Raw genomic sequence first — 236073 nt, forward strand, 5'->3', positions numbered from 1 at the left:
CGGCTCTGGCAGCAACATGTGTAGAAACAGGCTGCAGCTAATCACAGTGTAACAATTATTTCCTGCTGTTCACCTGTTTTTTCTAACAATATTTGGAATACACAGACAAATAATGCTGTGTATCAGATCAGAAAACTATTGTATGCTTCAGTTTAGACGGGAAAAGGCAAATTATATATTTCATCATTTCATTTGGTAATCCATGTTTTCTTGCAGTCTGCAGCCGGGATCATCTCCAGCACCCAATTACACAGAAAAAGAAAAGAAGTTAACATTAAAATAAAATAGAAATTGTGGTGAAAAATGTAATGACTATGGGGGATATGGGGGGGACGCCTGACCTTAGTACTTCTTAAATCTTAGATAGATAGATAGATAGATAGATAGATAGATAGATAGATAGATAGATAGATAGATAGTGCAGGCTGGTCAGTGGGTGCATGTTGTTTTTGCTCTGATGGGATAAATTAAACTGTGAGCGCGTCATTTGGGCCAAACTATTAATAAGAATGTCATTTTGGTATCCCCCCTCCTCCTCCCCTCTGAACCCCATTAGTCCTTTGGACACTTGCCCAATAGTCTCCGCATGGCAGCTGAGCGCATGCGCAGCGGCACGGTTTTCAATAATGAAGTTGAGCCTAATGCCTGTGAACTGCCTGCTGCTCAAACTTGGACGCGGAGTGAAAATAATGGTGTTTCCCGCAGAGGTGAGCGGTCCGGTCACCGACACCGAGACCCGGGACTCCGGTTCGAGTTTGTAAATTTGTTTTAACGACTCTGAGTTACTCCTGCGGGCTTGTTTCTGGACTCTCTCTGCTGGTAATGGCCAGCAGTGGCTGAAGTGTTGTGATCCAGTCAGTGACAGCCTGCAGACAGCAGGGAGAGCTGTGCGGCGACCACACTGCATTTGATTATGAGCTTTTAGGAGAAGTGACGGAAATCTGGGAGCTGATTTCTTGCTGGGACGAAAGTTATTTATACACAGGTATGTTTGCTTTGCCTTTTTTTATTTACAGATCTGTGGTTTTACTCTGACAAACACCACATAAGTGGCAGTTTAGGTGGCTGCAGTCCGAGGACGATAACTCCATAACTGTCATAGTTAATCACTGATTTAATTAATGAAATCTTAAATAAACAAACGATGCATTAAAGTATGATTCCTGTTCAAAATCATGATTTATTTAAAATGATTCATCCTCCAACAATAAATTATAAACTGAGTCATTTACATAACTGACAACAAAATTCATTCATTTGTAGCCTATAATTGTTTTTATTCTAAGGCAATTTCATACCCATTTTTAGGCCATGATTGAATGGAGATGATTATAATATTTAATCAAGTGTCCAGTTTGTGTCCGGGATATCGGCAGGTTAAAGACGATTCAATTTATTTTTTTCCACAGACTACTTAATTTATAGGTTAATTAAAAAATATATATTTACACAATACATGATCTTGAAGTTATTCCTAAAAGCCTGTTACAATCTTTTTGAGTGTTTTGTATTAAGTAAGTATTATTATTATTATTATTATTATTATTTGATGAAAGTAAATTGATTGCTTTATTCTGATGATGTTTGTCTGCAGGCCAATGTGGTTTCTACATGTTTTTTTTAAATCCAGATTTCATCACACATGAAGGACTTTAGTGTCTCCTCCTCTGCCAGCATCCCTCCTCGTGTCCACGACTTTTCTCCCCATCTCTCCTCTCATCCCACGTGGAGTTTGTGTTTATATTTGATATGTAGGAAATGGGAATCTTATACCACGGGCCGGGCTCTCAGGGCTTGAATGGCCCCTGGCTATTGGCCTGCTCCTAACAACATGACAAGTTACGCGCCGACTCAAAATCTGATAGGCCTACTGCGCCGTAATCCATACAGATTAGATTTCACATTAAGGACTCATACTTAACCAGTGCGCATTAATGCGCAAAAGATGGATGGACGGGATTTGCTCTTTGGAGATTTGGGGGGATGATAAAGCCCGGAACACACAGAGGCTGAAAATAAATCATTGTTCTGGCCTTTTTTTACATTTTATTTTGAAAGAATTAATGAAAAAAAGACCATACCGGAAAATGCACTTAATTTAAAGCAGAAGGTTTAGCACATAAGGAAAATATAAGTAGGCCTACTGGGAATTGACATTTTCTGTCCTAAAACATATTGAAATATTTGTAAAAAAAAAAATTACAAAAACAGTTTATGATGTGCATTTTTGTCCCAGTACATTTCTTCTCTTTTTTATTTATAATCTATATTCATTTTTTAATTTAATTTAATTTTCCTGTTGCAGTGTTAGTATGCAAAAATATTTTAGACTCTTTTGAAAAACAATTCCGTATTTTGTTCCGGAAGCGGAAAGAGGTGCAAAATTTATCTTATATTAAATGAATTATTACGTACCACAATAAAACAGCTTCTTGCGAGGTAATTCCTCTTATTTTTTATTCGACTTTACCTTGATTAAATATCAAGCTATATATAGATTGGTATAAAAAAATACAAGGCCCACACAAGACGTTTATTTATTTTTATTTTGAATGATTAACAATGTGTTTTTAAATGTGTTTTCTCCGTATTGCTACGGAAAATAGAGCGTGAAGAAGAAGAGGGGAGACGCGTGTCAGCGTCTTTCGTCTGAAAATTAAAGACGAGTGGAAATAAAATGACTTAAATAATAATAAAAAAAAGTGGCATCTAAAAAAACACTGCATAAAAAACGATTGTTCAGTCCAGTACGTTTGAGTCGCAGTGAATATGTGACTTTTGACTGCAGCCAGCAGCAGTCTGCGGTTTGTTCAACATTCTCCTCTCTTCGCTTTTATAGCGTGAAATTACCGCAGTGTAGCTGCGCAGTCCACTTTCTAATCCTCCGCCGTCCCATGTGTGTTTCCTGTGTCGCTGTCAATAGTCATGGTGAGAAATCTAATTCTCTCTTCTGGGACGATGAAGGAAATGGCCGGCATTGTTGATTCCCTGTGCAGTGTCAGGTAACTTCTGGTTTCAGGGCCGTGTGAGGCTGACATATAGTGGAATAACATGTGAGATATGGGTCTCAACATTTAAACGCATCGGGCCAATTCTAAACTGCCATAATCACTAAGTTAAATAGTAGTAATTGTTGTTAGATATGTAATAAATGCATAACTTTATTCCCCATAAAGCTCATAAAGTGATTAATAATCTTGACTATATATGGATTTGCAGTCCACCATCACCAAAGGAGAATAAATCATGAAGGAGAGAGTAAAAAGCAAACAGATAGAAGTCTGATTCTGTCCTCCACAAAGGTGAGAGGGGGAGAGAGGAGCAGAGGGAGACGAGGAGGGAGGGAGGGAGGCTTGGGCACAAATCAATTCACCTGAGAGACGCATTATTGTCTTCGGTTTCAGGCCAGGAGGAGCTGAACGCTATGAAAAATTAAAAGGATGCCAGTTAGTTTAAAGGATCGAGCCAGAAAAGTCCACAGCGCCTGAGTGCACACACACTGAACATGCTGAAAACAGTCTGATATTGGCCTAATTTAATGCTCTTTCTTGGTATTTTGGGACACATATTAGATTAAATTTCCATTTAAAATCAAGGATGTAACAAATATTGATACACTTGAGTATCAGGCTATTATGTTTTTTTATACTGTATTCATTCTCAAAAACAATGTAGCGATTCTTTAATAATAGTTTACATGCAAAGATTGCAGAAAGATGAGGTATGATGATAAATACAGATCTCCCTGTTCTGATTGCATAAAAACATATAGGCTACTGTGACAGTTTTCTGTAAAATTAGATTTAAAATCGCAATATACCGCCATGCTTACAATATCACATGGATTGAATATTATCACGCCGCTGCATCAGCGCTGTCATAGCTATCAGCCTCAAAGGTATGGGTTAGCAGGGGACTGTTGTACTAACGTTAATTGTTTGGTGGTGCCCTCTAGTGGCCGTAGTAGATATTACAGCAGTGAAGAAGTCCTATAAGGAGTAGATGGCTCCTTAAATACAATACTTCAAACCGGGTGACCAGAGTTCACATCCTGGGAGAAACTAAAAGTGTGAAAGGAAAGGTCACTATAGGTCATTTTTTATATAAGTGTCCCGGTGTGCATAACATAAAGTATTCTGTCCAAACCATGACATTTTTTTTACCTCAACCTTACTGTGTAATTTGCCAATTTATTTCATTAAGTAATTTGTCAGGTATTTAATCCAAAGAGTTATCTTTGTTGAGAAATTTAACCACGTACTTTTTATTTTCTAAACCTAAACAGTAAGCCGAAGCCTAAAGAACCTTGATGTGAAATGTGAACTGCAACCGGTGACCTGCACATAATAATAAGTGGAGCATGCACCTTGTTAACACTTTCTATTGGGCTGATAACAACTGATAAAGGCCATTTAATGGGCTGATGATATTTAAAACACGTAACTACAATATATCACAATATAGTGAATTGTAACCCCTGTATCACGATATCATATCGCCAGATTCTTGCCAATACACAGCTCTAATGAAACACTAATCGGCCTTTGTAAAAGGGTAAACGGTTCTTTTACATGTCTTTTGTGCACACACCTACACACCGTACACACATGAACTCTTAAATAAGTCCTGCACTGTATGACACAAAGCTTTGATTATGCCGTACAAACATGACATTTGCATCCTGCTTTTGATACTGTTTCAAAGTACAGGTGTAGAACAATATGAATTTTACTGAAAGGGGAGTGAAATAGAGCAAATGCATAAAAACAATATATTTTCTTGGGGGGAAAAAATGAGGTGGAAACAGTTAAGTGACACTCCTTACCACACTTGCTGGGAACCACATATCTAATGACAGGGAAGGACTTTTGTGTTTGCATGTGAGTGCGTGGCTTCTCTGCCTACTCTTTTGTTCAACTGTCAAACTTTTTCACAATATATCAGAGAGGAGCCATTTTGTGCCGTTCTGTTGGGATGATGCCATTGTTTTCCATTCTCTCAGCCGGCCTTTTGTTGCAGCGTCACCCTCTGCGTGACAGTGGCAAAAAAAAAAGACAAGGGTGGAATCTGTCTTTTTCTGATTGCAACATCCAATCTCACTTAAGTTGTCAACAATCACCTCGGCCTCGCCGTCGCTCCGGACTCCTGCGCCAACCTGTCTCCTGTCTAGTATTAATAGGGTCACTCACTGTCTTCGCATGCTAGCCAGCCACTGTGACTGTGGTCCAGAGCCAGCCAAGCAGCCCTATCATTTACACTTCTCCATTTTCATTGTTGATATTTACTTCTGCAATTATCTCTCCACTTCACCCTCGGCTGAAGATGATATGCTGAAGTTACCGCTGCCGCTTCCCTCCTTCAGTCTCCTGTTGCTCGCACATAAACACTGACAGAAGGTCTAACGGACAGATGCACATTGAAGTGAAAAAAAAGAAGAAATGAATACAAAATGGTGCGTGGTTTCATCGATAACAGTGCTTACATTTAGCAATCAGACGCTCTTAAGCAAGCGTCCCTGGAAAACACAGTTAGTTCAGGTGATGATAAAACACACAGGTAAATAGAAAACCTTTTTTATTTTATAACCATTAATCCATATTTTATTTTCTTATGTTTCGCCCCTTAAGTGCGTGGAAGATCACAACCTAAGAAGCCATGGAGGCCTCACAGGACCTCAACGAACAGATGGTGAGTTAAACGCTACTGTATGCATTTAAGTGTGTGTGTGTGTGTGTGTGTGTGTGAGAGAGTGTGTGTGTGTGTGTGTGTGTGTGTGTGTGTGTGAGTATACCTTGCATCGGCCACACAAGTCTGAGGTATGGGTGTATTGGAGAGATGTGTGTGTGCGGTAACACACAGCAGATGTGGTTCAGTGAGTGTACAGTAACCATATGGCAGCAGTCAGAGTGAATGAGACTTAGAAACAATGCTGTGTGTGTGCGTCTGTGTGTGTGTGTGTGTGTGTGTGAGTGTGTGTGAGCATGTGAGTGTGTGTGTGGGAAGTGAATCCACAGTCATTTAAATGACTGATTCACTTAATTGAAAAAGTAGGAAGGTTTTTATCTCTCTCTCTCACACACACACACACACACACACACACACACACACACACACACACACACACACACACACACACAGCCTGAGGGTTTGTTAGTGTCTCAGCACAGCAGGCCGTCTCTGCGTCACGTCAGCGCAGCGTCCCAGTTCTGCTTGTTTAAAGATCAGGCTGTATTGTTGGGAAAATGATTTTGGCGGCGAGCGAGGTCCGCTCGCATTTCAAAGTCGTTAGTCAGCCACCAGAACAGGTGTAATTTCATCTCCTCCTCCTCCTCCTCCTCCTCCTCCATCAAGCTTGCTTCTCTCTCCCTCACTCTCCCTCTGACCTGCCAGCCTCGACAGTAATAATAGCGCGAAGTGGGACAGAGCACATGAAGTATGTTGTTTTTCCCCCCACTTTTTGTGTTGTTCTGTCAGACTCGCCCCGGCTTAGATTACGGGGCTGACCCCAGCGGGGTAGTGTCACTCACACGTACAGTATGGAACATGCACACAACAAAAACACACAGAAAAAAGACGGAGAAAGAAAGAGGAATAGTGGAGCATCCATCTTACCCCGCTGCCATCCAAATATCAAATATTGATGTCCATATTCCACAATTACTTCACCTTCTTTAAATAGGGCAGTGAAATCATTTATAATGTGAATTTGAGCTGCGGCTCAAAGGCATTGATTAATTGTTCAGGTTGGAAATGAGACCTCAGAGCAAGGACAGAGATTTTAATCATACCACACAGAGATATAGGCTTACAGGGCTGAGATTTGGGACTTCTGTGACTTGTTTTTGCAGGAAATATTCAAGTTCACCTCATGAAGCCGAATCATTTTAGGCATAGCTAAAATGAATGCAGTTTAAATCAACAACCCTGCAGAAAGTCTCACATTTAAAAATATATAATGCTCAGTCATCCGACGATTCAATCTATAAAATGTTAGAAAATAGAGAAATGTTTTTGTTGCACACAAGTTGACATACAAAGATGTCTTGTTTGGTCCCACAAACAGTTAAATACCCAAAGATATGTAGTTTACCATGAGACCATGTACACCTGAGAAAGTTATCAGAAGGAAGGAATCAAAATTCTGATAGTGAAAGGAGTTATTTTAGGGGGGTTGTGACATAGAAAAAAACCTCTCTTTCCCAATGTAAGTCTATGGGAAAACATATTTTTGGGTCCCAAGTCATCACGAGACAGACCTGGAAATTGTTGTTTTGCCATTATGTCAAAACTATGTCACAGCCTGGCGCTCTTATTTTACACCTATTTTAACATTAAAATACATTAAGTGTTAATACATCTATGACTACCTTCATGTAAATTATAAAGTCGTGTTTTTTTTGTGATTTGAGGCATTCTTTTCAGTTTTAATGATGCATAATGCAGCTGAATGCACACTGTGTGCAGTTTGAGCCTTAAATATATTGTGCTTTTACAGTTTTTGACTGAATATATGTCAAAGGACTAGCGAATGATCGCATTCTGTTTTGTTTCCCATTTAAACAATGCCACAATTTTTTTGTAATCGGGATGTACATCAGATTTTGTGAGGTGCATCTTACTATGAATTAAGATGATGTAATTGTGTATCACATTATCATGATATGATTCCACTCACAAACGACACATTGTCATATTGAATTATTGCCCAGCCCTTAATTAAACTGAAGCTTTTCATTCCTAAATTGATTCTATAATTATGGTTAATTAATTTTTTCTCTTGTTTAATATCCAAACTGAAAGTGGCTAATTCTAGGCGTGTCTCAGATGACTGGGAAAATGGCGCAGACCTCACACACAAAGTTTCGGGGAGTTGATACCTGATAGCCCTCCCCCTCCCCTCTACCCTTTTAAAGTCCCCCTCCGTCCCCTTACTTCCTCCACCCCGCCCTTTTCCCACCACATCCATCACACGTCATCTGGGTTATGGTCAGGCATCCTCTCTGGCCGCCTGCCTGCCGAGGGCCAGCCTGCCGTCTGGGGTCCTCGGGGAGCGCTGTAAGGAGCCCTGAGGCAGGGCCAACAGTGGTTAGCCCCGTAATGCTACTTTTAGCTTGTTTAAGTGTCTCGCTCCACCTGTTGTCACTTACTTGTTTAGCTTCAGAGAAAAGGTGATAACTGTTTTTTTGTTTGTTTTTCTGAGTGATGAGATGATGCAGTTTGGGTTAAATTCTATATTTATTTAAAGTATGAATTTGTGTAAGTATTAAGGAGATATTTAGTAAAGATAGATCACACACAAACTCCACACTCAGTCCCTCAGTGGCTCTTGATCCGACAGAGCCCTGATTGAAGTCTCCAGTCTGTTGGCTAGTGGAGGAAGCAGTGGGAGACGGGGGGGGAGCGGCGGTGTTTGTTGACCCCGGGGAGCCTTGCAGGATTTAAATGTATGGCCAGCAGAAGAAAAAAGTAAGAGAGATGAAGGAGGAGGAAAAAAGAGGGGGAAAAAAGGTTCTTTTAGCCGTAGCCTTTTCCTCTGGTGCGCTGGGAGAGGCCCCGAGTATGGCAGCTGTCCCAGTCTGTGTGTGTGTGTGAGACAGAAAGACGGAGCGCGAGAGAGAGAGACCAAGTTAGAGGAGGAAAGGGGTCAGGTTGCACCCCTCTTTCACCCCTACAACCCCATACAGACACATTCACACAAACTTACATGCAGCAGCAGTAGCTAAATGCGAGCACAGCCCAACCCTGATCGCCAAGATTGCATTGGCGTCATAGACAGTCATTTCAAAATCTGCCCGGCGACAAGGCATGTGGACGGATCACAGGAGTGCGGAGTGTAACAGCTACCCCCCTGGCATCCCTCTAGTAGGCTGGCATCCTAGTTGTGGCACCGAGGTGCACTTCAATTTCAGCTGGGTGTACAGTGATTCTTGTAAGATTTATGTTTAGTTGACAGCTGAGTGCTGCTGCCGTTCTAGTCACCCCCTGAACTGTACGGACGGAAAATTAGTGTTTTCATGAAATAAAAGCGATTACTCTTTCTCGCGTTATGATTGGTAGCTCTGACAAAGAAGGTGATGGCGCCAGACCGAAGTGGAAAAAAGAAGCAAAATGTGTAGCGTGCAAAAATACTGTAACTCCTCATCAGGAAGATATTTGTATGTTAAACTAACAGTTTTATAGTTTAGGAAATATGCCTATTTGCTTTCCTGTTAAGAGTGATGGAAAATCTATAGACAGTGTTTTTGACATCTGATTCCCCATGGTTTATATGGACTGCATCTTTTTTTTTTTTAAAGAAATAGTCGGGCATAAAAAAATGCAACTTGTCACTTTTTATCCGGTTTAAACAAATGAGATACATATGATAATAAGTGAGCTCTACAGGTGTTTTTAGACATATTGCTAACTCTGGACAGAGCCAGGCTAGCAGTTTTCCCACTGCTACTCTTTATGCCAGAGAGGGGACCAAGTCATTGTTTTGCAAGTCTCAAGTAAGTCTCAAGTCTTTGCATGAGTCCCAAATTCTAAACTTAGATTTTTGAGTCCAAAACAAGTCATAATGCCATTTGTAATGCCATTTTAACAACAGATTAATAATATTAAATTGACAAAAATCACAAATGTTTTTTACAATTTGTATTGTTGTTGATCTCTCCTGCAATTTAATTGGTTGCTGTCAGATCGGTTCAAAGAAAGTGGATATGGGGTCAATGTGTCAACTTGCTTGGAATGAATAACATTAGCCGATTCAGAAAATGAATGGAAATTAATTGATATATGGCACTTTTTATAAATAACATACTGTTTTTTTTATTATCTTGGGGCCTGAGGGAAGCTGTCAAGTGTTTCCACATTAAAAGGCTCAAGTCTTAGAGAAGTCACAAGTCTAAAGTCACCAAGTCCAAGTCATGTCATCGGGGTCCACACCTTTACTTTATGCTAAGCTAACCGTCCCCTCTCTGTATATAACTGACAGATATAGGAGCAGTGTTGATTTTCTCTTCTAATCTTTTGTAAGAGAGTTGATAACTGTAATTCCAATATGTTGAACAATTTCTTTAATATTTTTATATTTTCAGTGTAATGTGTTCTGGTTTTCTGACAACCTTTGTCCATTTGGTGATTTCCCTAATTTTTGATACTTGAATATGTGCTTATGATCTCACACCTGGTTGTAACGTATTTACTTTGGGTGCCCAGTGCCTAAAGGCTGATATCCAGAAACATCCTACACACAGAAAACCTAAGCGTAAAGAAAAAAAAAACAGGCCGAGTGCAGGGCCTCTGCAGATATAGACACTGCCACACGAGATTATTTCTTCTATGAGTCTATACATTGTGTTTTTAGAGGAAAATCCTACTCATTGTGCCTTTAAGATGCTTGAAACAACCCAAACATCTGTCCCTCTCAGCAAAACCTATTCAGTTCTCGCCCTGGTTGAGATAATCTATAACTCATATATGGGAGCTGAGTGAGAGTCTGGCCGGCAGGGAAAGCCAGCTAGGTGTGAGGTGAGCAGGTCACAGACAGCCTGCGAGCCAATCACAGTCTGACAGAGTCAAACCCCCAAACAGACTGCAGAATCCATCTAGAAACCCAGAGCAACCGGCGTGGGCTTTCTCGAGGAACGCACCAGACAGGAAACCACATGATATGTGTGCTTTAGTGTCTGCTGTGTGTGTGTGTGTGTCTCTCTCTGTGTGTGTGTGTGTGTGTGTGTGTGTGTGTGTGTGTGTGTAGGTGTTTCTTTCTCTGTTATACACATATACTTTCTGTGGTGTGGGACGGCTGAGGTCATCTGAGTGGAGACGGTCTTATATTGTGACCATGCTTGTTTAATGGAAGTCAATCAGAGCACAATATTTCATGCCAAGATTCCTCACTTTATTGATTACTCAAAGAGTTTTCAAGGAAATTCACATTATTGCCAGATGTTGTATTTCTCTCAACTGAACATTTTCACGTGAGAAGTCCCGAAGTAGTAAAACATTTTATATTTTGTTCCCAGCGACTTCCATAAATAGAGCCCTCGATAGCTCAGCCCACCTTTTGTTTGGACTGGTCTCCCGGCCAAACGCTCATCTGCCATTGGTTACAAAAAAAGGAGTGCATTTTCTCATTTTGCTGTGAAGGAAATGAAATTGCAACAGTTGTGCTTTGGTTACGGAGGAACCTGCCTGCCCTGCCTGCCGCGAGAACTTCCTCTGCTGCTCTGCTGGGAGATTGTATTTCTCTCTCTGCAGCGGAGAATCAGAGAGGTAGCAGAGGGGTCGCACAGGCCAGATGGGCTATGACCTGGGTCTCTGTCCTTACACTCACTTCTCTAGACGAGGGCTGCAGCTCACCGTTATTTTTTATCACTGATGCAGCCATTATGATTGTTTTGACATCTTTTTAAGACATTTTTCTGTCATTGACTATGGATAATTGCTGTTTATTTTCATCAGTGTGTCCTTTTTTTTTTTTTTTAAAGATTATTTTTTTGCCATTTTTGCTTTATTGAAAGTGATAGATAGAAAGGGGGAGACAGAGGGGAGGACATGCAGCAAAGGGACCTCAGGCCGGATTCGAACCCGGGTCCGCCGCAGGAAGGACTCAGCCTTAATGGTACACGCTCTACCAGTGTGAGCCACCGGGACGCCCCCATCAGTGTGTCCTTATATATATTTGTTTAAGGCCTAGATGAAAGCCAATTCTTTTCAGGTTATAATAAAGTTAGTTCTGTTATTAAATGTAAAAACAAAATGAGGTAAAAATTCCTGAACATCCCTTTAACCCTCTGAGCTTTTTCAGGAGTTGTTGGTTGTTGTTTTTTTTTGCTACAGCATATAAGTCCTGCACCTCTATGGAAATAGAGAAATCATTAGTAGAAGTTGTGAGAACTTAAAATTCATCTTTGTGCAGTATAATACAGTTTTATTGCCATAAATCACAAAAGATCGGGTAAAAATGCAAGTTGAATTTCTTTGATGATTCATTTTACAAAATCATATCTATCAATCCATACATACATTTTTTGAAGTGTCATCAATGTGTGTGTGTGTGTACAATCTCTACTTACAACCTCTCTTGTCCTCTCCCCTCTGCTCTGTGTAAACAGTTGTTGGTTTCAGTTGAGTCATTCATGGCTTCACAGTTGCATTGTGGAGCACATCATTTAATGTTTTTTATGGTATATGGTTAGTGCAAAGGGTTTATTTTTTAACTACGACATGTAGAATAACATGATTTTGATAAAATATCACTATTTTAAGTTTTTTAAGGTTATTTTTCTTTATGGAAGCATTTGTCACATGTGGTTTGTTCAAGGACAGTTGGAAATGTGAATATCTGATAATAACTTCTGTTAATGGCTATGATAAATGGTGTAATTTTGAATAACTCTATATAAATAATCTTCTCACTGATGTTCTCATTTGCTTATGTAGGTCATATAGACACAGTTTGATAACAATTAAAAAAACCTCTCATAATTGCTTTGAGTTCTACATAGTGTTATCACTGGTAGAATGGTGGTCCTTAATGGTTAAAAGCTACTGTATATTTTCTATAATAGAACTAACATTATTATTATTCAGTGTCCTTGAGATCAGTTAAATTTGCATTTTTATTTTCAATTTGTGCAAGATTTATTTGTCGATGTGTTTAAGACTCCCCAGAGAAGCACATTTGTCCATCTGACTATGTTTGAAATGGATCTATCAGAGAGACATTCTCTGTCCTTGATTCTTCCTGTCTGTGTGTCTGTCTGTCTGTCCCACCTTCTCTTTCTCCGCCGGCCCTGCCCGCCTCTTCGTCTCTCTGGCTAGAGTGATGATTCAGGGCCTATTGTGAAGTCAGCAATCCGATACAGAGCCAGCCCGAGAGCAGTGGGGGGGTGGGGGGGGTGGATGATAGAGGGAGGAGGGGTGAGGGATAGAGAGAGTAGAGGGGGTTGAGAAACAGAAGGGATTATGGGTGTTCTCATAGCCAGGTCCATGCTGTCTGGAGCCCCGGGCGCTTTGGCACTCTTACCTGTCCTCTGCTTTACCTGGTGCTCCCATTCTCTGATTTAGTCTCTGTGTCTCTTTGTCTTCCTTTATCTTTATCTTTCTCACACCCCCGGAGCTGTCCCTTCACTGTCCCTTTTCCATCTCCCTGCCCTTCCCTCTTTTCTTTTTCACACTTACGTACATCCTCCTCTGCCCCAAGCTGCCTTCCTTCTCCTCAGACATATGGTATAGTGAGTGATTTTATTAGGAAGATGATATGAAGTGTTTCAAGGCCTGGTATGATGGAACAGCTTGTGACTTTTTTCTCCTCGTCCGCAGTAACTTCTAATAATGTTGAATCTGAGAGCAGATGGCATGTGAGGGCATACCTATCTGTCTGTTGAATGTCTCACCATTTGTCTTTTTTGAAGGATATCTACCTTATGTTGTACCTCTCACATGCACACACACACACACACACACTGTGATGTCATGAGCAGCATTATTTAACAGGCAGCTGGGAGGCCATTCATCATTTAATTAAAAGCGTCTGAAAGGGATCTGAGGCCTAATGAGATTAGCTTTAATTATTGATGCCGCTGCTGCTGCTGCTGCCACAGACACGCACTTACACACACAAGCTCACAAACACACACACACACACACTTCAGTTATGACCACCACAGACTCTCTTAGACAGTCAACACACAAACTTGAATGTTCACTTTTTCTCAATTCTTTGCTGTCTTTACCTGCTCTCTTTTCCCCGACACACACACACACACACACACACACACACACACACACAAACACACACACCTCATTGATTTCAGTGGGATGTGGAGGGGTGGGGGGGGGGGGGGGGGTAGGCTTGGTGGACTTGGAGGGGGAAGGCTGTGGTATGGGGATCGAGCGGGGGGTGCGGTAGCTGCGGTCGGGTTAGGGATGAGGACGGGCGGGCGGGCGGGTGGGGAGGTGGGGAGGCTGCAGGAGGATGGTGTTGTGTTTCTTCAGGTCTCACACAGCAGCAGAGAGGAGCTCTTACTGATCTAATGCACTCAGTCTATTCTCCATTTCATCAAGCTGAATTCTGCCACAGAACATGTAAAAACCAGTGAGTGCATTAGGAAAATCTACCCCCAAATTAAAAAAAGTACACATTTTTACCTGTAGTTCTCTTCCTCAATCTAGATCGATTTGGTGTGAGTTGCAGAGTGTTGGTGATATTGGCCTGAGAGATATCTGCCTTTTCTTAAATATAATGGAACAAAAATATACCTTTAAAAATATCAACAGCCATATCTCTTTACACAATCATGACCTGGTTACTCAAGATAATCCACAGACCTTGTTGTCTTTCAACCTAGGCTGTCCTCATGAACAATTTGTATAATTTTCAATGAAAAGTAATGCACTGGAATTTGCAGGAATGCCAAGCAATTGTGTTCAGTGTGGAAGCAATGTAATGTTAAAAGTCATGTAGCCCACCTGTCAGGTGGGCGGGAGCGGATTTGCCAACCCCCCGGTCTTTCAAACAGGAGACCGATGTTTGTGTCCCGTTAGTGGAAGTTCTTTCCGGAAGCAGTGTTTTTTAAGTGGAACCCTGTTCTTTCCCCCTAACCTAACAAAGTGGTTTTGTTTCCTAAAGATTACCACTGACAGCATTAATGTGTTCAAAAGAATTGTGACGTTGGGTACAATGTTTTTCGGTAATGTGTTGAACCTAACCCTAATGAAACAGCCCTCATCACAAGAAACATTTTGTCGCATATCAGAGGAAATTATACGAACCCCTTCATGAGAATATGTTGTGTTACCAAACTACACCCGCAAACAGACGAGATGGCACACGATGTAAACATCAATGGTTTCCTCCTCGGCTGAGTCGTAATTTTTGCAGTATTGGTTAGCTATAAACTAATCTACAAAGGCTAGCCTCTTGTCTATGACTAGATGTATGTCCTTCTGAGTGGTTATATGGTTGGGGGGGTGTCGTTCGGAATTAAAATGCTCACAACAAGGTCTGTGGATTATCTTGAGTAACTGGGTCATCATTTCTGGAAAGACACAATGTTGTTGAGTTTTCCAATGGTACATTTTTGGCACATTTTGTGCCATCTAGTTCCATTGTATTCGAGAAAAGGCTGACATCTCCATGGTTAATATCTCCAACATTCGGCAACTCACACGAAAACAGTCTAGACTGATAAGTACAACTGGGGGTACGAGTAAAAATATGTATTTTTGATTTGGGAGTGAACTGTCACTTTAAGTAGCTAGTTAACCCTTTAACATCCATTTCCCAACCTCTAATTTCTCTTTAAGTAGTTTGTTGAATTTCATTGTTCTATCAAATCGTAATATTCTTGATGCATTGTGCATAATTTAATATTTATTTGCTAGCTTTTAGCTGTACTAAAAGTAAAATAAACTTATGTGTGTTGCCTAATGTTTGTCTGCACAGTATGAATTTGTAACTACTGACCTCCTCTTGATGCCCTTGAAATGTTTCAGGTCAAAGATGGAAGAAGAATCAATATATTAAGAACAATTTTGAGTTTCTAAATAAAGCCTAAACTTAAATTGTGATTCTTCACAAATAGTTATACTTTTAGAGTGAGGAGGACACATGTAACATAATAGCATATATTCTGTTACAACTACAAGCTTGGGAACGAATTTGTGACTCATCACTCAGCATGGAGCTGAGTCATTCAGATAATGATTATCTAGAGCTGTGGATTTTCAGTTAATTAATTAATCATATTGCCCATAAAATGCTGATTAATCAACTAATTACTACTGCACTACACTACATCTTGCGGTTCACTCTGCAGTTATCTCGCCCAGTGTCTGCCTTGCTTTGAGCTGATGTGCATATTGTACCTTTACACACTTCAAATCGAGTTGTGTGTTCTTGAGTATGTGTGTGTGTGCGTGTGACTGGTCAGCCATGGACTGGTTTAGGTTTCTCCCAGTTGTTTTTTTAATCACTCTCATCAGATTAGCTGAGCAGGGGCAGTCGAGGCCAAACGCTTCACAATTAACAGCGCAGAACCGGCCCGCACACACACACACACACACACACACACATACACACACACACACACACACACACACACACAGAGACACACACATCCATCAGTGACTTTTCATTTGTCTCCATTGAGTAAAGCTGCATTAAATCATGTCTGTGATCCCCTCACTCTGAGACAATGAGGAGCCAATTTAAATGGCACATACGAAGACCACCAGGACAGCGAGGAGGCCTGAGTCGCTATTCTCCTCCACAAACACGTGTATCCAATACAAGTTGATTAAATAAAAATAATCTTTGGGATTCTAAAATTAGTGAATTGCACTGACCACTCTGCCCAAAGTTACAAAGGGATGAAAACCGACGTGAGGCTGATGCAGTTAATGTAAGCTGAGTTACAGCCTGCCTTGGTTCATCATTTTCATTTATATTAATACCATATTTTCACTGAAAAGAACCTGAGGCACCATGTCAAAAAGGCCGAACCCGATTCAAACCCAAACACCATTTGGTAATATTTGCCCGAGCATGGCCCAACCCACTGGGACCCAACTGATCCTGTCGGGCTTGGGTCGGGTATCCACACTCTATTAGACATGTCCAGTCCGTTCTTAGTAAACTGCCAAGTATTCAATCTCAAACAGCAGGATCTAATGATGGTTTAGGAAAGGCTGAATTGATTTCATATATCAAAAATGTTCAGCTTTTTCTTTTCTGTTTGTTTTTGATGCAGCTTATAACATCACAAGTTTTCATACAAGAGGAGTTGTGACGTCAGAGATGGCTCAAATTCATGTAAAGCTGATTTCCTTATTAGGTCTCTGATACTGAGGGGTCACTGATTGATTGTTTAATTAATTTTACCATCATGGAATAAAATCATGCCGCATATATTCACATTTGTGAAAGTTATTCATTATTACCAAAATACTGCCTAATAATTTACTGTTAATTGACTAAGGGGCTCCAGTTACTACTGTGTATCATAATATTAACTCTTTGTTTGGTGAAATGTGGTGAAAACATGTTTCCTGTCATGGTCCCGCTGCCCACATTCTGCTGTAGAGAGATGCTGTTCAATTTCATCACGGTAATGAAAAATATTCAAATGACATAACCTGGTTGGTTGAACTTATTTTAAATTGAGCTTTGATATAGTTTAAAGTTGCAATTTGTCAAATCTTATACATTAAAAGAGGAGAGGTGGTTCCAAAGTTGTATTTTATGCAACAAAATAACTGTTATTTATTTGTTATGAATTTTCAAGCCGATGATCTCACGCAGCACATAAACCTTTTCAAATGTTCTGTATTTATTTGTTAATAGCGTAACATCTCTGTGTTATATAGCTGCATGTTGGGCTCTTGTTTCTCAGATTGTTCGTATCTTCAATCTGAGTTCAATCTAGAGGTCAGCGTCTAGTTTTGGCTCTATTTCTGTCTTTTTTTCTCTCCCTGGGCCATTCAAAGACATGTGATACTTTACTATGTGTGAATATACTTCATTTCTGTGTCGAATGTGAGTAACATTAGGCAGCTCTTGGCAAATTCATGTGAGCAGAGGCAGGTAAAACGAGAGAGAGAGAGAAAGAGAGAGAGAGATCGAGAGAAAGAGAGAGAGAGAGAGAGAGAGAGAGAGATGTTTTTGGAGAGTACCTTTTCACCCAAACACCTCCTCCCCCTCCTCCTCCTCCCCCTCTTCCCTGCTCCACAGACTCACCCTGTTCTTCCCTTTCACTCCCTCACTTCTTTTTTTCTCTTTTATAGCTTCCTACTACACCTGAAAAAGGGGCATTTTTGGAGGCATAAAGAGAGGGATAGTTTTACACCTCCCCAGGCCGGGGGAACTGGGGGGTGTAGGAGGAGAGGTGGAGGGGGGGAGGGAGGAGGCTCGGCACAATGTATTTTACATGAAAGGAAGGGGATAGAGTTACCACACCGATAACCACTCATACAAATGGGGAGAGCTTTGAGCAGGGGACAGGTAAACGTGTGAGACTGTGTGTGTGTGTGCGTGTGTGTGTGCCGGGTGAGAGAGAGAGAGAGAGAGAGAAAGAGAGAGAGAGAGAGAGAGGGAATGTGGAGGACAGACTGAGATGGAGGCTGTGTTTGTGTGGTGAGTAACATCCTTCATGAGTGCGTTTTGTGGTCGACACACAGCAGTCGATGTCAGACAGAGGCTGGATGATCACATTGCACAGGTGTGTGTGTGTGTGTGTGTGTGTGTGTGTGTGTGTGAGAACGTTTGTCCTTTTTTAAAAAAAAATCCCTATGATTTTGACTTTCTATGATTCTACTTCTTTCTTTTTTTATATACTAATAAAGGAATATTTCAGCATTCTTAGAAATGTCTGTCAGAAAGTCCATACCAGCAGCCGGTTAGCTTAGCTTAGCATAAAGACTTGAAACAGAGGGAAACCACTAGCCTGTCTCTGGTAAAACCACAACTTGTTGTTTTTACACTTATGTATCTGTACGAAATAAACAGAAGAGATGTAATGTGTTAATAAGTGAGGGTTAGACATGCTGCTAGGCACTGTTTTCTTTAAGCTTAGTAAGTTTAGCTTAACTACGCTTTAGCTTCAAATTTATTGTACGAGCACAAAAACAGTGCTATAGAGAGTTGCAGGGATGATTTATTTTTGTAGGCCAATGCGGAAGTTAGCATTGCTAACATTGAATTTTTGGATTATTGCAAATCACTTACACATTTGTTTTCAGCAGGATAATCTTCACAAATGAACAACACCTTTATGTTTTTTGAAGCATAAATACAAACAGCCAGAAGTAAGAAAGCTAACATTAAGACATAAATAAACTACATCGCAGTAGCATGAGTGTTACTACCACAATAGCGCTGTAGTCTTATTTAGCTGCTTGTCAGCATTTGTTTTTTTTAAGACACATAAAAACTTCAGAATTCATGACTGGGGTATTTACTGATGTATGATTAAATATCGTAGAACAAAATGTGAAAATCTCTTTTACCACATAACTTATTTCAGGCATCTAACCAAAATTATTAACTTTGAGATGAAAGAACTGGAAGTGCAAAAATGCTAACATATTTCTGGGTTTTGGACTCACTCCTGCAGCATAAAACTCTTGGTAAGAAAGCAAATAAGCAAAATTTCCCCAAATGCTGACAATCCCTGAAACTCAGTTAAATGACTTTTATAAATGAGTTACCAAATATAAATATAAAGTGTCTGAAAATTCACTTAATGAATACAATAACTTAAACTGAGATAATAAATGCATTTCTGTAGTTTAAAGAAATGTCTAGGAAGCTTGTAAAGAAATCCCACCTCAGAATAAATTAAAACAACAAGACAAAGAGATAAAGAGCAGCAGAGTGTGTCTTACTTTCTGCTGAGTGGAAGATAAACTGCTGTTGTTCCACTTGAAGAACAACGTTTTTCTCGAGGGCCTCTTGAAGGGGACCAAGACACTTTTAAAACCCTCCTAATGTCAACAACAACCAAAGCGGCGTCCTGTCATTTAGCGGTCTAATATACGACCCGCTTCCTTTGCTCACTTCACTGCTCTGATGAGCCGACGCCACGCTACCGTTTTGTTTTTTCTGCCTTTTTTTTGTGTGTGTGTATTTCATCAGGCGTGTTTTGGGACACCTCCCCTGCTCCCCTCTCCACTTGCTGTGAAAATATTTCATCGGGGATGTTTTTGGACGACCCCCTCCTGATGGGGGTCCTGCCTGGCTAATAATAAAGTGCTTGAGTTGTCAAGCGCTTCGGCAACACCCTAATCTGTTCTGACAGCTCGTCCTCCACATGCGCTCTCCAGCGTCCCACACACGAGTGCATGTCGGCGTGCACGTACAACACACTTTCAACAGACGTTTGCACTGATGTATGCACACGGGTCCACAGACAGTCTATCAATCAGGATGTTTATTGGGGTTGGGGGGGGATGAATGCTGTGGGACAGGGCCGCATGCTGTCACCATGGTGACGGAGCTAAAGGTGGCCGGTGCACAGTTGGAGTTGGTGGCCCTGTTCCAAATTGGTCCCTTGGCCTGTGTACATTTTCAGCTGTTTTATGCTGCCTTGTAGATGTACAGTAACCCTCAAACTGGCCTGTATTGTTGTTTAAGGGTCAGTTTACCCAAATTCAAAAAATCTCACTTAATTATAGTGTTGTCTCGCCATACAAGAGAGTTTAGATCTTGTCTGTAAATAATTCAAATGCATGATGTTGTAACTGTTGTAAAACCAAAGTAGGCACGTGGGTAAAGCAAGAGCACAGTGACAGGGTCTTCAAGATAACTCCGACCATGTTAATGTTCATCTGAAGCGTTGGACAACTACCAGTGACATTAGTCGTGTTTCCATCAATGTGCACATTAAAAACATTTCCATGAGAAAAGCTTGATGGAAACACCAAAATTTGCTAAAACAGGAGATGGAAACCATTTTTCCAAATGTTCTGACGTAGTGAACATTTAACTCAGATGACTGATCAGCTGTTTCTGAGCTGACATGAAAGAACAATTATAAGCTGCCCAATTGAATCCAATTCCTGAAGACGTCTTTCCATTTTGTCTTGTGGGTGGCCGATTAGCAACCTTTTTTTTGCTGTTTTTTTCTCTCTTGCGCAATCTCTACTTCTTCTACTGTTTACTGATAGATTAGTTTCTAGCAACACATTACACTGCCATCTTCTGACCAAAGTTTTTTATGCAGCTTTTTAAATTTGCTCTAAACCAGTTGATGAAAACGATATTACGATATTACGACATACCACTAAGGTGGATTCCGGCCAGAGGTCTGTTTGTTTGCTGCATGTCTTCCCCTTTCCATTCTCTCAGCCACTATCAAATGAAGCATGAAAAAAACAAACGAACAAAAAAAAAACCTTGACATTTAAAAAAAAATTAGCCTTGACTAAACTCACAGGTATACAGACAAAATATATAAATGCAATTACCATCAATTCAATTATGTAAATCATTTCAACAAAAACAATCTACAAAATAAATCTTAACAAAAATAAATCTAATTTTACAATATTTAGTGTGTTTTTTAAGTTGTTGTTTTTTTGTCTTTTGTGGGCTTTATTTGATAGTGGTAGAGATTCAGAGTGAAAGGGGGAGACATGCAGGAAATGGCTCCGTGCTGAATTCAAACACACTTAATGGTGCTTGCTCCACCGATGATCCACCGGGACGCCCAATATTTAGTGTATTCTAAAATGCAATATTTTAATTAAACAGAAAAACATACATGCAAATACATCCAGATTCCTGCCCTGCTAGTCCCTTCTAAAGTTATGGTATATAGCATCTTATGTTTAACTACTTTTAAGTTCATCTGCTGTATTTATAGCCTTCACCTTAATGAAGGGAGCTTCATGCAGCTCTGAGTGTGACTCCAAATGGAGTTCACTTCATGACGGAATGGAACGGTCTGGTTTAAAAAGGGCTGTAGTCGAGCCTTGACTAACACACAATCAATTGTTTCTTATAGCAAGAACGTAGTCCTACCATTTAACAGTTTAAATGTTACTGTTCAAAGCCATAAGCACAAAAAATGAGATCACATTCACCACCAAGGACCAAGAATCTAATATGACATTTTCATTATAGTGGCACTATTGTGGTGTTTTGGATGAAATGGGTCATACGTTGATGCTGGTTTAAGTGTGTGTGTGTGTGTGTGTGTGTGTGTGTGTGTGTGTGTGTGTGTGTGTGTGTGTGTGTTTGGGCGTGTGCCTCCCCTGACAACACCTTGATGACCACAGTGAAAGAGTGCCATCTTCAGACCGAGGCAGCCGGGAATCCACCTACTCCCCCACCCGTCCCTGCAGCTCAGCTCCACTTCACATATGACGCACACGTGCAGCCCGTGTGGTTCCAATTAACACAGATTGAAAGTGTGTGTGCTCAGGTGTGCATGTGTGGGTGAGCTGGGAGTGTGTGTGTGTGTATGTGTGGAAGGAGTGTGTGTGTGTGGGGGGGGGGGGGGCGGGGGGTGAATTGCATGGTGCGAAGTTTATGGTCTGGCCTGTATTTTCTACTGCACAGTAAGACACCACGTCTCCATTTACCGTCTTAGCTTCATGGAAGTAATCACGCTAGAGAGCTCCCATCGGCGGGATTTGAGTCATACACACGGATGTTTTTAATTTTCAGGGCTCAGACTTATTTGAGTTATGTTATATTTCATGCACGGGCTGGTTACAATGTGGAATTTGGTTTATTTGTTTCTAAAAAAGCTACATCTGTTCCATTTAAAAGTTCTCTGGCTTTGAATTTAAGCTTGAGTGAGTCTGTAGTGAGTGACAGCAGAGAGAGGGAGAGAGAGAGAGAAAGAGAGAGAGGAGGGGGAGGAGGAGAAGAGAAAAAGAGGGGGAGGAGGCAGAGGAGGAGAGAAACAGGACGAGTGAAATGTTCCCCATTACCGGAGTGGAGGAAGACAGGAGCTGTGTGTGGATTGACCTCAGAGAGATGGAGAGAGAAAGAAAAGCGTAGTTTATTTCTCCGGAGTGAAAAAGAAGAAGACTGCGTTTTCTCACGTAGAGCAGGAACAAGAAAAACGTGACACCTGGAGTACAAAGTGAGAGGCAGGTAGATAGAGACGGGTTGTGTTTGGAGGAGTGTGTGTGTGTGTGTGTGTGTGTGTGTGTGTGTGTGTGTTTGTGGCTGAGTGTGAGGGGAAGCCAGTGGATCGTACAGCTCTGTAATGCTGTGTGGAAGTACAGGACTGCTAACTGACCTGATTACACTCTGAGGTAAGAATGCATCTGCAACTCTGTGTGACGGGGTTATATTCTCAAACTAAGGTCGTAGTTTAATTTGTCAAGCAATTATAGAGCTGTCTAAAATGTTGCAATATAACACTAAAGATACAATTTTTTTTCCTTTTTCCTTCTTTAATTTCTGAAGTGAATAAATGTATGAGAAAGAAATTATTAAAAATGCAATTTAATATTGTAAAAATATTGAATTAGGCTCAATGGGTGAAATATTCAAAGCATCAGAAAATAAATAGGGTTAGTAGGTTGTGGTGACAGAACTGTAATTGTTTCAGGGTGAATTTAGTTTACTTTAAAATACACAAATTATATTTCAGAACACTTTCTGTCAAATTAATTGAATTTAACTACATGGTCAACTGCTGCCTCAATCTGTTAGTTTTTTCTGAAGATACTATTTTTAATTATCATTAAATATTCTTAATTATTTGTGCAACATTTAGGTTTTAATGTAGGATTACAGCTCTTTTCTTGAATTTATCTAAAAAAATATCCCTCATGAAATTAGTAATTTAATGAGCAATGCACAACTAATTGAAATTATAGCTTTTTAAAAAAAAAAAAATGTAATTACTGTTTTTAAGAGACGACTTGAAAAATGTTACTTACAAAAAATCTGTAAAGGGAATTAATCTAAATGTTTGTTAAAGACAAGAGATTTTTAGAGCCTTCATATACGATTTGTGTGTGTGTGTGTGTCTTTGTGTGTGTGTGTGCAACTCTATGCATGGTATCGGATGACCCATTGCAGATGGGTTGGGTTATTACCAGAAACACATAGCGCTATTCTTTGCTCTCACTCCCTCTCTGCCCCCTTTTCTTTTCCTGCGCAGTGTTTTCACCGTTTGGAAAAAAACAAGACAACAGAAACTTTGCTGATGCACCTTTTAGATCAGAGTTTAGAGTCTTGAGTGAGCTTGTTAAAAGGAAAATACAGCGCAAAAAAATGAAATAAATCACCCAGAACTGCTTCTGCTTATATCTGACTTGCACCTATTGTTTCTTTTTCCTGCCTTTGAGGGTCAAATTTGGCCTCACATTTTTATCACAGCTATTAGATGATTAATATCATAATTAAATAACAACACAAACAAAGGCGTGTGTTAATTCCCTTTAAATAAATCATTGTTATTAGTGCTAATTACCTGGAGTACCTGTATTTATCCCTCAGGGACTCCCCGGGCCGGGCAGGTTGTGTTCCAGACCGGTCACCCGGCCAACCGGGTCAAAGGTCACCTATTTAAGTGGCTCAGATGACACAAATGGGTCCTTCAGGCATCGTGGCCACCTAATAGAGGCCCTTCGTTTTGTTATTACAGATTAAATTGGGCGTGTTTTACTGCAAGATACAGAAAGAGAGAATGACACAACATATGTGAATGCGACAGCTAGTGTAGATTTTTGTAATTTTATTATTTTGATAGTAGCTTCAAGAGCTGTCATCGACTCAAGAAATTCTAAGGCAAGAGATGTGCTCATTAGTTTCTTGTAAATAAATCATTAAGCATGAAAAAAGCATAAAAAATGACAAATCCAAGAACCAAGAAATAAGTCCATAAATAAAGATTAGTTGACTGATTGACTAAAAGCTGGATATCCTAGCAGTTTTGTGTTTGGATTGGATTGGATTAAAACATTAATAACATTTAAAGCAAGTGAATCTTTTTTTAGCAGAGAGCAGAAAAATGCGTGCAATAAAGGAACAAACTAAATAAAAGTGTTGAATTATATTAAATACGTTGTACTTCAAGTTAAAAGCAGTGAGATACTGAGAGAGGTGAAACTCAGAGAGGTCAACACTGAGAGAAAGTGTGCAATGGATAAAGCACAGCGATAAAAGCTTTTCAGGATCAAAGCCCTCGTGTGCTTGTGTTTTTACAGATCGTGTTGAGACAGAAACAGCCGGGGTTGTGTGTTTCCCTTTGTGTGTGGGTGTACGTGCGTGTGCACATACGGGCCGTGTGCTCTCCCTCGTTTCTACGTATCCCTGCGTGTGCGTTACATGTGGATTGCAGTTTCTCACGGCCACGCTGTTGATGTCGTGACTGACAGCCTTGTTAAATTTCAGTAAAGCATGAAACGTGACATGAAAGTGGCTTGAGAGAGAGAGAGTGTGTGTGTGTGTGTGTGTGTGTGTGTGTGTGTGTGTGTGTGTGTGTGTGTGTGTAAAGTGATCCATACGAGGGCACCAGCTCACCTTTGAACCCTGTCTTAAACAGCTAAGTGCTGCTTCTTATTCGCTCTCAGCAGGATCCTCTAATCAGAACCATAACACCACAACTCAAACAAAAATGCACACACACACACACACACACACACACACACACAGTGAAATGTCCTAGTTTCCAAATACCTGGAGTTTAGTGTCTGCTTGGCCAAGCACTTTCTCTGTATACTTACCTGTGATTGCGATAATGTGCAAATGACTTGAATATATGCTGCCTGGGTGAATTTGACCACGTGTGTGTGCGTATGTATGTGCATTTCCGTGTGTGTGTGTGTGTGTGTGTGTGTGTGTGTGTTTGGCACCTCGCGCGTGTCCTACACCTCGACAGTGTGTTGACACAGTGATTATAGGGCAGCTGGTACACATTGGCCCTCGCTCCGCCCTGCATTTACTGTTCTAATTAGTTCCTGTTCCAAATAAGAGAGAGGAATTTTAATAGAGAACCGCTGGTCTGCCGTCGAGCGCCGCATACCCTCACACACAGCGCATGAAACCAGCCTGTGTGTGAGCGCACGCTGCGGTGGAAAGGCACCGAGGCTGAAGTGTGTTTTCTTAATTCTTTTTTTTTCTTTAATGATGAAGGAAAAGTTCCAGATCGCAGTGATTGACACGACCAAATGCCTCGGTTACCTCCCCCAAAGTCGAGGCTCGATTTAGTGTCTACGGTGACGCGTTTAAGGGTGCAGAGTGAACCCTGTGACCTAACATGACCCAGCCGCGACCTTTCAACTCTTTAAGGGTTGAGGAAGGGGCTTGAGCTCCGGATGGAGCAGGGTCACGGGTGAACAAGGGAAAGTTAATATCTGCCACTTAGACGCCAGTTAGCACTTCTGTCACGGTCGTGGCTACAACTACGGACAACAGGTTTTGATTTATTATGACTTCTGTTTTTAAGTCACATTTAAAGATTTGGAAAATTTTAGGTCAAATGCATTTTGTTTCATTTTATGTTTCCTTTTAGGCAATTAAAAGATGATTTAAAGTTTGGTTGTATGAGGTTCTTATGCACAGTCAGTGTACCTACAGTAGATGGCAGTTGGCGCACCCCATCAAAACTTATTCTAACCACCTGAAAAAAGAGGCCCACTGATTTTTTTTTAGTGTATGCGATATTGTTAACATTTTCACTGCTTTAACCATTTTTCACCCCTGCCTGACAGCCCTGTTTAAATTTACGCAGGGGGAACGAATCGGTTATCTGTCTCATCAAAGCCACCAGACTCTTGCAGAACACTGGAGTTGCTGGTCAACTGCTGCCTCAATCTGTTAGTTTGTTTCTGTTGTGTGACTTTAGGGTTTTGAAAGGTTAATTCAGATTTGCCATAGTCATTCAGATTTGCCAGTCACACAATAACGTAACAAACAAACAAATTAATTATTAATTACAATTACTTATTGTAAGTCGCTTTGGACAAAGGCGTCTGCTAAATGACATGTAATGTAATGTAATGTAATTAAGGCATCGGTGTACCAGCAACTTATGTGCTCTGTGAGGAAAAAATTAGTGTTTTTGTCATTGGAGTCTGGTGGCTTTGGAGTGAACATATTCCCCAAGTATAAACTTAAATCGGACTGTCTAGCAGGAGGTAGAGTGGGAAAAATACTCAATATGGTGTACACTTACACTAATACTGATAATATATGTGGCTAAAATGTGTTTTGTGGCTGCCTCCGTCAACAACAGGACATTGCTAAGTTTCTGTGCCGGTGCTCCTGCCTGTTTTTTCACACTGGGGGCACTGATTGCCATCTACTTTAGCCAACTCACAGACTATGGATAACTACCTCATACAACCCCAGTCCAATAAGGCTGAACTGTCTTTTCAACGTTTTATGTTTTATCCCTCATCTTTGTTCTTAGAGTTGCTGAGGGCTGTAAGTCAATGTGTTGTTATTCACAACAGTTCATGATACTAATATAATTTGTTTGATGCATAAACACTGGTTTATGAGGCTGGTTTATGACACTAAACATTAATTAAATGTGTGTCTTTACTTAATATTTCCTCTGCTGTGGTTTCTCTGCAGGCGAAGAAATCACACAGTGAATCTCATGTGCCAGACCCTTCGGACGCCAGGTACGCTCACATGTGTCTGTTTGTATAATATGACTAATAACATTAAGTGTTTCAGAACTCTGAGACTGTGTGTGTTGTTGTACAGTTGTAGATGTGTGTGTCCTAGTTCTCTGGTCATGGTGCAGAGAGGTGAGGTTTCACTGCAGTTGCGAGGTGTGGTGAGGTCATTGACACTTTCCCAAGACCTCGGTGTCTGACGCGCACACACACATGCGCACGCACGCACGCACGCACGCACACACACACACACACACACACACACACACACACACAGTGCTAATCCAATCAAAGGACAGGCAAAGGGATCTTGCTGTACACACAGTCATTTATTTAAAGCTGTATGATTTATCGATCAACAGAAAGCTACTTTAATAATGGTTTAGTCATTTTTTAAGCAAAAATAGTGTCAAAGGCAAAATATTCTCTGGTTCCGGCCTCTCCAATGAATCAAGGATCAAGGATTTACTGCTTTTCTTTGTCATATACAGTGGGGGTTTTCAAGTAAATATGTAATTTTACATTATTGGACCTTTACCAAAAGCTTGGGTAGATAATAAATAAACAACACCCCAAAAAAGCTTTAATAAAGCTTTAATAAAAAAACTTACAAAAGTCCACTGGGGACCAACTACAATCACTGGGAAAAGTCATTAAGTTAGTTTTGGCATTTTACATTGACTTGGCAAATGTGGTGCCCAAAACAGCTTGGGTGCTACACATAAGTCTTATAATGATATGGGAAACCCTGATATATCATTCTAAACTCAATATCTTTGAGTTTTGGTCAAAGAAAACAAGAAAAAATGTCACCTTTGACTCTGGAAAGTTGCGATTGAAGCTTTTTGACCATTCAGTTTATTTATATATATTTTTTTATAAATTACAGCAGTTAACAGTGAACAGTAAAAAAAAGATAAAAGTTGTTTTTTGTGTTAACAGTGTAATTTGTAAAATAAGTAATTTGAAGCAGTAATTTATTTAAAGTTGTTAGTCGATTGGTCCATCTTCAAAAATAAGTTAAGTAAATACTTTGATAATTGGTAAAACATAACCAGTCATTTTTTGAGGAAAGAGTGCAAACATACCAAATATAAATAAAATAACTCAGTAGTGAAAATAATTGTTGGTTTCTTGCCTAAAACTATTTCACACAGTACTCCGTACACTGTGCATATTTTTTCAATGACCAGACATAATGTGAAAACCAGAAAAGAGTTTATGAAACACCAACTCCTGCCATCGCCTCCCGAGAGGAGTGAAACAGAGAAGGAAGAAAAGAGGACATGGAGGGGAGACAGAATCATTTCCTGCTGTTGAAAGACAAAAGAAAAGGATGGATGAAGAGTGTTGAAGCACATGAGAGAAAGAAAGAAAGAAAGAGAGAAAGAGAGAGAGAAAGTGAAAAAGCAGCTTAATCTGTGAAAGTTCTTAACCGTTACAGGATATTTTTAGGCTTTTGTTTGAAGTTAGGGCTTGGCTCAATATCTCATCCACAATAAAGCGATGTTGATGTTAAAACAGTGATCAGTGTTTTCAGTTCACAAAGTACAGGAGTGCAGAATTAATGTTTAGCTGTAAATAGACAAACAGAGTCGATTGATTTAGGGTGTTTATCTTTCGTACGGTTTCTTTTTTGCGCCCTTTAGCTGCGTCTTTCTCGTCTGCTGAAAGCTATGTGTTTATACCTGTCAGTCTGACTGTGGGTTGCAGTCATGTGTGGCGATGCTATCTGCCCATAGCATTGACATGGCCAGCTTCCAAACCGCGGCACAGATGTATTGTACACACTCTCTTTCAGTACACACACACACACACACACACAGAGTGGAACAGCAGCCCGCATTTGTTTGATTCTCCCTCCATCTCTGTCATTTCTCGCTTTGATCTCTCGCACAAGAGTGTGACTGACCTGCTGGCGGCGTGAGTCAGTACTCACACACACACACACATTTATATGAGGTACTGTCCATGCACACACTGACTAAATATTAAAGTATGTCCGCAACCAAAGGACATGTCAGAATGTGGGTTTGTGGCGACAGTGATGAAGAGTCATGAGCGAGTGTTTAATGTTGCTTTTCTTAGTGTCCATGCCTGAAAGTTTATTAAAAACACTTATTACTGGAGGTTATGAACCCCAGGGTGAATCCAAAATGAACCCTGATATATGAAAGGCCGACTTGTACTTCATCATAAATGTGCATCTTCATGACTCTATTTACTTCCACTTGCACCGCACACACACTCTCACTTCACCATTACCACCTTGTGTGCTGGTTCGTCCCAGTCATGCATGTGGAACACATTGTAAAACTAAAGCATGCTGGCAGGCTGTGGGTTTGTATTGGAGCCCAGAAGTACACACATACACACACACACACACACACACCGACACACACACACACACACCATAAAAGAGCCAGCAGGCCCGCAGACAATGTCTAGCGCCTCTGAACACATGCTCATGTAAGCTAACTGGTACGGAGAAGCAGGAAGTTTATGACTCTGTGTGTGTGTGTGTGTGTGTGTGTGTGTGTGTGTGTGTGGTTCCTGTGTGGATATGCAGCATGTCAATGAATGTGTTCAGTGAGATCTCCATGTAATATATAGACGTGGGAGATTCCCAGCTGTGGGAGCATATTGCTGTTGATCTGTTATTCATTCAAAAATCGCAGTTCATCTTTATTTGCTCCCTCCTCCTCTCTCTCTCTCTCTCTCTCTCTCTCTCTCTCTCTCTCTGTAGGTCTATGGAAATGCAGGACCTAGCCAGTCCTCATAACCGTGTGGGAGGTGGAGATTCATCGGGCTCCAAGCTGGACAAGAACAACCTTGGCAGCCCCTCCATCACCACCAATGGAACAGGAGGTGAGTTTGGTGCTGCAGTAATGAATGGGAGGCGTTGTCAATGATAGATTAGTTTTAGTGTTTTTATCATGTTCTTAATTTTGTCTTTTTTAAGCTCACTTATCGATTTTCAGTGAGTTATTCATGACAATCCTAAAATATAAGAAAGACAATATGTGCTGTTTAACTGCTAACTAACAGTTGTGCTACATTTTTAGAACATACATTTTATTTCACTTTCTTGCCAAATGTCAGATGAGAAGATCGAAACCACTTTCATGTCTGTAGTTAATATGAAGTTCCAGCCACTTAGTGACTTTTTTCGTTAGATTTAGTGACTTTACAGACCCTCATAGCAACTTTATTTCTATAATGAGACTATCGTTCCTTCACAGCTTTTAAAGACAAGCGCGTTGATGTCACCGATATGCAAATGTATGATGTCATCTTTTGACTTTTGGTGACTTTAATTGTAAAAGAGTCGGGAAGACTGGTTCCATTTACCTCAGTCGTCAGAAGTTGGAGCTGGGAATTATGTCTCACTCAAGCTGATCACATTACAGTACATTAGGTTGGAAAACCAAAATGGACTACTCCAGGAAAACCTTTGTTTTTAGCAATATCAGTTCTAGCCATTTTAGCCATAGTTAGCGATACCAGTTGGTAACAAAGCATTTTTCTGCTGATACAAACATGTTAGAAACATGTCGACAGATAGTAGTTAGACTGTGTGTATGACTGATACAATGAGACACAAATAACAGCATATAACTACAGCTTTCACTATTGTTGATGCGCGGAGCAGATTTTGAGGTCGGAGTGTGTGAGGTTCGTCCGACTTTTTACTTTTTTCCAAATTTGAAATCTGACTTCAGGGCATGTCCAGTTGTTATTTGTGACTTGGAGCTTGGAAATTCCAACTTCACAGTTTAAATGGAAAGCACCATGAGCAACACAGTGCAGCATGGAGACTGGAAGCAGCGAAAACAGCTATCATGGCCCAAGTAACAAATGTAACAAAAAAACATAAAAAAATAGGTCTTTGCACATAGTTGATGGATTTAACAAACAAGCTGTAACTTGTTAATAAGTGGTGTTGGATTTTGTCACATTTGGACAGAGATAGGCTAGCTGTTTCCCCCCGTTTCCAGTGTTTATGCTAAGCTAAGCTAACTGGATGCTTGCTTTTGCTTCATTTTTACCCTACAGACATGAGAGTGGTATCAATCTTCTTAACTATTTCAGAGCAAATAAGTAAAATGGCACATTAGGGTCATTGTAGGGTAAAAAATGGAGCTGGAGGAGGGAGTTAATATTCTGAGAAATATTAAGGATTTCTGAGATTAAAGCCATACATTTAACAGAAAGAATTGAATGCTCTGAGATTAAAGTGGTAAATTAAAAAATAAAGTAAAATAAAAAATAAATTACAATTTGCCTCTGTCCATTGCTTTGCATGTCATGATGCACAAAAGCTATCACTACATCCAAATCAGTATGTTATTTTCCTCTGAATAGGCCCAACTCACAACAATGTCTCTTTAAAGTCATTAATTTGCTGAAATCCCTTGTAAATTTATGCCATCTTTTTTTTTCTTTTGCAAATTTGTTGTTGTTTTTTTTTTGAGAATATTCAAGCTTTCTTGTTGTGAGTTTTTTCTTGTACATCTGACAATATCCCCATTTTTTTTCTTAGAAATTTACCTTTGGCTTCATAATACTTTTTTATGGGTCTAATATGCTGTAGTTAATAAGCAAATGTCCTTTAATGTGCATTATTAATTTACGTGCAAAATGAAACAATCTATGAAAGAAGTGAGTGATGTCTTTGAACATCAGAGTCAATGTGAGAAAACCTGCTGTTTCAGACTACTGCAGACATGTCATGTTAGCAATAAATGCTGTCCCATTTATTAAACTAAAAAAGCAAATATATAAAGTCTAAGCACCTCCACTTTACATGCTGTGTTTTTATGACATCCAGCTCCTGCTCCGACAGAGGCTCAATGTGCATTCTGCAAATCAATTCGGGCCAAAAACAAACTGATGAGTGTAATGTAGTATAATGAAATCTATTGCAAAATCATCAGTCGGAGAGATTTTCAACATGCAGAGATAAGTACTTTTTGAGGAATTTATAGAGACGGAAAGAGACACACACACACACACACACACACACACACCTCTGTCCTACGCTGGCACTAGGACTTAAGTAAACCACTGGAGAATGTGTGTAAACACACGGTGAAGCACTTCTGCTCTCCTCCGCTAACCGCTTAGCTAAGTGTGTGTATGTGTGTGTGATTGAGTGTATACGTTTGATTTCAAGCCCAAAATCCCCCTGGAAACTATTCACTCTACAAGGGCATTAAAGCATCACAGCGCTCTTAGATGTCAACACCAGTGATCGCTCTCCTCTCTGTCTTTTTCTTCCTTTTCCTTTTCCTCTGTCCGTCTGTGTTTCTCCTTCCTTGTCGTTTTTTTTTTTTGTTCTTCTGTCACCCTTGATCTCTTCTCGCTGTCTGTCCACTTCAATGTTTTTTGACGGGGCAGTTTGATGTAATAGTACTGGATGTAAGTGCTTTTGTTGAGGGCGAACCTTTGATCTATTGCTTGCTGATTTAACAGGCAATGGAAACTAATGTAATGGAAAAAGTGAGATACTGCGTTTTAGTCAACTCGATGTGTCAACACACACACAGTCACAGAAATAGAAATAAAGTGAACTTAACAGTGCATTCAGACTATATTAGAGCACTTTAAATCATTTTTGATGAGCTCACGGTTAATGGTTTAAGCAGACAGGGCCGAGACTACACGCTCACAGCCAAAACAAACTACATACCCAACATTCCCCTCACCTGACATCAGCCAGCGCTCAGGCCCGCGGGCCATCTCCATAGCAACTCATTCGTCTTCATTAGGGCTTGTCCGATGGGTTGTATTGCTCCCCGCGGGGATTAATGTAGTTGTGCTGAATTAAATGGAGTTCTCAGATGGTCAGTGATGATGACTTTCAATCATGTTCAGAGAGAAACAAGAAAAGTGACTTCATAAAACAGCATGGAGGACGTTAAGGTGGTTAGCAGGTGGGCTTCTCTTTAAAGAATAGTTTGAGAAATACGCAGATAAGAAGACTTATACTCATATCTCTGCTGCTATTATCAAAATTTTTATATTTACGTTGGATCACATTACTTTTTTTTTATCTGAAAGGTGTCGCTCGTCATAACTAATCAGAGATAATTACCATCTAGCTCTGCAGTTTCCCTCAACGATACGGAGCATTTCAGCTCGTTGTTTCGGTTTTACGGCCAACAACGTTTCCTTGGTTGCTTCACTTTCATCAGCATAGTTTCCAGCCACAGCAGCCAGCTATTTTCAGTGTAAAAGCCCGAAAAAAATCCATTGTAGAAAAACCTGCCCAGCATCAAATGGCAGACAGACAAAGTTAAACACTAGCTGGTGATCATAGTGGAGCATTTTAGCATCTTAATGTGATCTTCATGCAGCATGATTACATACAAAGCCAATGACACGAAAAACACAAGTGTGCTGCTGTTCTACGAAAGTGGCACAGCTTTGAGAGTCTCTTGCATAGCATAGACCTGATTAATCCAAACTCCCTTCACAAAACACACGTTTTAAAAGATGTTTGCTTGTGGTCTTACAGACAGACCTGACATGACGTAGTTAGCCAGAAACACGACTCCAAAGAAATGTTAATGTTGTTCGTATTTGCAGGATGTGTAAATAGACAAAAATAGTAACAATATGTCAATGTAGTGTTTTTAGCTTGTTTATGGGGCCCCAAGTGGACTAAAAAAATCAGTTATTCCAGGTTTAAATGTGAAGCTACAGCCAGGACATGGTTAGCTTAGCTTCACGTAGGATGGTAACAGGGGAAACAGCTAGCATGGCTCTGTCCAAAGGTAACAACAGCCAACCAGCACATCTAAGCTCACTAACACACACTGTATCTTATGTCTCTAATCAACGTAAACAACAAGTTATGGTTTTTACTTCTTCATCAGGCGTAGTGACTTAAAAATTAACATTTTTTGTTAAAGATTTTACACCAACCCAAACTTACTTCTTGTAGTTGATGCTGGTTTGCCTGCCTGCTGCTGGTTGTTTCCCTCTGCCTCCATTTCTTATGCTAAGCTAACATTTTTCCTGCTTCATATTTAGTGTACAGACATGAAAGAAGTAATGACATTCTCATATAACTTTTAGCAAAAAAGCAAAATAAGATATTTCCCATGTCAAACTATTCCTTAAAAATACATTATAAAATACAAATGTTTACTTTATAAGATAATCAACACCATGACCCATATACCTGAGACTTCCCACCTTGCACCCCTTTAGGTGAAAACATGACAGTTCTAAACACGGCTGATTGGCTGTTGGGCTGCAGCAGCCCGCCCCCCGCCTCGGGCTCCAAGGACTATGGTACAGAGGTGCATGTGTGTGAATCCAAGACCAGAAGTCATACAGTATTACCTGAAATGCAAAAGGAATGGGTTTCTATAGTTAAGGCCTGATCTGATGTTTGTTTTTTTGTTGTGTATGCCAGAATTGCAGTGATTTTCTTTTGCTGTGCACTGACCCGTGCTCTTTGGATATATCACAGTGTGTGTGGAGCTGTTATACAGTTGCAGGGTTCCCACCAGTCAACACATTTATGAATAGCTGGGGAATTTGACGAATTTGCTGAGGGAAGTAAGTTAATATCAAGGGGATTTAGCTAAAGGATCACCTTACATAATTATATATTTAAAACTGAATTGTTACAAAAGGGGAAGAGAAGGAATTCAACTTTTAGGTCAGTGATACACAGTGATTCACAATAAATATAAACTGATTCTCACTGGGAATTTTTGGGGTACTTTCAATGTAAATGCTGAAAAGATGCCTAAAAAGCAGAAAAAATAAAATAAAAACAGAGGCCCAGGCTAAATATGCTATTCATTCTGTCCCTGGTAGAACAGTTTATGTTTATGGCTTATTGTTTACAAATCATAACATTTGAGCAACTGCATGATGGAAGAGGTTCCAGCTGTGTTGAATGTTGTATAAACTCTTTCAAATGAAACCAAAGCATTTACAAACAAGACACAGTTGTAGCTATTAAATGAGGTAAAATATTTGATTTATCCGTAATAAAGGCCCGGCATCTGTCAAGCTTTGTGCCACATTAATTAAGCTAATAATAAAATAAATAAAATACAATTAGTTTTTGTGGCCCCTGACCCCTAAAAGTGGTCCTTGAGCAGAGCAAGATGAGTATCCCTGCTTAAGGTAGTGTTTCGACTTGGTTATAGAAATTAATTTAAAAGCTATGGGATTTCATATCAATTACAGTGGGAACCCTGCACACACAGTTTGTTCCCATACTGGAACTGCATGGTAGTTTTCTTTGAGTGTGTGTGTGTGTGTGTGTGTGTGTGTGTGTGTGTGCGTGTGTGATGGTGCTTCCTTAATGGACCCTAATACGGATATTTATCATCTTCTTCAGTGAAAACAGAGCCTATGAACAACAACGATACAGTCACTACGACCGGCGACACAGCACTGGACACATACGCAGGCTCAGGTAACACACACACACACACACACACACACACACACACGTCCTATTTCCTCATGGAGAGGAAAAAACAAATTCACATGTCTCGTCAGCTCTGTATCACTCTGTTTTCTCAGACACACACAAACACCATCATCCATTTCAGCTCGGCGGCTGGCCCGTTGAAAGCTTTAATCCCGTGAAGTATTGCCTGTCCTTGGATTGCGTCATCAAACGCTGGCAGAGGGATGACATAGGGCGAGAGACATTTTTACACTTGTCTTTTTTTTAGACTCGCACACGACCCCGTGCTCCTTCGTGCTGCAAAACAAACACAAACGGAGACACAGAACCATTAAGCAACACGCAGTGAGGGCTTAGACGCAGCGGGTGTTTGTCAGTATTGAGCTCTGACAACTCAATGACCACAAACAGACTTTGTGTTTTACCATGAGGCCTGATGGAAGGGGGAGAACTTGGCTCCTCTCCATTGGAAATGCTTCAAATTATGTTTACTGGAACAGCATTTAATCTGAAACCAGCCCGAGGCCTTTTATTGTGCTCTTCAGGAGTGGTTTGGTTGAATGTGAAAGGAAACAGAAGATTTGAGTTGACACCATCCATAACCTTGTGTTGCCTTGTTGTTTTTCATTACCGTGCTGTTTTTAGTAATCACCAGCAGCGGGTACAGCCCTCGTTCAGCCCACCAGTACTCTCCTCCCCTCTACCCATCAAAGTAAGTCTGGCTTTTTACACAACAGAAGCTGCTTTCTAAGAATCCTTATCAGCATATCATCTCCTATACTTTATCTTTAATGTCATATTCTTCCATCAACTGTTGTTTCTCTCCTCCACCAGGCCCTATCCTCACATTCTGTCCACACCGGCAGCCCCCCCCATGCCCACGTACGCCGGGCAACCCCAGTTCAGCAGCATGCAGCAGTCGACCGTCTACACTGCGTACTCCCAGACAGGACAGGCGTACGGACTGTCCACCTATGGTACCAATAAACACATTTACAAAGACATACAGTGACACAGTAGCTGCACTTTTTTTGCACATCTAGTCATTCTGTTTAAACCCATTGTTTCTGCACAGTTGAAAATCAAGGCTACACTAATGTTATCAGTGTTGTACTTTTCCAGGGATTAAATTCCAATGGTGGCTGCATGTTTTTTTTGGTGGTGCGATTACATACAAAGTCAATGCAAAGGCGCAATGTCTGGTGAATCCTGTGATGCGAATGATACAAATATGCAAAAATTGTTTAAAGAGTTTAAATTTTCACAACTCGAGCAAGGGATTCACGTGACGGGAAAACCTTCACCAATCTAAACTCCATTCAGAAAAACAAGCATTTTAAAAGTTGTTTAAATATCATCTTCCAGACAGACCTGTCAAGGCATGAAGTTAGACTTTTAAGAAATTTGCACCATGATGTTGTTATTTTGGCATTCTTTTGATCCATTTATTGCAATTAAATAACAGTGCAGTCTGACACACAGTTTCCGGATAATGTGATGAGATTTAAACATTGTTGGTGCATTTTGCACGAGTAACACTAATAAAAACAAATGGTTAAGGTCAAGCTCGTGCAAGCAACTTGATGCAAAAACTTGCTTCACGTTTGGTGTGAACATAACATGATATCTGTATCATACATTACATACTGTTTGGGGGATTTTTTTGCCAGACTTTGCCAAACCAACATGACATTGACATTATTGACATTATTACAAAAAAAAAACAAGTGAAATATTAGATTTGAATGTAAAAAATAAATTCTGCTAATCTTCTAGTTTTAACAGTACTGGGGTTTTTTTTCTGATGCTGGAATACAACCTTGATCCCAAAATAGTTGGGACGTAAATTAAAAAAGAAACATAAGTTATAGACCATAGAATACAGTATATAAACTATGCAAAATCTGCATTTTTATGCATTGAATACATGTAAATAAAACAGAAAGTGATCATATGCAAATCTTTTTTTTGACATCATCCCAACCTTTGTGGGTTTTCTTGTCACAGACCTCGGTGTGATGCTGCCGGGCATTAAGACAGAGAGCGGCCTGGCTCAGAGTCAGTCTCCTCTGCAGACCGGCCTCAGCTACAGCCCCGGCTTCACCACTCCACAGCCCGGACAGACTGCATACTCACCCTATCAGATGCCAGGTCAGTTAGAACAAACACTTCGGCGTTTCATGCTCCATTAGTTGTCACTCATTCTTAAGTGTAAGAAATCAGGATTTAGAAGGGAATTGAAAAAAGCTGTTTTGAGTAAAGAAATTAGGTTAAATTCAGTTGACTGATATCTGTAAAGCTGCAGAATGCCTTATTTTGTATTTTTTGTTTGTGTTTAAACTTGTACAGAGACAGCTCTTAATGAACTGATCTCTGAATGTGTCTGTGTATATGTGTGAGTATGTATGTGTAGGTGCTTGTACTATATATGTATATACTTGTACTGTGTATGCATGATGCATGTGAATGTTACTGTTATGTGTCTTGCTTTTTAGGGACCCCAGGAAGAATAGTTGTCACCATGGTGACAACTAATGGGGATCCAATAAACAATAAACAAACAATAAACAAACTCACTCACACACACACACATCATCATTCTCCTGTTATATTCTTGCTGTCTAATTCCATCTTTTTCTTTTGTCCTAAGGTTCCAGTTTCACTCCTTCCTCAGGCCTCTACGCCACCAACAACTCAGTGTCCAACCCCGCCAACTACACTGCCACACAGCAGGTACCTCACGGTCTATATACTATGTATGTGTAGGCTTTTCCTTTACTTTAAACCTGGTCCAGCTGAAAGTTAGCTTAGGTAACATACATTTTCCCAGACCCAATAAGAAAGCCCCTTCCCCGAGGGAAACATGCTGCATGTTTGCTCTGAGTGGTCAAGCGAATGTCGTTTCCCTCATTATGCGGGCTCAGACTAAAGATGAGGATTGTGCATGGTGCAGTTGCAATTGTATTTAAGACCAGAAGTGGTTTTACAGTCACGCTCCCACACAACTTTTTCCTCATTCAATAAATAAAATTTAATTACACCGTGACCACGCAACAGGGACAAACTGAGGAGAGAAACAGACAATTAGTCTTTGTGAAAGAGTGTTTTGTTCTGGATATTTCTCTATGTCCATATGATGAATTGTCCTGTGGTAGTAAAATGCTTAAAGGGGGATTTTAATGTTCCACTATGATAGATGTGGCTGTTTACAGGCAGAAAAGTCAAGGTTTGGCTCGTGTGGGTGGATTAAGGGGAATACAGTGTGTGTGTGTGTGTGTGTGTGTGTGTGTGTGAGAAAGCAAGCAAGAAACAGAAAGGGAGAGAATGATAGACAGCAAGTCTGTGTGTGTACAGTATGCTACACACTTTGCTGACGACACACCAACTGTGCATATGTGTGTGAGTGTGCATTCATGTGGTGTGCTCCACTTTATAAGGACTTGTAGAGATGGACGTAGTGACAGGTTTAGAGAGCTGACTCATAAAAGCGCCCATCTCCACTGGGTCAGTAAAAAGCAGCAACACAAGTCTTTAATTGTTTTGGAGAAATAAAGTACAGAATGGAGGGAATAAAAGATTAGAGAAACGAGAAGGAACACTTGTAAAATCGCTCTTCAAAAGTCAGTTTGAACCTCTCCAGACAAGTGAAACATCTCAATTTTCCTGTTTTTTTTTCTTCTTCCTCTTCTTTTTGTACTCGTGTGCTCATAATTTGCGTTTAAAGCTGAAAGACGTTGATGGAAAAGCTAGAAATGTTACAAATTTTGCTAGCAGCAATAAAAATGCATGGGCTAAGAAGGGTTGAGATGTTTGCCAGATGGAACCAAAAGAACTGTTCTCCAAGAGTCCTGCCATGGCCATATTGATACAGTAAAGTGGTCTAAATCCTTCCAAACATTTAGATAAACATGAATCTTTCAGCAGTAGTCATTTTATTTCTTTTATAGTTACTTTATTTCTTTTTTAGTCAATTTGTGTCCTTTTTTTTTAGTCGTTTTGTGTTTCTTTGTAGTTATATTGTTTCTTTTTAGGTCAGTTTTGTCTCTTTGTAGTTATTCTGTTTCTTTTTTGTCATTTTGTGTCTCTTTGTAGTCATTTTGTGTCTTTCTTGGTTGTTTTGTCGCTTTTTGGTCATTTTGAATGTCTTTTTGTGGTCTGTACATCAGAAATTTTGCCGTGACACTTTGGGCACTCACAACTCCCAATTCCCCTTTCCTTTTAAAAAAAAAAGTGTATATTTAAATTGTATTTATTTGTATTTAAAAAAATGTTAATCTAATTGGTACAATTACAATGCTTTAACCATTATGATTAATACTCAAGAAGAAGTTTTTTTTTTAACTCTTTTTCTGTATTTAAATTTTATTTTGTTAAATAATCTTTAAACCATATTGATACAGTTGGGGATAAAACAAAAAGACAGGAGGTAATATTGTGAATGTTTGTACAAGTTGCTGAAACTAAACAAAAAAAAAAATAATACTTTGCATTGTTCTCTGCAGGAATATCCATCATACACAACATTTGGCCAAAACCAGTATGCCCAGTATTACTCTGCATCCACTTATGGGACTTACATGACCTCCAACAGCGTGGATGGCACAGGCTCCACAGCAGCCTACCAGCTGCAAGACCCCGCCCCTGCCATGACCGGACAGGCTGCTGAACTTCATCCAGGTTTGTGTTTAAAAAAAAAAAAAAAAAACGCTTCAGTGCGAATCAAATCCCTAACACTGCACCACAGGTCTTCGAACAAACAAACGTCAGATTTCTCACCGTTCCCTGATACTGGCTCGGTAATGTTGTTTCCAGTAGAAAAATACCACAGTTTGGGTAACTGAGTTCAAAACTCTCTTTCACCCATGATGAAGCACAGGAAGTAACTTCAGACTGTAGCCATAGTTACCTGGCATCGCACTCGCTAATTGGACGATCGGCATATGTTTACATTAGCCTCGGAGGCTTTGATTAGAGTGAAGTTATGTTAAATATTGCACTTTTTTTAGACGAGTCAGAGAAAGAGAAGAGAAGACAGAATAAGAAAGAGCTCAAGTAAACCCATATGTACAGAAATATGGCTTGGTGTTCGATTTTATGGATCTTTTTTTCACATTTTTCCTTTGGTTTATCTTGGCTGTAACTCAGGAAGCCTGATTAAAGGAGCTTATCATTCTTCCTGTCACTGGCACTTTCCCTCTCGCTGTTTTTCTCACTATTTTTTCTTTTCTTTTCTTGGAGTTGCAGTTGGTATCTCTTTTTTTTGTTTTTTGTTTTTTTTTACGCTCACATGCCTTTTGTGTCTCTTTATGTCTTAGTCTCCCCTCAACTCTCTCTTGGTTTCTCCCTCGCTCCCTGATTGAGACATAACAATATGAGAGCCGAAGCTTAGAGTCTGGTTCTAGTTACCACACAGCAGTGGGAGCATATGGCATTAGGAGTGTGTGTGTGTGTGTGTGTGTGTGTGTGTGCTCCTGCAGAATTCTGTATCTTTGCATCAGATTACCGAACTTTTTCTAATTTATTGCACAGCTCCTTCTTTCCCCCTCCTCTGTTAAATCTTTACATTGTATGTTATCATGAATCAGTCAGACTACCAAATGGTGCTTTTGTTTAGGTTCCTTGGTAGTCTTTAAGTTGATCTGTTGTGCCAATTACCTTGAGTTATTAAACCTGACAAGATGGCTTATTACTGTACAAAAGTCTGAGTTATCGCTTTTCCTGAACACCTGTGGGATCAGCTCAAACCACATCATTACTGCTGCTTTAATGCAGCGAATAGAGTTTGTGATCGCTGGTGCAGTTTTGAGACGGACATTTGATCATTTGTAAATTTTAAATGTTTAGCCCTGCCTGTGTTTGCATACATTCTCAGGGGACTTTGATACAGTGCAGAGCCCCTCCACGCCCATCAAAGAGCTGGATGACCGAGCCTGCCGGAGTGGGGGGTCCAAGTCCCGGGGCAGGGGCCGCAAGAACAACCCCTCCCCTCCCCCTGATAGTGACCTGGAGGTAAGGGACCACAAAAACACCCACTTGACGGAGCACTTCCAGTACGGACTGAATATTCTATTCGAATCTCAATGGATATGTGGTATTCCCTTTGATCGTCATCCTCTCTGCTCACTGAAGTCTCCAAACAACAGAGCAGAGGCTGATAGAGAGCAGGACCACCCATGTCACTGTGCATTCAAGCATGAATTATTCTCATGCACTGTTCATGGTTAGAACTAAGAAAAGAAATGAACTATAATTTTTTATACATGGTCGCCCTAAATTGGAAAAATTTTATTTTCAGACACAGTCCTCTGTTAATTGTGGTTTCCTTTTTCATTGTGGTATGTTCGGAAGAGATTGATTAATAACGTTTTGAGAAGATATACACTTTATCTATCAATAATAAATCACATTGTCACAATTATTTCATGGAAAGAGGTAAAAAAATATTTTATTCCAACTTTATGAGCGACCATGTATAACCCTGATTCCAAAAAGATTGGGGCGTAATCAACTGAAAACTCTACAAACACAATATATTTTTTAAATATACACTTTTATTCACATTTTGCACAGCATCCCAACTTTTTGGGGATCAGAGTTTTAGTCCATGTCATTTTGAGTTAGGGGGCACAGCTTATTACAACCCATATAGACGTTTGTTTGGCAGTGAAGGCAGTGACCTCTAGCGGCCGTAGTTGTTATGACGGCAGCAAAGGAGGAAGTCAGGTGATGTAGTATAAAGACTGAAAAAGCCCGCAAAGAGAAAGGGTTGTGGTGGATGGACGGGTCGAAAAAAACTGGAATTATATTATTAGATATTATTAATCATTATTTTAGATTAACTTGTAAATTATCTTCCGTGTGTAACTAAATCAAGTTTTACTTCATGTTGTACATCACATTTTACATCACCTACTACATCAAGTAGTTAAGTGCAGAAGTTATTATTTTAAATTTAAAATTTATTTTTTTAAGTAAACCAAATCATTTTGTTGCTAACCAGGTAGTTCCATTTCATAACATTGACCGCATGTTTAAAACACGTGGATTGGATTGTTGTTATGCACACATTTTCATAAGTTATCATAGGAACTGTTGTATGAGCATATGTTGGAAATGTACATATGGGCTCAACCTTCTTTCATTGTCTCACTCTTTTGTTCTCCAGAGGGTGTTTGTGTGGGATCTGGACGAGACAATCATTGTCTTCCACTCTCTTCTCACGGGCTCCTACGCACAGAAATATGGAAAGGTAAGATGTTGCCTTCACTGGCTCTCTGTTTTTATTGTGTTTTCATTTCTACAGCCATCCCACACTGGATCAATCTATCCATGCACATTCTTTCCCTTCGCCAAAGTGGAATCGCAGGTTACAGCTGGAATAACACCAGTTTGACTTTGATTAAATGACAAGTAATGAATTGTCACTTTGCTCCAGCGTTTTAAAAATGACCATAATTGGCCTAGCGGCAACTTCTGCATTATTGAAGCTTGGAGCCACAAATGTACAGAGGGAAAAATAGCAAACAAACATCCAGTCCACAGCAAAAACACCTCCAGTCCAAAAGTCTAAATCAACGTGATATTCATTTATCAGCATTCTGGAGATAAATATCTCATACACACAGTAAGATGCAGGGTGTGCAAAGCCGTGTATGAACCCACAAGCTTGAGAAAACTGCTAGTAAGTTTTGTTAGTAGTGCAGTTAACCAACTCGCTACAAGCACACACATTGTGATGTTATTGGTAACCAATGAATATGATAGTTAATGACAAATTGCATCGCAGCAGCCAGTGGTTGATGTGACCAGGAGCCTATTGTTTGACTATTATTATACTATTATTATATCACATGCCCCTGGTCCCCTGCACTTCCACAGGCTAGGATTCGGTCTTTATTGATTGAGGTAATGTTATCCCAAAAGTGAATAATTTCCTAAAAAGATTAAAATCATTTAAAAGGTAAGGCAGTACCAGAAAATGTTTCAATTTGTAAAGATTAAAAGAAAAACAAGATTATTATAATAGTGAAACTACATGTGATTTAAAGTCGGGGTAGTGCATTGATGAAACCAAACCTAGGCCTTTTACTTTTAAGAGGACTTGTTTTATCTCTACATTTGACTTTAATGCAGTCTTATATAACACACCCTGAATAGGATAAGCGGTTTCAGATAATGGATGGATATTATATTAACATTACATCAACTACTTTGGGAATGTTATGGTCAATTTATGGTGGACATAAAAAAAATCTTTAAATGCACGTCATAATAAGAATACATTAAAAGACATTAATAATTGATATAGCTTACATTAGCTAAATCATAATGTAACATGCTAATTTTTTACATGGACTGATGATTTTTCAGTCTTTATTTTGAACTTAACTGGTGGTCTCGTCCTCTCACATAACAGCTACACTGTTTATAGTTCCCTTTATTTTAATAGTTCTTGGCTCTGATCTGGGATCATCCAATGTGGCCACGGCTACAGATTTTTATTGGGTGATGTCGTTTCCTGTGGGCACCAGCGTAAGCCACCATCCTGCCTGTACGGGCTTTTACGTCCCCGCTCCGCAGCCTGCAGGGTCCATTCTGATATTCTTGTTTGGCAGTCAAACAAAAGCTGGCACACGCACACACACACACACACACACACACACAGCATGTGGAGCCAGACGTGCATAGAGCCATAGGAGCCCAGGCGTTTTACAGATAGGGATTGTGGGCACTGATGTACTTCCGAGTCGTGGAATTTAATGTTTGGCAATTGGGATTTAATGGGTATAAGAAAGGCCCGGGTCAGTTGTAAATTGCAGTGTGTGCGTGTGTGTGTGAGAGAGAGAGAGAAAGCGAACACATGTGGCCTTGTGGTTAATTTAGCTTGGTTTGCATTGTTTTTATAGTAGTGAAACACTGAATACCAAAGGATATCACAATTTTAGCCTTGGGTTAAGTAGAAAAGCATTTCCCCCTGACTTTCTCCTGACTTGCAAACAAATTCTGAATGAAATGTTGACAATGGCTCAACTTAGGTTTCATGTAACCACAAATAATGTGTTAAGATTTATATTAAACATAATTCAAAGTACAGCCTGACTGAAATGCAATGTTTTTTAGAGCAAAAAGAAAAAACGATCCAGCGGCTGATATAGCGAGTTTTTGAGCTGGTATGAAAATAGACATTTTCTAAGTTTTGTTCAAAAAGTGACTATGCAAAGGTAGTCAGAAGGCTGATTTTTAACATTATTATGCAATTAATATACACAATGCATAACACTGTCAACCTGTCAAGTATTTATTATCACATTTCAATTGTTATATAAATGCTATTGCAAGTAAAATACAGTACATAATTCATATACACCAACAAAATTCAAAGTATATAGACACTTTATTCCATCACATGTTTGTAATAACTTAAAGCAAATTTCCTGAGTAAGGGCTCAATAGGACTTATCTAGGACAGCACAAAGATATTTGTTTCACATGAGTGATTGTTAGATGAAAAACCAAATTATGTTGAAAATGAAGTGTCATACAAAGAAGGAGGGGGAAAAGGAAAAGAAAGAAAAAGTAACAGTTTCAAACAATGAAAAGCTGAATAGAAAAGAAAACATCAGCGCAGTCTGTTCAATATCAGTTGACTGCTGACCATTTATATAAAGAATAATAATAATAATAATAATAACAATAATACAAATGTATAGGTATATCATACCATTTCTAAATCACCCCAAGCATCATGTTCTGCATGTAAAAAATGTTGTCATGTATATCTCGCATATCAGACACCATATAAACTGATCTATCTATAAACTGATCCATATATGATCTAGGACAATATCTGCTGAAAGAAATCAGCCAAACGATAAATCTTTAGTGCTCTGATTCTAAGAGAATTTATTCACCTCATTTGCTGCGGCTGCCCTCAAGAAATTTAGTGGCAGCTGTGTCTGTTCACACCTCGCCCAAAATAGTGTTTACACTGTTGACATAGCAACCACAAGACCTCAGTACCCTTCTGATGCAGGCATTGAGGGCATCAAAGCTCTAAATAATGGTACACTTTTTAATAAATATACCTATACAAGAGTTATTGTAACCAGGGATAACGTTCACATCATCATGAAATGCTGAGTTTGCAGCACTCAATTGATAACAGCAAAGTAATATTTGCAATTTTCTGTGATTGATTGAACTTGTCTTGCAAAATATTGCCAAAAAAAGCTACCTCAGCCTTTTTGGAGCCCAAAGCTGAAAATTCAAGCACTCAAAGGGAATAAACACATTTAAGCTGTGAGTGTTTCGACACACACTGATGTTGGCAACTGTCCTTTGGCTGACAGCCAACATAATCATTACCTGAGGGACAATCTAAGTGCCTCTTGTCTGTGTGATTGACAGGGAAGCAGGGGAAGAAATGCGGTCAAAATTGCTGCTATCACTATTAGCAGCTGTCAACTTTTGGCGAGCTCTGCACACTTTCTGTGCCTCGCTCGCTCACTTTCACTCTCCTTCCTGTTAGTTTCTTTCTATTCTGGTCGTCTGACGGCGTCAGCGAATCGCGCGGCAAGCTGTCGTCCCTTGCTGACCTATCACAGATGATGGTTTTTGCAGCTGAGCCCTGGGCTCTCTCTCTCACACACACGCACACACACACACACACACACTCCGAGCGTCTCCCGTTGAGGGGGCCTACTCTCTGCAATACACACATGAAGACACACACTCCCCCCCACAAACGACCCCCTCCCACCGCCACCAAGCATGAGGAATGTTGATGGGACAGAACAAGTGCAACCTGTCTGTCAGCATCTGCTGTGATGAGTGGAGTGTACCAACTCTAAAAGTGGGGGTGGTCTGACAGGGGGGTACATTGAAATATGTAGGACATGTGTAAAAACTGAGAGGAAGCTATAATAATAATAATAATAATCAGAAAAGGAAATCATTTATGACGGTGATGTTATAATGGTCTTCCTCTTTCATTAGGACCCTCCTATGGCGGTAACGCTGGGTCTAAGGATGGAAGAGATGATCTTCAACTTGGCTGACACACACTTATTCTTTAATGACCTGGAGGTGAGACACACATCTGACTCATCTGTACAAAAATCCTTTCAAATTTCCACAAAGGCAACAACATTAAGCACTTAAAAGTTTCTTGAAGCCAGGCTGTCATTGAATTAAATACTACTACTGCCCTCTAGTGGTGTAAAGTGATATGACACAGCACTTAATTGATTAATATAGCTATTATTATAGCTTATTACTTAGCTATTATTATAGCTAATTATTAATATGTGCTTTTTTATTTAGTTTTTCCATGCTTAATTTCTATATAGCATACTAGTTTTTTACTTATTGATGGATCTGTTATATATCTGCTCTTGTGACACTTGAATTATTTTATCTTATTTATTCTAATATGTGTTTGTTTGCGCATGTGCACAGGAGTGTGATCAGGTACACATTGATGATGTGTCTTCAGACGACAATGGCCAGGACTTAAGGTGAAGATTTAACAATTCACTTTTTTTTGAAAATGACATAAATGTTTTTCGTTTTATGATGATTCACAAATTCAGGATTTCAGATGCATGGTAATTTATTCATTTATCAGAAACAGTCAAATGTATTTCATGCATTTTTAAAAGTTTTTTTTTTTACAAATTCATGTCAGCTGTGATGTTTACAATACTGAACTATCAAAAATAACCATTTGATCTTTTTGTTACACCAGAGCAGATTTTCAAATAAAACATATCATTATTATCGACAGTACTTACAGTTTTGCAACTGATGGCTTCCATGCAGCTGCAACCAGCGCCAACCTGTGCCTGGCTACGGGTGTCCGCGGCGGGGTCGACTGGATGAGGAAACTGGCCTTCCGCTACCGACGAGTCAAAGAGTTGTATAGCTCGTACAAAAACAATGTGGGGGGTAAGCCAATCCGATGGGAGTCTGCTCGACAACAGGGATAGTTAGGATGATAAAGAAAGGGAGATTTTTTTCTTTCTCAGTTAAACGTTTCAATTCTCTTCCAGAACTGCAGATTAACGTTGTGTCTGAAGAGATTCAGGCACACAAACAGTTAGCTTGTTTATGTTTGCCATATATTTTGGAAAGAGGTATATAAAGGCTATTATAAAATAAAGTTAAATGTATCTGCTGACTGAAAACTGAGATTTAGGAAACCTTTCATAAAGGCATTAAAGAAAAGATTATTAAAACCTGGAATTTAAATTAAGGCACATTTTAAAGAGATGTATTTAATGAAAACATAGTGTACATAATAAACATACTGTGCATACAAACAATAATCCAGTCAATCTTTTTAAAATAGCAAACTACTGAATGTAGCAGCTAACATCTTATCTCCAAATCCTAAACAGCATATAATTAAACTTGTAGGTGTATGTGTATGTGTAGGTTTTGTTTTTTGTTTTTTTTAGATTGGCGTCTCTTCAGGTGGCTAAAATACTGTATGTGTTGCTTCTGCACCTGTCCACAGCAGGACACTGCTTGTACCTCATACAACCCTGCTTTAAAAAAATCACAACCATTCCTTAAAGGCTTAGTTTAGCAGCTTTGTAAAAATATAAAAACAGCAGGTCTTAAATTATTAAGCACAAAATGTGCACTAATATGTAAGCAATTTAAACCAACACCAAAACCAATGTGCAATATTACAACAAAATCCCACGTAACAATGACTATATATGGGTTGTAACCTTAATGTGTCTTGCTGAGTTTTACCCGTGTGCATGTGCGTGATGCCTGATGCTGTGAGGGTCTACTAAGGTCATGCTGTGTTTCAGGTCTGCTGGGTCCCGCTAAAAGAGACGCCTGGCTGCAGCTCAGAGCAGAGGTGGAGGCTCTGACTGACTCCTGGCTCACCCACGCACTCAAGTCCCTGTCCATCATCAGCTCCAGGTGCCACTTTTTGTTATTCTTTCCCTCACAGAGACTCTCTGAGTCCTCCCTGCTGTCAATTAATAAGGTCAAGATTTAGAGCGTGGGAACTCATCCATATTCAGCATCAAAGGACATTAACTCACGATTAATTCATCCCTCTATCGATCTGTTAATCTGTCCTTTTATTCACCTTCACATAATCCGGTCTGTGTCCCGCAGGAGTAACTGTGTAAACGTGTTGGTGACCACAACGCAGCTCATCCCAGCGCTGGCTAAAGTTCTCTTATACAGTCTGGGATCGGTGTTCCCCATCGAGAACATTTACAGTGCAACAAAAATAGGTAAGACACAAACACTCGTGCACACACACATTCCAAGAATGTGTGATTATAATTTAATAATGGTGGTAACAATTTAATGTGGAATGGAAGCAATCATATATTAACTGTGTGTATATTAGACTGAAGGTTGGTTTTTTTCTCGTTATTTTGATGTATCTTCATCTACTCCATATGTTCCTGATATCCTGTGTCTTAATATTTAACTTATTGCTTCAGTTGGGCTCGGGTTCACTGAACGGCTTGTTGGGAATTTTTGAGTTACAGTGTGTTTTTTTTATTTTTTATGTCCTCTCTGTGTGTGTGTGTGTGTGTGTGTGTGTGTGTGTGTGTGTGTGTGTGTGTGTGTGTGTGTGTGTGTGTGTGTGTGTGTGTGTGTGTGTGTGTGTGTGTGTGTGTGTGTGTGTGTGTGTGTGTGAGAGAGAGAGAGAGAGAGAGTAAAACTGAACCAGACTAAGGCTAAAATAACAGATCATGCTGTTATGCTTAAGCCAAAAACACCTTGACCTGAAGCAACAGGCTATTAATTTGTAGCAATAATACAGTATTTGGCAGTTTATGAATGAAATTAATTAATAGAAATACTATAATAATGTTGTAAAAATGGCACTGGTAGTATCCTTCTCACTTAATTAGTTTTTCCTCTCGCATATTACAATACCTGCTAGCAACTGTTAAGTGTTTTGATGCAGTGTTATTTGTTATTTCCAGTGATGGAGAGTAACTGTAAAAAGTACTGTACCTAAGTTTACTTGAATATTTCCATGTATGTAACTTTATACTTCCACTCCATTACATTTTAGAGGCAAATATGTATTTATTTATACTTTTAATCAACTACATTTAGTTGCTAGCTTTAGTTACATTTTTCAGATGATTAATTTAAGAGGAGTTTACATAAATGCATCAAAATAATAATTCAATAATATATATGGAATATATATAATAAATTAATATATATATTATAAAGAATTTGACTTTTGATACTTTAAGTACATTTTCATACTTTTGTACATTAAATTATATAATAAATAGAATGGAGGACTTTTACTTGTAGTGGAGTTCTTCCGCAGTGTGCTATTAGAACTATTACTTAAATAAGTGATCTGAATACTGTTTCCACCATTTCTCATTGTCATTTAATAAGATTTACAGTATTTATATTAATGCACAGTGAAACAGAGACCCTGACCCACTGGGCATGTGTTACTGAGGCTTTTGTTTGTTTTTACATGCATTTCCAATGTACAGTGAATGTAGCAGCGGCACCAGATACTTGTTGATGTTGTTGTTGAAGTGCATGTTGCTTAATGTTTATTGTTGCAAACATTACGTACAAAACCAAACCAAATGCATACAAAAAAAGTTTACTTCAACGAGCACGAACAAACAATCACAATCCAAATCAAACTTATCACATGAATTGTAAGATTTACAAAATAGTAAAAAAAAAAAAAAAAAAAAAAAAAAAAACGACTAGTCAATGTGAGAGCATCTTTCTTGACTTTGGAAACTCTGCTTAAGTTACACTTTAGGAAAAAAAATGTATGTCACTGCAGTTAAAACCACACAGGCCTCGTTGCACACAACAGAATGACATAAAATAATATACTGCATATAGTTAGAAAAGTAGCTAAGTACGCCCTTTACTCACAGCGGACAGGCACATTTGCAAATGCGCACAAAATGAACCGGTACCTGAGGCACGATTTGCACAATAACATTTTTGCTACAAAAGTATCAACGGGAAATCAGTGTTTAATGACAATGTTTTTCTGCTCGGCGGCAGCTCATAATAAACCAAACACTTTACCTTAGGTGCGTGCTGCTCCTTTACATCACTCCAAACGGCGCGTTCAGGGAGATAAAGTCCTTCATTTATGTCCAAAGCGTTTAAAGTGTCTGTGTGGCCAATTTAATACATGTTTGTTTTATTAAACCAATCGGGTGTGAATGGACGCTTTAAGGTTTCTGGTCCAAAACCTCTAAGAGAGTAAAAAGCCTGGAAAGGGTCCGTGAATGCAGCTGGTGACAGCTTCAATGAGCTTTAAGTCATAATGTGGAAACAACATGGACACTAAAAAGTTGTACTTTGTTTAGAGCATTTAAACAACACACTGAAACAGTTTGAAGTTTTATATAAGTGATTTTATTTTAGACTTTTTGCTGCACCAGTTAATTCCCTGAAAACCACTAAAATATTGCTTTACTGTAGCTTTACTGTTACTCTATGTGGACCGCAACTGACGGTTACAACCTAAAATCCTATTACGAATAACATGAGCCAAAAATGTGCATGAATTAATATAAAGTTTTCTTACAAAATGTATCCTCTTTCTGAGCTGTTGTTCCAACTCACGTCACTTTTCCCAGTGGGGAACTAATTTTTCCAATTTTTTCCAACACCACATGAATGCAGGGTTATCCTCCAGCTCACAAACATTATATCCGTGAAGTCCTGATCTGGCCTTAAACAACTCTGACACTCATGAGATCTTCCAGGCCCGACTCCCACATTATGAATGAACTCCATTAGCCAGAAAACCTCAACTAGTTCCGCCAATGTACTGCAACTGTGGCCAACCATAAATCATACTCAACCATACATCAATCTGAGGAAAGAAAACAAAACAACTTGGATTAGGGGGGAGGTAGAGAGCCAAAACATTCAGGAAGGAAATTTCAAAACCAAATGTGTGTGTTTGTGAGCTAGCCATTTCACCCCCACGGTGCCTTGATTCAAATGGACGTAGCAATGTGGTCATCGTGAAGCTACAAGCTGCCTGCTAATCACGCTAGATGCAATAGGATAGCATATGGATGCAACATGTGGATGTGAGGATTAAGAAGTGTGAGCTATCTGTCCTGGGATAATGGTGTGTGTGTTGTGTGCGTGTGACTTCACCCTTGATGCACACAGCTCTGCCTCTTCATGTGTTTTATTTCCATCTAATCAACAAAGGAAAAACCTGTGAAAGCCATTTGTTTGTCTCCAGGCAAAGAGAGCTGTTTTGAGCGTATAGTCTCCCGCTTTGGCACTAACATTACATATGTTGTGATTGGCGATGGGAAGGATGAAGAGCATGCGGCCGGCCAGGTAAACAAACATCTTCTGAACTTTGACCCCTCTGACCATGTGACTCCTCCTTCCTCCCCCTTGTTTATTTGTTTTTTTGCAGGAAAAGAGAGTTGCTTTGAACGCATAATGCAAAGGTTTGGCAGGAAAGTAGTGTATGTTGTAATTGGGGACGGTGTGGAAGAGGAGCAGGCGGCCAAAAAGGTAATGGACCCGCAACCTCACCATGACCCCGCCTACTCCACCCAGTGTGAGCTCTGATTGGACGAAGCCTGCCTTTCTTTGCTGTAGAGGATTTGTGTTGGTCGTTTACTTTTTTTCCGTTCTACTTGCTGTTGCTTTTTTCCCCACTTTTTTTTTTTTATGGAGTGACAGGAGACTTTTGATTGCAACTGTCAGGGTGAAATTTTGAGATTGAGGCTTGGCTAGTGTTGTACATTTTGCACCTACTTTTGAAAGTCAGAATTTGTGAGCCACCTGCAGCTAAATGAATCAAATCTGATGAATTGCTTTGGATCATATACTTCCGAACTCAACTTGGTTTGTGTCACATTTGACATTGAAAAAGAATGGCTGCCAAATGTACACAGTGATTAAGCTTTAAACAATCTCATTTGTTTAGAGCAATAATGCTGGGTTTTATCCAGTGGTGTGTGGTGTTTTATTTTTCATTGATACTGTAGTATACTATGTGAAAAAGGCAGAGTTATACCACAACATAAAAGATGACAAGTAGTGGTATACTAGGACATACTGTATTTCCTTTAGTGTGAATATAAATCCCATCTCTTCTCCAGCTTTGGGTTTCATTCATAATGCTGGGTGCTGGGATTGTTAAAGGAATAGTTTGATATTGTGGGAAATATGCATGTTGACTTTATTGCTGAAAGTTAGATGAGAACATTGATACCACTCACTTATCTGCTTCTTGAATATAAGGCTACAGCCAGTTAGCTCAGCATGTCCAATGTATCAATAACTGCTTTTTAGCATCTTTAAGGTTTCACTTGTTGACTTGAAACCTTGTGTTGAAAATGAGCTTGTTAGCTTAGCTCCACATAAAGTCTTGTCATCCCTTGTGAGTCCACAAAATGTCATTTTGACATTTATTTTACAGATTAAACAAATAAGATGTTAGGTCGCTTTCACATATAAACTCTGGTGGACTGGCAATTCAGTGGTGAAGTTGCAGCATTGTTGCGTTATTCACTTTAGATCCCTAGCTAGCTTTTAGCCCAATTTCCAGTAATAACGCTAAGGGCTGCTGTCTTGTAGACCAACCAACAACTTCTAGAGCTGAAAAATTAAGCAAATGCTGTGCCAAAGTTCCAAAAACTGCAGTTCCTCTAATGGCCACTTGAGGCTGTCTCAGAAAGTGAGTCAATCCACAGAGACCGCCCTATGTTAAAATGCCCAACTTTACAGTAGAAATAAACATGTTCACAGCCTGGTACAAAAAAACAATTTTGGTCTCTATTGCTATTTTCTGTTACAACTGTAAAAGGGGTGAATTTTTATACAAATCACCCGTTTAAATTATATTGGGGCTTAAAGTTAAGATGGCAACACCCACATTGAGCTTATACAGTCTGTGCTGTAGCATTAGTGAACTGGCAGATATGTGATGTTGATCTTCTCATCTAAATTAACTCTCAGGACAAATTTGTATATTCCCCAAAATGCTGAATTCCTCCTTTAAAGCCTTAGGATTGCATGGATTTTTTTTGCAGTGCTTTTGCAAAGCGAGCATCTACAAGCTACTGTAGTGTAGCTTGCATGACTTAAGGTGGCGGTGTGCAGCTACAAAAACAGTCGTGCTGGTTTTAATGATGTGTGTTTACTCCACAGCACAACATGCCTTTCTGGAGGATATCCAGTCACTCTGACCTGCTGGCACTACACCAAGCACTGGAGTTTGAGTACCTGTAACTATTATAGCAATATGGACTCATGCAATGCTACCGTGGAAATGGTCAGCCAGCGAGCCCCCGTCTTTTGTAAAACTATTTAAGAACAAACAATACACTGCAACTGTTTTTGTGTTTTTTTTTTGTCTTGTCTTTTTGAACGTCTGGATTTACAAACTCTGAACGGTCTTAAGAAGCGAAGGAGAGGTGAAAGGAGGTAAAGGAAAGAACAGTGGGGTTAAGAGATGACTCAACTACCCAGCTCAGCCCCTGTGGTCCAGATGCTGGAAACGGACAGCTGTGAAAACCCCCGTCTACGGTCCTTGCATCTGTAGCAGACTTAAATAAGCCTGTAAAGGCTCAAGACTTCCCTTGGCCTGGGAGGATGTTTCTTTGGGCAACTCCTTGATGTTTGGTTTGTTCTTGGGCACTCGAGACTATTATCAGGCCTGTCATGGGTCACCCGGGACGAATGACCTTCAAACAACGAGGGCTTCACTGTACAGGCAATGTGTGTGTGGGAATAACAGCTGCTTTTTCAAATTGTTTTCTTCCTGGTGGTATAATAATCACAACAATGCAGGCTGCATCAAACTTGTGTAAATTATTTACAATAAACTTAAAAAGGGCAGTGGTGGATGTTTTTGTCAAGGAAATACATTTTTTGGGGTCTTTTTTTTCCTCTGGATTTTTGTAATGTTTGGGCAGGGGGAATTGAGGATGTGCGTCATGATGTGTTGTGCCTTAATGTGTTTGAATGTCTTTTCTTTATTCACAAATGTCTATGTATGTAGATATAAAGGAGAAAACCTATCCAAATGACCAATGCATCTTGTCTTCCTTATGAAATGTTATATCAGAACACGTCACTCAGCATCACGCACATGCTGGTAGCAGAAGCTTAAGAAAAATTTTATCTCAGAAGAGTTGTAATCCATTTTTAAACAGATTGTGCTGTGCAGTGAACTACCAAAACCTTAAGGCAATAAGCCTTTAGTTATTTTATACATTAATACTTGCCTATCCGAGAACCAGATTGTTATATCAGGACAGCATTTAAACAGTGAATCCAGGTAATTTTCTTTGATTAGTGTCCTTATTGGTGGTCCATTTTTTTTTTCAACCAGCATACAGGCATTGCCAATGCTTGAACAGTAACAGACCAATTTGTATAACCAAATGTATAATTTATATTAAGCTAGTGCAGTATATTATGTCAATGCATGTAGTGTAATAGTGTGAAATCCTTCAATTGACATTTACCACCATGACCTTTATAGACCCACCATGGGTCAAAATGACCCATGAAAGGGCTGGGGTTTTTTGTTCCAGCCAATCAAGTTCACACCTGATACAAAACTGTAAGACAGCTCCAGTTGCTAGAGTTGACTCTGGTGTGTGCCAGCTTGGATGGAATGACACCTGCAGCCGCACCATGGGTCAGTTTGACACACCTGGTCTACATATTAAATTTTGCACACAAAGTGACATAGTTGCATATCTGAACAGACTGATTTAGAGCAACTGCCTGTCTGATTGTAATTTACATGCTAGTGGTCACTTAAATATCCAAAGGAAAACACTTGAGACAACTGCTTAATTTCCACTTTTTATTGACATTTTATTTCTTGCCTTTGAAGTATTCCTCAATCACATCCTTGGCTTGAGACTCCTTGCCGTAGTCCTGTAGACAGAAAAATACAGTTTGAGATAAACAGTTAAGAAACTCCACTCAGGTCTGGATGACCAAAAAGTAAAACATGTCAGCACAGACAGAAGTTTAGTTTACTCAGATTATGTTTATCATTGAGGTCTTACAAAACATGTTAAATGCATTTCCTTCCTCAAAACATAGGTAATTAAATGAGTTAAAGAAATTTAAATCCCAAATTGTTTAGAGGCATTATTACTAACTTACTATCTTGTTCAAGCCTTTGCAGCATCTTTTGGCACATTATCACAACCTGCAGTTGAGTTGTGTCAGACCATTGGCAGGAATGTGTACTATTTCACATGTGCATCCTTGTGCACGAGTTTGCTAAAGCTCTATGGCACTAAATCAAAAAACTCCACTGGAAACCTTTGCGCAGTAATTCAGAAACTGCATCAGTCTAAGCACCACAGAACAACAACAAGTGTACTTTTACCATACAGTGGTTCACCCAATACACAACACAAAGTTTAAAGTATGTGGTGTCATCAGGTCTAAATGTTCAAATACCAGCCTTAAAAAAACCTGCTTTAAATGCCACCAAGCTGACACGACCAGTTCACTGTAAACAATTAAACCCTGGAAATTCCTCTTAAGTTTCTCTACAACTACAAAAAAATGTAGACGCTAATGTTAACATATGCTGCTTTCTTTGAGAAAACAAATACTTAATATTGGCCACATTAAAACAGTGTTAAGATTCTAGCTGTCTTGTGCATCATCTCACACCTTACACCCAAATTCACACTATAGTGAAAACTAAAAAGAATTTTTGCATGTTAACCTGAACAGATGTAGCCTACACAGCAGAGTTTTTCCACTGATGACCTGTTAGTCATGGTGCTTGCTATCATGCTTCACTATTTGTAGCCATTCTTAGGGACCCCAGACACCACAGGTAGATGAAGGGGCTCGTACCCTGGCTGTGATCTAGCCAGAAGTTATAATCAGATGCATGGCACGAAGCACAGCACCTGCACTTGTCTGGCAGATAGTATTCAATCAATGTCTATTAAATGCACATTGTAAACCTTGCAGCAAAAGCATTATTTACCTTGACAACGACACAGCTGCAGCCCACAACCTTGCGGGGTTTGCCCTCCCGATCGATCTTGCACAGACCGACCCACTCGCCGAGCTTCTTGTTGTCATCAACCTGAAATAAAGACAAACGGTGCCCTTTAACTCGTCGTACCTGAAAACAGGGTCACCAACACACCCTATAGTGTCACAATTGCAAACACTACTTTGGCAGCAATGTTGGTACTCCAGGCTGTATCTCAGACAGAAATTGGGTAACAGTGGCAATCTCCTCACAGTATTCAGAAGAGGGAGCCAGATTATCATCAGCGATACAGAATTACATTACACATGATGCTACCTATATCACCATTTGCACAAAATAGCATTAAGCATTCATTTATAACACGACTACTCAATATTGAGGATTTTAACTTTTGTCATTTTGTCAATAAGGCATTGAGGCTCGCCATATTGCCCAAACCTGATCAGTCTGCCCCTGAGCAAAATTGTTACCTTAATCAGGTTGATCTGATGCTCAGCACAGAGGGCCTCCACCAGCTTGACGTATGTGGGCTCATCGCAGTTGCTTGCAAGGGCACAGAGATGGGCTTGACGCCTGCAAAAGAACACTGAATTATCTTGCTGTAAGGGCTCATATACACCATTTGGGCATTTCAAATGTTGACAGCACATCTCAGACAGAAATTGGGTAACAATGGCGGTCTTCCTCATAAAAGTTCAGAAGAGGGAGCCAAGGTATCATCAGCGATACACCAACTAAGCATAAAGGAAAAAAGTAAGATAATTCAACACACTTGTCCAGGGCCTTGGCAGCCTCACGGATACCACGGGCAAGGCCATCGTGGATGAGTGCGGTCTTGAGCACTTCAGGGAGAGCAGTGTTGACATCCATCACACCTCCAGCAGCGACGCTATAAAAACAGGTGGAAAATAAATTTCGTTTAAAGTTCGACCAAGATAAACTTGACAAATGAGTGGATTCCAGCAGAGCTTCCAGCATGTCAGAATAAGGATCTCACTCAATGTGGAGTGAAGGGGTATCCGACAAAAGAAAGAAAAGTCATCATCCAAGCACCAGGGAGCTCAAGCAAAGGAATGACACACTCAAAATGAAGTTGTATGCTTAAAGACGGCTGACCCTTCAATATCAGTGGCATGACAAACCTAACATTGCTTCACACAAGGACAGATGCAACAAATCACTGTTCACTGCTTCAAATCATTAAGTCATAGAAAGATTAGGGTTGGGGACTGAACTATGGTTGCACTAACATCTGTCCTGTACTCTGTAGTGGAGACAGTGAAAGAGAGCAAGCGAGAAAAAAAAGCATGTTTAAGTCAGTGAATCAGGACAACAAGTCCAAAAGTGTGGTTAACTCCAGGTACCAGTATTCAAATAAAAACTGTGCCCAACCCTAGAGATGAGACACATCACCTTGTATTGCTTCCAATCATTAAGTCATGTAAAGAAAGATGTGAAGTGCATTGCTTTAAGCTGCATTTTTAATCAAAATGATGAATGTTCCTACATTTGCCAATACTTTGGAGCATGTCATTACTGATTCTGATGAATGAATTGTCAGACTGGTACAACGTTTTACATTCAACTTACTAAAAACTGCAAGTTTTACACATTATTGCAGCCACTGACTTTACAAACTCTGAGGTTTGGACTGTATATAGCAAGAGCAGAGCAAGTAGTTTTAACATGGTCCCTACACTTCATTGCTGTATTTCAGAGGTTGGCTCCATGTCCCGTTAGCATGCAACTCGGCTAACCTAGTTTGTTAGCGTTAACTTGTGCCAAAGGATGAAGAAAAGACACCTAGCCGTTAACCACCACTTTAGATATTGTGTGCAACAATAGTTTTACAGCACAACCACCACCACTTATAGAAAAGTCAGCGCCGTATTGTTAGATATCCCAGTTTACAGTGTGTGCGCCAGCGGTAAAATAAAGCGTCATGCTCACCCTTCCTCGGCCATTGTTGATTATTGATGGATGTTGGACTCGTAAGTTCTGCAATAAATAAGAGATATGAAAGGAAAGTCATTATACATCGCAAACAACACATTGTGATGAATTTATATATTAAGATGCTTGATAAATCCTTTAGATTGTGCCGCTGGTCCGAGAAACCCACCCTAATCTCCTCTCGGGTAGCGGGTAAAGAGGACGTCATAAGCTCGCGACTTTGCTTTAATAGCACAAGGACCCATCCATGCCAGACAGTGGCGGCCACTCTGCTGCCTGTTCTTGTAGCTTCTTTTTTTCTTTCCATTTTATTTTTGTCGTTCAGCTTTTTACAATATTATTTCAACAAAAAACAGAACATGGGGTGTTTTATATTAAAAAAGGGTTAACATTTTTAAATTACAATAGACATGTAGACATGCAGTCATACCCATACATACATACATACATACTAATAAAATTGCATAAGGAAAAATATTTAAACAGAAGAAGGGTGTTTTGGGGAAATATACACTTTTAAATTCTGCCATATTTATTCATATTTATTTACTTGAAGCTTCGGGAAGAACATGGTTGTTTCCATTACCAAAATGTCATAAATTATATCATACAATTTTCTTATTGATGGAGTGTCCGGATTAAGCCAATTTCTTTTAATGGCCTTTCTGACCTGTTGTAGTTTCAATGTTCAGTAGGCTATTAAACGAATAAATAAAACATGATGAAATAATTATGTACACAATTAGCCTAAAGAAAAAGAAAAAAGATGCTAAAATCAGTGTCAGAATTGGACCATAAAAGGTGCCAGGACCATAATTCAGCAGTTGCATGACATGATCACCGTGCTTTGTAGATATATGGGGATTCTGAATGTCTGAATTGCATGACATCTCCCAATAAATTATGATACACACTCTATTATAGAAAAGGCTATTAATGATACAGTTGACAAAAACAAGAACTCATGGACAAAAATCATAAATGCTGGTATTCAATACTGGTGAGTACCAGCCCATTTCAGGCTCTGGCTAAAATCTTTATTCTGAAATATATATATATATATATATATATATATATATATATATATATATATATATATATATATATATATATATATATATATATATATATATATATATATATTCCAAAAATAAATCTACACAGTATTAATGGTTTCAATCCCTCAATGTAACTTTTCATGCCATAATTGACACGAGGTTATATCAGATTTTGTGTGGTTTATAAAGGCATATTTACAAATAAATCACATCAATGAGTGCAAAGTTTAAAACATTTTTTTATTTGAATGATACAAATTGTTCAGATTATTCATCAAATATAAAAAATAAAGCATCAATGCCAATTGAATCAAAGGAAAGGAAACAGAAATGTTAATGTTATCTTTTTTATAGATTTATTGTTGTCTCATAACTGCTCTCCATTTCTTTTAAATCTTGAGAAACTTTTCTAAGTTTCCAGCCTCGATTGCTTCATCAAATGCAGTGTAGTCCTGAGAAAGAAAAGATGGAATGGGCGGAGGGAGAAAGGGAGAAAGCAACAGTTATTATACAGAATTTTAAAGCATACCTTAATATGTTTATTAATTATTATGGTGTGTCTTATATGTTATATTATCTACTAAACATGAGCATTTATATTTACATACAATTTTAAGTCAATACATCCAATAGTTATCAAGATACTTCAGAAACAAAGAAGTGGACAAACTGACCAACCCATTGCTCTCCCCAGAGCCAAAAGGGTGATTATGATCATGTTTGAGGATATAAAATGCAACTCTATGAGAATTTGTACTTCTGTAAGGATCAAAGGTGTACTCTTAAAGACAGAACAACTTCTCTCAAATCTAAATCTGAATGGAATCAAATAGCTCCAAACCCTGCTGGAACAACCTAGAAAGGTGTGTGTGTGTGTGTGTGTGTGTGTGTGTGTGTGTGTGTGAGTGTGTGTACACATGCAATCCTGTGCATGGTATCACCCACTGAAAATATTGAATTGCTGTGTCTACGCCCTAGACAACCAAAAGAATGAAGCCAGTGGGTAAATGATTTACATCCCATTACAATTCCATTAGTTTTAAGACATTGTTACATTGCAAACACACCTTAGAATTACTTTTGCAGGCTATCGTGTGAGACTTACCCCACAGTAGGTGTCCCCATTGCATATTTGAGGGGGCAGTGCTTTCGGATCCCCTGCCAACTGTCTCATTAAATCCTTGTGTTGAGTATTCTGAGAAATGTCTACAACTTCATATTTGATCTTCTTGGCGTCTAGAATATTGAAGATTTTTTGCGGCCTGTCCCTCATCTGAAAAGGACATAATTTCATCAGCTACATTTGCAATCATATGAAATTCACATGTAGCACTTGACTCATACGGTTATACCAAGTTCTCTTTTACAATAAACTTTGCTTCACGTCCAAATGAGTTGCTATAGTTTGTCTACAGAAACAAAATCTACTATAAAGTATCAAGTAAGAAAGACTGCATACAGTACCTCTGCGGAACAGCTCACACTGGAATAAAACACTTTGAGAGGCATTTCTGCTCACGCCTTGATCTAGAGACAAACTGAGAAGTGCAGAGACAAACTGTTCCACCGTCCTGAATGCAGGTATTTGAAACTGGTTTGAGGCATCAACAGACAAGGTGAGCAGGTTTGGACATGGCTTACCTGCCTGCATGGACACACCCACTTGGGTGACTGTCATTCCAGTTGTAGCTTGCCTGTGTTGATTTTGAAAGTGTGCACACACACACACACACACACACACACACACACACACACACACACACACACAAACACACACACCCTTGTACTTCTATCTTTGTGAGGACCCTACCATCACAACTTAATGCCTTACCTTAACCCAAACCTAAACCTTACTGTAACCGTTATCTAAGTCTTAACCCTCTAAAAAGCCTTTGAAGAAGTGAGGACCAGTCCAAATGTCCTCACTTCTCAAAAATGTCCTTACTCTGTTTGTTAAAAACATGCTTTGGTCCCCACTTTGCAACAAGTACCAACATACACACACATACACTACCAACAGTGGTGGAAACAACTGAATACATCATATCACCAGTTTAATTATTACCATCATCTTGCCAACCTACCAACTGATCTTCTTTTATTTAACTTCTTAAGTGTCCTTGTTCTATTCTGTGCTTTGTTTTCTATTGTTGTTTTTATTTATGCTACCTCAGTATTTTATTCTATTGTATTTTATTGTACTTGAATACCGGACTGCTGTGACAACCGAATTTCCCTTCGGGGATGAATAAAGTAATCAATCAATCAATCTATCTATCTATCTATCTATCTATCTATCTATCTATCTATCTATCTATCTATCTATCTATCTATCTATCTATCTATCTATCTATCTATCTATCATTTACTTGAGTACTGTACATAAACACATTTAGAGGTACTAGTACTTGACTTGAGTCACAGGGACATGTTGGACCTTCTACTTTCAGTTACTTCATTTAATGCAGATTGTAATGATGATTATATTTATATTTTGATCCATATATAACTTTATAACACAAATTAAGAATTCACTGCATTATATGATGATTTATATTGTATCTTGGCTGTTGTTTTGGTTGAGTTTAAGCACCGTTGCTCTCTAATTCTGAGGATGTAATCAATCATAAATCATAACCATAATCTGAATTTAAAAAGTGCACACGTTGTAGGAAATACAAATTTATTGATCATTCATATACACCAGGTGAAGCAAATTACAATGTAATGCAAAGGCAATGTAATATGAATCTTGTTGCATGTCAGTGGACCTTAGCTTTTCCACTGGCAGAATCTTCGAGAAAAAATGTATGCAAGTATGAAAATAAATGTTACAGGCAAACTTTTCCAGTTTACACAGGCAGTATGACATTTAAAACCAGATTTTCAATTTCCACAAAGTTTATTTTCTACACTTTTTAAAGCAAATCATAGAGCATCTATTTGAGAGAGCGTGAAGAGCATTGATTTAAAGAAAAAGTGTTTACTTAAAAAGGTGGAAAAATACACTTAGGACATAGTACCTATGAGCTACCTTAAAGAGCAACTGAACATCATTTGAGAATCTTGTTTTTGTTGTTTTTTGCAGAATTCCAGTTATTTATCTTCTCTCTTTATTGCCATAATGTACAAGTGTACTCCAGGGGGCGCTAGTACGCCACAACAACACTGTGGGTGTGGTTACAGGTGCAATAGACAACCAGAGAGGGCCATAAAAAACCTGGTGTTGTGTCACTCTTTAAATTTATGGAAAACACCTGGCATAGGTTACTCCACGAGGCATTTTGTTATCACGAGAAAACAAGAGGTTCCAGCTCATAACATACTCTCCCAGCCAGGTCTTCAGGGACCCTCTCAACAGAGTTATCAGCATCACCATTGTTGTCTTCCGGTTCGGGACTGTGTGCACGCTCATTCACTTGGGTATTGCAGTCTCTGAGGGAGATAAGAAGGGTGATAATTGCAATCACAAGGATATATTTGAGGTTGTTTTATATTAAAATAAAACCAGCTACATTCTCCCTCTTTAATACCTTCCCTCCAGCGCTCCATTGCTTCTGTCCTCCGTATCTTGCTTCAACGCTCCTCCAAATCTGTTACTAAACTGAACCATGGTACCTGTTAAAAACAATTGCATAACATCACCATGACAGAAGCAGTCTTTTACAAAGTCCTTTTAAAGCTTTTTAAATCAATTATTGGGAAATCCAGGGGAAACCAGGTCTATGTCATTATTAACTGATTCTGCCTGCTGCAGCTGAAAGACTGATCCAAGCAAGTAAAGTTGTAGGATGTAAAATGAGAGTTACAGATGTTACTGCAGTTCTATGAATCCTGGATGACCACCAGGGGCTATACTTAACAATGAGGGGCGAATTCATAAAAGGACTGCAAGGCTTTTGCAGCTAAACATGCTCAATTTGGCAAAAACAAACTGTGTGATTCTCAAAGCAGCCACAAAGTCTGAATTGCACCTCTAACTGTGCTGCCAAACAAAATGTGTCTCGATGCTCAAGTTCTATTTGCATGTATTTAAATGAGGTAATATGAATAAAATTGGTGCAAAATCGTCCCCTTTTCTATGCAAATTAGCCTCATTACAAAAAAATTCACAAACACCAGTGCTAAAAGCCACACGCAGTGAAAGTGAAATAATTAGTGTCTCCAGAGAGCTAGTGGTATCTCAGCGCATTTATGAGGGATGTCAACTCAAATTCCTTTATTTGGGAAATCAGTGGCAGGACACTCCTCTCAGATCCCCTCCATGTCATTTTTAAAAAATACATGAGAAATTCATTTTAAAAAATAAGGTAAATAAGCAAATAGACCTCACCACATGCTCACTGTATGATGGTGGACTGTGTATGTGTTGTCTTTTGGAAGTGTAGACAAACACAGAACAGAATTCACCCCAAATATCTTCCATCATGCGCAGGTTGAGTATTTATATCAATAAAGTTATGTGTGACCTTTTGGTGGTGTAACTACCAGTGTTGTCCAAATCTGTTAATCTAAACTGTTACAGGTCACTAATATGTGCTTACATTGTCAAAATGCTACAAAATGACAAAACTACAAACAGCTAAAAAAAATGTGTTTGTTGGATAGTCTGTAGTGTGTCAGTGTAGGCAATAGCTTATATTTTTCCTGCATGAATGCTCAAGCATGTATTGAAGTTTTTTTGATAATTTAATAAATTACGTTTATACTTTTCAGGGACAAATAATTACATCTAGAATATGAACAAAACAGTTTTATCAAAATAAAATGTACAGTCTATGTGTGCGACAGGATCCAAGTTACAAAAATCAGAGCGTTTTATCAGATTAATGTCAACAATGGAGGAAACAAAGACAGCGCTCAGACAAGCATATTGAAGTACATTGCTCTGTGTGACATTTTGCAAACTTTCAAGTCAAGGCAATATATTGCACCAAATCACAATCCATGTTATTCAGGCATTCAGGGCTGTGAGATTTGTCCCGTTTGTCCTAGTGGAGCTGCCGTACCTTGCTGTCTAATCAGTGAAGTCACTCAACCAATCATATTCGGTACAATGGTGATTGGCACCGCCCCCTTACTGACGAAAACTGCCCACTAAAAAAAAAACACTCGCACGCGAGCAGAGGAGAGCAGACCCGCGCGCACAAAGCGTGTTTTTCTCCTCGCAGGCTACAATATTGCTCTAGGGAGCAGAGATGCAGGATACAAAATAGCTCGCGAGTGATTTGAAAGCGCTCGAAAAAACAATATGCGCGCACGGATGTTTGATTTGCGCGCGCGCGGGTCTCATTACGAGTGCGCGATTTATGTCAGTGTTCTAATCCCATATCTAAGGACCTGATAATGGGTTTTTTAAAGAGCATCAGAAGCTCAGTCTTTGGCCACAGAGTTCCACTTTAAACATGAATTACTCACAAATGGCATGAAGCTTGCCTACAGTTGCCGTTTTGGCTCACAACCACCTCCGCTCTGCCTGTGCCAAGGGTCAAAGGCAGGCAAGCACAGGGCATCCAACACCAGGGGCAGGTCCCATACAGAAACCCTTGGCACCAGCCAGGGCGGGAGTGCTCCCACCCTGGAGAGGGAAAACTGGTTGCAGTCTTTGGAGGGTGAGTAATCCGCAACTGTCCGACACAATTTAGGTTAACCTGATGCTACCACAATAGATCACCTGCGTAAGTGAGAAATTGAATAAAGAATGGTCTCATTGAAGACTCCAGTTGTTATACCTGACTGAGGTCAACCGATGTCACTCATTACTTGTTGATATAAACACTCAACCTGTGCATGTACAATATAGAAGATTTTGGCATCAAGCTCTGTCTCTGGCGGTCAAAAAAGATGACATAGAAAAAAAACCAACAAGCTTGTGAGAGTTGAGGGGAACTGAATGTTGGATAATAGTTATCTTTAGGTTACATCTTGGTTTAGTTTTATTATTGAACCTCTGTGGTCAGTTGATATAAGCCGTAAACACGTTGTTTTTTTTTGCTGCTTATTGCTACACAATTTTGTAAAATAAAAAGTGTGTGTCACTTACCAGCACCCTGCCTTCTCCTTCTCCAGACCAGGTAAGCTATAACCAGCAAGATAAGCAACACCACAAGCCCACCAACAAGTCCTGGGACAACTGAAGAGGGTGAGGATGCTGTAGGGGTTCAAAAGAACATGTGGTAGAGTTAGCAAAGCAAAAAACTAGCCATAACAAGACAAACTCTCAAGGGCTCTTTGGGTCTTACCATTTACAGTCACTTGTAGTGACTTGGAAGGAACAGAACAGAAGGACTTTGAGGAAATGTTAACACCGTAGACACATTTATACTCTCCTTGGCTTTTATAATCTATTGCAGAGAATTCAAAGTATGCCAAGTAGAAGATAGAGTGGCCAAATGCTTCCACTGGTTCAGTAGCGCTCGTGTTAGACTTTGTCAGATAGAAGTACCCTCCAGGATATCTGGAATGAATAGAGCAAGTGACGGAGAAGCTGCTGCCTTGGGCAACTGATATTTTGTCAGGGCTGTAGATCACCATTGCATGAGGAGATGACAGAGATATGCTAGGCTTCTCCAATTTCACTGCAGAATAGAAAACAAATTTTTACAAACTTTAAACAAATATGTTCAACTGGACAGACAACTCACAAGATTACTGACCTGTGACAGAGAGCTCGGCAGTATTTCCTTGAGGGTAATAGATTACTTGATTGGGCAATTTCTTTTGATATTCACAGAAGTATGACCCTCTTTGACCAAAGTCCACAGCAGGGAACTTAAAAGTTGCAGCTTCATTCTCAGAGTATTTTTCCATTTTAAATGAGTCTTGACTCCTTTTTAGAACAAATGTCCCACCCAAGTGTTCTGTTACTACAGTGCAGGTGATCTCAACTTTTTCTCCCCAGTTTACATCTGGACCAGGACTCAAAGTGATTTGGGGCTTCTGTAGAGCACCTGTAACAGATACGTTTTATCATAACATTCAATGCAGCTTCATCTAATACCAATTGGCAGTTAATGATTTCATTCACAGGTTCAAAATGAACCAGCCCTCTTACCTAAACAGATGACGCCAGCATCTTCACCATGCCCACAGTTATTTTCTCCAAAACCAGGATGCGTACAATGTGTGAGAGCAGTCTCTTCACCTTTACACTCAACATTATCCAGCCAGATTGGACCTGTGCCTCTTCCAAAGTGGGCACTTGAAGGAGCAGAAACTGCATGACCACAGCCAAGCTGTCTACATACCACGTCCGCATTGGTTATTTCCCATTCATCATCACACACAGTTCCCCACTCGCCTTTATAATGGACCTCCACTCTTCCTGAGCATTCACCTGAGCCACTGACCAACCGGATTTGTGCTGCATACGAAAACAGAAACTCAGTCCAAATGCAAAGGGCAGTCCCAGAAACATGCATTTACATAAAAGTGTGGCTGAATCACCTATGTATTAATACACATACATTTTAATTTTAAAGCACAATGTAAATACATTTCATATTGTATCATGAAAGCACTGCTTGTCCAACCATCATATCAGAAGCTTATTTCAACAGCAAAGTGGAATTATGTGGAATATGACTTATACTTGAAGTATGAAGTAACATAACCCACCTCCCAGCACCACTAAAGCTGGTATATGTGATTTCAAATTAATTTAGGGTCGCTGTTTCACATATTTTCCGGTCTTAATGCTAAGCTAAGCAGACCAGATGCTGGCTTCAGCTACTTATTACCTTAGTGGTATCAGTCTTCTCATTTAACTCAGCAACAACAAAGCTAATTTTTTTTAGGATATAGTATTTTGTAATATGTCAAACTATTTGTTAATAGGAAGGAACAACTACAATTGATTGAAGTAAATTTAATATTTTTCCACCAAACTGTTTTCACTAGGTGTGTGTAAACAAAATACAATTTTGAAACAAATGTTGATAATATTCCATAAGTTACTGAACTACATATGAGAATTTTGACGACATAATTTAAAAGGTTTTACCTGCACAGACAGCACCAGCTTCCTGTTCGTGCCCACACGTTGCTCCTTTGAAACCATTCATTGAGCATTGCTGAAGGGATGTCACATTATCAAAACATGAATTGCTGGCCTCCACTATTGATCCAGTGCCTTGGCCAAAATTTGAGTTTATTGGAGCACTTAATGCTTGTCCACATTCTAGATGCTGACACACCACCATGGCTTTACTCAGGGTCCAGTCTGTATCACACACTGTTTGCCACATGTCACCATGACGGACCTCTACTCTGCCAGAGCACTCATCTTTACCATTGGCCAACCGGACTTCCATAGCTCCTGTTAAGTTAAGTAAACTAGAATTATATGGTATCAGACATTTCAAATTAATTTTAATCAAAGATGTAAAAGATTAATAATCATTATAAAAGAAAAATAAGTTTTTGGTTGTTCAGCTATTCAAGCTGAACAGCACTACACTGCACCTAAAATGTAGGGGGGCAGTGAAAACCTTGAGACAATCCAATTTATTCTTTCATATGGGGATAGGGTTTTTTATATAATGAAGGGATTCTGAATAAATGGGGAAAGTACATGTCACACATAATCTTAATCCTAAAACAGTGGCAGAGGTTATATACTTTTTCTTACCTGTGCAAAAAACACCAGCAATCGAGGTGGTGTTGCAAGTTCTGTCTCTAAATGGTCTTTGTGTGCACTGACTCAGTGTTGACTCCATGCCATTGCATTCAATTTGATCAGTCCAGGTGTGTCCTGTGCCAGTGCCGTAGTCAGCCGTGGTGGTAATCTTATGACTCCTCCCACAGTCCAGCTGTCTACACACCACATTTGCATCGTTCACATCCCAGGATTCACCACACACTGTCCCCCACTGGTTCTTGTCGAAGAACTCCACTCTTCCAGAACAATGAGTGTTCCCACCGGACAACTTCACATTGCCTGGAAATGACAGTTATATGAATGTATTGACATGCAGACAAACGTTGGTGTCAGTTTTTATTTGTGTACTTTTTGGGTCAAAATTTAATTACCTTACAGAAGGAATTGAAGTTTTATTTACTTTAATTGGTTCCATAACTAAAATATAGCTTGTGTTGCTTCAATTTCAACTAAAACATGGGCCAGCTGGGGGGCCAATATTGGTAAATGTTTCTTGGTCCCATTTGTGATTTCAACACTTCCTATCTCATTCTGTGACTATGTTACATATTTGTCATGATTTAAATCATTAGGTAACATACAGACTGAGGAGGTCGCTGGATTATTACTTGACTGATTGACAGTTTGGTCAATTATCATAATGTATATATATCATATCTTAACCTGTAAAGAGCCAGTTAATGTTAGTTAGACCCTCCTTTTTTCTGAGCCTGCCTCTGTAGGTGTTGAAATGACATGAAGTAATAGCAACACCTCGCAGGAATCAGTGCTAACCATAGGCGTTAGCAAGCTAGGTTAGCTAGCCTAACTTGCTAGCTTCCACTTCTACTTCCAAAGTGAAGTTCAAACTGAAAACTCAGTAGTTAGAAAGGCTGGGCACTGAATAATTTACCTTAAACATTTAGGGAAATTCCAGGTATCCCCTCAATGACTGACAAATTTTCACTCCTGCACAATTGAGAGCATCTAAATGAGAAATGTCACTGCCTGGCTCATAAACAGCACTAAACAGGACAGCAAGGCCCTGAATAGAGTGGTTTGTTCAGCTGAATATACAATAGGTGTACACTACCAGGCCTAAAGGATAGTTACTACCCTGCTTGAAGGATGATAAAGGATCCCAGCTACCGGGATAACACTAGGCCAGCACTGGAATTTCACTGGAATTGTACCTTATATGATTTCACGTGACAAATAAAATTGATTGATTGGTTGATTAATCTCCTTAAACAATAAGTGAGGGTAACTGAAATTACAATTCAACTTAAAGTCTTACCTGAACATTCGACAGATGCCTCTTCAGTGTGATCGGTCCTCATGTATTCTCTCAGTGTGCACTGAGTGAGAGAGCTCTCTCTACCACTACAACTGACCTTGTACCCCCCTGGATATGAAGATTGACCATATGATCCTGAGAACTTAACAGGATCTCCACAATTCATTTCTCTACACACCACTGTAGCTTCATTAATTCCCCAGTTAAGATTATATGCCGGTGCCCAATGGCCACCATGGTAGAACTCCACCCTGCCTGAGCACTGGTTAGTCCCATTCATCAGTCTAATGTCAGCTGGAAAGCAAAGGAGAAAGAGTCAGCCGTTAGTTATGTGTTTGTGGTGGTGTATGGACCAATTGAAAAGAAATATCTGGTTATCTATATATAGATTATTATATCAATATATTTTGCTAAAAAAATACTATAAAAAACTCTTGACAACAGCAAGCAAAATATTAGATTAAACCGTTAAGGCAGATAGTTCAATGTACGGATGATACCTGAGCACACCACACCGGCATCTTCACCATGGCCACAGTTATTCTCTCCGAGTGTGGGATGTTGGCAGTGCATGAGGGATGTCTCATTACCGATACAGCCCACATCATCCAACCAGATGTCTCCGTTGCCTTGACCAAAGAAGGCACCGGATTTGGCCGTCTTAGCTGTTCCACAGTCCATGTCTCTGCAGACCACCTGAGCATCTTTGATGTCCCACTGATCATCACACACGGTTCCCCACTGGTCATTATGCAGAACCTCAACTCTACCAGAGCATCGGTCAGTGCCATTGACAAGCCTTAGTGGTGGATTACCTGAGGACACATCCACTTATGTGAAAAGTATTCACAATTCCACTATCAAATGTACTCAGTTTGGTAGTTATTGAGGGAATTTGGTAAATATCAGCATCAGCCAGAATATTCAGAAGTAAGATTTAATGCACATAGGCTTACTTATCTTACCTGCACATGAAAGAGAAACACCTTCACATCTCCCTGTGTATACTTGAAGCATGCATTGGGAGATAGAGCTCACATTGCCTGAGCATCTACTTGTATACCCTCTCAGATTGCTGTCACCAAAATTGAAGCTTTCTTGATATTTTTTTGGAAGTCCACAACTGAGTTCCTTACACACCACTTCAGCCTCTGCTTTGCCCAAGTTATTGCATATTTTCCCCCATTGGCCATCATGCAAGACCTCTACTCTGCCAGAGCAGCGGTCAGTCCCATTGATCAATCTCACTGACTCTGAAGAAAAACAGGAAAAGGTTGTTCACTTCCATGTTTGTTGTTATATCACTGTAGCACTCAACATTTTGACCAACCTGATTTCTTTCAAGTAGTGTACTTTGAGTAATGGGCAGTATAGCATATGTTACCTGAGCATATGACACCAGCATCTTCATTGTGGTCACAGTCGTGTTCTCCAAAACCTCTGTGTGGGCAGTCAGCAAGGGACTTCTCATGACCAGTACACTCAACGTCATCCAACCAAATCTGATCCTGACCTCTTCCAAAGAAGGATTTATACTTGACTGAAAGAGCAGTCCCACAGTTCATCTCTCGACATACAACAGCTGCTTCTTGCATGCCCCATCTGTCATCACAAATCGCTCCCCACTGTCCATCATGGTAGACTTCGACCCGGCCTGAGCACTGATTAGTCCCGTTCTTCAGCCGAACTGGCTTGCTGCCTGTGCAAAAATAAGTAAAATATATAAATTAAAAGCAAGGGCATGTTTCATCAGTAAATAATCTAAAACAGCAGATCCATCCACATAAAGTTCATCGCAGAGTAACTGCTGTAGTTGGCACACACAGATGACTTACTTCCACACACAACACTAGCATCAACACAGCTTCCCTTGAATTCCTGAAGTTTGCAATGGGAGACAGTGGTCTCATTTCCAGCACAGTTGATTTTGAAGCCATCCTGGCCACGTGAATCTCCAAAATACAGCACGTCAGCCTGAATGACAGGTGCACCACAGTTAATCTCTCGACACAACACATCAGCATTTTCCTTGGTCCAGTCACTGCTGCACACTCGTTTCCAGTTGCCCTCATGGTAGGCTTCCACTCTGCCACTACACCGATTGCTTCCATTCATCACCCTCACATGATCTGCAAATTATGCCGAAAAAGAACAAAGGTGTAAAAAAAAATATTGTGTTTAAGAACTTTGAAAAATATAGAATGTCTATAAGCCCTATAGAAACATTTAGGGAAATACAATCACAAATCTTAGCATTAAGACTGGAAACAACAAGTCTAGCTCTGTCTGATGATCACACAAGTCTTGAGGTTATATCTTGAGCTCAAACAAAAACACAAATACAGAACTCTTTAATTAAAAACTAAATGATATCTATCTATAAAAGCAAGAAGTGTGTGTGTGTGTGTGTGTGTGTGTGTGTGTGTGTGTGTGTTTGTGTGTGTGTCTAGGGCACATCTCGCTGACCGTTAGTCAGACTGACCTCATATTTCGTATGTGGCTTGTACATGGCACGAAGGTGTGCATCCTCGATTTTAAAGTTTTTGGAATTCATTTTTCAAAATATCATTATTTACGTAGGACGTGTTGCAGCATTGCACTGTTTCTGATCGGACGCCTTTTAGGGGAGCTCCGCCCCATTGTATGATAGGCCTACACCTGGTCAGTAACCCAATACACTCTGGATTTCCACGCCTGACTCATCTCATCTGTAAGTCTATTTAGCCTACCTATCTTTCGGAGGTTTAATGTGCGCTACAAGGTTCGATTTTCCAATAATATTCAAATAGTTTCCAGCGAATATCAATGTTAAATGTGTTTGTGCTGGATGGTGTGCGTACCTTATGAAAAGTGTTTTATGGAGTTGTGGACGTTGTAGTGTGGCATGTAATGTACTCATGCATACTTCCTATGGGCACTGCATTAGTTGCTTAAATTAAACTTTTGGGTTCATGCAACTTCACTGAAAGAAAAAACTCATCGAGAAATAGATTTCTTTAGAGGTGTTTAATCGTTTGTTTTGCACAGTTAAGTACTAAAAAATAAATATCAAGTTTGACAGTTTTATTACAAAACTGCTGAATAGCAAAATTGAGTGTCTATACTGCTAGGCCCATGCAACTAATCTTGGGTAAACATCTACCCAAAGTTTAAAAATCTATTTTTTAAAGTGACACACCAAAAACATCTATCAAATATTAAAGAACAACATGTCCCTGGGGACTGACAGGAGAATTTTATCAGCGCTATAAGAAAGAGCTCTCCCTGATACTGGACAAGGTCTACAATTATACCCGATTGGGAGAAAACCCACCTGAAACATGGGCAGAGCAATGTGTACACTTGTTATGTGATGCCATATGTTCATTGCTATGTTACTGAATATGGACACAAAGGTGAAGTTCCAAAAAGGGACTCCAAATTTCCACACCTAACTCAACTTCCTTATAAGGAGTACTGTTGCATAATGGGGAATATTGGATCCAGCATCTTTTGGGCTTGAACCACAGAGATAGAAAAGTCAGAAAATCTACACCCCCAGGCTCCGATTTTGAATCTGTATTTACTTTTTTTTTTTTTTTTAAAGTGCAATACTACATTGCTGGATAACCCTTGTAAATATTCTAATTTCTTAAAGTACCACTCAACAATTCTATCATAGCAAAGCATAAGCACTCAATTAGCTTAGTTTTGAATCAAGATGAATGAACAAAGGTAACATGAAGCAGAAGCAGGTGACTTCATGACGACTTTTTACCAAACATACAGACATGATTTTTTTGGTAACTCTTTATACTAAGGTCCTTGTAATAACCATTAATTAACAAGTAATAAGGCATTGTTCTCGCTTTAGATCGATTTAGCTGCAAAAAGCATAGTTAACTGTTTACAAGTGCATAGTTAACTTATAAAAGATGAGCAATAAAGTATATTTTAATATCAATAAGCAAACAAAAGATTAATAAAGGCATGGCAAAGACATAATGGTCGGGTTATGGGTGTTTGTAATGTTATTATGAAGAATTATAAGATACTCATGAGGCTTTTATTAATGTTCTTATTATAAATCTCTTATAGCCTGCTATTAGCTTTATTATAATGCCATTATTAACACTTATATAGGCTTATAAACACACAGTAATGTTAATAAGCATCGTGTAAGGACTTACAAGGGCCTTATTACTTGTTAATTAATGGTTATTACAAGGACCTTAATATAAAGCGTTACCATTTTTGTTTTTTTAAATAGGTCAACTGGAGAGTGTTTAGTTTTCGTTTATCTTTCATCTCTACCTCCTGCCTTTTGAACTTTACACTTGCAGAAGCTGGTCATGTGCTGACCATGTTGTGCTACAGCAAAACCACCGCAGGTAGCAATCTTCTTAAAGTAGAAAAAATGGATCTCTGGCTTTTGAGGCAAAAATAGGATCAGATAAATGCTGCATCAGCTGCTTTTCTCTACTGCTGTATTTCACAATCTCTCTTGACAGTTCCACATTTCTTGTTTTGATGTAAATTGAGGAAGGCTCAGAATCTCTAAAGTGTAATAAATAGCAGCTATGTTAAGCTTAGCCAATGTTGCTTTGGATGTAATGGAGGGGTATCAATCTTCTTAATTCATCTTGATAAGCTAATTTCCCAAAAATGTCCATTAGTTGCAAAGTGTATTTACATTTTACATTTGATTCAATGTTTAAATGAGTGGTATCCTATTAAACATTTCACTGAATGAAACACAAGTGGATCAAGTAAATCCAACAGAACTCAGGTAAGATAATTAATCCAGTCTTACCAGAACAGACAACCCCAGCATCTTCAGAGTGGCCACAGTTATTTTCCCCCAGTGGTCTGTGTGGGCACTTGAGGATTGAAGACTCTTTACCAGTACACTGCACATCATCCAACCAGATCTCATTCCGTCCCTCTCCAAAAAAGGCGCTTCTTTTGGCCTCAAGAACTGTCCCGCAGTTTAACTCTCGACACACCACGTCAGCATTGGCCATGCTCCAGTGATCATCACACACCGTTCCCCAGTTGTCTCTGTGGTAGACCTCCAGTCTACCGGAGCAACGAGAAGGCCCAACCAGCCTAATCTTGTCACATTCTAGAGATGGAACATTATAGTTGTGTCATCATGAACTTAAAAACAATGTCCTTGTGGTAAGATTGGGATGTAAAAATCTAAATATCTTGTTATTATACGTGTGTTTTCATGCATGAAACATAAATTAAACCCACTGACCTGTAAGCAGTGGTAGACTGAGTAGACCTACAGAAGAAACATGCACATGTCATGAATATTTTAAACAATACTGTCCTGTGTATCAGGGTAAGCCCTTTGAGATTTACCATAAATGTCCAACTTTGTAAAATTGATCGAAGAAAGATCATTTGAGAAAACACACTTTAAGAAATAAAGAATATTCTTAGTCTTACATACTCTATCTTAAGGTTTTCAAGAGAATGCAACCAAACTGAAACTTTACTGTACTTAAATGATTTGAAAAGAAGTCAAGAAAGAAGGTCAAAAGGAAGAAGATAAATTGAAAAATCAGAAACTCACCTACTGACAAAAGAAAAGCTAAATGTATTTTTTCAGCTGGAATGAAGATCATATTGTGTCTTCAAAGTGGATGAAATGCTGTCAATGGAGAGTGAAATAAAGTATTGTTAAAAAAGGATGTTACTTTAGCGTCTCATCTGTTTTCAGCCGAACAAGAGAAGCGAGTTGTTTTTTTTTGGAAGCCATCCAATTTTGATTTTGGTTTTTTTAAACCAAATCTGCGAAGGTGATTAGGAAACCCTCCTACCTTTTGAATCCAGCTCGTCAGAAGAGCTATTTAAATAAACTCACAATTCAAAATAAAAAGCTGATCCCATCTAAAACATCCAAAGGGGTAGAAGCCCCATGTACCAATCCAGTAATTGTTATGAATAAACGGACTGCCTGGACTTGAACTACAACCTAAGTGCATGTTGACATTTTGATCAATCATTAAAGACAGGGGATGAGAGGAGATTTCATTTTGTTTTACACAATATCTACATTACTATTTGAAAAAGATGTTATATTCAAAAGGAAAAAAACACACGTTAAAAAACAAGGCTGGGAAGTATGTGTTATGATAGTGACGCTGATTTATGGACACAACAAATGATCGGCTGCAGAAAAATAAAAAGGAAATGTAGATCAAAAGGAGAGTCGTTGAGGTGACCACAAACTCCCATTGCTAAACCCTAAAGTCCCCCTCCCACCTCTGGTTATCATTCACAGCTGTCCTTATATGTTGAATTTGTACAAAACTCAGCCATCCCCTCCCTTTCTTTAACTTTGAGTAAAGCAGTTTAAATTAGGCTAAATAAACAGGAACTTGCTGTTTATTTGTAACATCGACACAACATGTTGATGTCTTTAAGAAAGCGCAAAACAAATGACTTGGCATGAGTATGAATCCATAAAAATGACATTGCATTGTTAATTGTGATTTTATCAACATTCAAAATGTTATACTTTTTACAGTTTTATATTTTTACATAATTGTGTGTAATTTTGTATTTCATTTTGTTCCCCCAATTTGGAAACATTAATGTAATCTCAATTCCACATTCAATTCTATTAGAAATATAAGCTTTTCTTTGCAGTGGTGTCCTTATTTCAATGTTATGCATTTTCAAACAAGAAAATATTATTTTAAATATTAAAATTGGGCTGTATATTAGCTTAATATGACCAATCCTTTTCACTTATCCTTATCCTGGTTATCCGGGTTATCCTGCAAAATAATGTCTTTATTGTCAATTTTGTAAATCAATCCCCATTGTGTATAAACAATGTTTGTTAAAATGCATCAAATTCTGAGCTTTAAGTATTTGTTTGTTTGCTAAGTACTAAAATATCATAATTTGCAAAGATATTTCCTACCTCAAAAATAGGTTGATGCTGTTATTTGCTCAGCAGAATAGGAGATCTGTTCCTTTACAGAAGCTTGACCTGACACAACCAGTTCTTGCTCCACATCTTAATGTCAACATGACTCATCGGAAATGGTAATGGCAAACACTTCCCCTTGTGAAAGTCTAAACCTCTGTCATTTTGTATTTATTCACTTTGCCATAATTTTACCAATTAACTTCTACAGTTTATTTCTTAATAGCTTACCAACATGTGTTACACTGTGGTATCATTGTTTTGTTGATTTGCATTGTACTATTTATGCATATTTATTATGTTATTTATATGCATATTCCATCTGTTTTTCACTTTTTATAAATAAATGTAGTTGTTTTTAAGTGGTTTTGCTTTAGTTCATTTTCCTGACACTTTGTTCTTTTGTTTTTTTCCATTAGAAGATACTTATCAAAACATGATGTTGCATTACTGACTTGTCTATTCAGCATTTTAGTTTGCCAGATTAGGCATCTGTTTGCACCCAATTTCCTTATTTTGCCTCCAGTTATATATATATCGCAATTTCACAGAAATTACCACATCTCAAACTTCCTCTTCGTGCTGTAGTTTTGTCACATCATTTCATGTACATTATGTACATGCTCATGTACACGCTTATCTAGCATACAATTGATAAGTCAATATTGCACTCCTGTACTTTTCACAATAAAGCCCTGTTTTAAATAACCATCAAGTTCCAAAGAAGACAAGGTTCTATGTTGTTGTTGCAATGTGTGGGGACGGCACTTTGTACTGAGCTGTGGTGGTCATTAATGGCAATTTATTTTCATTACGTTATTGTGAGCCATTTCTTACAGCAGACATTTGACATTCACAGTCATAGACTATAAACATTTATGTTGGCACTGTAATGTTATACAGTTTTTTTGTGGACAGCTGTTTTGAAGCATTGAGTGTGGTATTTTGGCTGTCACCCTCTTTTTTTTGTGTGTTTTTTTTTTTTAGGGGGGGGGGGGGGGGGGGGGGCAGAAGTGACCAGTAGGAGGTTACCAGCCCGGCAGGGCCTGAATGTTATAATTTACTTTCAATACCTCAAAACACTGTGAAATTAAAAAAAGCAACAAAGCAACAGAAAAACTAATTTACGTCTGTAAATGTACAGCTATTTTACATATAGTTCACTCTTAATAGGCCATAATTTAAAAAACAACATCAAATTAAGTGAGAATGAGGGTCATATTCTCATAGATTTCATACAACCTGACTTTGTTTTACAACCAGTGTAGTCACCCCCTGCTGGCCAATACAAAGAATGCAGGTAAACAGCACATCCATATTGGCTTCAATTTTCAGACCCAGAGGTTTCTGCTTTGTCATACTAGGAAAAGCACAGGTGTTTTTGGAAATATTCATCATTGCTCTCCAGGTGTCCCTGCATATCATGGCAGTGACAGTGAACTGAAGCAGCGAAGTGGAGTTTAGCCATCATTAATTTTATTATTCTTATCTGTTGTTTTCTGTGACATGTCTATGGAAGCCCATTTCTGCCAGTTCTAAAAATAAAAATGAAAACTTGGCTTTGTTGAGATTTTTTTTTTGGCCCATATTAAAAGTCATAATTATGAGATTAAAAAGTCATTATTATGAAATAAAAAACAGTCGAAATAATGAGTTAAAAAGTCATAATTACGAGATAAAAGTCATAATTATGAGATAAAAAGTCAAAATTATGAGATTAAAAAGTCATAATTTTGAGATATAAAAAGTCATAATTGTAAGATAAGTCGAAATTATGAAATATAAAGTCATAATTATAAGATAGAAAGTCATAATTATTAGATAAAACTTTGTAAACTGACTTTGTATCTCATAATCGCGACTTAATATTGGCAATAAAAAATTCTTAACAAAGCCAAGTTTTGTTTTTTGTTTTGTTTTTATTGGCGGAAATGGGCTTCCATACATGTCAGTATCTTCCATGAAAAAGGCCTACATGTCGATGACATCACTGTTTTTCCTCTCTGTGTTCATACTTTAAGAGACATAATGAGTCTTGGCTATTGCTAACCCGACCTGATAACACCCCAAGCAGGGAACATCTTTTGCTGGACTGTGACTAAAGGGTCACAAAGGTTGGAACCAGTGTTTTAGAGTATAGAACAGCACGACCAGAGCCTCTTATCTTAGTGAAGCAGTGACCTCAGTCTTCTATCAGTATTTTCCAATGACAGAACTGAGGATACCGCAGTTTATACAGAAGGTTAAGCACATATTGATGTCTGGGTAAATAATTACAGAGATTCTCTCCATTCTTCTGGGAAATTACACTACAACTCATCCAGGGCAAGGGGGTAATATGTCACACCAAGCATCCACTTAACCACTAAATGATATACTCACTGTTCTTTAACATGTCATTACTATAAATCTTGATATACTGTAAATATTGCTGTATATAATGTCATATCCTTCAACTTATACAATTTTACAATAATAATTACATATTTATTCCAGCATGCTGCACCAATACACAACTGGAATACTGTTTACAAATTTCAGTGTTGTTGATTTTTTTATACATAGTGAATAACGATAGGCTAACATTTATATTTTTTATCTGCACATAGAAGTCAAATGTTTAAAGTAGACAAATGCTGGTTTATCTTTGTGCGGCTTTGACTCAAAGAAATTTGAGTTTTTGTCATTGTTGTCATTGTTGTGTTGTGTATGTTTTTATTCCAGCTTTACTCTCACATAAATCCATACATTATTACAGACACATGCAATAACTATTGAAAAATCACTACTGATAATATTCGTCTGTGTCCAAAAGTGTGTCCTTTTTTCTGCCCAACAGTGCTATTTACGTAAAATGTTTGTATAAACGGGAGGCAAATTTTATGCATAAGAATGGTTGTCACATGATAATGTTGGTAAAAATTAGCATTGGGGGGTTGACAAATGTTTTGCCTTATTTTATCATACAGTGCTTCACATCGACCTTAGTGTAACATCACGATACGTATGTTTTTAACATAAACAAATATTGGATGTTGCTGAAATGATCAATGTAGCAGGGTAGTAGAAAAAACATAAATATGAAAACTGAACAAAAAATCAACAAGATCATTCATTCTGCTCCAAATCAAATTTAATGCCTTCCCTCTTACAATTACAGACATTCTAAGACATTTTTAGACTGAATATCAACAACTAAACTTCAGACATTTTAAGAGGCTCTATAGAGCTATCAATATTTTCCATCTTGTCAACAAAAGAAGAAAAGACCAAAACCAAATATAAATTGATCCTACTGACAAATATTTTCTATCCAGCCAAAGTCTGATACATCTTATTCCTCTGTACAACAAAATCTCAAGTCTCGAGATAACCAAAGCATGGTGGCTAGACAAAATTATTAATGCTTGAAAATGATGTGGATAATAGTACAGAAAAAACGTGGAGGGTGGTGGCAGCATTAAGCAGTAAAGTTGTCAACTGGTCATTAATGTACAGTGAATGAGGTAATCAGGAAATGTGATATTTATCAAGTATACAGAGATATATGTATATCAATGTAAACACGTGATTCAAACAAGTAAATTAGCACTGTAGCAATACAATCTTCATCACAAATTAAAGCTCATACTCAGTCACAGAACAGATAATGAAAATAAAATGCATACAAAAAAATAAAAATTGATTTATAATGCAGAAAATGCAAAATATTGAGAAAAAAAGCAAACTGAAGTGTTTTATGTGCCTGAAATCAGCAGTAATTATTATATTTGACATTTATGATGGAGTATACTGAAATGATCATTATCGTATCAGGATCATAACATGATCACGTCATAAAATATTATGCTGAAGCTTAAGTGACGCTTTAATCAACAAAACTGCATTAAAATGAAAACTAAATGGGTGGTAAATGCAGTTATAAGTAAAGTAGTCAAGGGGTAGTTGAAGTAAAGTGTGGGTTTCAAATTGTACATGAATAAATGCTGCAGCTCCTGTCTGCCGCTCTCATCTCATATTGCCGGTTTATTTTTGGAAACATCACATGGTGGTGAACAGTTACTGGGTTAGAGGTATTTCTTCTGTACACAGAAATATGAATTGGTATTCTCTTTGATGTTCCATGTAAACATCAACAGCAGAAGGTCTTAATGCGAGATTTATATGCTGTGTTTGAAATGACATACAGCCTACAGCATTCTCAATCAATAAATGAACGAGAAATCAACAGTTAAACGGCTAAACGGCTGTGGTCTACAGATCTTTTTATTGTAGACCTTCAGCGGATTGACTTCTCTACTCCTTCTCTATTCCTTCAGCTATTTTGTTATCCCAAGACAACAAGTGGCTCGAAATCGTACGTCATTCTTCCAGCCAGGTTTTCAGGGGCCCTCGCATCCGCCACGCGGCGACTCTCTGCTTGTTCAATCACCTGGTTACTGCAGTCTCTGTTGGAGATGAGAAGGGTGACAACTGAAATCACACTGATATCTTTTAAGTTACATTAAAATAAAATATGTGTATCTCGGCAAATAGCATCAGCAACATTTTCCCTCTTTTATACCTTCCATAGAGACCTCCGTTGCTTCTTTCTACGACATCTTGCTTCATTGTTCCTCCAAACCTGTTGATAAACTGAACCATGGTAGCTGAAAAGTGAAAATTCAACAAACATGTTTAAAAATGATTAACACATACTGTTAATAAGCAACTTCTAACGACTTAAATCACCTTCATCACCTATTAACTAATATATATTAGAAGAACCTTAGTATAAAGCATTACCTTAATATTACTTGGTGTAGCTTTAAACAAACTGAACACATTATATGAGGTAAAACAAAGGATGTCAGAGTCACCGTTTTGTCATATAAAAAGTGTGTATCAGGGTCTCTGCACGTTTTAAAAAGTCAAATTTAAGACTTTTTTAAAGACCGTAATGAGTACAATTTAAGACCCATTTCACATCCATACTGGTGTAACACACCGTGGCGCGCACACAGCAAACTAGCTGGTTGTGCTTGATAAATTCTGACCGGGCTGCACAGGTAATTAGTTCCGTTTTGTAGTTATGCTATAGCGTCCTCAAAAAGCGAAACATTTAAAAGTGAGACTGAAGTTTATGCATTTGTTTTAAATAAAAGAAACATTAATACATTTTTAAGACCTTTCAATATCGGATAATTTTATGAGCTTTTGAGAGAATTTTAGAATTTTAAGGTCTTACATTCAAATAATTAGATTTCAGAGGTTTTAAGACTTTTTAAGACCCCCAGATACCCTGGTGTACGTCACTTACCAGCACCCCACCTTCTCCGTCTCCAGACCAGGAAACCTACAACCAGCAGGAGAAGCAACACCACAAGCCCCCCAATAACTCCTGGGGCTACTGAACGGGATGAGGCTGCTGTAACTGGAGCTGCTGTAAAGAACATGTGGCAGAGTTTGCAAAGAGGAACACCAGCTATAATGATAATGAGACGACACTCAAGGGCTCTTTGGGTCTTACCATCGACAGTGACGTGGAGTGACTTGGAGGGGGCAGAACCGAAGGTCTTTGAGGAGACGTTAAAACCATATACACAGTTATACTCTCCTTGGCTTTTGTAATCTATTGCAGAGAAGTTAAAGTGTGCCACGAGGAAGACAGATTTGGCAACTGCTGGCATTGTTTGAGTGGTGCTCTTAATAGAGTTTGTCAGATAGAAGTAGCCCCCAGGATATCTGGAATAAACAGAACAAGTGACAGACATGCTGCTGCCTTGGGCGACTGATACTTTGACGGGGCTGTAGACCACCATTGCAGCAGAAGATTCCAGGGAGATTGTAGGCTTCTCCAATTTCACTGCAGGATACAAAAAGGTTTTATTCATATGGGATATTGGACCTGTTTGAAATCTTGCTAGTTCAAACTTTAAATATGTTCAACTGGAAAAACACAATTACTGACTTGTGACGTAGAGCTCAGCAGTATCTCCTCGAGGGAACACGATGACTTGACCACTAAATGTTTTTTTATATTCACAGAAGTATGACCCGTTGTGACTGAAGTTCACAGTAGGTAAGGTAAACGTTTCAGCTCCAAGCTCAGAGGATTTTGTCATTTCAAATGATCCTTGGCTCCTTTTAAGGAAAAAAGTCCCAACCAAGTACTCTTTTCCCACAGAGCAGGTGATCTTAACTGTGTCGCCGAAGTTTACCTCCGGACCAGGACTCAAAGTGATATTGGGCTTCTGTACAGCACCTGTAACAGATACGTTTTATCATAACAGCCAATGCAGCTTCATCTAATACCAGTTGGAAGTTCATAAATTCATCCACAGGTTAAAAATGAAACAGCCCTCTTACCTAAACAGATGACGCCAGCATCTTCGCCGTGTCCACAGTTATGTTTTCCGTAACCAGGATGCGTACAATGTGTGATAGCACTCTCATTGCCTCTACACGCAACATTATCCAGCCAGATTGGACCTGTGCCTCTTCCATAGGTGGCACCTGTAGGAGCAGAAACTGCAAGACCGCAGCCAAGCTGTCTACATACCACCATGGCATCACTCATTCCCCATGAATCATCACACACAGTTCCCCACTGGCCTTTATGGAGGACCTCCACTCTACCGGAGCATTCACCTGAGCCTCCGACCAACTGGACTCGTGCTGCATATCAAGAGAGAAGTCAAGTGAAAGTGGAAGCTAAAAAATAGATCAAATACAACAAAGTACATTCCTGGAGACATGCATTTACATATCATTTTCAGAGTAATTGAATTGCACCAACTTAAATACAATATGAAACATCTAATGTGTCATATTGTATGTTGAATTTGCTATTTGTTCCATCTGGGGTTGGTATTTGATATTAACACTGTACCAGACTGGTATACTGAATTTAACCACTAGCTGCTGCACTTGACTCAGCAGCTGCTCCTGGGTGGAACATAATGAAGATGAGAGAGTAGCACCTCCAGTCCTTGTGGTGGCGCTAATGCACCTCAAAGCTGGCTTCCAACCAAAAGACACTAAATAAGAAGGAGCAGCAGATATTTAATTTCTAGATATTTTCCTTTGTTAGCTTCAAAACCAAAATGTTGTCAATAATGTGGAATGTCATATTGTTGTGATTTGACACGTTTGTCAAGGGAACTAAACATTAACGTTAGACATTTTGAGAAATATTGTAATTGAGCGTTAGTTTTGATTAACTTTAGCCAGCAGCCAGTTAGCTTAGCACAGCTTTAAAACTCACAGTAGGAAACTTGCTCGCCTAGCTCTATTTGAAAGTAAACTGCCTACCAGCACCACTAAAACTCAATAATCAGCATGTTACATCTGATTAATAATCCATTTAGGGGTAGCTGGGTTTTTTTCAATCTTAATGCTAAGCTAAGTCAATCAGCTGATGGATGCACCTACATATTTGGACTTAGGAGTGGTATCAATGTTCCAATCAAACAAAACCAAAAAATCACATTTGTGTATTTCCAAAAATGTTGATCTTGTACTTGATATGTAAAAAAAAGAATACAATTGTGAAACAAATGCTGATAGTATTATATTATTTGTCAACTGCATGTGCAAATTCTGAACACTTAATTTAAAAGGTTTTACCTGCGCAGAGAGCACCAGCATCATGCTCATGCCCACACGTTGCTTTTCTGAAACCATTGATGTTGCATTGCTGAAGAGATGTCACACTTTCAAAACACGAATTGCTGGCCTCCACTACTAATCCACTGCCTTGGCCAAACTGGGCACCTCTGGATGCGTTCATGGCATGTCCACATTCCATTTTTTCACACACCACCATGGCTTTATTTAGGGTCCAGTCTGTATCACACACCGTTTGCCACGTGTTGCCATGACGGACCTCTACTCTGCCAGAGCACGCATCTTTACCATTGGCCAACCGGACTTCCATAGCTTCTGTAATGTCAAATAAAAATAAAAAAAATTACACAGTAGGCTTATCAGACATTTGAACTTAATTTTTATATGTAGTCAGATAGCAGATAAATAGCTATCAATACTAGTTAAATACTTTTTTCTTCCTTAGATTGCACACAATGCAGATTTGTAATACAGTTACTATAATAATATAGACTTAAGAACCTGTGATGTGCTGATCAAACATAAATCAGTTGCAAGGCACGTTACCTGCTATAGTGCCATTAGTGGCTTCAAGCATAGCTTTAATACAGTCTTAATGTGCAGAGTGAGATGATCTTATTATTTGTCCTTTTTCTCTGATGGATTGAGGAATCATGAATTTAGTCATGAATTCAATAGGGACTGTAAATGCCCGACTGTGAGCAAATAAAAAACTGTGGTCAATCGCCTGCTATCGTGACCAGAACTCCATACCCTGATCAAAATAACATAACACAAAGAAATTGGAGCTATACAACAGAGCAACCTCAAACAAGACTATATCTTGTAATTTTGTATATGCCTTGTCTTACCTGTGCAGACAACACCAGCAACCGAGGTGGTGTTGCAAGTTCTGGTTGTAAATGGTCTTTGTGTGCACTGACTCAGTGTTGACTCCGTGCCATCGCATTCAATTTGATCAGTCCAGGTGTGTCCTGTGCCAGTACCGTACTGAGTCGTGGTGGTAATCTTATGACTCCGCCCACAGTCCAGCTGTCTACACACCACATCTGCATCATTCTCGTCCCAGGCTTCACCACACACTGTCCCCCACTGGTTCTTGTCGAAGAACTCCACTCTTCCAGAACAACTCGAGCTCCCACCGGTCAACCTCACATTGCCTGGAAATCACAGTTGTCATATGAATGTACTGACATGCAGACACACTTTGGTGGCTGTTTTTATTTGTGTTCTTCTTCTTCATTAAAATTGCTAGTATCTAAAAGAAAATATTAAAGTTTTATTTATTTGCTGACGTGAAAGTGCCCTCCTAGTGCGGCCAAAAATGTCTTGGGGGCGAACATAGCATAGTTAGTCATAGCTAAACTTGGTCCCATTTATTATCGAACCACTCCCGACATTATTCTATGAATACTACTACTATTATTATGTAAATCACAGGGAAACATATGGAATAATCAGGTTGCTGGACTATTTAATCATTTTAACAGACCTGTCATTTGGCTTATTGTGAACTTTTGAACTTAAAGTCTTACCTGAACATTCGACAGTTGCCTGTTCGATGCGAACGTTGCCGGCCCTGATATATTCTCTCCTTACGCAACGTGTGAGAGAGCTCTCTCTACCGTTACAAGTGAACCTATACCCACTCCGATATCTGCCTTCATCATATGATCCTGAGAACTTAACAGGATCTCCACAATTCATTTCTCTGCACACCACTTTAGCTTCATTAATTCCCCAGTTAACTTTATATGCTGGTGCCCAACGGCCATCATGGTAGATCTCCACCCTGCCTGAGCACTGGTTGGTCCCACTGACCAGTCTAATGTCAGCTGAAAGGCAAAGGAGAAAGAGGCAGTGATTAGTTATCTGCTGTATGGACATTTTTCAGCTTTTTGCCTTTATTAAATAGGATAGGTGATGGATATTATGAAACAAGTGAGAGGGCCACAAGTGAGAGGGCCACAAGCAAGCGGCAACCTCCGGGTCTGAGCAGTGATGCAAACCAGGAAGTGCCTTAAGCTGCATTCTACTGAAAATTGCAACAGGGGGTGCTGACTGCGGCTGCTGAAGCATTTGCGTCCATTCATTTTAATACAAAATGAGAAAACTTATCACTTGATTCATTACTTCCGAAATTTTTTTAGGACAACATTATGGTCTCAATCGCTAGTAAAAATCCTTCAAAAAATTCTTCAAGACAATATGATGTTAATAGTGTAAATAATGGCCCCATTTAAAGATAAAGATAAAGAAGAAGAAGTATGATTTGGGGCGTGGCTACCTCTGATTGACAGGTCACTTACAAAGCCAGCCATCATCAGAAGAGAAGAAAATCCATGGTACTGTGTCAATTATGTTTGAAAAGAGAGAGAGAGAGAGAGAGAGAGAGAGAGAGAGAGAGAGAGAGAGAGAGAGAGAGTGAGTGAGAGAGAGAGAGAGAGTGAGATAGAGAGAGAGAGAGAGAGAGAGAGAGAGAGAGAGAGAGAGAGAGAGAGAGAGAAGTCCACGGCACTGTGTCAATACATTTTATTTTTATTTATTTATTTTTTTAAAGAGAAGTTTACCAGTTTGGTCTCATAACTTTGACCCTTTCACACTGTATTTTCACTTAATGACAAATTATTTGAACATGTCTTAATGTCTTAATCAACGTTTGGTTGGACTAACAGACACTCCAAGGAGTCGCTGTTCAGTTTTCTGAGGTAAGTAACGTACATTTTGTTTTTTGTTTTTTGCTAATAACCAAGATGATACCTGAGCACACCACACCGGCATCTTCACCATGGTTACAGTCATTTGGTCCGGGAACGGCTCTCGGGCAGTCCAAAAGGAGCGACTCATTACCAACACAGCCCACATTATCAAGCCAGATGTGTTCATGGCCTTGACCAAAGAAGGCGTGGGTTTTTGCCGTCTTAGCTGTTCCGCAGTCCATGGCTCTGCAGACCACCTGAGCATCTTTGATGTCCCACTGATCGTCACACACGGTTCCCCACTGGTCATTATGCAGGACCTCAACTCTACCAGAGCATCGGTCAGTGCCATTGACAAGCCTTAGTGGTGAAATACCTGAGAACACATCCACTCATGTTAAAAAAAACTGACAAGCTAAAGTCATTTTATGATATGTTGGGTTTAAGCAAATCAAATGTACTGAAATAAGTGGTTATTGTGGTACTTATTAAATTGCAGTCACATGCACATTCAAGCAAAAAAGGGCACCCCTCTCATATTAAAAAATATAGTTACTATAGTTACTTCAGTTACCTACAGAGAGAGACAGAGATATTTTATATTATCACTTCACACAGTGACAATGGTGCCACTCTATGCATGTTTCAATGGTCTATTGTTACAGCCCTGGTGGGCGTTGCTTCCCTTTATCGGTTTTCCCTCCAATTCTGAGCCACACCTGTCTCTCATCTGGCAATCACCTACCTGCACTATAAGAAGCTTGGTCGTTCCATAACTCAGTTGCTATTTACCCATGTGGTACAGTACGGTAAATTTTCCTCGTAGTATTCCTCTTGTGTTTTTTTCTCTCCGATCTCATCCCATGTTTTGGTTCTCCTGCTTTCATTTTTTTTCCCCCCTGTGGACTCAGAAACTGGATTGCTCACCACCACTCCTCCTGCCTGCTTTTGGACCTTCTTTCTCAGATCACTGCTCCCCCTCGGCCACTGCCTGCCTGTTCTTCCACTTCAACTAAACTTCCTAATTTTGTGTAGTTTACGACTATAAATACATTTCCATTAAACTACATATTGTCTCTACCTCCACTTCTTGGTTCTGTTCATAGTCGAGACGTAACAGTCTATAACATAAATAACCATTCCAAATCAACAAATCTTGACACAAAATTGAAAATGTTTTCTGAATATTTGAAATAAAATACCAACCTATCCAAACTACCAGTTGCAACAAATAGGCTCTTCTCTCCTCTCTTCAAAATTGGGGCCAGATGTATAAATGATGCATACCGACAAAAACATGCTTCGATAGATCTACTTTTTAGCTTGTTTTTTAATATGGTACATTTAAAAACGTTATCACTGATGGGTGATAAATGTACGATTTTTTTTTAGATTTACACTGGATTCATAACGGGGGGTGCATCAAGGCTAAATATATGTAATGCATACATGATCAGTCTACAACAAATGACTACCAAAATAAAGAAGGAAAATATGGCAAGGCCTTCCTGACCCATTGACATCATTGGAGACTGACCCCAGTATGTTGTTGGGTGCCACCCAGGAGATGGAATGGTGGCCTGAAAATATTTTTATTTTTAAAAAAGGGTGCCCTGCAGAACAAGTTTGCGATTGTGTGCATTACTTATTTTCAATGACCACATGTCCTTTGCTACTCTAGTTGATCAGTGCTACGGTAAAATATATGCATATCTTTATCTCCTTACCTGCACATGCAAGAGAAACACCTTTACATGTCCCTGTGACTTCTTGAAGCGTGCATTGGGAGATAGTGCTCACATTTCCAACGCAACTAGTTGTATACCCTTTCAGATCACTGTCACCAAAGTTGAATGTCTCTTGGGATTCTCTTGGAAGTCCACAACCGAGTTCCTGGCAAACTGCTGCAGCTTCTTCTTTGTGCCAATTAGAATCACAAATTTTTCCCCATTGGCCATTGTTGAAGACCTCCACTCTGCCAGAGCAGCGGTTAGTCCCACTGGGCAATCTGATTGATTCTGTAATGCAAGTGATTAAAAAGAAGTATTTAAAATGATATTTCAGCAACAATATCCAATGTGTTCATATGTTATTTGTGATTCGAACAGATGCTATGCTGCTTCAAAAACTGCAAAACAGAAACAAGAAAGGATGATTACAACAGGCTGCAGAAGGATTTTCTAAAATAGTTTAGGCTTAGAAAATACACTCCTGCTATAACAGAACTTCTGAAGTAACTAGCAGGAAGGGAGTTTAAGTGCTGAAACAGATGATACATCAACAACAGACGTGCAAAAGGAAAACCAAACTTTTTTCTTCCAAAAATGGCTATATAGGCATCACCATGGAACACAAATGTACTGTATGTGCAACTGTGTCTCTTAATGTAATGTATAATCTCTTCAACATTCATTCATTCAAAAGTGGCTCTTTATGTTATAATCAGGATTTTGATTCAAATACTGTACTTTGAGTAACAGGGACTGCAGCATGTGTTACCTGAGCAAATAACACCAGCATCTTCATTGTGGTCACAGTCGTGTGATCCAAAGCCTCTGTTCGGGCAGTCAGCAAGGAACTTCTCCTCGCCAGTGCACTGAAGATCGTCCAACCAAATGTCCTCCTGACCTCTTCCAAAGAAGGATTTGTACTTGACTGAAAGAGCAGTCCCACAGTTCATCTCTCGACATACAACATCTGCTTCTTGCATCTCCCATCCGTCATCACAAATCGATCCCCACTGTCCATTGTGGTAGATTTCGACTCGGCCTGAGCACCGATTGGTCCCGTTCATCAGCCGTAAGGGTTTACCGCCTGTCAGGTGAACAATAAAAAATATAACTCCACAGCATTATTATTCAGAACCCCTTCAGGGATGGACTGGGACTTAAAAAAGACCTGGACTTTTTCCTAAATTTAGGCCCACAACCCATATGGGATTACACGTTTGAATAACCACTTGCCAGCATGTCAAGACACTAAACCCCAAGCCTACTAGATGAGATATTCACAGAGAGAGAGGAGGAAAGAGGGAGAGAGAGACTGACAGCATGTTCGCTCCCCATAACCCAAAAGTAATTGTTCATAGCAACAGAACCCTAATAAATGTAGGTTCAACCTCCTCCTCCTTGCAGGTCTTCACAGTCTTACTAGTTGGTTTAACACTAAATAGCTCTGTAAGCTTTCTTCATTTTAATGCCTCCGCCTCTAACAATTTGGCCCTCTTCTCTTTTGATTTTTCCCAGCCACCTTTGTCCTTACGCTTCCTACTTGACATTTCTCGCACTCTTCTTTGTTATTTTGTTCCAAGTTTTGTGTTTTTTCCCCCCACATAATAAATGATCAGGGTCTGTGAGACGGTCATTCTGGACTTTGACCTATTGGTCAGTCTGCCCCTGAACTCATCCAAAACAGCAGCACTAACGGCATACAGTTCAACACAAAATATCTGATGTAGTTTGGACACAAGGTTGACTTACTTGTACAGACAACGGTAGCATCAACGCAGGTTTCATTGAATTCCTGAAATTTGCATTGTGAGACAGAGGTCTCGTTTCCACCACAGTTGGCCTTCACACCACGCAGATTATGTGCCTCTCCAAAATACAGCATTTCAGCCTGAGTGGCAGGTGCGCCACAATTAATCTCTCGACACACCACATCAGTATTTCCCTTGGTCCAGTCACTGTGGCACACTCGTTTCCAGTTGTTTTCATGGTAGACTTCCACTCTGCCACTACACCGACTGCTTCCGTTCACCACCCTCAAATGATCTGCAAATGATGTCGACAAAGAACAAAGGTACAAAAAAAATATTGTATTTAGGGAAGATCCACCTTTTTTTTTTTTGCTTGATCCATACCAGGGACTAATATAAAGAATATCTCTGCCTCTGCCTTCTTTTAAAAAAAAATATTATTATTTTTCTTTTTATCTGTCTTTACACTTTACAGTCGCTGGATCATAGCTTTAGATATTTAAACCCTTTCAGATACCACTCAGTACTCCTGTTGTAGCATTAATTTTGCTTTGTTTTTGAACCAAGATGAATGACATGAAGCAGAAGCATGTGACTGCATGATGACTTTCTTTTACCAAACGTACAGGCATGATAACCTTTAAACTTTATATTTGCAGCAGCTGGTGCATGTACTAACCTGGCTTTTTTGCAAGCAACAGCATTACCAATCAAATCAATCAAATCAAAATTACTTTATTCATCCCCAAGGGGAAATTCAGTTAGATACTATCGCAGGTAGCGATTGTGAAAAAAACTGTCAAAACAGTTTCAAGATTTTTGATGCAATAATAGGATCAGTGGTTAAGAAAAATGCTGCTTCAGCTGCTTTTGTCCAGAGCTGTATTTCCCAACATGTCTTTGTGGTTCCACATTTTTGGATTTGGAAAAAAAAATTGAAAGGGCCTCGTGCCTAATTCATATTTAAAGCAAAACTTTGAATATTTCTGGAAAAATGCTTGGTTGCTCATTAGCAGATAATTAGATCAGAAGATTGATACCACTCTCATATTTATTCAGAAGTCAATAATCACACTATATATCTTGCTTGTGTGACAACAACAATTTGCCTTTTTGTTTCCTGTTTCCAATCCTTATCCTACTCCAAACAGATGTAACCTTATAAGAATGAAGCCAGTCTTACCTGAACAGGTAACCCCAGCATCTTCAGAGTGGTCACAGTTATTGTCACCCAGTTGATTTTGTGGGCAGTCGAAGATGGAAGACTCATTACCAATACACTGTACATCATCCATCCAGATGTTGTCCCGTCCCCCTGGAAAAGAGCCACCTTTTTTGGCATCATAAACCATCCCACAGTCTAACTCTCGACACACCACTTCAGCATTGGCAATGCTCCAGTGATCATCACACACCGTTCCCCAGTTGTCTCTGTGGAAGACCTCCAGTCTACCGGAGCAACGAGAAGGCCCAACCAGCCTAATCTTGTCACATTCTAGAGATGAAACAAAATTATAGTTGTGTCATCATGAACTTAAAAACAATTTCCTTGTGGTAAGACTTGGATGTAGAAATCAGAACATGTTATTATACGTGTGTTTTCATGCATGAAAAAATTAAAATTTAATTAAATTAAACCCACTGACCTGTAAGCAGTGGTAGACTCAGTAGACCTACAGCAGAAACATGTAGTAAAATGTTCAGCACAGAGATTTATCATATATATTTAAAACAATATTGTGCAATAAATACATGGCAGATTATTTTATCAATTTTAATAAGAATAAAATATTTTTTGATGAGAATTTTGAGATTTCAGCTTGTTTTTTTGTTTTTTTTACTGTATCTTCATCATCATATCTTCAAAAGCAGACAACTAAACTGTTTGGCTATAGTGTAGTATAAGAAAAAAAAACTTAAAACTCACCTATTGACAAGTGAAAAAGAAAGTTTCCAGCAGAAATGAAGCTCATAGTTTTTCCTCAAAGTGAATCAAATGCTGTCAAGGTAAAATGAAAACAAAGTATTGTTATTGCCATATCTCTGTAGCAAATTAATAGAAGTTTCTTGACTTTTATTTTGTTGTTTTGTTGCTCCAGTTTATTTTACCGAAATCTGTTGATCACATCTGCAAATCTTACTCAATACACATCTGAAGATATGACACAGTATCTACTTTTTATCATAACACCACATCACTTTCAGTGAAGCAATAGGAATTAGCCTTAAGAAACACAAACACTTTTTATTTGCAGCATCAACATGACATGGTGACATATTTAAGAAGGCTCCCACAGAACATAGTACAAATCTAGGTCACTTATCAAAATATCTGAAAATAAAATGACACTATAATGTCAATAGTTTGAAATATATATTTCTAATGCTTTTTACATTATGTTTGTATACTTATGTATTCAACTTTGCACCTCCAATTTAAAATTCTGAATGCAAATTCTTTTTTTTTTTTTAAATAAAAATGACCTTTGCTTTGCAGTGGTATTTTATTCCTGGCATTCCTGCCAGTTATGCATTTTAACATACCTACCTAAAAAAAATCAATAAAAATGTTGTTGTAATGTTATCTTGCATTTAACTTAATATATTGTTTTTACTTCAAATTTCTGAAATAGTTTACAAGTAACTTTCTTACCTTGCAGAAAAAGAGGATGCTGTTATTCATGCATTAGACATAGTCTGAGCCAACAGACCTTTATCCGCTGAGATTTTTTCACAAATGCATGACTTGACAGAACCAGTTCTTGTTCCACATCTTGTTAACATGACATGGGGAAGGGTATGGCGAAACACTCCCCCTTGTGAAAGTCTGAGTCTCAGTGGTTTTTTGATTCATTCAGTTCCTGTTACAGCCCTCGGAACACTGTGTCTTCCTTTGAAATGTATTGTGGGAGTAACCTGATAGATTTGTATCATTACTGCACGTGGAGCCACAATTAATATTGCAAGTAGATCCTTAACTGCTCTCAAAAGAAAATAAAAGTCAAAATTAGCAGTATCAAGGAATGTGTTCATATTCAGAGAGTAAAAAAAATAATGCTTTTTTGCATTGCCAACTACCATATGTTATGCCATGGTATTTTTCTATTTGTTAATGTTTACTGTACTACTTTGTGCTTAATTATTATGTTATGTATATGACTTTTGCAATATGTAGTTTTATTCTATTTTTTAGTTTTTTATGTTTTGTTTTCCTTCTGAAATGTGTTTTTGTTGTTTTGCGTATCCGTTCACATGGAGGTTGAATGTGATATTGCATAATTGACTTGTCAATTCAGCATTTTCGGCCATCCGCTCGCCCTCTATTTCCTTAATTTTCCTCCGGTGGCCGTTTCACAAAATAACCACATCTCAAACTTCCTCTTGATATTTTGTCACAGTATTTCAAGTACATCATGTATATTCTCACGTGCTACCGCTCAAAAGTTTACAATCACACAGAAATGTCCTTATTTTTGAAAGAAAAGCACAATTTCATAAAATTAAAATATCAGACATACAGTCTAGAAATTGTTAATGTGGTAATTGACTATTAAAGCTGGAAACGACTGATTTTCTTATGAAATATCTATTATATATGGCCCTGTGTTCCAGTGGCACACTGTGTTAATCCATGTTTATAGTGTTGAAAGGCTCATTGATCATTAAAACACCTGTGCATTATGTTAGCACAGCTAAAAACTGTTCTGTGCTGATTTGAGAGGCAATAAAATGATCCTTCCTCAGGCTGGTTGAGTGTCTAGAGGTAAAGTTGTGCAGATTCAAATTTATATTTATACCCTTGTTAATGTCTTTACTATACTTACGATTACTTTTGTCACTCATTTCATGCCTGTTATTTTCCATGAAAACAACAGACATTTTCTGGGTGACCCCAAACTTTTGAGCACTAGTGAACAAACCTAACTAGTACATGATAAATCATCTTCAGTTTCCCTGAACTATAATGTAACTATATTTTACCCTGAAGTGACCTAGCAATCATGTTCCGTTTTTCCCCCCACAATAAATGTGTTATGAAAACGTTTTGCTTGGTTGAGCCTTGTAACTACCACACACTCAACACTTTATTCATGATTTTAAGCTGTGCATACTGCTACTGTCAGTATATAATGCAAGATAGGAAAGGAAAATAAATATTTGATTTATCATGATGAGTGTGTTTCCCACAAAGAACATACTTTTATGTACTGCTGTCTCTGTAGGAGATGAGAAGGGTGACAAAAGCAATCACAAGGATATATTTTAAGTTGTCTGAACTTACATACAATCATGGAAAATATTATTAGACCACTCTAGTTTTCTTCAATGTCTTGTTAATTTTAATGGCTGGTACTACTAAAGGTACATTTGTTTGGACTAATATGATGATAACATCAAAAATAGCTTATAAGAGTTTAATTTAAGAGCTGATATCTAGCCATTTTCCATTTTCCATTCCGTTTTCTTGATAATGATTTTGGTTATTATCAAGAAACTTTTTCTGTATATTTCCTGTTAACTGGAACCACACAGTAACTGCAGTGCATGAAAATGAATTGACGTGAAACTGACAGGAATAACAGACAGGTTATCAAATATTTATATACGGATATTGTATATTTCCTGTGTCCAACACTCTGTTTTTCATTGGCTGTTGGCAAGATGTGTTTGCAGTTGGGTTGGTAATCATTTCACACCAACCGATTACCCAGATTAGGCTAAAAAAATGCAAACATGTTTGATTGACTGCAACTGAGGTTGGATCTGTTGCCCTCACACACGAACAGATGTTTGTGCCAAATAGTTATGCTGACTGTCCCCAACTAGTGGAGACTGGAGCAGACTTTGTGGGTAAAATCTGCCAAAAAAAATCTTGTAGTGCGTCCTAAGCTTTAGCGGCTCCTAACTTGTAGGTTGGAACCCGCAAGATAAGTTCTTGGTTGCAGGACGACTGACAAGAAGAAGAAAAAAAGTGAATATTTTAATGAGATATATACATCATTCCCTCATAGGAAATGACACATCAGGGGACCGTACAGCAGCCTGAGAAATAGAATGATCGTGTAACAAGTTGACGAATGGATCAAAAGAGACTTATCTTTTCTTTATTTTCACCTACACAGTCTATTCAGATAGAGACAGGTGTCAATGTTTACATTGTTTGTGCACTGCACTGTGAAGCTTATGTTCTTTATTGTTGTATTACATTTGTAAATACCACATTAAGCACAACAGTCATATAAGGTGTAACATAAAGTACATTTAGTCAGTTTTTCGGTCCAACAGGCTTGTTTGTTTCCATTCACAAGATCATCACGACTTTACAATACATAAGGAATAAAACTACAGCAAAATAGGAATGACTTTAGTGCTGACAGTAAAAGAAATGCATTGATGATTGATGAATGACTTGACATCCTTTCACATGATGGCACAACATTTAGGGAAGAACGGCTGGTGAGGGTGCATGTGTTTGTGTGTCCTTCCTGTGTAAACATAAAGGAATTAGTCAACCACCCACCCGTGATAATTTAATAAGGACGAGAGAATATGAAGAGAAAATGCTTAGTGTTGGTGTTTGGGACGGAGAACACAGAATACACACTGGAGGACAGGACGACGAGATGGCCATGATGTGTTCATTTCATAATACCGAAAACACACAGAGGGCAGTCACACATTTCAGCATTTTTACTTTACTTACATTTAGAAATACATATATAACATACAGAGAATTTGGGGGGGCACAGCAGGGGAAGCAGAATATTTCAACTTGATTATCTCTGAGCAATAAACTATAATTTCTTATGTCCTGTCCACTGTGTGATAATAATCTGTGAAGTGCACTCCTGATAGAGCTGCAATATTTTTCATGCTGTCAACAAATCCATTAAAAGCCCAAAACCAACAACAAATTGATCCTTCTGTGCAGCCAAAACCTTATATCTTATCCCTCTTACTCATTGAGCTCCATACCTGCACACAAACTATTAAAAATACATGAATATGCCACCTGACATTCAATTAATTTGATTTATTTTCCTTCATTATAATGAACCTGGGCAGTGTAGTTTATTTTCAGTCAATCCTAAAAACACCATACTGCTGCTGTATGTATTTATCAGAGCACCAAATGTGTATTAATCCACAGCTTAAAATAGTCCCTACATATTTACTTCAGTTTGTGTTGCTAAAAGCTTTTAATGGCGCTTTCACAACCAGAGTGTTTGGTTAATCCTAATCAGAGTGAAACTGATACTTCACTTCTGGTTTGCTTTCACAGTGCTCAAACGTGAGAAATAAAAAAATGATTTGCAGAGCACTGGAAATAAACACGCTGCATTATTTCTTATTGGTTGGAAAGTTGGGGAAGAAAAATGTAAAACGGAAATTAACGAAGCAATATGGAGCCTAACGCACCATGTTTTACACCCTGACTCTGCACTGATCTATCAGATCTATCCATCTCTGTCCTTGAATCCTCTTTTTTACAATTGTCATTTTTTTTGGACTTTATTCAGCATCTCCTAGATGTGTTCTAAGAAGTCCTCTCCTAGTCATGTTGCATCTGTCTCTCTATGTACACCTCACTTAATGCCTGCGCAGGTAGCCCACAATCTGCTGCGTTTTGGTTAATTTCCTGTAATTACGTCGGATTACATTGTAATCGAACTGCACTCAAGTTTGTTTGGAAATGGACTGACACCCCCTCTCACAAGTGGTCTCAGACTGGTTGTTTTGGTTCGCACCAGGGTACAATTGGAGCGTTCACAAGCGACCAAACAAACCGTCAAAAGGATTTAACCACACCAGATCAATTTGTTCAATTGAAACTGACTAAACTCTGGGTTGTGAAAGCTCCCCAAGAAACTACAATCATGAAAAAAATACAAGACCACCCTTGTTTTCTTCACTTCATTCATTTTAATGGTACAACTAAAGGCAATTTGTTTGTACAGATATAATAACAACAACAAAAATAGCTAATAAGAGTTTAATTTAAGAGCTGATATCTAGCCATTTTCCAAGGTTATCTTTATAATGATTTTGGTTATCAAAAAAAAGACATGGAAAAGGTTAGATATCAGCTCTTAAATTAAACTGCTATGAGTTATTTTTGTTGTAATTAAATTTGCCAAACAAATGTAACTTTAGTTGTAACAGGCATTAAAATGAACAAGAAATTGAGGGAAAGGGTGGTCTAATATTTTTTTCCATGACAATGTATCTATGTGCACGAATCCTTTCTCCTCCAGTTGATCTTAAATGATTTTACAAATGTCAGTTTTTGTGGACTTTATCCAGCATCTCCTGGATGTGTTCGAAGAAGTCCAAGTCAGTCCTCTCCCAGTCATATTGCATCTGTCTCTTTATGTACATCTCACTAAATGTCTGCACAGGTAGCCCACCATCTGCCTTCCTGTAATTAGGACAGATTACGTTGCAATCGAGCCGCATTAGGGTTCAGACCTAGACCCCCTCTCACAAGTGGTCTCAGACTGGTTGTTTTGGTTCGCACCAGGGTACAATTGGAGCGTTCACAAGCGACCAAAAAAACGTAAAAAAAGGATTTAACTGTGCCAGATTTCCATTGCAACTGACTAAACTCTGGGTTGTGTAAGCGCCCTAAGAAACTACTTGAGAAACTATGGATTGTTGGTTTTGGCCATTTTTGTTTGGGATTAGTAGACAGCAAGAAAATCTATCGCTAGACTGTACTTTAACCAAACTAGTTTGGCAGTGGAATTATACAAGAATAAGGTCAGATTTATTTGATAAAACTCACTTTACATGAATGCTGGCTATACTATTTGGTCTTAAGTCTATCCCTCATAGGATTCATAGCATTTGGTCTCATCTGATTTGTGGTAAACTGCCGTCGCTGGGAAAAACATCCTCACTAACACACTCACACACAGCCAGACATAATGGCTTGGCTTCGAGTTGTTTCAGGTTGCATTAAGTGCCGCCTCTCAGACACACACACACACATTCTAAGGCATACACACACACAATATAAGTGTGTATTCAGGTGACGTGTGCTGCACTGTTGCACCTGATCAGTTCTTTCCCCATCCACTGCGTTGTGCATTGACCTAAAGCAACTGGTGCAAAAGCTGCTACATCTAAGTTTGCTCAGAATGCTACTGACAGTGTTGTCTGTCACAGTGTGTAAAACATGAAAAGGAAACACAAATGCATCCATCATAAAGTTAATCCCGTTCTTCTGTGATTGAGTCTCTCTTAAGGATAAGAGGAGAAAAGGAATGAGTGTTTAAAGAGTCAGGAGACGTTGTTACTGGGTGAAATCCATGGGGGCTGATGTTTGGCAACATGCTGGCATCGTAGCAAGAGGAACACCAGAGAAGAGATGCTGCAAAACAGGAAACGATGCCATTTTCTTCCTCATATTTCAAGGTTCCCTGGCTGTCTCATACCAGCGGTTTGATATTGGCTATGACTCAGAATCCTACAGATCGGGAAGAAAAGAGGTTGAGAAACAACAATTATCCTTTACATTCCCCTTTGATTTACTAGACAACATGTGCTCTAACACAGACATCTCTGCTTATCATGAAACATGAACGCATCTGCAATAACCTGCTGGTTCATACGTAATTAGATCCCTTTTAACTTAGTTATCCAATCAGCTGCTACAAGAGAGACAGAAAAATGATGCAACAGGGGGGAGCCATTGACTCTGTGCAAGGGTGATTGTGGGATCTATAATTATTAATGGGAGAGACAGCAGGTAAAACTTGATATTCTTGAGCAAAACAGATTGAGGGGAGGAGACGAGGTAACTGAATCCTGGGGTTTGTTGCTTTTTAAAAGGACCATTTCGCCCTTAAAAATGTCAAAAAAATTTAGTAAATCCTAAATGAATTAAGGTTAAGAAGGCCAGGTTTAACAACAGAAAAACTAAATCAAAACATCAAGTTCAAGATCTTACACATCTCATAGTCATGCAATCGCACGTCAACATTGTGAAGCAGAACTACTTTATTAGGTGGTTAAGTTTAGGAAAACCATAACCATACTCAACTACAGGACTTGGTTGCATTAGTCACATATGTGATGTAGCAGGTGACACAGACGGCAACATATTGACGTACGGAAGGTCATTGACAAGTTCACTTAAACTTTTATCTTTAAACAGGATATGATTACTAGTCTCCTGGGCCAAAGTCCTGTGTTTTTTTGACCTATCCATCACCAACTCTACCCGCCTGAAACTGACTTTTTCTGTATTTATATCTACTGTCACCTCACTTCCTGCTTTGCTCTTGTTACTACTATCTTAATTACTACAGCCACTAGAGGGCACCACCTGAAAACATATAGGCTGCACCTCCTGGCTCACAAATACATTCCTACGAATTTCAGGGCGTTATAATTTGTAGATCATTTTTAACAGTTTGTTAAGGTTTTACCAATTATCACTTTTTCAGCTGTTTTTTGGATTGTCCATTCTAAGGAGGCATTTAAGAAAAATATTTTTCTCAGCAATTCAAGGAACAACGGGCTGAGTAATTGACAGTGATTTTAAGGACGAAGTTTTCCCTTAAACTGCCTTCTCTTTTCCTTTAAAAAAACAACAAACCCAAACAATAAGTTATAAATCAAACATTTCAGGGGCGGTTTGCAGAAACAAGATCTGCTGATCCAGCACTGTTGAGAGACCGTGCAGTGTTTGAGGAAGTCAGTACTGACAGCAAACTTTGTTTGTGCTATGATTTATACCACAGAGAGAGCAGTTTGTTTCTGTGTCTTCAACTGTCTATATACTCTCTCTTACTTTCACTGAGGGTTGGGAACTGAGCCCAAGGAATGCAAACACAGTGTTGTCCTCTTTTGACTGGAAGAAGTCTTCATAGTCCTGAAGGGAAAGACAAAAAAAAAGTTACATAATCTACGCTTGAAAGACGGTTGTAAACATCCCTGCCAAATAGTTCCTCCACTTCTGCTTTTAATATAATTCAATGTTCATGACATTACAGAGTAATGTTGGATTACCGTGGCCAGTGAGAGTGACGGCAGGCAGAGCAGATAATCTGCTCCATCCACCAAACTGGATTACGACAGGATTACAGAGTGGCGTGCAAGCTCAGTGGAGGACATAAACTGGCAAGCACTAACCGATCAAACTCATTCACCAGGAAAGGTAGCTCAATGATGTAAATTACTAGCATAACACCAACATAATGAGTTTAGACAACAAAACTACTTGGGGCAAAATCAATCAATCAAAATTATGTCTTAATCAAAAACAAATTTATACAAATATCCATCATACCCCACAGTAGCGATCCTCGTTGAAGATCTGTGGAGGCAGTGGGTTGCCTTTCTCCGGCTGCTTGTCTCTGGGGATGTTACGGTACATCCAGAGCCTCTGCTCCTCCAGCATGGTGATGTCTACTTCCTGGAAGGTGATTCGATTGGCCTCCAGGAAACCCACCACTGCCTGCTGATGCTTTTTTACCTGGAACAAGTGAATGAATGCAAGAAAAAAAAGTTGGCCAAGTAGATGCAGATTTACATTTACATAATAAAATCCCTCTGTATACTGCTCTTGGCCAAGCAGTTGGATGTTTAATACACTTCTGCAGTGACAAATGGTAAACTGACACCCATTGAACCAGAGCACACACATGCATAGTGCACAGCATGTATTCACAACATAGAAACTCCATTGGTAACATTGACATTGAGAAGGATTATTGATTAGTGGAGGAGATTATGTTTAAAATCAGAAAGCTGACATCCTTTTCCTAAACAGTATGCAATGTCTGTATAGTACACCAGTGCACTTTACACAGGGGGAAGTGAAAGCACTCTATGCTCTTGTCAATGTCAACAGACTCCATTGACACAAATAGTTACTTTACCTTGCTGGTCACAGGAGTTGCTGGTCTACTGCTGCCTCATTTGCTTGGTTTGTTTGTGTTATTGTGTGTCTTTGGTGTTTAAAGTGTTAGTTCAGATTCACCAAAATCACACCACAAACAAACTAAATAACTGAGGCAGGGGTAGACCAGCAACTCTGTGTATTAAAATAATTGTTTTTGTCAATGGAGTCTGGTGGCTTTGACAAGAGCATCAATAGGCTTCACTTTCTCTCAGGACCTTCTCAGGGCGGGGTAAAATATTCTAGATAAAGCATACACTTCAACTGATATTGATTTTTTTTTTAAGTAGGCCTTTTTGTATGTGCATTGCTTAGCTGCCGTGTCAGTACTCCTGCCTGCTTATGGGATTGTGCCGACTGTCATCTACTGTAGATAATACTCTGACTATGGATAAGTACCTCATACAACCTCTCTACAAAAAATCTAAACCATCCCTTTAAGAGAGGAACACCCATAGGGAAGACTGCACAGTGAACTTTCCCATTAGTGGTTTATGGGATAGATGCAACAGCTCCCAGTGGTATCATCTATATATGTGCTCTGGGAGGTTCTGTGTGTGATCAAAACTGAATGCTGAGAGAAATAAATATACAAGGATAAATTTAGATTTCCCATGGAAGGGAAAGTCGTAAACAAACTTTGGACACAGGGGCACAGTTTTATGGAGTTTTACATTTAGAAATGATGATAAGAGTTGGCTCAGATTCAAAGGGAAACTCACATTATCAACACCAAGGATTCTGTTATCATTCATAAATCTGCTTTGTTCATTCATTCTGTATTGTCTCCATTTTTATCACCCCATGCAATCCATCACGATGACTCAAATTCAGTCAACGCAGTATGTAGACTTGTCATTAACATGACAAAGGGCTGATTATTCAATTCATTATACAATTTGGGGGCAAGACAGTGTGAACAAATATAAACAGAGGCTTTTATGGGACCTTTTTATTTCTAGGAATTCGGTCTTTGATGGACAAGATGAAAAATAATAATGTTGGGATATTATGATGACTGCCCTATGTGCTGGTGAGTGTGTATACACACCAAGTGTGTCCATTATGTTAGTGATGCCACAGGCCACAATGGAGCCATTGTTTTACCTTAAAGACAGTAAGGGATTGTTCTAGACAGCCTGTTATTGACGCACACCCAAACAAGATAATCTGTTGTGGCTTTATTCTTTCAATTCTCTCAGTGTGGCCATAAAAGAGTTATATCTGGACTGATAAGATATGTCTGTTTGCTCTGGTCAAAGGTTAAAACTCCTTATAGAATCCCTGGTCTGTATGTCACACTGCTGGTCCCCAACATAGTACAAATGACACGACCTTCCTCTGAGCTGAAAAACAGGCAGCGTGAGTCTAAATAATGAAAGAGGTTTCCCCCCAGTGAGGGTGAGTGAGAGTGTGTGTCAGGGGATGCATGAGTTCAGATTTTGGTGTGCATGTAGGATTAAAGACACATGCACTCCTAAACAAACGCTCACATTGCAGCATATGAGCATGCACGCATTGTTTGAGAGCAATTTCTGAAATGTAGGGATTAACTGGAGGTTAATCCTTTCACCGCGGACAGAGAGGGACAGAGGAAAGACAGGACTTTTTTTTTTTTTAAATACAAAAATTAAAACAACAAAGATGAAAAATTGTTGTTATTCTTGTTTCATGCATAAGTGTGTCCAGCCCAAACAGGCTTACCAGACAACATTAATTACATCTCCGATTCCAAAAAAGTTGGGATCCCGTGTAAAGCATAGATAGAAAAAGAACTAATCATTCATAATAAGTGTATTTTCCAGTTTGAGAATTACATATATTGTCTTAGTGTGGTGTTCAATTGAATGTAGGTTGCAATAGATTTGGAAATCATTGCATTCTGTTTTAATTAGGGCTTACACAATGTCCCAACTTTTTTGGAATCAGGGTTGTAGAAAAGGGACAAAGGCAGCCATAAGCATTCAAATAAAGTAACCATTCCATTAAATATAGGTAACTTATCGGACAATACGGAAGAAAATGTGACTCATTCTCAACTCCTGATTTACATAAATCTGCTGTTCTCCGGGATGTCTTTAAATCTGCCGAATACAAATGTGTTATTTACTGGAGCTATAATATGCTGTAGAGGACTGTTCATTAACATTACTGCTATAAAGTATTTTCAACTTGCATTGCTTTTTAATCAAGAGGAAGGATTACTACACTCTCTGAACATAAAATACTGTCCCAGATCAGATAATGTGAGGACATACAGTGGTGACTATTTTTAATTATTAGTAACACATATCCACATTTAGAAGAATCTAAAGTACCAGAGCTTAAAATAAATAACACATCTACAATCAGAACATAAGTAAATCAACTGTGGGTTGGTATGTGTTCAGTGACTTTCTGTGTACCAGCAACTGTGTGCAGGTTGTTAGTATATATTTTTTTTAGTATGTTAACCTTAGGCTGTTTTCTTCCCTTTTGCTGTGAATCTAAAGGGGTATCAAATATTGATATTTACCACTGCTGGACAACCAAACTCTGATGAGACTGAATCTGATAGCTAGTGGTGTGTTTGTGTGTGTGTGTGTGTGTGTGTGTGTGTGTGTGTGTGTGTGTGTGTGTGTGTGTGTTGGGGGGGTTAACCTAATTTGCACTTGATTTATTCTGTGTTGATGATTTCCGCCCCACTAATCTGCTGTTGTTGAGCTGTAAACTGCTCATTTTATGGGGACGCTGTAATGTTTTGATTAATGCTTACCCTTTTAGTCTGCTCACATACTGTATGAATAGCAGTTAAATATGGCAACCCTATATTGGTTATATTGATTCTCCCAAACTTGATGTAGACACATTACACTATTCTCTCCTTTTTATATATTTTTATTTTGAAAATAAAAACTTAGTTAAAGGCAAAAAGAGTCACATACTCCTGCTTGTGTCCAACTTGTCTGTCCACTGGATTTCACCTCCTGCCTTCCCTATTTCTCACCGTGTTATTGTCTCCCTCATCTCTATCTCACATCTCCCTTTTTTTCCGCTCACACATCCATTTCACTTTAAATCAGCCAAGGAACCAGTCTCACCTCTTTATCCAATCACTTGTAATTCAATTCAAGTGAATTGCATTCACATGAGCTCAACACTCAGATAACTGACCCAAATGGTGGACCTATTCAGGCGTGCATGGCAGTGCTTCGTGTGTGTGTGTGTGTGTGTGTGTGTGTGAGAAAGAGTGTGGGTTTTGAATGTATGTGTCATAGGGTTAAAAATAACTCCTTTGTAAATGCTCAAAGATTGTGCTGCCCTCCTCTAAAAGATGGAGCATGATAAAATAAATAAATTACTCATTTCCCCCGTTACCTAAGACTTGAAGCATTCACACAGGAGTGTTGTTTGATGATTTTCTGCTGGCACTCAATATCAGCTGGGCCTTTTCAATGACATGTGAATACTGTTTCCCAGGAGACACTACAGGGTGACTGTTGCAACTATTATTTTCATTATTGATTCGTCTGCCCAGAATCTTTTTAGTAATCCAATACTTGCTAGGTCTATGAAAAGTGAGAAAACAGTGAGAAATGTCTTGTCATTCTAAGTGATATCTGATAATCTCTCCAAACCCCAATATTCAAGAGACGAAGATATGAAACTATATACATAAAAAATGGCCTTCTAATTATATGAACATAAAATTTGTGTTGAGTATTTCCATCAAGCCCTTCTGCATGATACTGCTGCTCAGCTGTAGGAACCCCACCCTAGAACCACTCAGGGCTTCAACAAGTTGAAAGTAACATCTTTCAACACTAAAAACAGTGAGATTTCTCCTGATGATGGATTATAGTAAAAATCTGCTTGTGAATCCAACAATGATTATTTATTGTTGACTATTACAATCACAGAGAGACTGATTTGTATGTAATTTGAGGTGAATATATATCCAATATGGTGTCACTGTTATTTTATCTACCTCTGTACAACCTGGGTGGGTTTATTGATTACACACAAGTTTAACAAGAATGTGTTGTTAATTTGGCTTATATAGGTCCAATGCAAAGACAAATGAAAAATATGAAAATGCATCTAATAAAAATTGCAAAATTCTGAATTGACACACGGAGCACCGAATGAAAAAAACCCTGCCCTGTCAATTACAAATGTGCATTAAGTTATGCTAAATCCTGAATGATGCTGATTACTTTCATTGCTTGTGACAAACGGGCGTACTCACAATCCAGTTACATAATAACATTATTCGGCAAGAACAAAACATTCCACATGGCTTTAGAATATACCTGCATAGCTATAACAACTGTCAACAAGCTGGAAAATACATTTGCAAACACTCACCGCGACAGAGCCCGTTGAGGAGGCGATGTAAACCTTGATGACCATTTTAATCCCAAATTAATGTCCAGACAGTCGATAAACAAATTGTTTGGTGCAGCGGGCCCCGTTTATTACCTGAAATAACAACTACAGACTGTGTTCTAGAGGAAAAAAGACAAGCGTCTCCAGTATTTAAACTGAGCCATGATAACAAAACAGCGTGCGCTTCTGCTGACTGTGACGCTCAATGATCCCTCCACAGATACATGTAAAACTCTTCACTTCCGGTCATAGTTTTCAAAATAAAATAACAATTAAAAAATACCAGTGTTAATGCTCAATGCCTTTCTGTTCTTTCCTTTTTATTATTTTTAGAAAAAGTGGCAATTATTTTCATAAATCATCATAGAATAGACCAAATTTGTAGTCTATAAATAAATATAGTTTAAAGTCAAGTACTTTTAAGGGAACACCTTGGATTTAGTTTCCCTCAATTCTCCTAAGTACAGATAAATATTGCTCATTCCATTTGTGTTTATTTTGAAAGGGAAAATGTTTTACTTGACTCTGGTAACTTGATGCAGGTAACCGCTCCCCTTCGTTTCAGGTAAAGTTACACGAGGGGCTGATAGCAGGGAAATGTAGTTCTCATGTGTTCTGGCAGCAAAGCTGAGTTCTGTCCAGTTTGTTTGTCACAGCATATATCAAATTTCAGTCAAATATGGTAGACGTAGGCGTTTGTGCCGTCGATCTAGATACAGCCCCACCTGTACACTCATGCTGCCAATAAAAGAACTAACAAACTTTGTATCTGCACTGTGCAATATCCCTCTCACAGTATGAAGAAACCATATCAGCAGCTGTGGATATTGTTTTGTGACTAGTGCGCAACAGATGGCCAGGTAGTACTATGGGTCAAGACATAAATGTCAATATGCAAAATACCTTTTATATGCATTGAAAATGTTTTGTAGCTTAGTACATTTTTTTCTATGGTGTAGTATTTCAAATTTTGATTCTGGGGTAATCCAAAAGTAATCCAAGTAATAAAATTACATTTATTGTTTTGTTTTCCAAAATAGTATACGGTATATTCCATAGTGAGCTGGGGACGGATTCACAAAAGTATTCTTAAGATAAAACTTAAGAAAATTCTTAAGAAAAAAAATAGGATGTTCCTAAGAATGTTCTTAAATGCTATTTACCATTTTTTTCTTAAGAATTGTTGTATGTTTTAGGAACTTCTTAGTTTTCTCACTTAGGATGTTCTTAGATTTTTAACTTAAGATCACTTGCATGGTTTCAGTAACTTGGCCTATTTAAATAATATGTTCATGGTGATTAATTAAGTAGCCCTAGTATCAAATACATCAACTGCCTCCGTGATTTACTAAGAGTACATTGTAGTGTAATCTAGGAATAGGCTGACATGTCACACAGACTGAAAGGACATTTCAATTAACTGCCAAAATAAGCTTTAAGCAATACATTCACAAAAAAAAAACTACCCTGGCCAACTTCAATGAACAACATGTGTTAACACATTGTCTAGGGCTAAAATAAATATTAAAGAAATCAAATGAATGTCATTCAAGTGTTCAAGTTAATACAAATCAAGACTTATTTTTTCACTGTATGCTGTTTTAAGACTGGTGAGGGCTTCTCTTAAAGTTGCGAAGAAATTTGTTTTCAAGAATCTCATTTGTTCTCAACTTCTATCTTAGGAAAAAAATAAGAAGATTGTTAAGAAAACAACTAAAGAAACAATTAGAATTTCTTCATGAATACCAAATCTTCTTAAATTTTGTCTTAAGAGCAAAGTTAAGAAAAAAGTGGCACTTAAGAAGCATTTTTTTCTTAATAATGCTTTGTGAATCTGGCCCCAGAACCCTAATTGTCCTTTATTTTTTTCCCTTGATTAAGCAGCTTCAAGTAATACACATGCATTATCATCATTAAACACATCTAACAGTAAAATTGTGTCATAGTTAATAATCATCAATTAAATAAATTAATTCAGAGTCTCAAGGCACTTGTCTGTCAAAAAGATTGAAAGATTTTTTTTAGTCATTTTTAAATGCCAAAGAAACTTTTAAGCAACTTTTTTTTGCATCTGCATTGTAAATAAAATTACTATACAAACAAATGTTATTTTTAACCAAACTTCATTGTGTAGAATATACTGTGTATTCCTTAGATTGTAGTTATTTATCCTCACACTGTTAAAATAATCGCCTTAGTCATTTTTATGTTATGTCACAATGTGCACAACAGCGCCACTTTGGCATGCAAGTGGTACTGCATGGTGCTGTGGTTGCCATGGTACCGCGTCAGCCGTGGGGCTGGAGCTAACCTCAAGGCGTGGACCATTAAAAATAACATCTCTGACTGTCAGGATAACTCCGTCTCGTCGTCTTTACTGTGGATAATTACAAACCGGCGCTTTAAAAAAAAAGAAGATAGTCGTGACTGTTTCCAAAAAAGGGCGGACAGCTATGTCTTCTCATATTTAAGGGTAGCTCAGTTAGCTTAAGTTCATGCTAACTAGCTTGCGAGTGATTGAAGCTAACATTAGCTGCGGTCGAGACCAAACAAGAAGCTTTTATTGCTACGAAGCTAGACCCAAACCCAGCAGGGCTTCAAAGGTATGTGAACCTGAAAAACGGACGTGTTGGTGCCAGCAGACGCCGAGCGGTAATGTTAAAACACATCCCACCTGTTGATGGCAGTCTTTTGTTGCTATGCTAGCATAATAAGCTATCATCAGTAAGTCAGTCCTCCATCACCGTTAGCTTTAAACGACCCTAAGGTCTGCTACTGCCAGGACGCTTAAATGCTGTTTGGAACCTCACCTAACTAACTTTTCCCATTTCACGCATGTTATATTTGGTATTGTCGCATATGAGTACACTGAGTTGTGTGGTTGGCTTGAGTTAATTTACCAGCCACCTTGTAGCTGTTACCTGACAAAAGGCAGTCTCACAACAAATACCCCTGTCAACAGCAGACGGCCTACTTTAATCCTATTCTGTTCGTGTCACAGAGAGCAAGGGAAGCTAGTAGTACGCCTTTGATAACACGCATAACACGCTTCTGTTTGTATGTTTGTATATCGTCACCCTGTTAAAATAGTCGCCTAACTAATTTTTTCAAGTTTTGAAGGAAACACAAAAAACCTCACCAGTGTAACATGTGGCATTTATTGATCATTTCACCCAAAAAGGATGTAACAAAGGATGACTATTGGCATAGTAATAACACTGTGTGTAAATTATGTAACATAAGAGGAATAAATGACTTAGGGAATTTTTGGAACATGCCTTTGTGACTTAAGCAAAATATGGTAACACTTTATTTTGAAGGTGTCTACATAAGAGTCACACAAGCCTGTCAGAAACATGACATGGCAAGTATCATGAGCATTAATGTTACTTCAAAGTGTCATTAATGTTCATGACACATCCCATGTCATGTTTATGACACACTCATGTCACTCTTATGTAGACACCTTAGAGTAAAGTGTTACCAATATTAGTGTCAACAATAAAACACTGATAAACTAAACTGATAACTAAACGATCTCCCTCTAGCTCTACTTTGCTGGGTTCTTATCTGATGCCTATGAATGTGGCAAATTGTCAAAGAAGTGATGATCTTAAAGGGGTAAAATCACATGATCTGATCAACTGAGGATGTAGGTGATTTTAACATAGGTGGTCGGCTTCATGAAGAGATGATATAGGCAAAAAAAAAAGATTTTGACAAAAATTACTTAGGCAATTACTTTAACAGTGTGTCGATATTTGTTTTCACTTGAGAGCTTGTGACCAGAATGCATATATTTTTTCAGCTAATGGCGTTAACAGGAGCCTCTGGAGACTGTCAGGAATATGCACAATGGAGCAGATGATGTGAATTGTGATGTCAACAGAGATGATGGGGATATGATGTAGCTTATGTGGTGAGTGAAAAGATACTCGGAAGCTGATATCACTTAACACCAAGGTATATTTGATGATATGATTTGATGGTAATTTATATAATTAACATTACCTTTTAACATTAAACACTTGACAAAATGCCACTCAAATTGTGAAGTTAATCAGTTAGAATGAGCTGTCTTCATTACACGTCTATAATATAGTCGTGTAATGATGAATAGACATTATATGTACATGTCTTCATTGTAAGGGGAAAAACACATAACACGAGAAGCATTTTTTAATGGCTGTAGTAATAGCCTGTAGTTTGTTTATTTAACACACTGTTTTCAAAAACAGGTTTATATTCAGTTCCAGGACCTTTCTGTCCTGCTTCACCCACAATTATAATCTTTTCTATTTATTATGATGCTGCTGTGTGTGTACTGTTGTTGCCATAGATACTTGCCCATCAAGTGCTTCTATTATTGTCAGCGCTAATGAAAGAGCCAGATGACTGCTTGACCTTTACATAGCATTAACATATATCTTAGTGTATTCGCTATTTGTCTTAACCATCAAAACCATTAATTGTACTTGATGTCTTACAACCTAAAACAAAAAAATATGGCAGTTATATTTATTTATGTTTCAAGCACATGGCTTTGGTACAGATCATAGACAGTATAAAATAGGTCCAGATAGAATATTAATTGGGTTGTCAGTTATCAGCAATCCAATATTATTGATATAAAGTGGAAATATCAATACATATAATCTTCATTAAGATACACCTTTATTTTGACATTCCCTCTTTATATTAACATTTTTAAACAATATATGTTTTTCATTCAGGTGTAAAATTGCCAAATCATATTTAAGGTGTTTTTTGTGAGTTGACAAAATTGTATCTGATTGCGTTTAATAGACACATAGTATCTTGTCATATCGATCGCTACTTAACTGAATCAAATCAAAGTTGTATAGTGGCAGACTTTGTGATATGAGCAAATATTGTATTGCTGTCTAAAAAATCAAATATATTATTTATACAATGTATAATATTGTATCAAGATGAAACAGCCCTACTAACTACTCCATTAGGCTGGCAAGAAAAAAGGTCACCATCATCAAAGCTACAGATACAGTTAGCCACCAGATATTGTCAGAAGAATTCTGCGTTTTATACAGTATATGGCGGAATGCTGGAATAAAAAATATACTACTGTGTCAGTCAGAATAAAAAAGTACCAGGTGAGAACAATTAGATCCTTTTTTCCTCCTCTTTTTCTGTATTCTTTGAAAATATGTGTACATGTGCATCTTATTACATTCAGAAATAATAATCTGACTGTTTAATAAGTCACCAGAGCAGATGGGGGCAGGCTAGGATGTATGTAGCAACAGTTGAGTGGAGTAGTGATATCATACATCATTCAGCCTCATGGAAAATTCCACCTCATGTGTTGTCGCTTAGTGACCAAGACACGACACACAATACGGAAAAGCTGAGAGAAACAAGTTGGCCGAGCTTCTTATTACTGTTTTGGATGAATTTTTGTGAGGTTTTACCTGGGTTGTAAAGTACAAATGTTAAGGGTTGGTTTACCAAGGGACCTTTAATGTAAGATTGTTAAATCAGGTAAGGTTAATCCTGTACGTAAGTAAGCCTTTGTTCAATTGTAACTCAAATGTAATTCAAAGTCTGAAATATTTCCTTCCCATGTTTTGTGTTTATATTCCCAGCTTTTCTCCTTAAAGTGACAACATGGAATCTGAAGATATAACTGACCCATATGAAGACAACAGGGATGCTGATCGAAGTCAGCAGTCACTAAGGAGTTCAAAAAAAGAGTCCCGAGCATCATCCGTCCAAAAACACAAAAACAACTTCCGGGACAAGATCCAGGATGAGGGTGAAAAAGAAGGCTGTGTTGAGAGTAGATCGAAAACCAGAATCTGGCGTTCAGATCCAGACCGGGACCAGATATCAGATGGAGAGGGACGGAAAAGTAGTGGGTCGTTTTACTCTGAAGATTATGAGAATGAGTCTCCTTCAGATCGCTCGATCTCACCATACTCCCGGTCCAGGACCCCATCCCCTGTCCCTCAGAGAGGGGTGCGGTCAAAGAGGATGTCAAACAGCCCCCTCTATAAGACGGGTAAGGAAAAGAAATGATCAAGTATGTGCAGATATATAAATGAAACTCAACCCTTTACTATGTACATGTGATTTAGTGTCCAGATGATGGCAGTGTTTGGCAGATTTTAAAATGCTTATTTCTGCAGGACTAAAGTCCTCTTTTAAGACACAAAGATTATTGTGCACACTTTTTTTATCCTGAACTTTAACTCTGAGTTTTATTTGAATTTTATTAAAATGTTCTTAAGACACCAATTATGGTTGCAGTGAGTAAAGTTTAATTTTTAGCCTCAACCTTTTACCAGAGTTTAGTGTCATTACCCTGGATTATTTCTACATCATGTGTGCTTCTCCACCTTGCAGGTGGTGTGGGGCGCCGAGGTGTGACTCGTCCACAGCGTCCAGGTGGTCAGCCCCTGACCCAGCAGCATCGCAGAGGAGTGCGTTCACAAAGCAAGGAGTCCACGCCCCCTAAAGACCTGGACTTAGTGACCAAGAGGATGCTGTCAGCCCGCCTGCTAAAGATCAATGAGCTGCGTAACTCGCTTGCTGAGCTGCAGCAACGCACTGATGAGCTGCAGAAAGAAAACCGAGTCCTCAGACAGGTAGACCTACACCTCAGGTTGGGGAGAATATGAGGCTAGGAAGGAATAAGTCCTAATAAAATAATTTTAAAAAACTAAATACAGCAGTTTAACGTTATAAGTTAGTGTTTCTGAGACACTTTCAGGCGGACACTGGATGTCCTAGAAGGGCTGCAAGCCAAGCTGTGGCTAATATTTGCTGCACTTGTTTCTCTGATAACTTAAGATCCAGATGTCTTGCTGTGGTGTTCTAAAATAGAATTTCTTCCTTTTCATGCTGCAGCTTCAAGTGCGTCAAGAGAAAGCCCTGCACCGCTACGACGACACAGAAAGTGAGATTTCGCAGCTACTGTCGCGCCACGCCAACGAGACCCAAGTGCTGCGTGAGCGGCTCAGGCGCACTCAGGAGCGGGAACGGGCAGCTGAGCGACGGTTGAAGGACAGCGAGGAACAGCTGCAAAGGAGCCAGACGACTATCGCGAGGCTAAAGAAGCTGGTCGACCAGCGTGAGTTAGGAGCCAGAGACGAGCTGAGCCGCAGGCTAGAGGAAGAGAAAAGACGGGCCCAAGAAGCAGAACGCAAGATTAAGGTACATTTATTTTAGATTTAATTTTTTCATCAATTGCTTTTTGTCATGTGGCAGCTGCAAAGTGTGCTTGTTTATCTGTGTGTGTTTGAAGGATCTGGAGCGTAGCAATGAGCTGAGCAGCAGCAGTTATCAGAGGCAGCTGGCTGCAGAGAGGAAGAAGACAATCAGTGCCCAGGAAGACATCAGGACTCTGCAGGAGGAGCTGGAACGACTGACCAATAAACTCAAGGTTCATATACAAATAAATATCCCTTAAACCACCAACTGAAACTAACTGTATCTAACTATATGATCAGGTACAGAAAACATCATTGTATAAAATAGTCACCTTGTTGAATTCTCTTCTTACCAGGAGAAGGAGAGAGAACTAGACACAAAGAACATTTATGCCAACCGCATGATGAAACCCTCACTAAGAAAAGATGCAGACAGCGCCACAAATCGGAAAGGTAAGGCCGAACGATTGGTGAATTGAGTCAGAAGCTCATTTGTGCTGGAAAGAGGCACTGCTGTTGAGTTTTTCAAATTTATTTTTGGTGCTTTGAGCTTAGTGCTATCTAGTTCATTATATTCAAGATTAGGCAGACATTTCTACAACCGTTTATGCATATTTTAAATAGTCTGAAAAGTTGTTGAACGAAAATGCTAATAAATAATATATTGGTTTGGAATAGGTACAGAAAAATCAACTCTAATATATATATTATCTGCTCTGTTTCACACACAGTCCCCAGCAGGAGCAGCACCAAGGCAGTGCAGACTAATGACAGGACATCTAGTGTTGATTTCCCCACACCTCCACCTGCCATCACTGATGCCAATGAGTACAACATACAGGCACCTGATGAATATCTATCACTCAAGGTAAAGTCATTCCACTTAACTTCACCCCAGCGTCCACACTGTCACTGTTATTTGCCTGTCACTCACCTCTTTACGTCTCTTTCTCTCAATCAATTTATGTCAGCAGGAGCTTGACAGAGTGGACAGACAGGCAGAGACAGAGGACAGACATCAAAAGTGGGAACAGCAGAAGATCAGAGACAGAGAAAAAGATGGAGTCAAGGAGAAGGAGCTGATGAAGGAGAAGGAGAAAGAGGAGAAGCAGCAACTCAACCTGGAGCTTAATGTGCTTGAGGAGAAAGCAAAGAGACTAAGAGATAGTAAGCAATGAGTATACATATACAACCCTATAGGGCCATCCACACCAAAAAACACTTAATATATCTAACTAAGATGATGTAAGCATCCACACTGATGAACAGTTATGTCCTGTAAACAGTAGCACAATGCTGCACCCAAATAAGTTTGTTTAGTTTTTTTCTTCGTGCTGTATCTGCTTTTTCTAAACCACAAAAACTATTTACATTATTGATTTTGGTTTCTCACAGCCTGGCAAAATTGGCTGGTGACCCTGGGCACGTAATTTATGGACAATCAGGCCTAGACTATTAATTGATTGTTGATCAAAAGGAGGCAAGACAGTTCAGGCCAGCTGAGAAAATGCTAGATAGCCTGCCAGCTAGCATTAGCTAGGCCAGGGGTTCCCAAACTTGCCATGCCAACGACCCCCAGTGTTTAAATTAACTCTAAATGAGGCTCATCAAGTTGCTTGACAAATCCAATCATCCCATGTCTTGTGAAACTTCTGTAGAGCACCATTAACGGTAAACCTGATTTTTTTCTAGTTTAAGATTGCACATACTACTCCTGATGAGATGTGTGTAGTTTGATTTACCATTTTGATTGGCTGTGGGAGTTGCTATTGTTAATCAAATAGCTATAAAGCAATCCCATTGATATCGTCTGCCATTGAGGAATGAACTCTTGAACTTTTAAAACTATATTTATAGTTATCATTATAGTTATCGTTGTTAATATAGATTAGTAAATTAGTAAACAGTACAGGAAAGTAATTTGTCTTATGTCCACAGGCTGGGAGAATAAAAAAGAGGAAGAAGACAGAAAGAGGACAAGTTCTCTGCTAGTCCAGGAGGAAGAGAACAACAGGAAACGTGGCCATGTCCAGGAAGAGGTGGAGAGGTGGAACCAGGGGGCTGTGGCCAATCAGCAAGCAGCAGAGGAGGCACGTCGCAAAAAAGAACAGCTGCTGGCTAAGATGCGGGAAATAGACCGCCAAGACCACGTAGCCCAGGACATCATGTTTGAAGAGTCGAGTCCTTTTGAGTCCAATAAAGCCTCCAGTAACCACTCTTCTCCTCGTCTTCCTGAGCAGAGGAACCATAACTCAATTTTTACCCTCACGGAAACAGAGGAGTCGGCCAGTTTGCGTGGTGGCGCTGGAAGCGGGGATGCCGGAAGGAGAAGATCGGGCACGGGGGGTGGAGCTGCTACAACAGGAATGGCGAGGAGAGCAATGCGGCCCCAAACCTCCAGTGATGACTTGGCATTCGGAAGCTACGCGCCTTCTTTCGGACACTCAGCTTCTCGAGGTTCTTTAGGCTTCCCCCCACCTCCGCCCAAAGAGGACAGGGACTCTGCATTAGAAGCAATAGGTGTTTTCAGTCTCAGAGGGGTGGAGACAGAGAAAGAAAGGGAAACAGAGAGAGGAGCGGGGACAGAAAAGAAGTCTAGCCTCATGCAGCAGCTATTTGGTACCCTGGCAACACCTGCTGGTGACAGTGTGAGCCACTCCAATAAAATGGAGATACTCAACAGTCCTCCGCCTACCAATGGAGTCCGTTCAAGAAGGGAAGGACTGCTCAGCTTCAACTCAGGGTCTTCCACTCCTCCAGCATCCTCCCTGAACACCGTACACGTCGCAGACAGCAGGCCTGCCATCCGTGCCATTGCCTCATTTGATGATGACATAGAGGAACTTACTTTATGAAATTAATTTAGATTTGAGGTGGATGTTCTCCCAGCAGGCCAGCACTGATGTCTATCAGTCACAAAATGAGACAAAATATAAAAGTGAGTGATTACTTAGTCTGGACACTTTTGTTTCCCAATGAAAATTTCCACATTATCAACAACACCAAACAGAGAAGTGAGAAAAAATGTATCTAAAGTACTATACAAATATATAAATGATAAATTATTTAACTTGAGTTTAATGTTTCATGTGGACAACTTTTAATTTAATGTTATCTTTGAGCATTCAGGTGTAGACACATGTATGAGATAGCTGAGATAGCTGTGGAAGTGTTGCTGAAACTGGTAATATAAGATTTTTAACCCACTGTGTTGTGAAGACAACAACTTGTACTGGTTTCACTTAATCTGAAGACATTTCTCAGGTTGCATTTCAGCAAATCAAGCTTCTTTGCATTTAACATTTTAGCGCTTTGCCATATTTTGTAGGCTCATAATGATAGTTTGGAGTTGTTGTTGCTATTGTTTGTTGGTGTAGTATCCTGCAGTTCTTTGGACACATTTTATTTCACAAAATTTGGGCATAGTTTTTTGAGTCCATGCCATAAGAATGTACTACTAAGCAATATGACAATCACAGTTTGTTTAGACTCCTTCCTGAATGCCTGTTTAAAAAAAGGGTTATTTTTTATGAAAATGGCAGTTTTCTGCAGGTTCATTACCAATATTATTTTAATAATGATTAAATGTCCCACTGCTGTTACAAAGAAAATATCTGTGACCCTGCAGAAACATGTTATCTGATGATAAATTATTAATATAAGCTTGTTGGAAGCTATTGCTCAGGCTAGGAAGCTATTGTAGTTGTGTGTACATTTGAATTAATTAATCAAAATGTGTGTTAGCACAGAAAAAAATGTTTACTAGTTGATCACTTGACTTGAACTCCTAATATGGCACAAGGATGTCAGTGAGCACACTGCATCAGTAAACTGAAAAGGGACATATTTTAAAACATAATACATATGTTTTCTTCTAACCCAATGTACTGAGTACAACTGCTGTATATCAATCTTGATTATTTGACTGTAACCCAACAGCAATGTCTCTTCAGAAATTATGACCTGGTTACTTAAGATAGTCCACAGACTCAAACCAATAAATATACATAAATAAATAATGATTAAAAGAAATGTTAAATGGGCTACTTTTCATAATAAATTATGCCAACCAAAATTTTCGCCATTATATAACGTTTAAAAAAACGTATTTGTAACGGTACGTAACTGACAGCATATACACCAATACTGATATGCCTTCGATAGGCCGATATATATAGACCAATATGCCTGTCGAGCTCTAATGAATAGACAAAATGCTCATTTGTTTATGTTCTTGTAGACTTGCACCACAACTTAATACTCCTAATGTGGCACAAGGATGTTAACAAGCACACTTAATCAGTAAACTGGGAAATTGGGACTTTAAATTGACAGTTCCCCCCTAGAAAAAAACAAAAACTAAAAACAACTAAAAACAGCATACTTTTCACCTTACCTGTTGTGCTGTATAGCACTATTCATTATCAATTCAGAAATCATGACCTGGTTACTTAATCCACAGACACACACCAGTAAAATTAAAAAAAAGGAAAAACATGACATACAAAACAAAACAAAACAAAACATAATTCTGGGGTGAATCATCCCTTTCAAAAAAACACTTGTCCATGTTAAGACATTTTTGAATAGCTCTTCGTATTTATTCTGGCTGATTTTATTAAAGGGACTTTCATAAAGGATGAAACGTGTGGCATATCATCACACTGTTAAAATAATCACCTAAGTCATTTTTTTTAATCAAAATTGTTTTTTTTTGCCTAAATCATCTCCTCATGACGCCGGCCACCTATGGTAAAATCTCCTACATCCTCAGTTGATCAGATCATGTGATTTTCACTTCTTTGACAATTTGCCACATTCATAGGCATCAGATAAGAACCCAGCAAAGAAGAGCTAGAGGGAGATTGTTTAGTTATCAGTTTAGTTTATCACTGTTTTATTGTTGACACTAACATTGGTAACACTTTACTCTAAGGTGTCTACATAAGAGTTACATGAGCGTGTCATAAACATGACATGGGATGTGTCATGAACATTAATGACACTTTGAAGTAACATTAATGCTCATGATACTTGTCATGTCATGTTTCTGACAGGCTTGTGTGACTCTTATGTAGACACCTTCAAAATAAAGTGTTACCATATTTTGCTTAAGTCTCAAAGGCATGTTTAAAAAATTGCCTAAGTCATTTATTTCTCTTAAGTTACATAATTTACACACGGCGTTATTACTATGCCAATAGCCATCCTTTGTTACACCCTTTTTGAGTGAAATGATCAATAAATGTCATGTTACACTTTTAGTGAAGTTTTCCTGCAAAACTTGAAAAAAATGAATTAGGCGATTATTTTAACAGGGTGACGATATGAAAACTTATTTTAAGTGTCGATTTTTTTCACAATTTGTAATTATTGTGGTATTGTATTGTAATAAAATAAAAGATAGTAAGAGTATCAGCAGCTGTTGTCTGGTTAATTATCAGACTGTGGCGCACTTGCAGTGATATTCATGCGGCGGGAAGTCTGACAGGGATTCCTCGGACGTCTCCAAGCAACCAGAACCTGACGCAACCCTCCCGCCCCTCCTCCGGTAGCACCCTGCTCACAAACAAGTGGACCGTGGAGCTGTAGGGGATGATATGAGACAGAGCGGGCTGGAGATAGGCTTCACTGATGTGGCAGCTTGGCTTCAGAGTGGCTGAACACAAGTTGGACTGCAGCAGAGGCTTTCTTACAAGGTAAACGAGCCGCACGCAGTTTGAATTACAGTGTTTCACATGATGCCGGCAGCGTCTTGTGCTGCAGCACTGTGTCAGAACACAAGACGAGGTTAAACTGAATGTCGTGTACGAAATATAGACGCAGTATCATTCAGTAAACTTTAGCTTGAAATTATGCTAGGCTACATCCTCAAGAGAATAAGCTGCTACATGTTAAAATAAATTAGGCATTAAGTTGTTTTGTTGTTGCAATGTTTTGTTGAAGGACAGAAGTGTGTATTTGCATGCACGAGCCATGCCATATGTCATATAATGTTTAAATGTAGGCTATTGTGGTTTGATTAAAACAAGTGATGCAAAGGTTGCATTTATATACTAAGTATTTTAGCCTCTCAAAATGTACTTTTTAAAGCAAAAATCATATACTGCATTTATAAAAAGAACACCTGTTGCTGGTGTGTGTTTTTCTCTATTTGTGGTTAGTTTCGGCTGTAAATGTGGCACATTGTGACACACACAGCAGTATTAACTTTCTGTTGCCATAAAATTATCCAATATGCAGTAATTGGATGTTTACCCCCATGAATAGTTTTTGTGTAAGGCTACTTATCCCCTTGAGGCACTTTGTGATCCTGCTGATGACTTCTATGGATGCTGCTCATATTCTCAATATTTCCCTGTTCTGTACCATATGAGCACATGATAAACCCTCTAGGTTGGAATTTAACACCTTTAAATGGAAGTGACTCAATGGTGTGATGTGATCGGAGACATACACACGAGCCAGATTAGTCACTGCAGTCTACAGTCATGTTTGTTGTGTAGACATGCCTGCATGTTCCAGATAACAGAGCCAGACTTTTTAAGTTCTTTAGCTAGACCAGGTTTTGGCATATCATAATAACACCACAAAATAAATGTTATTAGTGTGGTAACGCTGCAACTGGATGTTGCAAAGCAATCAGATTCTGCAGACTTGAATCCTAAGGAATGTTTTGATAATGCTTGATGCTTGAATGCCAGCTAAGACATTTGGATAATGTCGATAAGTTATATTTTTTCCCCACCAAGATTTTTGCATGTTTGTTTTTTCCAGAGACTGCATTTTATATTCAGAATGTAAACTTTGGCTTCAGACAAAAATTTCCTGCTGGGGTATTCAAAAGGGTCTTGGTTAACCAAAAATGCCTCTTTAATGATCAAGGAGCCAAAAAGAGGCTGGTTAGGGGTTTTTGCTGTTATGATTTTAAACCCTTTCTTTCTTTATAATTGTGATCACAGCTCGTTATATAATATGTGTACACACACTTCTCCCCATTTTTTTCAAACCTCTTCGTTCTGCAGTTCCTATTGACAATCTAGATCAATTCCTTCCTGTGCATACAGTGCCTATACAAACTCTTTAAAAATTAATGTGGCATGGATTTTTTCCTTCTTCTTATTGGTCTCCTGTAACAATGTGGTCTTCAGAGCCACAGTGATTCCTTTGGAGAATAAAGATCCATTCCTGGGTATTATACAGTAAGTCGGCTACTCTGCACAGTCAGAGGTCTATTTTACCTAGCGGAACAGCCAAGGCCTATCATTACATACAAGGGCAATGACTTCACTTCTGGTCTGCTGTGCCCATTATGGAATAACTGAGCACTAACCACTTATTGAGTGCCTTAAGACACTGGGCAGAAAGTCTGCTTTTGCTGCCATGCTGCCACTGTTATGAGTATGTGTTTGCCATGTCACTTAAGAGGCTGCATTAAAGATTTAGCTTGTGATTTTGATTCCCCTGGGCTCCAGCCTCAATCCTGTGTTTCTGAACTGTTAGGCTAAAGAAAACACTGAGATTTGGATTCAATATATTGTTTACCTGTAATTGCATATGGATGTAAAGCATGATTAGTCTGGGTATACCCATACTGCCTTGCACGCTCGATTTCATTTCGAACTGCAACACAGTCTGGCAAGTCTTTTAGGGATCCAATCACAGAACGGGGAGGAACGGTAAGACGTTGACGCGCACTACTCGACAGATGGAAGCTTGTGGTTTTGTAGTTTTCTTACGGATCCAACATGGCTGCAGCAGGCGTTTTAAATAGTTTAGAGCGAAAGTTGATTTTAAAAGAAGAACAAAGTTTGGCTTTACACTCCTGTTTCACCACCAAAAAGGATGTTTGAGTCTTGCTTCCGACAGGATTTGGCCAAAGCCTAATCTACCAACTAGCCCCGCTACCGCTCACGGCTGTAATGCCGGTGATCTCGCTACGAGCCGGGGGACAGCGGAGCCCCCAGAGACCCCCAGCAGCTCGTCTATTGACCATAAAATCAGTGGATGTGTGTGACTGAATAACATGAGGGGGAAATAAGGCGTAAAAATAAATAATCTTGCAGAAAGCGAGAACTGGAGAAGCAAAGCAGCAAGCAACACTCTCTCACAGACACACACACACACACACACACACACACACACTGCCGGTAGACTGTGAGCAGCCAGAGCCAGAACATGCTGCAGAAAAACGTTGCAGAAGCAGAAATCAGCATTTTAGTCTCAAAGTAGAGATGGGCTAGTCTGGCTATGTAAACATCAATTTCTGTCGCTCTACATACGTCATCTGGTATAACTGATACGATTGGCATTGACATTCGTATCGCCCAATAAACGGCTCTGGAGGATCGTAAACCACGCCTCCTCTACAGAGAAATTAATTACTGGTGTTCAGACTAATCTCATTTGTGATTAGTCTGGCGTTAGCCAGGCTAAAGCATGATAAGAATAGGCATAGAAAATGTTCTATTAAAAAGTTATGTGATGTAACTTTTTATCCATCCCCCAGTTTATTGGTCGGTCAACCACTTTGGCCCAGACTGTAGACTGTATAAAATAGTGGAAGTATCCACCGTGAAGTCACCCATTTGCTTGTGGACTATGGTTTTGAAGCGACCAGAAGTGGCCATATTTGGAGGAGGGACATAATTTACGAAATCATGTTGTATTGAAGAATGCTTAAAAGTAACAAATGAGACCATAAACTCGAGACCATAAAGGAAAATGTTTACTGAGGTAATAAAGCAAGAGAGAAGTGATGTACATTTCCCATAGATTTCATATAATTTAAATTCTTTTTACAACTATTGTAGTTGCCTCCAGCTGGTCGTTAGTAATAACGAAGGCTATTTCGCATTGGCTTCACTATTCAGACTTGAAGGTTATTGCTAGACTTTGTGTTTAGTGCTAATAAGCACATTTTAGCATGCTAAGACATGAAAGTAAGATGTTGATCATGGTTAGCATTGTCTTCATGAGCATGTTAGCATGCTGATGTTGCTGTCCGTCCCAGGTTGGTTCAGGCAATAAGGGAGGAGGAAGATTGCTGATACATTAACAGTACCTAGGTCCTTGCTATGGAAACTATTTGTTGCAATTAAATGGAAATCCTGAAGGTGTGTACCCTCATTGAACTGATCCATTATTATTTGATATGCTAGAGGCCAACTGCTCAATCCTAATCACTTTACAGAATGAAGGAGAAGGCAAAGAGAAACTCTCATTATACTCATCATTCTATCTTTCTGAGATATAATCCATCCAGTCATATAACCGAGCCTCTCATGCGACAGCTGAGGTGCAGTCTTGCTTGTCAGAATGCACATTATTTTGTATCTTGTCATTTAGATGTTGTTGCCAGTGGTATAGGCAGCAAATGTTTCACAACGTGCTCTGTCTCTCTCCTCTGCAGATCTAAACACATTCTGCCTTCAAACATCCAATGGAGAGTTCAAGGAACTTTTAAAATAATCACTTTCCTGACAAAGGCAGGGGACGCAAGAAGGACAAAACCCTACAACGATGGTATTTTGCATTGTGCCACATTCTTAAGGAGCTTTTTGTATTCAGCAGGTTAATGATGGACGTCCCCTCAGCTCCTAAGATTATTGTGGACAAGGCTAGTGCGCTGGAGGAACCAGAATGCGGGGAAGACATGGATTTGCCTTCAGATGACCATCTCATGAACTTGAAGGCCTTGGCGGACAAACTGAGACTGGAGACCAGGAGACCTTCTTACCTGGAGTGGAAAGCCAGGCTGGAAGCAGAAAGCTTCAGAGAGTCAGGAAGTGGAAAAGACTCAATCCAAGTGGAGCCTGAGGGGAAAGAGACTGTGGTGAAGTCTGTTGTGGTTCAGTGCAAGAGGCAATCTGGTGTTCTGAAGGGATTCGGGAACATCGATGAAGCTCTCAGTTGGCTGAGGAGAGAACTGGTGAGACATCGCTTAATGTATCATCTATTGTTGGAATATTTAATTTTGTTTTGTATTTGCCGCCAGTGGGTTCCAAAGATCTTGTTGAGGCATTTAACTCTCAAATTGCTGTATGGTAAATTGGATACTTGAGATTCAAATACACACTTTCATCAGCATATTTAATTTGAAAAGCCTTGTAATTTTGCAGTTAAAGGCCAGAATAGAAAATAACTTCCTGCTCCTTAGCTAATTAGGATTTAACAAAGAGCACAATGTCCAATTAGAGGCCAGAAGATTTCCATTCACTTTAGTGAGTGAGATTGATTGGGACTCAGGCAATAGCTTCAGAAATTTGTTACACACAGTTTCTGCAAGTGTAATCATTTTTACTCTGCTCAATTACTCTGCACATTCACCCACAGTTCATAAGCTTGGACTGAGCACGCAAAGAGGCACATTCAGAGGCAGAATCACACTCACACAGTATGTGGCCACAAACGTTTGCACAAAGACAGTGGGCAAGAGAGATGATTATGGTGTTTGCACAGACGCTTGCACATAGACAGTGGACACGAAAGAGATAAAAATTGAGAGAGCTTATGATGAGAAACGTGTTTGTGGATGTCCCACTGTGAGTTTTCTTTTTAGATTTTGTCACACAGTAATGAATGAAAGCACGGCCTCCCAAGTGAATCTAGATTATGTGAACTATAAATGTTGGAGTCATACTGAGAAGTAAAAAGAACTTTTAAAAATTGTGTTCAAAGGAATAGTTTGACATTACAGCAAGTGTTTGCCTTCTTGCTGAGGATTACATGAAAAGATTGATACAACCCTTGTGACTGTAGGTTAAATATTCAGCTACAGCCAGGAAATGATTAGCTTAGCTTAGCTTAGCTTAGCATGAAGATTCAAAACGGGCTAAGATCTCTAAATCTCACATCTCCCCCAAAACCACAAACCTTGTGTTTGGAGTCTTTTGTCAAGTTAAAGGATACATTTCTTAAAATTATTTACTCAGCCTAAAGAATAGTTTGTTTTTTTAGTATTTTTGCAATTATAATTGCTAGTTTATGACTGACGTGGTTGTCATCGTGTAAGTTCTCTCAGAATGAGGTGTGGTCAGGCACAATATTGGTGCATTACTATCTTGAGACAGCAGCAAGCAGGTATACCATTGACCAACAAAAACCTGGTCTAAAGTCAATGGTGCAGTGTTAAGCAGCTATTTAAAGGGTGCATTATTCATATAATGAGATGCACTTACTTTACATAGTTGGGTTCCAGATGCAAAATGGGAGAATGGGAGATGACTCTCTGTTGTACTTCATGTGACACCCAAAACGCAACTAAGCTTAACCCTCCTGTTATATTCATTTCAGGAACAGCAATAACCCGGGGCATGTTTAATTATCCAAAAGTGTCAGAAACTAAAAAATCCCAATAAACATTGTTTGTATTTCATCATTAACTCCATTACTAACAATTACAATCAATATTTAGTGCAATGGTGTGCTTTACCTCTCACGGATCATGGTTCAAAGAAGATAAAATATGCATGTTAAAACTTTTTTATCGATATTGGAAAGACCTACGTACAAAATACAATAGTTTTAAATTACATTGATTTAAAAAAAAAAAAATTTACATTTTTTATTTTTAGGAAAAAATACCTTTAAATCTTTTTTTTTTTTACTTTGAAATGGATCAATTTGATCCGCAACATAATAGGAGGGTTAAATAAGCCAATAAATACAACCCCTTTACCTCCTGTGCCCAGAATATGCGTCACTTTAGCTAGCAAAAGTGGAGATGGACACCAGTTTATTAGCAGGTAATTTGAGCACCACTGTTTTCTGCCTCTCTCCATCAGACAGACATGCGCTTGCAGGACCAGCAGCTGGCGAGGCAGCTCATGCGGCTCCGCAACGACATCAACAAATTGAAGATAGAGCAAACGTGCCACCTGCATCGCCGGATGCTCAATGACGCCACCTTTGGCCTCGAGGAGCGGGACGAGCTGTCGGACCTGCTGTGTGAATGTCCGGTCACCCCGGGGCTCGGACTCTCTGCCCCGCTGAGACTCATCGGCGTCACCAAGATGAACATTAACTCTCGACGCTTCTCGCTCTGCTAGAGGCAGGGTCGCCAATTCAGGCGGAAAACCCTGAAAACAAAACAGCCTGTTTAATACTATCTTTGCTCCAGTGCAACATGAAAGTTTGTCGCGGAATCCTTTTGACCACACTGCTGTGAGGATGATGTTTTACAGCCCCTATAATTAAAGAGAGAGAGATTTAGATAATGTATATTATTTAGAAAGAAGAATTTGAGTTTAGTAGGTACATATATAGTATGTTTGCCACTAGACTATACATGGCAGCTATATAAAGAAACCTCTCAGTCTTAAAACCACAGCAGATTTTAGAGCTTTAGGCCAGCGTGACTTGAAACAGAATGCTTTCCATTTTTAAACTGCAGTAAAGCAATCTTAAGCTTATTCCTGTCCACTTTTTAAGCCTTATCAGTTATACTGTTACCAGTTATATTTCCATATACTTTAGTTGTTAGCTGGAACTTTTGTGTTTTCCATCTATAAGCCAAGATTTATCAAGCACAGATTAAATATGTAAATCTGCACACAGGCCTCTTTGTATTATGCTTTCAGTGGCAGTCGAGAATATTTTTCTTTCCATCTCCTGCAAATAAATCTAATATGTTTTGTGCTTTTAAAAAAGATGCCTTATGGTTACAAATGGTACACTATACTATAACAAGTCCATTTGAGTTAGCAAGTAGTTGTATCAATTTAGAAAGCATTGCTTTTTGTAGATTATGATGAAAATTATTTGCTCTTTATAATGATTGTCCAGTTGCACTAGTTGGTGACCTCACAATGGTTTCAAGTCCTTCGCTGAGGTTTGCTTATTATAAGTAAAGATGTATTCAGCCCTTGGTCGGAGCTTTGCCCATTTTATGCTCTAATTGTTGAGTTCTAGACACGAAGCAACCTTTTGAGACGACATTGTTTGTCTGAAACAAAAACATGGTTTAGTTTCATGCATAAACATTGAATTATAACTCATCAAGATCTCTGTGTGTACTGAATGACATGATTATGTGGATCTTGTTATGATGGCAGTTATTATGGGATATATCATTGAAGGTAATCTTTTCTGACTCTTTTTCTTTGTGGGGGTTTGCATATGAAATTTGAGTCCCAATGAGCAGAGCACGCAACAGGAAAAGGTGTTTCAAGGTGTGAGATGCCCCTCCCTGTGGCCCAGATATACTATAACCGTCTCAACAAAGAGCACACACACCACATCTAATTTGAAACAACATCTGATTTGCAGCTTAAAGTTACAATAACCACGGAAATAACAAGGTTAACATTTGTGTCTACACAGCTCAGACTGCCACAACATTATATAATTAGCTTTTCTCTAGTATGTCAACTTGATCTTGTAAACCTATAATGGACTGAAACATACCTTAAAACTGGTTTGGTAAAATGTGATACCTTAGTATGTTTACACAAATGTACTGGAAATAAACAATTCATAAAGAAGTCAGATGCGTCACTTTTTCAGCCTTTAATTTGCTGTCATCACAACAAAGCTCACTCAATGGACTCTTGTGGTAAGACTTGTCACAAGAAGGGAGTCTTTCATCACAACACTGTGTATTAAAGTGCTCACTGAACCAGGGAGAGATGATGAGACATATGCAATAAAGAAGATTAGATACACTGAACCAGCAATCTTTGTGCACGAACGTCACTGTGAGCTATTTAAGCACATGGAGTTACTCTTGAGCCTTCTGGAGGTCTTTTGGCTCACTCATAAAATGATTCATTAATATTATTTACCTCTTTTAAGTTATATCTGTTTACCAACTTCACTTCTGATCATCACTACCAATTATCCATTTATTTTCACATTGTTAATTTTCTAAATGCCAATTTGTTTACATAATGCCACTGCTGTTTTTGTTGTTGTTTTTTAATACAAAAGGACAAATCTATTTGAATACTAATGTTTTTTTCACTGTCTGGGATATGACAGTGATCAACAACAACATTGCTGCAGTGCTCCATAATACAGTAGCTATAAGCTTAATGCAGGGGTAGGCAACCTGCAGCTCTGGAGCCACATGTTCAGTGCATCTGCAGTGACTCCTTGTGCCTGTGACAAAAAAATTGTATACAAAATGAAACTATTATGTCTTTGCATTTTAATTTTCATTTATCATTGGTGCAGGCCCAAAGCAATTTTTTTTTTCAATTGTAAAATTGTTTACGGCATTAAATAAAATGTTTTAACATTTTGGCCAACTAAAATGTGCATCATGCTTATCAAAATATATGGCCCAGTGCCTTAACTTCCAAATGTTGTCAACTTCAAGTCTAGTTAGTTAGAGTAAGCTGGACTTGCTATTTATTCAGCCTCCTATTTGTACGTTGGTACATTGGTAGGGTAATTTATACTTAGTAGGCTGTTTTAACTTCACTATAAGACTCAAAATAAGGTTTTGTGCTCTATTCCAACATTTTTTCTCTTTCTTTGGCCAACAATGTTAGTAAATGTCTCTAACCCTTGCCCTAGTGGATACCTTGGAAATAGCAGGTATTTGCCCTGTAAAGCAAACGTGAGAAAATGGCTGAATTTGGTGGAAAATTTTAAAAACTAAAATTTTGGTGCCCAGGCTCTTGAAATCTTGACATAATATAATCCATGGATATATGCTTTAATGGCTGTGGAATTAAAATTATGGCTTTAATAGGTTTCAATGGGACATTTTTTACCACACAGTTTATTATAGACTCATTACAGAAGCTGAGTTTAAGCTTAAAATTAAAAATAAATCCCTTGCCAAAACAGTATACAAAATAAATGTACTGAGAGGTGCTGGGAGATTGATTTTTTGTTGCTTTCTGACAAAGCTAGGCTAAGTGTTTCCATCTGTTTCCAGTCTTTCTGCGAAGCAAAGCTAACTGGCTGATGGTTGTAGCTTCATGTTTAATCAGCAAACATAAATAAACGAGGTGTTGATGCTCTTGTCAAACTCTCAATGAGAATAAATTCCCAAAGTGGAATTCTTTCTATATGCTTTGGAATTTTACATGATTCGGGTATCTCACCTTCTCTCTTCAAATGAACCCCTCTGTCATCTTTGTCCTCATGCTTTTGTTCTGCACATAGCGTCATCTGTGCACTCTGCACTAGAACTTGTGTAAACAGTTGGTGACCCGGGCTCCCACAGGTTTGGGCTATGTGTGAAGACATGAGCGCAGGGGTCATGGGTGTTTGCATGTGACACTCAGTGCAACCCTGCGTCCCTGTCCATCTGGAGGGCCTGAAGTGGCATGTCATGAATGACTTTGCTGAGCCTCAGATTTTCATGCATGAGCTCCAGCTTTATGTGGGCTTATTGCTGCTGAAAGCCACAACTCCTTTTGACTGAAAGGCTGCCAAACAGGGGCTATCACATACTTTTCCCAACAAGCTGCTGGTGATCGAGATGGTTTAATTTCTTTTTCTTTTCTGTTCTACAAAAAAAAAACATTTTAAAGCTATTATAATGAAATAAACACTGAAACAATTTGAAACCCAGAAAAAAAGGCAAACAAAAAATACTTTGTGCTCTTTTAGATAGCAGTCGCGCCCAACAGCTGCCCCTGGAGTTTGCCATTTTATTAATTTCATGCCTAAACCATCTCATTTGCATAACAAAATAACCCGACAGGCATAAAATCTGGGACTATCTCTGCTGCTGAAGCATGAAGACCAGATACTGTATCAAAGGCCACAGTTGTGATGCAAAAATGAGGCAGTTTGTTTCGTGTGATTGAGGAAAAATAATCTCGGCGAGATTTCTGTATCTAAAGAAGGATGCAGCCAGTTACTTGCTGTCTTTATGTTTTGTCTACCAGAATTTTTTCCCCTCATGTTCACAAATGTGAATGTAGCTGCATCCTATACCCAGAATATAACAGATGTAACGCCGCAGAGAAGCATTTCTCACCACGACTGAGCTGCAAACACAGGCATGAATGACTGACAAGGTGAACCGCAGAGTGAGACTGGCAAGAATCCCAGACAGCATCTTCATGCAGAGCCTTTGTGCACGAGTGTCTCGGTACATCCTTTCTCAGCAAAGACTTACTGTGAGAATGAGACATTTAAGAGCACACCACAGCCCAGAGAAGAAAAACACAACAAATAGACAAAGTGACACAATTTCTTTTTCTTTTTCGGCCGCTGACATGATGACAAGATTTCCTCATTTGTGACACTTTGCAAAGCGAGAACTTTGACCGCACAATCCCCATTTGACTGGAAACCAGCAGACACTCTTCATTTTTATGGTGTGGAAATAAGAGCTGAATCAGACTGTTTTTGTTGGAGAAACACAGCACGTTGCAGAGGCTTAAGCCTGACCACACAATTAAACCCCAGGAGTGTCGAGACGCTGATTCTGACTGTGTTGGTTGTTGGGAAATAGATTTATAAGGTCAGAGGAACATTTGAGCCGGCTCCTGGACACGTCATGTCCAGGGGCTAAAAATAGCAGTTTTGATATGTGTGGGATATTAATTTGGGGGAAAGCATTGCTTGCAGATTCTTTTTAATTTTGGATTAGGCTCTGTACTCTGTGTGAGATGTGGCTGGTGGACATTGAATGTGAATAAATGGTTACTGTTTTTTTTAATGTTTGAAGCCATATACAGTACCAGTCAAAAGTTGTAGATTAATAATGAGGACATCAGAACTGTCATGGAAAACATTTGGAATTATATAGTAAAAATTATTTATATGTTAGATTCTTCGAAGTAGTCACCATATGTTTTGATAAGAGCTTTGCACACTTCTGTTATTCAAGGTGCACCTGGTTAAAAGTTCATCTGTAGAATTTCTTGCCTTCTTAATATGTTTGAGACCATCAAAGCAAAAGGTGGCTGAAGAATCTAAAATCTAAAACATATTCTAGTTTGTTTTGTTTACTACATAATTCCAAATGTGTTCCATCATAGTTTTTATGTACTTGATATTAATCTACAATGTAGAAAATGTAATAAAAATAAAGGAAAAAACATTGAATGAGACGGTGTGTCCAAACTTTTGACTGGTACTGTATAATTAGAATTTGCTTAAACTTGAATTTAAGGGGGGTGTAAAGGTTAACACTTTCGCCTCACAGCAAAAGGGGTGCCCGTTCCACTTTGGCGTGGTTCCTCAGTGTGGTGTTTGCATGTTCTCCCTCTGTCAGCGTGGGTCACCGGGTTCTCTTGGTTCCTAACAGTCCAAAAACATGCACTTAGGTTGAATTGGTGACTCTAAATTGCCCGTAGAAGTGAATGAGGGCGTGATTGTCTGTCTCTATGTGTATGCCCTGTGATAGTCTGGAGACTTGTCCAGGATGTACCCCGCCTCTCGCCCTATGTCAGCTGGGATCGGCTCCAGCCGCGCTTACAGATAATGAATGAATTAAAGGGAAACATGACTATTTTCCCATGTTTTTGTATCTAAGTGACTGATGCGTTTTTCATATTGGTCCATTATTGAGAGAGAATAATGTGGTAAAATATGTGTAACTTACATTAAAAGTGCTTGGTTTTACCACTCAGAGTGTCATTATATATGGACCAGTTTGGCTTGATCCAGTCTGGTTGTCATTGTGTCTATAACCAAGTCTCGTTTAAGGAGAAGTTTCATTCTGAATTCTGAATATCAGGCAGCAACAGGTCCCACGCTTTACAACAGAGACATTCTTCCTCTAAAGAAGGCAGAAGGTCAGAGCGCCTTGTTAATTTGAAACCGATCAAGTTTATTCAAAGACTTCTACATGTAATCCATTATGACTAAAATCTCAAGTTTTCATTCCTGACTACAATGATCTCCTCAGTAAAAAAAAACAAAAAACGGCCATCTGATTCTTCTTCACGAGGCGTGATCATAGAAAGGGATGGAAGGCACTACAGGGGCTCCAGCCGTTGTCGTAAAGATAATTATAAAGCAGCATGGGATCTTTTAATTACTTAATTAAACCAACTGATCTATTTAATAATTACTTACCTCTAATGAGGCACTGCAATGAGTAATTCTGTTCTGTGTAAAAAGTGGATTAAGAGGAGAATTTACAGGTGGCCAATTAGGAGTCTGCCAAGCCCTGTGAGAAAGCAGACACGGTTCAATTACAGAGACCAAGTCAAAAACAATAATTTACTCTCCTTCAGTAGCAAAACAATGACGCAACATTGTCACAGGCTGACTGAGAATAGTTGGTGTGATGAGAAAGAATCTGCTCGGTGAGATCATCTGTTTCTTGATTATCTCATCCTTTTGTATGAGGCAGACAGTGTCTCAAGCCAGAGCAGCTTTTTGAATCCAGGTGTAGTGTTCCAGTCTGTGGCTGCACTCTGATCCATCTGATCCATCCCAACAACAAACAGAAGCCCTCACATGCCTCTCAGGCCTTCTGTAAACATGAGATGACCCAGGCAATGGTCACACGTTTGATTTTTTTTTACTTTTAAAACTAAGTGAGGAAAAACCTGATCTGTGAAGGAAATGGTTTGAAAGCCTGGTGAGCTGCTTTACAGACTGGAATGTGCTCAGCTCCAACTGTCCTGCCAATTTCTCTTCCCGCAGACTCACAAAACTAATCCCCAACTTACAGGGCAACGTCCGGCATGATTGCTTTGATGAAACTCAGACCGAAGTTCCACAGCGGCTTAAGTGCATCCAAGCAAATGATCAGTCAGAGGATCATAATCAGATTAAACCGTCACCTCTTGTCAGTTTTGGTGCATAAAAGTCAAATTAATCGAGGAGGTTAGTCTCATTTTAAACAGCTGCAGACAGGTGTTATTATGTTGTTATGTGACAACAAAGGCAGACAAGACAATCCGTGTAAAGTAGCTGTTATTTAATAACCATGATTTGCTCAACAACTGTAGTTACAGTTCAATATTACCTGTCTGTGTGTGACAGACAGTTGGCAGCAGTACTGCAGTGTAAAGGCACAATGACAGATAAATGTAATGTCACAAGACATAACAAGATGACCTGCAGGAGAAGAAACAAAAATCATAAATTTACATCAGCCATAACTGGCTTTGTCAAATACAGTCCCCACTCAATCGCTTCAAATGAATGAGAATTTTTGTTTTTACAGCATTTCCTTGGTCAGTTTGAATAAGGCAAAATTATATAAATGAGTAAACACTGATAACAAAAGATAGTGTAAAACAATGTGGTACACAAATCTTACTGAAAACAAAATTATATATATATATATATATAGCAAAATGTTACACTCTCACAGCGACACACAAAATGAAATAAATGAAGTAACCAACCAGATGGTTGAGGCTGATTGACCTATGATAATACAAAAGCACAAACAAGTACAGCCTCAGTCTGAACCTCCTAAAACATGCACACAGTCCTCTGGTGGATCCTCCACAGTCTTTGAGGGTTTTCAAAACAGAAATATTCTCAAAGGCTCTGGAGATTTTTTTCGCTACATTGCTGACAGCCGTGGCAGATACTGCCAATAAATGAGTACAAAATCAAAGAAACTTTAAAAAATATATCAGAGGCTATGAATCCCTCTGAAATGCAAAAATAGCCAACTGACTGCATGTCATCTTCAGGGTCTGCATAAGTGCACGTGTTGACTTCATGTTTCTGTGGTAATAGGTTGAGGTTTTCCTTGAGTGTGTAAAGGATTATGGAACGTCCTCTTGATAATTAGAGGAAAATACAATTAACCAAAATCTTAGGTCAGTGCTAAGGACCACCTTCATCTGATCCGTTCAGCTCATGCCTACTGTTCATATGAGGAATGGCGGCCATTATGTGTCCTGTTTCCCTTTGTGTCAGGGGGTCACTCCCTCCTGGTCCATGCTGCAGCCGAGAGCTTCGATGTCATTGCTGATGTCGGTGATCATCCGGTCCCAGTCGTCTCCCTCGGAGGCCTCCTGGCCCTCGTCTGAGGTGGCGCTCCCCCCCGCTGCTCCGTTGCCGTTGGTGGTGGAGTCGGAGGCGGAGCTGGCCGTGCGCCGGTAACGGCCGAAGCTGTCTGTGATGATGCCACGGCCGTCCTTCACACCAATGGTCTCGAGGAAATTCTCAAAGTGCTGGCTGTCCTTCTCTGGTATGAAGGGACGCAGGCCTGCAGGAGGACATGATGGTGCATACGGTCATGGACTGTGTCTGACATTAGAGCTGTCTTTTAAGCACATATTTTAAGATATAGATGTCTAGGTACCATTATTGTACATGCAGGAGGGGTTGCTGCTGTTTTTTAAAATTATATTGATATGACTATTTTTGTGTATCGGCGCCCACAATTTAGAGATTTGCAGATTGTGTTGATTTTTCCTTAATATTTGGGCTTTTTCCATAAGTAGGCAGGCTAAGTAGTTACTTTTTTGGTCTGTTTTGTGATTATTGTTGTTATTTCCTACTTTATTGTGTAGTAGACTATAGATGAAGAAAATAGTGTAAAAAGTCCATTTACAAATGACCTGGATTAAATGTTTTTTTTGCTGTGTTTAAGTAGTTAAAACTATACAATCTGAAGCCTACAGATGTTTTTTGGAAAAAGTTGGTGGCTTTATAGTCTCTGTACAAGGTGCTGCGGCTGTCAAATATGGACTAGGCTTGTATTTTTAGTGGAGCAGAGAGGAGACTCGCTTTTGGGATGCTTCTGAAATGCGCTGTTGCACTTTTGGTGGATTCAAAAGCATTGTCTAGAGTGACTGCGACCAGCTCTGGCAGCCGCGTTTCAGCCGGAATGTGGCACAGCTGCGTCCGGTAGAAGTGTCTACTCTGTACAGCAGCAGCAGAGTCGCAGCATCATGTACCAGATCCAGATGGAGAGTTGACAGGCAAGATGATGATGGAGGACTTGGTGTCAAAGCGAAAAAGCAAAATCTCCTGTTTGTAATATTTTGGATATTAATCCAATTGACAAATATCTTTTCTTGTAGAATGTCTGGTGTCATCTGAAAAACTGTTGTTATGAGATTAATAACCGGTGGGAAAATTTCCTTCCCGTGGCATTCCTATTTGTAGCTTTACTTACATTACTGAAGAGACAGCAGGGCAGATGGGAGTTTTATCAACATATTGGTTTTTATAATGATTTATACAAGTGGGTCTGAAACTGTTCAACGACATAAGATCATTGTTTCTTAACTTATTAGGAAACAGAGTGCTCGTACCAAGTAGAAGAAACTTCCTGCTGTCCCCATAGAGTTGTCGCAGGTTAATGCAGAACTCGTGGATGGAGGCACCGTTACGGTATTCATGGAGCAGCGTGGCAAACTGCTGGATCTCCTGTGACGATAGTTTTGTCCGCAGCTGCAAGGGGTTAGAAAAAGGTATGGAAAAGTCAATATATGAGTTAATACAGCTTGAAAAAAAACATTATTAAAAGCAGAAGGTGAAGAGAGAGGGTGAAATGAACGTACAGTGGTCATGTAGTCCTGCAGCAGCTCTGCAGCGGTGGTGCTGAGCTCTCCTTCACTCGCAGTCTTTGTCTGAGGGGATGCTGGGGTGGATGCTGATGGAGAGTTTCCTTCGCCCTCCATAGAGACCGGGAAAGGACTGAGAGAAAAATGCATCTTGTGTAAGTCAAAATTAAAAATACACCACTTTCAACGATGTGTCAAAATCTTTCTAGATCACTGTGCCCAAAATGGAAACCTTTCATCGCAACTCTTCAACTGTGAACTCACAATGTGCTGGCTTCTGCTTCAAAGGGTTCTTTAACATCCCCTTTGCTTGAAGAATCATCTGCCAAACACAAAGAAATATATATATTTACAGGTCCATATCTGACTCATGTTCTGAAACTTAAGTTGAGAAGAGGAGAAAACAAAATTAAAAATGTAAAATTTGTCCCACTCAGTTTCTTGTTTTTTCCCCTCTTACCACTGTATAGAGAAAGGTGTCTGGTCGGTGTTGTTGCTCCATCAAAAATGGCTCTGTCCAAGAAGTCGATGGTTGATTCTGTGTAAACGATGTTAAAGACCTGGCTGAGCAAAAGACAAAGCTCCTCGGCTGCTGCCTGTAACATAAAAACATCAGCTATTAATGTGCTCTTCTGCAGAGACATATTCACAACAGTACTCAAAAGTGTTTTTGCATTAGCTCCATAGTGCTAATATTTAAGTAATAAAACTCAACAGGGAACCTTTAAGTAACAGCAGTGCAGGCTGCTTGGAGCCAAAAGTGAAATTCACATTTTAAAGCGGCTTCAGCTGGTTAAACTGGTGTGCACTTTGGTTTGAAAGCACTGTCCTAACCTGCGTAACCTCACTAAAGAAATAGATTTCCTTTCAGCATAGCCACAGATTCCAAATAATACCTTATTATCAACAGCCAGTACAAGCAGACAGCAGACTTCCACGAGCACAGCTCCACTCTCCGATAAGGAGCTCAGCGTCTGAGACTTGTTGAGATCAGGACAGGAGCTGGGGCAAGGAGAACCTCCCGACTCCTGGGCTGAAAAACGGAGATAAAAACACATAGTTCAACTATGAAGAATTTCCAACTTTTGACATTTTTGAAATATATGAATCAACAACATTTTTCATTCACATTATTGCTAGTTCCTCAAGCGCTTGTGTAAACTATAATTAACATAATTTGACCTGACAACATTGACTAAAAAAGTGTGTTCCATCAGCACACTTGCAGGATCCCTTAAATAACTATTTATTACCTGTTTTGATCACCACAAGGTGCAAAGAGTCGTCCCTGATGTAGGAGACAGCAGCAATATCATGGATTGGCACTCTCAGGATGATGTCCTCTCCATCGCGCCACACAAGCTTTATGTTATACGCCGACAAGCTCACCACTGCATCCTGCTCAGATGTCAGCTGGCCTGCCAACTGATGGGACTTCTGAGGATCACAGAGGCAAACAATGTTGGTAATTATCACTGTTGAAAAATGATGAATACCTTATATGACAATTCACTATCAATAAGTATAAGCAGTTAAAGTTTTTTTTATTAACTACAGCCTTCCATGAACAGACATGAACTGTCGAAGAAATTAATTGATTGATTGAATATAACGAATTTCAGTTATGTGGAAAAACAGAAGAAAGAGAGAAAAAGCAACCAATTGATGGATCATGTTGAATCTGATACGCACCCTTGCATTGTCAATGAGCTGCAGCACTTCTGTGCGACTTGATGGGTTCAAGTATCCTGGAACTGATGTCAGCTGCCCCAAGTACTGCACAGAATAGAGGACACACAAACCTTTTACTGAGACATGTATGAATATCCAAGTAAAAAACATACTGTAATCTAATATGTCATCATTTCCTCCTATGTGAATAGTGCTACAACATTTTTAATATGTGGTTAGGGAAGTGTGCTTGTCACGCTTACTTTGACTTCCTTCTCAATGTAATCATTAAGCAGGATGTCAGGGTCGATGCGGTGGTCAGGCTGAGAAAGTGAGAAGGTGTGCAGCGCCCTGCGCTCTGTGGCCTTCTCCTGGGCCTTCTTGTCTCTCCCCTTCTCTCCTTTCAGGAAGACTCGCTTGAATGGAGACACGATACCAGGCTGGTAAAAAAAAAAGGACAAAGAGAGGGCGGTTGTTGGAAAATTCTCAAGCCTCCTTTCAAAAAATGCAGTCTGAATTGAGACACAATTTGTTTGGATAGGTAACATTTCTATCTTTCTAAATTATTAACAATTGGCATTTACTTTTTCTATGCAACAGTATATTACCAATAATAGGGGTGGTTACTGAATTTTAATGCTTTTATGTCACCAATTGAATTGCTTTGATACTATTTAGTATCAAATAATGACTTGGTTTTTGATTCCTAACTTGATACCCAACACAAACAACAGGCATGCAGAACGCTTGTACCAATATATAATAATGCTGTTGTTTGGCTGTCTCAAGTTACATGCCATTTAGGTAAGTAAAGAAAAACTACTTTATACACAGAGATGGGGCTTACATGTGTTTGTGTTGTTGTATTTACTTGACTATAATCTACGTTTCATAGATGTACAGGAGCTGGAAAAATAAATATTGATACCATAGTGTGTAATGTTGTCATTTCTCTTTGTTGAAATAGATAACATAAATATAGTATGGGAAAAAGTGTTTAGGAACAGGTAATAAAGTCACAGTACTACTCCCAGAAATGTTTGAGGATACCCAACTCTATTAAATAAACAAATACAGGCCTATTTATATCCACTACATACATACGATGTAGAGGTAGACCAAAACATCGGCCAGCCGATATATCGGGCCGATATTTGCGTTTTTTACTTGTATCGGCATACTTATATGCCTTGTAATTTCTGCTGAGCATTCTTCCTCTGACTGGGCTGGTAGTTGCAGAGACCCAGCAGATGTAGAGCGCTCTGTTACCCAATACATGTTGCTCAAATGTCAACAATAACATGTGCACTAGGCAACAGCATTTTGCAATGCTGGAGGGGTTTTCGCAGTGAAAGTCAGTGTAAATCATGATGGAGAATCACATCTTAACCTTCATAGACCTGCTTGTTGATGACACAGTTGTGTCACAAGAGAAAATATTTTCCCTCCGTTTTCTTAAAAATGTTTCTGTATGTACTTTAGAACCTTTTCATTGCTTTGCTTGCAAACGTCCAGTTAAAAAAATGTCACATTTCATTGTTTAGCTCCTGCATCAGCTGGTTAAATGTCAACACTGTAGCTGTGTTTAGGAGCTCAGGTAAGAGTTCTTAACTCAAACCTTAATAAGTTATATTAATGGCTTAAAGCCTACGCATAATACCTAACATTTCAAAGCACGATTCTCTATTCAGAACATTTTAAAAAGCCTACCTCGTTCTCCATGAACCCTCTCTCTAGAAGAGTCGTCTAGTCAACGTCAAACACACTGCCTGGCCACGGATGCTGCCACGCTCACACAGCCTTAACTAGTCACCTGTTGCCTCCACTCACACAGTGACAGTTGCCAACCGGTGACAGACGCACACAGTCAAACACAGTGAGGGGTGTGACCCCCTCACAGAGGAAGGAAAGTGTCTCGGTCTCTTTCTCAGGCACAAGAACAGGAAGAGGACTACCCACAACTTCCTGTGATGACACGCGCACTCATACTTTGAATATTAAGCCGTTGTTTTGAAAACTGCTTCACAGATGTCAAAGACAGACAAAACAATGTGTGGGGATAATCATTTAATCCAGATCTTGATATTTTATCGTGATGTGATGATTTCTGCCTTGCATCACTCACTGAGGACTCAAATCAGCAAATGAAGGTCCCTGTACATCACTGCTAAACCAGAAGAAATACAAGACCTTGTGTATGCTACTTTGCTAACCACAGAATTCACATCTGCAATGCTGTCTGCACTGCAGATTCAATAAGTGCAGACAATTTGATGTAGTTTAAGCCAAGTCGATTTAACCCACAATAATGTTGAATGCAGCAAAGGGTCAGAAAGGTGTATTCGACATAATTTGGTTCCTGCCTGTGACATTTGATCACTGACTCACTAGACTCAATAGAACAACACAACCTACGAGCAGTGCATTATTTAACAGCATGCAACTCGTAAAGTGCATTAACATTTTATGGCTACTCCTTGTGAAATATGAGACAAGTGATACAGCAGTTGACCCCAGTGAATCCCTTCAAGATGTACAAGATGTGTCTCTTTTGGGTAAATGTGTGTTAACAAAGAAACATAAGTGAGTATGATGCGTGGCTTCTTTGCGCCGTAATGTCAAGAGTGAAAATAAAGCAGGTGGATTTTCTGATTTTCTTTCATACTTGGAGTAAGTGTAATCAAAGTCCTAACTGTTAGCCATGTGACTAAAATCTCAGGCAGGAGAGCAGAGAGTTTTTTGACATCAGTGAAAATGGTGAAGCAAAGTATTATGTAAAAAAAAAAACCATGCTGTCAATTTTGGAAGATATTATATTTGGATGGGAAACAATCCTACACAGCCACCACTGGAAACTAATTCTACAAATACTGTCATACTGCAACTGTGCGGTAATACCAGGTTTGAACTAGAACTGTGAAAAAAAGTGTTGAATGTTAAATTAGAGTTTTAATGTAAATGTTAAGAATGATGTTTCAAACTACTCGGTGCAGACCTACTAGACCCTAGGACTCAGTATTTACCGTGGAAAGGCATGATGCTACGATGTTTCCCTATCTTTCCAGATAGAAGCAGCACTTCTGTAACATCAGGATTTTGGTCATTCTTTAATTTTAACAGTTTGTACAACATTACCACTCCAACTGGGCTGAAAGTAAGCGAATACATTTATGTGTGTCAAGCAGTCAGATTGCTTACACTTGAAAAAGCAGTTTCCAGACTTTAAATGAGTCCATGTAAATCAGTTAGCAAAGTAAAAGTAACACTATCATGTATTCATATGAAGGGGCCTGGGCTTTCACTTTAATCTGTGTGATAATATAATACTCTGTGCATTGAATATCAAAAATACAATTAGGCCAAATGCTGTTTATTGTCACCACCAAGTGGCACAACAAAGAACTGTATGCACTGGTGATACTGATCCCTATCATCAACCCTGAGCAATAGGTGCAGTTACAAGTTTCATAAACCGGAAAACTGAACGCAATTATTTGTACCAAGATAAAAACAAAAATTATCTTTTTTCTTTTACATTTCCATAAAGCTGCTAGGCAGAGTTGAAAATATTCATATTTTTTTTCACTGGGCAGTTTTTGCCTTTGATGTTTGAAATTTGGAGGAGTTTACATGTACAATCACAGTTTTTTTGCCCCTAGTGATTGTGTTTTGTGGGCAAATACCATTCAATTGGGGGTAATTTTGCCCCTTGTCCCTGATTATTTCTAACACTGCAGCATGTGTTTAAATATATCCACTGGAAATCTAATTGTTTTTTGGCTGCAAGCAGGTTAGTAATAAGGTATTTTGAGTGGAAGTTTCAAAGTTATACCTTATCAAACCACATGCAGTTTGGGTTAGCTAACATTGCTGACATAACATTTCCTTGCCACAACAAACCCTCTTAACACTAGGATATCACTTAATTTCCGTCCAGATTTCCTCTCACATCATAAGGAGGTGGAATTAGACAGGAAGAAACATTAGTGCTTTTGTCATGGAAAAAATTATGGAATGCCCAGCACAATCATAGCAAAGACGTAGACCTTAGACACTTCACTTGTCAATACACTGCTTAGGTTGTAAGAGCTTGTCAGTGTCGTGTCCTGCCCTTCAGTTTCCTCCTGTGCCATCTAGAAGAACAGAGGGAAACTGTCCCCTGTGTCTGTTCTAAGACACAAGGATAAAAGAAATGTCAGCTATGTCTGAACATAACAATGTGTCTCCATATCAAACTGGATCATTAGGCAGTATGTGTATGTACTGTATATGGGAGAAAGAGCTGGGTGGTTGATACAACCAAGGAGTGCTGATTCCCCTCAGCATGACTGACACTGATAACCGCTGCCTTTGACAGCTGATGAGGAGCACGCAGATCCTACATGACCCACCCCTACATATAACAACGAGGGTTATTACTACTCTTGGAAACCTGGTTTCCTTACCCTTTTGAGAATACTGTAGCGGCATCACTGTTCAAAATCCCAACACAGGCAAAGCATTGGCCTAGTTCATACAACAGTGGCCGATGTTTTCTTTTCTTCTCTCTCTTTCTGATGTCCCAATAATACATGACACAAGCTTGTATTTTCCCCAGAGTACTGGCACTTTTCTTTGCTCTCTCTTTCACAGGGTGTCATGCTAGGCACTCACTCCTGCTGGTCTCACTGCCGTGGATCTTGTCCGGCCCCAGATGGGAATCTGATGGCGCTTCATCACCTGCTGCTGGGCCCCTCCCAGAACTCCTGTTCCTCTCTGTTTCTGTCTCCCTCTCAACCGTCTCTCTCTATCCTCTCTCCCTCCCCCCCTCCATCTTCAATCTACTCTATTCAACTCTGTTGATCTGCCCCGTACAACAACATCTATTGCACGTCTGTCCGTCCTGGGAGATGGATCCTTCCTCTGTCGCTCTCCCTGAGGTTTCTTCTTCTTTTTCCCCTGTTAAAAGGGTTTTTGAGGAGTTTTTCCCTGGCCGCTGTGAGGGTCTAACGTAGGGATGGGCAACTTAAATGCTGGAGCAGGCCACAATTTTTCATCGACACTACCACAGGGCCGCATATAGGACCATGCATGTAACCAGATATGATGAAACTGCAATTTCAAATAACTTTACAGTGCAGTAACTCAACATATTTAAAGCCCAAATGCATGTATAACAGTATAGATAGGAATACAAAAGGTTTGAAGCAAATTAAAAATAACCACTTAGTGTGATTTTTTTTTTCAGTACAAGAACAGCAGACCAACATTAATTGCAAGAAGTCATTTTGTGCATTTTTACACTGGACTTTTAAGATTCCATGCTCAAATGCATGTAGTTGTACTGAGGGCCACTTCAAGTGTGGGTGCGGGCCGTATGCGGCACCCGGGCCTCCAGTTGCCCATCCCTGGTCTAAGGACAGTGTCGTACCATGTACAGTCTGTAAAGCCCTTTGAGGCAAATCTGTGATTTGTGATTTTGGGCTATATAAATAAAACTGACTTGACTTGACTTTCAAGTAACGTTGCGTTACATTTGACTCAACACAGCGATCACACACTAACTATATCTAAATACATCCAGACTACGAAGCGAACAAGGCAAAGAGTGTCAAAGTTGATTGACAGAATAATATTAACAATAAATAGACTCGGAAACTCATAGTAATGCTCAGCTAAGACATGAAAGTTTAAAAGCTTGTTTCATTTGGACCAATCTGTTGCGCCTTACTTAACTTAGCGTTACATATATTTATGATCCGTTCGTTACCTATTTCTTACATTTCGAAGTAAGTCAGCAAATCTGGCATTGTGTTTTCGTGACTTCTTTCCCCCTGTCCGTTCATATGTACGTGATATTTGGCCAAACCTAGCTGGCAAACGGCTAAGCTATCCTGGTCTGACTAGCTAGTAAGTTAGCATGCTAATGCAGTCAACTTGCAGTAAAAAGTAACGTTAGCTATGTCAGTTACCCGACTTACCTTTTTCACTTTTTTCACATCATCCTCCATTTCTATGTAAATGTCCTCTTCTTCATATTCAGTTCAGCGTTGGGATCCAGGTGGGACGAGACATAACTAGCTACCGAAGCTTTTATCCAGCACTCATCTGAAAGTAGTTAGCTTGCTAGCCTAGCCTAGCATTGCTAAAGTGATGCCCGAATTTGAGCTGATAGCAAAACGCCATCCTTATCTTGTCCTTATTCTACAACCTTTAGGAAAAAATGTCGGCGTACCACCAGTGTCAAAATGGTATGCTTCAGTGCCGCTAACTCAATTAGAGAAATAGTCTGTATAGAGGACAAACTCGAATAAAACAGGCAAAACTTTTCAATCGTGCCGCCATTTTGGGCGTTGAACTGGTCCAGCATGCTTTGCTTTGCACAAACCAAAACAGCTGCTACTGTTAATGACAGGGACGAACCCGCAGAGGCACACTGACCAAGCGGTACTTTAGTGTCACTTCACAGGAGCCTTTCAGCTAATATAAAAAAAATAAATAAAGGCTATAATAAGAAATAATGAATGTATTGAATGTCACTCACTCAGTTCAGACTACAGAAGGGGTTTACTCTTACACAGGTGACTGTAGACTAGAGATGGGCGGATGAAGCCTTGTGAAGCCTTTGAGGCTTTTTCCTGATTGTATCGAAAAAAGATTTGAAGCTTCAAAGCCTCAAAGACAGACCCTAGCAGTTACATCTAGTGGTCAGCTGCAATTATAGGAACCACAAACTTCCAAATGATTCACACATCTTATTGATTCCAACACAAAAGCAATAAAATCAGTCTTAAGCAGCTGTGTCTTCTTTCTGAGAATCATTGTCCGTGCATGAAAGTCTTACAACACTTTAAAATGTCATTACTAATAACATGTTTAAATGTGTTGTAACAAATAATATGAAAATATTCGAATTCAACAATGTAGAAGTACTGTTGTTTGAATGATTTTGAAGGACTTCCTTGTGCCACAATTTGAAAAAAGTGAATATTGTGCTGAAGTGCTTGTGTACTTTAGGGAATTATGCAATTGAAGATTTCTTGTAACACTATGAAGCAGGGGGCAACACCGATCATTTTGCGTCTCCTTTTAACAAATGAAGCAGCGCCAAAGATTCAAATCATTCACCTCACTTCAGGTGCTTCGTTGTGACGAAGCCTCAAATTTCATCAGTCACATGATCACAGAGTTTTGATACAAGCCTCAACCTAGTGTTTCGAACCAGTCTGCTTCAATAGAGTGAAACGGGCAGTGTCAGACGGCCCATATCTACTGTAGACACTAAATGCTTTAGCCTGTTTGTTAGTTTCGAAGCTTATAGCAGCATCTTGTCAACTTTTAATTTTCTTCTGCCCCAATTCGTTAGGAAAACCCCAAATGACACTTTTTGTTTATCACATTACCTTTTGAACTAGCACACCTACGTGTAAAACAGCTGTTATTAATGTTACTTGTGCTTTCCTGCCAACTGTTTTACCCTGACAATAGTTTTACTCCACATCTGAAAGACACTAGAAGCACAATTATTATTATTATATTATAATGCAGTTTTTTTAACTTAGTCAAAGCCCATTTTAAGCGTCCATCAAACAATATCTTGACATGCTGTTGTTTACTAGGACAAGGTTGTAGAGAGACAGACAGGACAGCAGCAGATGAGACAAAAGACGAAAGATAGAAACATGCATGGATACAGACAGAGGATATAAAAGTGGTGCCAACAAAAAAGGTAAGCACTGCTCACATAATAACTGTCAAAACTGTGTTATTTACTTCTTCTTTTTTTAAATCATCATATCATATTTATCTGTCTTTGTTTTTCTAATCATGTGTATAAAGCAGGTGAAGTGAATGTCACTTTGATGGCATCAGGGAAATTGTAGTGATAAAATGTAGGGCTCAAACTAAAATTGCTTTTTTCATTTTCAAGTAACATGCCAATCCTTTGATTGTTTGGTTGTTTGATCCATAAAATGTTTGGAAATAGTGAGAAGTGTTAATCTTAGTTTGCCCAAAGCAATGGGACTTTAAATGTCTTTGTCTTTGTCAGTCCAAAACCCAAAGATTTTTAGACTAATATGATGATATAAAACAGAAGAAAGCAGGAAATCTACATATTTGAGAGACTGAAAAAGGCATTTTCTATAACCATTTATAGCTTATCAAAATTGCCTTTTTGTTTGTTTTTTTGATTCCCTAAAGAATTGACTAGTACTTGTAGCTGTAATTCAGTGCTAATCTAAAGGCATTGGATCAGAATTTGTTAGGTTAAAGGTCTGTTCAAATATGAAAAAAACATACAGTTGATTAACTCAATTGCAAATACATGTGGGCATCAATGCAGGTTAGCACGTTTGGTAACCTTGTGTTTCAGTTTGTGGGGCCTTATTTGTCTTGTATTTTGTCTGTACAACATATCAGACCCCTGACCCAACCTGAAAACTAAATGTTAGCAATAACCATATCTTTACACTTTACGTAAAAGAGACACTACAGGCAAAAACATTGCCTGGTCAATCTTGAGGTTTTGGGCTCTTTTTCTCCCATAATAAGTCTTCTTTCAGAATAGTGGAATGAAAACATCCAAAACAAACCTTTAGGTGTATATTTTACTATATTTTATCCATTTGCGCCTCCAGTACCGCTAATGTAGCCTAAACCTCGTCATCACAGGCATTGTAAGAGAGCTCCCACTCTCCTGCACAATATTATGTGTTTCAGATGTTCTATATTGTTGTTGCTAATCACCTGTAGTGTCTCCCCTCAACTATTGTTCTACAGTAATAAAGCCCCTGCAGAGCCTTGGTCAAACCACACAGGTGTTTTCACTTATTTTCCCTGATTAGCCTTTTCTGGGTTGATCACCTTCAACCTGCAGAGGTCTAATCAAAGTAAATGAAAACACCTGTGTGAGTGTGCAGCCCTTAATTAGCTCAATGAGCTAAAACGTCCGCTGCAAAACATAATATTAGGACAGATTCACTGTGCGTGCATGTGAATACAGTACTGATATATTGCACTTTCAAATACTATATTTATTTTTCTCTTCTGGGATGAACAGTCTGATATATGAATCTACAGTAAGGCTTAACATTACATTTTCAGCATAATATTTCTCTTTTCATCTAAAAACCAAAACATACAAAAAGAACTGTAGCACCATATGTTATTAATAATATTCATATTGTTCCCAAAAATAGGACATCAGTTTTGCTTTTTTAAAGAACGGGGATTCCATGAAACAATTTACTTACATTTTATATTTAACAACAACAAAGAAATCATTCCTTATATGTTCTCAGTCACAACAGAGGTTGTTTGAGTACACTTTCATAAAGATGCTACAGATTGTAGCGAAGTTGCTTACTGACATTGTGCCAACTTTTTGAATACCCCGGATAAATCATAGGTATAGTCTAGGGAGTATCCTGATAGATTTGTGAAATACACCAACAAGCTAACACAATCTAGAAATTGATTGAATATAAACAAAGCAATATTTCCCAACACCTTTTGATAACAATTTCAAAAATCAGCAGCAATTAATATGACAACCATAGTCGCTTCATTGGAATATCAAATCCATTTTAAACAAAATATTACAGCCAATTCTACAGTAACAACAAAAATAGATACACACAGATTAAGGACATATAGATGACAGGAATTTACAACACAGCAATCACGTTCTATATATTTTTTTTTACCCAAATTCCAGTAGCAGAAGTACATTTGTGCTCCTGTGCGTTTGCCAGAAAGATGCATTTTATCATCTGCCAGTTTCATTCTCTCAGAGAAAAGAAAAAAAAAAATCCTAGTGCAGTTTGAATCATAGTAAAAAAAAACAACATACTGTATGCTGAAACCAGTATAATCAACTCTATGAACAGAGTTACTGTTGTTGGTTTTTGTGCAGGGTGGAAAATCAAAATGGCACCATTGAGAGTTGAGTTTTGCTGTAAACTGTGTGGATTTGAGGTGCTAGCTCTCGAGCATTTTGAGACTGCAAGTTTCCCTCTCATTCAAGCGGAAGGCTATGCTATCAGAAAGCTAAAAGTGGACTGCAGAGTACGCAGTGTTAGCACCTTTTAAATGTATTATTGAGCACCAGGTTATTAACATAAATCAGATAAGTGAAAGAAGAAAATGCACCGTTTTATCATCTGAACATACTGCTCCAGTGGTCAAACAGATGGTCATGACACAAAGGTACAGACTTAAACCGAGGCAAACACTACAATGACCTGCTGCTACACATTAATGCAGAAATCAGAGGGTTTGTTGTGCAGTCAGAGCACTTACATGCTAAATGTTGAGGGTCACCTCACAATGACTTCTAAAGGCATGCTGGGAGGTGGTGGGAAACCAGGAAATGAGGTTTATTCAAAAGTGAATTAGTGATCGGGCCTGTTTCATCATTCCATTGTAAGAAAATGCAACGTAAGTGAATTTTTTGCGCATTTCGTCATCTTTGACTTCTTCCATGTTTTATTCCAACTGCAGGCATTATTGTTTTGGCTAGAGGATGTTTTTTTTGTTTTTTTCACACGAGACAAACGACACATAAAGTTTACGTCTTGGCACTACAAATCATTCATCATTGCAAGACAGAAGAAGATGTAAAGGCATAGACAAAAGTACAAAACAATCATTGACCAAATCGCTCTGTATCGTGGCTGGCATCTGTTAAGACTATCCATCAAACAGTCCAAAAGGAAACGCTTCTGAGCTCAGTCCAAACTGCTAGTTGTAACTCGCTGAATCAACCGGGGCTGCTGCGATTCAGCTCGCTCAAACGTAATAAAGATGAGGAAACCTACGTTCAAGTACAGAAGATGTTTAGTATTGCCTTACTTTTTCACCTATGTCTCTTGACAGAACCAATAACTGGGACATGACATGGGACCCACTGCTTGGTTCTGTCATACTGTGAAGTTTAGTTGTAACACTGTAACTAGGAAACAGTGCAGTCCTGTGGATGACAACTTGGATGAAACGGTAAGACTAAACGGCGTTGTCGATTGAGGTGTGAGCTGACGGTATTGAGAACTTGGCTTGATCTGGTTGGGGGAGACAGACAGGGAGAATATTGTTTAGTGTTGTTGTCGTCGTCTTTGTGAGTGTGCTGGCACATGAAACGAGTAAAGAAAGACATTGGCATTGTTGTTTGCGGACCTGGCTGCCATGGCTGGATTGAAGCACCCAAAGTAACAAGGCACAACAAGGACTGAGAAGAACAAGCTTGCTGTTCAAAAGCTCTTGCTGTGTGTTGTGGCTGTCGAGGGATGTGGAGTCGGGCAGGTAACCTGACAGAAACAATTCTCTGTCGGGGATGTCTTTGTGACCTTGTTTATGTCTTTATGGTATAAAGTGTGGCAGCCTACACTGTATAGCAACTGCTTCCACTTGCACTCCTGTGTAACTTAGCTCTTGAAACCCGTGCATAATTTAAAATAACAAGAAAAACTCTTAACTAAAACCCACGTATTAACCAGCTTTTAGCCATCCTTTTAACTAGATACAGAATGTGGCAAAACTATGATTGTTCTGCAGAAATCTGCAGATCCTGCATGATTTATAAAAATCCAGACTTGTACATATACTCTTTGATTAAGACTTAATTAAAATCAATTAGTGTAATTAACAATCATTACTACTATTCTAATGACACAGTTAAGCAAGCATAAATACTCTGCGTTTAACGACATTAAGCACCACTAGATGAAATGCAGCCCAGTTGTACATAATCTTGTTTATGATGCTATATAATATCGTTGTCCCACCCACCCACCCCCACCCACACACCCACACACACACGCGCACCACAATGAATGAATCACAGTGTATTTGCACCTGATTTGGACATGTGTCCACGTCTGGAAAAGGTCAGCAGTGTTTAGAAAGGATGCACCATACGCCAGGCAGCCAACTACCACAAAAAACGGCCCCTCCCCCCCACCCAATAATAAGAATGAGCAATCATTCCCAAGAAAATAAAAATGTGCAAACCATAATTTAGTGGTACAATCCCAGCCGAGAAGTGGTCCAGGATGCAATGTGTTAAGGAAAAAATGGAGACCCTTGAGGACATGCCTGGGGATGAGAACTGCATTGAGACACCCCTGAGTCAGCTGGTTCAGTGGTCTTGTTTGTTGGTCCTGAGGAACCCCTGTATTGGCTGTTTTGCTTAGTTGTTTTTTTTTAGTTTAACAATATTATTCATTATTTGTTAATTGACTACCTATTAACATGGCTGTTCATTCACTACAACAGAGAGGAACTACTCTGGCTACTATGGTAAACAATGAACGAGTTGTTTGCATACTCATGTATATCTATACATATGGTGGGTTGGATGTTTGCTCCACCCTAGCTGACCCAACAGTTCTCAATTACTCAGGGCTGAACATCGCTTTTAAGCTGAAGGGTGGCAGACCCTGGATGTTGAAGCTCTTGGTTATGGCAGTGTACCTCATTGCATGTTCTCATGTCAGGATCTCCAGTTGTTCAGCCTCAACCCCGTTGTTCAGTTACCAGAGAGTGTGAGAGTGTTTCACGGGGAGTGCGCCAAGGCCCAGCACCGAAGAGATGGGGAAGAGGGCGGAGCAGCAACCGAGGATGGAGCCGAACAATCGGCGAGAGGACAGAACTGTGGGAAAGGGCTGAGGAGGCGCACAAAACACCGCTATGCGAGCTCGATCCCCTACTACATACTGCACGTCGTACAGTAAGTGCTTTCTCACACAAGCCAAGGAGGAATCACACACCATGCTCCAGTCAGGCCCTTTGTCACAATTTGTCCTCTTGTTCTTTTCCAACCCCGGCAAAAACCCCCTCTCACCTTTGGCCTGGACTTACATGACCTCCGCCTTTTACAGTACGATGTTAGCAGGCACATGCGGCCACAGCTAAGCAGAAAGCCAGTGAGCCAGGAGAAAGGAATCTCTGCTGTGTGGAGGGCTCTTGGGCATCCCTTGTTGGGTGCATTTGTACTAATGCCTCATACTAAAGTCATGCCAAACACTGCAATGTAAAAAACACACATTATATATTCGGATGAATCATTGACTAAATAGATAAAATTGAAGTATGAAATGCATTCATTATTCTCATGAACTTTTTCTTAGCCCTCTCTGGAAATTTAAGTCAAGCTCCTTTGACTTGGAAGGCATGTTTTTTTTAAATTTTATTTCATGAGTGGATACAGTGGTTGTCCCGTGGTTATCCGTAGTGGAGAGCTCCCGCAGGGTGGGAGAGTGTATCAGTGTACAATTGCTGCACAGCCGGCCTATAGATGGCACACACTTTGCAAGGACTCATTCAACTGGTTCATGGGGGCAGATAAATTGAAAAGACAGTACTGTAAGATGCAATTTGGCTTTGTTTCAACCGCTCTAGCAGATGCCAGAACAGTTGCGCTGTACACCCAAATAAGAGCATAACCTCTTTGAGGGCACACTGATGTTGAGGGGTATACCTTTAACACTGCACTGCACAACATTTTCAGCTATGTAAAAAAGTGTGTGTTCTGGCAAAATATAGTTATGTCAATGACTATAAATGTGGACACAAATACGCACTGAAGTATAATAGCATAGAAATATCTTCTCGGATTGGTCTTTTTTTTTTTTCCAAGAACTTATGACAAGTCTTTGCACCCAATAAGCATATATTTTATCAACCTAAATCATTTGTTGATAAGAAAACAAAATAGGGAGGTTGTATTAGGGAGCACTCTCTAGGATTCAAAAGGGAATGGTGGAGGATTCCATGAAGGCTGTCTTTGCACTTCAAACAACAATGTGTGCTGACACACATTTGTACCCTTCTACCCTTTACTAGACACTTACAATCTTTAAAAAAAAGTCTTTGGAATGTTTTTTTCTTGTGATTTTCTAGCCACCAATTTAGAAAACGTTGTGCTCATTTCAACTACATTCTACATTCCTTTTATCGTGCTTTTTTCACCTCAGGTGGTTATTTTAATAGTTTGTGCTGTCACAACTACGGGTGAAAATGACCTAGTAAGGCGCGCTTGTTACAGCTTGCCTCCACTGGAGGGCAGTCTGCACTGTAGAAATTGAATATGTGGGTGGAACTGATTGAAGGTCAGTGTGCTTCTTTTTTTCTTCCATACATGATGCGATTACGATTTAGGATTTTGAACAAAAATAGTACAGCCAGGATACACTTGAGCCACATAAGCTCACAGAGGGAAAATCCATTTTGAAGTGCTTCTCTCAGACACATCTTTGATTGTGTCCTTTCTGTAATTTACAGTATCATGATAGAAATTTCAGTGCTTTTTGATTCACGGGCTAAGGACTTGGTAAACATTATCATACATTTCAATAATTTACATAAAGAATGGCAGTAAATGTTGGGATGTGCAAAGACCTGCCCCCTCTGAGACTCTCCTCCATCATTCCCATCAGGCTTTGCGCCAGTCCCATGTCACAGGGACATACAATATGCCCTTCACAAGTATTCACAGGTTGAATCACCAATACAGTATAATGTATTAAACACATTTTATAATGAAACATTCATATGTTATCTACACACTCATACAGAACCCTCCTCTGTCGGTGTAGAGGGATTATATGATACTTCTGTATATATCACATCAGATACTGTAGGCTCATAATTTTCTCTCTGTACTGTATGTTTTTTCCAAAAATAAATCATGACTGTGTGTTTAGACTGTCTTGACAGATTTTCGCTTGGCTAACACACATCTCCTGCAGGAAAATTGAATGATCAGAGGGGAGAGAAGGAGAGAGTGGAGTGTCAAATCGAAAGAGATAATATTTGGAGAGGAGGAAGAGCAGGGTGAAAGAAAGGAAAAGCATGTGCATCGTAGTGTGTAAGAGGAGGTGACAGAGTTGTGGGAGAAGGTGCCTTCAGAGGGAGGATTCGTACTGCAGGAGTTCATAAAGAAGCGGACCGTCCCTATACCTGATGCCCACCGCATTAGGGCTAATGTACTGCAGCACGTTTATGGTCCTGCGCAGGCGCCGATCCACAAAGTGTGCATCCCAGGCTGGGTAGCGTTTTCTGGGCATGTCTATCTTGATGAAAGGACCCTCTTGGCGGATGGGCCTGCCAGCTGCATCCACAGGCTCTGTGGACCTCACCTGGAAAACCGGAAGGCAGGTGTCCGTGGCTGTTTCATCTGACTCCTCGTGCTCCCCTGCCAGACCCCGTGTGGGCGTGGCCTGAGAGCCACGGGGGCCTGGTGTGGGAGCCATGGGCTCGGCCTCGGGGGGTAATGGAAGGCCCCACAGAAGCTCAGCACAGCAGGAGCTCGCCAGCACCCTCAGTCGGGGGCCCATCGGGTGAAGAACCCCGTAATAGAGAACCATGCAGGCCACACCTGAGGCAAAGCACAGGAAGACGCCACAGAGGGCAAAAGAGGCATAGGCGTCAGTGGTGACTGGGTCGCGGTACGCATACCAAAGGAGGCTGAGGATGGCGTTCTCGAACAGTACTACTGTGTAATAGGCCACCATTCTGTACCGCGTCCGGCCCGCACGTACATTGAACCAACAGAAGACATAGACCACGCCCACCACCATGTTGAACAGTACCTCCTCCCACTTGGACATGCAGAAGTCGGTGCCGCCATGGATGACCCAGAAAGCCATGGCGCACCAATGGAGCACCACAAAAATGCCAAAGTAGATGTGGAAAACAGAGGCAAATAGAGCAAGGGAGAGCACCCGTGAGGAGATGGTAAAAAGGCGCCAGAACAGATGCACCAGAGCACCTCGGTAACTCATGCTCTTCTTGTCGTCACGTGAATCACGCAGGAGTTTGTGGTAAGAGGCTAGCACCCAGGCCAGGGACAGGAGGGAGGACATGGCAGAAAGACCTGGGAATACAGACAGAGAGAGAGAGAAAGTATGAAAGCAGAGAAAAAACCAAAGCCGTGTTTCCATTCACATAATCCAATAAAAGTTCCTAAATTGTGCATTTACGCTCACTTGAGGTGGTTTTTACCTTTGTCGAGAACCAGCTGATGCATTAAATTCACAAGTAAGTTCTGATGTAGAAAACATTTAACTCACGACAGATCAGTCATCCTGGATAATATTAATTAGTCCTTGTCTCCCGACAGCAAGAAACATGGCTAAAACTAGCTGACACGAATGAACATCTAAAACTTGCACAATTTAACCAAACTCCTGAAGACCTCTCCTCATGTTTCTATTGTACATGGGATAGATGTGCCTGTTTGCAACTTCTACTGTTTCTACTCTGCTATGGGTAATTTACCTGTTTCTGATGAGTCAGTTTATCCACTCAATCCAGTTGATGGAATTGTGCCTCAATTTGCATTTCTTTTTCCTCCACTATACGTTTGCTCGACAACTGAATGGAAACACGGCTTAAGATTGTCAAGAGTGAGAGATACTGACAGATGGTTCTAAATGCACTTTAGAAATTGAAAGAAAAATTCAGTTTCCTTTCAAGTACAAAGCGTAACTCAAAGAATGATATTTTTTATCTTGACCTGGCTGCCATTCCACTTACAGTATACAGTACGTTTTATTTCAGCCAAAGCAATCCATCACATTTTCGAAAAGCCATATTATTACCAAGATCATCGTAGGTCATTCAGTCAACACAATCTCCATTTAGGGCACCAATTCACTTTCCTTTAGACTTGTATAATAGTAGAGACAGCAGATATGTCAGAGCAGTAACCTGCCGCATGAAAAATGATAGAGGATTATCTGCAGAGCAGCAGCATGGTGCCTCTCAGCAAATGTATTGATGGCTTTTCTATAGACACCCAGACAGGGAAGGGTATCACTTGTTATGATTGAATTGCCTTCCTTGGGGAGCCGTATTGCACGAGGAAACTGGAATTGTAAAAGAGGTTTCAAATACAAGAGTGATGAATGTTCGAAATGGGATAGAATGGCGGAGAATATTGCGCGCTGTAAATAAAGCGATATGTGAGCTTGAAATGGGTTGTCAGGTGCACAATGTAGAAACGTCGCAGCGTCATGAGATAACCACAGTGCGACATAATGCAGAACAGAAGGATATGAGAGATGTCTTGAACTGCACACAAACAAAATTAAGACTCTCGTCGTATGGAGCCGTAGGGAAGCCCTTACACTGTAGCCACTCAGCCTTGTTGCTCTGGATCATGATGCAGAGCTGCAGCACCAGCTGAGGGGCGCTTTCTAAGAAGGTCTCCAGCAGTCGCAGCATGTTGACATCGGCATACTCGTACATCATGGCCCAGTAAAAACGCCGCTGGTTCTCCTTCTGCCGGTGACTTTGTATACCGAGGTACATGGTGCGGATGTACCTGCAGAGAGAGGGAAAGACAAGCTGTTAGACAATCTAGTTATACATATTTCACCATGTTGGCACAAGTACACTCTTTGACATCTATAGTACATTTATATTGCTATTCAAAGAAAAGCCAGACTTCACTGTTCAGCACACCTGCACATGATTGAGTTCCAGTGACACTAGAGGGCATACTTAGCTACACTTTTTAATACACAATCTGCATTTATGAGGAGTTTAGATGTTCTGACGTTTACCAATGAATAAAGTTGAAAATGTTTAATTGAATAAACACGGTTGTGCGGATTTTGATTGCCATAAACTTTTCTGAACACCTTGCAGGAAGATATATTGATTAAACAGAAGAAATAAGCAAAAGAAAACCAATGACTAATAAAATAAAAGAGGAAAGAGAAAATTGTCCTAAACTTCAATTTAAAAGAAAAAAAAACTCCACCTCTTCCGCTACCTTTCATAGAATTGGCTTCCCTGTGCGCCAGGTAACAATTTATCTAAGCATCCCTACACAGTGTGACTGCCTTATTTCAAGCAGCAATGACAAAATTAAAAACATTTTATAATCTCCTCTTTGGCCTCTGAAGGTGGTTATTGAACTTATTATAGGGTGCATATAGTAAGCAATGGCAATGATCATTCCCTTAAGTGCACCACATGACCCATATTGTCAGCTGGACCGGCTATTTTCATGACTTATGGCGTTTCATAACTGTGAAGTGGATCTGGTGAAGCCAGGGAGATGGTCTGTAATGCAGCTGAGAAGTAGCAGCTAATTGAATCAAGCTTCTATTGCCATCAAAGCTGTACCACTGCTTTGATGGCATTGTGTACTGCTGGGCAAAAATGTAATGCCCACGGCTGTGATACAGCTAATTAAGATCATTATCTTCTTTGGATATAGATTTTGAAATGTGACACTGCAGTCGGAGTCGCTAATTAACGTGCACAGAAAAGGAGGACGAGGAATGATGAGAAAAAACATTGAGTGGATCGAAGCTTTGGTCAGGAAAAAATGCAACAAAATCCTCACAAAAGAAAATCAAGGCAACAAAAAGAAAGGAAAACACCAGTCTGGCGGGCTTTTATCCGCTCCAATCTGTAAACAACTTCAGCTCTGCAAACATGTTAACCCAGAGAGAAAATCACTAAAAACCCAGTATGACAGTTATAGTGGTTTATAGTTATCTTAACAGTGGATTCAGCCATTGCATATTGGGTGGTAGCTGCAGGGCCTATCTGCCTGAGCTGGCAGAGTGGCCAAATAAATCCAGCACTTGATGTGAAGGCAGTCAAGCGAGGACAATAGTGTAGCAAGGACAGAAATAGACTAGACAGTAGCACTCCCCAAAACAAATTGAGAGGCCATGGATCTAAATTCAGTTCCCAAAAGTGAGACACGAATTCACTGCAACAGAGCAAAAGAAAAAACCCCAAATACTTATGAGTGGTTTTCAACATAATTAGCTTCTGCATTAGCTATTGGGGAAGAGATTACTGTTTAATTTGAAATGAGGTTGAGAGCAGTGCACTGTAAAGAATGCATCGTCTCGTAGGGTCTGATTGCTTTTGGTTATTGTTTTGGCTCAGATTTAAACATTAACCACTTCCTATTCTTCTTACACACAGCACAACTCTGCAGACCTTCAGCTAAATGTGATAATGGGAATGTGAAATACATCTAGAGCACATGGAAGGCTTGAGAGGGAATTGCTTCTCACTTTTATTTTGTTTACTTGTGCGCACAAAATAATGAATTATCTCAGCCTACGCTTTGTTTTCATGGGATCACAAAATAATTATCTTACAGCCACGAGAAAATGTTTACACATTAATTTGATTTGACACATTTGCTCTGATCTGGAGATAATTGAATTGAGGTTGTTATTTTTGCAGAATTTCGCAAAGGACTTTTCTTGTGATCACTAAATAATTATTTTTGCCGAAGGTAATAAGTACCCTCTAGTGAGAGGTCAGGAAAATGTGACACTTATAAGGAAATGAGGCACATCTGAGAACAAACTAGGAAACTATAGGATTGTTTTTTTGTTTTTGTTCCAGCCCACTACAAAGCTCCCTCTGTTTCCCTTTTCTTTTTCTAAAAAGTTTCTCAAAGTTGGTAAACCTCTGCGTGATCCTCTCTCAGTCAGTCAGTCAATTAGTAAACCTGAAAAGACAGCCAGTTTCCCTAAAGGTGGAAAAGAAACTGAAGAAATGAAACAATGGTAAAAAACAAAACAAAACAAAAACTTCTACACACAGCAACCACAATACAAGCATGTAGACTTGATGATTCTTATAAAATATGGCTGACATGTATGCATCCATTATCCAGCTTTACTGTAACACAACATACACTAAGTATCTCCCAAAGAGGATCTTCTCTGTCCCCAGCACTTTCCTGGCATCCTCTTCCCGCTGAGCCAAGGCTGCTAATGCATGGAATAATCAAAATAGAAAGTCTGGCGAGGCGAAATAATGTAGGAGCATAGAGATGGTGGGCTTTCTCAGGACAGTGGACTGGGGGGGACAAGAGAAGGGGGCAAAATGGACAAAAGTTTTTTAGGGGATCAATAGCAGTGGGCTGTAAGAGGCACCATTATATCCAGAGGTAAAGGCTGGCATTCTGTGACATTTTCAGTTGGACTGGTAAATGTCAGATGGAGCAAGTCAACCCCTCTCCCTCACTAATGACATGCCACAGAGACCTACACAGGCCCTTTGTCTCCATCCCCCAATTTCCATTAGTCTGTGTGCTCCACTGATACGTCTCACTGGTCTGAAGTGCCTCCGTCAGAAACAGTAATCTTCATGGTCTCCATAGCTGTCTCGCTTTGAAAAAACAAGACTCTACAGCCATGTTAGAGGCTCTGTGAGGCTGTACTGGGGCACAGTGGTTCTTTGAGATAAATGCTAATCATCAGCATGCTAACATGCTGATGATTAGCAGGTGTCAAGTACATCAGCAGCTGATGGGAACATCATCAGTGTAGTGTACTGTACTCCATTACACTGGGGTCAGTCCAACAGTTGTTGAGACATTTAACTGCAAACCACCAATGTGAATGCCATTAGCCGTGTTTCCATTCACATATTTTTGTGTGCATTTTGCAGTATCACATTGGTAAACATGCATGGAATGGACCATTTTTTTCCTTTCGTACATGGGCCAGATGGCCAATGCGACTTGTTTTGTTTCCTTTTTGCAACCTTTTACTTTGTGTAATGGCGGATTACAGCTGTACATCGCCTTTTGGTCCAAGTTCTGACAAAAGTACATGGCAACCTTGTTTGCTGTTCCAAACCAGTTGATCATTCTCTTAAAATTTGCTTTTAACTGAATGGAAGCACAGCTATAGTGGCGGCAAAGTAAAAGTCAAAAGATATTGATATTTCACAGGATAAATCAAAACTTTAACATGCTGGTAATGCTCGATAAAAAGTCAGAAGTAGATCTTTTGGGCAACATGAGTGTATTTTAGAAAATTTCAAATTCATGGCAACAAAATCCAACATTTCACGAATGGATATAATTCCTAGAGCAATGAAGCAAATGTAGCCTAAAAAAAGTGTAATTGTGCTAGGGTTGGGCAATATATTGATATACTATTGCTATAATATAAAACTAAATATCACTTTTTGGATATTGTTATATGGCATAGTGTCTTCTGCTGGTTTAAAGGCTGATAACGGTAAAATGTTATTTTCTGAACCAGAATGTTCTAGCTATTCTATTTTTTTTTTTTACCTTACCAACTTATTCATTTAAATCTATGTTACTGATAATTATTTATCAAAAATCTCCTTGTGTTGACATACCATCAATAATCCACCCTATAATATTGAAATATTCAATGTATTGATATCAAGATGTTTGGTAAAAAATATCATAATATGTTCTCCTTATCGCCCATCCGTAAATTGTCACAGTCCATATACAGTATGGGTATCTGGTTTGATAATTCCTCACCACTGGCTTGGCATCAGCAGTGATGCTCAGTTGAATTTTGTTAAGTGTAAATACTATGGCCTATCATTCATTTTAAACTGATATCCTCTTGTACGGGTCATAATTCACATGTCAGCTCTGATATTCAAGCAGGAAAAAGTAAATGGGAGTTCTCGCTGTTCACATTCACATCCATCCCCTCTCCTCTCGTAGTGCACTTTATTAGTTCATATTCCCTTGGTTTCAGCAAAAAAAAAAAAAAAAAAAACTTGTACAGTTGAACACTTTGGGTTTCACGGCTGTCAGAAAAATCTGAACTCACTCCATCACGTCTCCAACACACACACACAGCACATGCCTTCGCAAGAATCTCACATCCCGCGATTGTGATGCACACAGTTAACACTCCCACTGTGCCTTTTTCAGATGTAGTAACACAAATGGCTCTCTAAAAATAAACACACACACAGAAATGCACACACACACACACACACACACACACACGCATACTTGTCAGCGCTGTAGGTAATAGGGGATTTCCTTTCTATTCCAGACACATTTGTCAGATGGATCTCTCTCTCCGTCTTCCTCCCATCGCTTCCCGCCCTCGCACCACTTAGGCTGCAGTCCACTCCTTGATGCCCCCACCCTCTCACCCCCCCTTTTCCCTTTTAGCTCCATAGCTCCTCTACAGGGCTCCTCATGAATTATTTGTGGCAAGATCATAGCGATCGCTCATGGCTCGTTAAGCAGCGTACGCATGGCCTAACAGCTCGTCGCTGTGCCGGGGTCGTGTTCCAAGCTCAGCCGTCTGCCATTGCTGTCGAGACACAGGCAACCATTAATCCCCTCCTCCCCCACCCCACCACCACCACCATCCTCCCCACACAGCATCTGGAAAAAGATGTGACCAAAGGTGTTGGAAGATACAGATATGCTGCTAGATTTGCATGCAGTTTGAGATCTGAGAATGAGCCGCAGTGGGGGACAGGTGGAAACACACACAGACAGGTGGAAACACACACACACACACACACACACACACACACACACACCATGTATACGACTTGGCCGTGTTGTTCCTCCTTCTCCTCCAAAGTCATTGACCGATGAGTCATCCAACCACCCTTACACTAATCCCCTGAGTGGGTGGTTAGAAGGATCACACACACACACACACACACACACACACACACGCACAGACCTCGGCAAGTTTAACAGCATCTGTCTTCTAAGTCATGCTCGTGGGAAGGCTCAGCAGCTCAGACTGCATTCATATCTTGTCATAAGCTGATTCATAAGAAGATCACAAGTACCATTACAGCAGCATGGAGCAGAGCTTATGCATCGTGTGTTAACAGGTGGAATCCAGCAGAGCGCTAAACACGGGGGACACATAACATACGCAAGGCCTGAGGGGTTATGAAAAAGTGTGTATGTGTGTGTGAGTAAGGTGGAGGCGATGCCAGCTGCAATGAGTCACACCCTGAGTCACTCCGAGGGGCCGCACATCGACTCTCAATGAGGTTTAAACCTCCTTTATCAGGGAGATTTAAATTTCTCCCCCTTTCTTTGCCTCTCTGCGTCTTTCTCTCTTTTTATATCCCTCCGAACACCCTGCCTCACGTCAAAGACTGGATTCAATTCTGTGTGCGGACATTTTTGTTACTCTTTAACAATACTGATTGTGTTTCTGCAGAGTGTGTGGGAGAGGGGAGCAGTAAGTACAGCCTATACATGGCCGTTCTTTTTCCGTCCCAGTCCTTTTGGTGCTTTTTCTTCTCATTGCCCAACAAGATCGTATCACCAATATCATGAATGCAATTTGTGCATTCATGATATTGGTTTGCTGGAGTTTTTAAAAAATTAAGTTGCATTGTTTCAAACCACCATTTGAAAAAAAATATAGAAAGATGCCGACATGAAAGTACAGGCTCACTGCAGGGGATGTGGACGAAAACCTTAAAAAGAGTTCCAAACTATCCTTAAGTACAAACATCCTTTGACAAAGCAATTAGATATTACTAAAAACGAAATATACCTGCATAATAAAGCATGCAGATTGACCAAAAATGAATCTGCAACGACTGTGACACTCCATTAATTGCCAAACATTTGATGTTTCAGGCTTTTTAAATTTGGGGATTTAATACTTTTTGCTGTTTTACATTGTATTAAACTGAATTCTTTAAGGGTTTGGGCTGTTTAAGTGATTTGCTGTAACTGCAATTGATATTTATTCAACTGTTTCTGATGTTTTATGGACCAAACGATACATGAAATAAAATAAAAAAGACTTTAGATTGACAATGAAAGGATAAAGTCAGGACAATGAAAAAGTCAGAAGATTTTCAGGCCTTTTGGTCCTCCCTGAATTGCACTGTTACATGAAATTAATCTACTTATTATTTTCTAATCTGGTGGTTTTCTGTATCCAATGCTTTGAAATCTGCCTATAACATTCTAGGTTTCCAGTGTGCAACACAAGGTGACTTGACAATTTATTTCTCTCTTATCCCCTCTAGGTGTGTACAGCCCTCTGCCTGCCTGAAGGAGTCAGTATACTTCAAACAAAGCGTGTGGCCAGGGGTGCAAAGGTAAGAAAGTTCACACTATTTAAACTTCTCTGTCTGAGGACACAGAATCGTCCTCTTTTATGCCTCTTTTCAGCTTTTATAAGCTGTGTGAACTAAAAACTTGTGCTGTGGTTTTCTATCAAAGCATGTAAGAGACAGGTTTTTTGAGCATTGTTACCTCACTGGGATGGTAGCAGTGGGAACACAGATTGCTGTCTGTATATTAATAGTATTTCGAGGGATACTGATTCTTGAAGGAGAAAGTCATCTTCTGTGTCTTCCTCAAGGACACTACAGCAGGCCGTCTCACAAACCTGCCATTGTTTTTGCCATTTACAGTGATGGAATGAGTCACAGCTTAACATTGATGTCAATATTGTGTTATTTGTCCAACATTTAACAGCATAACAACGTCAAAACGAGAGGTTTTCGCACCTTGCAGAAAAACTTCATGGCTCAATATGGCTCAATGGGCTTCCCCTTTAACAGTGTACCACTGATCCTACATCAGATATGTCTTTATCCTCCTTATGGCGGTGGAGAGCCCTGGATGAAAGGACTGGCTGAGTTGAGATCTGAGTCCCACAGGCGAGTCAGATACACTTGCACACAAACATACAACGATCTGCGACCAGCGCCTTTGGGCGATCGCTGCACCGAGAGCTGCTGGAATGTTGAATGGAGATGGGTTGACATGATGCGAGCTGACTCCGATGGGGAGCGGCAAGCCGAGATGAGAGATGCTGTGTCAAGTCTGCTCCACCCTGTCAGCTCTCGTAGTGTGTACTGGTTAACCACCTCTGACGTCTTGACTAAATATTATCACAATAATTATAACATGTCATTCCTATGCATTTTATGTGACCTGCTAGAAGAAGTGATTTATTTACTTCTATTTAAGTATTAGAGTCCTGTCATGCTGGCTTACTGGGACACTTGAAGAAAACAGACTGATATTAATGATAGAAACACCTGTGCTAAGCTATTCCTACTATGACAAGTCAAAGGCTACATTCACACTGCAGGTCTTACGTCTCAATTCAGATTTTTTCGCTCAAATCCGATTTTATTTGTTTGGCTATTCACATCATTTTAAAAAAATGTGCCCTATATCAAACTCCAGAGCAACAACAAAGACGTCAGGTGCATCTTAATAAATTAGAATATCATAGAAAAAAATATTTATGTCAGTAATTCAGTTCAAAAAGTGGGAATAACATATTATATAGATCCATTACACAAAGAATGAAACATTTCATGTCTTAATTTATTTCATTTCTTCTAATTATAATGATTATGGCTCACATTTAATGAAGACGTAAAACTAAAAAAAAAAGAATAATATGACAAAAAAAGAATTTTAATAAGTATGTTTAATATGGAAATGTTGGCCCCTGAAAAGTATGCCCATCTATATGCACTCAATACTTGGTTGGGGTAATTTGACTTGAACTACTGGAAATAGACTTTTCCATGATATTCAAATGTATTGAGATGCACCTTTAAACATGGAGGCTACTGGAGTCAGAGTTCATTCTCTAGTTGTTGTGCAGTGGAAGTTATGTTAGCAGATGATAACGTGAAGAAGGATGAGGTGAAAGAAAGCAAGAAAAAATTCCTACGTCTGTACAGAGGTGTGTGTGTGGATGAGGAGTCGGAGCCAGGAGTGATGGGATCATAATAATCGATCATGTAATCAGCGGTCCAAGTGACTTCCCTTTTCCCCTGCAAGCGTAGAATTGTGACTATTGTCACTCTAGATGAATTGTGATATGACTGTTCAGACTAAGGTCGCTTTGGAAAAAACATCAAACCTGTATCCAAAGTATTATTATTATTATTATTATTATTATTAATAATAATAATAATAATAATAATAATAATTAAAAAAAAACTTTATTTGTGTGGCAACTTTACGTACATGAAATGCAGCACAAAGTGCTTCACAACAAAGAAATTACAGACACAAAGTGCTTCGCATTGGAGTGAAATGAAAATGAACATATTAAAAACATTAAAAGCAATTATTTTATTAAATGGAAGTTAAATTATATAGATTATAAAAAGTGCAGCAGAGTAACTCAAAAAGTTCTTTTGAATTGTGTGTGTTGGGTCTGTTCCATGTGCACACTTTTTTGCTCTGAAGTCACTGACTAAAGAGTCTTACTGTCGATTTAGGAGCACATATGAAGAGATCCAGGTCTGATTTGAAAAAGTCAGATGAGCAAAAAAAATGGAACACTGGTCCTTGGGCCACTTTTGTTTGCAGTCTGACGTAGCCTTTATGTAGCCTTAATGTAGCCTTAATGTCTCCAGTGATAAAGGCAGGTGGTGCCTCCTAGAGGTAAATCTAAATCAGAGGTATTGAAAGCTACAATATTTCTTTCCATCAAACTTAATGGCAATTGGCTGCAAACCACCATTGCTAGAGAAAAAAATATATTTTAGCACTAATACAATAACTTCAGCCATTAAGAACAAGCTATACACTGCTTTGTTTATGGCTGTGATTGTTTGTCAGCAGGATTATGAAAAATCTCATGTAATTTGGTTTAATTCCAATACTTTTAATACTAAGGTAAGCTAACCGTCTCCTGTCTGTAGATCTTTTCATCTAACGATATCAAAAAGCTTTATCTGTGCACAGAGCACAAACACTGACCCCCAGCATGTATAGCAGCGCTCCTCTCCTCTGCTATACTCTTTCTCTTTCCGTCTGCACGCAGCAAGCCATTTGTCACCATTAGCAACGGTCCTCAGGTACCCCAACTCATTGCACTGTGATCACGTGACACTGCACCACCACTAAGATGACAAGAAGCAGAGAGAAGAAACTGGGGAAGAAGAAAGGGGAGGGACAGAAAGTAAAGAGGTAGAGGAGTGGACAATGGGAGATACAGGAGTCAGGTGATCGAGGCCTATTTAGATGGACGGCAGCCAAAGATTCAGGCTGATCTAAGATAATTCGGGGTCATTCTCCAATAATGGACTTGAGCATGATGCGGATAAGGAGGTGCAGATTCTGTATCAGTGCTAAAGTGGAGGCATGTTTCCTTGCCTTTCAGATCCAGAATGCTATTGATCACTTCAGCCGAGCATTAGCAGCTATCAACAGCAATGGGGCTGCACAATCCAATATCCAGATGGGTAATCAAATGGAGGGCAGGCTTAATTAAATGATTGATTTGATTCAACAGTTAAAATTAAAACTACACAATGTGGCTCTGACCAACACATTACACACAGATTGAAGGTATACAGCAAACCTGGATCCAGAAGTAGATCTGCCTTGTAACATTTCCAAAAGAAATTCTCCCAAACAGCAATATTTTAACATTTTTCACCCTTTTTTTAGATTCAATCCAGCAGCAGTGTTTGTTTCTACTTTCTGTGGTTACTCGAATAGTAGTCACGAAGACACTGTTGTAACTTATCAACCAGATGTCGTCCAGTTTTGCATATTTGAATTTATTTTCAATGAGAGAACAAAACTAGAACTCAGAGATTTATGGTAAAAACAAATAAATCGATCTTTTGGACTATAAAAATGTCAGAGAATAGCAAAAATATCCATCACAAGTTCCTAAAGCTCTGGTTGATGCCTTCAAGTGTCTTAATTTGACTGACAGTTAGTTCAAAAGCTGAATATAGTCAGATTAATGTCACATGAAGGCAGACGGTCGGCATTCAGCCAATGTCGAGTCGTCGATGAACGTCTGTGGCCCTAGGTTTTGTGGTACTTCCCACACCATTGGCACTAGTCAGACCTTGTAGGCAGCATTTCGGTGGCTAAGCCTGTTAGTGAAATGGAAGTAAGCAAAGCAAGCAAATAGTCAAGAGGGCACACACAGTCACTCATCTTATCATTCCAAAACACAAATATTTTTACAACAACATGGCCAACTGGAATGAAGCCTGAAGACGGAATACCAACAAAATAGTAGGCATGTTTCATTTATGTATAGAGGTGGGCGATACATATCGTCTATGATAATATCGTTAACACTGTTTTGACGATATGCAATTTTACATTATTGAGTATTTATAAAATCTCAAAAAAGAAAACAAACTGATGTTTACTCATTTAATGTCTCTACATGAAGTTTAACTGGGAGTCTCTTGAAAGCTTAAGTTTAAAGGAAATAAACAAGAGCTGTTATTCTGAAACATTGTGTCCACGTGTCCATCCATAGATGTCCTGGTAAGCAAGAATAATTTTGACAGCTTTTTGGGGGGTAAAGAAATCACATTTCAAAGGATATTGTCAGATTATCATTATCAGAAAAAAGAAATCAATATATATTTTTTGCCCATATCGCCCACTACTATGTATATACGTATCAGCTTGCGAATGCAGATTACCACAACCTAAAGTTATTTCTTCATCAAGACAGCATACAAAATGTCTATTGCATATGTTTTTCTCTTTTGACTCAATCGTGATGGCAAAAAAACATTAGCCGGACTGCATTTTGGCATATTTACATATTTTAGATGCTTTCATATCTGACCCTTGTGCAAGCGCAACTGGAGCGTATCATTGACCTAACATGGATAATGGAGTTTACAGCAATAGGCTTTACCATGTGGTTATTCCGAATGAACTACTTAGTCATTGAAATACCAAAGTAACATGCTAGATCATGATATAGATCATAATCAAGTTATGATACAGGCAATTACTTATATTGGGATAGATGGTTTTGTCCATATTGCCCAGCCCTGGTATGTTCTAGTTGGCTGTTTTCTGATTTTATGGTGTGTTCAAGCGCACATTTTCGGCCCAGAAACAGGCGACTAAAAAAATGTAACAGGACTTTTTCGCCGCTAGTTCTTTGATGTGTGTTCTCTGGGTCTGGGCCTTAAGACAAAGTAAAGCAAATCCAAAGCTGGACCTAGGGCATCTTTAGCATTCTGATTAATCGACTACTAGTATCAGTGCTAAAACACATAGAGAAAATGATGTAAAATGAACAGTTTTAGTTGCATTCTGGGATAACCTCCACTCTGAATTACCTTCTCATATTCATTCCTTTTGATTTGAGTTCTTTCCAGGACGTGGCCGGCGATAGCTTTTTGATTTGTTGTTGGTTTTTTAAAGGTTAACGTGTCAGTTGCAGTGATATTTCTGAATTACCTTCTCAAACACTCGGCCCATTACAGCAGGTTCCACAGCTCCGGCAATTTTTACCTGAGACACACACACACACACACATGCTGCTCTATGACTTTCCCTGCCACGGGAAAAAAATTGGCTTGAATATTAGGACAGACGGTTATTACAGTAACAGCAATTTGTTTGCTCTGTGGTTTTCTGCTTCCTTAAAATGCTTTCTTTGGAGAGAAATACCCCGACAGCCTCAAGTGAAATCCTCTTTCTCTTTCGCTTTCTCTTTCCTGCTGTGTGTCCATCACCCTCCATCTCCCCGCCCCTCCTGTACTGTTTTTGTGGCTGAGGAAGGGCCAGATTATGTACGGATTAAGAAGAAAAGGCTTGACCCACTTGCTTTTCAAAGAGCACCAAACCGAAAAGGGCCGTGTGGAGGCTGGCCTCCATTCAGTGTCAGCACTTCTGTTGTACTGTGCGAGACACTTGAAGCTCATGTTTATTGCTCTTAAGACTATAATTAGCAGGGCTGGCTTATGCTGGCAAAATACTTCCCTGACTTACCGACTGATTGAAAGTTCCTCGTGTAAATCAGTGAGTTTTAACCACCACTATCCCATAACCGAAAACACATAATCACCTGACTTTTTTTGTTAAGGTTTGATGGGCTTTTTTGCAGGTTAGGTGACATTATACATTTTTCAACCCCAGAAGATAACACAAGAATGGAGGCGAGAGCCAAGTCAGCACACAAGGAGGAAAAGAGGGTGGTGGTGGAAGAGGGGGGGGTGAGACAGAGATAGAGAGGAGAGGCAGAGGAGATAACCGCCAAGAAAGTGGAGGAGAGAATAGAGAGAAGTGACAGTGTGATGTAGTGACAGAGGAAGTGGAAGGAGGCGAGAGGCAGCGAAAGTGGCAAGACAAAGACACAAGGAAAAGCTACTAGAGGTAGAAAAGAACCTGGGGAGTGAGAGGAGAGTGAGAGGAGGGGAGTGAGAGAGAATGAGACCCAGGAGGTAAACTAATCACCGAGCACGCAATGCAATTTTCTGGCTCTGTGCCTCCACTCCACCACACTCCTCCCTCCTTCGCTCCCGCTCCCTTCCTCCTACCATGCACCCCCCCGCCCCCCACCACCCCTCCTCCTCGTCTCGGGGGCTCTTTTTACTATTCCGCTCACACACACTGTCTCTCGCTCCTCTATCTATCAGGCGGTACCATTTCAGCGCTCCCCTCTCCTCCTCTAATACTGCCCAGTAATCCCCTCTGGCTCCCAAAAATGGATCGAGCCGCCCTGGCCATCAGCATTAAAAAAAGATAAAAAATGCTGTAGATGACGGAAAAAGAGCATCTTAATAAGAAGCATTTAAAATAAATTTGGGAAATATACTCCTTCAGGTGTTCTAAAATTCTATCTTGATTAGAGGGGTTGTGGGTGACAAGGTGAATGATGGGAAAAGGCAGTCAAAAAAAGACATAAAGCATAATCTGTCTGATTGCATCTGTGCACGCGTGTGCGTAGTGTGCCTCCCCCCCTGAGGTGAAGGCATTTAGGAAACGTTTGATAACGCTGCAGTAAAGGTTTGAAAGTGTGCTCAGTCTCTCTCCCGAGAGCGTCGGCGGCGCCTGCCTGCCTCGCTGTTTTGCAGCGCCTTGATGATGATGATAGATGTTCGTTCCAGACATGCAAATAAAGGAGGCGGCTCCTGAGAAGCGCGCACATGCTCTCACTCACACACACACACACACACACACACACACACACACAGCTGCACATGTGTATGTTTGACTATGATCAAGTCATCCATTGATATATTAATCTTCCTCTTTAGGGAATATACCCCTGGGAAAATGCGGAAAGCTCCCACACACAGCAGCCTCAAAACTGTCCTATTTTCACACTGCGCAGCGACTGAGAGGAAGATTTGTCACATAATGTGCTAATTTGAAAGATAGGAGCTCTTCTCTTCTAAGAGGAAGGTGTGAATGTATGAGAGGGAAAGCGAGCGAGCTCATTATTGACATGCAGTATATGTCACCTCATCCATCATAAGTGACACTGCTGTTGCTGTTAAGGCTTATGGACACACAAATACACACACACACACACACTCAGTGAAACACAGGGACAGACTGCAGGATCAAATTTACACAATTTCATCAGTGTGCACATTCTGTCTGTCTCTCTCTCACACGAACACACACACACACACACACACACACACACAGTGTTGGGAGGATTACTTTCCACTACAAAAAGTATTCCACTACAGATTACTGAACACCATTATAATAACACATTTGAAATACTTTGGATTACTTTTGGTATACTTTGCTATATATATATATAAAATATACTATATAGCTGACGCTGCTTTTTTGCTGCTTCTCCATCCGAAGTTTATTGTATGTATGTTTATGTACATGTACGGACGGGTTGATGGCTAATTCTTCCATCCCTGTCTTCCTGACCTGTCCACCACTATTGCCTGTTAAGCGTCTTTGAGTGTTTAGAAAATATAAATATATAAATGAAATGTATTATTATTATTATTATTATTATTATTATTATTAATAATATATTATTATTATAATATTATATTAATATTATTACTATCACAGACATCAGAAGGCAGTAGTTCGCTGACATGAATAGCTTTTTAGTGTTTATTTATTTTTTGTATATATATTTAAAGTAACTTTTATATATTCTCATTGCCGAAAAATTGTACAATTTTTAGTCTTATTTTTAATTAAGTTATTTATTTTATTTTATTAATTCATTCATTTTGTAACATGTTGTTGGTTGGTCTGAAAAATTATAATTAAAAAATACAATATTTTAAATATTCTTTATCAAAGCTAGCTGTTAAGACAGCAGCCTTCTGAGTACCTTTTTAGTCATATCAGTCAAAATCGGTGCACAATCCACATAACAAAGGTCTATTTTCATACCAGCAGAAATGTCCAAATCAGCCAGCATATCATTAATCAGTAAACTTTTCTCTTTAAAATCTGCATCGATCTTGAAAATCCAATATAAGCTGGGCTCTACTCATTTGACTGGGTCTTGTATTTCCATGCCGAAAAATGCATTCCTGACAGTGTCCTTGCATCTGGAGAGTGCAAACCTCCACCAAAGCCATCCCTAGCTCGTAATGTTAACGAAAGCGAAAAATAGCTTCTGTATCCACCTCAGCTATGATTCAGATCCACCCCAAATTTAAATTAGTTCTTCCTTGACCCATGTTACATCTTTCTACCAAGTTTCAGGTAAAATGGGCAAGTAGTACTAAAGATAAAGTCCCTTCAAGAAATCAATGTTTTAAAGTCAGTAAGTGTATAGAGAATACCACTAATTTAAACTGTAACTAAATACAGATTTTAAATGCACAATCCTGTTACTGGTATTCCGCTACTCCCCAACCTTTCCCACACACACATATATACATATATAAATAAATAAAATGTGCAGGTGCAACCATATTAGGCTTTAGCACACACCAACATGTCAGGTGCCATAGAGCGTGATGAATACTACTGATGCATTACACATAAAACACGGATACTAAAAACACTTTCACGCATACATCTCTTTCCCATTCAAAAAAGAGACATATACACACATGCGTGCAGACACAATCACATTTTTACACTCTGCTTCACAACATCAGACGGTGTCACAATGGGAAAGCCTGGAGCCGCCATGCTAACCTGAGGGGATCCAATGACACAAAGCATATGTGTGAGCCCCCAGCCGCTGCTCACTGACAGGCCTGCTGAGCAAAACCTGTTGTGACAGATCAAAATGTCAGCCTGGCAGGCGCAGGGAAAGTGAGATAGAGACAGACAGAGAGAGAGAAAGCGCATTAAGTGGCCACCATAACAACTAATCCAGAATACTTTAGCTGTGCCGGGTACTTTAAGGTCACAGACACGCACTAGTGCAGTGGGGCTGCACAGCAGACTGAGAGAGATATAGTTACTGACAATGAGGAAAAAAATAAAGAGTCATCAGAGTTTCCTTGAGGAACACGCACACACATTCACTCGCACAAACTCACACACTCATACACACGCACAGCACTGTGGTGGAAAAAAATATCTCTCCTGCCCATTCCAGCATTTTCAGCCCCATAAACAGCTTCCTCCCATCACCCAAACACCGGCTAACACAATATGATATAAATCCTCTGAGACAGCAGCCTGGATTCATGGTGTCAGCTTTTCCAGCTCCTAAAAAGGCAAACACATACAAGCACACGCAGAGCGGCAGACACAACACACATGTACACACTCGGCTAGGATGAGAACTCCTGGGTCTGCTCTCTTTCTGGGCTGGGGGATGGTTGCACAGAAGATAGAAGGAAAAAAGAGATTTGGGGGGGATGGGGCAAGATCGATAGAGGTATCCTGGGAACCTTTCCTTTCTTCCATGAATCTGTGCAGGGAAGATCGGATGCTGACAGGGCAAAGCCCTCCCTCTGGACACCGGATCTAGGCCTCTGCCCCCTCTGAGGGGACCTCATCAGTGCAAGAGCAAATGACTGGCTGTTTGAGCGCACGCAAACATCCCTCATGCAGTCGTACTTGTCGCATTGATAAAAGAAGCGTGTGCATGATAGCAGCTACATCTCCTTGTCTGCGCCTCAGGGTGAAAAGGAAAGGGCTGTGATGTCTGATAAAATGCATACTGTGTGTTGAAAAGAGTGTAGTATATATGATGTATTGACAACATGACAAGAGAGATGTGTGTGTTGTTATAGAAAAGTTGAAAGATAGTAGTGTAGTCTTCACAGGATGTCAAAAATACACTGTCTGACAGGTACAAATCTTGTGCATTTGTAGTTTGAAATTCTGGACTGTGAGCCGTGGCTGAATAGGCCGGATTTACTTGTCAAAACTTCAGCTCCCTGCATACTGTCCTTCAAACCAAACAGCCACATCGTTTGTTCCTCTAATTCACCCAAAGGGGTGTTACCTAACGCACTCCTACTCATGACAGGAGATCAACACCTTCTTATACTTAAACGTAACGGTCGCAGCTTAAACACATGGTTAGGTTTAGGCATCAAAGTGACTTGGTTAAGTTTAGGAAACAAATGGCACATGGTTCAGCTTTGGTAAAGATAGCTTGGCATAATATGACTATTGCCAGATGTGAAGTAGTAGTCGTAGTAGTAGTAGTGGAAGTTATATATAATATATAGTATATATATATATATATATATATATATATAATTTGACATAGAACATGATGTAGCTACAAACGGATGTTAAATTTATGAGTTGGCTTTTGGTTTCATTTCGGACACAAAAACCTTCTGGGTAAAAGCCACCCATCCACCACTTGCCCTTCTTAGTACACTGTAACCTCAGCCTTAGCTTCCATCATACTTTCTTAGACCAAGAGACTAGGCATAGCATGAAATAAAAGTAAGTATGAGTCATACAAATGATACATGGTCGTTTTTTGGGGGGTGGACAGTCAATTACAGTCATTGAAAAAAGTATTAGACCAACCTTGTTTTCTTCAATTTCTTGTTACTTTTAATGCCTGGTACAACTAAATGTACATTTGTTTGGACAATATAATGATAACAATAAAAATAGCTCAAAAGAGTTTAATTTAAGAGCTGATATTTAGCCGTTTTTCCATGGTTTTGTTGATAATGATTTTGGTTATTTTCCATGACTGTAAAAACCTCACGTAGAGTCAATCAGTCAGCAGACCACAGAAATACCTCACAGCAGTCAGTTAGCTTAGCTGGGCATAAAAAGTAACTGCTTCTGACCAAAAAAATTGTCTGGTGTATGATTAAAACGATTTTTTATTTTTTTTATTTTTTACACTTTATATACAGATGCTCTCTGTGTTAAATAGTGAGCCTCGAGGATGTTTGTGGGAGTTTGTTCACCTTCAGAAAGAACTAGTCTAGCTGTTTCCCCCGTTCCCATTCTTGATGCTAGGCTAAGCTAACTGCCTCCTAACTTTAGCTTCATAACTTCATATTGAATCTATTATTCCGTTTTTCGGACGAGGTGAATTTAAACAAGACGGCTCTGATTATCTCTGACAGTATTGCTGTTATCAGTCTGAACCAAAGACACTATATAAATATAGATCACCTGTCTCCACCTTCTCCCACTGTGCCAAAATGAAGCCAAAATATGTGGGTGCCGTCTTCTTTCACTGGTGGCGCCATTTGGCTCCAGAGTGTGCGCAGATTGGGCGGTCAAACCAAAGTGTCGTGTTTCAACCTGATAACAAATCAATCACAGCTGTAAATCATTATGTTACTCCTGTTGTATAGCATCAAACAACTAATTAAAGCCAATCAAACATACAGTAACATAGGAAACTTAGTTTGGCCCATGTCCCATTCACTAACACGCAACAGATGTTTTTTTTAATTTTTGTGTTCTATTTACAGGACATCTACTTGGGAAAAAAACACCTGAAATGGTGAGTAACAAATCATAACTGGTGTTTTCATGGTGGCACCAAATCAGTTTATCTGGATGACAAAGCCTCCTCGTCCTCCTAGACACATCTCTACATCAATCACCTTATTTTCTAACTGCAGTCCGCTTTGTTGAAAGCTTTACTGTAAATAGAGATAAATATTTTGTTTAGCTATAATGTAACATTAACATTGCATACTTTCCTTCCTGAAAGAGCTAGTACTTGTAAACCTGAGTGGAACCATGTTTGTCTCTATTAAGGCATGTCATGTGACATGGTGAAACACAGGTTGGCCATTACCGCTACAGAGCACTTTAAGTTCTGTGGGTGGACTGAGAGAGAGGGGAAGGAAGAAGAGAGGGTCTGTGGTTGTTTGGCTGAGAGTTTGAATGATGTTGTGTGTGTGTTTGTCTATGTGTGAGAGAGAGTGTGTTTGCCTGTAAATGCGGGCTGAGTAAGTGAATGAGAAGAAGCGGTAAGTAATGGTCAGAGTGGAAAAGATACAACATCTAAGATGGAATTGATTTTTATTTTATGTCTATAGCCACGAATATAAACACAACATGACAACAGTATTTGAAAAGATAATGTATATTTAATATAGATTTATTTATTTATATTTATTTCTGATTCAGAAAAAAAACTGCAGTCATCCTTGGAGAAGAAAATGACACCATGTCGCCTTTGTTTAACCTTTTCTATGCCAGTAAACTTGCATTTTAACAATATTTAAAGCTTATTTTGATGTAATTGGGACAAAGAGACAGCGGGGGAGAAAGAGAGCATCAGAGAGAGTCTGCGACTCCTGGGAGTTGCTAAGTGATGGTAACTGGACTCCAACATGTTGCAGTCTGGGAAGTCTCCTGATGAATAGGAGGGAGAGGGGGCAGTGGAGGAGGGATGGGAAGGAAGACAGGAGAAAACCTAGCTGCGTAATGTACGGGCACGGCGCCAGGGCGTCCATTTCATTCACAAAACCCCTGAGCATGTCCAACCTCAGGCTGAACAATCTGCTCTGACTCAGCCCGGGGGAAAAGGGACAGGAAGCTGCTCTCACTCCTCCTTCTCCTTGCTCACTTTCATCTTCTTCAGTTTCTCCTTGTTGTTTCTCCCCCCTATTTTTCTTCTTAATTAGGCTTTCCCCTGGCTTTGATTCCCTGCAAAGTCTTAAAATGTTTTTTTAATGCAGCATCAATGGGGTGTGCCAAGACGAGCCAGTCAAACCAATGTTATTTTGGGACTCCCACACTTTGAGTTTATTAAAATCTTTTCCAAGTGTGAAATGAGTAATTTGGCATGAAACACATTGCTTTTTTCTTTCATATTTAAATGAAATGAAATAAAAATGTTAATTGTACCTAAAGACTGACCATCAGCTGTCTGGGCTGTGTAAATGCTGTTATTAACTGAACCAAATTACTGAAGACTGTGTGCCAACATTGCATCCCACTAAAGTTACAGCAGACTCTCCAAAATGGAAATGCATGGTTTTCAATTTTTCATAAAAAGCATCTCATCCCACATGTAGCAGCTCAACTCACCCTGACCCTGTGGTAATTTGAGTCGGAGCCGTTGCTTCCGCCTGTCTGGTCATCATTTTGACAAAAAAGAAAAAAAGAAGCATATACACAGAAATATGTGCCTGTAGAAGATGATCTGAAACTATAACTTACATCACATCATAGGTTGAGATATTCTCTGCCCCACTCTCCACCCTACAATGAGACATACCTGAACCGGCAAAAAAGTAGAAAAAATATAACAGGTCAATGGGCGAATTGAAAATGCTGAAGCTATGTGAACCTGTGAACAACTTTAGCAAATTTGACTGCTTTGTTTTGCCCTTAGTGTAGAAATTGTAAACACATATTAAAATGTACAGCTTGAATCTGCCCCAGTGACATGTTGAAGGTCACACAATCACAGCACATAAGAGCAGAGTTTCAAATTGGTATTTTAAATTAACAGCCCCATGATATTAACGAAAAGTTATTCCTACCAAAAGTAATACTTTGAAATTCATAACCATCCCATAAAAGTTTGTGTGGTGTTGTAGTACAACCCTGATTTAAAAAAGTTGGGACATTGTCTAAAACATAAATAAAAACCATATATTTAATTGAAAAGTGTACAAAGTCAATGCATTTAAACTTGTGTTTTTGTAATATACACTACACAATGCTGAATTTAATGCATTCTTTCTTTATTATAATGGGACCTCATGTTTTGTCCAAACTTTTTTGGATGCTGGGTTATAGAAAGAGGTGTAGGTTCCTGTAGGGCGGGGGGTGATCATGTCCCTTTCTATGTAGTACTGTTGCACAAGTACTTATTTTGACCCTAATCTTGTCCTTTTTTCCAAACCTTAACCAAGTAGTTTTGTTACCTAACTTAACCAAATAGTTCAGCCTCACAATGTTAACAGTGTGTTTAAAACAGCGATTGTCTGAAACAGCAAACGTTAAATAGAAAGCTCTTTTTAGTAGGATATTATGCAATCTACGTTGCATAAGTTTATATATAAATATGAACCATTCACAGTAATATTTTGGACAAAAAGCAAACCATAAAAATCACAACATAGAGCTCAGCTTCAAATGAATTGGTTGTTTATTGCAGGATGGTGATCCTCCAGTTCAGAAATACCTGGCACGGGTTCCAGCGTTTGCTGTGACTCGTGTGTTTATGTACATGTCAGTGGGTGTGTATGTAGGTGTTTTAGAAAACAAATCCAGGCCAGTGTTATTTTCCCAAGATTAACTTTATGTGGGCCTGTGCACATGTGGATGTATGTGGGGATTTATCACACAAAACTAAAAATGCAGCAGATTTTCCTGTAGGATAAGAAGTTCTGGGTGGGCGGACAACCAACAGGGGTTTAAATAAAGGCACACAATGAAAAAAATAGTATGGAGCATGATTTTGTGACTCTTAAACAGCAGCTTGACTTTAGGAGCAGGTTGGGAGTGAGGGAGAAAGGAATATTGGGAGTAGGAGGAGAGGAAGCGAAAGTAGGACAGAGATGTGTGGGCCTGGCTCTGGAAGGACGGTGGCTCTAATCAGGACTGAGCAGCTGCTATTACTCCAGCGCTCTCTCAGGGAGGGCAGGCAAAACCCTACTCATGCTTTAACATCAAGGAGGGAAATCTAAATCACACAGGCTCCTGTTGGAAGCAATGTTAAAAACAGGATTTTCTCCTGTCTTGCTATATTAAGACGTGGTACGAGCTGTGAATTATTTGGCAGAATTGATCTGCAGATGAAAAGGATCAAGGTGGGATTGGTAGAGAATCCTTCTATGAACTTCAGTCATTTGCACACTGTCTGTTTCACCCAAATATCAGTGATTGATCGAGCTAAACCTCTCCGGCGGGCCTGTCAAGCTTTGGATTTCTCAACATGCCAAATATGCATGCCTGGGAGTAAGAGCGATACTCTGCATTTAATAGGTTTGGGGAGGCATTTTTTTCCATTGCCAAACCAAAAACACAAGAGAAAAATTCTGCAGTCATTACCATGTCCAGTTAACTAGCTACTGCAGTAGCCTAGCACTACTTACGAGGCCTGTGGGTACATTATTAAGAAACTGCAAATTTATGGTGTTAATTAAAAAAAAAAAAAAAAAGTCCCATCCACTACTAGCACATCCACTGTCTGATATCTAGCCCTTTACGTGAAGCTGGTTCTGGATGCTATGGACAGTTTAGGCTAACATTAGTGCTTCTCATATTAGATTTGAAAAGAGAAGCCTGTTTAGTCTCCCTCTGTCGGATATTGTTTCTAATGTTTAAAACATTACTACATATAGTGTAATTTGGGCTTGAAGCAGTGAAGCAGTCAAACAGTTATAAAACCTGGAGCTGCAACATGAATCCAGTGAGGAGCATCGCCAGAATTGTTAATGAAGCGGAGACAGGTGAGGAGTCAATGATTTTTTCGGTTCATCATCCTCTATAGACATAATGTTTTTTTAATTGTTGGCGAGAGTTTTGTAAAATAAAATTCTGCAAGACAGAAAACTGGTCTTCTTTCTATTGGACTTATATATTAGCTGGGTTGCTATGTGTTGTGTTGTTGCACTTGCCTGATTTTTGGCTGTGTATGTAAAGTCGCCAACTACTTTTTGATTAGCATTGTAATTATAACAAATACATGCGTACAGCTGTTCATATGAACAGCTGTGTGGAAGTGAATTGCATTTTGAAACTGTACAGGAAATTCTACGTGACACTGCTTTAAATAAAAATGCAATTCTCGATAAAAAAGACATTGTGTCCCAACTCCCATCAAAAACTTATTTTTCATTCAAACTTTTTCACATCAACCTCTATACAGCACACAAATTGTTTTTCATGCAAGTCACCAAAGCCCCAATCCCTGTAGCAGACCCTGTAGCAACAACACCCAGAAACACCTCACACTGAAATATTAAATAGCAAATGGGAAGCGACAGTCTCTCGAAAACTCAGCACTTTGTGGGGAAAAACAAGCTGTCAATATATGCGCCCTGGAAGCACATGAAAGCTGAAAGAGACAGACAGGCAGTTACAGAGATGGAGAAACAGAAAGAGAAGGAGATAGAGGACACATCGACATCTCCCTCACTGTGGGCTAAGGTGCTCGTCTCTGACAAGGGAATGTCGATCTATATCTAAAGTGGACAGCTAAACCAAGAGAGCTACACTCTGTTGGTACCTGTGTTCGCCTGGGAGGCCAAGGAGGGTGAATATCCTACAAAACTCTTTGCTCCTTTAGCTCACTACGCTTAAAACGTGTGGTAAGTGAAACTGGTTGACCATGATGTTTTGCAGCAATTAATTTTTAACGTGACAATATTGGTAGATTTTCTTCCCTCCAAGAGGAAAATACACTGTAAATCCACAGGATACATAGAGTAAATCAGCCTCCACACTGTGTTCTTTTATATGCCCAAGTGTAATCTACATGCAATTGTGTGCCATCATTTTCTATCGCAACACAGCCATCTGTTATGTCCCAGACAACTGTTTGCATGTGTCAGACGTTGGAGGAATTATATGCTCTAATTAATTCATAAGGTTTTTGTTTTGCAAAAAAGATCAAAAGAATATTCAGTGATTATAAATGATGACACATTCGAAAGATTTGGCATCTGAAAAGCCTTTTTTTAAAAGTCAGGGGTCAATATGACTAATAAAACAAGACTCCTGCGCTTGTCTTGCAGGTGATGGGCCCACATAACATGATGAAGCATGACTGAGGCAGATATGAATAGACTAAAATAGAAATTTGAAGCAACCAATGTCTTTGATGAGGCCAAATGGCCAATACTGTCTTTTTTCTGGTGAGGGCAGCATGTGTTTGTTCAGTCATCAGCTGATTCATTCATGTTGCACAACTACTGGCTCATTCATCAGCTGCTTGGCTACCAGCTGGCGATTGTGTGATAATCCTATATTGCTTTTGGGTGCAAACTTTTCATGGGGTAGGTGCAAGGATGCATAACCAGCCAGGTAGAGCAGCAGGTAACTGCCCCAGGGCCCCAGAACTACAGTTTTTCCTGAAAGCTCCAAGTATACTAAAACAAGTCATTGGTTTGTGCTAATAACACTGAAGCAAAACAGAAACCCTGTGTCAAATTCTAGTTTCAGTTTGTGCTTACCCCACAATAAACTTTTAAATAATGCAGTTAGCTGCTCTACTCAATTGTTGTTATGGTTCTTAAGTTGTCTTGGTTTAGCAGCCAGAACTGGACCACATTTAGACCTGGCCACCAGTGACAGAAATTTAAAACTAGAGTAGAGTTCTCTTTCTGAGAGTCTTACACACACACACACACACACACACACACACACACACACATATATATACATATATACATGTGTTTTTTAAACCATTTCTTATATATATATATGTGTGTGTGTGTGTGTGTGTGTGTGTGTGTGTGTGTGTATGTATGTATAAATATATATATATATATATATATATATATATATATATATATACAGTACAGGCCAAAAGTTTGGACACACACCTTCTCATTCAATGCGTTTTTCTTTATTTTCATGACTATTTACATTGTAGATTCTCACTGAAGGCATCAAAACTATGAATGAACACATATGGAATTATGTACTTAACAAAAAAAGTGTGAAATAACTGAAAACATGTCTTGTATTTTAGATTCCTCAAAGTAACCACCCTTTGCTTACTAGAATATAAGACATGTTTCAGTTATTTCACACTTTTTTGTTAAGTACATAATTCCACATGTGTTCATTAATAGTTTTGATGAATCTACAATGACAATAGTCATGAAAATAAAGGAAATGCATTGAATGAGAAGGTGTGTCAAAACTTTTGGCCTGTACTGTATACAGATCTGTGAGTTTAGTTCACAGGATGGTAACAGTTGGGCAAAAGACAGGTGATTTGTTGGTCATCTGCATAAACTCTATCTACTCTATCTGAAGACAGTAATCTATACATACTGAAGAAAAAATGCATTAGCTTATTAAAACTAATGCACTGCTTTGCAAATATTGGACAGCTTTCATTTGAATCTAGACCAAACACGTGTGCCATTATTAAAATATCAAACCACCAAAAGGTGACCAAAGGCTGAGCTGTCACAAAGCAAAGAGTTTAAAGTGTTGGCAGACCAAAGAGAGACCTCTATTTCAGTGTGTCATTGGGGTGGGGAGGGTGTCAGGCTTTCAGTTCAGAATATCTAGGATACTTAAAAATAACTATAATTCATGTATGATATGTATTCCAAAATGAGTGCTTTTTGTTCAGTCAGGTTCTATACACACACACACACACACACACACACACACATATGAACTGAACACAAATCGAGGTTGCTTCCCTGGGATATGTGACATGTTTCTACATTGTATTGACCACACAGAAAACGTGACGCAGTGTACACAAATGTACACAATGCACAGACAGGAGAAGTAACTGTTAGTTAAGAGGGGCTTGTTAATAAACAAGCTAATTCTTGTAGCCTTATTTCCTTGTTGGTGTCTCATTATATGGATTCCCACTGTGTTCCACCAGGGTTGCAACACATCCCAAAACTAAACATCTGGGGGTGGATAATTAGCTAGTGTGTATGTGTGTGTGCATGCTTATCTGTGTTTGCACCCAGGTCACCTCCCCAATTCACATCAGACCACATCAAACGGCTGCATCTCAAGTCTGTGACACACTTCCATCAAAGGCAGCACACGAGAGAGAGAGAAATGTCTTCAGAAAAGGCTCAATATGTTACGGTCGGGTTGCATTTCTAAAGCAGGCCGGGATATAAGCAGCACTATAGAGCACACACACACACACACACACACACACACACACACACACCGTGCACTGATGTAAATGGAACAAAGTCTGAAAGAAAAGACACACAAACTGGTTTCAGTAAACATACACATAAAACAGCACTGTGCACAAAGTAGTGCGACACCTTACAGTGCAGTCTAAGGCTAAATATATATGCAGCTCAAAATATAGAGCTTTTTCAAAGAGAACTTTCCCTGTACATCAGCTATATGACAGAGCAGCCAGCTCAAAGAACTTCAGAGGCTTTTATTTCCTTGGCTTTTCCTATTTTTACTGTATTGTGCACACATTCTGCCTGTGTCAAAGTGCAAGACAAGGCAGAGTTGACTTCAAACAGTCTTGTCCCATCGAACAACACATCACAGCCCTGCCAGCTCTACCTTTGAAGCACCCTGGATGGAGCATGCTCAGTGGAGCCCGGTCAATAAGTCATTAGTGGAGGCTTTAATGGCAGTTGCTCACCTTGTGAGGCTGTGCACTGACCCAGAGTCAGACCAGGGACCACCGGCGTACCACTCTAACAGACTCAGAGGACAAACAGGAATGAGGAATGTCTTGGAGGATAAGTTAAATAAATGGCAGTAGTCTGTGATAGAGTTGGGGTTGAAAGGGTTGGGCGATATGATGGTATATACCATGTGATGGAAGCTATTCTTTTGTGATGTTATGATTCTTGCATGATCATGTGATCAGTCTGTCAGGAAGCTTAAAGTTTCCATTTTGAAAAGATTTTAGTTTTACTGTTTAAATGTTTGTTTGTGTGTTGTCTCATGTGAGGCAGGTGTTTTTGTTTGTAGCCTATGGTAGTTTGAAATGAAAGAGAAAGAAAAATGCCTGCAAGTAGTATGGTATGTTTTTTAAAAACATTTCTTAAACAATTGCTATATCGTGATATGTTACCATGATTTAATCTTACAGTATATAGATTGTGATAGAAGATTTTGGCCATATTGCCCACCCCTACATTGAGGTGCAATCATTTTTGGCTAAGTAACAGTTTTGGTGTCTTTAAGTAAGCAACAGCTAATGAAGGTTTCACAAAGGAGAACACACTAGTAATGGTTAAAGCAGCCAGAAGGAAGTCTTACTTTTTCCAACCTCTCATTTTACTGCAGCAGGGTCTGATAGTCCTGGTTCTGGTTCTTCTGTCCCACAAACAAGCAAATCAGTGTGGCCTCCAGCAGGGTTGTGGGGGTGTTGGGTGCCAGGAAGCAGGCAGGCATTAAGAATAACTATTTAGAATTAGTTAAAAGGTAGTTGTAGTTGCTTCAACTCTTCAGTACATCACTTTCAGTACATTGCGGAATTCTTTGAAAAAAAAAGAATAAACTTTGTTCCATCCAGCTATGCAAAGAAAAAAACCTTAATTGTAAATAATCATGAATATAGTAAAATAGACAAATGAATTAATTAATAATGGAAAAGAATTATCTCTGTAATCTTAACTGGATCACAAGGAGTAACCCGACACATACTGTATGAGAGCATCGAGCTGATAACTAAATAAAAAAAATCAAGACTGACTTTACAGAATACTTGGACATTTCTTAGATGAGAGGATCAATACTACTACTTTTTTTACTATACAGACATGATAGTGGTGTCAAAACTCAAGTCAGGGAAGCTTGACGCTTTCCCACTGAGCAGGTCAAGCTATTAAAATCTTTGTAAAGATCAACATCAAACCTACAGAAGCACAAAAGCACAAGAGCATGACACATTTTTTAACCAGAATTGTTAAATGATCTAACCATACAGTACTAGAATTGCCCCTGTGAAGTCCTCACAAGTGCAATTCAAGGCCAAAAATGGAACAAATAAAGAAAGAAAAACCTCACACTACAACCCAGACAGGAATAGCTGTAACCGGGTCAAGTCACGCTGTGTAGACATTGTAAAAAGATGTGATGGCAGGATTTAAAAGCAAAAACTCACAGCAAGATCAGTTGGCATTCAAGAGGCCTGGAGACTGAGATCAAACCTTTATGCATAGTTCATGGGCAGAGATGCTTCAGAAAGTCTCTTTCATGGCTCCTCTCGTCGTGACCCGCTCTGAACCCGTCTGTGTTTTTATCGTCAATTTATTATTTCTTTTGCTTTCCACTTTCGGTCCTTTTATGCAACTTTTGTCAAGGCTCTTTTTATGAAAAAAAAACATCTCTGCCAGTGTGATGACAAACTACAACACACTTTATTATGTATAAGTAACATTAATGCTAAAGAGCAAAAAGTCTTGCTCAAATGTTTTATGGGTCAAAGAAATCTGGAGCACCTTTGTCTTGTACTTTTTCATCTTCTGTAAAGACGTACAATTGTTTAATCCTGTGTGAAATCCATTGTGAGATTGGAGAACAATGCATGTCTTTCATACACTTTCCAGTTTATGCGGACAATAAGATTCTCTCCAATAGTCATTATTAATTAGCTCTTTAAACATAAGAGGGTCTGGTAAAGGCACATCCCGCCTTTAGTTAATTCTGTTAAATGGAGCAACAATGGCACACATCTGAGGCCTTTTTTTCTTCCAATAATGGGATTCATTGGCCTGTTTCCCTCCTGACTTTGGCAGTGAGATAAGATATTACTGTGCTGAAAGCCAATGTCTACTCAACTAATGTGTGCTTTAGCCAGGAAGCTAATGCTTGATTTATATTTATTAGTCCTAATTTGTATCAATATTTTTTTTTAAAGTTAACTTTTATTCAAGATTAAGAATCCTAATGCATTCCTGTTTGCTAAATGTAGCATTAAAGTTTCAGTGCACATAAGAGAGCAGTCTCTTGCCATTGTGACTCATTAACACAGTTTGTAGTTATTCCTAAGGAGAGTTTGGCACAAACCCAGGGCTATGACCCAGGACATGTATCTACAGGTGCATCTCAATACATTAAAATATCATAGAAAGTTTATTTATGTCAGTAATTCAATTCAAAAAGTGGAAATAACACATTATATAGATCCATTACACACAGAATGAAACATTTTATGTCTTAATTGATTTAATTTCTTCTAATTATAATGATTATGGCTTACATTTAATGAAGACCTAACATTCAGTGTCTCAAAATATATGAATATTACAAAAGACCAATTTTAAAAAGTATGTTTATCATGGAAATGTTGGCCTCTGAAAAGTATGTCGATCTATGTGACTCAATACTTGGTTGGGGCTATTTGACTTTAACTACTGGAAATGGACTTTTCCATCATATTCTAATGTATTGAGATGCACCTATAAGTCCTGTTTGAATATTCTTTACTCATGTTTCACATATCTATTAGTTACAATACATTAGTAGTTACTGTACTATGTCTAATCCTGTTTTTTTTTGCCTAACCTTAAGTAGTTTTGTATCACAAGCTTTTGTTAAACAGCCATCATCACCTGGTAATTACAATTGTGATGGGTTTTTTTTTAAAGAGCCACCATTATTTTGTAGGATATCATACAACTCAGGTTGCATAAGTTTTCATAAGAAATAATATGAACCCATTCATGAGAATACGTTCCGCTAGAAACTTTTCTGCAATTCATCCAGGCAGCAACATCCCGGTCTTAGCAATGAAACAAATGCAATAGTGCCTTAAGCCTGCAATCTTTCAATCTTTCCTGACACGTCACTAACACGGCGAGCCGTCCTCAGGAAAGAAGCAAAAGAATGCTTAGTCACGGCACTATGTATGTCTAAACATGAACCTGTTTGTCGTTGTCCGTGTTTTCGTCTCAGAACATTGACCCTTTTACAGTGTGTTTTCAGTTCATGAAAGTTTATTTGAACATTTTGTTGTACTAAAAGACACTTCAAAGAGTCGGCTGTTCAATTTCTCCGGTAAGTAACGTACATTTTGTTTTAGCGATAACTGTTTAATTTTAACTACACCCATCTTCGCGCTCCACAGTCCAGATAGCTCTCCTGGTTTCAAAAAACAAAGATGGTAACGCTGAATTTGATGCTTCAAACGGGCTCCATTATTTATATACAGTCTATCCTGCATCCATGATCAAAATAGACCAAATTTTCTTGGCAATACACAAGTTTTCAAGACATTGACTTAACAGAACAATATCAACCTAATGTTGACACTAAACGTAGTCAGGAGAAAGCCATAAAGATGAGTCCATGATGATCCATCTAATATTTGTTTAGATTTTTCAGTCTGGACCAATTGGTCACACTGTCTTCCATATACAGCCACGTTGGCTGAAAAGCAACATACTGTAAAAATGAATATCAGAAGTACGTGTAATTTTTTTTTCTTTCTTTTTTTTTTTTTTTGTATGTTTTTTGTATTGCCATAAAGTGCTGTGTCAGTGTAATAATAGGCCTCTTAAATAAGGCACGGACTGGTACCAGAGCTTCCGTCTCAAGTCCACCATCATCCCTCTAACACCAGATCCCTCCGCTCCTTGTCAATTTCCTGTGTCTCCACCAGGCTGCGTGTGAGTTAGTGACTGTAAGAGAAACTGTAATTTCCAGGGAGAAGCGGAGGACTGGCTCAGCAGCGGCACAGCCTCAGGCTTTACACTCAGCTCCTTTACCCAATCCTCAGAGGAGCTGCCTGTAACCAGAACGATACCTGACAGGCGAAAAAGCAAAAGAGAGGCCATGAAATGGTGGGTGGAGCCCAGTCACAAGATATTCACATGTACCTTCCTCTCTAAAGCGCCAGTCGCAGTGTACTCTAGGAAATAAAGCTAAAATAAGACTGAGCTGCTGGGATGTGTTATATAGGTCATTAATACAGCCCGTCATCCTCTGTGCATTGATCCAGAGGAGGCACATCATTAAGAGGCCATCGTCTCCACTTAAAATGTCAAAAAGTACACCAAACCCAGCTTGCATTATGGCTCAGTATGAATTTTGCTCTCCCTGCCATATTTCACAATTCAGTGGAGCCAAAGTGGGGAACTTTTTAAGAATTTACTTATGAACTTAAGGATTTGATAACTCCAGTTACTCTTTCCTACAGCTATAAAGGCCTCAAAACTATTATATTTAATGTCATATTAAAATAGAGGTGTCTTAAAGAGATCCTTTTGATTATTTTTCCTGAACTATAACACCAAAACAGAGCTAGTTCCAATTAATGCACATCATTCCCTATTATATCTTAGTCATTGCTTAAAGGGAACTTATTATGCTCTTTTTCAGGTTTCTACTAGAACAGGGAAATAACTGTAAAAGCTGCCCTTTGCATGATAAATCACCAATAAATACTTGACAAACCAAAAACTACACAATCAAACAGGTTCCTGCAGGAATGTGACCCAAAATTGGGGAGAATTTAACTCCAGCCAAGATTGTAGGTTTCTCTGGCTATAGCATGTAGCTACATGTAGCAGTGTATGCAATGTAAAGTCCGCATAAATGTGCCTGAAGCACATGACCAGAAATCTGGCATGAACTGATGTCAGCTCATTACTTTTACATACTTTTTAAAACTTTGGCCATGTTCTAATTAGGGTTGGGTCATTGTGTGCCAAACTCAATTGTCAGGCTGGAGATTACATCATTACGTCACTGTATACGTCTCCACTTTCCAAGAAATGCAGGCCCCAACTTCAAGCTTAACAGCAACAATGGCGGACTACATCGTCTCTCTACACATGTTGCTCCTGGCTTTGTGAGACTACATTGGCATCCAACAAGAAATTTGTGCTGCTTGTTTTGAATGCTATGGACAGCAATTACGTTCTTATTACCACTGAACATAAGATGTTAAAGTTAGCCTTTTTTGTAAGATAACACTTGCCCGCTAGAACTAGCTACCTAGCACAGACTACCTGGTATCGATCACATTGCAATTAAATTCAATTAAATTCAATTAATGATACAAGTTTTAGTTGGTTTTGTTGGTCACAATAATCCCGCCCCCAGCCCCTGACTTAAGCAGTTCATGGTTTGAGACCAGCAAAGACTGGTGCCGCTGTGGAACCAGGTTTCCTGGCCGAGAGCCGGTTCTTTGGCTGTCGAAATGCGAGGAACTGGTTAAAGATTAGGCACCGGCTCCGAACTGCCGTAGTCGAAAAGGGGTATATGAACACCTTAAAATTCACCATGGCAGTGTTTTTCTGCCAAAGCATCAACTAGATAGCACTGCCAATTGATTCAAACCACTGTCCACTATCAAGTCAATTGACCATTGTCCCAAGTCTAGTTCTGATATGAACATCACACATTGTCACATATGAGAGAATATATGGAAAGCATAGTATGTCACCTTTAAACCAGTGGTTCCCAGACTTTTTGGTTTCCCTTTAAAAGACATGCCAATGCATGATTTCTCCTCAAAGGCTGTGCAATTGTTTCATAATAATAATATTCAACAGCCTGAATGGGTATAAGAAAACTAGTGTGTAACAAGTGAGGTAGAGTGCAAAAAACTGCATGATGTTATGTCCAGAGCCACTAAAGCCCCTTGAGCAGAGGACCAAGCAGCTCAGTGGGAGGCTCTTGCCTCTCATCACTCTGTGGAATAAGCAGACGAAGACAAAACAACTTGTGCAAAACAGCGACCCAAGAATACGCCCACCTGACTCTCCAATAAGTTGAGTGGACCCCTGCTAGGTGGTGCATTGGAATGACACCATCTGCAAAAGGCTCAAAACGCCCCCACACTTACCCTCAGCAGGGGGGGGTTGAACTTACAATTGGATGCTATGGTAACTGGATGTGACTGTGAAAGTTTTTCGAACATCCGTATCCAATGATACCTGCAAAGTAAATGGGACTGGAGTGGGACAGTGTGGGTGAGAGATGCTGGTTTGCACGCAGCAGATATAGAAAACAAACATCGCATTACAGCTCAGATTCTTAGGGCTTCCCCGTCCTCCCACCCTCCTCTTCTATTCAGGATTTCATCCACAATCGTGAGAAGCGACTGCTCGTATCGCTGCTTGCTCACTAGTTCACAGCGATTCCACGCTTTATGCAAAGCTTGCAAGGAGACAAGTGTGTCTCACGGTGGGATGAGTCAACACTGTACGGAGCCGGATCACAACACTAAGACAAACACCATCTGGAGGCCAGAGAGTGTCGGCATCATCGTGTTGTTCCTCTGAACCTGAGATCTACCACAGAAGCTTGTAATCAACACAACGCTGCTGGAAGCCGGAGTCCAGCTGAGCGAGGAAATAATAGCGCCAGAGCTTAGCACCCAAAACGCTGCGACAGCCAGGGTCTTCTAACACTTAATCATGACTTGCTGCTGCATTTGAATAGCGGGAAACAGCTGGTTGGAGAGATGAGGGTGGCGGTGGAGGGAGTGGTTGAACATCTGCAGTGGGTTTAGAGGGTGTAAGGGGTTCATTTTTGCTGCACTGGACTCTTAAAAAAAAAAAGCAGTGGCAGACGACTGTGGCGAGGCTCAGTTAGAAAGTCCTCAGTCTCCTTCTTTCTTGCAACCTGCGACTAAAAGCTCTCAGGGGAGCAGTCACTCTCAGCCCACTCGTTGCCATGGCGATTAAATGTCAATCAAGAGATGGCGGGGCTCTCTACATTAGATTTTACACCCACATGCGCCGGCACTCAGTCTCACACTTCCCTTATTCAAGCTGAAAGGACTACGGCAAATAAACATAAACATATGTAGGTGGAGTTCACTGATTGTGTCATGAAAATCATCCGAGCTCGAAAGGATTCGATTTTTTTTATGTTTCATTTTACACAGCAGGAAATAAAACATCCAGTGCAATTGAAAATGATGTATCCACCTCGTTTTTCAGATTTAATTTCACTCATATGTCTGTTTCATTTCTACCCTCTTCTTTATCTCTCTCTCTCCATATATATTTATATATGCTCCCATCTCCTGTTGGTGTTTTTCAATATTTTCCATTTACTACCCAGTCATCTCCCCCTCTCTTTGTTTCTGTGGCTCAGACAGTGCTGTTGAGTCTCAGTGGGGCTGAGCGAAAGTGACCTCGCAATCGACTGCTAATACAACTGTCAGCGCCTGCTGCCCGCTGAGGCCCACCAGGGGTAGGGAAAGAAGCAGAGGAATGGGAGACGGAGACAGAGAAAGAAAGAAAAAAAGCAAGAAAGAGGCGACTGTATGAGCAGAAATCTGAGAGGGAAAAAAAATCGAGGCCCTAGAGGAGAGAGAAAGCAGTAAAAAAAAAAAGTGAAGCATACGAGTGTGAGTGGAGAGCAAACAGAAGGAAGGCAGACAAGCGCAGGGAGACAAAACTTATGTCAGTGGGTGAGCAGGAGCAGAGTGGGTTGCAGAGGCAGACTGCTCAGACTAGCATGAGTCACCGAGGTCGTCCTGTGACAAGGCTGCACACTGTAGCATCGCGGTCAGCAGGTCAGACAGGTAGATGCCTGTGAGCAGACCATGTTTTCTACCTCACTGGACACAACAGGGTGCACATGGGTGCCCCTGCCACAGTGCACATAAAAAAAAGTCCATTCACTTCTATCTATCTATCTATCTATCTATCTATCTATCTATCTGTCTGTCTGTCTGTCTGTCTGTCTGTCTGTCTGTCTGTTTGTCTGTAACTTTTTTTAAATCAGGGTTGTACTGGATGTCTACTTCCGTTAAACTGAGAGGTACATATACAGTATATATTTTTTTGTTTTTTTTTACAGCTTTAGTTACTTTACAAATTAAGTTTAAGTCATAAAAAATTTTGAAAGCTGAAATGATGGACAGAAAAGGAATTGGCAAATATTTTAAGTCATTTTTTATGTAAAAAACAAACAAAACAAAACACGGTTTTGTCTTCTCAAATGTGAATATTTTTTGCCTTTTCCCCCCTCATAATTTAAATGATTTTAATTTATTTGTAATAATTGTCAGGTTTGGCATACTGGTTGGACAAGACAAACACTATCAAAGTGTCATTTTGGGCTCTGGTTAATTATGAAGGCATTTCTCGCCATTTTTATATTTAAAAAAACAAACAAACAACCAATCGATTAATAGAGAAAAGATCTTTGATGAAAATTATCATCAGTTAATAGTTCCAAATTAGCTCTGCCTCAACTAAATAAAGCAGTAAAATCCTTATTTTACATTATTGCATAAGTAATAATTATCTAATGATATGATAAATAGGATAACAGTCGCTTGGACATTTTTCTAAATTGAGTACTTTTACTTTGGAACTTTAAGTACATTTTATTATTATACTCACAAACTTTTACTTTGGGCACATTTTCGATGCCAGACTTTTACTTTTAATTAAGTATTTTCAAAGTACGGTGTCAGTACTTTTAGCTAAGTAAATACACCACCTGCCATTCAAATTCTGTTCTTTTGCATTTATCATTGATAAAGTTTCAATCTTCACATGAGCCCACTTTGAATTGCACTGATTTGCATTTCTTTTGAAATGTATTTTGATGAAAAACAGGGCAGAGAGAAAGGGAGACATAGAGAGGGGTTGTGCTTTTTGTTCTTCACTTGTCTACGCATGGCTGGAGCTGAGTGTGTTTCAGATTAAAGCAGAGCACTGCCACTGAACAGCAGCATTGGTCTGACTGGTCAGTGCTGGCCTCCACTTTAAATCTGGGTCACAGTTTGCAGCAGGGCATTACCTCATTCACAGATCTCCAAACTGACTACAGGCCATAGACAGTATGTACAGTAGCCTATGTATGTAAAACCACCAAAAAACGGCCTCAATAAGAGGTTCTAAAGCATGACAATGTGACCAATTTGACACAGAGCTGCAGATATCTAAAAACAAGTAATTCTTAATTTTACTTCGCCTTCAATGTTGGCATTTATGGGAACCGGAGGAAATAAAACTTCAATCAGAGCGACTATCTTTCATACTTACTCTGTTAATTAAGTTTCACCCGTTCCCGCCTCCAACTCAATCAGCTGACTGAGTGTGTTTACAATTTTCCCCTAAACCAATCAGGTTATGCCGAGACCTCTGCTGTCAACTGTCATTTCAGTGACAGATTGATGCAATCCACCTACACCCCTAGTTTTCATCAGAATCAGCTGTGGCAGCGGCTCATCAGGAGTCCACGTCCACTCAGATTTTCAACTTGGCTTGTTGTTCACTCTTTCACCACCTCCAGTGTTGAGACTTCCCACATAAAATGATGAGACTGGGGTCTGCCAGAGAATCACCACTTATCAGATTTTTCTTAATGTTCACACTTCATCAGATAAACTCATTTCTTAATTAGCCTTTAAAAATACAGAGGAGCCTTTAATCACTTTCAATCAGTCAGTGGAAATTCACTCCAGCCAACTGTCTGAGTCTGTAAGTTACCACATATCATGGGTTGTCTGTTGTTTTTAACACAGGTTTAACAACATAAAAAATGTTGAAGATTGTTTAGGTTTAGGCAACAAAACTACTTAGTTGGGCTTTGGAAAGATTATTATTTGGGTTTAAATAAGCATGTTTGTTATACAACTTAACTTAAGTTAATGGACTAAACTTGTTTTTAAACGTAGTTACATATGTCACATAGAACTTGACATATTTATTAAACTTTACTTACATCCCTAAGTTAAAATAAATCAAAATCAATATTGGTTTCACACGAGATACAAACAGCAGTTTTCTGGGCCAAAGTCCTGTATTTGTTTGACCCATCTCCCCACCTGGACCTCCTATCTGTATGCAGACTTTATCGCTCTTTATACTACATCACCGTATTTCCTCCATTCCTGCTGTCACACTTACTATGGGCACTAGAGATCACTGCCTAACAACAAACTTATACGTTATGAAAATTATGGTTCATGACTTTTCTAAGGTATAAGTACAAACAATTAACGAGAACAGCCTGAGAGAATTAAATCAAACATAAAAACAACAAATCACAATAGGCTGTAAAAAAACCCAACCTGAACGTCTAAAAATCCAGACACTTTATCCGAACAGCTTTTTATTTACAGATCATATGCTCTCCACCAACACCACTATGATAAATTCCCCAACAGCTTTGACACTTGGAAAATAAAGTGTCAGATTTTTTTTGCTATAATTGTGATGGACAGATGCTATGCAAAGAGCTAATTAAAACTGTACAGAGAGTTCAGTGACGAATAATTAATTGCGTTATTACTGTAGTGTCAGATGATCTATTTAATAATTCTCACTGTAGAACAAATTAATTCAGAGAGTCTCTCTCAAGGAGCAGCAGACAGCATTTTTACAACCTCATGATCAACTTCCACTGCAGCACCTCCCTATGATCTCTTTGTCCTTTTTGCGTCTTTGTCTTTCTCTCCTCCAGTCACACGCACACACACACACACACACACACACACACACACACACACACACACACACACGTAACACAGATATTTTGCCCTGCCCTGGTATTTCCTCTCTATTGCACACGGGTTTCGAAAAAAAAAAAATCCCCAAGCTTTGATGTGAGGCATGTTAATGACTCGTTGAACACTTTGAGAAACCCTAAACAAATTCATGTTTTGGCTCAATTAATTTCACAGTGTCTCTGGCAGGGACAGGTGTAAATGAAACCTGACACATCAAATCATCATCAACGGCCCAGCTCCTGGAGGGGAACGCACAAACACACGAGCCAGTCTGCACATACAGAAACACACACACGGACACACAGTCAACTGAAGTGTAAAAATGACTGTACAGCACTGACAGTTTATTAGTGTAACAGGTATGTGCAACCACGCAGATGGTGGACACAAAACGGGCAAAACACAAGATTATTATTCAAGGGGTTATTTGCAATTTAATGATATAATTGCAACAGTTTAAATGACAGTTAAAGTGGAACTGTAAGTAGGCTTTTGCTATTCATTTATATGATGTGTGCTCAAATAAGCCAAACTGCAAATATACAAGAACACTTGACGAGTCTATTCTCTGCAGGCACAAGAGCTTCTTCTGTACAAATCAGGATTTGAAGAATTGCCATATATTCATTCTAGATGACAAGAAAGAATCACTGAGTTAATAGCTTACAAAGATTTATATTCAGCATGAAATATTGTATAAAGGAATCATTAATGATTTATATCTCTTTAAGATTTTTCTCTCACAGACAGACTTCAAAGCTGTCTTATAACTGTATGTCTTTGAATCAGCAGCTAAAAGTTGTCAGCAGTTGATGTCATGCCGTCGGTGTTTTGAAGGATATAAAATTTAAGAAACCTGTCATGTCATGGATCAGCATTCACTATGCCTTATGAGACTCGTTCCTACTCCTCTAGTAGCAGATGACATCCCAAAGCACTCACAAGTGGCCCAGTCCTCCCGCAGCAGTCTCTCCCAGCTGCAGATAGAGCAGGAGATGTTAACCCCTGAGCGTCCAGTTTGCACCAGCCTGCAAATGAATCACGCATGCACAAAATCGCCACTCAGAAAGTACCTACCCAAGGCAGGTACTTTCTGAGCCGCTACCTGAGCTGCTAACCGGTGAAGTTGGGCGGATCTTGAGCGGATCCTCTCTCCCAAGCCACACCCATAGCGGCTCACTAAAGGGAATTGTACCTAATGGAAACGCGCCTATTACTACAGCGACAAGAGGGCGGTGGAGGACTGTCTAAAGCAGGCATGTCCAAACTATTCCACAAAGGGCCGTGTGGCTGCAGGTTTTCATTTCAACCAAGCAAAAGCACACAGTTTGACCAATAAACTGTGTGAAGACTGAGATCAGTTGATCAACTGAGTCAAGTCTGGTGTGCTGCTGCTTGGTTGGAACAAAAACCTGCAGCCACACGGCCCTTTGTGGAATAGTTTGGACATGCCTGGTCTAAAGCGTAAATGGGTTGTATTTTGCTGCATGTATAAATTAACTATAGTCGTTTTTGAGGGTAGAACAGTCCCCCAAAATGAATTAGCTATTTGGGACCAGACTATTTCCAGAAACAAAAGTTTTATTCCAAAAGTTACATCTCTGATGCTTGAAATGTTTGAGCTTGCTACAATGTAATGTATCCCTTCCTTCATCTGTTCTTGAATAACTAGCGAGTAATGGAGCAGTGTAACATTTAAAAGGGGTCCCCATTCAATACGCTACACTTTGTATGTATCACACTATTAATCAGTAACACTTATGCACACTGCACTTCCTCTGGTGCTCAGCAATACACCCGCCAAGTGTGAAGTCCATCAGATTAACTGTTATTTAGAAAATCAAAGGACATACAGACACACCTGTTCCAGTAGGTGCTGGATGATCCTCCGAACCGAAGTGTTGATGAGAAGCTGCCTGAGGGACTCATTTGGGGTGAGAATGTTCCAGGAGCAGACAGCACACAGGAGCATAAACCCATCACTGTGCAGATTGTATGTCTGCTCTGAGCCTTCGGTGCATGACAGTGCTGCATATTGCTCCATGTTTTGTTGCATTCACTCGTCTTCAAAGAGCAGAGATTTGTGCCCAGTGGGGAGGTGAGAGAGAGGAGAGCTCGACCATGCCAAAAAAGACAAAGACCACTCAGGGATCTCCTGTGCCAGTGAGGGAAAAATGCCAGAGAGGACAAAAAATAAATAAACAACCTTCTCTTTTTTTGGACAGAAATGGTTTGGGAAAAGCCTCAAAGTGCTGCGCAGAAAACACAATATCAAGAAAAGTCCCAAATAAATCAATAAACAGAGTCTCAAACATTTTGATAGTGCTGCTTGATTTTGTATTCCCACAGACGTCTCTCGTCGAAAGATTTTTTTTTTTTCGTCCGGCACTCGGGTAAATGTTAAGCTTATTTCAAAAGGCTCCGCGATTAAACATCCTGCTAATCTTGGCGCGTTCTACATAAAAACTCCACAGAGCATAAATCCATTTATTTGCGAAATGTGAGGGGAAGCAAACATAGAAAGAGGGTTGCTGTCAATTTACAGGTCAAAAATGGAGACTTTATAAAGACAGGAAGTGTGAGATGTGCCGGCCTGTCACTGCTGATTGAGGTTAAAAATGTGTAGCGAGAATTGCTGCATGTGTGGGTGAGAGAGAGAAAAAAAGCCTCTGTATGTACGTGAGGTTGTTCCAATTTTGTGTCCTTGTCCAAGTATGAGCAGAAATACTGTGAATACATTATAGAAAACGGCCTTAATTAAAAATGTGTGTTCCTTACATAATTTATAATAGCTAAATGTGTTGAGTTAATAAAATCAACAGCCCAAGCTTTGAAAGAGATATTTATGGTTTACTTTTTGTTGTTTCTTCCAAACCTGTAATCCATATGGAGGCAAGGGAGTTGCAGTAGAAGTTTCTAAACTGTTATGTCCCTTAAAGGAATACTGGACTAATCCACTCAGACACGGTGGCTGAAAATATCTCACTGACTCCATTTCATCCTGAAACCACAGCAGACGAAGTATAAAGTAGAACAATGTTCATCCATGTTATACGGTATATAAATATACCCTGCATTCTAGAAATCTATATGGTTGTTATGTGTGTATTATAGTGTCATAGAGGAAATTGCATTAAATGAGCAACAAGATCTACAACCTAAACGACAGAATAGGTTGTGTGTTAGTACCACCCATTACGACACCAATGTATGTATCGCGGCTTGCGTTTCACGGCTCATGGTACAGCGGCACGTTCTAAAAATAGCACACACGTCATTATACATAAACGAATGGATCGCAGTTGAAAAAAAGGCTGCAGTTTCTGTGAATTTATGTTACGAAACTACTGACCTAGGTTTGGAGCAAAAAACCCATGGTGCAGCGTTATGAAAGTGACAGTTTAAACAGTAAATAAATGTACGTAAATGCAGGAAGTGAAGTATAGTTACGAGGGTCACATGACTACCAAAGTTACAGGAAAAAAAATGTAAGTTACACTCAAAAACATGATTCACTTAACTTTAAAAAAAAAAAAAACGTAAAAAACGTAACTTAAGTTAAAAATCATTTACATTTGTTTTCAGACAGGACGCGAACCCTGCTCTCCTAGGTGAAAGTCCGCTGTTTGTTCGTTTGGATTTTTTTTATGTGGGATTGTATGAGGAAATTATCCAAACTCCAAAAGAGTATAAATAACTGGAAAACTGTTCACAGACTTTCTGCAGTTATTGTGTGTCAATATTTAGTTTATTTATCCAGTTAATAAGTTCTGTACTGTTATTGCTATGCATTGAATGTCATTTGAAATACAGTAGATGGCGGTAGGCACGCCCCAGTTTGGAGAAGAAGGCAGGATTATGGGGACTGAAGCTAAGCAATATACTGCTGTGGACGGGGGCAGCACAAAACATGTTTAAACCAACTACAATATCAGTTTATTTTACATTTACAATGTTACAATCTCACTCTCAGCAACACACATATGAGAGTTTAACACAAGCAAATATCAAGTCAGAAGATGACGCATGACGAGTACAATAAGACATAGGTGCATGTGTATGACCTTTATGCATGGAGGTGTTCAGCTGGGTCTTTGGTCTCTTCCTAAAGACTGACGGGGCTCAGCAGATCAGATGGAGTTTAGTCATTTCTTCCACCACATGGGGAACTACAGAGGGGTCTAGTTTGTGACTTAAGCCTGATTTCCACCGGGTGCGTTACAGCAGCGTCACGTCAGCACCGCGTTCGCCATTGCAAATAGGTAACACTCTAATCAATGAGAGCATTTCCACCGGGCGCGCTGCGTAACGTTACAGCAACGTCTCAGCAGCGTCTCTACGCGAGCATTAGGTAGGACTTCTATTTCTCTGCGAGACGCTGCCAAACCGCGTAAATCTCAACAGAGCAGATCGCACCAGACAGGAAGTCCGACTCAGAATCAAAGTAAAACACTTCCGCCCCCTTTCAAAATAAAACACAATACGCAGTTCATGCAGCCTAAAACTACTTCACATCAACATTATGTTATGACCGGGGCAGCAATCAATCAATCAATCAATCAAAGGGTCTCAGAGGATCGGCGACACGGACGACAAGAGACTGATTGTTGAAGTGGAACATCATACAATCATTTATGACATAACATATTGTTTTTATAAGGATAGATGGTCAGATCAACAGATCTTTCACGTCAGAGAAGCAAAGTAAGCTGTTGGTTGTTGTTGTTTACTTTATACACACAGTTTATCCATAGACTGTATAAATAGAGTTTAGAGTTTATCACGGGATCTTGCGGTCTCCCGTATGGTCAGGATTATTGCGTGATCTCGTTATCTCGCGTGTATACGACCGGCTCGCTAAGCTGACGCGACGCTGCTGTAACGCGCCCGGTGTGAACTGACGCCGGGCAGAAGATGCAGCAAAACCGTGGTGGAGCCGTGCTGCTGCTGTAACGCGCCCGGTGGAAATCCCCAGTTAGGGCCCTGTAGCAGCAGAGGAGCCAGACACCTGTCATTGGAATAGGTATATGGAATAGGTAGACGGGAGCTGTTGCTAGTTGCTGTTTTGTAGACAATAGTCAAGGGTTTTCTTCAGTCCGGGGTTTGTTTTAGAATGTTTTCACCAGTTTATCTTTTGCCATCAGACAGCTCCGTACAAATTTACTTAAAGGGAACTGAGGATGCTATTTATGCTCTTGCAAAAGAGCAAGAGAGCATAAATAGCATTGCAGACTTCATTGACACAAACAGTCATTTTACCTTGCAGAACACGGGAGTTATGACCATATATATCATCAAAATAATATATATACCATACAATACTATACCAGAAAACAATGCTATGTTGTTATATTTATCCTGATCGAGGTATGATCTAAATTGAAATAAAATACTTTGCCCATCTTGCCCAGCCCTAACACACAGCTATATTTTCTACAGCTAGACTACAACAAAACAACCTGTCCTAGATACAGCTATGTATAGTTACTTAAATCTGATTTATCCACCTGCACAGAATGTCAGAAAGTTATTTAAATATCCCGTACAGTCCTACTTTTTCCAACCACATAACATTTTGAAGAATACGATCCTTTCTGCAGCCTAAAGATTTGAAAAAAATCATCCATGCTTTTTTATTTGACGCCTTGTTCACCTGCCTTCTCTGCAAATCCTCTCTATCTCGACTCTGGCCGGTCCAGAGCTCTGCAGCGAGGCAAAAACAAGAAATACACCACACATTACTTCAGTTTAAGCTTCTCCCCCTTGACTCCCTGTCAGTTGTAGTTGAATTATTTTATAATTTAACTCTTGCATAGATGGAAAGATGGACTTCTATACTTACAGGAGTTGTTGTGCCCTTCTGGCTGTTTCAAGGTCAAGACTGAAAACTAAAGATGATTGTGCTTTTGTGTTAAAAACACCTTAAAACTTTTTAGCTTTCTCTCTGTTATTTTGTGGATTCTGCACATAATTCTGACTGTTTTAAAATCTTCTCTCCTTCGTCTCCTTTTATCCCCCATTTCCTCTTCTCATCTTTTTTATAATTTCTGCTTTGCTTGCTATACATTTTGTCTTTCTAAATAACTTCCACTAATGAGCATCTGAATCTGCAATAATCTCATTAACGCCATTACACCACGTCTTTTTTTCAGAAGCAAACTTTGTGTCAATGCATCAGATGTTTTACACTTTACCATACGAGGTGAATCAAACTCCTCTGTGCATCATCGCAGCATACGGGAGAACATTAACACCTCCTGTGCTTGCACTCACACTCATTTGCAGGCATACATTACATACACATTTACATGTATGCAGTTTGAGTGAGAGGCAGGTGGCTGAAGCCTTATGTGTATGAGTGTTGGTGACAGAGAAATGACATCAGTGCTTTTGCCTGAACACACAAACAGACTGACCGCAGTCTATTTAAATACCCGGCAAGGCCCGAAGCGTACAGACTGCTGTTAATATGTAATTTACTCTGAGGGTAAACAGACAGGGAGCGAGAATGCAGTGGAAACAAAACAAAAAGATAAGAGAAGAACAAGCGAGATGGAGGCGAAGAGAGGGAAGAGAAGCAGGAAATAAAAGGTATGGGGGAGCAAGTGCAAATAGAAACAGAGACAGAGGGACATGAGGAGGTACAAGAGGCAGAAAAAATAAGCAGGAAGCAAAGAAAACAGGTCTGAGTTTCAACATCTGAAGCACACTTGTTGTGGACCTGGTTCTGAAGAGGTGGTGATATGTGACATCTTAGAGATCACTGTTGGACTCCTGAGCTGATGACCTCTACTGTGACGCTCTCAGGTCCCCCTCAAGAACTCAATTTAGCTCTCCTGGCTCGCCACAGTCACCTGAAGAAAGGAAAAAAGCCATCCAGCCCCAATCATGAGGAGGAGAGGAAGGACACGGGAAGGACAGTGATGGACTGCTGAGCAGGAGGCCTGAATAAGGGCTGTCCTAAATATGACGAGGCCTCTAACGTTATGTGGGCCAGGTCAGAATTCTCTAAAAGGAAATGAAACATGTGAAAAGCAACATGAATTCAAAGCACCAAGATGCAGGCTGGTTTACATGCACTGTAATAAAACACACGGCAACCTCACAGGCTGAAAAGTGAAGCCAAGGCAGGGGTACGGAAAACTGCAGTTCCTTGAATGGCCACTTGAGGCTGGCTCCAAAAGTGAGTCAATCACCATAGACACCCATGTTAAAATACCAAACGTTACAGCAGAAATAAACACGTTTACAGCATTGTACAAAAACAGTTTGGTACTTAATAATTAATATTCTAATTCACAATGGCTCTTCGGTAGGTGTTTAACGACTCTCCAAGTGCACAGCTCGGTTCAGACCACAATTTATTTGCAAATGGGAAATGGTTTGTACAGTGATCAAACAGTAAAGAAGTTACATCCCTAATGCTTGAAATGTTTGAGTTTTCTATAATGTAATGTCTCTCTTTCTTGGATAAACTACTATAGCGAGTAATGCATTGTGATAAACCTGTACCCAGCATGCCGTTCCCCGATGGAACATTTAATAGCGATCCCCATTCGATACACTACACAGTGTGTATGTAAGACACTATAAATAAGTAAATCCCGTTTATCTAAAGACCTTGCATTAGACACTGCAGTTCCTTTGGTCGTCAGCAAAACACCCGCCAAGATTGAAGTCAATCGGATGAACGGTTGTTCTGGTTGATTCACTTTTTATTAATTAACTTACTTATTAACTAAACAAAGACAAACCGTCTATACTGACAGTTTGTCCATTCGTAAACTTGCAAAACTTAACAAAAATGGTTCACAAAATAAAATAAAAATTAAATTATAACACGTACCACTTTGTCCCCAACCAAGGTAATATTCGCACATTCTTTTCGCTTTGTAGAACGAACAGACAGACAGACACACTTAATTCCAGGGAACAATTGACTCAAAAGCATTGGGGTGTTGGTCTGTAGTTTTAGCATGATGGAGGCCAGCACCACCTGCTACGTCCTTATGGTTGGACGTAAACAATAACAAAGTTGTAAATTCTGTTGGCAGATAATATGGATGGAGATTTGCCGCTAAGGAAAAAGAATACAGTTACAGTGTTACCCAAAACCTAATTTAAAAAATAATATAAAGACCTTTCGTGAAATCTGGATCTGATGAAAGTCACACACACACACGCACACACACACACACACACACACACACACACACACACATTTCCCAGCCGTTTTTGATGCTGTCTGTGTTTTATTCATATCTGGGCTGCGTCTTGGAAGCTGCATCAGTGCTCAGAGAAGACCACCATTGTTTGAGTCTAATCATGGTCGACGCTCCAGGCGTCAGTTTGATAAACAGACAATCTCTGCTTATAAATAATTGAACAGCCCCGTTAGTTCTCTCGCTCTCACAGTGTCACACTCGCAGGGTTTTCGCAGTCGTCTCTTCTCGGTCTCATATTTGCATGGTGATACCCTGCTTAGTGAGCTGTTACGCTCACTGAGAAATGAGCAATATGAAGATACGCTGCATGCAGAGTCAAAAGAGCACACTCCTTTCACAAAATCGGGGCTGTTGTGCAGAGTGTGCATGCTGTCTCAGCTCACTAAGCAGGGTGTCACCGTGTTAATATGAGAAGGAGAAGAAATCATGACGAAACCATGCAAACACTGAGACAGTGAGAGTCAAACACACTGCTGCAGCTTTTTTCAGACACAGTACTTCTATAGTGAGGAACAGTGTCAACAGATTATCAGATATAAACACATAACGGATATTACTGAATGTGATGTGTGTGGCAGCATGAGCATGTGTATGGTGTTTCTAAATGTAATGGCTAGCTTTGCAGGATTATTATTATTAGTTAGATTGAAGAGGTATGAGTCAGTAGTATTTAGTCGCATTTGGAGTTTCTGTTTCATGTGCTGACAGACAAGGAGAAGGACTTTTCATTTAATTTATCCAGAGTTCCAAACCATCAAATTCACAGAAATGTGTCATTTTAATCACAGTAACGTTCTGTTTCATTTGGTCTGCTGTAAATGGCGTCATTACTTTTGCATGTTGCAGTTGTCTGCCAGAAGCTGCCATAAATAGACTTTTTATCATATTTTTATGGTGCACTTTAAATCATGGTTGTTTTTAACTATTAACCGAATAAAGGTTAAGATTTTATTGGAGGAACAAGATTAGTAAACATTAGCTGCTGCCCCTCCAGGAAGTCCTGTCAGTGATATGTTCAGTTGTGTTTACTGGGGTGGCATAAGTGGGGGCACTGACTTTTTTCAGATGTGACGGTATGTAAATCATTGTTTTATACACTTCTTATAGATGCTGGATCAGTGGGGATAAAATAAAGGTTTCTGGCTGTTATATATTGTATACTGCTATGATTTTGTTTGAAGTTTTTACATGTCCTAAAAAAAGGTGGTTGCTATCAAGTGGCTAAATTAGACTCCAGTTGTCAGGGATTTTAAACGTCATCATACTGGACAAGGTCGGGGACTCTCTCACTACCACCACCTCCACCTTGCAGCCTCTAGTCATGTTTTTCAGTTCTTGTTCAAACTAACAAAGATTAAGTTAATAAACAATTTATTAGCCCACGGTTTTGCTAGCTTGTCAAAACTGCTTGTTGGAGACAGTAGTGACATTGAAGTCATGCGTCTGTGGAGTAGTTCACTATAGCATAACGTTAGCTTTCTTCCTCTGTCAGCTGTATTATTGCTTCAAACATCATAAAAGTGGTGATCATTTGTGAAGATTATCCTGCTGAACAAAAAACATCAAAACCGTGTGTTTGCCACAGAGCTTATTTTCTGCAGTGATCCGAAATCCAACAGGCAAATTCTCAATAGACCCCATGGTGATGCTAACTTCCAGGTTGGCCTACAAAAAGACATAATTTAATTTCCTCTCTATTGTCTTATTATAAGAACTGGATAGGACACCGTCACTGCAGCCATTTTTCCCAGTGGCCACTTGTGGTATTGCAGCAAAAACTCTCCTTTTAGTGTGCGTTTTCTTTTACTTTTACACTTTGTAACTTTGCAAAGACCAGTTTTATCCTTGGTTTAGGCATCCAATTCCTGAGGAAAGGGTCTATTTCACTGTCCTAAACATTTGATTTCCCCCAGCTGCCACTTTTATTCTTACACTTCACACTGGACAGGTTATGTACAACCAGTTTATGTGATCTCCTGGGCTGCAGCTTCCAACAGTTATATGTGAACCAACACATCCAAACACATTGTTTTGACTTGAGCTGAAAAGTGGCTGACAGGTGCGTGGCACTGCATCGTGCGGGCTGATTCTCTGTGGGATCTGCGGTACTAGCAACCCTTTCACAACAAAGGTGTCATTTTATTAAGTGGCTATATCAAAATGTTATTTAATTCCCATTTAAAGACCCTTCAAATGTTGGTTATAACCTCTCCCTTTTTTTGCAGCATTCTGTATTGATTGGCTCTATTGTGTGCAGTCTTTTCAACCCACCATAAATAAGTGGCTGTGAAAAGCTGCAAATCTAAACGAATGGCATGCAGGGTGAGAGGAGAGCCATTAAGCCACAGGTTGACTCATGAACCGAGGTGTAACAGTTTCCTGCAGAAATGAGACGTTTTGTCAGAAAGAGGGAGCAGAAGTGAGCAACTGCAAAGGACGCTGGAATGTGGGAGATCTGAAAATGGGCTCTGTAGGGAGTAAAAGATGGGTGGTATGGCAGGATGAGGGAAAGAGGGAGGAGGTGTGGAGTTGTAATGGGGCAGGAGCCAGATGCTCCAGTTTCCTTGACAGAAATGGAGGTCAAGTGCAGCTTTATGTGAAGGCAACACAGGGAGAGAGGCATAGACGTGAAGAGAAAGATGGAGGGGAGGGAGGTAGCATGATGACTTTAACTAGTGGTAAGGGACACTGCATTTGAGCTCACAGTGCAGATCCCTCTATTTACAGCAAATGAGGAGAGGATAAGACAGCACAGAGGAGCACACAGTGTGGAGTCTCCTTCTAGGATGGATGGCAGAGGATAAAAGGCTTTATGAGGAGCCTAAGAACATTAATAGGTGTAAGTGATAGGGAGGGATAAAAATAAAAACATATGTTAACTTCGCAGGGAGGACAGATGGTAATGTGGTGGCTTGAGCTTATGAAGAGCACTAATGGATAGAGAGAGTGTGCAGGGAGAACACATGATGATCTCAAATAGCACGTCAGGGAGTGGAGGCCTCACCTATTTCAGGAGAAAGGGAAAGATAAATATATATTAGAGGAATACAACTATTAGGCTGGGGATTCCACATGAGAAATAGCCTTTGTGTGCGAGCATTGCAACTCACACTGTATATCCTCTGGGCCCGGGTAATGATTTTCTCTGAGCAGAATATGCAGCCGACTAATGCGAAAAAATATACATCACACAACACACACGGTGTGTTTGTCGCGAGTAGCAACGGGGCAGATTTGGATTTTTGTTCTGAGGAGAATGGGTATACTGCTGCAGGAAGGACTGAGAATTGAACTCGTGCAGCCAGTATAATTGCCAAACAGAACTCGGCACACGCCACAATGAACAAACAGCAGACTTCAAAGTCAATAAACCCTACATCATTGTGAGCCAAGTTCCACAAGCATGCAAGCTACAGCAGAAACAACGAGTGTAAATATGTTAACACGCACACAAGCTAATTGATAAAATACTCTGATTCTGGAAACGTGAGTCAGATTTAAAGGTTTTGTCTCTCAATACTTCTGACTTCTGCGCTCTGTCCATTAACTGAAGACTGAAATCTTTAAAGGGGACATGGTCAACTCAAGTTCATACTTCATGTTTACATGCTTTAATGTTCAAAAAACATCTATTTTACTCATACTGCCTGTCTCTTTAAGCCTCCTCTCATGACTATCATATATATAGTATATGTATTTACTTATTTATCATTTCATAAGCAACCATTTAAAAAATAGTCTACTATAATTTGTAAATTTACATTTCTTTTTCATTCTAAAGAAGCTGAACAAAACCAACTAAACAAAAAAATATGAGGAATTAATAAACGATAAAATGAAAATTAAGGCGCAGAAGTTGCATATAATATAACCAAGTGAAGCGTGTAGCTATGTACATCATTATGTATCTTGTTTTATGTGGTAGTCATGTTTCATCTGTTTTTAAAGCACTAATGGAGTGGCACCCGTAATCTTATTGTATTTAATATATAATGACAATAAAGCATTCTATTTTATTATATTTAGACGGACAGGAAACATAACAGGAGCAAGCCCAATTAAGCAACTTCACTTTAGAAACAAGCCCAAAAAAAAAAAAAATGCAACACACCAGTGTTGACTACCAGTATTTCTAAGCGACTTTACAGAAAAACATACCCAAAGTCATCTCTAATAAGCAGACCTGGCAACCCTGCTGAAAGGCTATCCCTGTAATTTACTGGGAACAATGTGTAAGAGAGGCTTTTTTATAATAAACAAATATGTCTGCCAGTGCACTACACTACAGTTAATTAGGGTAGAAAATGTAACTAATAGATATCACCTGAAACTTCTCCAGTTGTTTACTTACAGTTGGGCATGTTTTTCATGTATATTACAAGTTTTCTGAAATGTTATGCTCAAATTTACAAATAAGGCATTATCTTATGATAACTTGAGTTTTAACTTTTTTTATTATAGCACATAGAACAATAACAAAACAATATAAGTAATAGCAAAAAACTCAAGTGAGGCTAAAAGGCTTATCACAGGTCTCCCTTGGTTTTGTCAATAATAAATACACTTAATTGACAATTTAAATGTAACTACACTTAATAACTACAGCTCTACCGATATGGGATTTTTGGGCCCAATGCTGATACTGATTTTAGAGGGGAAAATTCATCGATAACCGATATGGTGGCCGATATTGTCATTTTTTGAGCTTGAATTAAAAAATATATTTTTTATGTGGATTGTGCACCGATTTTTCACCACTCTCCACTTTCTCAAACATAAAACTTATTAAATAATATTTAACATTATTATACATTATACAAACAATGTACTGCATGATCAGCGAGTTCTATAAATGATAACTAGAAATTATATATTGTGTTAAAAAGTTTCCATAGGAGCACATATCAGACCAATGCATTTACACCAATGCAGATATGCTAATATCGGCTGATAATGTCTGTCAATCGATATATTAAACATAAAGTTAATGTCATCTCAATGTCTCTTGTAAATTCTGGATAAATCTACAGCCGCATAGAGACAGAAGTGTAGACAAATAATAATAATAACTTAAATGTGTATTTTAAATGTTTTCTTTCCACCAGTATGAAAGAAGATGAAATAAGTTATAGAAGCTAAATAGACCAAATCTCAAAATTGACCACTGCATAAAAAAATGTGTCTGCCTGTAGTGTCTCGCCTTAATAGTTTTAATCTGTGTGCTCTAAGGGAAAATGTGCAGGAGATGACTTTTCGTTATAGGAGAGCGCCAGGGGAGGGTGGGAGGAGTTCATTGTGCACAGCCTGCACCACCTCTCTCTGATCTAAGTGCCTGAAGAAACAGGACATGGAAATTTCTAATTCTGCCAAGGCGCGTGTGTTTCTGTGTGTCCGTGAGCGAGAGAGAGGCCGCGATGTGAGACTGCGTATAAGGAGGTGTATAAAAAAAGAGATACTCTCAACTCCCCGGAGGTGTGCTTTGTGTATGTGCGCGTACACATATGTATGTGACCTGCATACAAATCTCTGTCTGCTCGCCCATCTGCCCGCATGCTTAATATTCCTTCATGAGCCTGTCTCTGTCTGTTGACCAGTGCTGAGAGGCAGCAAAGATGTAACATGGAGGCCTTTAGGCTTCTACTACAAAATATTGTTTTTGCTCAGGAGGCAGGCCTGAGGCGGTTAAATCAAGCATCATCACAGGCTCTTTATCTCCATTCATCCTCGGTGCACTGGACTTAAGAGCTCTCTGCAGTCACAGCCAGCAACACTGCTTTTAGAGACGGGGATTGCAATCAGCTAACATGTTAGCTCCTCATTTATTTACAGTTGTCATCAACAGCGTTCTGTTACGACGCTCATGATGGATTAATAGTGCATGCGCTTGTTTAGTAGGAGCTGAAACATGTGGATTCAAACAAATACAGCATGCTGAATCAAACGTTTTCCAGCAATATTCTCTAATTCAATAACTCAGCTTGAACTCCCGATGACTGAACAAAAACAGCGCCTGAATTCTTTCTTCCTCTGCTACTTGAAAAACTGAAGCACATATCTAAATGTCATTTATGACTTTCCGTCTCTTTACCCCCAGCTGTGATACGTTCCCCCGAGAAAAAAAAGGCTTTCTTGCATTTTGATAGGCTCCTCCGTCACATAATTGGGGGTTTTTGTGGAGAGCGCTGGCTTTAAAGGTTTGTCCCCTGTTATCAGTGCTAATGAGAAAATTAGAAGCGTTGCACCGATATGTTCCCGAGCTGCAATGGAAGTTTAATGTGCTGTCTGTAAATAACACACAGAGTCAGATGTGCACCTTAATAAAGATAAGTGTTTTCTGTCTGTGTCTCTCTTCATCTTTTGTTCTCTGGTATTCTTCCTATTTTAAGCATTTCATATAAAATAAAGTGTGCAAACATCAGTTTTTTCATGTTTCTTAACAATGGGAAACATTTTTTTTAAAGGAGATTCCCAGACTTGTTTACTCTGCCAGCACACTGAATAAGCAGCCTAGTGAAAGCCTTCTCTCCAAAATTGCTTAAAGGGAACAAGATGTTCCCATCTTTCACCATTTTAAACTTAATACATAATTATATGGATTGTCACCAATTTATCCAAGCCTTCATCTTTTTCCCTCTTACACCCCGTCAGCTGTTTTTTTTTCCTTGACAGGGCAGCTGGTTGCATTGTAACATCTCGACGTCTCGCCTCACTGCGTGTACAAACCTTTTTTTGGCAACTACAAGCGGCCCAGCCAGCCAAGAGAGGCTTTTGTCGACTCCTTCCCAGTCTGTATTAATATTTACCAGGCTAGGAAACAGAGGCAGATGTCAACCATGAGGCGATTTTTCCGTGTTGCTCGGTGGTGAGCCCACTCTTGTTCTGGATTAAAGCGTAATCCAAGCATCACATTTGTTGTGTTTAAACACTTTGTACAGTTGAAAAGGGACTGGGGGGGGGGGGTTCCTGTTTATTTGGCTGCCGTAGAACTGGAGAATTCCTCGAAAGCAAACATGAATATACAGTTTCAGCAATGCAGCAATAAGAAGGTATTTACCCAGATATTAATCATTCTGTCTGTGGTTTCATTTGACCTCTACACATATGGAAGAGTGGGAATGTAGTTGTCTGAAGTGAATTGCATTTTGGCACTTAACTGGAATATATTATGTTTTCATATCCTGTCAGACAAGCAATAACACAACCCACACACTATCATGGACACAGTGTAACATCATGAGAAACAACAGGATTTAACACTCTTCTTTCTCCCCACTGAAACACATGGAAATGTATATTGTTATTTAAATTATGGCAAAAAACAAACTAAAAAGACCAAAATTTAAGTCGAGGTTTTATGTCTGTTCCACCCTTCACTATGCAAAACAAGATGTGTACCGAATACAATATTAATGTAATTTCAGAATAACACAACATGGCCCATATCTTGTAGATATCATCTTCATTGTGGTTTGGATGTTGTTGTCTGGGGAACTATATAACACCCAGTGAGACAGTATGAATCAATACACATGTACACACACCGTGAAATACTCACTTTGCTTTATTTGGTACAGCTCCAAGAAATAAGGTTGTTAAGATATCAGATTTTATTAGTGTACAATTGTCGTGGCAAATATAATTCATGACAAAGACCTTATAGAATATTTAGAAATAGATATAATAATTCTATGAGTCAAACCATCTTTAACGTTAATAGTAAAATTTTGTCTCTTTAAGAAATCAATAACAGTTAAAATTCAAATGTAGGAGGTGGAGAGAGTCTGTACCTATAATAACAAAGCAATTTAAGATTATTTACCTGATATTGTCATATGTGTATGATTAACATGATGTTTTTGATAACATTTTCAAAATATCATGGTTATGGTATGGATAGTACAGTGTACATATATCCTGCAACATTTGTAGCGTAAAGTGAAAATAAATGCATAAAAACTATCTGTTAACAATGTTTACGGCTGTCCCAAATATATTTTTTGGGGCTTAGATATGAGATGTGACATCACTCTAACAAAACATTTCTCAGCAAGAAAGAAGTGCACTCACCAACCACTTTATTAGCTAGCAGGGTGTACCTAATAAAGTGGTGGTGTGGTGTTCTGCTGCGGTAGCCCATCTGCTTCAAGGTTGGATGTGTTGTGTGTTCAGGGCTGCTTTTCTGCATACTTTGGCAGTTATTTGAGTTACTGTTGCCTTTCTGTCATCTCCAACCAGCCTGGCCATTCTCCTCTGACCTCTGGAATCAACAAGGCATTATGACTCACTGGATATTTTCTCTTCTTCGGACCATTCGCTGTAAACCCTAGAGATGGTTGTGTGTAAAGATCCTAGTAGATCAGTAGTTTGTGAAATACTCCGACTAACAACCATGCCATGTTCACAGTCACTTAAATCACCTTTCTTTCCCATTCTGATGCTTGCTTTTAACATCAGCAGGTTGTCTTGATGCCTAAATGCATTGAGTTGCTGCCATGTGATTGGCTGATTAAATATTTGCATCAACAAGCAGTTGAACAGGTTGACCTAATAAAGTGGCCTGTGTGTAGATTTCACAAAACCTTCAGTAGGAACCAATGGGCCTTCAGCCAAGACGGAACGCTATCGTTGCCAGATGGATGGATGGATCCACATTCCAGCAGTCCCTGGAGCTGATTGCGGCCTATGAAGCTTATTTAATTGTAAGTAGAAACTATTGAAACTATTTGTTGATTGACCACGTCAGCGGTTAAAGCTTCAAACCATTCAGTCAGCTTTAAAGCTGGGCTCAAGCTCAAGCTTAGAGTTTAACTATGTTTACATATTTTCACACTGATTGTATTCAGTAGATGGTTCAAAACTGCAGATCTTTTTTTTTTAATTCTGAGGAATACAGCCTAAGGGCTACATAAGAGATGTGATATTGAAAAGTACATGCTCAGTGATTGGTAATTGCGCCTGGAGTCTAAAAATTTTTCTTCTCAGTTTATGAGAAGCTACTGGCCTAATTTTTATAACAAATTAAAAAGAAAGAAGACGACACCCCTCCCAATCCTGCTGGGATTTCCCAACAACAAAGAGCTTCCAAAACTTTCTACATGGATTTCCTCGGAGGGGTTGAGGATGCAGGATGCAGTCCTTTTTTCCAGTCCAGACACTAATTTGGATTTACACTGATTAAGCTGTCCATCGTGCCGCCAGGAGACCTCTGTGTATGTGTGATCCACTGAGCGTATGTGAGCGGAATCTCCAAAGCTTAAGGGGACACCGCCAGCAGCGCCGGTGATTCACAGGGAGAACAACATGACAGAGCTGTGGCGAGCAAGCGACAGAGAGGGATCCTCCCCGTTCTGTCAACAATTAACAAGGAGACAACTGCAAAACAACTCGGAGATCCTGTCATCAGCTCGGTCCTCAGGTGCACGGAGGGAAGGCAGCAAATTGAATGTAGAATTGAAAATAGGATTGAGTAATGAGACATGATGAGGCAGTGTTTTTCACTCCTGTCAGCACTTCATCTTGTTTTCTCATATTAATGAAGGCAAAACATTTCACAGACTGATACTGTAGCATCTTGTTAAGAATGCTGAAGAATGGCAGTTGCTTTGAAATACTGTCGCTGAAAATAATCATTTACTCTCCACATGATGACAAAATACTAGATATGATAAATATAGATGATGACTTGCACTATATGATGGATCCAAAGCACAGTACAGTTTTATATAATATTACCCCATATGATAACATATGCTATCTATTGTCAGGTTGGCCCCTCACAGTAGCTAATAATCTCCATATCAAGTGTTAGCCCAGCGGGTCTGAGGTTGTGAACTCACACTAAGCTGACATGAGCAGCTTTTGACCCTCAACCCCCAAACCAGAGACCAGGCGGATCATGTCCGAAGGGAAACAGCGGCCTGACAATGATCCCTCGCCCCGGGCTCTGGGCTGTCACAACATACACACCAACACATTATGTTTACTTGAGTTCCTTAGAAGCAACTTTCAATCTACTGATTTCTTTAATTTGTTTCTTTTCTTTTTCTTTTAATATAGTTTGGTTTAGTTTAGTTAAGTTAATGTAGACATATACTTCTGTACCTGTAAATCTGAAGCTAGTCCAGATATTGCACTGAGGTAACATTGTCCTTTATACATCATTTTAGCTAGCTAGCGAGTGCCGGTCCATATATTGCTCCTAAGGTTTAGGATTTTTTTAACATCAAGTAAAGGTGTTGTTTCAAACCACAAAAGGTAAGCAACAACTGCCTGAAACATGAACAGCAAATAGCAATAATAATGTCAATATGAATCATTAAAGCCAACATAATTAATAAGGAAAAGTATACACAAGAACACCAAAATATACAACTATAAGTTTAACAACTTTCCTTTAAAAAATAACAGTTAAACCTTTAGCAAACATGGTTACTAGCTTTCATTTAATTAAATATAAGGCTACAGCTAGCAGCTAGCTTAGCTAAACGCAAAAGGGGGAAACAGCTAGCTAGCTTGGTCAACACTGAGTTATTTTAGCTTTTACATACATGAGTTAAATATGTCACATATATGAGGTAATTTTAACTGGAAACATTAACCTAACCAAGTTTTTTTTTTTTTTTTATTCACAATGATAACCAGGTGTTTAACACTGCAACCGTAATCTGGGAGAATATATGCTTCCCTCAAAGTGTAACTGAGAGTGCAGTGTCATTGTATGGCAGCTTAACTTTGGTTGTCCCTCTAAAGGTGTTAGATAGATTTTGTTACCTTTGGACAGGGCCAAGCTAGCTGTTTCCTAATGCTCCCATCTTTAAGCTACACTAACCTGCTCCTATCTGTAGCTTCATGTTTACTGTACAGACAGTGAATCGTATCAATCCTCTCATCTAACACTTTACCAGAAGGCGAATACACATATTTCCCAGAATACTGAACTGTCCATATGTCATGTATTTACACCATTTAGGCCCATATACAACATAGACACAATCAATCTACAACATTCTTTGTACAAAATCTACAATATGTTGGACAAAACATACATTATACAGAGAAGAGTGGTGTGCCTATAACTTTAATGGGTTCTTCCTTGGCCCATGCTCAGCTGTCCTCCAAGTTTCATGAAAATGAGTAGTTTGATCAAATCAAACAAACCCAGGAGAACGGCCTTCATGTCCCGTGTACAAAACGATGGTATTTGAAGTAACGTGAGTTAACGTCCATGTGACTATGTAACTATGTCATTTTCAGTGCCCGTGTCGTCCTCTTAACACCTTAACTTACAGTATTTACATGTATTCATTTTTCTTTTTAAACTTTTTTTTAGAACGCCTAACCAAGAAAATGTTTTACTCTAACCTTAGAGAAGTGGTTTTATTGCATAGTTGTAAGGAAACAGCAGACTTTTGAATAAACATAATCACTTCATTTTCAGCGAGCAGCCATTGAACGGGCTGATAACGACCTCCTCAACCTACCAGCGGGTGGAACAGGCACCTACTCGCTGATATGGGCTGATAACCACTGATAATATCCATTCAATCATCTGTTAACATTCAAAACGGTAAGAGTAATCTCTTCAAATAATCTATTTTTAAAGGCAATAGCTGTATTCAAAGTCCCACAAACTTTAACTCGAATGCAGTACTGTTAGTGATATTTTGTATTTCAAATATATAATCCCGTTTCTCCCCAACCCTGTACAAGAATGGTGCGAGACATGACCAAACATCTAATGTGGGAGTTAGATCATGTGACTCAAGTACAATTTCCTGTCAAGCGACACCACAGCGAGCTCTCATCTCTCATCACATCTTGAGATGCGATGGAGGCCTACCGACCACTATAACCACCACCACAACCGATGACTGTGCAACAGTTCCCAGCACTCTCCGTATCTCCTTCCCACTACAGATATGAGCAAAAATAATCAATTGAACCACACTGGAGTAAATAAACTTGAGCAAATACAACTGCAGCTAATCAATATAATAGCCTTCAGGTGCAGCTCAGAATGAGTCTGATGAAGAATGCAGAGTGTCTGATTCTGGGAAAACCCATCTTGACATGCACTAAATTAAACTTGAACACGAGTGAAGATGCTTTTTTTAGACACATGGGAATGAAATTAGCCTTTTTGACTAAATTGTTTCGGAAGATAGGTAAAAGTGAATGACAATGTGTCCCATTTAAGGTTCTTTTTTCTTTAAAAATAAAAAGGTCAGTTCAGTTCAGATTGGACTCTGAGTCTACAGCATGTGAGTAATTCAGCCTGTAGCACAAATGTTCTCATGCATTAGACTACAACACAATCATGAAATAGAAAATCCATTATTGTGATGAGGAGCAGAAACAGCTGTCAAACACAAACAACACAATCAGTGGTCAGTGTGATGCACACAAACACAACAGACGTCGACTGCAGAGCTGAGGATAAAATGATGTGACCCCTTCTTCCTCTGAGTCTCACAGTGGGCTGTTTTACATTTTTTCCAGCCGCTGGCAGTCCTCTCAGAGCAGCCGTCATGCGTTACTTTTTCCCCCCCATTAAATGCCAGCCACTGCGTCTGTCTGCACCAAAAACAACTCGCTGCTCAGAAGCTCCAAACCGAACAGCCCGAGAGGAGTCAGATAAGCTGCGCGCACCAGTGTCACATTTTACTACTGCTGTACTGCAGCCAGCTACATGTCACACATTACGCGCAGACACGTACACCTTGAGTATCCCCAGGACGCATCAATTTGTTTGGGCCAAAAAAGAAATACCGGATTTGGGGACCAAAGATGTCGAGCGTCGCAGAGGAATCGATGACATCATGTCTGTGGGGGGTGGGTGGGGGGAGATGTAGTTTTGTGAGCCGTGAAAACAGATGCTCGTCTGGCCTCTAGTTGCAGAGTTGGAGTATTTGATGCGGGGAGGGAGAGCGGGTGAATCGAGGCGACCGTGTGCACTGTGGCGCGCCTGACACACACTCAGACACACACACTCAGACACACTCACACACACACACACACACACACTCAGACACACACAAGCTTTCGGCTACTACCTGCCCGTCTTTGAACAAATAGCCCTCTTCACTCCGCGCACAAGCGCAATGGCGCACTGTGATGAAAAAAAATCACAGCGGTGCAATTTCTGTGCAGCTTTGGACACATCTGGCTGAGGGCATGGAGAATTATTGCAAATTTCTTAAAATACATTGGAAATGCAAATGCAAGCATGTGTGACACCACAGAGTGGAGACTGTGAGGCGTAATGGCATCACCACGGTGCTGATTTTCACCCCAGTCATGTACACAACAACGGGTTATACCAGGTGACAGTCAAGAGGAGGTTAGAAGGCTGAGTGAATGGATAGAGTGAGAGGAGCTGGAAACACTGCGCTTTGGAGCTTTTTACTGATTATTTCACAGGAGAACTTGAAGTTTGTCTTACCTCCACACTTGTCCCAACTGAAAGATGTGTATGATGGTCTGCCAGACCCAGACAGAGAGGCGGCAGCACCTGTCTCTTTGCAGACTGGCAGTAGCTCTACGGCTACTCAGCCCCTCCACGGAGCCCAGTCCGCCCCCAGTGTAATCCTGCACAAACCACCTGAAGCTCAGGATCTGGACCAGAACCGAGGGCACCAGCACGAAGAACAGGGTCAGGCCTGACCACAGGAAGTCCTGCTTGTGGTAATAGTCAATGGCCAGCCACAAATCGGTCCCCACGTCCCAGAAAAAGACCAGCAGTGCCAGGATGATCCACAGGCAGTCCAGCCAGAGGCGCTCCTCGTGCGGTGGCCGCGCCGCATCTCCCCCTTTCCTCTTCCCCTTCCCCCGGAGGTAATGCAGGCAGGCGCTCCGGCAGCCCCAATAGCACGACGAGGTGTTGCAGCAGTGGCAGATGTGGAATGAGCTGCTGTTCCGAGTGTCGTCCTCTCCCGTCCCCACCACCTCGTCCAGGTTGTGCAGCTGGGCGAAACCGGTGACGACCCCGCGACCATCGGATTTCGCTGCCATCTTTCCCTCTGATGTTCCCACCTCCTCCGGCTTCCGGGGTTCGTGACGACACTTCCCTGACACCTGTTTTGCACCCCAAATGTTGGAGCCATCTAAAAGCGGGGTGTCAGTGTGTTGCCGTCGCTCACTCTGTCTCCGGATAGCGCACCAGTGGCGCCACGGACGCAGCACATCTTGTCTTGCTTTCCCCTCTCCTGCAGATCTATTCCCACCTGGTTTACAATAATCTAATCTACAAATTCAAACAATTGAATTTGGAACTCGTGCATCCAACTGTGGCCGACCAATTTTTACCTGTGCATTAATCTCATTCCCCGCTGCGCAGTTGTTTCCCCTCTCTGCAGCTCTCCTCCAGCTGCAAGCTGAGTGCCATGAGCAGACCGTCCCTCCACTGTCCCACCCCGACGTTATTCATCCCCCCACCCCTCTTCTCCTCCCTCTCTCTCTCTCCCCTCTCCCCTCTCCACACTCTCTCACTCACACACACACACACACACACACACACACACTCTCAGTCTCTCCCTCTCAACGTGGTTGCCATCTAGTGTCTCTTTTGAAGCCCCCAAATACCAAATATGCAGGAGAGGACTGCATGATGTAATGCAACATGCCTCACCATCACCAAAGGAAGTATTTCCTGTTGTTTGAACATTTTAATCAGTCACAGTGACACAGTGCAGGGTCACTTTTTGTAGGAGGAAGACGGAACAAAAACAGAAGGTGTCCTACCGACAAAAGCAGCCTTTTAAATCTTGCATCTCTTGGAACTAGTGTCATTTCTTCTTTAATATCATCAGTGTACTTATGAAATGATATAGTATAGTAATTTCTACCAACCTGCATCAACAAGCAACTGGAAGTAAATATTGGAAGTTAATGGCATGAAATAAGAGGCAGCTATAGGCAGCTTCAACACACCATGTCCTCCGGGAAAAGGACGTAATTGATCTATAGGTGAATCTATACATCTCAAGAATTGTTGCTAAGAGACAGACATGTTGGGTTTTCTCTCCTTTCTGCAGCACCCCCCACCCCGCAGCAGCAGCCAAGGTATTTGCTGAAAAGTGACGATTTCCCCTCTGGATGCATGTGTGAGCAAAGGGCCGGCGAGTCGGCTGCACGCTCAACAGCACCATGATTAGACTGTGTCCTGCACTGAGCTGCCTTGCAGGGTCATGGCCCGTCCAGTGTGAGATTGATTGGATCATGTCTGCTTCACCCCCTGCTGCTGGGCTTTGCTCGCCTGTTTGAACGCTGGATGTAAAGGGAGCTGTCCAGTGCTGAAATAGTGCTGAATCCACTGGAGCTCTAACTTCCTCTGTCTTTTTCTGGCAAGTTCATCCCCTAAACTTTAACCTAGTTCCAGTCTTAACTCTAGACTGTCAAAGAGCCCTTTGAAGAAGTATGGAATGGGTCAAATGTCACTACTTGTGACACTCAATTCAGTTGCATGCAGGCGGCAACCACCCACTCTGAGCAGTGAAGCAAATTCAGAAGTGCATTAGCCTGCATTCTTTCAGATGTCCAGCAGGGGTCGACACTGGGGGTTAGCACTTGATTTATTACCTCAGTTAAATTCATGTGGCAAGATTATGGTCTCAATCACTAGTTTCAAGTCTTCTTTAATACAATATAATGTTAACTGTATAACTAATGGTCCCATTTAGACGAAAACAGATGATAAAGCAGGGTATTATTTGGGGTTTGGCTACTTTGTGATTGAAAGGTCGCTAACACGGCAAGTGTAATATAGGGTCTCTTCAAAAAGTAAAGATGCCGACCGATGTAAAGCAAGATGTTAGGGCCAAAACGCTGAACTCAATGCTTCAAACAGGCACTCCACAAACCAGTGGGTGTCGTTGACTGTGTCCACTATTTATATATAGTTTATGGTTGTTTGCAAGAATGCTTAATTTGATCGTCAAGGTGCAATTCGAAGAAGGCTGCTTTGCAAACACACAGTCAGACACAAAGCTCACTCACACACAAAACCTATACTGTTCTTCTGTACAGAACCTTTAAAGATCCTTAAAAGACACATAGAAAAGACTCAGCTTTGAATAATGATTTGTGTCTTTTATATATATCACCCCCTTAAATTTAGATTCTCACCCTCAGTGAAAAATTTATAAAATATGTATAAAATGCAAATATCTTTTGTATCAAAAGTCAGCAGATGAATGTGAAAACAGGAAATCAACGTGCACAGAGAAGCTAAAACATCCAAGTGAAGTAACATTAAGCAAGACACATTTTTGAGTGAAGGGAGACTTTAATATTACCATCATGTTCACCACTGCTGGTCTTGTGACTAATGACAAATCACACTGGAGCAAAATGTCAACACATTACAGAGAGGGAAAGCTTGACTAGTTTGCAGGCTTCTCGCTCTCTCTGTCTCTCTCTCTCTCTGTGTGTGTGTGTGTGTGTGTGTGTGTGTGTGCGTGTGCGTGTGCGTGTGTGTGTGTGTACTGCCACTGGACCAGTGAGAAGGAGCCCAGAGCTACATTAACTCACTTAATTATTTCTGATTGGGATCATTGGACCAGGTCTTCTCTGGTCTCACAATAAAACCATAATAAAGCCATATGTTTCCTAATATACTTATATACTATGTACTATATATGATCACAGTTACAATAAATCTTTAATTAACAGCTGTCACAGAAATAAACATAGCTGGCACATGTGTTAAAATGTGTTATGTCCCAGCACGTCTGGGACAAATACATAAGATTAGATATTTTGCAGTTTCCTATTAAGTATGGTAAGCAGCAGAACAAGAGAGTGCTTTGTTTTAGAAATGCAGGAAAAATCACAGTAATACCGGATGAAAAGAATTAGGGTATAGTCGTTCCTCCGGGCCAGATAACTGGGAAAAAAATTCTTTAAATGTGATCGAATGTACTCAAGAGAGTACTGTATCATAAACTCTGTTTCATCCGCCTTCGTTTTCTGTTCTTTTTCGGGTCTGTTAGGCCTCCACGATGCCTTTCGGAGCAGCACACCAGATGCGCACTCAGCTCTAATATCCACAGGAGATGGTAGGCAGTTTAATGCAACAAAGGCCTCACAGCAATAAAAAACAATCAAGTCAGATGACATCAATTCAAATTATAAAGCACTTTTTAACCAATTTGTCACAAATCGCATTACAGGGCAACAAGCAGGCATTAGTCATTTTAAACAAAAAAACAAACCACCAGGCCAAACATGACTGTGTGTGTGAGACCGAGAGAGTGGGTGAGTATAAAAGCAGACATTAAAAGAATACAAGGCAGGAACAGAAAGAATAACTCAGAGGCCTCTCGAGGAAGAGATCAGGATGAAGGCTGGTTAGGGCGGCGTAGGCTAAATAAATCAGACAGTGTGTGTGTGATTTCCACACGCGGACATGCAGAGGGAGGGAGTAGTTACATTTTCCAGCCAGCTGTACTTCAAATGGAAATCCTGCACCCTGTGAGTGACGTGTTCAGGTGGAGCAAATCAATGATGCATTTCGGGCAAGGCTATTTTATGTTTTGTACTTCAGAGGTGTGACTGTGTAATCGATACAAGTAGCAATGAAAAGCACATGACAAGTGTATGGGGTTTTTTGTATGAGTGTTCCTGCTGTTGAGGCTTACCAAGGTGTTTAGGTCACTAAGACTTACCACAACACAACAACTCTAATGCATGAAACAAGCAATGTAATCTGCTTGTACGTGCTCACTTTCATGTTACAGCAGAGCCAGAGAGAGAGAATTTGAGATCACTTGAGGTTTGAAACGATGGAGATTTTCAGCAAACATAAAACTATAAAAGGCATTTCAAAGAGGGGCAGTGACGCTGCACTAAAAACCATTTATCAGGTTAGCACTCATGTCAGTTCTCATTAGGGTGCCCTAAATTAAAGTTGTGCACCTACCTTATAAAATTATATTCTAAAGATACATAAGCAACAATTAACAAATTACTATTAATATAAAGCAAGGTATTATGGCTATTAGCAAGATTATTGTCAGTAATTTAATGCTAGTTACACTGATTTTGTTCATTAAATGGTCTCGACGTGTAAAATATTATGAAAGAAACAAGAAACAAATAAGCAAACTAGAGAGTATCTTGCGATGGGATCACACCAGCTGTGATGCCAAATTTGATTCAGACACACACACACACACACACACACACACACATACACATTGAGAATCAAAGGGACATTTTTACCTAAGATCTTAAAATGGACATGAATGATTGAAACTGGCATACAGTTATTTATGTTTAATTTTCCTGACTACACCTTGTATGGGTATGTGGATATCTCAGTGACAAAATAGACCTTTGAAGAAGTGAAGGCTGAGGGAAATGTCCTCAGTTCCCAAAAATGCCCTCACTCTGTTGGTTAAAAACTTGTTCTGGTCCTCTCTATGTAGGAAGAACAAGTAAACACACACACACACACACACACACACACACACACGTACAAGGTGAAAACAATAGCAGTCACAGGCACTGTCACTGCTGGTAATGAAAAGAAAATAGCTTTCAAAACATATGAAAATTTGATGAAAGCAAATAGGGAAGCGTATTGCTCAGACTTCTATGTTCTACAGCAGCACACATGTGACGTGTGCTACTTGTGCTAAATAATGCAAACAAATGTTATTAGTGATGAATACTTCAGAAGCTTTTACACTTTTTCTCACAGAATTCTTTCTTTTCAAGTGCAAGGTGAAAACTGTAGCTGTAAATGTGTTAATGTCAGAGGCACCATGGCTTTCACCTACAAAATGTCATTAAAAGAGATAACAACCAGGACAACACTCAGTATGAACACAACGACACATGAAATGATGAAAAGACACAAAAAAGACAACAGAGAGATACAAAACAACTACAAAGAGACACAAAAAAAAAGACTACAGAGAGACACAAAATAACTTTAAGGAGACACAAAAAAATCTACAGAGACACAAAAAACTACAGAGAGACACACAATGTCTACAAAGAGACAGAAAAGAAACTATGAAGAGACACAAAATGACCACAAAGAAAAAACAAAAAATGAATACAAAGAGACACAACACAACTACAATGAGAAACAAAACGACTACAAAGAGACACAACACAACTACAACGAGACACAAAACGACTACAAAAAGGAGCAAAACAACCACAGAGTAACAAAAAGACCAAAACACTTACAAAGCAACACAAAATGACCACAAAGAGACACATAACAACAAAACAGGCTAAACAGCTATAAAGTCTGTGTGTCTTGCTCTTATGTAGGAGAGGTGGTGGGGCCTTTTGCATGTTTGTGCCCAGGGGCCCGTTGTCTCATAATCCGCCTATGCATATGACTCAGACATGAACACACACACACACACAGACTAAACTAAACAAGCCTGGCCAAGCAATAGCAGACATGAAGTATTACACATTCCACAGGCAATACAGCTGCATTTAAATACAAATCTGGACCAAAAAACAAATGTTTAAACTAATCTATTGTCTTGATAAGATATGAAACTGTCTTTCCAAGTGTGAATGAAGAAGTTTCTCACAGAGCTTACACAAGAAATTTGGGTATTAGACTGTGCACCCACGTTTAATTCATCATTATCTGCTGTGACAGACCGCTCTGATTCACTGGACGTGCCCAAAATAACATCACATAGCAGAACAAACACCGAGCAAACCATTCAGAACAGAAGGTTGAATGAGACATTGTCTTTATTAGAAATTGAATGAAAGCCTCGGGTGAGTAATGAGGTGATGTAGGTGTGTGGGCACAAACTGTCAATCCCCAAAAAATTGCCATATAATGTTCAGAGCTTGTCAAAAAAATGTCAAATATGATCCATGTGACGTAAGCAAATGTCCATATTTGGAAGCTCTGTGATAACAACTTGAACACAGTTATTATTGTTACTCATCCATGTTTATTAGTGTACTTTTAATGGTGCGTGTAGTTTTGTTTTTGACAAGTTTCTTACTATTTTTTCCTGAAGTTTTCCTGAAAGTGAATCATTGCTTTCAGCACCAACACATTTGTCTAAGCATCCTGTTAAATAAAACATGGAGGTGAGGCTACTCTTTTGTATCCTGCGTAGGGCTGTGAAGTGAATATTTGCTTTGAAAGCTATTTTTTTATCAGCTCATCTTCTTCTTTAAAAACAAAAAGCCACAGCAAAGCATCTTTTCCTCAGAGGAAGGGCAGTTATTTGGTTTGTAAAGCAACGCCGGGTTTCACATTCAATTGAGCTCTGGCATCTGTACATGCGTTCACTATGATGTGGGCTGGAAAGGCCCAGAGCAAACCATCTATTGTGAAGCCCAGACAGGCTGCAACTGAAGCAAATACTGCGCTGATTTGCAATACATCACACACAAACATACACACACACACACACTGCCCTGACAAAGATGTGTTTGAAACAAACAGGCCCACTCCAGCCTATGCCAAGCCATCTGCTCTTCAACTCCTTCTTCTTTTCTCTCCAAAAGTGTTCACCTCTTTAGGGAGTCCCATTCAAGGTTGGTGTGTGCTCTAAGATCTCAGCAGGCAGGCCTCTTCACTATCCTAAGAGCTAAAGACGGAATCCTTAGGCAACAGCTTTTTCCTACCGAAAGAAAACTCTCAGCTGCTAATAGAGAAGGCGGCTCTCGTAGGATCTTTAACTCGAGACTCAAATTGGATTTATCAGCCCATTTCTATTTTGAGTATGAATAGCTTTCTGTTTGACTTGAGATTTATCCAGACTTGAGTTCCTATAATGCAGAAAAGTGCAGCCAAAGTCACAATAACACAAGCAAACTAAGTGACAGAGGCAGCTGTAGAACAGCAATTCCCATTTGCTGCAGGGTCAAATTTATGTTTTTGTCAAAGGATTCTGGTGACTTTGAGATCACATCTTCTATTCCACTGGCTTAACCTTAAACATGGCTGTCTGACAGCAATAAAGTGGTGACATTATTGTAAATATACTGTACACTTAAACTGACATGGACTTTTTTAGGTGGCTAAAATGCATTTTGCTGTTTAGTTTATAGTTTAGCTCCCTTGTTTGCCCTCCTTTTTGCTTCTCCAAAACTTTCTGTTCATTTTATGTGGCTCATATTCCACCCTCAGCTATCCAAGAAGGGACTTATCTCTCTTTGAAGTTTCCCTTTCAAGGTTTCTTCCTTTTTTCTTGCCTTCTGCTGCTCTGTAATTGCTTGTTAGTGTGGTAATACTGTATATACACTATTAATTGCAATTAATTTTTCCTTTTATCAGATTGTCTAAGTAGCCTTGATGCTCTTGCCTTCTATCGGCCAGTCTGTTCAAGTCCCTGTCTGCTGTTTTTATTGAATTCAGTCTGGCTGTTTTGCTGCTTGTCAATAGTTATTAACTGGTCACCGTCACCAGGTGGACAGGCTGACTGACGCGGCAAGAGCTTTTAAATCACCCAGTCTGCCCTAAGAGTCTACGTTTGAGTCTGGGGCATATTCATTCCCCTTATAATGTATGATTTGTTATCAAAATAACACACACAATTTTCGGGGGAAAAAATTCAGAGTTTATCTTAATCTGTAACCTTAATTCAAACTGTATGTAACAGCACGAGTCTCTCAAACATCTTTCAATGTCACCACCTAGTGTCCCTTCTTGATATTGTTAGGTGTTTCAAACAACAGGAGAAGAAAAGATGTGTGGATTAGCAAAAAAAAATAAAAAAATAAAACAGCTTTACACATACAACATAAACAGCATTAGTGTGACAACATGTAGTTTGCCAATACCATGGACGAAATCTGTAGGCTTTCATTCATTAAAAATCTTCTGAACAAATATTTCCTAAAACTGCAGTACATATTTTGAACGACTAACCTCAAATGATTCATAAGAAGTCCTCAACTCTATAACTTAATTAATTTGCATGATTGATTTTTGACTGGATGTAAGATTACTAAAGGTCTTGGATGAATTAGATTAATTTACATTTCACCAAAAAAAAAATCATATTTAATCTTGTTTTTTGTACTACTGAGTCCAAAGCTGTCATTATCACGTCACATTTAACGGTAACGTTAACGTTCAAAATCAGAGGATAATAAAAATGTTATTCTTATTATTATTGGGGTTATTTTTAAAGAAGAATTTGGTGATTTGCTTTGAAAATTGCCCTGAGCCAAATTTCACAAGTCGCTTGTTTCCAGTCGGCTTGTTTATGTGAGCGCACCAGTCTCGCCCAGCAACAACAGCGAAAAGATATTCAGGTAATTGTACGATAACAAATTTTAGCGTTAATGAAAAGCGATCATTTTTACTCCGTACACTGACAATATGTATGATGTTAACATTTTACCGTAAATATAAAAATGACGGACAATGTGTACTGTGTCTGTCATGTTAGCCAGCAAGCGAACGTTAGCCACTTCATTTCCTGAGTCAAGCTAACTTTAGCTAGCAGACATATTGTTGCAGCATTTATTGGTTTCATGTTAATTGACATCTACTTGCACGATATATTTATTTCAAAACGGCACAGCTGGACTTGTGTTAGTGTGTCTTGGCAGTTAGCTAATCAGCAGCGTTGTCCATATGCTTTAAAACCCTCCTCCTCTATCTCTGCTGTCACTGTTATCTGGGCTGGCTACTGTCTCTTCTTCAGGTCAGGTCATGGAGTTTGCAGAGTTGATAAAGACACCCAGGGTGGATGGGGTGGTTCTTCATCGGCCTTTCATGCCCACAGTGGAGGGGACCCTGTGTTTGACTGGTCATCACCTGATTCTGTCCTCCAGACAAGACAACACAGAGGAGCTGTGGCTGCTTCACTCAAACATTGACTCCATAGAGAAAAGGTATAGAGCTTCTTAATCACTAATTCTACACCCTTTTTCAAGCAATGACACTGTCACATTGCATAAGTTATTTTAAATAGATACTGACATGAGAAGGGATTCTTTTGTTGTGCATTTTTGCATTGTGTGACCTCTTTATCAAACCCATTATGAATACACAGGCAAATCAGCAGGTCAGGTATTTGGAGAATTTTTAGTAACAAGAGAGGAAACAGTGAAGGTTGAGTCTGCGGTTACACCTGTCTTTTCAGTGCAACTCTGCAAATGTATGCACCAGACAGATTTTTGGTTTTCTGTAGTGCCCTTATGGTTGACTTTTACAGTGGATAGAGGACCTGAAACTGTTGACAGGAAGTTTGAGTCTGACTTTTGGCTGACACTGCAGTGTTTCCCACAGGGTGGGAGTTTATTTTGTGAGGTTGGAAAGGGTGGTTGTAAAGATTATTTCCTGTGAATATTGCATCAGAGGTGAGTTTTCTCTGCTTACAATATGTTTTCTCTTCCCTGATGCTAGACCATTGTTTTATTATATCTTTGGTTGTTTTAACTTTACTTTTCTAATGCAGGACGAGGCTGTTTGTGGAGAGTGAAGGCTCTGTGAATAGAGCTTGTTTTACTTTACTGTCCCCTCATCCTGTGAGAAGTTAGTCCTTTAAATAACAGTCCAAACTTTAAGAATAAAAACTTTGAGTTTTCTTCACAAAAAATAATGAAATGCTAAGTTATCTCAGAGTACCAAATATTATTATATCTTATTATATTATTATAGTTTTCTTACATCACTTAAAATCAAGAGCGCCTTGTGACCCCAAGTGAAGCTTTGGTGAACTCTAGTGGGGGTCGGGAACTTGGCAAACTTATTTGATTCAACCGCACAGATTTTATTAATTATTATTAATTTGTGGAAGTTTGTCCTCAGTATTTATCTATCATAGCTATTCAGGAGCAGCTACAACTCTAACTCTGAGGCCTGTGTCTTAGACAAATACAGAACAAAGTATTCCTAATACCCAACATGTACATCTTTTGGTGTGGGGATATTCAAACTGCCAGGAGGATCCCTAATATGAGGAGAACTGTACAACTTTGACACATAAAAAATTTCTAAGCTTAACTTTTCAATGAAATCGTTGTCTTTCCTTTCAGATTTGTGGGCTCTCTTGGAAGCATCATTGTAAAATGCAAAGACCTGAGAGTGATTCAACTCGACATCCCTGGCATGGAGGAGTGTCTCAACATTGCCAGCTCTATTGAGGTAAAAAATTTAAAAAAGAACTGGTGACTTTTACTATCTAAAACATGACCCTATTTCTCAAGTCAATTATAATTCTAAATATTATTAACTAAAACATATTATTTATTCCTCTACAGGCTCTTTCTACGCTTGATTCACTCTCCCTGATGTATCCTTTCTTCTACCGGCCCATGTTTGAAGTCATAGAAGACGGCTGGAATTCATTTCTTCCCGAGGATGCCTTTAAAGATTTGGAGTCAATGGTATGGACTTGATTAGTGACAAAACTTCACACTTAGTTTTCTCTCATCCCTTTGTTGTACATGCTTAATGGCCTTTTTTTTTTAACTTGTCACCATCTCTTTTATCAGACAGATGAGTGGAGACTGAGTGCCGTTAACAAGGACTTTAGCGTGTGTCCGTCATACCCCCCTCTAGTGGCCGTGCCCAAAGATGTTGATGATGACACACTAAGGAAAGCAGCTACCTTCCGTCACGGTGGCCGTTTTCCAGTACTTAGCTACTACCACAAGAAGAACGGCATGGTGAGCACATGGGAAATGGTTTAGTTTGATTTGTATTGAATGTTTGCTTTTAAAAAATTACCTCAAATCATTTCCACTCTCAGGTGATGATGCGCTCAGGGCAGCCTCTGACAGGCACCAACGGGCGTCGGTGTAAGGAAGACGAGAAGCTGATCAATGCCACCCTGCGGCCAGGCAAACGGGGCTACATCATTGACACACGCACCATCAATGTTGCCCAGCAGGCCAAATCCCGCGGTGGAGGATTTGAGTCTGAGGCTAACTACCCCCAGTGGAGGAGGATCCACAAGGCAATTGAAAGGTGAGGGGTCAGAACGGGCTTTAGTGGATCCATAAAGTCATAACAGGGCTCCTAGTGATGCCGAAAATCCTTGAAAACACTTAAATTTTTATGTGGTGTTTTCATTGGGCAGGTGTAATATTCAATATTTGTTCAAATTGGAGTCAAAGCAGCATTCCGAATGAAAAATTTTAGTGTTTTCAGCCGACAAATTGTATTCTACAGACTGAAAAAAAGCCCCTTATTTTTAATTAAGTGTGTGAAACTGCTTGAATGGATTTTATTGGATTATACAGGACGCCAAGTCTACTAACAAACTTTGAAACATGAAACTTATATTTGTCGCCCTACTAATTATGGTTGTTTATAGCAAAATAACATGTAATTTAATGTGAAGTGAAAAAAGTCAGTGTACTGTATATTCTGTATGTACTGTATACATCTAATTCAACACAGCCATAAGGTGCTGCAAAAGCTTGAAAATGCATCTTGAAATGCTTGACAAAACCAAAATGTGTAGAACTGTTATTTATACTCATTCCCAGGTATAACATCCTCCAGGAGAGCCTGATAAAGCTGGTAGAGGCCTGTAACGACCAATCGCACAGCATGGACCGCTGGTTAAGTAAGCTAGAGGCGTCCAACTGGCAGACTCACGTCAAGGAGATCCTCACCACGGCCTGCCTGGCTGCCCAGTGTATCGACAGGTGAGCGAATACTAAGCTGTACACACCAAATTGAGAAAATCGCAGCATTCAGAATCTGTTTTACTTGTCTGCGAAGGGCAAACTGACAAAATGTGATCATGTGTGTTTTTCTCAGGGAGGGAGCCTCGGTGCTCGTTCACGGTACAGAGGGGACAGACTCCACCCTGCAGGTGACCTCTTTGGCTCAGATCATCCTTGATCCGGCCTGCAGGACCATCAGAGGCTTCCAGGGCCTGGTGGAGCGAGAGTGGCTCCAGGTGAGCTTATCTGACCTTTGAAGCACAGCTCAGATCTTTTTTTTACCTTTCTGATGAAATATAATGACAACTATGAAGAATATCCTATTTTAAAACGTTAAAATAAGCCATACTAAACCGGTCTAATCAGCATTATAATATCATGATTGACATGATCTCTTCATGACCGCTCTCACCTCTTTGACCATCTGTCCCAGGCGGGTCACCCGTTCCAGCAGCGCTGCTCCCAGTCAGCCTACTCCAACAGCAAGCCTCGCCAGGAGGCTCCAGCCTTCCTGCTCTTCTTGGACTGTGTGTGGCAGATCCTTCGCCAGTTTCCGTGCTCCTTTGAGTTCAGCGAGAGCTTCCTGGTGCTGGTCTTTGAACACGCCTATGCTTCTCAGTTTGGGACCTTCCTGGGCAACAGTACAGCTGAGAGGTGAGTCTGGAGTGTGTTGAAGCTGCTCCACCAGCTTATGTCAGCCAAATGTTCTTTGATTTTGTTTTGACACATTGTCATGTACATATATAAAATCTAATGCAATCAAATACAGTATCCATAAAATACGGTGTTTTTAAAGTTTTCACAGACCGTTAGTGTGTCCTATTCCTGACTTTGATGAAAGGATGCAAAATATTTCATGCAGCCTTTCCTTCACATTAATGGCCAGTAAGCAGCTTACACAGCTGTGGATTATGTGACTTTCTCAAAGTCAGTTCTTAAGTTTTTATTATGTCTCCAGGCTGGCCACAGCTGGGGCCTGAGGAATTTTGTTTTTTGAGGTTGTTTGTCCGTCCGTCACATTCTTGTGAAGGTGATATCTCAGGAATGTCACAAACCATAACTCAGGAACAGTCATATCCAGTCCAAGTTTATTTACAGAGCACATTTAAAAACAACAGAGTTGACCAAAGTGCTTTACATAAGCAACATAAAAGAGAAAACGGGAACCAAACAATGCAAAGCAAACCAAAAGAATAAAAAATGCCAGTGCATACTGGTGAGATTTAAATATGGCAGCGTGAGAGACAGCCTAACCTGTTGGTTGCAGATTTTAGGGGCTACAACTGCAAAGGCCTGGTCTCCTCTAACAGAAGCAGAGATTCTGACCATATTTCACATTTGACCGGATACTAAATTGGTGACACTAATCTTCAGTTCCCACTTTGAAACTGTGCTGATTGAACAGATCTTCTGAGCTGCCAGGTTGAAGATGTGTGAGCATGTACTTTTCACAGTTTGGAGCCTCTTTGCAGCAACATCCATATTTGAAGCGTTGTCTATAGTTATGGCTATGTATGAGTCTGGACCAACATGCTTGTCGAAGCGGTCAGAAAATAGCCTTTTTCCACACATCTGCAGTAATTATAGCCTGTTTTCTCTGGTTGGCAACGTGTAGAGTGCACGTTCCTATTCTTAAAGGTGACACCTGCCTCTGATTTCCCTTCAACCCGCATCTTACACTCTCATCGGCTGAAGCTCCTCAACAGACTCCAGATAATTATCCTGCTAGATATCTGGTGTGCGTCTACGACATACCGCTCTACCAAACCAACGGCAACTTGCCACTTGTCTGGGGGCTCTTGTGGAGGAGCTCCAGAAACAAATCATCAGGGCTTAATCATATGATATGAGCCATAACATGCCCTCTCACCTTTCTCATAGAGCCAAGTTGTCTCTCCCTGAGAAGACTGTGTCCCTGTGGTCGTGGGTGAACCGGCCCCAAGAACTGGAGCGTCTGACCAACCCTCTCTACGAGGCCAACAGTCTGGTGACCTGGCCCTCTGTGGCCCCTCAGAGTCTGCTGCTGTGGGAAGGTAAGAAACCAACACATGAGACATGCCATAAAAAACTGTTACTCAACACACAGCAACCATATTGGGCTTGTGTAACACTGGATGAGTAAAGTAAACACTATTGGCAGTACTTGGAAAAAACAGTGTGAACAAAAGTATCTTTGTACTTAAAATATAGAATCATAGTCATTCCATAATAACAGATATTTGACAGATGAAGCAGTGAAACACACAAAGCTTTTAGGGAAGAACTGACAGCTGATCACACGAGTTAAGCTTTTTTTCATCTTTTCATTCTATGTCAGTTTTGTCGCTAAAAATGGTAAATTTGTGGCAAGGCTACGAGCAGACTGCACCACTACAGTGTGTTTCTGTGTGCATCAACCATTGAGACAGCAAGCTGTGCACTCACAGCATGACACATGTTCGCCTTCATGACATTGTGGGTTTGAATCATGCTGTTGGTTTGTGCTTTGGTTGAAAACTGGTCCGTAGTCTGAAGTTAACAGCTGAAAGCCATGACAACAGCTGACTAATGCCTGAAACAGTTGTTAGCAATGGGTGTGAAAACTGCTGTGATAGCCAACGGGTTCGCTGCCATAAAATGTTCACAGTCTCATCCCTCATTACATTTTTACTCCAACATTCTCTGATCCTACCAGAAGGGGGCGACATTGATTTCACCATTTGCACCACTGATAAACTGAGCAACCCTGTAAGCCACTAGTAAATACTACAGCATACATATTCTTTGGCCCTACTTTTTAGTTAAGTGACATACATACATACATACATGAGTACATACATAATGTTATTTTAAAGGGAAATCTGTCACAGCAACCGTAAACAAACAGCATGTGAGACGCTCTTATCAACATGACAGGCGATCATTTTCCTCTTGTCTAATTAATGACCTTTAAACACAATATATCATTGTAACCACGGGTAACGCCCACTCCCTCTGTGAAAATAAACATCCAGTAAATAACAAACTGTTTATCTACATTATAACCCTCTAAACCCCAAGCATTTTCAGGGCATTTCTTTTCTGCTGTCAAATCTTACTCACTGTGGCCTCGTTTTTCACTGCAATAATCTCCTGCACCTCTGTGAAAACAACACAATCATGGCTTGAAGCAAGGAGAAATCCAAAATATCTTTTGTGCAGTACAGCACAGTTAAATTGCCGTAAATTATAAGTTTAATTTCTATGAACATTTTTTTACAAAAATTGGAAAAAACAAATTTCTTTAGTCAGCAAGTGCACACCACAATTGTCACATGCTATACATATTGAACTAATTATATTTTTACTTTACTCTACTTATAACCTGTCTTGTCCTCTCCTCTCTGACCTGTGTAAACAGTCTGCAGAGTTCAGTGGAGTCATCTCCAGTTGCGTTGAGGAGCACAGAATTTCATGCTTTTTTAAAAATATCTAGTTAGTACAAATGCTTATTTTTTAAATAATATTTTAGATGAGCCATGTAGAATGAAGTATTTTAATGAAATATCACTATTATAAACCTGATGGAAGCATTTATTACTCAAACCCACCAGTGGATTTTGGGGTTCAGTGGGTTAATAATATTTTACAGTACAAAGCTAGGTTAAAATAATGAGCATATGAATGATACGATATGATATTCAGTCTAAAATACTGTGTAAACCCGTCTGAACCACGTTTGATACGTGAAGAGGTCAAACTCTGCGTGTGGCCGTTAAGCTCATATGACTTTTTCCCTCATGTGGCTTTTGGCACATTAACATTTTTTACATTGCTCAGATTGCTTTGCAGGCTTCTCCATGCTGTGTTTGTCTTATTATAGGTTGTACAGAAGGTATCCTCACTGACACCTGAGCCCAGTGACGGTTTACTACTAGTTATCAGTTATCAGTCATATGGATGCTAATCTTAGTTTTGGCACACTTTCTACTGGTCCGTAGCAAAAATCTCAAATAGTTAATTTATTAATCCCAAGCCTCAGTGAGAACTTTCCACATAAAACTGCACTTGATCCTTAAGAAGCTTTTTTTGTACAAGATGTAAATATAATGTCGAAATTAATTTAAAAACACTTCTGCCTTCTTGTAAACTTGAACTATATGTTTGGTATAAAAGCACCAAATGGTGCTACAGAAAATGAGCAAACAGGGATGGTTTCATGATGCTTAAGAAAAAGTGTGTGGGTGAAGTGAATGCAAACTGCTCTTTTCTCTCTCAGTGGCCTTGAGCATGAAACTTAACCTCCGTGAAACAGTGTGAGACTGAGATTGTATCAGCCTGCTGTCTTTTATAAGCTGAGCCACTCTCCGGTTGTTGTGAATCAACGTCTGTATGGAATAAACCTCAAGTATCCGCTGCAGGAAAATACATCTTCTACAATTCATGAATTCTGGGAGATGAAATAACTAATTTAGAATTAATTTGTTTAATCACTTTCTGACTGGCTACAGTTTAAGAGTTTGCTTTGGATTGTGGTAGTAGTTTTCCCAACACGGACCTAATGATGGGGATATTTTTATTTTCGGTAGCACTTTACATAAAGCTCCATAATAACATGGTAATAATGAGATAACAGTCTGATGGAATACCATGCAATTGCAAAAGTATTAACCAGGTAGTAGCTTGATATTAATAATGGGTGTATCTGTTGGTATTAGGCTGAAATTTAGGGCTAATGGGGTTATTTCAGGGTAACAGGGAAACACACACACACACATATATTATGTGAAATATTTGATAAATGGTAATAGGGTGTAATAATGGGCTAATATGAATATGAAAATTCTTGGAAGTCAATATTGGTAATTACCATATTATTATGCTGAAATAATTGACCACTTATGTTCCAAACATTCCTTTTCATTTAAGGTAACACCATACTAATTATATGTTTACTGCTGTGACTTGTTACCCTAAAACTGTCAAGTGGTGGAAATTAACTATGTACTTAAATACAGTTTTGAGGTACTTATTCTGTTTGTTTCCATCTTATGCCACTTTATACTTAAACTCCAATACATATCAGAGGGAAACAGTGTTATTGTGTTCCATGTAAGCAGTTTATAAAATCTAAAATGAGCTGCATTACATGATTTACTACATTAAACTATCCTGCAGTATAGAGAGCAGTTAAAATGTGCTCCACCCCATCAGCTCTAACATTAAAACATGCTTATACAGTCATGGAAAAAATTATTAGACCACCCATGTTCTTCAATTTCTTGTTCATTTTAATGTCTGGTACAACGAAAGGATCATCATCAATGCGAAACTACCTGTTTCTACGGCAATAATAGATTAAATCAAACTTCAAAAGCATCATGATTATGTGGAAGCACTTGTGGAAGGTTGTATGTAATAACCATGTGTCATGGCTGCTTTTATCCCCTTGGAATTGTTCAAATGAAAAGGATTGAGTTGATTTCAGTAACAGTAGGTTCGCTGATGTCAACTCCCAAAAAGTCCCAGCATAGTATGTGTTTGAAATAGCTGAATCTGGAATCAGCACAAAGCAAACACCATTCATAAAGAAAAGTGGGGGGAGGGGACTCTAGACAGATGGGGGGTCAGTAGGTTCAGACGAACCTTTTGGAGGGGGCCCCCTTCCTGCCTAAAGCCGCAGAGCCACTCCCTCATCCTATATAAACTATGAGCACGACTGAAGCACGTGACATCCTGCTTACGTAAGCTTTTCACAGAGAATGACGCACACTCCTGGGCCAAGTTAAAAGACCCCACGGAAGTCCATATCTGGAGCTCTCCATGTTGACACTAACAGGGTCTGGTGGTCTGCATCATGTCTTTATAAAACACCAACTACATACTGTTTATGAAGGCTGTGCTTCAATGTAAAGTTGTGAAATTTCAATTTGGAAAAAGTTTGAGGAGTTTTTACTAAAAAATGTTTTGCTTGTTTGTTATCAATGTTGAGCAGAACTCCATGCTCTAATCATGGAAATCTTAAGCTGCAGTATTTACTGTTATTTACACACATTATCCTTTAAGGCTGTCCACGACCAATGACACTGTCAAGAAATTGATTTCACTGACATTTCTGTAAAACATCCTTTTGTTTCTCCACAAGAAAATAACGCAAAAGCATCACTTTAAATTTTGTGATTATCACAGATCTGACCATAAGTTCCTGAGAATACTGCAAGTCATTCTGCCCGAAAAAGGAATAAGACAATTACTAATCTACCAAAGAAATCTTAGTCATGAGTCTAGAGTCCCCTGCCCTAATTTTATCATTGTGTAATCTCCTAGTTTTTGTGTTGCATTTATAATTTTATAAATTCCAGCATGAATTTTAAGGTACTATCTTATTACTTTATTGTTTTCAAGTGCAATAAAACTATTACCATTCACACACATAAAAATATAGAAGAAGAAACAATAATTGCAACCTCAATATTGAGTGAGATGAGTGATATTTAGTCACATGGCTGCACAGTAAATCGCTGTTATGTGCAGGTATTTTACTGTCTTTCCTGAGGCTTTAAATTTAAAAAACTCAGGTCACTGCCACACTCCCACTCTCACCGTGACCGACAAGTCACCTCCTTACTGTTGCACATTCCAGTCACACAGCACATCTCTGTGGTCACACTTGTGTTTCCAGTTTATCACTCCCACAAGTTTAGGAGAGGAAAGTTTTACACAGTCAGTGCTCTACCTGTCAAAACTGTTTGATGTCTTCACTGTAAATGTTTTCACCTGCTAAAATCAGCATTGTGATAGTAATTGTTATCACATGAAGCTCTGTGTTAAAGCCTCACAGAGCCGCTAACAGGGCTGTAGACTCGTTTTGCAGCACAGAAGGAATATTAGAAACCACTTCCTTGTTAATATGGTTTTGTTTTTTTATAGGTTACTCACAGTGCTCTACTTCCTCTTTTATTCTGTTACAGGAGTGTTCTTGCGTTGGAACCGCTCCTCAAAGTGTTTGGACGAGGCCTATGAGGAAATGGTGCACATAATTGAATACAACAAGGAGCTTCAGAACAAAGTAAACAGCCTGCGCAGGCAGCTGGCCCAGCTGGAAACTGAAGATCCTCTGCTGCAGACGCCATAAACAGAGAGAGAGAGAAAGAGAGAGAGAGAGCTGTGACAGGAAGCAAGGTGGATGAAAGAGGTAGAATATGTGAAAATGTAACTAAATATAATAACAGATCAATGTCAGCCTGGCTAGATTTAATTATTTTCAGATGTTTAGGGAATATGTCATTTAAAAAAAGAATATAATTTGGGTAAATTATTCTAAGCCCAGATTCATTTAAAAATCAACCTCTTTGATTCTCCATCCATGCAGATATCTTTCACTCAATTGACACTTTATATTCATAAAAATGTACATTTTTAGCTTATTCTACCATGTTGTGTAATTGGAAAGATACAGAAGCAAAAAACAAGGAAACTAAACACAGCCAGATATTTCTCAGAGTGCTGCTAAAGCCATCACTTCATTGCTTTTTTTATGTACATCTGAAAGTATTTTTCAATTGGTTGATCGTCCAAAAAACAATTTACGGCTATTTCGAAAATTAATTAATAATTTCTGTATAACAATGATGCCAAATATTTGCAGGTTCTACTTTTCGAAAATGTGACAATTTGTTGCTTTTCTTTGTCAGAAATCACTGTTAAGACTAACTATTTATTTATTTTCTCTCAGTTCTCTCAACAAAGGACCTCAAAATTATTCAAATAACCACATAAAATAAGAAGAATGGAAAAAGTAAGAAAGAATCTGACTGATGTTTACAAAAGGGGGTTATTTGCAGAGTAGGGGCAGATGCATACCACAATTTTGTTAGAGCAACACAACTCACTTGGTTAAACATCGAGGTACAGTGCAACAAAAGTTCATCTTTGTAGTTGTAGACTTGCAGTAATTTTTTCCGTTATATAATTCCATTTCAGACTCTGCAACCACTAAGTAAACCTTTTGCTGTGGGACATTTAGATGGGCATTTCTTTCACTATTTTTTTTTACATTTCATGACCTGAAAGATTAATAATAATAATTATGAGATTAAATGATAATAAAAATAACTGCTAATTGCTTCCTTAATCTAGTATTAGCGTGCACCCGTGTGTACAGAATTCACTTTTGAGTTTCTTAAATTACGCTTTGGCTCGTCAGCTGACTTCACAGCTGCTAAGCCCCATCAAACCCCCACGTCTCGCACGTCTCGTTGACTCTCATTTACATAAACACACACACACACACAGACATGTAAACATCAAGCGACTGAGTCTGTGTATGGTGTGTGTGTATGTTTTAATAGATTCCTGTGGATTTTTGGGGCATTGATCTGATCTTGGGAAGAAGGGAATATCGGAGGTTAATATACAGGGTACACGTTTCCAGCAACATCCTGCTGAATGTATATGTCACTGGAGCACTGCAGAGTAACTATGGCAACATATAGGGTGCTATAAGGCAGCATGTGACTTTGCTGCACGATGAGATGATATAATAAGCGTAGGTAGGGTCAGCACCTGCTGTACTTTTCAATGAGAGGGGCGGCTTATTTAATAAGGATCGGACTAAAATATCTTGTATGTTTATCTGGTCATTACTTGACATTCCAGTAAGGAGCACGGCCGGAGGTATCAACCTATTTAACACAACCTTATGAAATATTAGCTTGCCTGGTTATCTTTTGTTTTACAATGTCATTATGCATAGTAGTAAAATAGTCAAATATGTTTGAGCGTATGAGTCAGAAAAAAGAGGCCCTTGGTGTAAAGTCCAACATTACACAAGGAGGTTTGTCAGCTTTTTAAATGAAAATATTATATTCTAATGTGAGATATATTGACCAGTTCATATTTTGGTAATTAAAGTTCTATAATAACTGTTTTGCTAAAGACATTATCAAACAAAATGCATATCTGCTGTGTTGTAGTTTAAGATTATAAACTAATGCACTTTGTGTGAAAGGCAAATACAATATCAGACACATATAATATTGTAATTAGCATTATTGAGTAGTTAAACTTGACAATATATTCAACTTAGTGAACCTCAAACTATAAGATTTAAGTCTGTGCAGATGACGCCAACGGTGCGCCATGGGGAAATTCACTTCAGTGTCAGTTTCTTGCATCCAAAGTTATAATTTTCTCACCAACGCAGGACTCATCATACTGCAGGCCATGACCAGAAAAGCCACACTAAAATAATGCTGGTGCTTCTTCTAGACCTTTTGTTGAAGAAGCACCTAAACAAAATCATGACCTAAATTCTGTTGGAACAGTGACAACGCTGTCCACAGGTGAAGGGGGCCTCCATTAGGATAACACTGTTAAGAAAGCTTAAAGCTGAACTTTAAATGCAAAGATGTGGCAGTCAAGGGTTTAATTTAAATCTGATTTTGTTTGTTTGCTGGTAAGAAATTCCATTTTCTCTGCTTATGTCCATGTCATTTTCATATATTTAACCTATTTTGGGTTAAGATTAATGTTCATCACACTAAAATGAACTGATTCCAGCCACTACATTAAACTGCTTCATAAAAGGGAAAAGCTGTTTATAGCTGCACTGTATACATGTTTTCCTTGCCAAAAAGAGACACACATTATCTACTGTTGCTTTGTGTACGCATGAATGGAACAATGAGTTCAGTCAAGGTAATGGTGTCATTGGCACAAATCTCCCCTGCTTGCATTATGCAAAAATGTCATGCTTAAATGATTGTTGCTTTGTAAAAGTTAAGAAACTCTACTATGTTTGTGCAATGCCTTTCTGCATAATCAGAAATACACATTTAAGTACTTTTGTCACTGCTGATTACTGTAAAATTATATTATTGTTAAAAAAGATTACATGTTTTTTTTAAGTTTCCATGCAATTAAAAATGATAGCACAAAATATATTTGACTTTGTAATTATTTAACAAGATTTGTGTACATTTTTTTCCGTCTCAACATTTCATTGACTGTAAATACATTTTTTGATTAACTTATAGCCAATATATTAGTGGTATGGTACTCAATTTATTTCTTTTGAAACCTCTAAAATCCAAAGACTGTGTAGAAAAGTGAACATAGCCACTGGGTCTGAAGCCAATGCAGAGCTGCCTTAAACCTGCATTCTTTCCATTGACCAGCAGGGGGCGACTCCACGGGCTGCAAAAAGAAGTCAGATTGTAAAGAAGTCTGAGAAAATTACTCTACTTCTCCCTTGAATTATCATCTCGGTAAACTTTTTCCTCATAAGTTTTTGATCTCAATCGCTAGTTCCCAGTTTTCTTCAATACAGGATGATGTTCATTTTGTGAATTATGGTCTCATGTTGAGTAGAAGAGACGATAAAGCATGGTAAGCTTTAAGGCGGGGCTAAATTATGATTGACAAGAAGCAAACATGTCGACCTGTCATTTAGGATTGAGGCATTTTAATGCAATTTCTTTGCACTGTGTACATTTGAATAGCCCTGGACTTGTTTTTGGTTTACCTCGAGTTATGGAAGCTAACTTTGGTAGCTTGACATTGTACGGTTTACCCTCTACAACCGTTCTCCTGATCACCTTGCTGGCTGTATTGCTGAGGACTCGAGGAAGTGCAGGGTTGAGTGCGAGTTCTTGAGACCTATACGTTTTAGTAGTGTGTCATGAACACACTGTGGAGGGGACCTCTTTTAACTGTTGGAGGGCATCTACCTCTTGTTACATTACATTCAAGAACAAACACAGAACATAAGACCAGAGTTGTTAATTGAAACTGTCACCTTTTGGAATTAACGCTTTTGATCCTAGAACACACTGCTCCTAAATAGCTATCTGTTAATAAATGACACGTGTTGAGTGTGACATTGTTTTACGTCTGTGATCACGAGGGCCCTGGTCACCTCTGCCACTGCTCAGTGACGAAGTAGCATGTTCCCATGTGATGGCAGGTGACATAGAATTCAATTTTCCAATACGGTCCCCTGATGGCGTGTCAGGGATTCGTACACAACAACTCAGCCACCTCACTAAATATGCTGCCATCGCTGTGACGAAGGGATCATCTGATGAGGCGGCTGGGTAATAAATAGCCAGGGATCAGATGCTTCATGGAGGAATGTGATGGCAGCCGTTGTTTACAGTGCCGCCGTCCAGCCATCACTCTGCTCTCCTTATTAATGTGGCCTTGGATCTGTCACTACTCTGATTTCATGGCTGAAAGCCTTTATAGCCTCTTGTGTGTCCTCACGTCAATCACATATTTCTTTTTGTCTTTGCTGCCCAGATGTTCTCAGCTGGGGTTAGACCTTCATTCACTGTTAAACTAAAACTAAAGATATTGTCATCTCACGGTGATCGGGTATCATTTTCCTCTCGAGAAGAGGATTCAATGTAACAAAATATCTCTTTGATTTTGTGGAAACGCACGTAATCAAAGTTTTCCTTGAAGATAACACGGTTTTGTTTTTAGCAAAAGTGTGTCAGTTTACAGATTAACTTGTTTTGCTGCCCGGTGATGACAGGCGTGGGGGTGTGCACCCGTCCACCACTCACAAGCCGGCACACGTCTTAAACCCACCTATTGGGTGCACCACCCAGAGACATCGTCAACCTCTTGGGCCCTCCTCTATCTACAGCAAACAAACCAAAGTTAAACACACTGTGTGTACACATAATAGCTTTCCTTGATAAACATGAATGGATTCTGTTACGTTCAAGTCAAAGAGGCTGTATAGTTTCTCCACTCCCAAACCCTGCAGTGCAGCCTCTATGATTTGGTGTTAAGTACCTTACAAACAGTATAATTTACTAATCATTAGGAGTGTTTGACTACAGGGATGCAACAAGCTATCCTTTGTTATGCTTCATGTGCTATGTTTAAATTACTCATTGACCAGTGATTGTTTAGGCCTTTCATATCTGCAGTATAGACACGTGAGCTCTTGTGGTTATTGTTACTATCCTGCTGCTCTTGCTGACATTCAGCACTTCTTTTGTACCGTGGTGAGATTTTGCTTCTCTATATAGTGGTTATCTTACAGTACATGAAAAGTAAAATGATTGCTTTTAAATCTGTTTAAACCCACTTAATCCATTGATGCATCAGTTGCTTTTTTTGCTAGGGGCTGGCCAAAATCTTATATCCCAGTATAGGACCAGAATGTAAAGCGATGTCTAATTGATGTCAATTGGTGACAATAATTAAGTAATGTCAAAAAAATAAATGTTCTAAGTAGAAATTGTTGTCTTGTAACCAGACTGTATAATATAGTTTATAGCTTGTAACACCTTGTGAAATGGAGGCAAATCCAATTTAGCATAGTTTTATTCATGTCTTATAGATTAATTTTGACAAAAAAATAGTCTACTTTGATATTTTTTTTGAATTTAAAGAAAATTATATATTGGTGCTGAAGTTCTTAGTAAAATTACATGATTATTCATTTGATGATTCTTCAAATAGTTTTAGTTAATCTGCAGCCTTTTAATAAATAAAAAAATGTTGAAGGAATA

At 39.5% G+C, this 236073-nt stretch overlaps 11 protein-coding genes and 3 non-coding genes across 18 annotated transcripts; 4 read left to right on the forward strand and 10 right to left on the reverse strand.

Moving 5' to 3' along the window:
* The first annotated feature begins 384 nt into the window (after positions 1–384).
* eya4 (EYA transcriptional coactivator and phosphatase 4) lies at positions 385–54578 on the forward strand. Its single transcript, XM_059357004.1, has 20 exons — positions 385–985; positions 5628–5688; positions 27038–27087; positions 29831–29952; positions 34303–34386; positions 35453–35530; positions 36173–36239; positions 36362–36504; positions 37535–37678; positions 38178–38260; positions 40030–40204; positions 41400–41536; positions 42693–42776; positions 46523–46612; positions 46985–47043; positions 47313–47473; positions 48352–48466; positions 48668–48789; positions 51783–51883; positions 53711–54578. The coding sequence occupies exons 2-20, from the start codon at positions 5656–5658 to the stop codon at positions 53789–53791; spliced, it is 1929 nt and encodes a 642-aa protein (XP_059212987.1). The 5' UTR covers positions 385–985; positions 5628–5655; the 3' UTR covers positions 53792–54578.
* A 787-nt stretch (positions 54579–55365) lies between these two features.
* On the reverse strand, positions 55366–58767 carry rps12 (ribosomal protein S12). Its single transcript, XM_059357157.1, has 6 exons — positions 58669–58767; positions 58497–58544; positions 57319–57435; positions 57017–57119; positions 56535–56636; positions 55366–55453 (listed from the first exon to the last, which is right to left on the reverse strand). The coding sequence occupies exons 2-6, from the start codon at positions 58508–58510 to the stop codon at positions 55391–55393; spliced, it is 399 nt and encodes a 132-aa protein (XP_059213140.1). The 5' UTR covers positions 58511–58544; positions 58669–58767; the 3' UTR covers positions 55366–55390.
* On the reverse strand, positions 56755–56837 carry LOC131991747 (small nucleolar RNA SNORD100). The gene has a single exon (XR_009396179.1). It is a non-coding gene; the product is annotated as a small nucleolar RNA SNORD100 (small nucleolar RNA).
* On the reverse strand, positions 57192–57276 carry LOC131991749 (small nucleolar RNA SNORD100). The gene has a single exon (XR_009396181.1). It is a non-coding gene; the product is annotated as a small nucleolar RNA SNORD100 (small nucleolar RNA).
* On the reverse strand, positions 57521–57597 carry LOC131991744 (small nucleolar RNA SNORD101). Its single transcript, XR_009396176.1, has one exon. It is a non-coding gene; the product is annotated as a small nucleolar RNA SNORD101 (small nucleolar RNA).
* A 1011-nt stretch (positions 58768–59778) lies between the features above and the next one.
* Positions 59779–61066, reverse strand: zgc:153284 (uncharacterized protein LOC751696 homolog). The gene is made up of 3 exons (XM_059357044.1): positions 61022–61066; positions 60663–60830; positions 59779–60009 (listed from the first exon to the last, which is right to left on the reverse strand). Exons 1-3 carry the CDS (start codon positions 61064–61066, stop codon positions 59947–59949), a joined length of 276 nt encoding a protein of 91 aa, XP_059213027.1. The 3' UTR covers positions 59779–59946.
* Positions 61067–62229: 1163 nt separating this feature from the next.
* Positions 62230–75451, reverse strand: LOC131990856 (scavenger receptor cysteine-rich type 1 protein M130-like). Its single transcript, XM_059356034.1, has 17 exons — positions 75303–75451; positions 75056–75133; positions 74735–74761; positions 74285–74596; positions 71328–71621; positions 70877–71191; positions 70458–70745; positions 69993–70307; positions 69493–69786; positions 68187–68495; positions 67560–67874; positions 66612–66920; positions 66214–66507; positions 65800–66135; positions 65601–65708; positions 63091–63175; positions 62230–62992 (listed from the first exon to the last, which is right to left on the reverse strand). The coding sequence occupies exons 2-17, from the start codon at positions 75105–75107 to the stop codon at positions 62848–62850; spliced, it is 3798 nt and encodes a 1265-aa protein (XP_059212017.1). The 5' UTR covers positions 75108–75133; positions 75303–75451; the 3' UTR covers positions 62230–62847.
* Positions 75452–79535: 4084 nt separating this feature from the next.
* On the reverse strand, positions 79536–92193 carry LOC131991528 (deleted in malignant brain tumors 1 protein-like). Its single transcript, XM_059356983.1, has 15 exons — positions 92133–92193; positions 91852–91878; positions 91389–91700; positions 90207–90500; positions 89227–89541; positions 88455–88745; positions 86789–87103; positions 85564–85863; positions 84880–85188; positions 84029–84343; positions 82769–83077; positions 82371–82664; positions 81930–82265; positions 80985–81069; positions 79536–80868 (listed from the first exon to the last, which is right to left on the reverse strand). Exons 1-15 carry the CDS (start codon positions 92176–92178, stop codon positions 80748–80750), a joined length of 3669 nt encoding a protein of 1222 aa, XP_059212966.1. The 5' UTR covers positions 92179–92193; the 3' UTR covers positions 79536–80747.
* A 6420-nt stretch (positions 92194–98613) lies between these two features.
* sh3bgrl2 (SH3 domain binding glutamate-rich protein like 2) lies at positions 98614–105671 on the reverse strand. Its single transcript, XM_059356477.1, has 4 exons — positions 105462–105671; positions 100503–100688; positions 100005–100085; positions 98614–98675 (listed from the first exon to the last, which is right to left on the reverse strand). The coding sequence occupies exons 1-4, from the start codon at positions 105504–105506 to the stop codon at positions 98661–98663; spliced, it is 327 nt and encodes a 108-aa protein (XP_059212460.1). The 5' UTR covers positions 105507–105671; the 3' UTR covers positions 98614–98660.
* Positions 105672–107785: 2114 nt separating this feature from the next.
* On the forward strand, positions 107786–116715 carry lca5 (lebercilin LCA5). Of its 3 annotated transcripts, none has more exons than XM_059357085.1 (10): positions 107786–108134; positions 109291–109401; positions 111107–111522; positions 111867–112108; positions 112371–112676; positions 112768–112905; positions 113029–113125; positions 113404–113540; positions 113644–113839; positions 114611–116715. In XM_059357085.1, the coding sequence occupies exons 3-10, from the start codon at positions 111129–111131 to the stop codon at positions 115525–115527; spliced, it is 2427 nt and encodes an 808-aa protein (XP_059213068.1). In that variant the 5' UTR covers positions 107786–108134; positions 109291–109401; positions 111107–111128; the 3' UTR covers positions 115528–116715. The 3 variants fall into 3 exon arrangements, with proteins under 3 accessions (XP_059213068.1, XP_059213070.1, XP_059213069.1); XM_059357087.1 differs by having other exon boundaries at positions 113647–113839; XM_059357086.1 differs by having other exon boundaries at positions 107786–108085.
* A 1530-nt stretch (positions 116716–118245) lies between these two features.
* On the forward strand, positions 118246–126655 carry fam167ab (family with sequence similarity 167 member Ab). 3 transcript variants are annotated; one of them, XM_059356398.1, is made up of 3 exons: positions 118246–118371; positions 122085–122603; positions 124459–126574. In XM_059356398.1, the coding sequence occupies exons 2-3, from the start codon at positions 122250–122252 to the stop codon at positions 124720–124722; spliced, it is 618 nt and encodes a 205-aa protein (XP_059212381.1). In that variant the 5' UTR covers positions 118246–118371; positions 122085–122249; the 3' UTR covers positions 124723–126574. The 3 variants fall into 3 exon arrangements, with proteins under 3 accessions (XP_059212381.1, XP_059212379.1, XP_059212380.1); XM_059356396.1 differs by having other exon boundaries at positions 118247–118371; positions 122243–122603; positions 124459–126655; XM_059356397.1 differs by having other exon boundaries at positions 118247–118371; positions 122246–122603; positions 124459–126655.
* A 4846-nt stretch (positions 126656–131501) lies between these two features.
* Positions 131502–142277, reverse strand: ccm2 (CCM2 scaffold protein). Its single transcript, XM_059356820.1, has 10 exons — positions 141705–142277; positions 136008–136184; positions 135766–135849; positions 135327–135510; positions 134970–135106; positions 134534–134669; positions 134338–134395; positions 134071–134206; positions 133822–133960; positions 131502–132767 (listed from the first exon to the last, which is right to left on the reverse strand). The coding sequence occupies exons 1-10, from the start codon at positions 141732–141734 to the stop codon at positions 132472–132474; spliced, it is 1377 nt and encodes a 458-aa protein (XP_059212803.1). The 5' UTR covers positions 141735–142277; the 3' UTR covers positions 131502–132471.
* A 2460-nt stretch (positions 142278–144737) lies between these two features.
* Positions 144738–211966, reverse strand: xkr6b (XK, Kell blood group complex subunit-related family, member 6b). The gene is made up of 3 exons (XM_059356635.1): positions 211398–211966; positions 152853–153049; positions 144738–151597 (listed from the first exon to the last, which is right to left on the reverse strand). Exons 1-3 carry the CDS (start codon positions 211964–211966, stop codon positions 150627–150629), a joined length of 1737 nt encoding a protein of 578 aa, XP_059212618.1. The 3' UTR covers positions 144738–150626.
* Positions 211967–220585: 8619 nt separating this feature from the next.
* mtmr9 (myotubularin related protein 9) lies at positions 220586–233485 on the forward strand. The gene is made up of 10 exons (XM_059356962.1): positions 220586–220798; positions 221945–222053; positions 222170–222295; positions 222404–222577; positions 222661–222878; positions 223403–223564; positions 223680–223821; positions 224019–224239; positions 225467–225618; positions 230515–233485. The coding sequence occupies exons 1-10, from the start codon at positions 220617–220619 to the stop codon at positions 230676–230678; spliced, it is 1650 nt and encodes a 549-aa protein (XP_059212945.1). The 5' UTR covers positions 220586–220616; the 3' UTR covers positions 230679–233485.
* The last annotated feature ends 2588 nt before the right edge of the window (positions 233486–236073 follow it).

This window comes from Centropristis striata, chromosome 18, assembly GCF_030273125.1.
Source record: "Centropristis striata isolate RG_2023a ecotype Rhode Island chromosome 18, C.striata_1.0, whole genome shotgun sequence".
NCBI lineage: Eukaryota > Metazoa > Chordata > Actinopteri > Perciformes > Serranidae > Centropristis > Centropristis striata.

What these genes read in the sequence shown, in the direction of transcription:
- eya4 (XM_059357004.1), top strand. Translation starts at nt 5,656, where the DNA reads ATGGAGGCCTCACAGGACCTCAACGAACAGATG. An exon ending in CTCGGGCTCCAAGGACTATG is followed by an intron (nt 34,387 to 35,452) that starts GTACAGAGGTGC and finishes CATCTTCTTCAG; the next exon opens with TGAAAACAGAGCCTATGAAC. An exon ending in TTACAGTGCAACAAAAATAG is followed by an intron (nt 48,790 to 51,782) that starts GTAAGACACAAA and finishes GTTTGTCTCCAG; the next exon opens with GCAAAGAGAGCTGTTTTGAG.
- rps12 (XM_059357157.1), bottom strand. An exon ending in ATCAGATCAACCTGATTAAG is followed by an intron (nt 56,637 to 57,016) that starts GTAACAATTTTG and finishes TCTTTATTTCAG; the next exon opens with GTTGATGACAACAAGAAGCT. An exon ending in GCAGCTGTGTCGTTGTCAAG is followed by an intron (nt 55,454 to 56,534) that starts GTAAATAATGCT and finishes TTCTGTCTACAG; the next exon opens with GACTACGGCAAGGAGTCTCA.
- zgc:153284 (XM_059357044.1), bottom strand. Translation starts at nt 61,066, where the DNA reads ATGCCTCTCAAAGTGTTTTATTCCAGTGTGAGCTGTTCCGCAGAG. An exon ending in GTGTGAGCTGTTCCGCAGAG is followed by an intron (nt 60,831 to 61,021) that starts GTACTGTATGCA and finishes TGTCCTTTTCAG; the next exon opens with ATGAGGGACAGGCCGCAAAA. An exon ending in ATGGGGACACCTACTGTGGG is followed by an intron (nt 60,010 to 60,662) that starts GTAAGTCTCACA and finishes TTTCTTTCTCAG; the next exon opens with GACTACACTGCATTTGATGA.
- LOC131990856 (XM_059356034.1), bottom strand. Translation starts at nt 75,107, where the DNA reads ATGATCTTCATTCCAGCTGAAAAAATACATTTAGCTTTTCTTTTGTCA. An exon ending in GGCATCTGTCGAATGTTCAG is followed by an intron (nt 68,496 to 69,492) that starts GTAAGACTTTAA and finishes TGTCATTTCCAG; the next exon opens with GCAATGTGAAGTTGTCCGGT. An exon ending in TGCTGGCGTCATCTGTTTAG is followed by an intron (nt 66,508 to 66,611) that starts GTAAGAGGGCTG and finishes TATCTGTTACAG; the next exon opens with GTGCTCTACAGAAGCCCCAA.
- LOC131991528 (XM_059356983.1), bottom strand. Translation starts at nt 92,178, where the DNA reads ATGAGCTTCATTTCTGCTGGAAACTTTCTTTTTCACTTGTCAATAG. An exon ending in TGCCGGTGTGGTGTGCTCAG is followed by an intron (nt 85,864 to 86,788) that starts GTATCATCTTGG and finishes TTTGCCTTTCAG; the next exon opens with CTGACATTAGACTGGTCAGT. An exon ending in AACGGAGGTCTCTATGGAAG is followed by an intron (nt 80,869 to 80,984) that starts GTATAAAAGAGG and finishes CATCTCCAACAG; the next exon opens with AGACTGCAGTAACCAGGTGA.
- sh3bgrl2 (XM_059356477.1), bottom strand. Translation starts at nt 105,506, where the DNA reads ATGGTCATCAAGGTTTACATCGCCTCCTCAACGGGCTCTGTCGCG. An exon ending in CCTCAACGGGCTCTGTCGCG is followed by an intron (nt 100,689 to 105,461) that starts GTGAGTGTTTGC and finishes CACTTGTTCCAG; the next exon opens with GTAAAAAAGCATCAGCAGGC. An exon ending in ACGAGGATCGCTACTGTGGG is followed by an intron (nt 100,086 to 100,502) that starts GTATGATGGATA and finishes CTTTCCCTTCAG; the next exon opens with GACTATGAAGACTTCTTCCA.
- lca5 (XM_059357085.1), top strand. Translation starts at nt 111,129, where the DNA reads ATGGAATCTGAAGATATAACTGACCCATATGAAGACAACAGGGATGCT. An exon ending in CAGCCCCCTCTATAAGACGG is followed by an intron (nt 111,523 to 111,866) that starts GTAAGGAAAAGA and finishes TCCACCTTGCAG; the next exon opens with GTGGTGTGGGGCGCCGAGGT. An exon ending in CAGCGCCACAAATCGGAAAG is followed by an intron (nt 113,126 to 113,403) that starts GTAAGGCCGAAC and finishes TTTCACACACAG; the next exon opens with TCCCCAGCAGGAGCAGCACC.
- fam167ab (XM_059356396.1), top strand. Translation starts at nt 118,307, where the DNA reads ATGTGGCAGCTTGGCTTCAGAGTGGCTGAACACAAGTTGGACTGCAGC. An exon ending in AGCAGAGGCTTTCTTACAAG is followed by an intron (nt 118,372 to 122,242) that starts GTAAACGAGCCG and finishes TTTTGTATTCAG; the next exon opens with CAGGTTAATGATGGACGTCC. An exon ending in GTTGGCTGAGGAGAGAACTG is followed by an intron (nt 122,604 to 124,458) that starts GTGAGACATCGC and finishes TCTCTCCATCAG; the next exon opens with ACAGACATGCGCTTGCAGGA.
- ccm2 (XM_059356820.1), bottom strand. Translation starts at nt 141,734, where the DNA reads ATGGAGGATGATGTGAAAAAAGTGAAAAAG. An exon ending in ACATTGAGAAGGAAGTCAAA is followed by an intron (nt 135,850 to 136,007) that starts GTAAGCGTGACA and finishes TATTCTGTGCAG; the next exon opens with TACTTGGGGCAGCTGACATC. An exon ending in CAGGAAGTTTCTTCTACTTG is followed by an intron (nt 132,768 to 133,821) that starts GTACGAGCACTC and finishes GTCCTCCTGCAG; the next exon opens with GCCTGCGTCCCTTCATACCA.
- xkr6b (XM_059356635.1), bottom strand. Translation starts at nt 211,966, where the DNA reads ATGGCAGCGAAATCCGATGGTCGCGGGGTCGTCACCGGTTTCGCCCAG. An exon ending in CAGTTGGGACAAGTGTGGAG is followed by an intron (nt 153,050 to 211,397) that starts GTAAGACAAACT and finishes CTCTCTCTGCAG; the next exon opens with GTACATCCGCACCATGTACC. An exon ending in CAAGGCTGAGTGGCTACAGT is followed by an intron (nt 151,598 to 152,852) that starts GTAAGGGCTTCC and finishes CTGTATTCCCAG; the next exon opens with GTCTTTCTGCCATGTCCTCC.
- mtmr9 (XM_059356962.1), top strand. Translation starts at nt 220,617, where the DNA reads ATGGAGTTTGCAGAGTTGATAAAGACACCCAGGGTGGATGGGGTGGTT. An exon ending in ATCCACAAGGCAATTGAAAG is followed by an intron (nt 222,879 to 223,402) that starts GTGAGGGGTCAG and finishes ACTCATTCCCAG; the next exon opens with GTATAACATCCTCCAGGAGA. An exon ending in TGGAGCGAGAGTGGCTCCAG is followed by an intron (nt 223,822 to 224,018) that starts GTGAGCTTATCT and finishes CATCTGTCCCAG; the next exon opens with GCGGGTCACCCGTTCCAGCA.